Source organism: Parasteatoda tepidariorum, chromosome 2, assembly GCF_982258835.1.
Source record: "Parasteatoda tepidariorum strain Cologne lab strain chromosome 2, Ptep-v5.0, whole genome shotgun sequence".
NCBI lineage: Eukaryota > Metazoa > Arthropoda > Arachnida > Araneae > Theridiidae > Parasteatoda > Parasteatoda tepidariorum.
Window position 1 is genome coordinate 101,828,552 of NC_141756.1, and position 255,512 is coordinate 102,084,063.

At 29.9% G+C, this 255,512-nt stretch overlaps 7 protein-coding genes across 13 annotated transcripts; 3 read left to right on the plus strand and 4 right to left on the minus strand.

Annotated features, from left to right (window-relative positions):
- The first annotated feature begins 43,190 nt into the window (after positions 1–43,190).
- On the plus strand, positions 43,191–44,930 carry LOC147815954 (E3 SUMO-protein ligase ZBED1-like). The gene has a single exon (XM_087156667.1). The coding sequence runs from the start codon at positions 43,191–43,193 to the stop codon at positions 44,928–44,930; it is 1,740 nt and encodes a 579-aa protein (XP_087012793.1).
- Positions 44,931–49,329: 4,399 nt separating this feature from the next.
- Positions 49,330–55,863, minus strand: LOC147815955 (uncharacterized). The gene is made up of 5 exons (XM_087156668.1): positions 55,785–55,863; positions 54,542–54,611; positions 53,187–53,282; positions 50,823–50,936; positions 49,330–49,710 (listed from the first exon to the last, which is right to left on the minus strand). Exons 1-5 carry the CDS (start codon positions 55,861–55,863, stop codon positions 49,551–49,553), a joined length of 519 nt encoding a protein of 172 aa, XP_087012794.1. The 3' UTR covers positions 49,330–49,550.
- An 8,047-nt stretch (positions 55,864–63,910) lies between these two features.
- On the plus strand, positions 63,911–80,615 carry LOC147815956 (uncharacterized). The gene is made up of 4 exons (XM_087156669.1): positions 63,911–64,112; positions 76,344–76,509; positions 78,853–79,243; positions 80,403–80,615. The coding sequence occupies exons 1-4, from the start codon at positions 63,911–63,913 to the stop codon at positions 80,556–80,558; spliced, it is 915 nt and encodes a 304-aa protein (XP_087012795.1). The 3' UTR covers positions 80,559–80,615.
- A 43,062-nt stretch (positions 80,616–123,677) lies between these two features.
- LOC107442239 (lipoma-preferred partner homolog) lies at positions 123,678–171,415 on the minus strand. Of its 7 annotated transcripts, none has more exons than XM_087157905.1 (11): positions 171,015–171,151; positions 146,077–146,315; positions 143,454–143,653; positions 140,316–140,559; positions 138,774–138,806; positions 137,172–137,273; positions 135,930–135,997; positions 133,669–133,716; positions 131,808–131,938; positions 129,363–129,483; positions 123,678–126,081 (listed from the first exon to the last, which is right to left on the minus strand). In XM_087157905.1, exons 2-11 carry the CDS (start codon positions 146,300–146,302, stop codon positions 125,953–125,955), a joined length of 1,302 nt encoding a protein of 433 aa, XP_087014031.1. In that variant the 5' UTR covers positions 146,303–146,315; positions 171,015–171,151; the 3' UTR covers positions 123,678–125,952. The 7 variants fall into 7 exon arrangements, with proteins under 7 accessions (XP_087014031.1, XP_087014034.1, XP_087014032.1 ...); XM_087157908.1 differs by lacking the exon at positions 171,015–171,151 and adding an exon at positions 150,054–150,072; XM_087157906.1 differs by lacking the exon at positions 171,015–171,151 and adding an exon at positions 149,382–149,441.
- Positions 154,933–179,765, plus strand: LOC107442240 (tetratricopeptide repeat protein 36 homolog). Its single transcript, XM_016055756.5, has 3 exons — positions 154,933–155,106; positions 177,223–177,411; positions 178,004–179,765. The coding sequence occupies exons 1-3, from the start codon at positions 155,004–155,006 to the stop codon at positions 178,261–178,263; spliced, it is 552 nt and encodes a 183-aa protein (XP_015911242.3). The 5' UTR covers positions 154,933–155,003; the 3' UTR covers positions 178,264–179,765.
- A 14,517-nt stretch (positions 179,766–194,282) lies between these two features.
- Drep2 (DNA fragmentation factor-related protein 2) lies at positions 194,283–207,749 on the minus strand. Its single transcript, XM_016055757.4, has 4 exons — positions 207,373–207,749; positions 204,038–204,131; positions 195,981–196,151; positions 194,283–195,571 (listed from the first exon to the last, which is right to left on the minus strand). Exons 1-4 carry the CDS (start codon positions 207,382–207,384, stop codon positions 194,688–194,690), a joined length of 1,161 nt encoding a protein of 386 aa, XP_015911243.1. The 5' UTR covers positions 207,385–207,749; the 3' UTR covers positions 194,283–194,687.
- Positions 207,750–210,385: 2,636 nt separating this feature from the next.
- Positions 210,386–243,370, minus strand: LOC107442242 (beta-hexosaminidase subunit beta). Its single transcript, XM_043051493.3, has 12 exons — positions 243,141–243,370; positions 230,562–230,832; positions 229,383–229,498; positions 228,178–228,288; positions 227,419–227,520; positions 226,247–226,385; positions 218,143–218,341; positions 217,520–217,676; positions 216,456–216,651; positions 213,125–213,320; positions 211,561–211,663; positions 210,386–210,503 (listed from the first exon to the last, which is right to left on the minus strand). The coding sequence occupies exons 1-11, from the start codon at positions 243,234–243,236 to the stop codon at positions 211,594–211,596; spliced, it is 1,653 nt and encodes a 550-aa protein (XP_042907427.2). The 5' UTR covers positions 243,237–243,370; the 3' UTR covers positions 210,386–210,503; positions 211,561–211,593.
- Between the last annotated feature and the right edge of the window lie 12,142 nt (positions 243,371–255,512).

Genomic DNA, 255,512 nt, shown 5'->3' on the forward strand with positions numbered 1-255,512 from the left:
CAACGTGTGAGTCTTGGTGTGGTTGTTAGCGCCATGATAAAGAAGTTTGCAGGCTCGGTTATTAGGGGTTCGATCCTGGTCACGGAATAATTTTCAATTTTTTTTAATCTACTTTAATTTATTTTTTAAAATTTATTTTTCGATATTTCAATGTCAATAAAGTGTTATGTATATAAAAATAATTATTTTTCATCGGGAAAAAGGGAATAATAGCTGAAAAACGAATAAATTTCGACTAAGGAGCGACGCGCACGACTCACTCTATAACTGCCTTTCTTATTAACTTATAATTTTCAAACTCTGCCAGAAATTACAGTTTTATATACCAAACAACCGTACTAAAGGAAATTTTTATACACTAATTAGGGGGCACATAATGGGCCAAAATAGATTTTGTTAATTAACCGGAAGGAAGTTCTTTAAGCTATATATTCGTGGAAGCAACGTGTGAATCTTGGTATGGTAGTTAGCGCCATGATCAAGAAGTTTGTAGACTCGGTGGTTAGGGGTTCGGTCCTGGTCACGGAATAATTTTAAATTTTTTTTATCTACTTTAATTTATTTTTTAAAATTTAATTTTCGATATTTCAATGTCAATAAAGTGTTATATATATATAAATAGTTATTTTTCTTCGGGAAAAAGAGAATAATAGCTGGAAAACGAATAAATTTCGACTAAGGAGCTACGCGCACGACTCACTCTATAACTGCCTTTCTTATTAACTTATAATTTTCAAACTCTGCCAGAAATTAGAGTTTTATATACCAAACAACCGTACTAAAGGAAATTTTTATACACTAATTAGGGGGCACATAATGGGCCAAAATAGATTTTGTTAATTAACCGAAAGGAAGTTCTTTAAGCTATATATTCGTGGAAGCAACGTGTGAATCTTGGTATGGTAGTTAGCGCCATGATCAAGAAGTTTGTAGACTCGGTGGTTAGGGGTTCGGTCCTGGTCACGGAATAATTTTCAATTTTTTTTATCTACTTTAATTTATTTTTTAAAATTTATTTTTCGATATTTCAATGTCAATAAAGTGTTATATATATATAAATAATTATTTTTCTTCGGGAAAAAGAGAATAATAGCTGAGAAACGAATAAATTTCGACTAAGGAGCTACGCGCACGACTCACTCTATAACTGCCTTTCTTATTAACTTATAATTTTCAAACTCTGCCAGAAATTAGAGTTTTATATACCAAACAACCGTACTAAAGGAAATTTTTATACACTAATAAGGGGGCACATAATGGGCCAAAATAGATTTTGTTAATTAACCGGAAGGAAGTTCTTTAAGCTATATATTCGTGAAAGCAACGTGTGAGTCTTGGTGTTGTTGTTAGCGCCATGATAAAGAAGTTTGTAGACTCGGTGGTTAGGGGTTCGGTCCTGGTCACGGAATAACTTTCAATTTTTTCTTCTTCTTTAATTTATTTTTTAAAATTTATTTTTCGATATTTCAACGTCAATCAAGTGTTATATATATAAAAATAATTATTTTTCTTCTGGAAAAAGGGAATAATAGCTGAAAAACGAATAAATTTCGACTAAGCTACGCGCACGACTCACTCTATTACTGCCTTTCTTATTAACTTATAATTTTCAAACTCTGCCCGAAATTAGAGTTTTATATACCAAACAACCGTACTAAAGGAAATTTTTATACACTAATTAGGGGGCACATAATGGGCCAAAATTGATTTTGTTAATTAACCGGAAGGAAGCTCTTTAAGCTATATATTCGTGGAAGCAACGTGTGAGTCTTGGTGTGGTTGTTAGCGCCATGATAAAGAAGTTTGCAGGCTCGGTTATTAGGGGTTCGATCCTGGTCACGGAATAATTTTCAATTTTTTTTAATCTACTTTAATTTATTTTTTAAAATTTATTTTTCGATATTTCAATGTCAATAAAGTGTTATGTATATAAAAATAATTATTTTTCATCGGGAAAAAGGGAATAATAGCTGAAAAACGAATAAATTTCGACTAAGGAGCGACGCGCACGACTCACTCTATAACTGCCTTTCTTATTAACTTATAATTTTCAAACTCTGCCAGAAATTACAGTTTTATATACCAAACAACCGTACTAAAGGAAATTTTTATACACTAATTAGGGGGCACATAATGGGCCAAAATAGATTTTGTTAATTAACCGGAAGGAAGTTCTTTAAGCTATATATTCGTGGAAGCAACGTGTGAATCTTGGTATGGTAGTTAGCGCCATGATCAAGAAGTTTGTAGACTCGGTGGTTAGGGGTTCGGTCCTGGTCACGGAATAATTTTAAATTTTTTTTATCTACTTTAATTTATTTTTTAAAATTTAATTTTCGATATTTCAATGTCAATAAAGTGTTATATATATATAAATAGTTATTTTTCTTCGGGAAAAAGAGAATAATAGCTGGAAAACGAATAAATTTCGACTAAGGAGCTACGCGCACGACTCACTCTATAACTGCCTTTCTTATTAACTTATAATTTTCAAACTCTGCCAGAAATTAGAGTTTTATATACCAAACAACCGTACTAAAGGAAATTTTTATACACTAATAAGGGGGCACATAATGGGCCAAAATAGATTTTGTTAATTAACCGGAAGGAAGTTCTTTAAGCTATATATTCGTGGAAGCAACGTGTGTGTCTTGGTGTGGTTGTTAGCGCCATGATAAAGAAGTTTGTAGACTCGGTGGTTAGGGGTTCGGTCCTGGTCACGGAATAACTTTCAATTTTTTTTTCTTCTTTAATTTATTTTTTAAAATTTATTTTTCGATATTTCAACGTCAATAAAGTGTTATATATATATAAATAATTATTTTTCTTCGGGAAAAAGAGAATAATAGCTGAAAAACGAATAAATTTCGACTAAGGAGCTACGCGCACGACTCACTCTATAACTGCCTTTCTTATTAACTTATAATTTTCAAACTCTGCCAGAAATTAGAGTTTTATATACCAAACAACCGTACTAAAGGAAATTTTTATACACTAATAAGGGGGCACATAATGGGCCAAAATAGATTTTGCTAATTAACCGGAAGGAAGTTCTTTAAGCTATATATTCGTGGAAGCAACGTGTGAGTCTTGGTGTGGTTGTTAGCGCCATGATAAAGAAGTTTGTAGACTCGGTGGTTAGGGGTTCGGTCCTGGTCACGGAATAACTTTCAATTTTTTTTTCTTCTTTAATTTATTTTTTAAAATTTATTTTTCGATATTTCAACGTCAATAAAGTGTTATATATATAAAAATAATTATTTTTCTTCTGGAAAAAGGGAATAATAGCTGAAAAACGAATAAATTTCGACTAAGCTACGCGCACGTCTCACTCTATAACTGCCTTTCTTATTAACTTATAATTTTCAAACTCTGCCCGAAATTAGAGTTTTATATACCAAACAACCGTACTAAAGGAAATTTTTATACACTAATTAGGGGGCACATAATGGGCCAAAATTTCTTTTGTTAATTAACCGGAAGGAAGCTCTTTAAGCTATATATTCGTGGAAGCAACGTGTTAGTCTTGGTGTGGTTGTTAGCGCCATTATAAGGAAGTTTGCAGACTCGGTTATTAGGGGTTCGATTCTGGTCACGGAATAATTTTCAATTTTTTTTAATCTACTTTAATTTATTTTTTAAAATTTATTTTTCGATATTTCAATGTCAATAAAGTGTTATGTATATAAAAATAATTATTTTTCATCGGGAAAAAGGGAATAATAGCTGAAAAACGAATAAATTTCGACTAAGGAGCGACGCGCACGACTCACTCTATAACTGCCTTTCTTATTAACTTATAATTTTCAAACTCTGCCAGAAATTACAGTTTTATAAACCAAACAACCGTACTAAAGGAAATTTTTATACACTAATTAGGGGGCACATAATGGGCCAAAATAGATTCTGTTAATTATCCGGAAGGAAGCTCTTTAAGCTATATATTCGTGCAAGCAACGTGTGAGTCTTGGTATGATAGTTAGCGCCATGAGAAAGAAGTTTGTAAACTCGGTGGTTAGGGGTTCGGTGCTGGTCACGGAATAATTTTCAATTTTTTTTAATTTACTTTAATTTATTTTTTAAAATTTATTTTTCGATATTTCAACGTCAATAAAGTGTTATATATATAAAAATAATTATTTTTCTTCGGGAAAAAGAGAATAATAGCTGAAAAACGAATAAATTTCGACTAAGGAGCTACGCGCACGACTCACTCTATAACTGCCTTTCTTATTAACTTATAATTTTCAAACTCTGCCAGAAATTAGAGTTTTATATACCAAACAACCGTACTAAAGGAAATTTTTATACACTAATTAGGGGGCACATAATGGGCCAAAATAGATTTTGTTAATTAACCGGAAGGAAGTTCTTTAAGCTATATATTCGTGGAAGCAACGTGTGAATCTTGGTATGGTAGTTAGCGCCATGATCAAGAAGTTTGTAAACTCGGTGGTTAGGGGTTCGGTCCTGGTCACGGAATAATTTTCAATTTTTTTTATCTACTTTAATTTATTTTTTAAAATTTATTTTTCGATATTTCAATGTCAATAAAGTGTTGTATATATATAAATAATTATTTTTCTTCGGGAAAAAGAAAATAATAGCTGAAAAACGAATAAATGTCGACTAAGGAGCTACGCGCACGACTCACTCTATAACTGCCTTTCTTATTAACTTATAATTTTCAAACTCTGCCCGAAATTAGAGTTTTATATACCAAACAACCGTACTAAAGGAAATTTTTATACACTAATTAGGTGGCACATAATGGGCCAAAATTGCTTTTGTTAATTAACCGGAAGGAAGCTCTTTAAGCTATATATTCGTGGAAGCAACGTGTGAGTCTTGGTATGGTAGTTAGCGCCATGAGAAAGAAGTTTGTAAACTCGGTGGTTAGGGGTTCGGTCCTGGTCACGGAATAATTTTCAATTTTTTTTATCTACTTTAATTTATTTTTTAAAATTTATTTTTCGATATTTCAATGTCAATAAAGTGTTGTATATATATAAATAATTATTTTTCTTCGGGAAAAAGAAAATAATAGCTGAAAAACGAATAAATGTCGACTAAGGAGCTACGCGCACGACTCACTCTATAACTGCCTTTCTTATTAACTTATAATTTTCAAACTCTGCCAGAAATTAGAGTTTTATATACCAAACAACCGTACTAAAGGAAATTTTTATACACTAATAAGGGGGCACATAATGGGCCAAAATAGATTTTGTTAATTAACCGGAAGGAAGTTCTTTAAGCTATATATTCGTGGAAACAACGTGTGAGTCTTGGTGTGGTTGTTAGCGCCATGATAAAGAAGTTTGTAGACTCGGTGGTTAGGGGTTCGGTCCTGGTAACGGAATAACTTTCAATTTTTTTTTCTTCTTTAATTTATTTTTTAAAATTTATTTTTCGATATTTCAACGTCAATAAAGTGTTATATATATAAAAATAACTAATTTTCTTCTGGAAAAAGGGAATAATAGCTGAAAAACGAATAAATTTCGACTAAGGAGCGACGCGCAAGACTCACTCTATAACTGCTTTTCTTATTAACTTATAATTTTTAAACTCTGCCAGAAATTAGAGTTTTATATACCAAACAACGGCACTAAAGGAAATTTTTATACACTAATTAGGGGGCACATAATGGGCCAAAATAAATTTTGTAAATTAACCGGAAGGAAGTTCCTTAAGCTATATATTCGTGGAAGCAACGTGTGAGTCTTGGTATGGTTGTCAGCGCCATGATAAAGAAGTTTGTAGACTCGGTGGTTAGGGGTTCGGTCCTGGTCACGGAATAATTTTCAATTTTTTTTATCTACTTTAATTTATTTTTTAAAATTTATTTTTCGATATTTCAATGTCAATAAAGTGTTATATATATATAAATAATTATTTTTCTTCGAGAAAAAGAGAATAATAGCTGAAAAACGAATAAATGTCGACTAAGGAGCGAAGCGCACGACTCACTCTATAACTGCCTTTCTTATTAACTTATAATTTTCAAACTCTGCCAGAAATTAGAGTTTTATATACCAAACAACCGTACTAAAGGAAATTTTTATACACTAATTAGGGGGCACATAATGGGCCAAAAAAGATTTTGTTAATTAACCGGAAGGAAGTTCTTTAAGCTATATATTCGTGGAAGCAACGTGTGGGACTTAGTATGGTTGTTATCGCCATGATAAAGAAGTTTGTAGACTCGGTGGTTAGGGGTTCGGTCCTGGTCACGGAATAATTTTCAATTTTTTTTTATCTACTTTAATTTATTTTTTAAAATTTTTTTTCGATATTTCAACGTCAATAAAGTGTTATATATATAAAAATAATTATTTTTCTTCGGGAAAAGGGAATAATAGCTGAAAAACGAATAAATTTCGACTAAGGAGCGAAGCGCACGACTCACTCTATAACTGCCTTTCTTATTAACTTATAATTTTCAAACTCTGCCAGAAATTAGAGTTTTATATACCAAACAACCGTACTAAAGGAAATTTTTATACACTAATTAGGGGGCACATAATGGGCCAAAAAAGATTTTGTTAATTAACCGGAAGGAAGTTCTTTAAGCTATATATTCGTGGAAGCAACGTGTGAGTCTTGGTATGGTTGTCAGCGCCATGATAAAGAAGTTTGTAGACTCGGTGGTTAGGGGTTCGGTCCTGGTCACGGAATAATTTTCAATTTTTTTTATCTACTTTAATTTATTTTTTAAAATTTATTTTTCGATATTTCAATGTCAATAAAGTGTTATATATATATAAATAATTATTTATCTTCGGGAAAAGGGAATAATAGCTGAAAAACGAATAAATTTCGACTAAGGAGCGAAGCGCACGACTCACTCTATAACTGCCTTTCTTATTAACTTATAATTTTCAAACTCTGCCAGAAATTAGAGTTTTATATACCAAACAACAGTACTGAAGGAAATTTTTATACACTAATTAGGGGGCACATAATGGGCCAAAAAAGATTTTGTTAATTAACCGGAAGGAAGTTCTTTAAGCTATATATTCGTGGAAGCAACGTGTGGGACTTAGTATGGTTGTTATCGCCATGATAAAGAAGTTTGTAGACTCGGTGGTTAGGGGTTCGGTCCTGGTCACGGAATAATTTTCAATTTTTTTTTATCTGCTTTAATTTATTTTTTAAAATTTTTTTTCGATATTTCAACGTCAATAAAGTGTTATATATATAAAAATAATTATTTTTCTTCGGGAAAAAGGGAATAATAGCTGAAAAACGAATAAATTTCGACTAAGGAGCGGCGCGCACGACTCAGTCTATAACTGCTTTTCTTATTAACTTATAATTTTCAAACTCTGAAAGAAATTAGAGTTTTATATACCAAACAACCGTACTAAAGGAAATTTTTATACACTAATTAGGGGGCACATAATGGGCCAAATTAGATTTTGTTAATTAACCGGAAGGAAGCTCTTTAAGCTATATATTCGTGGAAGCAACGTGTGAGTCTTGATATGGTTGTTAGCGCCATGATAAAGAAGTTTGTAAACTCGGTTGTTAGGGGTTCGATCGTGGTCACGGAATAATTTTCGATTTTTTTTAATCTACTTTAATTTATTTTTTAAAATTTATTTTTCGATATTTCAGTATCAATAAAGTGTTATGTATATAAAAATAATTATTTTTCTTCGGGAAAAAGGGAATAATAGCTGAAAAACGAATAAATTTTGACTAAAGAGCGACGCGCACGACTCACTCTATAACTGCCTTTCTTATTAACTTATAATTTTCAAACTCTGCCAGAAATTAGAGTTTTATATACCAAACAACCGTACTAAAGGAAATTTTTATACACTAATTCGGGGGCACATAAAGGGCCAAAATAGATTTTGTTAATTAACCGGAAGGAAGTTCTTTAAGCTATATATTCTTGGAAGCAACGTGTGAGTCGTGGTATGGTTGTTAGCGAAATGATAAAGAAGTTTGTAGACTCGGTGGTTAGGGGTTCGGTCCTGGTCACGGAATAACTTTCAATTTTTTTTTCTACTTTAATTTATTTTTCAAAATTTATTTTTCGATATTTCAACGTCAATAAAGTGTTATATATATAAAAATAATTATTTTTCTTCTTGAAAAAGGGAATAATAGCTGAAAAACGAATAAATTTCGACGAAAGAGCGACGCGCACGACTCACTCTATAACTGCTTTTCTTATTAACTTATAATTTTCAAACTCTGCCAGAAATTAGAGTTTTATATACCAAACAACCGTACTAAAGGAAATTTTTATACACTAATTAGGGGGCACATAATGGGCCAAATTAGATTTTGTTAATTAACCGGAAGGAAGCTCTTTAAGCTATATATTCGTGGAAGCAACGTGTGAGTCTTGGTATGGTTGTTAGCGCCATGATAAAGAAGTTTGTAGAGTCGGTGGTTAGGGGTTCGATCCTGGTCACGGAATAATTTTAAATTTTTTTTCTACTTTAATTTATTTTTCAAAATTTATTTTTCGATATTTCAATGTCAATAAAGTGTTATGTATATAAAAATAATTATTTTTTTTCGGGAAAAAGGGAATAATAGCTGAAAAACGAATAAATTTCGACTAAGGAGCGACGCGCACGACTCACTCTATAACTTTCTTATTAACTTATAATTTTCAAACTCTGCCAGAAATTAGAGTTTTATATACCAAACAACCGTACTAAAGGAAATTTTTATACACTAATTAGGGGGCACATAATGGGCCAAAATAGATTTTTTTAATTAACCGGAAGGAAGCTCTTTAAGCTATATATTCGTGGAAGCAACGTGTGAGTCTTGGTATGGTTGTTAGCGCCATGATAAAGAAGTTTGTAGAGTCGGTGGTTAGGGGTTCGATCCTGGTCACGGAATAATTTTAAATTTTTTTTCTACTTTAATTTATTTTTTAAAATTTATTTTTCGATATTTCAATGTCAATAACGTGTTATGTATATAAAAATAATTATTTTTTTTCGGGAAAAAGGGAATAATAGCTGAAAAACGAATAAATTTCGACTAAGGAGCGACGCGCACGACTCACTCTATAACTTTCTTATTAACTTATAATTTTCAAACTCTGCCAGAAATTAGAGTTTTATATACCAAACAACCGTACTAAAGGAAATTTTTATACACTAATTAGGGGGCACATAATGGGCCAAAATAGATTTTGTTAATTAACCGGAAGGAAGCTCTTTAAGCTATATATTCGTGGAAGCAACGTGTGAGTCTTAGTATGGTTGTTAGCGCCATGATAAAGAAGTTTGTTGACTAGGTGGCTAGGTGTTCGGTCCTGGTCACGGAATAATTTTCAATTTTTTTTTATCTACTTTAATTTATTTTTTAAAATTTATTTTTCGATATTTCAACGTCAATAAAGTGTTATATATATAAAAATAATTATTTTTCTTCGGGAAAAAGGGAATAATAGCTGAAAGACGAATAAATTTCGACTAAGGAGCGACGCGCACGACTCACTCCATAACTGCTTTTCTTATTAACTTATAATTTTCAAACTCTGCCAGAAATTAGAGTTTTATATACCAAACAACCGTACTAAAGGAAATTTTTATACACTAATTAGGGGGCACATAATGGGCCAAAATAGATTTTGTTAATTAACCGGAAGGAAGCTCTTTAAGCTATATATTCGTGGAAGCAACGTGTGAGTCTTGGTATGGTAGTTAGCGCCATGATAAAGAAGTTTGTAGACTAGGTGGCTAGGTGTTCGGTCCTGGTCACGGAATAATTTTCAATTTTTTTTTATCTACTTTAATTTATTTTTTAAAATTTATTTTTCGATATTTCAACGTCAATAAAGTGTTATATATATAAAAATAATTATTTTTCTTTGGGAAAAAGGGAATAATAGCTGAAAGACGAATAAATTTCCACTAAGGAGCGACGAGCACGACTCACTCTATAACTGCTTTTCTTATTAACTTATAATTTTCAAACTCTGCCAGAAATTAGAGTTTTATATACCAAACAACCGTACTAAAGGAAATTTTTATACACTAATTAGGGGGCACATAATGGGCCAAAATAGATTTTGTTAATTAACCGGAAGGAAGCTCTTTAAGCTATATATTCGTGGAAGCAACGTGTGAGTCTTGGTGTGGTTGTTAGCGCCATGATAAAGAAGTTTGTAGACTCGGTGGTTAGGGGTTCGGTCCTGGTCACGGAATAAGTTTCAATTTTTTTTTCTACTTTAATTTATTTTTTAAAATTTATTTTTCGATATTTCAATGTCAATAAAGTGTTACATATATGAAAATAATTATTTTTCTTCGGGAAAAAGGGAATAATAGCTGAAAAACGAATAAATTTCGACTAAGTAGCGACGCGCACGACTCACTCTATAACTGCCTTTCTTATTAACTTATAATTTTCAAACTCTGTCAGAAATTAGAGTTTTATATACCAAACAACTGTACTAAAGGAAATATTTATACACTAATTAGGGGGCACATAATGGGCCAAAATAGATTTTGTTAATTAACCGGAAGGATGTTCTTTAAGCTATATATTCGTGGAAGCAACGTGTAAGTCTTGGTATGGTTGTTAGCGCCATGACAAAGAAGTTTGTAGACTAGGTGGCTAGGGGTTCGGTCCTGGTCACGGAATAATTTTCAATTTTTTTTTATCTACTTTAATTTATTTTTTAAAATTTATTTTTCGATATTTCAACGTCAATAAAGTGTTATATATATAAAAATAATTATTTTTCTTCGGGAAAAAGGGAATAATAGCTGAAAAACGAGTAAATTTCTACTAAGGAGCGACGCGCACGACTCACTCTATAACTGCTTTTCTTATTAACTTATAATTTTCAAACTCTGCCAGAAATTAGAGTTTTATATACCAAACAACCGTACTAAAGGAAATTTTTATACACTAATTAGGGGGCACATAATGGGCCAAAATAGATTTTGTTAATTAGCCGGTAGGAAGTTCTTTAAGCTATATATTCGTAGAAGCAACGTGTGAGTCTTGGTGTGGTTGTTAGCGCCATGATAAAGAAGTTTGTAGAGTCGGTGGTTAGGGGTTCGGTCCTGGTCACGGAATAACTTTCAATTTCTTTTCAACTTTAATTTATTTTTTAAAATTTATTTTTCGATATTTCAATGTCAATAAAGTGTTACATATATGAAAATAATTATTTTTCTTCGTTAAAAAGGGAATAATAGCTGAAAAACGAATAAATTTCGACTAAGGAGCGACGCGCACGACTCACTCTATAACTTTCTTATTAACTTATAATTTTCAAACTCTGCCAGAAATTAGAGTTTTATATACCAAACAACCGTACTAAAAGAAATTTTTATACACTAATTAGGGGGCACATAATGGGCCAAAATAGATTTTGTTAATTAACCGGAAGGAAGCTCTTTAAGCTATATATTCGTGGAAGCAACGTGTGAGTCTTGGTATGGTTGTTAGCGCCATGATAAAGAAGTTTGTAGACTCGGTGGTTAGGGATTCGGTCCTGGTCACGGAATAAGTTTCAATTTTCTTTTCTACTTTAATTTATTTTTTAAAATTTATTTTTCGATATTTCAATGTCAATAAAGTGTTACATATAGGAAAATAATTATTTTTCTTCGGGAAAAAGGGAATAACAGCTGAAAAACGAATAAATTTCGACTAAGGAGCGACGCGCACGACTCACTCTATAACTTTCTTATTAACTTATAATTTTCAAACTCTGCCAGAAATTAGAGTTTTATATACCAAACAACCGTACTAAAGGAAATTTTTATACACTAATTAGGGGGCACATAATGGGCCAAAATAGATTTTGTTAATTAACCGGAAGGAAGCTCTTTAAGCTATATATTCGTGGAAGCGACGAGTGAGTCTTGGTATGGTTGTTAGCGCCATGATAAAGAAGTTTGTAGAGTCGGTTGTTAGTGGTTCGGTCCTAGTCACGGAATAATTTTCAATTTTTTTTAATCTACTTTAATTTATTTTTTGAAATTTATTTTGCGATATTTAAAGTCGATAAAGTGTTATATATATAAAAATAATTATTTTTCTTCGGGAAAAAGGGAATAATAGCTGAAAAACGAATAAATTTCGACTAAGGAGCGACGCGCACGACTCACTCTATAACTGCTTTTCTTATTAACTTATAATTTTCAAACTCTGCCAGAAATTAGAGTTTTATATACCAAACAACCGTACTAAAGGAAATTTTTATACACTAATTAGGGGGCACATAATGGGCCAAAATAGATTTTGTTAATTAACCGGAAGGAAGCTCTTTAAGCTATATATTCGTGGAAGCAACGTGTGAGTCGTGGTATGGTTGTTAGCGAAATGATAAAGAAGTTTGTAGACTCGGTGGTTAGGGGTTCGATCCTGGTCACGGAATAATTTTAAATTTTTTTTCTACTTTAATTTATTTTTCAAAATTTATTTTTCGATATTTCAATGTCAATAAAGTGTTATGTATATAAAAATAATTATTTTTTTTCGGGAAAAAGGGAATAATAGCTGAAAAACGAATAAATTTCGACTAAGGAGCGACGCGCACGACTCACTCTATAACTTTCTTATTAACTTATAATTTTCAAACTCTGCCAGAAATTAGAGTTTTATATACCAAACAACCGTACTAAAGGAAATTTTTATACACTAATTAGGGGGCACATAATGGGCCAAAATAGATTTTTTTAATTAACCGGAAGGAAGCTCTTTAAGCTATATATTCGTGGAAGCAACGTGTGAGTCTTGGTATGGTTGTTAGCGCCATGATAAAGAAGTTTGTAGAGTCGGTGGTTAGGGGTTCGATCCTGGTCACGGAATAATTTTAAATTTTTTTTCAACTTTAATTTATTTTTTAAAATTTATTTTTCGATATTTCAATGTCAATAAAGTGTTATGTATATAAAAATAATTATTTTTTTTCGGGAAAAAGGGAATAATAGCTGAAAGACGAATAAATTTCGACTAAGGAGCGACGCGCACGACTCACTCCATAACTGCTTTTCTTATTAACTTATAATTTTCAAACTCTGCCAGAAATTAGAGTTTTATATACCAAACAACCGTACTAAAGGAAATTTTTATACACTAATTAGGGGGCACATAATGGGCCAAAATAGATTTTGTTAATTAACCGGAAGGAAGCTCTTTAAGCTATATATTCGTGGAAGCAACGTGTGAGTCTTGGTATGGTAGTTAGCGCCATGATAAAGAAGTTTGTAGACTAGGTGGCTAGGTGTTCGGTCCTGGTCACGGAATAATTTTCAATTTTTTTTTATCTACTTTAATTTATTTTTTAAAATTTATTTTTCGATATTTCAACGTCAATAAAGTGTTATATATATAAAAATAATTATTTTTCTTTGGGAAAAAGGGAATAATAGCTGAAAGACGAATAAATTTCCACTAAGGAGCGACGCGCACGACTCACTCTATAACTGCTTTTCTTATTAACTTATAATTTTCAAACTCTGCCAGAAATTAGAGTTTTATATACCAAACAACCGTACTAAAGGAAATTTTTATACACTAATTAGGGGGCACATAATGGGCCAAAATAGATTTTGTTAATTAACCGGAAGGAAGCTCTTTAAGCTATATATTCGTGGAAGCAACGTGTGAGTCTTGGTGTGGTTGTTAGCGCCATGATAAAGAAGTTTGTAGACTCGGTTGTTAGGGGTTCGGTCCTGGTCACGGAATAAGTTTCAATTTTTTTTTCTACTTTAATTTATTTTTTAAAATTTATTTTTCGATATTTCAATGTCAATAAAGTGTTACATATATGAAAATAATTATTTTTCTTCGGGAAAAAGGGAATAATAGCTGAAAAACGAATAAATTTCGACTAAGTAGCGACGCGCACGACTCACTCTATAACTGCCTTTCTTATTAACTTATAATTTTCAAACTCTGTCAGAAATTAGAGTTTTATATACCAAACAACTGTACTAAAGGAAATATTTATACACTAATTAGGGGGCACATAATGGGCCAAAATAGATTTTGTTAATTAACCGGAAGGATGTTCTTTAAGCTATATATTCGTGGAAGCAACGTGTAAGTCTTGGTATGGTTGTTAGCGCCATGACAAAGAAGTTTGTAGACTAGGTGGCTAGGGGTTCGGTCCTGGTCACGGAATAATTTTCAATTTTTTTTTTATCTACTTTAATTTATTTTTTAAAATTTATTTTTCGATATTTCAACGTCAATAAAGTGTTATATATATAAAAATAATTATTTTTCTTCGGGAAAAAGGGAATAATAGCTGAAAAACGAGTAAATTTCTACTAAGGAGCGACGCGCACGACTCACTCTATAACTGCTTTTCTTATTAACTTATAATTTTCAAACTCTGCCAGAAATTAGAGTTTTATATACCAAACAACCGTACTAAAGGAAATTTTTATACACTAATTAGGGGGCACATAATGGGCCAAAATAGATTTTGTTAATTAACCGGAAGGAAGCTCTTTAAGCTATATATTCGTGGAAGCAACGTGTGAGTCTTGGTGTGGTTGTTAGCGCCATGATAAAGAAGTTTGTAGACTCGGTGGTTAGGGGTTCGGTCCTGGTCACGGAATAAGTTTCAATTTTCTTTTCTACTTTAATTTATTTTTCAAAATTTATTTTTCGATATTTCAACGTCAATAAAGTGTTATATATATAAAAATAATTATTTTTCTTCTTGAAAAAGGGAATAATAGCTGAAAAACGAATAAATTTCGACGAAAGAGCGACGCGCACGACTCACTCTATAACTGCTTTTCTTATTAACTTATAATTTTCAAACTCTGCCAGAAATTAGAGTTTTATATACCAAACAACCGTACTAAAGGAAATTTTTATACACTAATTAGGGGGCACATAATGGGCCAAATTAGATTTTGTTAATTAACCGGAAGGAAGCTCTTTAAGCTATATATTCGTGGAAGCAACGTGTGAGTCTTGGTATGGTTGTTAGCGCCATGATAAAGAAGTTTGTAGAGTCGGTGGTTAGGGGTTCGATTCTGGTCACGGAATAATTTTAAATTTTTTTTCTACTTTAATTTATTTTTCAAAATTTATTTTTCGATATTTCAATGTCAATAAAGTGTTATGTATATAAAAATAATTATTTTTTTTCGGGAAAAAGGGAATAATAGCTGAAAAACGAATAAATTTCGACTAAGGAGCGACGCGCACGACTCACTCTATAACTTTCTTATTAACTTATAATTTTCAAACTCTGCCAGAAATTAGAGTTTTATATACCAAACAACCGTACTAAAGGAAATTTTTATACACTAATTAGGGGGCACATAATGGGCCAAAATAGATTTTTTTAATTAACCGGAAGGAAGCTCTTTAAGCTATATATTCGTGGAAGCAACGTGTGAGTCTTGGTATGGTTGTTAGCGCCATGATAAAGAAGTTTGTAGAGTCGGTGGTTAGGGGTTCGATCCTGGTCACGGAATAATTTTAAATTTTTTTTCTACTTTAATTTATTTTTTAAAATTTATTTTTCGATATTTCAATGTCAATAAAGTGTTATGTATATAAAAATAATTATTTTTTTTCGGGAAAAAGGGAATAATAGCTGAAAAACGAATAAATTTCGACTAAGGAGCGACGCGCACGACTCACTCTATAACTTTCTTATTAACTTATAATTTTCAAACTCTGCCAGAAATTAGAGTTTTATATACCAAACAACCGTACTAAAGGAAATTTTTATACACTAATTAGGGGGCACATAATGGGCCAAAATAGATTTTGTTAATTAACCGGAAGGAAGCTCTTTAAGCTATATATTCGTGGAAGCAACGTGTGAGTCTTAGTATGGTTGTTAGCGCCATGATAAAGAAGTTTGTTGACTAGGTGGCTAGGTGTTCGGTCCTGGTCACGGAATAATTTTCAATTTTTTTTTATCTACTTTAATTTATTTTTTAAAATTTATTTTTCGATATTTCAACGTCAATAAAGTGTTATATATATAAAAATAATTATTTTTCTTCGGGAAAAAGGGAATAATAGCTGAAAGACGAATAAATTTCGACTAAGGAGCGACGCGCACGACTCACTCCATAACTGCTTTTCTTATTAACTTATAATTTTCAAACTCTGCCAGAAATTAGAGTTTTATATACCAAACAACCGTACTAAAGGAAATTTTTATACACTAATTAGGGGGCACATAATGGGCCAAAATAGATTTTGTTAATTAACCGGAAGGAAGCTCTTTAAGCTATATATTCGTGGAAGCAACGTGTGAGTCTTGGTATGGTAGTTAGCGCCATGAGAAAGAAGTTTGTAGACTAGGTGGCTAGGTGTTCGGTCCTGGTCACGGAATAATTTTCAATTTTTTTTTATCTACTTTAATTTATTTTTTAAAATTTATTTTTCGATATTTCAACGTCAATAAAGTGTTATATATATAAAAATAATTATTTTTCTTTGGGAAAAAGGGAATAATAGCTGAAAGACGAATAAATTTCCACTAAGGAGCGACGCGCACGACTCACTCTATAACTGCTTTTCTTATTAACTTATAATTTTCAAACTCTGCCAGAAATTAGAGTTTTATATACCAAACAACCGTACTAAAGGAAATTTTTATACACTAATTAGGGGGCACATAATGGGCCAAAATAGATTTTGTTAATTAACCGGAAGGAAGCTCTTTAAGCTATATATTCGTGGAAGCAACGTGTGAGTCTTGGTGTGGTTGTTAGCGCCATGATAAAGAAGTTTGTAGACTCGGTTGTTAGGGGTTCGGTCCTGGTCACGGAATAAGTTTCAATTTTTTTTTCTACTTTAATTTATTTTTTAAAATTTATTTTTCGATATTTCAATGTCAATAAAGTGTTACATATATGAAAATAATTATTTTTCTTCGGGAAAAAGGGAATAATAGCTGAAAAACGAATAAATTTCGACTAAGTAGCGACGCGCACGACTCACTCTATAACTGCCTTTCTTATTAACTTATAATTTTCAAACTCTGTCAGAAATTAGAGTTTTATATACCAAACAACTGTACTAAAGGAAATATTTATACACTAATTAGGGGGCACATAATGGGCCAAAATAGATTTTGTTAATTAACCGGAAGGATGTTCTTTAAGCTATATATTCGTGGAAGCAACGTGTAAGTCTTGGTATGGTTGTTAGCGCCATGACAAAGAAGTTTGTAGACTAGGTGGCTAGGGGTTCGGTCCTGGTCACGGAATAATTTTCAATTTTTTTTTTATCTACTTTAATTTATTTTTTAAAATTTATTTTTCGATATTTCAACGTCAATAAAGTGTTATATATATAAAAATAATTATTTTTCTTCGGGAAAAAGGGAATAATAGCTGAAAAACGAGTAAATTTCTACTAAGGAGCGACGCGCACGACTCACTCTATAACTGCTTTTCTTATTAACTTATAATTTTCAAACTCTGCCAGAAATTAGAGTTTTATATACCAAACAACCGTACTAAAGGAAATTTTTATACACTAATTAGGGGGCACATAATGGGCCAAAATAGATTTTGTTAATTAACCGGAAGGAAGCTCTTTAAGCTATATATTCGTGGAAGCAACGTGTGAGTCTTGGTGTGGTTGTTAGCGCCATGATAAAGAAGTTTGTAGACTCGGTGGTTAGGGGTTCGGTCCTGGTCACGGAATAAGTTTCAATTTTCTTTTCTACTTTAATTTATTTTTTAAAATTTATTTTTCGATATTTCAATGTCAATAAAGTGTTACATATAGGAAAATAATTATTTTTCTTCTTGAAAAAGGGAATAATAGCTGAAAAACGAATAAATTTCGACTAAGTAGCGACGCGCACGACTCACTCTATAACTGCCTTTCTTATTAACTTATAATTTTCAAACTCTGCCAGAAATTAGAGTTTTATATACCAAACAACCGTACTAAAGGAAATTTTTATACACTAATTAGGGGGCACATAATGGGCCAAAATAGATTTTGTTAATTAGCCGGAAGGAAGTTCTTTAAGCTATATATTCGTAGAAGCAACGTGTGAGTCTTGGTGTGGTTGTTAGCGCCATGATAAAGAAGTTTGTAGAGTCGGTGGTTAGGGGTTCGGTCCTGGTCACGGAATAACTTTCAATTTCTTTTCAATTTTAATTTATTTTTTAAAATTTATTTTTCGATATTTCAATGTCAATAAAGTGTTACATATATGAAAATAATTATTTTTCTTCGTTAAAAGGGAATAATAGCTGAAAAACGAATAAATTTCGACTAAGGAGCGACGCGCACGACTCACTCTATAACTTTCTTATTAACTTATAATTTTCAAACTCTGCCAGAAATTAGAGTTTTATATACCAAACAACCGTACTAAAGGACATTTTTATACACTAATTAGGGGGCACATAATGGGCCACAATAGATTTTGTTAATTAACCGGAAGGAAGCTCTTTAAGCTATATAATCGTGGAAGCAACGTGTGAGTCTTGGTATGGTTGTTAGCGCCATGATAAAGAAGTTTGTAGACTCGGTGGTTAGGGGTTCGGTCCTGGTCACGGAATAAGTTTAAATTTTCTTTTCTACTTTAATTTATTTTTTAAAATTTATTTTTCGATATTTCAATGTCAATAAAGTGTTACATATAGGAAAATAATTATTTTTCTTCGGGAAAAAGGGAATAATAGCTGAAAAACGAATAAATTTCGACTAAGGAGCGACGCGCACGACTCACTCTATAACTACTTTTCTTATTAACTTATAATTTTCAAACTCTGCCAGAAATTAGAGTTTTATATACCAAACAACCGTACTAAAGGAAATTTTTATACACTAATTAGGGGGCACATAATGGGCCAAAATAGATTTTGTTAATTAACCGGAAGGAAGCTCTTTAAGCTATATATTCGTGGAAGCAACGTGTGAGTCTTGTTATGGTTGTTAGCGCCATGATAAAGAAGTTTGTAGATTCGGTGGTTAGGGGTTCGGTCCTGGTCACGGAATAAGTTTCAATTTTTTTTAATCTACTTTAATTTATTTTTTAAAATTTATTTTTCGATATTTCAATGTCAATAAAGTGTTACATATATGAAAATAATGATTTTTCGTCGGGAAAAAGGGAATAATAGCTGAAAAACGAATAAATTTCGACTAAGGAGCGACGCGCACGACTCACTCTATAACTACTTTTCTTATTAACTTATAATTTTCAAACTCTGCCAGAAATTAGAGTTTTATATACCAAACAACCGTACTAAAGGAAATTTTTATACACTAATTAGGGGGCACATAATAGGCCAAAATAGATTTTGTTAATTAACCGGAAGGAAGCTCTTTAAGCTATATATTCGTGGAAGCAACGTGTGAGTCTTGGTATGGTTGTTAGCGCCATGATAAAGAAGTTTGTAGATTCGGTGGTTAGGGGTTCGGTCCTAGTCACGGAATAATTTTCAATTTTTTTTAATCTACTTTAATTTATTTTTTAAAATTTATTTTTCGATATTTCAATGTCAATAAAGTGTTACATATAGGAAAATAATTATTTTTCTTCGGGAAAAAGGGAATAATAGCTGAAAAACGAATAAATTTCGACTAAGGAGCGACGCGCACGACTCACTCTATAAGTACTTTTCTTATTAACTTATAATTTTCAAACTCTGCCAGAAATTAGAGTTTTATATACCAAACAACCGTACTAAAGGAAATTTTTATACACTAATTAGGGGGCACATAATGGGCCAAAATAGATTTTGTTAATTAACCGGAAGGAAGCTCCTTAAGCTATATATTCGTGGAAGCAACGTGTGAGTCTTGGTATGGTTGTTAGCGCCATGATAAAGAAGTTTGTAGAGTCGGTTGTTAAGGGTTCGGTCCTAGTCACGGAATAATTTTCAATTTTCTTTTCTACTTTAATTTATTTTTTAAAATTTATTTTTCGATATTTCAATGTCAATAAAGTGTTACATATATGAAAATAATTATTTTTCTTCGGGAAAAAGGGAATAATAGTTGAAAAACGAATAAATTTCGACTAAGGAGGGACGCGCACCACTCAGTCTATAACTGCTTTTCTTATTAACTTATAATTTTCAAACTCTGAAAGAAATTAGAGTTTTATATACCAAACAACCGTACTAAAGGAAATTTTTATACACTAATTAGGGGGCACATAATGGGCCAAAATAGATTTTGTTAATTAACCGGAAGGAAGCTCTTTAAGCTATATATTCGTGGAAGCAACGTGTGAGTCTTGGTATGGTTGTTAGCGCCATGATAAAGAAGTTTGTAAACTCGGTTATTAGGGGTTCGATCCTGGTCACGGATTAACTTTCAATTTTTTTTAATCTACTTTAATTTATTTTTTGAAATTTATTTTTCGATATTTCAACGTAAATAAAGTGTTATATATATAAAAATAATTATTTTTCTTCCGGAAAAAGGGAATAATAGCTGAAAAACGAATAAATTTCGACTAAGGAGCGACGCGCACGACTCACTCTATAACTGCTTTTCTTATTAACTTATAATTTTCAAACTCTGCCAGAAATTAGAGTTTTTTATACCAAACAACCGTACTAAAGAAAATTTTTATACACTAATTAGGGGGCACATAATGGGGCAAAATAGATTTTGTTAATTAACCGGAAGGAAGCTCTTTAAGCTATATATTCGTGGAAGCAACGTGTGAGTCTTGGTGTGGTTGTTAGCGCCATGATAAAGAAGTTTGTAGACTCGGTGGTTAGAGGTTCGGTCCTGGTCACGGATTAACTTTCAAATTTTTTTTCTACTTTAATTTATTTTTTAAAATTTATTTTTCGATATTTCAACGTAAATGAAGTGTTATATATATAAAAATAATTATTTTTCTTCGGGAAAAAGGGAATGATAGCTGAAAAACGAATAAACTTCGACTAAGGAGCTACGCGCACGACTCACTCTATAACTGCCTTTCTTATTAACTTATAATTTTCAAACTCTGCCAGAAATTAGAGTTTTATATACCAAACAACAGTACTAAAGGAAATTTTTATACACTAATTAGGGGGCACATAATGGGCCAAAAAAGATTTTGTTAATTAACCGGAAGGAAGTTCTTTAAGCTATATATTCGTGGAAGCAACGTGTGAGTCTTGGTATGGCTGTTAGCGATATGATAAAGAAGTTTGTAGACTCGGTGGTTAGGGGTTCGGTCCTGGTCACGGAATAATTTTCAATTTTTTTTTATCTACTTTAATTTATTTTTTAAAATTTATTTTTCGATATTTCAACGTCAATAAAGTGTTATATATATAAAAATAATTATTTTTCTACGGGAAAAAGGGAATAATAGCTGAAAAACGAATAAATTTCGACTAAGGAGCGACGCGCACGACTCAGTCTATAACTGCTTTTCTTATTAACTTATAATTTTAAAACTCTGAAAGAAATTAGAGTTTTATATACCAAACAACCGTACTAAAGGAAATTTTTATACACTAATTAGGGGGCACATAATGGGCCAAATTAGATTTTGTTAATTAACCGGAAGGAAGTTCTTTAAGCTATATATTCGTGGAAGCAACGTGTGAGTCGTGGTATGGTTGTTAGCGCCATGATAAAGAAGTTTGTAGACTCGGTGGTTAGGGGTTCGGTCCTGGTCACGGAATAATTTTTGATTTTTTTTCTACTTTAATTTATTTTTTAAAATTTATTTTTCGATATTTCAACGTCAATAAAGTGTTATATATATAAAAATAATTATTTTTCTTCGGGAAAAAGGGAATAATAGCTGAAAAACGAATAAATTTCGACTAAGGAGCGACGCGCACGACTCACTCTATAACTGTCTTTCTTATTAACTTATAATTTTCAAACTCTGCCAGAAATTAGAGTTTTATATACCAAACAACCGTACAAAAGGAAATTTTTATACACTAATTAGGGGGCACATAAAGGGCGAAAATAGATTTTGTTAATTAACCGGAAGGAAGTTCTTTAAGCTATATATTCGTGGAAGCAACGTGTGAGTCGTGGTATGGTTGTTAGCGCCATGATAAAGAAGTTTGTAGAGTCGGTGGTTAGGGGTTCGGTCCTGGTCACGGAATAATTTTCAATTTTTTTTAATCTTTTTTAATTTATTTTTTAAAATTTATTTTTCGATATTTCAACGTCAATAAAGTGTTATATATATAAAAATAATTATTTTTCTTCGGGAAAAAGGGAATAATAGTTGAAAAACGAATAAATTTCGACTAAGGAGGGACGCGCACCACTCAGTCTATAACTGCTTTTCTTATTAACTTATAATTTTCAAACTCTGAAAGAAATTAGAGTTTTATATACCAAACAACCGTACTAAAGGAAATTTTTATACACTAATTAGGGGGCACATAATGGGCCAAAATAGATTTTGTTAATTAACCGGAAGGAAGCTCTTTAAGCTATATATTCGTGGAAGCAACGTGTGAGTCTTGGTATGGTTGTTAGCGCCATGATAAAGAAGTTTGTAAACTCGGTTATTAGGGGTTCGATCCTGGTCACGGATTAACTTTCAATTTTTTTTAATCTACTTTAATTTATTTTTTGAAATTTATTTTTCGATATTTCAACGTAAATAAAGTGTTATATATATAAAAATAATTATTTTTCTTCCGGAAAAAGGGAATAATAGCTGAAAAACGAATAAATTTCGACTAAGGAGCGACGCGCACGACTCACTCTATAACTGCTTTTCTTATTAACTTATAATTTTCAAACTCTGCCAGAAATTAGAGTTTTTTATACCAAACAACCGTACTAAAGAAAATTTTTATACACTAATTAGGGGGCACATAATGGGGCAAAATAGATTTTGTTAATTAACCGGAAGGAAGCTCTTTAAGCTATATATTCGTGGAAGCAACGTGTGAGTCTTGGTGTGGTTGTTAGCGCCATGATAAAGAAGTTTGTAGACTCGGTGGTTAGAGGTTCGGTCCTGGTCACGGATTAACTTTCAAATTTTTTTTCTACTTTAATTTATTTTTTAAAATTTATTTTTCGATATTTCAACGTAAATGAAGTGTTATATATATAAAAATAATTATTTTTCTTCGGGAAAAAGGGAATGATAGCTGAAAAACGAATAAACTTCGACTAAGGAGCTACGCGCACGACTCACTCTATAACTGCCTTTCTTATTAACTTATAATTTTCAAACTCTGCCAGAAATTAGAGTTTTATATACCAAACAACAGTACTAAAGGAAATTTTTATACACTAATTAGGGGGCACATAATGGGCCAAAAAAGATTTTGTTAATTAACCGGAAGGAAGTTCTTTAAGCTATATATTCGTGGAAGCAACGTGTGAGTCTTGGTATGGCTGTTAGCGATATGATAAAGAAGTTTGTAGACTCGGTGGTTAGGGGTTCGGTCCTGGTCACGGAATAATTTTCAATTTTTTTTTATCTACTTTAATTTATTTTTTAAAATTTATTTTTCGATATTTCAACGTCAATAAAGTGTTATATATATAAAAATAATTATTTTTCTACGGGAAAAAGGGAATAATAGCTGAAAAACGAATAAATTTCGACTAAGGAGCGACGCGCACGACTCAGTCTATAACTGCTTTTCTTATTAACTTATAATTTTAAAACTCTGAAAGAAATTAGAGTTTTATATACCAAACAACCGTACTAAAGGAAATTTTTATACACTAATTAGGGGGCACATAATGGGCCAAATTAGATTTTGTTAATTAACCGAAAGGAAGTTCTTAAAGCTATATATTCGTGGAAGCAACGTGTGAGTCGTGGTATGGTTGTTAGCGCCATGATAAAGAAGTTTGTAGACTCGGTGGTTAGGGGTTCGGTCCTGGTCACGGAATAATTTTTGATTTTTTTTCTACTTTAATTTATTTTTTAAAATTTATTTTTCGATATTTCAACGTCAATAAAGTGTTATATATATAAAAATAATTATTTTTCTTCGGGAAAAAGGGAATAATAGCTGAAAAACGAATAAATTTCGACTAAGGAGCGACGCGCACGACTCACTCTATAACTGTCTTTCTTATTAACTTATAATTTTCAAACTCTGCCAGAAATTAGAGTTTTATATACCAAACAACCGTACAAAAGGAAATTTTTATACACTAATTAGGGGGCACATAAAGGGCGAAAATAGATTTTGTTAATTAACCGGAAGGAAGTTCTTTAAGCTATATATTCGTGGAAGCAACGTGTGAGTCGTGGTATGGTTGTTAGCGCCATGATAAAGAAGTTTGTAGAGTCGGTGGTTAGGGGTTCGGTCCTGGTCACGGAATAATTTTCAATTTTTTTTAATCTTTTTTAATTTATTTTTTAAAATTTATTTTTCGATATTTCAACGTCAATAAAGTGTTATATATATAAAAATAATTATTTTTCTTCGGGAAAAAAGGAATAATAGCTGAAAAACGAATAAATTTCGACTAAGGAGCGACGCGCACGACTCACTCTATAACTGCCTTTCTTATTAACTTATAATTTTCAAACTCTGCCAGAAATTAGAGTTTTATATACCAAACAACCGTACTAAAGGAAATTTTTATACACTAATTAGGTGGCAAATAATGGGCCAAAATAGATTTTGTTAACTAATCGGAAGGAATTTGTTTAAGTTATATATTCGTGGAAGCAACTTGAGAGTCTTGGTATGGTTGTTAGCGCCATGATGAAGAAGTTCGTAGACTCGGTGGTTAGGGGTTCGGTCCTGGTCACGGAATAACTTTCAATTTTTTTTTATCTTTTTTAATTTATTTTTTAAAATTTATTTTTCGATATTTCAACGTCAATAAAGTGTTATATATATAAAAATAATTATTTTTCTTCGGGAAAAAGGGAATAATAGCTGAAAAACGAATAAATTTCGACTAAGGAGCGACGCGCACGACTCACTCTATAACTGCCTTTCTTATTAACTTATAATTTTCAAACTCTGCCAGAAATTAGAGTTTTATATACCAAACAACCGTACTAAAGGAAATTTTTATACACTAATTAGGTGGCAAATAATGGGCCAAAATAGATTTTGTTAACTAATCGGAAGGAATTTGTTTAAGTTATATATTCGTGGAAGCAACTTGAGAGTCTTGGTATGGTTGTTAGCGCCATGATGAAGAAGTTCGTAGACTCGGTGGTTAGGGGTTCGGTCCTGGTCACGGAATAACTTTCAATTTTTTTTTATCTTTTTTAATTTATTTTTTAAAATTTATTTTTCGATATTTCAACGTCAATAAAGTGTTATATATATAAAAATAATTATTTTTCTTCGGGAAAAAGGGAATAATAGCTGAAAAACGAATAAATTTCGACTAAGGAGCGACGCGCACGACTCACTCTATAACTGCCTTTCTTATTAACTTATAATTTTCAAACTCTGCCAGAAATTAGAGTTTTATATACCAAACAACCGTACTAAAGGAAATTTTTATACACTAATTAGGTGGCAAATAATGGGCCAAAATAGATTTTGTTAACTAATCGGAAGGAATTTGTTTAAGTTATATATTCGTGGAAGCAACTTGAGAGTCTTGGTATGGTTGTTAGCGCCATGATGAAGAAGTTCGTAGACTCGGTGGTTAGGGGTTCGGCCCTGGTCACGGACTAATTTCCATTTTTTTTTTTTTATCTTTTTTAATTTATTTTTTAAAATTTATTTTTCGATATTTCAGCGTCAATAAAGTGTTATATATATAAAAATAATTATTTTTCTTCGGGAAAAAGGGAATAATAGCTGAAAAACGAATAAATTTCGACTAAGGAGCGACGCGCACGACTCACTCTATAACTGCCTTTCTTATTATCTTATAATGTTCAAACTCTGCCAGAAATTAGAGTTTTATATACCAAACAACCGTACTAAAGGAAATTTTTATACACTATTTAGGTGGCAAATAATGGGCCAAAATAGATTTTGTTAACTAATCGGAAGGAATTTGTTTAAGTTATATATTCGTGGAAGCAACTTGAGAGTCTTGGTATGGTTGTTAGCGCCATGATGAAGAAGTTCGTAGACTCGGTGGTTAGGGGTTCGGTCCTGGTCACGGAATAATTTTCAATTTTTTTTATCTTTTTTAATTTATTTTTTAAAATTTATTTTTCGATATTTCAACGTCAATAAAGTGTTATATATATAAAAATAATTATTTTTCTTCGGGAAAAAGGGAATAATAGCTGAAAAACGAATAAATTTCGACTAAGGAGCGACGCGCACGACTCACTCTATAACTACTTTTCTTATTAACTTATAATTTTCAAACTCTGCCAGAAATTAGAGTTTTATATACCAAACAACCGTACAAAAGGAAATTTTTATACACTAATTAGGGGGCACATAATGGGCCAAAATAGATTTTGTTAATTAACCGGAAGGAAGCTCTTTAAGCTATATATTCGTGGAAGCAACGTGTGAGTCTTGGTGTGGTTGTTAGCGCCATGATAAAGAAGTTTGTAGACTCGGTGGTTAGGGGTTCGGTCCTGGTCACGGAATAATTTTCAATTTTTTTTCTACTTTAATTTATTTTTTAAAATTTATTTCTCGATATTTCAATGTCAATAAAGTGTTACATATATGAAAATAATTATTTTTCTTCGGGAAAAAGGGAATAATAGCTGAAAAACGAATAAATTTCGACTAAGGAGCGACGCGCACGACTCACTCTATAACTGCTTTTCTTATTAACTTATAATTTTCAAACTCTGCCAGAAATTAGAGTTTTTTATACCAAACAACCGTACTAAAGAAAATTTTTATACACTAATTAGGGGGCACATAATGGGGCAAAATAGATTTTGTTAATTAACCGGAAGGAAGCTCTTTAAGCTATATATTCGTGGAAGCAACGTGTGAGTCTTGGTGTGGTTGTTAGCGCCATGATAAAGAAGTTTGTAGACTCGGTGGTTAGAGGTTCGGTCCTGGTCACGGATTAACTTTCAATTTTTTTTTCTACTTTAATTTATTTTTTAAAATTTATTTTTCGATATTTCAACGTAAATGAAGTGTTATATATATAAAAATAATTATTTTTCTTCGGGAAAAAGGGAATGATAGCTGAAAAACGAATAAACTTCGACTAAGGAGCTACGCGCACGACTCACTCTATAACTGCCTTTCTTATTAACTTATAATTTTCAAACTCTGCCAGAAATTAGAGTTTTATATACCAAACAACAGTACTAAAGGAAATTTTTATACACTAATTAGGGGGCACATAATGGGCCAAAAAAGATTTTGTTAATTAACCGGAAGGAAGTTCTTTAAGCTATATATTCGTGGAAGCAACGTGTGAGTCTTGGTATGGCTGTTAGCGATATGATAAAGAAGTTTGTAGACTCGGTGGTTAGGGGTTCGGTCCTGGTCACGGAATAATTTTCAATTTTTTTTTATCTACTTTAATTTATTTTTTAAAATTTATTTTTCGATATTTCAACGTCAATAAAGTGTTATATATATAAAAATAATTATTTTTCTACGGGAAAAAGGGAATAATAGCTGAAAAACGAATAAATTTCGACTAAGGAGCGACGCGCACGACTCACTCTATAACTGCCTTTCTTATTAACTTATAATTTTCAAACTCTGCCAGAAATTAGAGTTTTATATACCAAACAACCGTACTAAAGGAAATTTTTATACACTAATTAGGTGGCAAATAATGGGCCAAAATAGATTTTGTTAACTAATCGGAAGGAATTTGTTTAAGTTATATATTCGTGGAAGCAACTTGAGAGTCTTGGTATGGTTGTTAGCGCCATGATGAAGAAGTTCGTAGACTCGGTGGTTAGGGGTTCGGTCCTGGTCACGGAATAACTTTCAATTTTTTTTTATCTTTTTTAATTTATTTTTTAAAATTTATTTTTCGATATTTCAACGTCAATAAAGTGTTATATATATAAAAATAATTATTTTTCTTCGGGAAAAAGGGAATAATAGCTGAAAAACGAATAAATTTCGACTAAGGAGCGACGCGCACGACTCACTCTATAACTGCCTTTCTTATTAACTTATAATTTTCAAACTCTGCCAGAAATTAGAGTTTTATATACCAAACAACCGTACTAAAGGAAATTTTTATACACTAATTAGGTGGCAAATAATGGGCCAAAATAGATTTTGTTAACTAATCGGAAGGAATTTGTTTAAGTTATATATTCGTGGAAGCAACTTGAGAGTCTTGGTATGGTTGTTAGCGCCATGATGAAGAAGTTCGTAGACTCGGTGGTTAGGGGTTCGGTCCTGGTCACGGAATAACTTTCAATTTTTTTTTATCTTTTTTAATTTATTTTTTAAAGTTTATTTTTCGATATTTCAACGTCAATAAAGTGTTATATATATAAAAATAATTATTTTTCTTCGGGAAAAAGGGAATAATAGCTGAAAAACGAATAAATTTCGACTAAGGAGCGACGCGCACGACTCACTCTATAACTGCCTTTCTTATTAACTTATAATTTTCAAACTCTGCCAGAAATTAGAGTTTTTTATACCAAACAACCGTACTAAAGGAAATTTTTATACACTAATTAGGTGGCAAATAATGGGCCAAAATAGATTTTGTTAACTAATCGGAAGGAATTTGTTTAAGTTATATATTCGTGGAAGCAACTTGAGAGTCTTGGTATGGTTGTTAGCGCCATGATGAAGAAGTTCGTAGACTCGGTGGTTAGGGGTTCGGTCCTGGTCACGGAATAATTTTCAATTTTTTTTAATCTTTTTTAATTTATTTTTTAAAATTTATTTTTCGATATTTCAGCGTCAATAAAGTGTTATATATATAAAAATAATTATTTTTTTTCGGGAAAAAGGGAATAATAGCTGAAAAACGAATAAATTTCGACTAAGGAGCGACGCGCACGACTCACTCTATAACTGCCTTTCTTATTAACTTATAATTTTCAAACTCTGCCAGAAATTAGAGTTTTATATACCAAACAACCGTACTAAAGGAAATTTTTATACACTAATTAGGTGGCAAATAATGGGCCAAAATAGATTTTGTTAACTAATCGGAAGGAATTTGTTTAAGTTATATATTCGTGGAAGCAACTTGAGAGTCTTGGTATGGTTGTTAGCGCCATGATGAAGAAGTTCGTAGACTCGGTGGTTAGGGGTTCGGTCCTGGTCACGGAATAATTTTCAATTTTTTTTATCTTTTTTAATTTATTTTTTAAAATTTATTTTTCGATATTTCAACGTCAATAAAGTGTTATATATATAAAAATAATTATTTTTCTTCGGGAAAAAGGGAATAATAGCTGAAAAACGAATAAATTTCGACTAAGGAGCGACGCGCACGACTCACTCTATAACTGCCTTTCTTATTAACTTATATTTTTCAAACTCTGCCAGAAATTAGAGTTTTATATACCAAACAACCGTACTAAAGGAAATTTTTATACACTAATTAGGTGGCAAATAATGGGCCAAAATAGATTTTGTTAACTAATCGGAAGGAATTTTTTTAAGTTATATATTCGTGGAAGCATCTTGAGAGTCTTGGTATGGTTGTTAGCGCCATGATGAAGAAGTTCGTAGACTCGGTGGTTAGGGGTTCGGTCCTGGTCACGGAATAATTTTCAATTTTTTTTAATCTTTTTTAATTTATTTTTTAAAATTTATTTTTCGATATTTCAACGTCAATAAAGTGTTATATATTTAAAAATAATTATTTTTCTTCGGGAAAAAGGGAATAATAGCTGTAAAACGAATAAATTTCGACTAAGGAGCGACGCGCACGACTCACTCTATAACTGCCTTTCTTATTAACTTATAATTTTCAAACTCTGCCAGAAATTAGAGTTTTTTATACCAAACAACCGTACTAAAGGAAATTTTTATACACTAATTAGGTGGCAAATAATGGGCCAAAATAGATTTCGTTAACTAATCGGAAGGAATTTGTTTAAGTTATATATTCGTGGAAGCAACTTGAGAGTCTTGGTATGGTTGTTAGCGCCATGATGAAGAAGTTCGTAGACTCGGTGGTTAGGGGTTCGGTCCTGGTCACGGAATAATTTTCAATTTTTTTTTATCTTTTTTAATTTATTTTTTAAAATTTATTTTTCGATATTTCAACGTCAATAAAGTGTTATATATATAAAAATAATTATTTTTCTTCGGGAAAAAGGGAATAATAGCTGAAAAACGAATAAATTTCGACTAAGGAGCGACGCGCACGACTCACTTTATAACTGCCTTTCTTATTAACTTATAATTTTCAAACTCTGCCAGAAATTAGACTTTTATATACCAAACAACCGTACTAAAGGAAATTTTTATACACTAATTATGTGGCAAATGATGGGCCAAAATAGATTTTGTTAACTAATCGGAAGGAATTTGTTTAAGTTATATATTCGTGGAAGCAACTTGAGAGTCTTGGTATGGTTGTTAGCGCCATGATGAAGAAGTTCGTAGACTCGGTGGTTAGGGGTTCGGTCCTGGTCACGGAATAATTTTCAATTTTTTTTTATCTTTTTTAATTTATTTTTTAAAATTTATTTTTCGATATTTCAACGTCAATAAAGTGTTATATATATAAAAATAATTATTTTTCTTCGGGAAAAAGGGAATAATAGCTGAAAAACGAATAAATTTCGACTAAGGAGCGACGCGCACGACTCACTCTATAACTGCCTTTCTTATTAACTTATAATTTTCAAACTCTGCCAGAAATTAGAGTTTTATATACCAAACAACCGTACTAAAGGAAATTTTTATACACTAATTAGGTGGCAAATGATGGGCCAAAATAGATTTTGTTAACTAATCGGAAGGAATTTGTTTAAGTTATATATTCGTGGAAGCAACTTGAGAGTCTTGGTATGGTTGTTAGCGACATGATGAAGAAGTTCGTAGACTCGGTGGTTAGGGGTTCGGTCCTGGTCACGGAATAATTTTCAATTTTTTTTTATCTTTTTTAATTTATTTTTTAAAATTTATTTTTCGATATTTCAACGTCAATAAAGTGTTATATATATAAAAATAATTATTTTTCTTCGGGAAAAAGGGAATAATAGCTGAAAAACGAATAAATTTCGACTAAGGAGCGACGCGCACGACTCACTCTATAACTGCTTTTCTTATTAACTTATAATTTTCAAACTCTGCCAGAAATTAGAGTTTTTTATACCAAACAACCGTACTAAAGGAAATTTTTATACACTAATTAGGTGGCAAATAATGGGCCAAAATAGATTTCGTTAACTAATCGGAAGGAATTTGTTTAAGTTATATATTCGTGGAAGCAACTTGAGAGTCTTGGTATGGTTGTTAGCGCCATGATGAAGAAGTTCGTAGACTCGGTGGTTAGGGGTTCGGTCCTGGTCACGGAATAATTTTCAATTTTTTTTTATCTTTTTTAATTTATTTTTTAAAATTTATTTTTCGATATTTCAACGTCAATAAAGTGTTATATATATAAAAATAATTATTTTTCTTCGGGAAAAATGGAATAATAGCTGAAAAACGAATAAATTTCGACTAAGGAGCGACGCGCACGACTCACTCTATAACTGCCTTTCTTATTAACTTATAATTTTCAAACTCTGCCAGAAATTAGAGTTTTATATACCAAACAACCGTACTAAAGGAAATTTTTATACACTAATTAGGTGGCAAATGATGGGCCAAAATAGATTTTGTTAACTAATCGGAAGGAATTTGTTTAAGTTATATATTCGTGGAAGCAACTTGAGAGTCTTGGTATGGTTGTTAGCGCCATGATGAAGAAGTTCGTAGACTCGGTGGTTAGGGGTTCGGTTCTGGTCACGGAATAATTTTCAATTTTTTTTAATCTTTTTTAATTTATTTTTTAAAATTTATTTTTCGATATTTCAACGTCAATAAAGTGTTATATATATAAAAATAATTATTTTTCTTCGGGAAAAAGGGAATAATAGCTGAAAAACGAATAAATTTCGACTAAGGAGCGACGCGCATGACTCACTCTATAACTGCCTTTCTTATTAACTTATAATTTTCAAACTCTGCCAGAAATTAGAGTTTTATATACCAAACAACCGTACTAAAGGAAATTTTTATACACTAATTAGGTGGCAAATGATGGGCCAAAATAGATTTTGTTAACTAATCGGAAGGAATTTGTTTAAGTTATATATTCGTGGAAGCAACTTGAGAGTCTTGGTATGGTTGTTAGCGCCATGATGAAGAAGTTCGTAGACTCGGTGGTTAGGGGTTCGGTCCTGGTCACGGAATAAATTTCAATTTTTTTTAATCTTTTTTAATTTATTTTTTAAAATTTATTTTTCGATATTTCAACGTCAATAAAGTGTTATATATATAAAAATAATTATTTTTCTTCGGGAAAAAGGGAATAATAGCTGAAAAACGAATAAATTTCGACTAAGGAGCGACGCGCACGACTCACTCTATAACTGCCTTTCTTATTAACTTATAATTTTCAAACTCTGCCAGAAATTAGAGTTTTATATACCAAACAACCGTACTAAAGGAAATTTTTATACACTAATTAGGTGGCAAATGATGGGCCAAAATAGATTTTGTTAACTAATCGGAAGGAATTTGTTTAAGTTATATATTCGTGGAAGCAACTTGAGAGTCTTGGTTAGCGCCATGATGAAGAAGTTCGTAGACTCGGTGGTTAGGGGTTCGGTCCTGGGCTTGGATTACTTTTTAATTTTCTTTTTTGTATATTTCATTTTATTTTTTTATTTTTTTTTCTCGATATTTCAACGTGAATAAAGCGTTATATATATAAAAATAATTATTTTTTTTTGGGAAAGAGGGAATATTAGCTAAAAAAAGAACAAATATCAACTCCGGAGCTACGCAGACGACCCACTCCGTAACTCCCTTTAATATTGACTTATAATTTTAAAACTCTGCCAGAAATTAGATATGTATATACCAAACAACCGTACTAAAGGAAATTTTTATACACTAATTAGGGGGCACATAATGGGCCAAAATAGATTTTGTTAATTAACCGGAAGGAAGTTCTTTAAAAGGATACTGAAAGGTAAGATGAAAAACATCCAAACCAGTCAGATTGTTAAAAAAATTGTATTGTTTCTTTTTATAATGGCCTTTCAATTCCTCTCTTATATATATATATATATATATATATATATATATATATATATATTCTAAATGAAGAATAAAACAAAGAAAAATTATAGACATATGAAAAAAAGGGGGTGGGAAATAATAAGTAAAAAAAACAACAAGCAATATTTTATTTAAAAAAAAAAAAAAAAAAAAAAAGTGAAATGTTAATTAAAAAACCGGAAAAAAAGCCGGAAAAAAAAGATATAATCTTTTCTTCAGCCCACACGATTTTATCCGCAAAACAGAGTGCTTTCTGATATTGTATCAATAAAGCCAAAGCAAAATATATTAATACAATAGTGTGAGGAGCACTCAAAAAAATTTTTTTTTTATAAAATAACTACATAAAAATAGATCATAAAAAGTAAATATAACAAGTAAAAACAGATAATAAAACTTACTTATTAATGTACTTATTGTTTTACTAAATGTTACTTATTGTTTTTCTAAACTTTCTTAGTGTTTTCTTGTATATATATATATATATATATATATATATATATATATATATATATATATATATATATATATATATATATATATATATATATATATATATATATATATATATTGATAGATATATTTAGTAGATATATACTATATGTGTGTGTTTATATATATACAACGTTTTTTTTTCTTCTTGTGCTACAAAACCTGCACTTGCTGGCTGGAATTTCTCTGAAAGGACAGGCATGGTTCCCCACAATCACCGAGAGGATTTAAAACACAGCAGATTGAACTTTCACATTGCTGCGTTAGTAGCCGAGCAGAGTGAGCGCAACTAGTAAAGAAAAACAATGAGGCAAGTGCTTTCAATAACATCTTTTATTGCACCTTTCTGTACAAGAACAATGAACTGAAATCGTACTTTATTACATTAAAGGGAAATAGAATTTGTTATCAACTACGGTACATATATTAGGACACAACATCAACAGAGATGATTGGAACTTTTCATACATTTTATATCTTCCTTAAACTAGGAACACTATAGAAATGATGGGGGGGGGGGAAACTTGTACTAAAATTGAACCTTTTGTTCGTATCAATGATTTCATTTAACAATGTGATTGCTATGTCAGATGCATGAAATCTTGATAATGCGTAAATCCTTTGAGGATTTTGTTAGTATGCATTTTCAATAAGAATTTATGATTAACTCAGCTTTTATATTTTACACTGTTAATAAACTGCTCGTGTAAAATAATTAAAAAACCAATATGCAAAACTTATTTTTTAAAAAAAATTTCTTTTAAGAGATCAGTAATGGCGTAAACTTTAGAGCAAATGATCTTTTTAAACCTTTGTCTTTTCAAACTTATTGTATCATCTAGTTCATGAAATTTCAAAAATAAAATTTGACTTTTCTATGCTATATTTTATCTATATATTGTAATATTTCGTCAGAAAAAAATGATTGCTTCCAATAGGGTGGACCGAGTTCAAATCCCAGCGATGACTGGTCGATACGAATTCGACAACCGGCAACCACCGACCACAGTGCTGACGTGAAATATCATCAGTGGTAAACGGATCATGGGTTAGAGTTTCTTTGCAGTCGTGTGAACCATGGGAGGACTTCGTTGTTTTCCCCTCCATGTAACGCAAATGCAGGTTAATTTCTTCAGGATCTTTATGATGGCAAATTTCTCTCGATACTTGATCCATAAGTTCCCTTATCTACTTATCTGTTCTGAAAATTACAAGGCTACGGCTGGAGTAGTTTTAAACCCAAAAATTGGGTCAGCTGTTCAACGACAGTTATAAAATAAAATTAACTAATAAGTAGCCTTCTTATTTGAATACGTCACGGACACTGAAATCGCACTTTGATATATATACAATTCTATAATTTCGTGGCTTGATGTGGTAGTTAAAGGTAAGCCATTATGTATTTTGAGAAATTAAGTTTACTTCTATTTTAGAGCAAATATTGACATTACAATTAGACGCTAATCATAGAAGAAAAAAACTTTTTTGCAGTTATAGGTTGATTTAATAAAATATTTTAAACTATAGCTCTCAATATTTCCGGCCGCAAGGAAGATTTCCTTCGCTCTTTGCACATGCATAAAGCATATATATATATATATATATATATATATATATATATATATATATATATATATATATATATATATATATATATATATATATATATATATATATATATATATAATATATATATATATACATATAATATATATATATATATACATATATGTATATACATATATATATATATATATATATATATATATATATATATATATAATATATATATATATACATATAATATATATATATATATAAATATATGTATATACATATATATATATATATATATATATATATATATATATATATATATATATATATATATATATATATATATATATATATATATATATATATATATATATATATACATATATATATATATATATACATATATATATATATACATATACATATATATATATATATATATATATATATATATATATATATATATATATATATATATATATATATATATATATATATATATACATATATATATATATACATATATATATACATATATATATATATACATATATATATACATATATATATATATATACATATATATATATATATACATATACATATATATATATATATATATATATATACATATATATATATATATATATATATATATATATATATATATATATATATATATATATATTATATATATATACATATATATATGAAATGGGGTATAATAGTATGTGCACCATGCAAATCCACGGAAATGACTTCATCCAGTAAAAAGTCAGATTAACACGGTCCTATGTTATAGTATGAAGCAACAAATTGCTAATCCGAAGATTGCTAGTTCGATTCCCGAGGTGACCAGTAGTACCGTAGGTAAGTACAAAGGCTAATTATTATTGAATAGGCCTATATTTTGTATTTGATTTGAGCATCCCGAATAGTGTCGGTCAAACTTCTAAGTCAGTTTCGCGTATTTGCAGTGGGGCTCAACCTCATATTCCCCATTGATGTCCCTAATTCTTCTACAATTTTGTAGTTTGGAATGATAATTTTTAATAAAGATACATCCTCCCGAATTTCAAAATTATAGGTTAATAATAAGAGAAGGTATTGTCAGTTATATATATTTAGAGCATGGATTATATTCTTCTATTATAACGGAAATATTAGGGCCGGGATAGCCTGGTCGGTAGGGTGCTTGGCCCATGTTCGAGAGTTCGCGGTTTCGAACCCCGTCTGCCGAAGATTCCCCGTGTAATAAATGGTGACTGATGCACATTAAATATGTCGATTCGCAAAGTCCTCCATGTTCCCATAGCAAATTAATACCTCTGGGGTTACTGAATTAGAGATTGATCGTTCTCTGATTCAGGTCAAAATTACGATTTGTGGATGTATGAATGGGTCCGCCCTATAAACAGGTCTGATGTATGGGTGTGGCAGAAGTGGAATTCTGGGTCATAGATGACGCCACTGGAAAACAAGAACAATCGCACCCCTCTGCCTTAACAGGCATACGTCAACAACAACAACAAAATTACCATAATGTTAAAAATGGTTAATTCTTTTATTAAAAGAGAAAAAAAAATTAATTAATAGTTTGGGTTTTATTTGCATACGATATTGCAGACCACCGGGTTTTGAGCTTGTGCTTCGGGATTAGCAGTTTGGTTTATATATGGATACCATAGGGCAGTTGTCATTTTTTTTAAGGGGATTCAAGCTTCTTATTCGTTACCACGGATTTGCATGAGGTGCACCCTATTAAGCCATAGCCACCGAGAGTCAAGGCCTCTCAGTAGATTTGTGACGTCATCCACTGAGGGGCTAGTGAAGCATAAGATAACGCGGTATTCAGATTTGTATTAAGAGAAAACTAAAGTAAATACTTCAAACTTTTGAGCCACGTAATATATTTTTGCTTTAGCTAATTTAATAGCACTTAAAAAATGTAAGTGGTGAATTTTTAGCTTTTTAAGATATGTTTAAAGTTATAATTCTATAAAATGAACATGTAGGACTTCTTGATGCTTTTCAATAGAAATGAATGAATAGAAATGAAGACATGAAATTTAATAAGAAATTTTATACTTTTAATTTTAAAATCTTGATTCCTCATAACTATTTTTAATATCAAAAGAATAAACCTTATTTAAGTGTATAATTTATTATTTTCTAATGTGTATACTGATGGAATGGCATCCAATTTAAGCCTTTTAATTTGCAATGGGACCACAATTTTCCGGCCCAATTTTTCATCGAATCCATGGGCTTCTCTTATAAAATCTTCATCACGAAAATGCCTTTCACAAACCTTGTCAAAATAGGACAAAATTTCGTCAATGTATTTCACAAAATGAGGGAGAAAATGATACAGAACGAAACAGTTTCAGGTACGAGTTTTAAAACGAAATTCAACATATTAAATAAAATATATTAGTCACTGTCCTGAATTGGTACGAAATGTTAATTTGCAGCAATATTTAATATATATATTAAAAACTTTTGTTGATAATAAAAAAAAATGTATTCATTAGAGATGTTAGTCAATTATTAAGGAGGAATAAGAAAACGTTGTCGAAATCTGCCTAATTACTTTTATATAAAAAAGCCAGTGTATAGATTTCGATAGTTTTCATTTTTATTTGCCGGCAATATTTGTGGAATACACTGTATATAAAAATGTGAGAAAAAAATTTTTTACAAATAAAATTTCAATTTTCAAAACTTCAGAACACAACCAGTACGTAATGCAAACGAAACTACTTTTTCATTTACATTACACACATAGTCAAATGAAAAATCAATTAATTTTCAAAAATTAACAATATTGCTCAAATGTTTTAAAAAATTAAAAAATTTTATACAATTTTCCCAATTTTTAAAATTGCAAGTTTCAGCAACATTTTAAAAAATTATTATCAGCACAATATTTACTACCGTAAATCTGTGCGCTTATTTATCTATTAGAACGATTTCTACGGTTATGTGCAAAACCGAAAAAAAAATATACATATATATATATATCGAATGCACGCATGTAACATGCTTTGAAAGGTTTAATAATTTTCAAAACGCCCTATTTTATAAAGTAAATTAGGCTGATTCTGAAAAAAAAACTATTACCTTAACAGAACTAGGATTCAAATAACATGCAAACACCAAAAAAGCATGTACGTGAAAAAGTTTTCGTTTTTGCTTTAAAAATTACAGTCTTTTTGTCAAAAAATGCACATTAATTTATAAAAATTGTAGTCAAAGATAAATATTTTTCAGAGTGTTATTTGAAAACTTTATTCAAGCAATAAATTATTTTTCAACACTTTTGGCAATCTTTGGGTAATGTGACGCATTAAAATTAAATTACAATATTTAATAACAAATTATAAAATAGTAAAAAAAAATATGTAAGGCAACAGCATAAGATAACACGAAAACAATTCATCTGTATTCGAAAGATTCATAACATATTTAGCATGAACGTACAAAACTTAAAATGGCTAACAATGAATTAAATTCCTTTTTTATTAATATAATCTAATGTATTGGAGTTTTTTTGACTTCAAGTATAAATATTTATGAAATTTTACTCATATGATCGTAAGCTATCGTTAAGAATAAATAAGCTTCAAATGCCAATCCACATTGTTATGAATTTTTCTTTATTTTAAAAGTATAACTAAAGCTTTTTTACTATTTTTTTTTAAATAATACAAATGTTAACTCTTAATGACATCTTATATTTGTTTATATATACATTTAAATACGACAAATGATGTTTAAATTTGTTTTATTTCACGTCTAAGAGATTTGCAAAAGTACGAATATATTGTTAGTTTCATATTCTAAATTTTGCTAACAATAAACAATACCTTAAGCAATATAATTCTTAAATACAACTTATTTCATTATTTAGTTAAAAAGCTTATTATTAAGTCTGCAAAAAGGAATATTAAAACATGAATGCTAAATAACACTTACTCGACTATTAACGGTTATTTGATAACTGTCTCGTTTGATGGAATTAATCCATTTTCTTTTAATTTCCTCACATTTTGGAAACCTAAATACGGATACTTTAGGCCCATTTTTGTAGTTCCCTTTACATCTTGGGGCATTATTAAAAGCTGTAAAATAATGCAACATATATTTTTTTGGAATCGTTTAAAACGACACAACCGGCGAGCAAACGATACTGCTAATCAATGAAGAATAGTGATGTGCGAAAAACGAACGAATCGATATTTCAATCAACTCTTTTTTGTGAATCGATTCATCAAGTTCACTTTTGAAAAAGAATCGATTCTTTTTTTTTTTTTTTTTTTTTGACAATATTTTGCACTCTACGCTTTATAAGCTTATTCAAAGTTAGTACTTATACTTACTAAACATCCGCATAAGCATTTGATGCACCATTTCATTTATACATTGGAACTTGCCAAAATCCCAATTCAATCGAATAGACACAGGTTCATTCTCATTCGAGCATCATGTGAATGGCAATCTGATTGGTTGAAAATATTTACATGCGAACAACTTGCCAATAAGGTACTCGTATGTGTGAGAGTTTTCGCAAGCGAAAAAATCGCATCCAATGAGAATGGCCCTGATGTCAACGTTAGCGCACAGCTGGTTTCCAGAGGTGATTAATAAAGTGGACTCACTTGAAGGATGAAGGGAATTAAAAATGCTATTAATGCAATACGGACTGCATTCTGATGCTGTGAAAAGTGTGCATCACTCTCTCTCTTTTTTTTTCATCTGCGAAATTAATAAATTCTTTTGATAAACAACAATTTGAAAATGGCAACAATAACTGAAAAGCTGTCTTCTACAGTTTCGGTTCTTCCTTACAAATAAAAAAGATATTAAAGCTGCAAAGCTCAGATATTACTTTTCAGTCCTTCAATATTAAAGAGCAAATTTTTTCAAAAGATGAATAGTTTTCAATTTATAAATTTCAATAAATATGAAGTAAAGCAGAGTTTTGTGTTATCGTTTATTCTATGCCAAGGAGCGAGAGCTACGGAAAATGAAACCGTTGCGCTGATTGGGTAATGAACTTACGTATGAATGCAAATCTCTGATTGGTTGAAAATGAGTTGAATGAGACAAAAAGAGTCGAGAATCGAATGAACGATCCTCTGATTGGTTAAAAATGAGCCGAATGCGAGAAAAAGAATCAAGAGTCGAATAAACGAGTCAATGAACTGTTTGCCTATCTCTTAGCATTAAAAGAATCATAAAGCCAAATGAATCGATTCTTTTGAACTGTTTCCTATCCCTTAACATTGAAATCGGCTCAAAGAGTTGAATTGAACTTCTAAACGATTCATTTGAGTCATTTCGTATCTCTTAACATTGATATCGGCTCAAAGAGTTGATTTGGACTTCCAATCAGTTCTTTTGAGTCGTTTTCCTATACTTTAACATTGCATTCGATTCACTGAACTGTTTAAATGATTCATTTGAGCGGTTTTATATCTTTTAACATTAAAAGAACTGTTTTGTGAAACGAATCGATTCTTTTCGCTATTATCTTATTTTCTAAAATTAAAAGATACCTTCAGAGGGATGGGGGTTATGCTGAGGGGCATAAAACTAAAATTTTTGAAAAAGGACAGTTTTTTTTTTTTTTTTTTTTAAGAAAAGGATAAAAAAAAATATTAATTTATTTTTTAAGGGGTTGGAAAACTGTTTATTGCGAAAAATTTGAGTATTTAGAGTAAATATTTTTTTAATGCTGGTGGGGGAGGGATATATTTTATTTTATTTATTTATTTATTTTTTGTTAGGAATACTTTTAGACAAACTTATTGAATATCAATTCACATCCTCTCATTTTTTCAAGTTTTAATTTTTTAAGTATTAAAACGTAATTTAACTATTTATTATTTTGTTTCACGTCATACATTTAGAATTTTTTTCATTATTATAAGTGAATTTACCGTTTTAATTTTTTGCGAATATCTTTATTATTAATTATTGTCTTTATATTAAATAATTTTTAAACAAATATTAATATATATATATATATATATATATATATATATATATATATATATATATATATATATATATATATATATATATATATATATATATATATATATATATATATATATAAATTATTAGTATTGCCTAGATTAGTAGTTCCCAAAAGGTGTTTCGCGGAACTCTGATTTAACATTAAGGGATACCTGCAGAGGAATGGAGGAGTTATGAAGAGGGGTAGTAACCAAAGTCATTTTTAGGAAAAATAAATTTTTTTTAAAAAAAGTTCAAAAATTTTTTTTTCTTTTGTTTATTTATTTTTTTTAAACTTTTTTTTTAATTTATTTTTTCTTTTCTTAATGGTTGAAAAATAGTTGATTGTAAAAAATTTTAATATTTAGCGTAAATATTTTTTAATGCTGGGAGGATGGATATTTTTTTTTTTTTTTTTTTTGGATAATTTTTAGACACATTTCACACCCTTCACCTTTTCAATTATAAATACGGGTGTATAACTGGTAATTTTTTTTAAAAAGAATTTTTTTTTTATTTATTTATTTTATTATAACTTTTGGGCATAAAACCAAATTTAAGATAAAATTAGATTAAGACAAAACGATGAAAATTTTCCTTCCTCTAATCAAATATTTTAAAAATAGTATTGATTGTTGTGTCTATACTCATTTGCAGGACCTCCTCTTATAACGACTCTTCCATAATAACGACCGATACGCAAGTCCTGTTTTCTATGCCACCGTCGTAATGTTATTTAAGCTCCCATTAGAACTTTCGGTCTTAATTATTCATTGCAAATTAAGGACTGAAATTTTGTGCTGCATTTTTTATTTCCGTGAATGTCAGTTTGAAAATAGGCGTCATCATTTCTAATGCTTTCGAAACAAAATACTTCCACTAAAGAAATTATTTAAATTAATATTTCCGAGCATTAAATGTGTTATTCCTTTTGAATAAAGGAAGAGTGTCACAATCGTTGTATCCGAGATTCTCATTCTAGGAGGTCAAATCTAATAACTTTTTTTGTAATGACTTGTGAGTATTTGTTTTATTAACATTTACCATATAGAGTATTGGCTGTATTTAATTAGATAAATTTTCAAGAAATAAATTATGTATTTTTAATGATTATTTTTGTATAAACAAATTTATATCATCATTAAAATCATTTAAATGTCAGATTGATGGAACATGTAGGGATTCTTATTCAAAGTAATTTGCCTCGATAGAAAGGAGGCTAAACATGTTACTTTGAATTTTTGATTAAAAAAATATCGTCTCAGAACTTAATTTGAAGATTAACATATAGTTTAAGTAATAGAAAAATAACCATTGATTTCTCTTCAATTTTTTTTCCTAAATTCTTATGGATTAGCTGTGTCCGGCGGAATTTAGTAGTTAATGGGAAAGACAAACCGAAATTCACAGGGCGTTGACTGAAGTGGACAGCTGTGAGGGTACTTAATTTCCCCAAGTGGACAGGGCGGAGGCGTAACCGGCGGATGCGAGGAGAAAGGGATTACGGCGGATCTTTTCGGGGGTTACGGCGGAGGTCTTGTACAAAGGGTGATGGGTGAGGAGGACTCCAATTGCAACCGCAAAGGGGTTTTTTTCGGCTCTTTCTAGCCGACAAAATCAACTTCCCCCGCATCCTGCTGAAAAGATGAAAAGAAAAGCGAAAGTGTTATGCGTTATAATTTAATATTTGGCTGACCTCAGTAATGAGGCCCAGTTGAAATGGCAGTTTCTTCATTTACTGACTTCGGATTTGTCGCGCTTTTGAAATGGGAAGTGGGGGAGGGTATTTTTGCGACAAATCCGGAGTTAAGGGGTAGGAATTTCTTACTTTCCCCTCAATATTCGTTTTCTTTCTGTTTTTAAGCAACTGTTGGAATCAGTTCAGTATCAGTTCTTTGCTCATCTCGATGCTGCGTGTTAAAGAAGCTTATATGTATTCTCGTAAATATTGAAATAATGGAATCGCGTAAGCGCAGCGAAATTTGGACCCATTTCTGCGATCTGGGAGATAATAAAGCCAAATGTTCAATATGTAAAAAAATAATTACATTTTCAAAATCTTCAACGAGTAATTTAATGCGGCATATGAGCTCAAAACATCCATTTACTAAGTTTAAAAGACCAAAACAGACCAATCCAGAGACTGCTATCACTGAAGATTCTCCGACGAACGTAGATTATGAGAACCCAGAAGAGATTCACATGAATGTGGATACTGCAAGTACTTCACATGACACAGAAATCATGCAACAAAGAAAGGTTCAAGGAAATATAGCAAGCTATTTTCCACGTCCAATAAATGTCCCACAAAGGAAACTATTGGACAATCAATTAGTGAAAATGGTATGTAAAGAATACCACCCCCTTTCTATTGTAGAGGATAAAGAATTTAAAAAATTTATTGGGATGCTTAACAATTCCTACAATTTGCCTAGCAGAAAAGTTCTAACAACTAGTTTAATCCCATCTGTTTATGAGAAAACAATGGCTATGATAAAAAGTGAAATATCGGACCCTGGCATAATAGGAGTCGCTTTAACAACAGATGCGTGGACTTCATCGGCAAATCAAAGCTATATAGCAATAACCTCCCATTTTATCGATAGTGAATGTAATTTAAAAACTTTTTTATTGGAATGCTTTGAAATGCCAGAGAGTCACTCTGCAGACAATCTGTGTAGAGAATTTTCACGTGTAGTAAAAAAATGGAACTTATCGAAAATTATTTGTGTAACAACAGACAATGCTGCCAATATGAAAGCAGCTGTTCGTTTATGTCAATGGACTCATGTTTCCTGCTTTGCGCACTCTTTGAACATTGCTGTTCAAGCAGGGCTGAAAGAAGTGGAAAAAATTTTGGATAAAGTTAGAGGAATTGTTGAACATTTCAGGAGGAGCCCAACAGCTTCGGCAAAATTGCTCTCAACATGTACTCAAATGGGACTTCCTCCACTAAAATTGAAGATTGATATAACAACAAGATGGAATTCAACTTATTTTATGTTAATAAGGCTGCAAACAATTAGGGATGCAGTAATTTCAACAATAGCCCTTATTTCACATCCAAAATTAATACAATTTTCAGATGAAGAATGGAACATTTTAAATAAATTAATTGAAATTCTTAAAGTGTTTGAAGAAATTACAACAGAGTTCAGCAGTGAAAAACAAGTAACAATTTCGAAAGTAATAGTAATAAGCAATAGCATTTTTAAATTCCTCAACAAATTATTAATCGATATCACACTCAATAAAGAGATAAAAACCGTTATAGAGAAAATGAAATTAAAATTAATAATATATTCTAATGCAGAGAGATCCGAAACACTAGCTTTATCTACATTGTTAGACCCAAGATTCAAGAAACAAGGTTTCAGTGATGAAATTGCACTTAAAAGAGGTATTGATTCCCTGGCAGAAAAAGCTAGTCGGATTGTGACAGAAGTTATTGAAAATTTTGAGAGTGAGACCGAGCCAAACGAACCAACTCCATCTTCATCTATATGGAATGACTTTGATAGTAAAGTTAAGAAATTGCTGCCAACTAATCCTTTAGCAGCTAGCAGAGTTGAGGTCGACAAATATTTGGAGGAGCCCTTAATTAGAAGAAAGGAGAATCCCCTTTCTTGGTGGAAAGACAGAAAATCTGTTTATCCTCGTCTCTTTCAAATGATGAAAAAATATCTCCCAATTCCAGCCACATCTGTACCCTGTGAAAGACTTTTTTCCAAAAGTGGGCAAATTATCACAGATCGCAGAAATCGATTAAAGCCCTCAAAGGTAACAGAAATTTTGTTTTTAAATTCAAATTTGTAACATAAGTACTGATTCTTCGTTTGATAAAAGTTTAAATAAATTTGGTTTAAAATAAAAAATGATTAAAATAAATTTGCAAGAAACATCAAACATCAAGTTTCGAGAATGTTATAAAAATTCATTCTTGAAGAATTATTTTATATTTATTTCATTTTCGTATTTAACTGCTGTTATAAGTTGAACATGAAATATCAAGCATTTATATATATGTACATATTTAAGTTTTAGAGGTATATATCATATTCATTGAATAAAAATCATATTCATTGTATTTATTTTTGAAGATTATGCACTATTTTATATTTTCGTTTTCGTATTTAACTGTTCTTATAAGTTGAGCAAAAATTTTATGTATATTGATAAATTTAAGAGGCATTTACCATATTCATTGTATAAAAATTTATGTTAAATTATTGAAAAATATTACTGCTCTTTATAGTAAAAATTTAGTGTTATTTATAAAATTCATTTTTCAAGAATTTTATATATTTTTAATGAGAGAATATTCATCATACTACTTGATATTTATTATCAGTAATTTATTCCAATTTAATGATTTAAAATAAATTTGCAAGAAACATCAAGTTTCGAGAATGTTATAAAAATTTATTCTTGAAGAATAAGAATTATTTTATATTTATCTTATTTTCGTATTTAACTGCTGTTATAAGTTGAACACGAAATATCAAGCATTTATATATATGTACATATTTAAGTTTTAGAGGTATATATCATATTCATTGTATAAAAATCATATTCATTGTATTTATTTTTGAAGAATATGCACTTTTTTACATTTTCGTATTTAACTGTTCTTATAAGTTGAGCAAAAATTTCATGTATATTGATAAATTTAAGAGGCATTTACCATATTTATTGTATGAAAATTTATGTTAAATTATTGAAAAATATTACTGCTCTTTATAGTAAAAATTTAGTGTTATTTATAAAATTCATTTTTCAAGAATTTTATATCTTTTTAATGAGAGAATATTCATCATACTTGATATTTATTATTAGCAATTTATTCCAATTTAATGATTTAAAATAAATTTGCAAGAAAAATCAAACATCAATATTCGAGAATGTTATAAAAATTTATTCTTGAAGAATAAGAATTATTTTATATTTATCTTATTTTCGTATTTAACTGCTGTTATAAGTTGAACACGAAATATCAAGCATTTATATATATGTACATATTTAAGTTTTAGAGGTATATATCATATTCATTGTATTTATTTTTGAAGATTATGCACTTTTTTATACTTTTTGCTTTTAACTGTTCTTATAAGTTGAGCAAAAATTTCATGTATATTGAAAAATTTAAGAGGCATTTACCATATTCATTGTATGAAAATTTATGCTATATAATTGAAAAATATTACTGCTCTTTATAGTAAAAATTTAGTGTTATTTATAAAATTCATTTTTCAAGAATTTTATATCTTTTTAATGAGAGAATATTCATCATATTACTTGATAATTATTATCAGTAATTTATTCCAATTTAATGATTTAAAATAAATTTGCAAGAAACATCAAGTTTTGAGAATGTTATAAAAATTTATCCTCGAAGAATAAAAACTACTTCATATTTATTTTAGTATTTAACTGCTGTTATAAATTGAATATGAAATTTCAAGCATTTATATATGTATATATATTTACAGGTATATATCATAATTGTATAAAAATTTATGTAAATTAAATGAAGATAACTAGTATATATCAAAAAGTATTAAAATTATATATCACATTGATTCTTTGAGAATTTATGTTAAGTTAATAAAGAAGTTAAGATGTAAAAAAAATTTAGAGTTATTTATCACATTTTATGAATATAAATTTATATTTGTTATGTGAAGAAATTAATTGTATGCATACATATTGTATGTACTACTTGTATATATACTGAAAAATTTTAAAAGTTATTTTCATAATCATGGTATAGGAATTTAAGTTTACTTAATGAAAAAGTGCAACAAGATAATTTGAAGGTATGTCATAGTATTTTTGTATCAATGTGAAAATCTTTAATCAGTTTTATAATCTTTCCATAATAATTTCTTAGCTATATATTTTTTTTTTACATACAGTTAAATTTCAAGAATTCTATGTTGTTTGAATGGCTATATCTTTCTGTTACAAATAAAATGAATCATTTTAAAGAAATGTGCATTTCTGAATCAAAAACAAGTTTAACATAAACAACCACAAGAATAAAAAATAGTTAGCAATAGAAATAAATACATCAAGTAATGAAAGTCTAATGAATAAAATTTGCTTTTATTAATCAAAGAAAAATCTTTTATCATTCATAATTTCCACTAATAGGGAGATCTAGAATATACTTTGTGTATAGTCAAATGCAAGACATTTTTTATGGATGACTCAAAATATTTCACTGAAACAGGTACGCAATCAACTTTTAAAAGACTATTATAGGCAATCTTTTTTCAAATCCATGCACTTCTTCTGGAGAAAAAAAAGGAATGATGAAGAACTGGGTATTGAAAGGAATCCGCCTCCTTGGTTTCAAAGTGAGCAGCAGAAATTTGTGCATTTTTTTCTAATGATAAAAATTTCTCCAAATATAGTAAAAAAATTTCAGTCACTTTTTCTTCCAGAAAAGTATAACACTTTTTTAAAATTCCAAAACTTGTTTTTCTTCTTTAAGGAAAAAATACCACTTCTCTTCAGGTTGTTTGTTTTTCAGGTATAGTGATTTCATTGCATTGCCAATACAATTATTTGGGGATGTACATCATAGCAATTGAAACACTAAGAATTTATTTAAAATTTAATTTACACAGAAGTAAAAAAATTTTTTTAAAGAAACTAATAAAACATACATTTTTATGATCAAGCGCGAAAATCAAAATAAGAATGCATTATTCTCAGAGAGATACAGTATTGATACATTTGCTTATAGCTCGCTTTGTAGGCAGCGAGCCAACCACCTTTATTAGACTTTAAAGGGTTATTTCCACTGGAAACAGTAAAAAAATGCACGTATTTTTACCTGAATAATGGTTTTGAGTTCCTGATTGGTGAATTTCACGCATGCTAATATGTTTGACCAATCAGGATCTTATTCGCAAACGCAAATATTTTGCATTCAGCGGGAACGGCCCCTAAAAAAAACAGTCCATTCGGATGCGTCAATCGCATATCTGATCACCTTTCAAAATTAAAGGGAACCTGAGTAGTGAATTTTTTTCAAAAATATGTATATTCAATCAAGTTTTCATATTTCCTCGCCCTTTAACAGAGGAGCGATAACAGCATTCGGAGAAAATGCTCTTTAAAGGATTAATCTCTGTATATTAAAAAAATTCGTGGATTTAAGCGAAAATGATAGGGAAATCATTTTGTGGGTACCAAGAACGATCTCAGTTGCATCTTCGAACTTTCTTACATGCAACGATTTCATAGATTTACTAAAAAAAAAGAAAAAAAAAAAAGAATCGAAGAGTCGATTCACAAATCGACTCAATTAAGTGAATCGATTAAAAAGAATCGATTCATTTTAATGAATCGATTGGCACATCACTAATGAAGAACAAATATTTGAAATTGGCGGCTAATCGCATATCCCCACAGTATGTGACGTCACTAAAAGACCTTGATGATCTCAGCGGCCTTATTTCTCGGTGGCTATGATTAAGCCCCATTGAGCGACCCTTAATTCGTCATTAATTTTGCGGCTTGGTGCTGTAGTTTAATACGGTTTTAACGATATATCTAATAGATTAAAAATTATAGGTTAAAAGGACTTTTTTTTTCTTCCCTAAGAAAAGAAAAACTGGTTTACAAGATATTTGTGCATATTATATATTAATATTATAATGTCATAAATATTTATAATTGGATCCAATGTTAAAGCGTAGTGCCTTCTTATAATTATAATGGTGCTTGCTAATTGTAGTTCATTTACGTCGCACTAGAGCTGCACAATGGGCTATTGGCGACAGTCTGTTAAATATCCCCGTGGATGATCCGAAGACATGCCATCGCAAATTTGGTCCTCTGCAGAGGGGATAGCACCCCCTCTTCAGTAGCCCGACGACCAGCGCGTGAAGTCGAGCACTTTACGGTAGAGCAGTTAAACGAGGACCAATACCACACAACCTCGGTCCCTATGCAGACTAATCCAAGTGGTCACCCACCAGCACACTGACCGAGTGATGCTTGACTTAGGTGATCTGCTAGGAACCGTGTCTTAACGATCAGTCCACTGCGGGACGGTGCATTATAGAAAGAACTTTAGTCATGATATGATACGCTTACAATCATACTACTATATGATATGCTTACTATGTGTATACTATCATTTTTTCTAGTAAATACTATTAAATTAGTTGTATGTCTTACTCTATTTATAAATAAAATATACTTTGAACTTGACAAATATTATATTTTCTTTAGAAAACAAATATACAGATATTAAGGAATCACAGCAATATTATTATTCAAATATCAAGTTCATACAAAATCAATTCACAGTTGTTAAAGAGTTCACAGTTGTGCACTGTTTGAATGTCATGTTCTGCAGGATATAAGATTTACAACTCCTTAAGTGTTAGAATCTTGATAAACTTTTAGATCAGTCGTGATTTACTTTCTTTTGAACAATCTCCTGAACATTCGAGAGAAGCAACAAAAGCATCCTTGCTCTTTGGTATTTTGTTCAGATTGTTCGTTGATGGTTAGCTCAATGTCACTTCGTTGCCAAAAATCTCTTTCATCTCTTAAGGGACAATCACGACTTATCAATCTAAAATTTAAAAATAACATTCACTTTATTAGAAACTCAATGCAGTTTTTTGTTTTGTTAAAGCAGCTTCTTTTTTTCAATGAAAGCTTTTCGTTTAGAGTAATATGCGTTTAAAATCAGAGAAACTTTCTTATGCACAGATTTCAAAAAAGTCAATTTAAGCTTTTCAATGGTCAAAACCGTTATCTGACTTACACTGTGAAACAAATTCGTGATGGATTTATTAGAAAGACTTAATTTTGCAGATTTATTTACTATGTGTTTTGTGCAAGTTTTTCTGATTTAAAACTTTTACATCAATCAATTTATCCTAATTGCTTAAAAGTAGTTCAAAATATTCAAAAAAAAATTTCTGTTAATTTTTTTTAGAATCTATTTAGCCAAAGTAAAATACATCAATAGAGTAAGGAGCACCGAAAAAAAAAACTTTTTAAAAATAACACATTGTCAAACAAAAATCCCCCCAAAATTAAGAAAAATACAAAATAAAACAGAAATGGTAACATAAAGCGATAAGTGAGAACGGTCGCTTACTTATGAACAACTTGCAAAAATGATTTAAATATATTTTCGTAATTAAGTTCGAAGATTACAAAATATGAAATTAAAGCGTAAATAGATATTAATGGGATATATTTTTCAGGCACATTCTTACTGAAGTATAGAATCACATTTTATTTCTCGGTTACCTTGCAAGGTATTAATATGGGATAATTAAAAATGGATAATTCAAAATTTTGTATAAATAAAAGGATGAAGTTTAAGTACAAAATTCTTATTCGATGGTTCTTTAGAGAAATTATGAAAATTTATTTAAAAATATTTACTGAATATTGGAGAAGGTTAATTTTCAGTTATAGAACCTTTTAACCATGGATTTACCAGAATCGGATTTGCACATGTTAAAAATATAATTATAGATAACAAAAAGAATTTTTTGTGTGCGTTTATATATATATATATATATATATATATATATATATATATATATATATATATATATATATATATATATATATATATATATATTAATGAGTACAAATGAAAATCATTACTTTACATATGTTCTAAAACAATGTCTATATTAAAATGTTTCGAAAAAGCTTAAATACCTCTCGTCCTCAATACCATATGCGATGGAGTCCTTATCATGTACTACATCCAACTTATATAATCTTGCAATCTTTTCCTCACTGAATAAGTAAGTTGGATAAGTAAAGATATCTCTGAAAGTGAAAAAAAGGGGAAAAAATCATTAAACTCACAAGTTCAATATAGTGTTTTTGCTTAATAAGTTTGTTGTTAAAGATTAAATATATTTATCAACTAAACAACAATTAGATGTTTTAAAAATTTAACTATATGGAAGTATTTATTTTAAATACTTGTTTTAATTTTTTATTTCATAAAAAACATGATCGTCATAAGAGTGATAGTTAAAGTAGCAATCCAAAATTGTGTACATGGATTATTTAAAAATATTTTACAGTTAAAAAAAGTATGTTTGCCATTTAGTTATTAACCACATTCGTTTTTTTATCTGAAATTTATGAAACAGAGATTTTGTTTTTTATTTAATTTATATTGTTTTTTCGGTAATTCTTTTATGGAGAATGGTCTATAAAAAATGACTGATGTTTATAAAGAAAATACATTAAAACAGAGTAAAACGATGAGATCAAACCTACAATAAAAATGTTCTGATGTAATTCATTTTAATATTTTTTTGTATCAAAATAAGTGTATTTTCTTGTGTAGAATTGTTTAGATCTCTTATACCTTAAGCTGTTTTTCTTACGAACTTTTTAACTCTTTTCAGAAAATTGGTTTATACGAGTAACTTTGTTCTTCCTTTAGCAGTTGTATTTTTATTTATTTTATTTTATTTAGCAAATTTTTGCGAAGTTATGTACTTAAAGTTGTTTAAAAAGACTTAAATATTTTTGTAGGGTAGGTATCGAACATAACATGTCTAAAACAATATAGCTGAATTCGAGCATAGAAATGATCATAAATGTTTAAACGAAAGGACAAAATTGAATACAAAAAGGAGGAAAGAACACTGCGCAATAAGGGGGGTCGGCGAATTCAAAATTTTTTCCAATGTCAAAGTTTCAGAGAAGAAAAGTGTTGCGATGGCTCAGTGGTTAAAGCACTGAGCTGTCATAGCAAAGAACTGGGGTTCGGTTCCGGTGGTGGCAGAAATCCCATATTGATTCTGATCAATAGGTGTCAGATCATCTTTAAAGTGTTAACAATCGTTGCACATTTCACTGACAAGTCGCTTTTCCATCTCAAAGATTATATAACACATGATTTCTTAATTTTATTAATGACAGTTTTATGTGATATATGGTGGACGATTTTCAATCTTTTTAAAAAAAATTGCATCGCGTAACTCTCTCTTTAATGGCTACAAATTTTCTATCGATCAAACTTTTTATAATTTTTTTTCTTTCAATCGTGCTATGTATATCCAAATTCAATACTGCTAACAGCACGCAATTATGAAGCAAATGAAAGCCCGCTTTAATGTTTACGATGCATTTATTATTTCTATAAATATAATGTTTTGTTACATGGTCGTAACATGTGATCGCCGGTGGGAGGGAAGCAGTCTGAGAACCGGTCCGTTAAAAGAAACCACATGACTATGAAGCTATGTACTCTTTCATAGTTTCTGAAACAACACGGTCTCTACCTAATCTTTAAAAACTCTCTCTCTCTCTCTCTCTCTCTCTCTCTCTCTCTCTCTCTCTCACATTCGTTTTTTTATCTGAAATTTATGAAACAGAGATTTTGTTTTTTATTTAATTTATATTGTTTTTTCGGTAATTCTTTTATGGAGAATGGTCTATAAAAAATGACTGATGTTTATAAAGAAAATACATTAAAACAGAGTAAAACGATGAGATCAAACCTACAATAAAAATGTTCTGATGTAATTCATTTTAATATTTTTTTGTATCAAAATAAGTGTATTTTCTTGTGTAGAATTGTTTAGATCTCTTATACCTTAAGCTGTTTTTCTTACGAACTTTTTAACTCTTTTCAGAAAATTGGTTTATACGAGTAACTTTGTTCTTCCTTTAGCAGTTGTATTTTTATTTATTTTATTTTATTTAGCAAATTTTTGCGAAGTTATGTACTTAAAGTTGTTTAAAAAGACTTAAATATTTTTGTTTTTCTTGGCAGAGTGAAGAATTTAATATTTTAAGTAATCAGACGTATTCATTTGATTCATGCGCCATAAATTCATTTTAAATCAGCTGTACCATTGATTTATAAGGATTCAAAAAACTTAAACTAATCGACAGATTTGTTGTCATTAAAATTTTTATTTCACCATTTTATTCTAAAATACTAAAATAGTTTCGAAAGCACTATTTGAAATACGTTAAAAAGAAACTCAAACACTGACACTCGTTTTAACTAAAATATTAAACTACCATTAAGAAAAATACTAATTATCATACCTTATAAACTCCTCATCTCCCTCATTCTCAACCTCATCATTATCCTCATCAGAGGTTTGCACCTCTGCTTTCATCTCCATCAGATATTCCTCATCACTGAAATTGTAAAAAGAATGTATTTTCTTAAATATTTCAGAAGCTAATAGATTTTTATTAAAAAAAAAAATTTAGTGTGACATCCAGTGATTCAAGTGATCATTGAATGTGACTTTCAGAGTTTCTTTAGGTTTAGAGTGTGCAAAATATAAATGAGCTTCTCAAAATTTATTGATCTAAATATCGTATTTTCTGCTACTGATATTTAAGCTGAGGGTTGGCCGTAAAAAAAGTCTTTTAATTTGTGCAAACTTCTAATTAATGTTTTTAAAAAAATCAGACACAAAAACATACATTCTCTGAATATGTCTTTTTTCAATTGTTTCGAGTTTTTTACCCTGAAAGTTTGAAAAGTAATATGCATAATGTGGTCCAAATAGTTTAATTAAGAGGGCTGCTTAAAGTTTCGATCCTCAGTTTTAAATTCATTTTTGCATATTTCGCTATGTCACAAGGATTATTGTTGCGAATTATTAAAAACAAATCCCAGACATGTGCATAAATCCAAAGGTAAGTTCTAGTACTTTAGTTATACAGTCAAACCCTGCGTATAGCGAACCTTCAAGGGAGCGAAGTTTCGGTTCACTATAACCGGGATTTCACTATAGCCGCACTGCAAACTATTTCAACTAATTTTTCCAAACTGCTCCCTTTTATTACACATTATTTAAATAAATGACCCATTAAAAGAAACATGAAAATGATTAAAAAAACAATATGTAATAACAAAAAAATGTGTTATAACTTTTATTTTTTACTACTCTTCATCTTGCGTAGAAAAAATTTAGGGATGGCCTTGTTTAGGGATAGGAAACTGAGATAGAAGAAGCAAACCAGAAGAAATACATATGCCGACATTCCATTCAATAGATAGTTTTAAAAATCCGTACATGTATTTTATGAAAAAATTTCGAAATTGCCAAAAAATGAAGAAAAAAAAACCTGTCGAAGACAGAAAGAAGTTCATAATATCCAATTTTCTCTATTCTTTTGGTTCACTATATACACAAAAAATAATATTATATGTGTACAGTAAGGCACGGGAGCGAACATTTCGTTCACTATATCCGGGAGTTCACTATAAACCGTGTTCACTATAGCGAGGTTCGACTGTATTTCATTCATTCGCTTCATGGATTTTAATTGTGTGTTTGCTTTTTGTGTAAATCTTTCAGATTCGATAAAGGAGTACCCTTTTTTGAAAAAAAAAGAAAGTAAATAGTGACGAAAGCTTGAAAATTTTAAGGATAACTACTTACTCCTCTATCTCATCCAATTCAAAATCATCCCAATCGAATTCGTCATCGAATTCGCTACCATCCTCATATGCTGAAACATTAATTTAAATAAAATCTGAATAAAACTAAGTTTTGAAAATAAATCTTTCTTAAATAAGTTTTAAAATAAATGTTTCTTCAATTTAATAATAAAAGAAAATTGAACATAACCGAAAGGTACAATCTTTCGCAATTTATATTTAAATTTAATTAAAAAGGATGAAATGGGAAGAACTCAAATGGGTAAATAACATTATAGCGTAATATTTTATTTGTTTTTTACTTTATTTTATTTCTTACTGATTATTTTTAATGCTTGAATAAGATATAGAAAAACATAAAATCGGGTGGATACTAGAATAGCCCACCCCTTGGCGATTTTTTTAAATCTCGCCAAACTAGATTTCCGGAGGATATTTTGGGAAATATTAATAAATAAATTGCTTAAAAAATCGTTAATTAATTATATTGTTAATTAATAGTTGTTAATTGATCAAATAAATTGTTAATGTTGCTTAAATATTTTTTTTTAACAATCAAAGAGCAATGTTGATCCCAGTACTAATCACCCACTTGGCGAGATTTCAAAAAGTCGCCAAGAGGTGGACTATTCTAGGATTTTACCCATAAAATCTATATCCTCATTAAATTTCTAGGTAAAAGATTGCAATTGAGTGACCTACTTATTTTGGCATTTTTTTCAAGTTCTTGCGGAAAACGGTAAAAATATTCATAAGGGAGATTTTCTCTGTTTTCGAGAAATAGAGAATAATAGGAAATAAGAAATCGGGATATAACAGGAAAACAAAAGATTTTATATTCAGTATATTAAGCTTCAGGTTACAGTGCCAATCCAAGCAGCATCCTATTCTATACTCAAACTTATTTTTCCTCTAAAATTCTATTTGAACTTGTTTTTCATTCGTTATTTAATATTGCAATGCCGCAAAGAAGTTGAATTAGATAACCCATTTGAAAAAAAGAAGGTTTATTAAATTATCCATAATTTTTTTCTGAGTTTAAGACTAAAGTATTACTTATAATTAAATGTCTAAAATATTTTCCAATTTTTTTATTGTTTATGAAATTTCTTCAATATTCTTTAAATTTAGGTTTAATGTTGATCATTGTACAGAAGTTTTATATCGCTTTAACACTATTCTAGTTCCATATCAATAAATAGATAAAATTTCAAAAATATTGAAAATTATGTTTTTATACTTACGATTAGGTCGGGGATACTTTTCCCTCTCCTTTCTCCAATGATTCAAAAGAGCAAAACGATATAAATCGCTTTTATCCATAATTCTCACTTTTTAATTTCACAAAAAGACAACCAGCATTTGAGAAATCTCAAACAAGAATGAGTAACAATTTTTTTAATGGAACGAACAAATGCTTCTTTTGCAACAATGTTTTGATATAAACCATTGTTTTAAATTATATCTTGAATAAAATTTTTATATAACTCTATAACTTTATTGTTGTAAAAGTTTAAACGTTTAAGTATTGTTGAAAATGTTTTTAAAAATTGGTCATTCTAATTCAAATGTAAGAGAAAATAATAGTGATAGGTTTCAGAATTAAGTTTTAAAAAAAAAAAACAGATTTCTTCCAAATATTTTTATTTATTCAAATTATACAATTGACATAGAAAAAATCATTTTAACTTCGCTTTAAGTAAAACGCATAAAAAAGGCGGATATTATTATTTTCGCTTTAAAAAATTCAATTTTTGGGAAATTGACTCTTTAAATTTAGGCCTTCTCAAGGAGTTAATGTACTTAGGGCAAATTTGTGTTCCACTTCCCCACTACACTATACACTATTTATTCAAATTATACAATTGACATAGAAAAAATCATTTTAACTTCGCTTTAAGTAAAACGCATAAAAAAGGCGGATATTATTATTTTCGCTTTAAAAAATTCAATTTTTGGGAAATTGACTCTTTAAATTTAGGCCTTCTCAAGGAGTTAATGTACTTAGGGCAAATTTGTGTTCCACTTCCCCACTACACTATACTGATCTTTATTTTAATAATTTTATTTATTAATAATTTTATGTATTAATAATTTTAAATTCGAAACATTAATTTATTTCATTTATTTATTTATTAATTTATTTCATTAATTATTTATTTAATGAATTAATTAATTATTTTATCTTGTTTATTAATCTATTTTATTTATCAGTTTATTTCAGCTATAATAATTTTTATTCAGTGTTGCCAAACAAACTGACCCACTTATTCGTTTACTTATGCAGTGGTTTTAAGAAAAAATTTAAATATTAATTTCAGTAAAATATTTGAAAATCGATAGTAGAGTGGTTAAAGCACTAAGCTGTCATTATGAAAGTCTGGGCTCGATCTCCGGCAGTGTTTGAAATCCACCCAGTTTTAAAACGATGGGTACAATGTTTGGCTGTGAAGTGAAGGCTGTCATTCCTGGACCATCTTGGCGTTTGTCTCAAAATTGTAAAAACTTCAACCTTTTTGACTCCCTGTAATCCACAACCGGATGTTGCTGGAATGTTTAATTTATTTAGTGAAACTTTAAAACCAATGGTCTCCTTAGCAAAGAAAAACTTCAAATGACGCTAAATGTTTTTAAAATAGCATAAATTTTAATTATATCTTTTATTTTATTATTTTACACTTAGTTAAGATAAAAGCTATATAATGCATAGATTCTCTCATTGCGTGTGTTGAATGTTTTTACTTTATGCAAATCAGAGTATTATAATTCCCATTCGGAGCTGTTCATTAACATTCCTGTATCAAACTGTAGTACCACACTATATATGTGCTAAAAATAAACCTGTTTTTAAAACACCATCCCAGTCTACTGGGCGTGGTACACTAGTACCAGTATATGCTGATTCAAGTATGATACCAGCTATTGAAACAACAGTTTAGGTATTATACCAAAGCCCGTATCCTGCTAGCTTGTGAAACACCAGTTCCGGTATGATATCGGTTTTTTGTTTAGTCCGGTATCATACTGGAATTAATTTGATACCGGCTGATGAAACACCGGTACCAGTATGATACCGGACCCAGTATTATACCAGAATCAGTTTGATACCGGCTTATGAAACACCGGTTCCGGTATGATACAGGATCTGGTACGATACCGGAATCAATTTTATATCGGCTTATGAAACACCGGTACCGGTATGATACCGGACCCAGTATCATACCGGAATCAGTTTGATACCGGCTTTTGAAGCACCGGTTCCGGTATGTTACTGGGTCCGGTATAATACCGGAATCAATTTTATACTGGACCCGGTGTTTCATAAGCCGGTATAATTTTTTTATACCAGAAATTATTTCCAATAGGGTAGATATTGAGCATAATATGTCGAAAACAATATAACTGATTTTGAGAATAGAAATGATTTAAACGAAAGGGCAAAATTGAATACGAAAACGAGAAAAAAAAACCACCTGAAAACATACTGCGCAGTAAGAGGGGTCGGCGAAACCAAAATTTTTACCAATGTCAAAGTTTCAGAGAAGAAAAGTGTTGTGATGGTTCAGTGGTTAAGGCACTGAGCTGTCATAGCAAAGAACTGGGGTTCGGTTCCGGTGGTGGCTGAAATCCCATATTGTTTCAGATCAATAGGCATCTGGAAAGTGTTAGCAATCGTTGCAAATTTTACCGACAAGTCGCTTTCTATCTCAATGTTTATGTAACACAAGATTTCTTATTTTGAATTTCCTTGGCAAGTTTTCTTAATTTTATTATTGACAGTTTTATGTGATATACGGTGGACTATCTTTAATCTTTTTTTTGTAACTTGTATCACATAACTCTCTCTTTAATGGCTACAAATTTTCTGTCAGTTAAATTTTTCTAAATTTTTTTTTCAATCGTGCTATATATATCCAAATTCAATACTGCTAACAGCACGCAATTATGAAGCAAATCAAAACCTGCTTTAATGTTTACAATGTATTAAATATTTCTATAAATATAATGCTTTATTACACGGTCGTAACATGGGATCGCCGGTGGGAGGGAACCAGTCTGAACCGGTCCGTTAAAATAAACCACATGACTAGGAAGCTATGCCCTCTTTCATAGTTTCTGAAAGAACACGGTTTCTTCCTAATCTCTAAAAAACACTGCACAGTATATATTTTTTCTTTCTCGCTTTTTTCTGTAAAATAAATAATGTCTATGAAACTGAATTAGTTTATTCGGAAAACAGGGGAGGAACGTGAAGATCCGATCACTAGATCAAAAGTTATTCAGTGTAGCAATTATTTTTTCTTTTTTTTTGCGCACTGCGCATCAAACCCATAAAATAAGAAAAATTCCAAGAAAACAAAGAAAATATATAAAAAAAAGGGGGGGAATAAAAAAATTATACATTTAAAAAGAAATTCAATATGCGTGACAGTACGCGTAAGGTCTAGAGGGCATCTAACAACCTGAATAACTTAGAAAAATTTTAATTTCTAAGATGCAAATTCTTTAATGGCTGGAAAAATACATTTCACTCTCCAATTTTACCTTGTACTAAAAAAAAAATTAATTTTTCAGAACTATAATCAAAATTGTTCCCTTAAATTTTACATCTTTAGTAAAAAAGGATTACTGTTTTAAATGTTACTCAATGTACATGATAAAAGTAATCGAAGAAAAAAAACAATATTTAAATCCGTTTAAAATTGTTGTGTTGTTGTTGTTGCAGTTCATTTACGATCCGCTAGAGCAGCACAATGGGCTATTGGCGACGGTCTGCGAAACATCCCTGAAGATGATCCGAAGACATGCCATCACAATTTTGATCCTCTACAGAGGGGATGGCACTCCCGCTTCAGTAGCCCGACGATCTGCACGCGAAGTCGAGCACTCTACGGTGGAACAGTTTAACGAGGACCCATACCGCACACCCTCGGTCCCTAATCCAAGTGATCACCCACCCGCACACTGACCGCAGCCAGCTTGCTTGACTTCGGTGATCTGCTGGGAACCGTGTCTTAACGATCAGTCCGCTGAGGGACACGTTTAAAATTGAAAGTCGTTTCAACTGCAAGAAAGAAATTACAATATGAAATCCTGTGTTTTCTTAAAAATAAAATAACTTCTTCCACAATCTTTGATTGCGTAAACTATTGCGTATATTGTTTGAGCTTGCGCGTTGTGGCTCTCGTCCGACCTGTTTGTTTGTTGATTTTAGATAGTTAGTCAGTTGACTTTCCGAAAAGGTACGTATAATTCATGTTAAATCATTTCTATTTTTCTTGTTGGTTTTCATGGCTCGACCGGAAGGAAATATATTGTGCACGTACATAAAAATATGATTTAATTTTTGGATTTTTTCAAAATTAAATCTGAGATTATTGTTCGAATGAAGAATGTGAGTAACGTAAGACATTGTTATGAAGTAGAGACTTATAATTATTTAATTTTCATTTGACTTACTAACATTCTCAATAGCATTTATTAATGTTACTTTTTCGGATAAACGCGAGATATTTTAATAAAATGGCGATATATTGAATGAAAAACGCTTTTTATTATTATTATTTCTTTTAATGACGGGCACTTGGAACTATTGTCCATTGGCCTCAGAAAGTGCCAGAACTGCTACCATCTTCTCGTTACCCAGTGGGCACCTGTGGCGAAGTCACGGCGGTGAAGCAGCGTCGCCCACGTCACACAACCACAAACCCGTTTATAGGGCGGATCATATTCACACACAAAGGAAAAAGGACATAGAACACAAAGAGAGAGAAAGAAATATCCATGCTCTGAGCGGGATTCGAACCCACAGCCACTGGCTCCGCAGTCAGGCACGCTAACCACTCGGCCTCATGACCGGCTGAATGAAAAATGTTTAAACTATCATTTTTTTATTTTCAATCATCTTTTAACTTTAAACGTATTTTACGTGCCATGAGATCTACCTTCGATTACGCTTTTCGTAGCTCGGTGAGAAATTTTTATGTCATAAACAATATTGAACTGAAGATTTGTGTAGCGGTTTTGCTATTACGATTTTATCTCCGTATCACAAGTACTTTGAAAGAACAAAAGATAAAGTAACTCTTAGAACAAAGGGCAAATTTGCTAGTTTCACAATTTTTTTGTGAAACTAACGCGTTTTTGCGTTGTTGCGGTGGAAAAAAAACACGAAAACCTCCCATGGTCAGCCCCCGAGGATGAGAAAGCTTGAACCAGAATGGTTCGAAATTGAATTTAGTGTACTAACGAATGAGAAACATGTTTTCCAGTAAAAAATTAAAGTTACTGATAGCCACTTTTCTTCATACAGTGAGTTTTCAATATTAAATAAAATTATTCTAAAAAGAGTAATCGATAATAAAAATAAGTTTTTGGTCGGGTAATTTTAAGAAAAAAGTTTTTGTTTTGTTTTTTAAAATAAAAATTACCGTTGAAAAATGTATCAACTCTTGTTAAAATGACTCTCAATCCGAAGAATAGAATAATTATTCTGTAATTTGTAAGAAAATACCTTACTTTCAGTTCACAACTGTTGTCTATTATGTATACTTTGATAAAATGCTAAACTAAAAAGTAAAAATAATAAAAACTTATTGCATTTGCTGAAATAATTTTATTAAATAAATATCAATGTAATTCTCTATTTCGAATTTTGTATTTGTATAAGTATCATGGCTATTTAGTTAAATTTTCACCATTACGTTTCTAAAATGTTTTTCTCCCAAGTGTTCATCGTCCCTCTGTGGACGAATCCCAGCAGATCACCGAAGTCAAGCATCACTGGTTTCGGTCAGTGTGCGGGTGGGTGACCACTTGGATTAGTCTGCGTAGGGACCGAGGGTGTGCGGTATGGGTCCACGTTAAACTGTTCTACCGTAAAATGCTCGACTTCACGTGTAGGTCGTAGCTACCGTGCCATCCCCAGTGCAGAGGATTAAAATTGTGGTTGCATGTCTTCGGATCATCCTCAGGGATGTTTCCCAGACCGTCGCCAATAGCCCTTTGTGCAGCTCTAGAGCGACGTAAATGAACTACTACAACAACCCAAGTGTTCATCTCTCTATAGCTAACATATTTCCCTGTCTCAATGGTGACCACTTTAATAAGGATTATGTCGTGTTTAAACCAGTTATTTTAGCTTGATTATTAAAAAACTGATGACAAATGTGAATTTCCAAAACTGTAATTGCATTTTTTAAATACAGTGAAACTCGTTAATTACGAGATCTAGTTCAAAGAAGGAATCGGAAATATTAGGTCGGTAGTCTATTGGAGTTTAGACATAACCATCTAGAAAGGAGGCTATGATTTAGCCCTTTTATGGTTATGGTTATCATTTCCATTGTTATGGTTTATGGTTTAGCCTCTAGATGGTTATGGTTTAATCCTCTTATAACGAACAACTACTGTTTAAACAAGCAAAATCTTTATGATTTATAAAGTTTCTTCTTAATTCCATCTCTGCAGCTCAGCTTTCTTTAAAAAATTTAAATGTTTTTTTTTAGGTCAACAAATTCCTTTTTAATGTCGACGATGTTTTTCGCAGAACAATAATGCAACGAGGAAACAGTTCAAAACAAATTAACTAACTTTTCTTTGTATTGTAGAGAAATAAAAGAAATAGCTTTTATATTTCGAACTTTACTAAGAACATATGAAATTACATAATTTTTTTCATGTACCCGTTTTATACGAGCACTCTGTTTGTAACGAGAAAATATTACGATCTCTTCTTGTTCGTTATAAGTGCTTCAATTGTAGCTATATTAATTCTGAATACGGTTGAGTCGAAGAAGACTCTTTGGCCGAGTGATATCACCCGCCAAACGCTGTGCAATGTAAGGGAGTAGAGGGTTCCAATGCCGCTGTTACCCTGAATGTATCTTCGCACTCTCTTTGTCGGCCTCTTACTATCTGTTCTATTTGACTAAGGTTAATAAACCTAAATTGAGCATTCAAGCCTGCAAATGTAGTTCCAATAATAATTAAGTCTAACATGAATTAGTTATTGTTGCTGTAGTTCATTTACGTCGCACTAGAGCTGCACAATGGGTTATTGGCGACGGTCTGGAAAGCATCCTTGAGGATGATCCGAAGACATGCCACCACAATTTTGATCCTCTGCAGAGGGGATGGCACCCCAGCTTCGGTAGCCCGACGACCTGCACGCGAAGTCGAGCACTTTACGGTAGAACTGTTTAACGAGGACCAATACCGCACACCCTCAGTCCCTACGCAGACTGATCCAAGTGGTCACCCACCCGCACACAGACCGCAGCCAGTCATGCGTAACTTCGGTGATCTGCTGGGAACAGTGTCCTAACAATCAGTCCACTGCGGAACAACATGAATTAGTGCTACCTGGTACTGGGTACCCGGTAAACTTATTCACAATCCAGCGGCCTTTGACGACTCTCGTTTTTGGAGATTTTCCTCTTGGCTGTAATCGGTTCCATTTATAATTCAATGCTTTTATTTTTTTTAAATTTGTTACCTAAACTAATAGGGAAAAAAATCGAAATTTTTTTTATTTATTTACTTATTTTTTAAAGAAAATGCCAAATAGAAAAGCCCGTTAAAATCTGATGTTATGAAAAATCACACCCCATAGCATCAGGTAATGAATTTCTTTTACCGTGTCCGTCAGGAAATCTGGTCAAATACCGGGTCCTGTGATTATTTCAACTCATAAGTCTCCGTCCCGTCTCAAGTTTTGCCAAGTATGTGTATCAAATATTTCGTTTTTGCTTGATTAAACTTGAAAGTGTACTTTATTTATCTACTCTTATGCTTCCTAAAATCCGTTGAACAGACTTTAAGTCCTTTAACCCCGCCCTCCACCCGTGAGCTTTTCAATTTTCATATTGTAATCTCCACCCGTGAGTATTTCAAATCATTGTAAATTCTGTTGTCACCAGTGATTATTTTTAATTACATAAAACTCTTTCGTCCCCGTGGTCATTTTAAGTCAGTACTGACTTGGTCGTGACATGCAATCCTATCAAGCCAATTCAGAATGTTTGAATGTTTCGTCTCCTATAAGCTTTTTAAATCATCGTAGTTAATCTTTTGACACTGTATTTTATGGCCATTGCACGCTGTTACTTTAAGGCTGAAATACGGATATTATTCTTTTTTTCGGATATAAAAACGGACACCTTCAAGAATTCTCTTTTGTTGAAAGTTATGGTCTTTTATAAACCTTCTTTTCCTCAAATGTTCCTCTCTCGTCTCATTCCCATCCCTCCGATTTTAAAAGGCATGTAGTAGGAGAAACGGATTGATAGACGAAACATTTATATAACTCTAAACCTCACACAATTGGTAAACTCTTATTTTACCTGCTACTAAAAAAATTGTTGAAATCATGTTGAGTAAGGGATCGAGCAATAAGATAAAACCTCTGAGCAATAATACTGTTTCCAGGCTTATTAATGAGATGGACGCAGACGTTGAATCAAAGCTCATCAAATTTATGAGAGATGGTAAATTTTCGCTGCAGATTGATGACTCAACTGTGATAGATAACAAAGCTATTGTATTAGCTTACGTGAGATTCAAAGATGAGAGTAAGGAGATTGGATGAACGAGGAAATGTTGTTTACAAGAACTTTGATCACTGATACAAAATGATCGTGGATTTTTAAATTGGTCAAAGACTATTTTGTGGAAAAAGAAATTCCCCTTACAAATGTAAGTGCTTGTGCCACAGATGGTGCTCCTGCCATGTCTGATCGTTATACTGGGCTTCTAGCGCACCTTAAAAAAGAAGTACCACCATTCATTGTGTCATTCATCGTCAACATTTGGTTGAAAAAAAGTTGAGTGGTGCCCTGCATGACACTTTACAATTCGTTATTTCTGGCATCAATAAAATCAAAGCTGATTCTCTCAATGACCGTTTGTTCCGAGAACTTTGCCGTGAAAATGATGAAGATTTCGAACGCTTGCTCCTACATACAGATGTGAGATGGCTTTCAAAAGGAAACTGTTTGCGTCGTTTTTTCGAATTTTTTGACTCGGTTACTGAGTTTCTCGACACCACTGATCCTATTTTAAGTGAGAGTTTGAAGCAACGCAAGTTTGAAACTGCGTACCTCACGGATATTTTTGAAAAAATGTACAAAATCAACGTAAAACTTCAAGGAAATAAAGTAAACATTGTCCAGGCTAAGGGAATCATATCTTCATTCATCGCCAAGTTTGATATCTACAAGTCAAACATTGGTCGCAAAGAGCAAATGCAATTTCCAACTCTTAGAAAGTGTTCAATGGCAGATATCGAGATTCTCGAGAAAAAAAAATCTTAATTTTTACTGATCACCTTGATCAGTTAAAAACTGATTTGGAATCAAGATTTAAAGATTTGATGAAATTAGAAATTCCGGATTGGATTTTCGATCCTTTCTCTTTTGAAGTTGTGGATAAGCTCACTTCCTCTTTGCAGACTGAGTATTTAGATTTGAAGTATGCTAAAGTCGTCTTTAAAAAATACGGTTATGAGTTAGCTTGGGTAAAGCTTATGGACACTTATCCATAATTGTGGAAACAAACTGAGCCGCTCCTCATCTCGTTACCATCAACATATTTAGTGGAGAGAGGATTTACTTCTGTCGTCCAGCTCCTCACAAAGCAAAGAAATAGGTTGGACATTTGCTTCAAAGAAGACCTGCGTTTAAATCTGACGAACATAAAACCTGACATTCAAGCTTTAACTGAAATACACCAAGTACAGGGCTGTCATTGAAGTGGTAAAAATGTACTTTCTCACTCTTCATTTTTTTCTCAAATTTTAGTTGATTTAGTTTTGACTTTAGACAAATTTAGTTTTGACTTTTTCTTGATTACATTAAAATATGAATTTTAAAAAATGTACCTATGTTTTGATTATTGCGTTTCAAATATCATTTCTTTTTGAAAAAAAAAGATGCAAAATTTTTTTTTAAATTAATAAAAATGGCAGGATAAAATTGCCTCCTTATTTGCATTACAATTTAAATTAAAATCAAATATAACTTAGCGTTTGGTTGCTCACAAGCAGCAATGAATGGTGTTTGAGCAAAAAGAGAAAGGGGCGATGTGCGTCAGCCAACCCCAAGAGGGGGGCGATGGTCCACAAAAGGTTGAGAACCACTGGTCTACAATAAGACACTGAAATATTTTATCGATTGTTCGGATAAATTGGATTGAGCAACACTGATGTGGAGTATGATAAATTGACGTTGATTCATATGTACGGCCTAGACATGTGGGCAGCAGTCTTAGCAATAAAATAGCCTCGCACGAAAAATAAAAAAATAACATAAATATTTCTTTACAAATTACTCTTAAACTTAAACATTAGTTTAAAAAAAAACTCTTTATTTAATTGGTACGCAATAGCATAAATTTCCACACTTGACAATCAGCAATTAACATCTAAACTCTCATATTCTAAAATCGTCATTTTGAACTGATTGTTCGACGTTTAAACTTTAAGGCTGATCTTAAGTTTTGATGAAGTGAAATTAACTATTATTCAATTTAGAATCACGATGAAGGTACTTAAGTGGATTAGGAAGACTGTGTAAGTGTTATTTTTATTACAATCCAATATATTTTAACTTCTTATAGTTCGGAGATGAAAATATTCTTCGATTACAATTTGTTTGTTTTTATTTTAAAATATTTTGTATCAGATTGCAGTATTCTATTTTTTAATCCTGAAATATTTCTGCTGTATTTTGTTTGCAAAATATTGTATTGATTTGGTACTACTGAAGATATAGTTTTGCATTACATAATGTAATTTTGTGTCTCAATTCCAATAAAAAAAAGGATGAAATTTCTTCTCTTGTTCCTAGTGTAAGACATCTAATTTGATATTTTTTAAAAATAAATCTTATTTGATGTCATTCTTTATGAGAAGTTAGCCTTAACGCTAAGTAAATAATGTTAGTTTTGCTAAAAGCAAAAGATTATTTTACAAATTGAATAAAACAATAATACAGATATTTTACATTTAAGCTGTATTCTAAATGAACATTTAACATATTTTTATTCTTTATCTTAATTCACAAATCTTTTTCTTAATTATGAAAACACAGATTTCTCCTTATACGATGTTAGAAGATTTTCATACAGTTAAATTTAAGAATTTAATAAATGCTTACCCCATTTCCGGTAATGATTTGTACGTTTATTTTTAATAATACGTTTATTATTATGCTGTAAAATTAAACGGAAAATTTCTAAAAAAAAATCTTTATTTTGATAATAGATAATGATGGTAAAGTCGTATGAGGTAATGGTAATAGGTACCTAATATACTGATATGAGTACTGGGGTAATAGAATTGTTTTTGCAGAACGAAATAGTACCTATACAAGCATATTAATTAATACATAACAAACCAAATTAAATGATTTTAATCTTATACTTCATTGCGTAAAATTTTATTTGCGCTGTCAGTCAGGCAACACTAATTCAGTAAATGTTACAAACCAATAGAAATGTAAAAATAATTGCTCTTGAACGCTTAGAAACCACTATTCTTCACACATCAAAGAGTGTAAGTATGTGGCTTCACTTAGAATGTATTGTCCAAGGTCGCAGTTGCTAATGTCCTGCCTGACTCAAATTTTCAATTGAAATTCGCTGTTCCGGAAATGGTAAAAACAAAACAAAAAAAATACTTCATTTTAAACTAAATGTTTGATATGTATTCTAATAAATTAAGAAAATACTAACAGGATCTATATAAGGTACTTATTTTTGTAAATTAGGAATAGATTACCATCATATCGTTAGTTTCTGAAGTCGATAATTATTTGGCGACTTCGTTAGACTATATTTTGAAGTGTCCTTTGGATTTTCTCCAAGGTTGTCGCTACGATGTAAATAAAATATAATTCTGTCTCTAATAGATTCATCAGTTTTAATGTTCATAGTTCTTGCTTAATTTTTAACTTTGAAACGTTTTAATGTATTCATTTTTTATTCTGAAAGTATACATTAAAGGCAATGGCTACTGCACCGTTCTTTCGTAAAATATTTCCATCGCTATACTCTAGATTTTTGACAACAGCGCCACTTAACTGAAACTAATTTAAGCATTTAGTAGCTCTTTAGCCCTGATTCAGTAGTGGTAATGCTTTTGAATTTATTTCTGGTGTCTGCACAATACCGGTAAAGTTATTCAACCTATCCAGACTGTGCGGCGACAGTTTTAGGCATAAGTTTTAAGTTAACATTTGAGCGTAGTGTTGTGTTTCTCTTACTATTAATTTGTACTGCCAGCGGAGTCATTACTAAAAGAAAAAGAGAGTTTGAAATTTTATTTTTTGATTGAAAAATCAGCAACAGAATCTTGCCATATGCTTTAACAAGTTTTTAAGGATGATGGCATGACCGCCCACAAGCTTTCGAATGTTTCGGGTGCTCTACTGTGTGAGATCAAGACCATGCTCACATTCTGGGCAACATCTCAAAACAATTAAAGCATTGTAAAAAAAAAATGCCAAAAATGTACGGGTGTTTTGATGATGTGAGGTGGCAAGGACAACTTTTGCAAATAGCACTGAACTATACCAAAGCTGAAGAGTTCTAGAGATACACCAAACAGTGAGAAAAAAGAAAGCATCACATCTAATGAGATAACTACAAGTGACGCAGTGAGTGTATCTCGGTACTGATTGGTTGTTGAAACGTTGCATTTGTTTACGTTAGCAACAGGTCTTTTCATTCTATTTCGAGTAAACCAAGCCCGTCAAGTATCAATTGTCTTAAGTGGCACATTCTATATTCTTACGCAAAGATTTTCTCACTACGATTTCAATTATTTCACTATATATTTCTTGCTTAATACGAAGACGGGCATGAAGGCATGTGGAACATTAACTAATTATGCATCAAAGCTGCCAGGTACACAGAACTGAAATATATCACGGTTACAACGAAATACATAAGCAAATAATAAATTTAAGTTAAGCAAAAAGGCGGAGACGACAAAAAAATTATATTTCAACCAATTTGAAGAGCGATATGTTGTTGTATTTAAATAATTTCATGTTACTTAACATTCTAACTAATGTGGATAAACTTAGCACAACTTAAACACGCCATTTTGCTTATAAGCGATCAGCAGGAGCTGATGTCATAGGTGGCATGTGTGGGTATCCGTAATCTTCTTCACGAAGTGCAAGTACCCATCTAGAGGATTAAGGGTTTTATTTTTTGTCCTTTGTATTAGCTTAAGCAGATATGAATTATGCTGGTATTTTTTAAACTGTTCCAAGCGTTTTTTTTTTGTGTATGTGTGTGTGTACTATGAAAAAAGGTATGATAAAGTTTATAAAATTAAGTGTTTTTTTCCCTTTGCAATGCTGCAGACATTATCCTAACGCCATGCCAATGCTGATATTGATTGTAATAGTTAAATTACTGATTTAGTTCAGCCCTTGCGATTCAAAGATCAAATATACAATGAGACTCTTAAAAAGTTTTCTATAAAGTTGTAAAAACTTAAAACTTTTAAAATTGCTTTAAAACTTTTCTCCAAAAGTTAAAAAAAAAAAATTTTGTTAAGTGCTTCTTATAAATTTGTATAATAGTTTAGTAAAAATTAACTAATTATTTATTCGGTGCACAGCAGCATAAAATTCTATCTTTATTAGCATTTTATTTAATCAGCAACGAACTTCTCAACTCTTACGTTCTAAAATCCGCATTTTGAACTGATTGATTGACGAATCAATTTTAAGGTGGATCTTAAGCTTTGAATTTGATTGAAATCAACTTATATTCAATTTGGAATAACGATGAAGGTGTTTAAATGGATTAGAAAGACTGTGTAAGGGAAATGTTTTATGTAATTTCATATAGTTTTCCTTTTTTTATATTGAGTAAATAATAATGTTCTACTATTATATAATTTATCTGTTTTGATATTTAAATATTTCTGTATCAGAATACCTGAGTTTTGTGTTTTGTTTTGCATATTTATATTTAACTGATATCATATAACTAAATTTAGATTTATATTGAAGTTATGACTTATTGAAATTTTGTAACTCAAATTAAATAAAAAAAGTTTAAAGTGTCTTTTCTTGTTTATTATGTAAGACATTAACTTAGCTGAGTTTAATTTGACGATAACAAAATTTGCGAATTTGCATAAATATAAGAATTACTTTAAATCGTCGGAGATAATTTTTATCAATGCAAAATTCATACCTGATATAAATTAGTTTATTTTTTTATAGCAAACTATTATTTTAATAACTTATTGAAAAGAATAGAGATGATTAATTATTAAAATGATGTTCACCAAATTATATAGTTTTTTCAAGTTAATATATTTTTCATTTAATAGTTTATTTCATTTTAGGAAAATTTCAAATAAATTGTTCGATACGAAATATGTAAAAACGTTATTTTGAGCAATCAGTATTAGATAGTTCTATGAACATTATACCTTTGATCCAAAAATGGAGTAGTATCAATTTAAGCATATTAACCACTAAACCGATTATAAACTTTTAACTACGCAGAGGTATGTCATTAAAGAGCACAAATATTTATAAAATAGACATTATGAAAATTCCATTAAAGACAGAAATTTAAAGATTGCTTTGGTTTGATGTTTAATGTACCAGAATTACTAAAACTACATTGTTTAAGCCCAGTATCAATTAAAAAAACTAGCATGTTTTCATTAAATTCATCCTTATTATTATAATAATTATTATATTTATTTTATAAAATATTAAAACTTCGGTTCTTTTCCTACCATAGTTTTGAACCTCAGATAATAACAATTGCGCTTTTATTTCCGTTCTTGGCGAAAATAAATGTAATTAAGATACACAATCTAATATTAAACAACATATGTTAAATTAAATGTAATTCTATCTGAAATGCGTTTACAACTTTTAAGATTTCTATTCCGGTAATTTGCATGTTTATCCGTAAAATTGTTACTATCGTAGAAAAATTCTCTATTAGACGTGCGCTTTCCTAAAACCTTTTGTAAAGCTGAATGTTTGTATTTAAATTTGACTGCATGTCAAAAAAATCAGAAAAATGGTAACAAATATATGTTTGAAGTCGATTATTAATATTTCAACCAAGAAAAACTGAAAAGTGATATCGAAATTTAACGAATAACTACTGAAAAAAGTGGGACATCATCATAACCTGCTTGCTTGATGGAGGAAACAAAGCAGATTTGAATGGCGATTATTAGAAACATCAATAAATTCCTTAATTTAATTTTTTTTAAAGTGAGTAAGGAATTTTTTGCTAACAAAAGACGCAAATATTTTCCTAATGCTGAGCCAAGGTTTTAAATTCGCGATCGCAACGCTCGAGTACGCCGTCTAGCGGGAGCCTGTAAATATCGGACATTAATTTATCACGTTTTCATTTAGTTCCATCAAAGTCATTGACTGAATCAGACGCCATTTTTTAGCAGCAAATAAGAAACAAAATTTCCCTAAGGAAAAGGCCGAAGAACTTGAAAAAAATCTCCAGAATATTAGTAAATCTTTCAGGAACAGAACACGCCAAACATTTGAAGAAAAATTCCTCAATAATATTTAATTTCTATTATCAACAAACTTGCAACTGATGACTTCCGATTTCGGATACTGTTACAGATGTGTGTATTAAGGTAAAATGCATTTCTTCTGTCTTCAATTCATTACGAATTAAAGTGAAGTCAACATTGCTTTCGTCATTCCAGTGAATAAATATGAATTCAGAACATACAGAATTGTAATAGTTATAGCATATTCTTCTTCGTTATAGAATAGTATATATTTCTGTATCCATATAATTCGGAAAACAACAATAAAAAATTATCCAAGTTACTTGAAATAGTGCCATTTGTGCTGATTCTTAATTAATTTAAATCGTTTTCTTGGTAAGTTTTTTTTAATTTTGTAAGAATAAGTTCAACTAGAATTCAGCTATTCTGTTTTTAGCTACATATTCAAATTCATATCAATTATAAAATTTTGTTGTGTAGTATGTTATCTAAAAGTAATGAAGGTATAAACTATGTATCTATTATTTGAGAATAAAGTTTTCAAACAAGGAACTTATCATTTTGGAATTCTACGGGAATCATAAATCAGGTAAGTGCAATGATTTTTACAATAAAAAATTTGCTTGTAAATATTTTTTTTCCATTTGATGATGGTTCTCTACAGAATGGTTTTTTACGTCTGATTAAGAACTATAAGAATAATAAAAAAAGAAACAATATGAAAGTTTTTATTTCAATGTTAATAATTCTTAAAATCGTTTTTTTTATCCTAAGAATTCTTTATTTTCCGTTTTTTAGTTTATAATTTTTTGATAAAAATTGTTCTCAAAATACTTTTGAAAAATTAAATGGTATAACATTATGTGTTTATGTATACTTGTACATTCCAATGTTTGAAATAATATGATTCAGAAAAGTATGGAATAAAAATTCGGTACTTACGACGTATTAACGCCACCGCCGCTACAGATTTGGCGGTTTTTAAGTGCCGCCAATCTACACTTAAAATTTTTGCGACAGTTCATAAAATAAAACACTTTATTTAAAATCAAAATAGTTGGTTGGATTTCGGTGGAAAATGAGCCGATATAGAGTTAAGCATAGATTCAAAACAATCATATCGCCATATGAACTCTGATGAATAAGATTCCAAATGAAATAACATTTCCAAAACGTACGTTTGCCAAGATAAAGTTTTATGTTGTGGGAATTGGTACATTTTCGTTTTTTCGGTAAAATATTTCCCTCCTGAAAAAATAAAATTGCATCTTGTTTTGTTTTTGGCAAATCCCAAAGACGAATATTCGTAGCACTAAAAATGGCGACAAAAAAGAATTGTTTTTTTGTTTTTGTTTCGTCAGCATTCTTTATTTTACGTTTCTTAGTTTCTAAATAATGATTTTTATTGAAACTTGAAATTTTTTGATAAAAATTGTTGTCAAAAAACGTTGTTTACAAAATTAAATTTCATAAAATTATGAGGCTTATGTATACTTTTTGTTCATTTTAATTTTTGAACTAATATGATTCTTAAAACTATAGAATGTAAAGTTTAAATGGGCCTTTCATGTTATATCATTAAATTTAGTAATACTATTTCTCGGGCATTAAGTTTTAACTCTTATAAGAATATACATATTTTTTTTCTGTTAATGTACAAATATTTTTCCGATGTGTTTTGGATATTCCTTCTCTAATAAAAAGAGATACCATTTTGTTTTCGGTTGTACAAGAAAGAAGATCAAGCATTTTTCTTTTTTAAATTTAATAAGCCACATTAAAGAAGGAACGTTGCAATGCTACACGCTACATTAACGACGTCTCCAGAGTAACTGAATGACGGTTCATATGGAAATCGCAGGTAAGCGTCTCATACAACAACGCCCCCTATAGTTCGTTGCGATCGCGAATTACTAATCCAATTCAGCTTAGGCCTTTCCAAAGACCAAACATCTAAAAAGAGAAAAGAACAAGGACAAAGACACGCAAGTATAGAAAATCAAATTAATTTTTTTGAGCAAACCTGGAAATTATCTAAATATTTTATTGCTGTTTACATAGAAATTTTATAAAATATAGGATAAGAAGTTAAAATAAGTATTTGATAGGTACGCAACAGCATAAATTGATTTATTTGTTCACCTAAATATTTTAAAAGCAGCTTGTAACATCTAAACTCTTCCCTAAAATAAATTGTTCCAAATACGCCATTTTGAAAAAAAGTGATTGACGCTTATACTTGGAGCTTATTTCTAATATAATTTCATTGAAATCCATAAGGATTAATATGAAGATTTTGAAGTTTCTTAGACGGCTTGCGTAAGTGCATATTTTAATGAATTTAGTTCAATTTATATTTATGCTCCTGTTGTAATTTTCTGTAGCATTAATTTTTCCAATTATGAGGTAAATTTTCAGTACTACTATATGCATGATTGGATTTTTAATATTTTTACATTATAAGATGCATTGTGTTTTGCATCTTTTTTACCGAAGTGTTTTGTAAATATTTTGCTTCAGCACAGTTGTTTTACTTATGTTGTTATATTTCCAAATTTTAATAAAAGAAAAGTGATTAAATACTGTGTTTTATTATTCCTAGTGTAAAACATTGGCTATACAATAGATATTTTGCATACAGCGATAGTACACAAACAATATAATGTAAAATAATTAACTCATACATAAATTCGATATAACTAAATTTGGGAAAAATGTACTTGAGGGTGCCCATTGGCGAAATTGGCGACTTATGTTTGGCGCCATACCTGTTTGCCCGGAACGCCATGGTAACCCACAAACAGGACATTTATATATATTACTAATTAAACCTTCATTCATACACCAGTCAATCACTGCATTTTTCCATTGTTATTCAAATCGTACAGAAACTTAAGATTTATCTTATTGACAGTATTCATTTTTAGTACCAGAAGCAAAAATAACCTTACCAGCCGGTATCCAAAGTAGAACTAAGGAATCTCTGAAATTACATTTAAAAATTCATTTAAAAACAAAGCTAAATTCTAAACTAATCAGAATCATGATTAAAATCTAAACCAATCAGAATCACGATTGGTTCTTAGCATCGCCCAGCTTGGCGATCAATCGCGATCACACTTGGCGGGAGCACTCTCAAATATAGTCTACCCCTAAATTTTACATGTGCATTTTAATTTCAGTTCTGTGTGAAAATTTTAAATCAGAAAACTCTTATTTGCATAAAGCGATTATTTTGTATTTCGCATAAAAAAAGTATTAAATTACTTACTTACCAAATTAACATTTTATCATCGAATCATGGTAAAACATGAATAAAGGAGAATGTATTTATGGTAGAAATTTACAACTGGGTGTTCCTCTTATTTTAGTTATTTTCTTTTTTCTTGTAGACTGAAAATGACTTACAATTAAGATTTTCTATTAATAATTTTACAGTAAAAGTTCCAAGGTACAGTACCAAATCAATGGGGTGCCCGATTTTACCCATTAACATTAAGTATAAATAAAACTAACAAAATATCATGTTTTGAATTATTTTTTCGAACAAAAACTTAGCAAAAATCTTTTCTTGCTAAACATGTAAAAGTCTTGCAAAACATGTCTTTCAAGTTTATTAATTAGCAATTCTTTCGATTTATTCAACGCTTTCATTTCATCATTTTGATTTCAGTATTCAATTTTTGAAGAATATTTGTCATGATAAAATAAATGGATTTTTTATTAGATATTGAATATTTTGAATAAATTATTAGACTTTAAACGAACTGTTACAGAAGAAAGATAAATTTGTAAATTAATATAGATTATTTTATAATTTAAAAGTTTTATTCCAGAACATGTTAGAATACAAATCTATACTTATCAATTATACGGACCATGTAAAGTTTACTATCATTGTAAAACATTACCAGATTACAAATAATAAACATAAGTGCACCTAATTTGACAATATCGTGTTCAATGGCGATAATAATACATATCAAATACTATAATATTTCAATCATTATTGAAAACTATGAACATCATATAACATAATATCGAGATCATTTTCAATATCACGATCATATGTCAAAAGGATAATAACGTAAATATTATACGCAACAGTAATCATGGTACTTTTCCGTTAGCAGGGTGCAAGCGATAAATTACAATGGCAACTTGGCTCGCGTTTGGTACACAATTGGCGACTGTTAAATGTTCGTATTGGCGACAACTCGAAAAGCAGTTGTCAGCACATGGTGCCTATAGCCAATATAATTGCTGTGAATCTTAGCGAATAGTTTTGAAAAAATTAAATTTGAAATATATAGACACCTCAGGAAACTGCTTACATGTTATTTTTGGTACTTTTCTATTATACCGGAGCAAATCTCGCCAAGCAGACTTTTTTGGCGTATTAAGAAACAGACGTGACCGTTAAAGAAATAGCCGCGACGTGCTTTGAAAATGTAGTGGCAAAAGTTTACCTGCTTCGATATTCCGTTTGGTATTGGCTGCATCATTATTGGCGACTTTATCGCCTAATACGACAATTTTTCAAAGAATATGTTTTGAACTTAAAGCTGACAATAATACACTGCTCAAACAAATTAGGGAAGCACATAGATTTAGCGAAATTACGCAAATATTTCTTCTGATAATTAGTCAAAACAAAATATTCATAGTACTGCAGCAGAAAATTTTATTTACGAATAAAAGTTCATGACAAAGAAAAACCAGAAAAAGAATTTAAATACAAAGATTTTTAATTCGAAAAACCTGCGGTCATTCGTGATCTCAGTAGAAAAATTCAACATTACGGCTTTTGTTTTGAGGAAAATTTACTTTAAAGTGTCACGACTACGTGATCTAACAGAATTCATGTCTGTGAGAGACTGGAATACGGTCAAACACGAAGAAGCGTAGCTAACGCTGTTGAAGTAGCAAAAAATGTCACTCTAAGACTGGAATCGATTCCGAGAAACAAGACATTTTTGGCGTTGTCCATGTCGTACCACAGCAAATAATGACTGATATCTCCAGTTAAGAGTTCGCCGAGACAGAACAACCAACACCACGCTAATTCAAAGACAGCTTCTTTTGGCATCAAGACGAAGGGTCTTAAACCCAACAATTCGAAATAGGCTTCGTGAGGGTGATCTGTATGCACGCAGGCCAATGGTGTGTATTCCCTTCCCTAGACCCCATGTCATATATTACGTTGCAGCCATCGGTGATTTCGTTCTTGTAATACAGAATAATGTCAAACCACATACATCTCGTTTTATAGAGAACTTTCTTGAAGTTGAAATGATACGGAATATGGAGTGGCCAGCATGCTCTTTTGATCATAATTTGATCGAGCCTGCTTGGAACGTATTCGGACGTTGTTGCAAGACCAAGGCCTCTTGTTACTATCCAAGACTTGGAGATCTCACTTCGCCAAGAGTGGAACAGTATTCTCAAAATAACCTCATCGTATCCATGCAAAATAGATGTGCTCCAATCTTAGCAGTTTGGGGAGCCACACACAATATAATAAACATCCTGTATTATTTTCGTACAACCAGTTTTTTTCTTTTTTTTTTTTGGCATTTGCATGCAATCAAACTCTTGCCTAGAAACATCATTTCATGTTCTTTATACCTTTCCAAATAATAGCTTTTTCTTGATTGGGTTAGTACTCGCAAACTCAATTGGGTTGGCTGTTCAACGACGGCTATAAAATAAAATAAGATATTTCTGGGATAGATTGTTCAAAAGTAAGGCCCCAAAAAATGAAAACAATTTGCTTCTTATGTCCGGAATCATATTTATTTCTCAAACTGTGCACTAGATGACATTTTCAGACGCTTAGTAATATGCTTAGAGCTAGTTTATTTTAAACTAGATGTCAGCCTTTATCAAACTTGTTAAGTAAAAATTGGCCGCAAAATTTAAAATGAATACATGTGTATACACTTGTTGTGCGAATACACTTATTTTTATATAATTTTCCTGAATTAAAAAATAGGCTCTTTCATGACAGTTTTCTTCAAACTTAAGCGACCATTAAAAGATCAAAACAATCTCGAATACCAGTACTTATGAAGGCCGTAAAAATGTATTACAACAAAACTTATATTAGATAATTTTTATTTCAGTACCAGCAGTTTTTATTACCATAATTAATTAAGCATCACTAGAATCAATGATTGTTGCGTTTTATTTACGTCCCACTAAATGAACTGTAGGTAAAGAATCGCTAATGTATAAGAATAATATTTATTTTGAAGATACTCAATATTTATTAGTATTTATTTGGTTCCTATTTTAGAAATTATTTTTTAACAATGATTTTTTTTTCACTGAGTGCACCAGAAGGATTAATAAAAGCAGCACTACTCCTATTCCATTCGTATAAAACTTTCTGAACTATTATTGGCACAAATGGTATTAATGTGTGTCTATGTGACGATAAATGTTTAAAATTAATGACATATTTTCTTAAATGTGTTACGCTGCTAAAAATATTTTTGATTATAAAATAAACTAATAATTCATAAAGAAATCAGACATCAGATTTTCCTTAAGGCTCGCTAAAGTGGTATTGTGCTTTGAAAGAAAACTCTAATTATAAGCTATTTATTTCTAATTCTTTATTAACATTTTATAAAAAATAAAAAAACATTTAAACAATATTTACAAAATTACGTTGAATTTTTTTTTTCAAATATATTTCTTTAGATCGCCAAGTCTTGTATCATTCACTCGAACTACCAAATGAATAAAAGTCATATACCATTGTATCTTGAACAAGGGTTCGTTTCAATGGAGATGAAAAAAGCAGTCCTTAAGACTCCAAACATTTATTAGCAGAATCTTCCAGAAAATACAGCTATTTCTAGCACTCAATTACAGCTCCAATTAGTCTAGTACACAACAAATCACTGGCTTGAAACCACAGACGGTTCTAGGAACTCACTAGAAACTCGAACATCAGAATAATATTGTTGACACAAGCAGACAAATACCCTCTATTAATCTACTCTGTATGGCACACTCCTATTTACATAAGCTTGGCGAATGAACCCCGGAACTTTCGACATGATTCTTGACACTACTCGTATAACTTTGCAAATATTAGGCCTAACGCTTTGAAACTCGAATTTCTCCGAACTGCAATTTGTTTGCCAAAATGGTCGCCAAGTATCGTAAACTCAGTAAAACTGTCGCAAAACCGACTCTTCCGTAAGAATTGTACTAAGCGTTATTTCCCCTCTACATTACGTTTGAATTACGCCATTTTACTATTAATTTTTCTAGTAAAACTGTTCATTTAGGATCCGTCTGAGATATTTAGCCTCGTAACAAAAGAATATTTACAAAATTGCACACATATTTACAAATTCGTAACTCTATGAAAGATTAATGTATTTCCTTTCACATAGTATTTGACGAAAGTATTTTTATTTTCAAATAAGCTGATTCGAATAAGTTTCATACAAATAGAAACTAGATCATTAACTTAATTCAAACTGTTTCCAAAAGAATGAATAAAAAGGAAAGAGATAAATTGATTCCACGTTCCGATTAAGCGTATTCAGTCATAACACTGAATCAATAGATTCGTACTAACGGATCCGTTTAATCTAATTCCGATCGTGATCAACTTAATCGAATTAGGGTTAAAATAATTATTCGAAAGGACAAATATCTCAGAATTTTCAAAGCATTATAATTAAGTGCTAAATGCCATTCAATAAAAAACTGCAACACTTTATTTAATATTTTTAAAAAAATTTATCTTCTCTTTTCAGGAGGAGAGTCTTGGGGAAGCCCAAGAAGTATGGTAAGTTAGAGACTGGTGGTGGTACTCTTTTGGAACCAGAGGAAGATATGTCAAGCATCCCTGATGAAAACCCCATTTGGGAGGAAAATTATTCTGAACTACAGAAAGAGAAATCTGATCCAGGTTGGGTGGCAGATTTTGGTGAAAAGGAGGAGGAAAAACAATTCTGTCTGACTCCGTTTGAATTTTCTAGCACTGAGAATGAGGAACGCGATCCCGGATGGGTCGCCGATTTCGATATTGATAGTTTAAGCGAGGAAGATCCCTCAATTTATGAGAGTTTAGATTGCCCAACTCTGGATTATCACCCCCCTAAATTGGTTGACTGGTGGAACGACAATTTTAACCTTGGCAATAAGGTAAGCTAACTTAATTTAATCTACACGCAGAGCGTTAACGACAGGACTTTTTCTAATGTATAATGTTTCTATGCTTGGTTATAATGTATACAATATTTTTTTAATGAAACTTTTGCTACTAAGAGATTTTGTCGGTTTTCTTTTTATTAAATGAGATATTGTTCTTGTACCTTTGAATTTCTCATTTCATCCATCTTTTTCAACTTGATCATTTTTTTAAATTAAAGAGCACTGAAATTAAAAAAAATTTCAATATTGTTATTAAATTAATTTATACATGCCTTCGGTCCCATTTGAATTGTAATTTTCTGCACTTGTCAAACGACAACTACAATTAATTTATAAGCACGGCGGAATATTTTTTTAAATCTGCGACTCATGTGAAAAAAGAATTATATGTTGTTTTCAAAGAATGTATTGTTTTAAACGTATGTTAATTGAAAAACAAATTGATATTATTTTTTTAATAATCAATTTAGAGAAAGGTGGGTTGAAATTTAATTCTTGACTTTTGCTCACAATGTTCGGAATACATTAAAAAAATTACTTTAAAAAATATTTATATAATCTATGAGATGCCTTGTGTTTTTAGACATGAATTATTATTGATATTTATACTTCTCTATAGTTTAATGTTAATTGTATGAACACCTATTTTAAAAAAGAATTATGAATGAATTTCAATTCCAAGTTTAGTTAATATTTTAATATGTAATATTTTTTGTATTACTTTACTCCCTGGAATGTGTTTCTCGGAAATAAGTCAGAAATTTGATTCATTTTTGTTTAATAATTTTTGTTTATAAAATGCGTAATAATGTCTCGAAAAAAAATGTGAAAATATTAAAAAAAAATAATACTTGAGAACTTGAAATATCAAATTTGATTGGTAATTTCCATTAAATATATTTCTGCGAATGAAATGAAACAAAAATATTCCAAAATTTTAACTAGTTGGTTAAGTAGGATATGGGGTGTTCATATCATTCTCCACAGATTAACATGGGTGATGGATAAAGCAGAATCTAACACCAAGCACGCGTATAAGTAATTCACAAGAACAGTAATAAATACGTAAAGTTAATTTTGCTGGAATATTAAAGAATAAATGTCTGCTGTGTTAATTTTAATTGCATTTTTGCTTCCCTCTATTTTACAGGTGGAATTATATTTTAAAGCGAGAGCCGACTCCTGTGGTTGTTTACATCTTGGGGATCCAGTGGCTTTCCCAATCTTAACCATGGAGTATTATGAGCCAGTCAATCCAGAGCTGAGACGACACTCCTGTCCGGATGAGGGAGGTAAGTGGGATTAGTTATCTCAAAATTATTCAAGATAATGATAATCAATAATAAAATATAGTTGGTTGAAAAAAGGCAGTATTTCAAGAATTTCTGAAGTTTTATTATCTAAATTATTTCTTTTCAAGGATATTAATCTAAATAGATTTCATTAATCATAATTTAAAATCATTAATAAAAACATTTTTTTTAAATATCCTTCATTTTCCAGAATTGAAATACAAAATCACTTTATATTCGCTTCTAAAATATGCACTTAACTATAGTTAGGAAGTAATCTTATTTTAATTTTTCCGGTTAGAAAAGTATGATCTCTAATCTTTCCTATTCAAGAATTTAAGTCACTAGTCACAGCAGTGGCGTGCAGAGGTGCGTAGATGTATTTGGTTAACTCTTTGGTAAAATGCCTAAAACAAAATTATAATCATTACATGGTTTAAATCAGAGATGGTCTAAATTTTTCAACCAAAGAGTAATCCCTTAATTGAATATTCAACTCGTGGCATTTAGTTTTATTTTGCAGTTCTTTATTGCATTTCTTAAAGTGAACGATAAAATAGACATGATGATGCAAAATCGGTTCATTCTAAAACTTGTCAGACATCAGAGTTCACAGTTTGAAACTTTTTGCAGCTGATTTTCCCCAATAGATAGCAGAAACATAAATATAAATAATTATAAATTCAAATCAAATATTCCAATGGTGTTGCTTTCTGTGGTGAATTAATTTCGTCGATTAATTAACTATAGCTCGTTTACCAGAAGTTGGCGCTTGGCTCCATCTCCTCGGGAGCAGAGTTCATTTCAGCGCGGGAGTAAGAAGAGAAAATCTGCTTTTGAAATTGAAACAACACAAACAATGAATTATTTTTCAGTCACTTACTTCGCTTTATCATCTGCTATTATACCTTTCAATTCTCTAGCTAGTTAAATATATTTTAAATTTAAAAACTGCTCCCAGAAAAAGGTCTCAAAAGGGACAAACTGTTTACTCAAAAGAGAGAAATGTCATAAAAAATGGCGAGGAATATCATTAAATTGATGAAATATTTAATGCTGAAAATCGCATATAAAGTTCGCGAAATAAATATTTTTGCCGCCAAATAACAACCTTGTTCAGGATTGCTCGCCACTTTCTCCCAAAAATAGGGAAATAGTATCGTGGCATACCACTTGAATAAAGTGGAGCCAAGTGCCAACTCCTGGTGAATGAGTGAATATTTCAATATCTTCCTTTTTTATTTTTTACGAAAAACGATGTTTTAAATTTTACAACTTGAAATTTGTTTCTTTAACTGCTTTTTTTCTTTAATTTTGAAAAAAAAATTTATTATACGAAGCACTAAAGCATTTTTTTTTTTTTTTTTTGTGAAGTATATTTTAAAATTGTGGTATAAGTAAAAATGTATAAAAATGTAAAAAAAGCAAATTGTAATATAACAAGATAATTAAAATCTAAATCTACTTTTAATATTTTTCTGCAAATTCAATCAGTTAATATTCATTATCAAAACAGTTATCTATTAATAAAGAGTAATTTTTATAAGAAAAATTATAACAATAAAACTTTAATAAATAAATTATGTCTTTTGAGTTTTGAGTATCCTGCTTAAGACAATGTATAATATCATTATTATTTTCTTTTCAGTTTTAGTAGATTAACGTGATAAATATTGGAACCGACTAATATCACTCCGAAATGAATAATCCTCTTATAATTAACAAAGAATCGCAAAATGTCCAATTTATATTATTAATTCAGTTAACGTATCTTTAAAATCATTCCTTTATTAATTTTTTCTATTTATAGAAAGTAAATTGATATTAAATTTTTTTATAAGGCTGAAATTTTAATAATTCTTAAATAAAGTTTTTACCTTAATTGATAATTGAATGACCCATTAGCTAGATACCTAGGGCTTTTGTAGTCTTGCCACCCACTTCTGCACACACCCTCAGCATCGAGTCGCGGCACACTTTGCAAGCCACAAATCGCACCACACCTTGCACCCCACGAATCGCAGCACACCCTTCACGCCACGAATCGCTACAACCTATTAAAATTAAATGGTGTTAGTCAATTTTTATTTAATTAAATTGTTTTATTTACAAATCTTTCCAGTAACTTTAAAAAACATAGCATAACAGTTTAGGGAGTAAATTATAAGTAACAATAAATAATATGTCTTTGTAGTCAAAATTTCCTTTTTCACTAAAAAAATAACAATAATTTCATAATTGTATAATCCCTAACTTTTTTGATATTCCAAATCCGATGTCATAGCTGTGCATCTCTAGTACGACGAAAATAAAAACAACAACATCACCAACAAGGTTACAGCTTTTATTACATATGCAAGGCTCACAATGTCCAGTCAAAGTTCCAGTAGAATAATCATTAAAACATTTATAACTCTCTCGGATCAGCAAACATTTCAATTTAAGTATTATATTAATAAATTGTTCACTGTTTATCAAATTATTTATACCAAATTAATAAATTAAAACATATTGGAGTAAAATAATGCGTAAATAGTAATTAAAAGTGTAACATTATGTTTTAATCCTTAATATATTAAAAGGAACTTCTCCTGGATTTAAATATGCTAAAGCAATCAAATGGAACTTGTAAATTTCACCAAATTAAATATCTGTGTCATCCCTTATCAAGCGAAATAGACACGTTAAAGTTACAAAATAATTTTCTTACAAAATCCAATAATTTATTAATAAGGTATGGTCATCTTGAAAATGTCCAGTCTAAATTTAAGTAAAAAAATTTGCTACACATTTTTAAGGACAGTTGATCCTTGGGATACAACTAAATTCCTTAAAAATACCTTATTGTGAAATTATATACATATTAAACTGTATTTTTAAATAACAGAGTGTTAATTAAAATAAAAACATGAAATTAAATAAAGCATTTTTGGTTAATGGAATTTTCTTTTTCGCTAAAATATAAATATTATACTTCTTTTTATGGATAAAGTACGCATAGACAAATAATGTATCAAAATTTCAAAATACTTATTAATGAAAAAGAACATATTAATTGATTAAACACAAACATAAGAATCACAAATATTAATTAAATAAATGATTATTAAAAGTAAACTATAAATAAGTTTTTCGAAAAATATGTTTATTAGCCCTTCATAATGCTAATAAAAGTTCCACTTTACCAAAGGAATGTAGAGGAGTAGAGATGACAATCGGAGATTTCGTTCGTCCTACATTATCATGTCACGAAAGAGTTTGTGGTGCGTTCTTCCATTTAAAAGATATCATAGCGGCCTAGCATGTTCTAAATTATTTTGAAAATCTTTTGATATTTTGACTTTGTAGTATTAAGTATTGTTCCTCTATTTAGAGATTTAGCATTTAAGCAAAATTTATTCATTCTCATTTGGCTTTATATCTTAAGTTATAATACATAATATACCTAAGTTTTTCTTTGGCACTTTTGATTTCAAAATCACGTGTTTAGTAATCTTTTAGTTATATTTATTCTTTCTTATTATATCTTTTCATTGTTTCTTGTGAAATATCTTTTTAATTGGAAGAGCGTGCTGCATTCTCTGTAAGGATATGTTATTGTGGGATACACGGGGTCCTTGATTCTCTCTACTCCTCGGGGGGCTGTAGCGATTGTAACAACTGGAATGTGATTAAGAACAAAACGGACAGCTCCTTTGGGGAACTATTTTGACTGCTTAATATAAAGCACTTATCACCAACTTAGAATAATTGTTATCAGAAATTCTCAAAAGCGTATGACATGTTTAATGTACAAAAATGTTTTAAAATATCTCAGAAACGTTCTAATCTACTCTTCGAAAAATTATTCGTAGAATTGTGTATTCTGCAACCAAAATCGAAGTCTTTCATTTACGTTTTTGATTTTTCTATCACAAAAATATTTTGGACAATTTAAATAATTTAGTGTAGAAAATATTGTGTTGCCTTCTATGACTTAAAAGAATTATGAAAAATTAAGAATAAAACTAGTTCAGCTTAACCAAAATATTTTTCTATCGCATTTCTCTTCTCTTTATCGAAGAGAAAATTAAAATACATTTATTTGGAACTGAAAATGTTTCTGAAAGTATAAATGGGATTTTCAATATAAAAAATTGTCTTCAAAGATTAAATTTCTGGTTTTCACAGTTTGTAGAATATATTTTTAAAATGATAATAATATTTCAAATCCTATTACTTTTATTATTTTCATGAATTGTGCTTAATAATTTAGCAGTCACAATAAAATAACCTCGCCTCCACGCTTGGCGTTCCCTGGGCAACATTGTGATAATAAACAAAGAATATATAAATTTTAATCTTTTTTATCATAGTGGCTAAGAAGGTTATGAAAAAAGTGGAACTTTGAAAGGAGAACCGTATTCTCATACTATGTATGGGAGTTATCAATATTTTATTGCAAATAATAACGAAAAAATATCAATTACTACTAATCATGATTACAAACAGTCACAGTTTTTCTAATACTAGCAAGAACCATAATTACTATTCTAATTGAAGGGCTAAAAACGCATCGAAATATCTTTTCATTCACGTTATCTTGCTCAATATCACAATGTTTTGTTCCACATGAGATGCAAATCAATTTCTTAGAGAAAATTATTGAAGCAGGGAGCAACATTCAGATAAAAAGAAAAGAAAATTTGATTTTTAGAGGAGAATAAGTATAAAACAATATAAAATGGTTTGTTCTGATAGTAGTGAAAATAATTATCGTTCAGACCCAAAAATAAACTTCATTATGTAAAATTCTTGCAAAATGGCAGTTGTGCGCTTAGGGTCGTTATGTTTAAAGCTTTTCGATATCGTTATTAACGGCAGGAGAGAATCAATATCGAAAACATTGCACATAGGCCACCTTCGTTTTTCAGACCAGCTGGAATCTAACGAACTGTAGCTGGTGGGATAAAAGCTGTTACCACTGCATTACACATCCTCTCAATAATAGCTATAAGAATACGTAAAAAACTTTTTGAGGAAAGATTAAAGAACCACATAAATTGGCTTGGAAATCCACATGGCTGGGAAATTTGAAAAATTTAATATCTACGTAAAGAATTATTTACGTAAAGGGCTTGGGAACCAAATAAAGTTATTTTGGTGCCCTTATGCCATGGTAAATAGTTTGGGGACCTGCACAGCTTGGAAAAGATAACAATGTGTTAGGCACCTACGAGACTTAGGAATCCATATGACAGGAAACATGTTATAGGTTTAAGGGCATATTTAGTTAGGTAAGTAGTTAACTATGTAAAATGGGTTGAGAGCCTATATGTTTAGGAACCACATAAAATAACCAACTGACTTACATTGTTAGAGAAGCATACGAAATAACTTAGCCTATATCCCTTGGTAGCCATATAAAATAGCTTGGAGGAATATGTGGTTTGAGAATCTGAGCACCTACAAAATGACTTAGAAATTTACGTGGCTAGGAAATCATATAAAAGGTCTTATGGACTTACTTTCAAAATGTGGGGTCAGTATAAAATAATTTGGGGGCTCATATTTCATGAGAAAACATAAAAATGGTTTGGTTATACCATATGGCCTTTTATCTGTGTAAAAAACTGAGGAAAATATATGCCCTGTTAGTCACGAAAAAACCCATACAAGCATATATGGCTTTGGAACGACAGAAAATGGCTTTGGAACATATATGGCAGGATATGTTTTTATAATGTGTAAGTTAATTATATAATTTGAGAGCCATATTACATAGTTAGGGGTTTACTTGGCTTGGGAAATACAAAATAGGTTTTAAAGTCATGAAAAAATATCTTGAAATCATATAAAATAGCTTGGGAATATATGTGGCTTAAAAGCCATGTAAAATGGCTTGGGAAACTATATGACTTGATAAACACAAAAATTTGCTTCAGACTTATGTTGCTTTTAAAAATATAACATAGTTAGGAATCTTGTATGGTTTGATACCCATGTGAAAAACTGGGAATATATATGGTTTGAGAGCAACGAAAACTGTTGTGGCAACCTCTACGGCTTAGAAATAGTAACAGGCTTGATAGGAACTTTTATGGTAGCAAATATATAAAATTAGTAAAGAAATTGCATAGAAAATGGAGCTGTAGAAATAGCTCATTGAGCCTAATTTTTGGCAGCTATAGAAAATGGTTAAAAAACTTACTTGTTCATCGAACCGTAAGGAATAAATTGAAGCATCTAATTGCTTTAAAAGCTTCTTTGGGAATAATAAAAGATAACTGGAGGTCATACATAACTTGGAAATCATATAAAGAGGTTTGAGAATCTGCATGGCTTGAGAACTATTCAATTAACAATTTTGTGGACATCAATTCTAGAGTAGACATCTTGAACAGCTTCATTATTTATAGATCAAAACTTCTTCGTGAAATATCGTAGATTGGCATCACTGATGTATACTCCCATGTGCAGTTACATAAATACACTGTGAATGCTTTTATGAAATTAATTAAAACTAGTGGGCTGCACCCCCTGGTCGCTAACCCCAGAAAATTGCTACGCAATCTTATATAGCTTGCTTCGTAAACCAAGCTCGCTTCGCTCGCTACTAACTTAGGTGCATTGCAAATGCACAAAATTCTAAGAATTCAAAACAATCATTCAAATTCATATAACAACTTTTTTTAAAAAAAATTACATCTTTTTAGTAAATACTAAGTCATTAAAATAAATTTGAATTCAAATAAAGACTTATTGACTGAGACTCATTTTTCACTGAATAACTAATAACAATAATAAAACAAATAAATTCGTGATATAAATCAAAAATCGTCAAATAAATTCGTAATATATAAATTCGTGAAAAAAAGCGCTTTCGACAAAATACTAAAATAGAGATCTATCAACAAAGACTACTCACTTCTGCCTAGCTTATGCTCTCTCTGGTTATTCCAGTTTCCGTTTTTAAAAGCGCTATATATTGGGCCATCTCAGCTAGATTTGGCATGTGACATTTTTAGCGGCAATCATTGGTCGATTTTCTAACGTTGCCATTAGGGGAGTTGTAATGAGACTTTTTTTGTCACCGTGAAAGAGAAATATATATATAGATTTACCTTAGTTGAAATTTGTAAAAAAAAAATTTATTAAGACTCAAAAGTAACTTTTAAATTTTCTGTTTACTTTTTAGTACCATATTTTATTTTTAGGATTTCAACAATATGTAATAAATTAAAATATGTTATGAAATGCAATCTGTTTTACCTACCTTGACATTAAATTTCGCTCTGTACATTTTCAATTAACAAACATTAAGCACGAACAAACACATGTCTTCGTGGTGGTAGTGTATACACATGGGCTCAGTGTGGACATGTCCGCACTGGCTCCATTCAACTTCCAATGTTTTCTAATTCAGAGAGATTGTGTAGAATGATTTACTTTCATAAAGAGTGGTTTCAATCTCAAGTAAAAAATTTAGGTTTTAAGTGAATATAAAAGGGACATTTCATCATGTTTGTTATGAGAATATAGCTCAGTATAGATGAATTGAAAATGAGCAAAATGTTTTTAGTATATATTTATGTTTTGTCATACATCAAATTAAAACACCAAAAATTTTTCTACTTTGAGAGTTGTTTGCAATGATCCAGTTAGAGAAATATTGCTGAGCCTGCCTTGCACTCCGTATATAGTTCATTTGAATCATTTCAACTTCTATTTAAAACTAGTTATTAAAATTGATCCAGTTTAAGATTGGTTTAGTGTTCGTCAATGCAGCAGAAATAAGCTATTTAAAACGTCACTCAACCAAACAACACGTTTTAAAAGCAACACAAGAGAATGTGAACTGGAAAAGAAACTTGAAATTTCCCGACAATTTTTTTTTTAGAGAAAAAGTGCTGTGCTTAATGTGGTAGAGAGGAAGTTATTTACAGATATGGAGATTATGATGTTCATTGTAGCAGTAAAGAGGGATATAAAAGACATTTCTATACAGACATGTATATGTTACGGCCAAAGCCTGAAGTCCGACCAGATCGCGAATTGGCCGGCCCTCTTGGCCAAAGTCTGAATTTTTTTTTATTTCGAGAATTGGCCGGCCAGATCGCGAAGTGGCCGAGGATAGCTGGCCAAATTCCGAAATAATTGAAACGATCAGTGAATATTTTACTTTGGGGCCTTCTATAATTATATAAATAATTCTTATAAATCTTCTAATTTAAAAATATAAGAAATAGAAGCTTTTAAATTGTCTATTAAATAATTATTAATTTAATAATCATTATTGAATTATCTATTTAATTGTCATGCATACCAAAGGTCTTGTCATACTAGGTCTAGTTAAGTACCACTGCCCGGTATACATTTGCCCGGTATACCCAACACTGATGTTTTTTTAAGGTCAAGTGCCACTGTCCGGCATACATTTGCCCGGTATATCCTACACTGATGTTTTTTTAAGGTCAAGTGCCCCTGCCCGGTATACATTTGCCCGGTATATCCTACACTAATGTTTTTTTAAGGTCAAGTGCCACTGCCCGATATACATTTGACCGGTTTGCCTGGTATAAGGATTTTTTCTTCCAACTTTGGCTGATCTTCCCATGCCAATTCGCGATTTGTGCGGCCAATTCCCGAAATCAAGAACAATTTCGGACTTTGGCCAGCGATCCTCGGCCAATTCGCGATCTGGCCGGCCAAGTCCCGAAATCAAGAACAATTTCGGACTTTGGCCAGCTAATTTACAGCGTTCTTGGCCGACTTCGGGCTTCGGTCGTAACATATATATACTCCTATTAAGATTTTTCGTTGCACAATTCTTAAAGTCTGAGGGATGTTTAATGAATTTAGTTTTTATTAATCAGAATTAAAATGATAACAAATTTAAGAGAGGAAAGTAAGAGGAAAGCTTTTTAAGAGAATAAAGGGAAGTTCAAGTATTTTTTAAATATTTTATTGTGTCTGAAATATTAAAACTTTTTAAAGTTTTTCGCTTAAAGGGGCCGAAATGTTACAAATTAAAAAAAAATTTGAAGCATTTGTTGAGAAAGTTCAAGTATTTGTTAATATTTCGAGATACCCGGACTGGACGAGAATAAGATGATGAGAAAATATAAAATAATGAGGGGGAAAAAAAATTTTCAAATTAAATATAATTAAAAGTATATTTACGCACAATTTATACACATAAATATATTTTTAAGATATTTAATTTCAAAATTTAAATAAAATATCAGTTTTGAAGCATGAAGGATTTTTTTTAACCTAAATTTATAAAAAAAAAAAAAAAAAATTCGGAAGAAGACCAAAATTCACGATACTTTAAACCCCCCCCCCAGTTAAATTTTCACTATTTAACCCCCCCCCCCCCCCGGTAGTCTTTCAAAAATATTTCACTTTTCGTATTTGTTTGTTGCTGTTCTAGTGAATACAAAATTTCTTTTTTATTCACTTGAAAAGCTAGGCTTTTAAAATTTTTTTACAATTTCAGTCAATAAAATAAACCTAGAGGATCCTAATTTTTTTTTTACCCTTTCCTTCATTTTCATTGTTGCTAGTAGCTCATTTCCGTCTTGATAAAAGGATACCTGAAAGTGACGTAGTGTAAGTATCTCGACCCTGATTAGTTGTTGAAACGTGGCATTTGTTTACGTAAGCAACTGTTCTTTCCTTTCTATTTCAAGTAAGCCAAGCCAGTCAAGTCTCAAGTCTCTCAAGTGACACATTCTAAATTCTTTCACAAAGATTCCTTCTCAAAGATTTAAATTCTTTCTTTATATATTTACACAGAAACTTTACACAAAGATAACGAAGCCATGTGAAACATAAAAAAACCTAATTATGCATCGAAGTTGCCAGGTACACAAAGCAAAAATATATCACGGTCACAATAAAATACACAAACAAATAATAAATCTAAATTAAGTAAAAGAAGTAGACGAGAAAGAATTGTATTTCAACTAATTCGATATGCTGCACGGCTATGTATTTAATTAACTTATCGTTAAATAACATTGTAACTTATGTAGAGAAACTTAGCTCAACTTCAGTACGCCATTTCGCTGATAAAGATCAGCTGACGTCATAAGTCACATGTGTGGGTATGGGAGGTCTTCTTCTTCTTCTTAAAGTGCAAGTACCCAATTTTGAAACGTGTACATAATATATTGATTATTATTTTTGATCTTAGTTCGTTTAGAAAAACAAAGAAAATTATAATATACCTATGCCTTCATAGTTTTTTTTAATATCAATAAACTAATTACTTGAGCAAATTGAAGTTAATGCTTCAATTTTATAAGGAAAATATTAATATAACTGATGTTGAACTCGCTGTTTTACAGGCTTTCACTTATCTAAATTGAATAGGATGAAACATTTCAACTCATATTCTGAAGGGCACTATTATCCCAACAAAAAACAAACTTACCGTTAACGTTACGTAACATATTAAATATCAACATTATGAAAAGTTGTGTAGTTGCTGTTGCTTATCCTAATTGATCTAGCTGACCAGCTACATGATCTAACACTGATGCTTAAATATTGCCAAGAAATTTATGCATCAATGTTTAAAACACGTAAAAAAATTCAAAAATTGCTATAAAAAGTCTTTGGAAAAAAAATTTAGTTAAATATTACGTTTAGGCCGCGATGGCTCAGGGGATAGAGCATTCGCCTTCCAATGAGGTGAACCGGGCTCGAATCCCGGCGATGACTGGTCGATACGAATTCCGCATCCAGCTTGCACCGACCTCGGTGCTGACATGAAATATCCTCAGTGGTAGACGGATCATGGGTTAGAGTCTTCTTACCGTCAGGCTAACCGTGGAAGGTTCTCGTGGTCTTCCTCTCCATGTAACGCAAGTGCGGGTTAGTTCCATCAAAAAGTCCTCCACGAAGGCCAATTTCTCACAATACTTGATCCAGGAGTTCCCTTGTCTTCTGGATTTTGTTCAAAATTACAAGGCTACGTAATTGAACATTAGTAGTCGTAAACCCAAAAATTGGGTCAGCTGTTCAACGACGGTTGTAAAATAAAATAAAATAATACGTTTGAATTTGAATAATAGTTAAAGAAACTGACTATTTAATTATTATTCAGCAGCACAAATTTTCTCTCTTACTGTCTAGACAATATATAATCATCAACAAGCATCTAAACTTCAAACGTAAATTTAATAAATTTCACGTTAATTAACATTTTATGGAGAAACTTAGTTCAATTTTAACACGCCATTTTGCTCATAAACGATCATTTGGAGCAGACATCATAGGTCACATGTGTGGGTATCCGTGATCTTCTAATTCTTGAAGTGCAAGTACCCAATTATGTATAGGTAAAAATTATGCTAATAGTCCAGCTTTAACGGTCTGCAATAAGACACTGAAATATTTTATCGATTCTTCGGGTAAATTGGAATGAGCAACACTGATGTGGAGTATGATAAATTAACGTTGATTCATATGCATGGGCAAAACATGTGAGCAGCAGCCTTAGCAATAAAATGGTCTCTCAAAAAAATAAAAAAAATAACATAAATATTTCTGTACAAATTACTCTTAAACTTAAATATTAGTTTAAAAAAAAACTCTTTATTTAATTGGTACGCAATGGCATAAATTTTCACCTTTATTAACTTGATAATATGTAATCAGCAATAAACATCTAAACTCTCATATTCTAAAATCGCCATTTTGAACTGATTGATCGACGTTTAAACTTTAACGTGGATCTCAAGTTCTGATAAAGTGAGATTAACTATTATTCAACTTAGAGTCACGATGAAGGTACTTAAGTGGATTAGAAAGACTGTGTAAGTGTTATTTTTAATACAACCCTATATAGTTTAATTTCTTATAGTTTTGAGATGAAAATATTCTTCGATTACAGTTAGTTTGATTTTATATTTAAATAATTTTGTATCTGCATACCGCATTCTATTTTTTTTAACTCTGAAACGTTTCTGCTGTATTTTACTTACAATAACTGTATTGATTTTGTTCTACTGTGTATACAGTTTCGCATAATGTAAATTTGTGTCTTAATTTCAATAAAAGAAAGTTTGAAGTTTCATTTCTTGTTTCTAGTGTAAGACATTTAATTTGATTTTTTATTAACATAAATCATATTTGATGTGATTATTTAAGATAAGACTAAATGCCAAGTACTTTGAAGTATACTGTATGTTAGTTCACAATATTTGACGAATTGAAAAAAATCGAAAACATATTTGTTAATTTCACTTTCTGATTTCAGGGGCATTTTTAATAACGTTAAAATTTGAAATTGAAGTAAATAATATCTGTTATATTTAGGTAAAATCCTAGAATAACCCACCTCTTGGCACTTCTTGAAATCTCGTCAAGTTGGTGATTATTACTGGTTTTAACGTAACTTTTTGAGTATTGAAAAATAAAATTTAAATTATTAAAAATTTATTAAAGTATTTTTTAATGGAATAAAAGCTAACTTATTTTTAAAAAATGAAATAATATGGTTAAAAAATGAAATAATGTCCATGATTCGGGTAGACTATACTTGAGGGTGCCCCCGCCAAGTTGTGATTGCGATTGATCGCCAAGCTGGGCGATGTTGAAAACCAATCGTGATTCTGATTGGTTTAGAGTTTAGCGTTGTTTTTAAATGAATTTTTAAATGTAATTTCAGAGATCCGTTAGTTCTACTTTGGATACCGGCTGGTAAGGTTATTTTTGCTTCAGATACTAAAAATGAATACTGTCAATAAGATAAATCTTAAGTTTCTATACAATTTTAATAACAATGGAAAAAAACAGTGATTGACTGGTGTATGAATGAAGGTTTAATTAGTAATAGATATAAATGTCCTGTTTGTGGGTTACCACGGCGTTCCGGGCAAACAAGTATGGAGCCAAACATAAGTCGCCAAGGGGCACCCTCAAGTATATTTTTCCCAAATTTTCTTTTTAATTTTACAGCAAAATAATGAACGTATTATTAAAAATAAACGCACAAATCATTACCACGAATGGATTACCTGGAAAATATTTCGGAGAGAATTCTTCTAACTTTTAATTTCCTCCAAAATTCTTGTACCTGATTGGTTATTTGATATGTATACCTACGTGAAAGTTGGAGTGGATACCTTTCACGTAGGTATACATATCAAATAACCAATCAGGTACAAGAATTTTGGAGGAAATTAAAAGTTAGAAGAATTCTCTCCGAAATATTTTCCAGGAAATCCAGGTAATCCATTCGTGGTAATGATTTGTGCGTTTATTTTTAATAATACGTTCATTATTTTGCTGTAAAATTAAAAAGAAAATTTTTAAAAAAAACTTTATTTTGATATATTTTTATTTTATATGACAAAGTATATAAATCAAAAAAAATTAAAACTATGATGCAAATAAATTGCCATGAATGAAAAAAAATCTCAAGTTATGCGGTATTACAAAAGACAACATACAAAAATGTTTTCATACTTTCACATTTTGAGTGTTACCTGAATTCAAAGGTACTATACTTTATCTAGGGAGCCGTAAAACAACTCACTTAAATATTATTGACATCATTGCTGTGGGTAATTAATTGATTTTCATAATAGATAGTGCTCGTAAAGTCATAAAAGGTTATGGTAATCGATACCTGATGTACTAATATAAGTAACGTGGTAATATTTTTTTTTCTGCAGCAACACGGAATAGTACATAGTTGAACATATTAATTATCGCATAACAAACCAAATTAAAGGCTTTTTATCCAATATTTCATAGCGTAATTACGTATAATTTCAATAGCGTTGAACTTAACCATTTCCAGTGCAGTTTAGCCAGCCTGGCAACACTAATTTAACAAATGTTCAAACTAATAGAATTGTAAAACTAAATACTTTTAAACGCTTAGAAACCATTATTCTATAAACTACAAAGAGTATGACTCTTTGCTTAGAATATAATGTCTACGGTCGCACTTGCTAAAGTCCTGCAGTTTAAATGTTCAATCGAAAATTGCAGTTTCGGAAAGGGTTAAAACAAACAAACAAAAATTATATGAAGTACTTATTGTAGTAAATTAGGTAACGATTATCCCCAAACAATTAGTTTCTGAAGTCAATAATTGTTTGGCGACTTCGTTGGACTATATTTTGAAAAGTGTCTTTTGGATTATCGCCAATTTGGTCACTAGGGTAAGTGATGTTGTAAATTAAATATAATTCTGCGTAAAATAAATTCATAAGTTTTAAGATACCTATAATAGAAATTTTCTTCTTTACTCTCAGGGAAAATTATTATTCTTGAAAAATCAAATTTAAAAAACATGCATTTTTCTTTAACCTCTTGCATCATGACTTTTCTCAACTATGCTAACCTAATATGTGAGTTAAATTGAAAAATGATAACAAATGTGTGTTTGAACTGGATAATTTATATTTGAACCTTTAAAGAATAAAAATGCCACAGAAATTTAACGAATTACTACTGAGGAAGGTGGGGTTGAAAACATCAAAACCTCTTTGATTGTCGAGGAAAAAAGAATAGATTTAGGCAATAATTAGAAACTGAGAATGATTTTTCAAACTGATTTGCTGAACGGGATTATGACAGTTAAATTACTAATCTAGTTCAGGCATGGGGGTGCAAAGATCAAATACACAAAGCAGAATTGAGAGTGCAAAGTTTTAAAAGTCTGAAAAGTTTCGAAATTGCATTAAAAAGTTTATCCAAAAAATACTGAAATAAGTATTTTGTTAAATACTGCTAATGAAGTTTATGTAATAGTTTAATGGAAAATGAGCTATTTATTTACTTGGCACACATCAGCATAAAATGCCACCATTATAGACTTGACTTTTTAATCAGTAACGAACATCTCAACTCTCATATTCCAAAATCACCATTTTGAACAGATTGACGTATAAATTTAAAGAAGGATATTAAGCTTTGAATTTGATTGAAATAAACTTACTTTCGATTTAGAATAACGATGAAGGTATTCAAATGGATTAGAAAGACTGTGTAAGTTAATTTTGTTTTATAATTTAATCTAGTTTTACTTTTTACAAGACGGGAGAAAATATTAATTTTCTAATATTATAATTTGCTTATTTTGATATTCAAATACTTTTTTACAAGAATATTGCATTTTTACGTTTTGTTTCGTGCATTGATTTAACCTTATTGAATTTGGAGTTATGTATTACGTATTTCAATTTTGTGACTCAAATTTAATAAAAAAAGATTGGAATACTCGTTTTTTTTTCCTTGTTCGTAGTGTAAGACATTCATTTTATTATTAGTATATAAGGTATTCATTACCACATTAGCAATAATATATGTCGTCAATAATTTTTTGGCAACCCGAAACGAAATATTCCCTGAAGTATTATTTCTGAGTACTTATTTCACAAAAATTTTATGGTACTATAGGTATTGTGGTTATAGGTATCTAATATGCTAACAAGTATTCTATATTTTATAATCACTATTGATAAGCAGACAGAATTTTATTTGGGCTTACGACAACCAGTGTTCAACTCCGTAACCTTGAAATTTTGAACCCAATCCAGAAGACAAGAGAACTCCTTGATCAAGCATTGGGAGAAATTTGCCTTCGCGCAGGACTTTTTGATGTAACTAACATCATTTGCTTTAGATGGAGAGGAAAACCGCGAAAATTTCCGACATTTGGCATGACGGTGAGGGACTCAAACCCATAATCTGTCTACCACTGAGGTATTATACGTCAGCAATGTGATCGGTGTTAGCCGGATGTGGAGTTCGTATCAACCAGCCATAGCAGGAATTTGAACTCGGTTTACTTCACTCGAAGGCAAACGCTCTATGCATTGAGCCATCACGGCTCTAGTATAAATATTGAAGTAATAGGTTATTTACAGCTTCTTATAGTTTTGTGCCAAAAAAATCCTTTGCTTTGGTACTTTAGGATTATCCCGTCGACCTATACTAACACTCGCCAAATCGTTTGATGCTAGTTTTTGCAAAATAAACATTGTAAACACAATAAATTCATCAAATTATAATAATAAACGAATAATAAATTAATTTTAAGTAATAAATAAACTACCTTTTGGCAATAATATCGGGATAATCCCAAAGTACCTGTATTTCTAACCCCCTTGCTAAACCAATGGGTTAATCGTATACTTATATTTAAGTCAAGAACTAGTTTTTGTGAAGATTTGTTATTTTTAACTTAATAATTTGATAATTTTAATTTGACGCATAAAGAGTGACGACGAAACGAGGAAGAGCGAAAATCTATAAATCATTACTTCTTTTCCTTATTGTCCTTTTTGAAGTTTTAAAAACTTGGATATTGGAGTAAACATATTTGTCTGGAATGTAGCTAACTAGTACCTATATAAAAACGCCAAGAAATAGTTTACAAATTATCCTTTTTCGATTGACATTTGCCTTTAATAATATTATGCAAAGTAAGCATATATACCAGATTCAAGGCTGCCAAAACATATTCAAATTGCTTAATTACTTCACATATTCTATCATTGCTCTAATCATCTCACCTTTAAATCTTTTTCCTGTTTTCTACAAAACATAAAAAATCGCCAAAATAAGAGGAGCACACGACTGTAAAGTTTACCATTTTATTGTAACTCTGCACATGTTTAATACCTTAAACAAGGATTATAAGTTAACAAAGATTATATGGATTTCAAGATTGCTTTGTTAACTCTCTGGTTTCTCTCTTTTTGCTGTTCTCTGTACCAGAATTCCTAAAACTACATAATTTAAAACTGTCAATTAAAAAAGAAAAAAGAAACTCGCATGTTCTTCATCCAATTGGCTTACATTATTATAATAAATATTAAATTTATTTTCTGGTAATAACAGATGCGCTTTTATTTCCGATCTTGGCGAAAATAAATGCTTTATTATTATAATGCTCTAACTGTCAAATTACTAAAAAAAATTATTTCTTGAAAATGTTTCACAGTAGTAGTTCTCTTTACAAACATGCAATGTTATTAGTTTTTATCAAAATGCTTTTTTGTCTTTTTGTAGTCGGTAACAAAATGCAATTTTTCAAACAAAAAATTTCTTGAAATTTACATAATGCTTGATATTTTACAATAAATCTAATTAAATTACTCATTTCAAAACTTAGGCAACTGAGTTAAATGGAATATAATTCCCTCTCAAATAAAGTTATATCTTTTAAGAAGTGTTTGCCAGAAGTTCGAATGTTTTTCCTCAAAGTTGTTATTTTAGTAGAAAATTCCACCACAAGACATGCGTTTTTTTTAATACGTTTCGCATCAAATATGAATGTCTATGCTCGGATTTGAATACTTATTGAACAAAAGAGAAAAATAGTAACAAATGTATGTTTGAAATCTATCATTAATATTTAAGTTAGGGAAAAAAAGAAAAGCCCTATCGAAATCTAATTAATAACTACTGAAAAAGTCAGAACAAAAAACACCATAGCCTGCTTGATTGCAAATAACATATTTGAATGACGATTATGAGAACATCTCTAAATTCCTTGGTTTGTTTCTTAAACTGTGTCAAGACTTTTTGACAAACAGTGGGGAAATATCATGCAATATTCATAAAATTGAGTATGACATGAATTTTATTATTTTATTTATTTATTGAAATGTGGCTGGAGATACCCTAATGCCAAGGCTGAAGTTAGTTGTTTAAAGTACTAGTTTAATTCAGCCAAAGATTTTTATAAGTTCTTTGATTCAGCTTAGCCCGTAATAAAAACCAAATCTAAAAAAAAAGGAGAATGACGCGTAACTGTAGAAAAATAAATAAATAATGAAATAACAAAATAAAATTAGTTTTTGCGTTCATACCTAGAAATTAGCGCAAATACTTCGCTACTATTTAAATAGAGATTTTACTAAATATAGAATAAGAAGTTGAAATAAGTATTTAACAGGTACACAGCAGCATAAAATGATTTATTTGTTCACCTAAATATTTTAAAAGCAGCTAGAAACATCTAAACTCTTCCCTAAGATATCTTGTTCCAAAAGCGCCATTTTGAAAAAAGTGATTGACGCTTATACTTGGAGCTTATTTTCGAGATAATTTCATTGAAATCTATAAAAGATTAATATGAAGGCTCTTAAGTTTCTTAGGCGGGTTGCGTAAGTGCATATTTTAAGGAATTTAAAACAATTTTATATTTATGCTTCAGTCGTAATTCCAATTATGAAAAAAATTTTTAGTACTATTGCATGCGTGATTTGATTATTAATATTTTTGTATTGTAAGATGCACTGCGTTTTGTATCTTTTTTACCTAAATGTTTCGCAAATATTTTGTTTTAACATTGACTTTTGTTTTACTTATGCTGTTATATTTCTGAAGTTTAATAAAAGTGATTAAATGCTGTGTTTTCTTACTCGTAATGTAAAATATTGGCTGAGATAAGAGTAGAGCACACACAATAATTTGATATTTAATAATTTTCTCAAAAATAATTTTACGTAACTTAATTTTATATATAATTTCAATTTTATGTTTTAATTTCAATTTTCTGAGAAAGTTTTTTAACAGAAAGCAATTTCTTATCTAAAGCCAGTGATTATTTTACATTTCGTATAAAAACAATTTAGCATTTTTACGTTACTTGCCAAATTAACATTTTATCATCGAATTGTGATAAAATGTGTCAAACATGAATATGGGAAATGATATTTATGGTAAAAATTTACAATTGGTTGCCCTTTATTTTGGCGATCTTTCTATTTTCTTGCACGGTGAAAATGGCTTACAAGTAAGATTTTTTAAAATAATTTTTCAGTAAAAGCCCCAAGGTGCAGTCCTAAATCCCGGAGACAATATTAAGTATAAGAAAGAACAAATTTTCAGGTTTTTAATTATTTCTTCGTACAGCAGTTTTACAAAATTCTCCTTTTGCAAAGCTTATAAGAGTTCGGCTTTCAATTTTATAAGAATTATTTATGCTTGGATATTTTATTAGATATTGAATATTTTTAGTAATTTATTAGATTTTGAGTTAGTTGACACTGAAGCAATGATAAATTAGTAAACTAATATAATCTTATGATTTAAAATTTTTACACAAATCTGTACTTGTCGGTTATGGGGACCAAGTAGCTAAGTTTACCATCATGGTAGAACAACGTCGCCAAATTCTGATTTAGACAGCTCACCGGTTTGCCAATAATACATATAGTTGTATAAAATATGACAATATTCATATTTTATACTTATGACAATTCATTAACGATAACAATGCATATCGAATACGATTATATCGCGATCACTATTGATAACTATGAACATCAATTACGATAATATGGTGATCACTATCATGATCATTTTCATTGTGCCGACCATACATCAAGAAGATAAAGTGCATCGTAGACTATATTTGAGAATGCCCCTTAATTCTCACCAAGTTGAGATCACGGTTGATCGCCAAGTTAGGCGATGTTGAAACCCAATCGTGATTCCGATTGGTTTAGATTTTAGTGTTATTTTTAAATGTTCAACTGTATATGTAATGTTAGAGGTCCATTAGTTCTACGTTGGATACCGGCTGGTAAGGTAACTTTTGCTTCTGGTCAATAAGATCGAGGGTATGTGGGCAGCTATAAAAAGGGACTGTAGAAAAAATTGTCACTGCCAGTCCGGAACCACAGACGCCCTTTTCGATTCGTATTTCGCCGAATTTATGGGGTGATGGAGGTACACAGATTCTATTCATGACAAATTTAGACAATATCTAACTATTAGAGAATTCTGTGCGTCTAAATCTGAAGATATTCAAGCTTAATGAAGAAGTGAGTTGTTGTTTTCCCTTTTCTTTCTGTGCTTACTCCATTAAATTTTGTTTCAATTCAAAATGTATTTTATTGGGTTTATTAATTTTGCTTATATTGGGTTCATTGCAATTTTATAAAGTTTTGCCCGATATTTTGTTGAAATTTTCCAATGTTTTATTGAAATATCATTATGTTTTGGCAGACATTCCTGTTACCACGGTGTTCCGCGCAAACAGGAATGGCGCCAAACATAAGTCGCAAATTTCGCCAAGGGGCACCCTCAAGTATATTTTTACCAGTGCATATTATACAAAACAATAATTATTGAATACCATTGCGAGTGTTAATAAATTTTAACTAGGCAATGAAAGAATTGACCCAAGTAAAAACAATATTTATGAGTTAAATTGGTACTTACGCATTTTCTCGGCAGCGATTTTCGCCAAATATGAAAATAAATATGGGAATAGTTCAGATATTATATTACATCAGAATAATACATCTGAAAAGTTATATTAGTATTTTTCAAATTTCTTTGTAATCAATTTCTATGTTGAAATAAATTTGAAAGATACCAAAATTACTTTGGTGCGATGTTGGCAAAAATGGTCAGCTGGATTATACGCAAGTACTATTAAATTGTAAACATATCCCGATATATTATTTAAAAAAAAATATTTTCTTTACAATACATCGTGATATTAAAATTAGTGCGCTTTGATTATAGGGACCAATGTTCGTATTGGTTATTACAGGAAAGGCAGTTGGCAAAACATGGTCCTTATCTTCGATAATTACCGTAAATCTTAGTGAATATTTTTTTTTAAATTTAATTTACAACGTATGGGAGATTTAATTTACAACCCCAGGAAATTGTATACATATTACATTTAAGCTGAGAACTGCCAAATAAGACAATTTGGCAAAGAATTAGTTCTGAACATAAAGCTGGTAATAAAAAGTTCTTAAACTTTTATATTCTTATTGTATTTATCTAAAATATCTTCTATTTCTTGCCACACTTTTTCTCATTAGATGAAAAAAATATTCTGTGATACACTATCTACCGCTAAGTATTTGGACACGTGTGACTGAATAGAAAAATAAACTTTATTCATAATCAATAGTTGGTTGAATCTCCAAGAGAGGCAATTACAGCGTGAACCCTTCGGGGCATACTTTCCACAAGTCCTTGTGTGATATTTTTTCCCACCCGGCTTGGTGAAAACATGTAAGTTCCTTCACCGATTTTGGATGGGTAGTACACCCGTTAATATGGAGATCCAACTCGTCCCAGAGGTTCTCGATAGGGTCTGGGCCGGCCAGTCCATTCGATTAACCCCATTGGCACCATACCAAGCCTTGGTGACCCTCGTAGCATTACAGCTGGAATTGTAGTCCTGGAAGTAACAGGGGTCCACCCCGTAAAACTGCCACAACGTAGGAAGCACATTGTCAAAATAATTGCCAAAATAGTGCAGTAGGCATCTTGCATGGGACTAATGCCGATGTTGTTCCCTACACGATAAGCCGGCGGAGGGCGTGACGTATCTCAGGACCGCAGATATAGTCATTTGCATAGGTGTCCAATTACTTATTGGTAGATAGTGTATTAGAGTGCACAATAATAACCAAAATTCGTTTATAAAAATATCACTTTGTTTAAACTGGAAAGCTAATTTAAGAGACTTTCACCTCTCTTAAATCTAGTATTCGATGAAATGTTGGCGGGACAATCATTCTTACCTTTACTTTAAGGGTAAGGGAGGTCGTTCCTTTGGGTTCACCCTTTGACGCTGGGGAGACACCGGTTTCCTTTTTATCGATATATTTAGGCTCTAATTACAAGCAAAAAATATATTTTGGTATTTTTTAATTCTAAATACAGTCTAATAGTTACTAAAAAGTTTTAAATTACCGGAATTATATCTGCACTAAAATCCAAAAAAGATGTCATTGAATTTTTTTTTTTATTCATGTTCAAATATTTATCAATAATTGATTTTGTAAATTAAAGAAATTTCAATGAGGAATAACTGATTTCTCTTAAATACAAGGGGTGATCAAATGAAAAGGTACGAAACGACACGGTGGGTACAAATGTAGACTTTATTCAAATTATACACCATAGGCCTGTGCACAGCGATCCCACTGATGAACAAGCCGCAGGATTCCTTGTTCCCAGAATTCCTGTGGTCTTGACGAGACCCAGTCCTTCACAGCGTCCTTGAGTATGTCGTCCGAGTTGAAGAGCTTCCCTTTCAGGTGGACCAAACACATGGAAATCGCAGGGCGACTATTCCGGATTGTAGGGCGGATGGTCCAACGTCTCCCACTTGAACTTGGCCAGTTCCATGTGTGTGAATTTGGAGACGTGTGAACGCGCTTTATCATGGAGCAGAACCACACCCTCCATGAGCAGCCCCGGTCTTTTGTTCTTGATGGACCTGCGTAGGCGTCAGAGTGTCTCACAGTACACATCGGAGTTAATGGTTTTTCTGTGCTCGAGAAAATCGGATAACACCTCGCTGTTCCTCAATCGTCGAATTTTGCAACGTGAACGCCATCCAGTCCTCATACGGACTGTCGCATCATTTGGACGCCGCTTTTGATAAGAGCCTCTGCTCTCTCCTGCTCATGCGGGCACCAGGGCATGTTCTGATCCCAGTCAGAGACTCCAATCGCATCCCGAGATGTCTCGCTACGTTCTCCCATAGCGGAATATGCAAATATTTAACTGTTACGTTTTTACGTTGTTTCATACCTTTTCATTTGATCACCCCTTGTATAAATAACTGTAAATAAGTGCAAGTTTGAAAAATTAAGGCTTAGAAGTGAGCCGTGTTTGGAAAATTTTACCCTTAAATCAGAGACGACACCAGTATTTTTTGCTGTATTTCATAACCATAAGCTACAAAAATGCTAAATGTAATATTTTTCATATAATATCAATTTTTCTTACCCATGATATTTCCGACGCAGATTGTTCTAAAGTAACACGCTTAAAAAAAAAATTAAAACAATTAATTTCTTTTGCCCGGAATCATGTTTATTTCTTAAAATATACACAAGATGACAGTAGCAGACAGTTAGTAGCGTGTTTAGAGATAGTAATTTATTTTCAACTAGATGTCGGCGCTCATTAACACGCAAGGTAAAAACTAACCCAAAAATTAAAAAATTTATACATGTGTTGTACATACACTTATTTCTAGATAATTTTCCTGAACAAAAAAATTGGCTCTTATATGACAGTTTTTTTTTCAAACTTATGCTACCATTAAAATATATAAAAACAATCTCAAATTCTGGTATTTATGGAGGCCGTAATAAACGTATTACAACACTACTTATATAAAGATAATAGGTACTTTCTATCGCAATACCAGTAGGTATTACTACTACTACTAGATATTGGTAGTTGATATTACCACTTGCAATTAAAGCACCACTAGAGTCAATGATAGTTGTGTTTCGTTTACGTCCCACAAAACGTAAAGAATCGGTAATGTATAAAAGTTATATTCATTTTGAAGACACTCTATGTTCGTTAGTATTTCGCTCATGGGCTGCAATAGTGGCGCAACTCAAAAAACACGCGTTTTGGACTAAAAACAGGTGTAAATATGAAAATACGCATTCTTTCAGCAACAATACTAGCACAACTCATAATTCAATTTGAAGGTAATCTTCGTTTAAGCAAACTAAAGCATTTCTTATACATTTTGCTTAGCAATGAAAAGTTTAAACCCACTTATCTCAAAACTTAATTTTTTTGAGTTGTGCCGCTATTGCAGCCCATGAGCGATTTATTCATTTTTTATTTTAGAAATTACTTTATAACAATGATTTTTTTTCACGCGAAACACCACTTGTATTAATAGAAGCAGCCCAATTAATTTCGCGGGACCGTACAAAAATGTCTAAACTATTATTGGCGCAAATGGTATTAATGTGAGTCTGTATGATGATATATGTTTAAATATACCGTAATATATTTCTTTGATGTTTCATGTGGTAAGCTACTAAATATATTCATGCTTTTCAATAAACTAATAGTTCGCGAATAGAATTAGACATCCGATTATCTTTACTGCTCCCTAAAGCTGTATTGTACTTATAAACTATATAAACTCAATTTATAAGCTTTTTATTTCCAATTCTTTATAGATATTTTATTATAAATAATTGCAAAATATTTTCAAAATTACGTGGAATTTTTTTTTTTTTTTTTTTTTTTTTGAAATACTTTTTCTTGGTCGGATCGCCAAATTTTGTATCATTTATTAGAACATCAGAGTAAACAAAAGTCATATACTATTGTAACGAGCGCATGGGTTCTTTTCGATTGGAAATAAATAAAACAGTCTTTAAGACACCAAAAATTTATTGGCCGAATCTTCCAGAAAATGCAGCTAATTCTACCACTTAATTGCAGCTCAAATTAAACTCTAGATAGGCTTGACGAGGAATCTTCAGAGCTTTTGATACGATTCTTGACATTTCTTACATAACTTCGGAAATATTAGTCTTTGATCCTCAAAATTTCCTGAACTACCACTTTGTCGCCAAAATGGATGCCAAGTATCGCGAAGTCAGTAAAAATGTTCCAAAACTGAAGCTTCTGTAAGAGATTCGGCATTATTTTCCCTCTACGTTACGTTTGAATAACATGTTTTCCTAGTAATTTTTCTAATTAAATTGTTTTTTTAGGGTCCGTCTGATATATTTAGTCTCATAACAAAAGAATATTTAACGAAATGACACAGATATTTGCAAATTCGTAACTCTTTAAAAGATAGATATATTTTTTTCTTTTCACATAGCATTTGACGAAAGTAATTTTATTTTATCTTCAGAGTCACTAACTAAAACAGAGAATTTCGATTTTATAAGCAACAGATTGTTAAAAATATTAATTAAATTAAAATTAATTAAATAAAAATTTAATTATGTCATATCAAAAAAGCTTTACTTTCTGTGTGTCAATTATTGTGCAAAAAAAATTCTATAATGCTTAAAAACTGCTTTAAACTCTTCGGTTCAAACTTAATTAGATTTTAAAAACCAAAATTTATATCAAACTTCTTAAAAAGAACAGAAACAAACTTTTAAAAGCGCACAGAATATTTATAGATTTTCCACTCAGTTAAAGTATGTAAAAAAGCGATACTTTTACGAAAAGCAGGCAGAATCATCACACATTCTCACCTAAAACAAAACAAAAAGTATTGCGCTGCAATAATGAGTTATACTCCTTGTTGACGATTTTTTTATGTCGTAGAGTGGAAGATTGCAGAAATAATTTGATTTCTTTATATTATTGCTTTTATGTAATCCCATCTTGATTCGACATTTTTTTACCAAAATTATGCATCAGGCATGAAAGCATTTAACTTTAAAATTATTAATATAATTGTATCAAATACTTACCACAGTGGGCCTTAACTAAAATTAAATAAAATGCTCTTACACCTTGAAAATTAGAAGAGATTCTGAATTTACAATGTTCTTAGATAATAAAAATCGAAAAACTAAAATAATCTGTGGAGAGATTTTTAAAAAAATCCACTTTGAACATTTTTGCTCACGAAGTACGATATTTCAAAAATGTTAGCATCATTTTATACTTATAAATAGAAAAAAATAACATATTTGTATTAAATATTCATAATAACCGTTTATAATAAATTTTATAATTATTAGAAGTTTTTTAATTGTTAATTATAGTCGATGAACCACTATTTAAAAAACAAAAATAATAAGAACTTAAATCAACTTTAGCGACTCAAGCACTGTGAAATTAACACAAGCACTGTGACTTTAAAAATGGCAGCTTCCATTCGTGTGTGTACACGAAGTAGAAAAGCAATTAAACCAGGATAAAATACAAAACTTAATATCACAGCTCATTCTGTCGACGATTATTTTGATTTTAAGGAATTTCCTTTCGTTTGTATAAAAGGCGTTGAAGTCTCGGATGCTCCTGCGCTTGGAGTTAACTGCAAAGATGCTCCTGCTTTTGTTCAGTATGTGAAAAATAAACCAGATGTACTGGAAGTTCACTTAAAAATGTGTTTTGATGGAGGAGGTGGATTTTTAAAAATATGTCTTTCTGTACAATCGAATGAGTTAGACTTCGAGTGCAACGGTAAGCGTGCTAAGTATGATGAGGGGATAGCTACAAGGAAATTTAAGGATTCTTGAGTTAAACGACTATTCATTCCAGCAGCCGCTCCAAGAGCACAAGAAAATTATAAGAATGTAGATCAACTCATTTCAACGTTGAATATAAGTCCTTTCCACGGCACAATTGCAACCGATTTGAAGTTAGCGAATATCTTAGCAGGTATAATATCGCACAGCAGCGCATACCCATGCACTTATTGTTATGCCAAGAAAGATGAGCTAAGCAGCTGTGGCGAATTGAGATCCCCCGAAAATGTTTCATCGTATTATACAAGTTGGCTGACTGAAGAAAATGGTTGAAAAAACAAAACGAAAGAATTTTTCAATTGCATTCATTCCCCGCTAATTGCAACTGTTAGAGGCAAAACATTCCTAGACATTATTCCACCGCCAGAATTACACCTTATGCTTGGTGTTTTTTTCACACATATGTTGAAAGAGTGCGAAAATGAATCGCTGACATGGACAAAAGCTTGTCACGTTCAGCGTGAAATCAGACGAGGATGTTCTGGGTTTAAAGGAAATGCATGCAAAACACTTTTGGATAAAGAAGAACTTCTGCACGAGTTTATAAATCTAGCAATACTGAAGTACGTTGAAGTATTTGACGACTTCAAAAAAGTGGTTTCTGCATGCTTCGGGAATAATCTTGATCAAAATTATCAAGAAGAGCTACATAGACTTAGGTGTCAGCGTTACACCAAAGATTCATCCAGTTTTTTTTTCACATTGAACAGTTCTGTGACAAAAAGGGTGAAGGGTTAGCATTTTCTGGGGAGCAGGCGATGGAGTCCGTACATATTGATTTCTTAAAGTCTTCCTGGGAAATTAATAAGGTATCTGCAAATCACCCGGATTATTCTAAACACCTTTCGAGCTCTGTTTGTAGATATAATGCTTCACATGTTTAAATTGATGCAATTATAATTAAATTATGTTACATTTTAATATTTTATCAGCAGTAAAATGCTTAAATAATAAAAGTTTAATAGAACTACAACTGAAAAATCATTATTATACCACTTTTTTTCCTTTCTATTGATATAAAACAACGTCAGATTTTCCAAAATATCATACTTCGTGCGCAAAAATGTTCAATGTGGATTTTTTTAAAAATCTCTCCACAGATTATTTTCATTTTTCGATTTTTATTATCTGTTAACATCGTAAATTCAGAATCTCTTCTAATTTTCTAGGTGTAAGAGCATTTTATTTAACTTTGGTTAAGGCGCACCGTGTTACGTTTATAATTTTATTCAATGAAATCTAGTTAACAGGGTGAATAGAATCTTAAGAGATTCAATAAGAATTTTAAATTTGTCAAGAAATTAAGGTTTGTAATTTTTAATTTTTGTACAAAGCAGAAAAATTAGTAGTACCATATAAAAACCAGTTAGAATAAAAAGTTGAGATAATAAAATATAGAAAGATGATAAAATATAAAATATCACAATGTCGAGTAGGAAAGCACAACTTACAAAATAGTATTATTTCTCAAGTTGAAGGTAAGCTGAAGTAGTTGCTGGTAAAAGAAAGACGAATTCGTTAATTTTCTTGTTTATCATTAAGTTTACTAAAATTTAGAGATGCGTATCAAATCCAAATGTTTCTTACGATTTGCATTTAAACAAAATCATCATTTAATTTAAGATAACTGAAACTGGATACAATGTTAAAGTCCGGTACTTTTACGTTCAAGTAGTTTTTACGATTCTCTATTATAAGTTTTTTTCATTATGAAGATTTTGATGACATTTTTTGTCATTAATATTAATTAATTAGATTTCGTGAATCTCCTTAAACAAAGGTTATACAACTGATAAACGTTCAAAGGTCAGCTGATTCGAATAAGTTTTATACAAATTATAAGAACTGAGTCATCAATAATTCCAACCGTTTTAAAAATAATAAAAAGGAATGAAGCAAATTGATTCCAAATTTCGATTAAGTGTATTCAGTCATAACACTGAATCAATAGATTCGCACTATCGGATCCGAATTACCTAATCCCGTTCGTGATCAACTCATTCGAATTAGGGTCAAACTAATTATTCGAATGAACAAATTACTTTGAGGCTTCAAAGCATTATAATTTAGTGCTAAATACCATTGAATAAAAAATTTAACACTTTATTTAAGATGTAAAATTTCGTATATCTTCTCTTTTCAGGAGGAGAGTGTTGGGAAAGTCCAAGGGATATGGTAAGTTGGAGACTGGTGGTGATATTCCTTTGGAACAAGAGGAAGAGACTTCTGGAATCTTGGATGTAAACGCCACTGGATTTGAGATGATGGTGACTGAGGAGAACATACCTCAAGGTTGGATAGCTGATTTCGACATGCAGGAACAAGGAAGTGAGTATGGTTTTACACCTGTTTCGGTTGTTGCAGATCATTCCGGACTGCAGGAAGAGGAATATCGTCCTGGATGGGTCGCGGATTTTGATGAGAAGGAAGAAGAAAAAGTTCAGCTTTCAGGAACTGAAAACGAGGAATACGACCCAGGATGGGTAGCTGACTTCGACATCGAAGGTTCATGCGAGGAAGATCTGTCGATTTTCGAGAGTTTAGATGGTCCAACCCAGAATTACCATCCTCATGTACTGATCGATTGGTGGAACGATAACTTCAACACTGGAATTAAGGTAAGCAAACTTAATTTAATCAGCACGCTACACGTTTGCTTGTTAAACGAAAATTCATTTAAATTTTAAAGAGTTGAGATTTTAATTTATATGTTGCAATGAATTTAAATGAAAAGAATTTCAGAATTTTTACATGAATGTAGATTAAATTAATAAAAAAAAGCGTAACGCAAAGTGTGAAGATTATATTGCTCGAGCAACACCAAAGTACATGTTTTGAGTGGAAAAAATGATATTTAAACAGAAATTTGTTAATCATTTTTACATTAATAAAAAAAAGGTTATTTCAATTTAAATTAAGTTATTTAGTCGATTTTCTTTTTGTTGAATGAAATATTGTTCTTTTATTTGTTTATTTTATTCTTCCTAAACTTTAAAAAAAAATTAAATTTAAAAGCACTGAAAATAAAAATGTTTCAAAAGTAACATTGAATTTATTTATCAGCATGGCTGCTTTTTATATTTTAAGCGACTACTCATGTGAAAAAAATGAGTATATATTGGGTTCAAGAAACTTCTTGATAGAAATGCATTTTAATTGAAAAACCCAAGTGATATTATTTTTTACTAATCCATTTTAGGAAAAAGTGTGTATCAATTTAGGTTTAAACTTATGCTTAATTTTCGAAATACATTAAAAAAAATTATTTAAATAATAAAAATAATTATTTTAAAGATCTCTCATAATTTTAGACTTGTCCTAGAATGGATATTTATATTTCTCCCGTTCTTCTAATGTTAATGGTATGAACACCAATATTAAAAAAGGATTATGAATGAACTAAATTTCCATGTTTAATTAATATTCTAATATGTAATATTTTTTTTTTACTCCTTGAAATGTGTTTCTCAGAATTCAGTTTCAAAACTTTATTTATTTTTCGTTCAATAATTTGTGTTTACAAAATGTACAATAGTATCTCGAAAAAAAGTATGCAAATGTTTTAAAAAATAATACTTGAAACCTTTAATTATTATCTTTGATTGATAATTTCGATTAAATACATCCAAAAGTCAACTAGTGGGTTTAAGATATTGGTGTTCATACAATACTCCACACAATAGCATGGGAGATGGATGAAGCAAGATGAAACACCAAGCATTACTTATAAGTAATTCACAAGAACAATAATAGATAAATTTAATTTCGCTAGAATGTTAAGTAATAAATATCTGTTACCTTAATTTTAATTATCTTTCTGTTTCCCTCAATTTCACAGGTTGAACTCTACTTTAAAGTGAAAGCTGACTCGTGTGGGTGCTTGCGTCTCGGAGATCCAGTGGCTTTCCCAATCTTAACCATAGAGTATTATGAGCCTGTTAATCCGGAGCTGCGAAGACACTCCTGCCCGGTTGAGAGAGGTATGTGGGATTAGAATTCTCAAAATTATTCACGATAATGATAATCAATAATAAAATATCGTGAGTCACAAAAGACAGTATTTTAAGAATTTCTAACAGATAGTTAGCACTTTCGTAACTCTACAGTCTTATGATCTATATTATTTCTTTTTAAGAAGATTAAATCATAATAGATATTAATACTCACAATTAATTTGAAATCATGACTTTAAAATTTGACATAATATCCCTCCATTTCCCATCATTCAATTACAAAATCTTTATAAAATTTTATTCGTTTCCAAAATATGCACTTAACTATATTTCAGAAGTAATCTTTGTTAAAATTTTTCGGGGTATGCTATCTTATCACTCCCTTTTTTTAATTGAAATCACTAGTCACAGCAGTGGCGTGCAGAGGTGCGTGGTTGCCTGGAGTTAATTATTTGGTTAAATACCTATGAAAGCAAGATTACAGTCACTACATGGTTTAAATCAGAGATTATCTAACTTTTTCAACCGAAGAATACAGTCACTACATGGTTCAAATCAGAGATTATCTAACTTTTTCAACCGAAGATTACAGTCACTACATGGTATAAATCAGAGATTATCTAACTTTTTCAACCGAAGATTACAGTCACTACATGGTTTAAATCAGAGATTATCTAACTTTTTCAACCGAAGATTACAGTCACTACATGGTTTAAATCAGATATTATCTAACTTTTTCAACCGAAGATTACAGTCACTACATGGTTTAAATCAGAGATTATCTAACTTTTTCAACCGAAGATTACAGTCACTACATGGTTTAAATCAGATATTATCTAACTTTTTCAACCGAAGATTACAGTCACTACATGGTTTAAATCAGAGATCATCTAACTTTTTCAGCCGAGGAGTACTTTTTAAATTGGATATTCAACTCGTAACGTTTAGATTTACATTGCATTTGTTAAAGTGAACGATAAAATCGACATAATGATGCAAAGTCAGTTCACCCTTTAGCTTGTGTTCCTTCTGCCTTGCCTTCAGTTGCCTTCTGCCGTTAATTTTGTCAATTAATTTACTAAATCTCTTTTTATACTATAAATGATTCCTGGTAACGTTGATAAGCAATCTATATTAGATTTCTTTATTACACAGGGAGAGCGTTATTAATTATATTATTTCAAAATTTTCCCAGTTTTTTTTCGAAAGAACAAATTAATTTTAAACTTCGAAATTTAAAAAAAAAATTTAACCATTTTTAATTTAGAGCAGTTTCTTCTCTATGCGGAGCACTGAGACATTTTTGTATGAAGTATAGTTTAGAATTTCGGCTTAAGTTAAAATGTGAGGGGAAAAAATAAGGAAAACAGATTCCTATATAATAAAGTAATTAAAATCAAAAAATGAAATTTAATTTCTTTTTGTAAATTTAATCAGTTAATATAAACAAAATAAGTAAATATTAAATAGCGTAATTTTTATATGAAAAATTATAGCAATAAAGTTTCAGTGAATAAATTACATTTTTAGAGTTGTGAGTATTCTGTTCAGGACTATTTTTAATATCATTATTATTTTCTTTTTGTTATACTAGATTCAGATGATAAATATTGGAAATGGGTGAGGAAAAATAATTAGCTAACCGACAGGCATAATTTATAAAAAAATAATCTTTTGTTAATTTATAATAAATCGCAAATATCCAATTTATATTATTAATTCAGTTAACATATCTCTGAAATCATTTTTGTTCCAATTTTCTCTATTTGTAGAAATTAAATTGATATTACAATTTTTTTACAAAGGTAAAATTTTTATATTTCCTAAATAAAGTTTTACCTTAATCGACAATTGAATGTCCCAGTTAGCTGGATGCCTGGGCTTTTGTAACCTTGCCACCCCCCTTATGCACACGTCCCAAACATCGAGTCGGAGCCCGCCCTGCACGCCTTCTAGCCACAGCATCTTATTAAAATTAAATTACAATCGTTAGTTTATATTTAATTAAACTGATTTATCTAAATATCCTTCACATAAATTTAATAAAAACTGACACATTTGACAGTTTTAGAGTAAAATATAAATCACTGTAAATGTTAACATATCTTTGTAATCGAAATCTCACTCAGAAATAGACAAATAATTTCGTAATAGTTGAATGACTGTCTTTTATTTAGCAAGCACTTAAATTTAAGTATTATATTAAGAAATTATTCACATGGTTTAACATAAAATTTAAACTAATTAAGAAATGAAAACATACTGGAATAAAATAATGTGTGATTGTAAAAGAATCCCAACTATATATGCATATATATTTTTTTTAAAATATTTTCACGTTTGAAATAATATTAAAAATTACAATGTTTTAAAAAACATATAAAACCTTAAGAACTATGATTAAAAAAATTTAACTGAAAAAAATAACTAAAAAAAAAAGCTCCTAAAGTAAATTTTAATATGAAATTTATGACATTTTATTTAATCACATTACATGTAATTGTGCTAGAGCTATGCTGAATTTCAAATATTTCTTGTAGAAAATTTAAAAGTAGATTTTGACTTTTTTACAAAATTAAGAAACTGCATAAATGCTTCTAAATGCTAATGCTTCTAAAATACTTAACTTGTTCGATTATTAGCTTCAACTTTTCACTAGAAATCTTTTATTTTAACATTTTTACAGTCTAAAACTAAAGGTAAATGTTTTATCCAATTTGTCACGAAAAAATAATTTTTCTAATAATGAAAAGAACAGCATTCTATTTAAATCTTTAATATATTAAATTGGAACTTTTTCTGGATTTAAATGTGCTAAAACAATTCAAATGGAATATGTAAATTTTACTGAATTAAGTATCTATCTCACGTCTTACAACGAGAAATAGACGCGTCAAACTCACACAATTTTGTTTAGAAAATCCACTAATTTATTAATTAGGTATGGTACATATGAAACTGTTCAGTCTAAATTTTTACTAAAAGCATTGCTACACATTTTTAAGAACAGTTAATTATTGAGATACAAAAAAATCCCTTACAAATGAATTATTTTAAAATTATATTCACATTAAAAATATTTTTAAATAAACATTTTTTATGGATTAGTTTGATAACGTAGCTTAAAATCAGAAAATGAAATCAAATTAAAGCATTTTTTGCTAAGAGAATTTTGTTTTTCAATGAAATATAAATACTATACTTCTTTTTATGGATAGAGAATGCCGTGACAAATGATGTATCTGAATTTCGAAATATCTTTATTAAAAAAAATTAATAAAAAACAACATATTAACTGAATGTACACAAACATAAAAACACATATATTAATTACATAAATCATTGCTAAAAGTAAACTATAAGCAATTTTTTAATGTTACGCTGCATAATGCTAATAAAAGTTCCACTTTTCCAAAGGAATGTAGAGGAGTAGAGAAGTCAATCGAAGATTTCGTTCGTCCTACATTAACATGTCACGAAAGAGTTTGTGGTGCGTTCTTCCATTTAAAAGATATCATTGCGGCCTAGCATATTCTAAATTATTTTGAAAATCTTTTGATATTTTTACTTTGTAGTATTAAGCATTGTTCCTCTGTATAGAGAATTAGTATTTAAGCAAAATTTATCATCATTCTCTTCTGGCTTTATATCTTAAGTTATAGATCATAAAGTATCTAAGTTTTCCATTGGCACTTTTTATTTCAAAATCACGTGCTTAGTAATCTTTTAGTTACATTTCTTATTTCTTATTCATTCATTGTTTCTTGTGAAATATCTTTTTAATTGGAAGAACGTGCAGCATTCTCTGTAAGGATATCTTATTGTGGGATACACGGGGTCCTTGATTCTCTCTACTCCTCGGGGGGCTGTAGCGATTGTAACAACTGGAATGAGATTAAGAACAAAACGGACAGCTCCTTTGGGGAACTCTTTTGACTGCTTAATATAAAGCACTTATCACCAACTTAGAATAATTGATATCAGAAATTCTCAAAAATATATGACGTGTATGATGTACAAAAAAAAATTTAAAATATCTCAGAAACGTTTTTATCGAAAAAGTATTCTCAGAATTGTGTATTCTGCATCCAAAATCGAAGTGTTCCATTTACGTTTTTGATTTTTCTATCCCAAAAATATTTTGGAAAATGTAACTAATTTAGTGAAGAAAATATTGTGTTGCCTTCTATGAATTAAAAAAATTAATGTAGTGATGAACTAAGTCTAAGCAAATTAGTATGAAAAATTAAAGATATAACTTGTTCAGCTTAACAAAAATATTTTTTTTTCGCATTACTCTTTTCTTTATCGAAGAGAAAAAATTATAATACATTTGTTTGGAATTAAAAATGTTTCTGAATAAATAAATGAGATTTTCAATACAAAAAATTGTCTTCAAAGATTAAATTTTTGGTTTTCACAGTTTGTAGAACAGATTTTTAAAACGATAATAATATTTCAAATCCTATTACTTTTATTATTTTCATGAATTGTGCTTAATAATTTGGCAGTCAAAATAAAATAACCTCGCCTCCACGCTTGGCGTTCCCTGGGCAACAATGTGATAATAAACAAAGAATATATAAATTTTATTCTTTCTTATCATAGTGGCTAAGAAGGTTATGAAAAAAGTGGAACTTTGAAGGGAGAACCGTATTCTCATGGAAGTTATCAATAATTTATTACAAATAATGACGAAAAAATATCAATTGCTTGTAATCATGATTACAAACAGTCACAGTTTTTCCAATACTAATAAGAACCATAATTACTGTTGTAATTGAAGGGCTAAAGACGGATCAAAATATCTTTTCATTCACAATATCTTGCTAATTATTGTTCCACATAAGAAGATGCAAATCAATTTCTTAAAGAAAATTATCGAAACAAAGAATAACATTCAAATAAAAAGAAATGTTTCATTTTTAGAAGAGAATAAATATAAAGCAATATAAAGTAGTTTGTACTAATATTAGTCATAATAATTATCGTTTGGACCCGAAAATAAGCTTCATTAGGTAAAATTCCTGCACAATGCCCGTTGTGAACTTAGAACCTTTATGTTTAAAGCTTTTCAAAAACGTGATTTACGGCAGGATAGAGTCAATGCGGGAAACATTGCACATAGGCCACCTAATTTTACAGACCAACTGGTGTCCAATGAAGCTGGTGGGATTAAAGCTATTACCACTGCATTACACAAACTCTTGATAATTGCTATGAATACGTAAAAATACGTTGGGCATCCATTGTTTTTTATCAAATTTTGAAAGAGTTTATCGATTTGTTTTTTGGATAAATAAATATTACTACATATTCTTTTAATTCTGTTCATTTCATTAAAAGTGGTATTTAAATAGATGCTCCTAGAAACATTAGAATTCCAAGTAATTAGTTTATTAATATTAAAATCATTTCTTTTATCGTATAAATCAACAAAGCAGATATTTTCAACTTTTATAATACCCAAATCCAAAAAATTGAAATTAATATTATCATCATGATTGCGAAGCAATATTAATTCCTCAGGGTAAATATCATTTAATAAAATAGTACAATCTTGAAAATTAAAGATAATTAAGTCATCAATATATCTAAAAACAAATTTAATACTAAGAGTATAACTTTTTTCATAATAATGCAAAAATAAGTTATCTAAGAGAGATGAATAATTACATCCTTGTGGTATTCCATCAATTTGAAGAAAAATATCCGTTCCATTGTAAAGATAATTATTAAAAAGACAAAAATTAATCAGAATTTCCCAATATTCAAAATCGCAACAAAGGATAATTTTAAAATCATACTAATAATTTAAAAGGACATCTTTTAGTTTAGAAAGTTATGTTTAATGAAATCTAAAATCGGTTGATAATCCAAGAGAAACCTTCTTTAGAAATATTGTTAATAATTTTATTTAAGTAGTTAGAGAAAATGGTGCTAGGTTTAGTTGGATAAGTATTAGCGACACATTTGATAGTTTTAAATTTTACAGGAATTTTATGAAATTTAGGACTGATAATTAAGTAAGGAATTTGTATATTGCTAATTTTAATTTTTAATCTCTTATAAAAAGCTAAAAAAATTTTAATGACAATATTATTATTGAAATTACTAAGTTAAAAATGTTTAAAATTTTTTAATTACGTATTTAAAAGTTTAGCATAGAATTTTTTATAGAATATAGCATAATTATTGTTAGCTTTGTCTATGGGAGTAATTACAAAAATTTTTTGAAGTTGCTTAATTGATTGAACAATATTAGAAAAATTTGTTGGATTGTTACTCTTATTTAAATTATCCTTATTATTGAAAACAAAGTTTTTAAAGTAATAATAAACACCCCATTTCCATTCTGTTAGCATACCTAAAGGTAAAGAGAATCTATTTGATATCTTTAAACAAAAACTATTGAGATCATTAAGAAAGTATTTTAGAATTTTATTGATTGATGTATGGTAAATGGGTCTAAATTTTGTGCCTTTTATCATTAAATTCCTAAGTTCCAAGTTCTCTATAATATTTAAATTACCAATAATAATATGTTTATGATGTTTATCAACAAAATCAAAATATTTCTCTTCCTCACAGTGACATTCACAATAGGATATATTAATACTCCCTAAATTTTTGCTTATATCATTATAATTAAATATAGTTCTACCAAGAGATTTATTACATTTAAAACTCTTAATTATGTTAAAATCTTTTAATGGAAAAAAAGCTTTAAAATTTTCAAACATGTTGTGAAATTTGATCTTATCGAAAATAGGATTTTGAAAGTTGATAACGAAATATAAATTACCTAAATTTTTCTTTTTATTGGCGAAATTTTGCTCATTTTGGCTTTTATAAGATCGAAACAAAGAATTTTGAAATATTTTGAAATAAAATATTTTTAAATCATTCTTGAAAAATTTCCCGTTCATGTAAGTACATCTGATTTCGTTACTCGCTTTAGAAATTTAGTTTTATACTGTTTTTTCTTTTTATTTTATTTCATTTTCTGTTTTTACGTGTTATTTTTTTACTTATTGTGTTCTATTTTATTTGTTGTAATTTTTGTAAAAAACATTTTTGGAGTGCTCCTCACACTATTGTATTAATATATTTTGCTTTGGCTATATTGATACAATATCAGAAAGCACTCTTTTTTGCGGATATAATCGTGTGAGCTGATAAAAAGATTATATCTTTTATTTTCCGATTTTTTTTAAAAATTTAATCCTTTTTTTTTAATTAGTTGTTTGTTATTTTTTCATTATTATTTCTTCTCTCCCCCCCCTTTTTTTTTGCATATGTCTATAATTTTCCTTTGTTTGATCTTCATTTTGAACTTAACTAATGAGTTCTGTTTACTTGCAGCTTATGTGCAATAAATGAAACTTATTGTTTTTCTTAACTTTCTTCGTGTTTTCTTGTATTTATTTATTTTGTTGTATATTATATATATATATATATATATATATATATATATATATATATATATATATATATATATATATATATATATATATATATATATATATATATATATATATATATATATATATATATATATATATCCTGTCGTTAGCGCTCTGCGTGTTTATTAAATTAAGTTAGCTTACCTTATTAACAAGGTTGAAATTGTCATTCCACCAGACAACCAGTCCATAGTAATCCAGAGTTGTGTATATATATATATATATATATATATATATATATATATATATATATATATATATATATATATATATATATACAGTCGAACCTCTATTTAACAAAGTTGCTAAATCCCGATAATAAGTTCGTTATGTGGAAAATTCGTTAAATAGAAAATCACCTTTTGAAATACTTAAACAACACAAAACAGGTTTTTAATTCATAAACCGGGATATACCTAACCTATTGTTAACTTTAGTTGATTACATAACAGTCAGATGCGACTATACTGCACCAAACAGAAATTGCAATATGTATTTACAGTAACTAACGCACACTAACTTTATAAGTTAGTTCTATTTTAAATGTAAAATAAAACTTCAAATAAATGAACCGTCAGAAGGACATAATTAGAATACTATCGATACACCTATATCTTGTAAACTAGTATCTGCTATTTATTTATTTTACCGTACTGTTTGGAGCAGCATGTTCTCATTTGAACCTTGTGCCACTAAGCCCTACATTCAATCAATCAATCTACTACTTATTTTATAAATCTTACCCATAAAAGAAATCTGCATGGAAAGCAAGAATAAAGCAAAACATTATGCAGTGTTACACTACCATGCTATACATTTTTAACTAAAAAAAGCTGAATTTATGTATAAAATTATAGCTGCATTTATTTGCTGTATAAAATTATAATTGTAAGGTAATTTAAAACCTACATTACAACATGCGTTCTTAAGTTTAATTACTACTGATAAAATCCGTTAATTTTGTCTGACTTTTTAGTTTGAAATGCAAACAAAAAGGGTCCCGCAGTGGACTGATCGTTAAAACACGATTCCCAGCAGATCACCGAAGTCAAGCATCATGGCTACGGTCAGTGTGCGGGTGGGTGACCACTTGGATCAGTCTGCGTAGGGACCGAGGGTGTGCGGTATTGGTCCTCGTTAAACTGTGCTACCGTAAAGTGCTCGACTTCGCGCGCAGGTCGTCGGGCTACCGAAGCGTGGGTGCCATCCCCTCCGCAGAGGATCAAAATTGTGACGGCATGTCTTCGGATCATGCTCCGGGATGTTACCTAGACCGCCGCCAATAGCCCATTGTGCAGCTCTAGAGCGACGTAAATTAACAACAACAACAGCAAACAAAAAGGGAAAAGGATTTTACTGCTTTCTCTAAAACGTAAGTGGCTTCAAAAATCAGTTCGAGATCATTTTCCCCATCAAATGCGTTATAAAGTTTGAAATGTTCTGAAACATTTTGGGAAATAGAGAAAGTGGATCTCAAAGAAAACTTCGTTAAATAGCAAATTCACTTCGCTATTTGGAAGTTATTTTACGAAGAAATTTACAAAATATTCTTAGTTCCAAGAAAAAAATTCGCAAAATGGAAGTTCGTTAAATAGAAGTCCGACTGTACATATTTATACAAGATTATTTATAATTCCCTCCGCCTGTAAACGTCATTTTTCTTCACTACAACTGACTTCAGCGGTACATGTTACTGCCATCTACCGGCAACTGCTTAAATTAAAACTTGAATACATTCGGAATAATTTCATACGTTCTTTTTTACCATATTCGCCTTCGTTTTTTTACTATAACGCTTCGAAACCCCGGAGGGTATTATGAATTATGGAATTAAATGTTGTTGCATTTTTTATTATTTTCCTAAACCAATAGTTTTCAATTTTAAAAAAAAATGTAAACAAAGCTTACACGCTTTTCTTTCTTTCTTTTCTTTTCAATAATTTTAAAATTTAGTCTAAAGCAATCCATTTTTATTGTATTAATAAAAAAAAATAAAGAATGTTATTGATGTTTTGAAAGCATTTTTTTATAATTAAAATTTTTGGAAAGACGGTAGACCGAAATGGATTGTGGTTGAATGAATTGTGAAAACGTTGAATAGAAAATGTTTTTGCTTTTTTTTTTTTTTTTGGTTAATGGCGGGCACTTGGTTGGGTGTATTTTCCATTGGCCTCTGAAATGCCAGAATTGCTTACTCTCTTCTCGTTACCCAGTGGGCACCTATGGCTAAGCCACGGCGGTGGAGTAGCGTCGCCCACGTCATACAACCACAAACCAGTTTATAGGACAGGTTACATTCACACAGAAGAAAGGACATAGAACACAGAGAGAGAAAGAAACATCCATGCCCTGAGCGGGATTCGAACCCGCAACCAGAATAGAACAATGTGAAAAGCACATTTTGCATAATATGTGGCAAAAATCGACAAGGTAAAAAAAATCTCATTTTCGAAAAGGGAAAAAGCACTTCTTAAAAACACTCAATGAAAAAAGCACCTTTAAAAGCTTTTAAAAAACGAAAATAAGCACCTTTAAGCACTTTTTAAAAATGATATGCACCCTGCTTTTAGTAGGATTCGAAGAAAAATAATGGATTTTTTTTTTTTTTTTTTTTTTTTTGAATTCAAGTTTGAAGCAAAATGTGAAAATTAAAACTAAAAAGTAATTACACAAACTTGCTTGAAAAAAAAATAATTTTAATAACTATAATATATGTTTCATAATTTGTAAATGAATACAAAGTAAAATGTACACAATTGATAACTCTAAACAAAGGACAATTTAAAAAGAATTTTGATAAATATTAAAAAAAGAAAGTTTAACAACCCATGTGAAAAAAAATACATAAATTGTCAAATGAATAAAAAATAAACAAATAAATGTCAAATATTCCTTAATTACAAACTATTTCCAACAACTGTACAGACATCAGTTTTCGTCCAACATTTCACAATAACTATAAATTTAAAATAAATTATAATTGCTTTCCACAATAACAACAAATAAAATTTAATTGTTTTTCCTTTGATATAAAATTATGCAAATTTTCAAAATAAATTCATAAGTACAAATAAGATACCTAGTAGCACACTCGTAACCAGCATGAGATATTTCTTCGTTTTAAATAGAATACAGCATTTCTTAACTTACTGCTGGCTTTGACATTTACATTTTTCTGCTTTCACACGTACAAAACATCTTATTCCAAGCAGAAAAAGAAAACAGTTATATTTTTTTACGTTCAAAAAGGTAGAAAGAAATGTAGTAGGTAGAAAATTGAGTGAAGTCAGGGGTCTGTTTAGAAGAAATTTGGGTCCGTTAATGAACCTTTCACAAAATATCTTTTCATAAAAATAAACCCTTCATAAAATAATTTATCTTTTGATCGGACCCTTCACGGATTTGTTTATCTTCATTATTGTTTAACCTTAAGTTAATGGTTAAGGTTAAGTTATAACCTTAAGTTAAATGTAGTAGGTAGAAAATTGAGTGAAGTCAGGGGTCTGTTTAGAAGAAATTTGGGTCCGTTAATGAACCTTTCACAAAATATCTTTTCATAAAAATAAACCCTTCATAAAATAATTTATCTTTTGATCGGACCCTTCACGGATTTGTTTATCTTCATTATTGTTTTGTTAATCGAATAAAATTTGTTATTCGAATTGTTTTCCTAATCGAATAAAATCGGGAAAAGAAAGACAGCTCAAGACAAACTAAGTTTCCTTAAGTTTAAATTTCAAATGTAGTATTCTAAGAAAATGTTTCTTTTACAAACATCGTGTGCGCAATCCTTATTAATATTAAATCATAATTTTTTTATGAATAAATAATTGATCAATTTATATTTATTCATAAAATTAATTAATAGAATATTATGTAAATAAAAATTAATTTCTGGCTTTTTTTTAAATAAAATATTACAAATTTAAGAATTGTTTAAGTTTACTTAATGCTTAACACATTACAAGTGATGCATTACTAAGTTATTTAAAATATGTCAATTGAAATTATTAAAAATGTGAGTGATTTTGTTTCCATTATTCGTCCGAAAGGAATATTCTGTGTTGAGCAGTAAATGCTAAATACCAAATATTTGTATGTTGCATCTATAATTTAGTAGCAGCAATTGTTGAGCAGAATTTTGTATCTATTTACAATTTAAAAACTTCTTGAAAAGGATTTTAGCAATTTTTGCAATAACAGGACCCTATTTGCACAAATTCACAAAAGCAGGACCCTAGTTGAAAGAATGTGACTTAAAGCTTATTTTATATTCACAAACTATGAATAGTTTTTTCACAATTTTTCAAAAACAGGACCTTTCACAAAATGTCTGCACAGACCCCTGAAAGTTTTTTACCACATGACTATTTGGGAGGGGGGAATTACAACCCACAAACAGAACTGCCTGTGGGTTAAAAATAAGAAATATCAATGAGAAACGAAAAGCGCATTTTAAAAATGCAAAAAGCAAGTCACTCACTCAAAGAAAAGTTCTTTATAGCTTTTTGGCACCTTCTACAGAAATTTAACTATATAGTTCAATTTATTACAGTGATCTCCCTAAAATTATCTTCCAACTCCATTCAAGAGGGGAAAAAAACTTACAACAAAAAAATTGAGAATTCATAATGTATGTAATGTAAGGAGCAAAAATTTTTTAAGATGCAAAATTGCATGATGCATTTATAAATAGATAAAAATTAAATTGCTTTGTAACGAAACAAAATGAAGCTATATCCAAATTAACTAGCCAGTTACTAATTACGTCTATCACATTTTTTAAGTTCAACTGTTCTGGTTTTTCACTAAATATGAACAACTGAGTTAATTTCAAAATTCATGAATCATTTTTTTAAAAGAATGGCATTTAATCTTGGAGTGATACCTGAATTATAAAAACATATTTGACTTGAAAATAATGAACTGTACACATCTTATAACATTACACTGGAACAGATTTGTAAAGATTTTGTTATAGGAAAAAAAAAATCAGGATGTTAAATTGAATTTTAAACTTTAGCCCAACAAATTCAACACATGAAAAGTTTTTCAATTTTCATCACGAAACATGTCTATAGTTTGCCAAAAAAAATTTTAATAATAATAAAAAATTTGCATTGATTTATATTTTTCATAAAATAAATCATTACAAAATAATATTTTATACTTTTCAGATAAAATTAAGAGACTTAAATACAATTAATAAGCATTATGAATACTTTAATTTAAAAACCATTATTTTTGAAAACATAAATTTTAAGATTTTCTCCAAAATACTTTTAATTAATTTCACTACAGTACTTTTTCTCTAAATTTTTTAGAAAGCATAATGTACAGAAATGAGTTAAATGCATAAGTACAAGTTTTATTATCAATAGAATTATTAAAAAAAAAAAATGTTAAAATTAACTTACGAAATAGCAATTTAACAAAAGATCTAATATCAATTGATTTAACTGCCAAGATTATACTTTCTATAAATTTTTAATTTGATTCACATTAAAGCTTTGAAAAGAGTTAAAACTTTTAAAATAAATAAACGTTTAAGTAACATATGTGCAAAAACATGTAATAAGCAATAAACTATCTGAAAATTATGCCTTTTCAAGTTTCTAGGGATTGCTTTTCGGATTTTTCTTTCTATTGACACAACATTCAGCTTTATATGAAAATGTTAATTGACATTTATTTCATTTGTAGAGCACACTTTTATTCTAAAATATCACATGCAACATTTTACAAAAGTTATTAAAGACTCAGTTTAAAAGTACAAACAGACAAAGAGAGCAGAAATTACTGACAGCAATCTACAAAGAGTATGAAAAACACTTCATATTTAAAAAGTGAAACACACATATCAACATTCTAACTTTATTAATTTTAATTCTATCTTTGATTGAATCAGAATAATGGTTTTTATCAGAACAGTGGTGTAAGCGTTGCAATTGGGAAGGGGAGTACTTGAACATTCCTAAAGAATATATAATATTTTTAAACATTAGTAATATAAATTCATCTCATAACATCTGTAACAAATTGTAAATCACTAGTTTGATTATTTGAACAAAGCAAAAATAGCAGAAAAAGAATCTTCTAATATTGATAAAGCAGTTACAGGAGTAAATTCATCTCTTTCAGGGTTTTAAAAAACATTAACTTACAATTTTTTTAAACTATTATTATCGTTACTTCAGCAGATTAAACATGCCTAATTATCAATCAAATTATATGTACAAACAAATGCCATATGAAACTAATATTGTTTACAAGGGAATCTTAAAAAAAAAATTCAGGTAAGGCAAATGTTCCTGTTGGTTTTTGCAAAAAATAGAATAAGCTTTCTCTTTTGAGGAAATCTGTCTTTGAGTCTGGCAGAATTTACATTAAAATTGTTTAATACTTTTATGCAGCATTCAAAAAAGTTTTTAAATTTGGTTGTGAATTTGAAATTATGAAAAAATGTTTAAGCTATTTAATTTTTATATATTAATTTTGTTGGAATAATTAATTTGGGAATAAGCCCAAAATTGATTTTCACCAATTCAGTAAGACCGTAGACCGTATTTTGAAACAAATCTTTAGACAGAATCTATTTTGCAAGTCTGTGTGTTTATATGGTTTCTACAATGCTTATAATTCATTCATAAAAACTATGTTTTTGACAAATATTATCATTTACAAATGTAACTCATATTAACAACATAACAGGTACTATGAATAAAAAAATAAGGGAAAACAATCTTAATTTTTTAAAGCAACAGCATACACAAACCGGCTACAATTAATTTTAGTCCTACTCTTTATAATCAAAGTCCTAATTATCTGATAATCACTCATTTGAGTTTCACTGTTTATGATGCATGCACAATTCCGATGAAATAGAACAGTTTATACCAGATTAGTAATTGAAATGAATAATGCTAGAGGTAAACATTTACCTTTGCAATAACCAAAACTTTTTAATTACATATAAGTACACAATTCAATAAATAATTATACAGCCATCAAAAACTTAATTGCTCAAAAGTGTAAAATGTAAGGGATCATAAAATCCATCATGTGTATGATTTTTTGACAAAAATATTTCTCAAGTGCATGTTTAATTCAATCTTATTAAAAAAGGAATTTCATCTAAATATGTGTTTTTCTAACGTTAAACAATCTCAATCTTAAATGTTCGTTATTTTATAAGGGGGGTTGCTACATTTTTTAACACCAAAATATGCTGAATACAAATACTTAGTCAAAGCTGGTATCAGCTAAGATTATCAGTACACCTCAGTATCTAGTCACTATTTACTCCTCAAAAAAGATCTTGTAGTAAATTTTCTCTTACTAGTTTAAAAATTTATTTGAGGTTTATTTATTTATTTTTTTTTAATGTACTAAAAGCAATATAGTGTGTATTTGTAAGCTTTTTTAGTTTAAAAAAATATATAAGGTTTTAGAGTTAAAATAAACACTGATAAGCTGTAATTCGTAATTGGAAATTTTTATATTTAAATTAAAAAAAAATTTAAAAAATTCGAGTAATTTTAATTTAATATGTAAAGATAAATTCATACTTTACATTGAAATACAAAAATTAAATAATTTCAAAATCAATAATACAATTTATTCCAAACATCAAATAATCATTTTTCACATGGTTAAACATTAAAAAACTCATTCCATCAAAATTAAATATCTTAAACTCTAAAAATATTGATCCAATCTTTTAAAAATTATAAAACCAATGGAAAACAAAAGCATCATCATTATTTATGCCAAGTAAAATATAATAGACTAGATAATATTTCTTATAAAATAACAACACAAAAACATTAAAAATATATATATATATCAAAATGCGTGAAGGGAAAAAAGTTTTTTCTTCACAAGTAATTGACATTGGAAGCATATTCAGATTCAATTTGAGAACAAACTTGTGCCTTCCACATAGAAAAAACATTTTCTAACCGAGGAATGAAAAATAAGGGAGGACAGGTAGAAAGTCTATAATTATAATTCCGTCGTCATACAGGAAGTGAGTGCTTGCACCCTCTTTGCATTGCAGCTACGGCATAGAATGTGGTCATCTAATGGATAGCAGCTTCCCTCTGCTTCTGAGGACAATCTTAAACCACAGTCCTAGAGTAAAGAAAGAGTAGAAATTAATTACTAATTAAATTTATTATTGTAATAATTTATCAGAGGAGTACAGGGTGCATAGCCAAATCTTTCAACAAAAATAAAGCATTCTTTAAAAACGTTTTAAGCACTCAAAAAATAATTTTAAGCACTATGAACATTAACAAAATGCAAAATAATTTTCCAAGACTTTACATGATCATGATAAAATAACTAGTTTCTGACTAAGAACCCTTTTTCTTGATTAAATTAGCCACCATAAAAAGACAGAGATTTTTCGATTGGATTTCAGAGGAAGAAAAATGAAACCTGAAATTGAAAACATGCAGCAGAATTTTACTTGAGAGTGCTAGAATCTCATCGAACTCAGCTCAGTAGACGCACGTGCGGCATGGCACATCAAACATGTAAAATCATATGTTCACTATCATATCATATGTTAATCACTATATATAATCACTATGCTATGAAATCGAAAAGGGAAAATTAAGCACTTTTTAAGAACACCTAATGAAAAAAAGCACCTTTAAGGGCTTTTAAAAAACGCTACACACCATGAAGTAAAAACAATTTTTGGGGGGACTCTCAGTTTGCCAATAAAAGTAGGAAACCCATTATAAGGAGACATACCGACAAAGAAAACCAGATTTAAGTTTGTGACATTAGGTCAGAGACAGGAGGGATAGGCTTATGTGCCAGTCAGGCTTAAGTTAGAACCAGGGTGCATGATATATTTATGGTTTTAATGAATAGATTTTTTAAAAAAAACTCAGTTTGAAGAATCAAGTATCTAAAGACTACAATCCAGAGCCATGGTGGCTCAGAGGATAGAGCGTTCGCCTTCCAATGAGGTAAACCAGGTTCGAAACACAGCGCTGGCTGGTCAATACAATTTCCTCCACACCTGTCTCACAACTACAACAGTGCAGATGAAAAATATCCTCAGTGGTAGACGGATTATGGGTTCGAATCCCCTTTCCATCAGGCTAACCGAGAGTGATTTTTGTGGTTTTACTCTCCGTGTAATGCAAATTTGAGTTAGTTCTATTAAAAAATCTTCCACAAAGGCAAATTTCTAATTATACTTGGTCCCGGAGTTCCCTTGTCTTTAGTATTTGGTCCAAAATTACAAGGCTACAGAGTTGAAATAAGTAGTAATAAACCCAGAATTGGGTTGACTGTTCAACGACGGTTATAAAATAAAACAAAATCCACATTTTGAAAGTTTGCCTGTGAGCATTACTAATTCAGCTAATTTGACTAAACTTACACTGTACAACAAACTCTTGTATCAAAAGTATTTCACTAGATCTGAAATGAAAATTCAAGTTCATTCAGAAGCAACAGAGCTCAAAATTAGAAGTGGCAGTTCCCTAGATCTACAGTTGAAGTAAGGAATGGTGTTTTCGTTTTTTGATTTTCAATCTAGTGTTTTGGGCTGTATTATTGTCATAAGTACCATATTTTATCATATTTGTGACACATTCACTGTATTACAATTTTTGATTAAAATTCACTTACTTTCAGTTTGTTAGTATGATGAGCTATTGTGTGGAAAAACAGGATCAACATACTTAAAAATGCCATACGAAACAATTAAAAATAGTACAAAAATTTTTTAAAATTATTTTTAAATTTCTAAGGTTGAAAGAAAGAGTTTTTACCCCTTTTCTTAACATTTTTGCTGGTTAAGTTCGGACTTAGTGAAGCAATCAGAGCAGTCCTTGTTTAAATTTTAAAAAAATTAAGATAATCATGTTTTCGATAAAGATTTTAAGTAGTGAGAGTAAAAGCAAAATTTTACTAAAGAAGATAATTTTTTAAAAAAAACATTACTACTACACGTACTAAATGCTATTATATTAAAAAGCAATGCCAAGATCAGAGATAAAAATGTGTAGATAAATCTTAAATTTTTATTTAAGTTTTCTTTAGTTGGCAGCAGAAAATTTTATATTTTGAAAATTAAAAGTTAGTGTAATAAGAAAACAATAGATCCATGAAAATAGGATTCAAATTTTCTTGTTAGGCTAAATTATGCCTTACCTATTGAAACGCATTGCTATAAGCGAAAGCAGAGAGCACGCCGCACTTTACTATACTCATACTCATAATTTTAATTAAGAAAGCATTTTGTTTTATTTATGTTGCCAATACATATTCTACTATCCTTTGTGTGCAAACTATATAATCTTTATATTGAATTAATATTAAGAAATATAAAAGAAAAATCAGTAAATCTATTTTTTCAAAGTCATTTTGTGTTTTATAAGAATAAACAAAGATTGTGTTTGATATTATATTTACAGGTGATGTGAAAGTGGGAACATCCATAACTACCTCCTATCTAAAAAAAAAATCATTAGTATTAACTACTCTATCAATAGACTGGCAAGATCTGACAACAAAGAGAACTGTATGGAAAAATACTCTTGAGAAAGCCAAGGCCTAGGCTGTCATGTCAATAATGATTATTACTGGAATGGGGGTCGGGATAGCCTGGTTGGTAGAGCATTGAACTTGTGCTTATGAGAACAGGAGTTCAGATCCAGACTGAAGTATCCTCGTGTATTAAATGGTGACTAGTGCATGTATAATCTGTCAGGGTCACAAAGTCCTCCAAGTTCTCTTAACAAATCAATAACTCTGGGGGTAGTAATCCAGGAGTTCTCTTGTCTTCAAGATTATATTCAAAATTAAAGGGCTATGAAGTTGAAAATTGGTAGTCGTAAACTCAAATTTGGGTTGGGTGTTCAACAACGGTTATAAAATATTATTGCAATGCACTTTACAATAACAGAGCTCTTTAAGTAAAATCCTGATGTAAAATCTAAGAGAAACTCACTTTCATGGCAAATTTGAGCGAATCTATTAAGAAAAAAACTAGCCTAACAGCTAAACAGTTAACCTAAATATGTTGTTAACATTGAGTTGATCCTTGCACAAGAGCAAGAATAAGATACCACAGATATTGTAAGTGGTATTACAAAAAATAGCCAGAATTGAAAGATACATATTCTTTAAAGAACTTTCTCAGAATTTTATAAAGATGTACAAATCCTCCAGAAAAAAGTAAGTACTTGATTAAATGATGAATGAACAAAAGTAGTTCAAATATCCCCGATTATGAACTTTATTTTAATTAAATTCACTGGAAATAAAATCATTTTTAGAGATTTTAATATAATCTTTACAGATGTAATTATTTTTCACAAAATTAAGTTTTAGGCAAGTCATCAGCTAATATTCAAAAGGGATAGAATTTAAATAAAAATTTTTACCTCACATCTGTAGCAATGAACATGAAAACTGCGATCAAGAGCAACCACTCTGACAGTTTCATCCTTTCCAGGTTCGGGCATAATCGGCAAGTTGCAAACACAACACCGAGGTGCGAATTTTCTGAAATAAAAATAGATTTTTAACAACTTTGTTTCCATGGTTGTCATTAGAAATTCAAAATATTACATATAAATAAACTTTTCTAAAATCACTGGATGTATTGTAATACACTGAAAATAAAATCCAACATTCATTTGTTATGAAATATCAATTTTATAAGAAATGAGATAAATGTAAATAACTCTATACCAATAAAATTTGCTAGCTTAGAACCCTATTCGAGCAAGAAAAAGTGCTCATTGTGTGTACTTTAATATTTAGTTTTTTCTTGCTGTGTGAGATAAATTCAGTGAACAATGCTAACATGGTCATATGGGCAGACTGTGTTACCAAATTAGTATTCCTAAGGTTATCTAAAGTCAAATGTTTATTTTGGTTATAGCTATGGTTTTAAAAATGCTACTATATTATAAAACTAATTGGGTCGGCTGTTTAACAATGGATATAAAATAAAATATTATAAAACTAGATCATTTTAAATTAACGGCAGTTGATATAAAAAAAAAAGTTTCGTTAACTGAAAAGCAAAATTAATCTATGGCAGGGATGGCGAACCAATGGCACGTGATTCAATATTTTGGGCACGCCACCGATCACAAAGTTCACTATGAAGCACATTAACAATTAAATTAAAATTCACAAAAAATTAACAAGCTAACAATAAATAACTAGCAAAAAAAATTTACAGTTCTGCTTAAACTAACATCTTATATCCCTAATATAAGTTACTTGTCATCTAATCTGCAACAATGGAAGTCACACTGATGTCACTTTAAGTTGAATTACGCTTATAACTTAGACATTGCAAAATGTACTTTTTTTTTCAGTAAAAAAAGAGTTTAGAGTTGATAGTATTTAATATTATTATTTACCCAATAATCACGAAGTCAAAACTATTTGTCAGCATGTCTATGACCTCATTAAGCAATTTTTTTTTTAAAAAATGGCACGCTGGTGCATAAAGGTTCGCCATCCCTGATCTATGGTAATTCATTGATTAGATTGCCAGTATTATTATTGATGTCACTGATAGATAATTTTTGTTTTGCTTACCAATTAAAGTAAAATAATATAACTATACTAAAAAAAAAGAACTACACCACCAAATTAATATTTCTAAGGTTACCTGAAACCCTGAGTTTATTTTGTTAATATAATTCCTTTAAAACATGTTTTTATAAAGGGTAATTGAAATGGAAAAAAGTAACTAGATATTGAAATGAAAAACTAGTGGGAAAGTGGTATCAATTTATTGATGAGAAACATAATCAAACATCATTGGCGTCAATAATAGTATGACGATTTTAATTTAATTAATAGATGTACAGTAAAATAATAAAAAATATATAAGATGTACTACAAAGCAAAATTTATGAAATAAAGGTATATTTACTCATCTAGGAAAAACATTAAAAAAAGCTAAACTACTATTGGCCCCAATGCTGATTAATTAATGTTGGTAATATAGATTAATTGAAATAAAAAAAAATAGCCTATGTACTCAAAAGCAAAGCTAATGGTGAAAAGCTACTTATTCATTTACAGGAACCATAGAAAATCACCATACATAGATAACACATAATAAATTTTGATAATGCCTACTACTGGTATTATGCAACTGGTGCAGATTTAATAAGAATTCTACGAAGGATTTCTGTAGTTTCAGAAAATATATTTCCAGTAGTATAAAAAGTAGTGTATTAATACTTTAATGAAATAGAATTAAAAGACCTTTTTTCTACCTCTACAATATTTTAATTGCAACAGTATATCAAAAATCAGATAGAGAAAGGACCATGCTCTAAATTCCTTACAAAGGTCTTATAAGAATTTTATTTGATATTAAAAATTTTTATTTCTAACAAATTTAATTTCTAAAATATTTGATTTCTAACATAGTTAAAAAAAAATTTCATGCATTTATTGCATGCAAGATGACTTGCACTTAGCAGAAAGCAGAGCTTTGTTTGGCATAAAGAGTTTACTACTTCATACTTAGAAATTTGCTATTCAACAGAGGGGAATAAAATCAAACAAATGAAGAAAAAAAAATTGCAACTAACTTTAAAGCAAGCTCAAGATAAATATGAATTCAATTTATAAAATAAATATGTTTTAAATTGTCATCATTTAAGAAGTCAATCCAAAAACAAAAAATACTTCTTTAAAGAGAGGGAGGAAAAAAATTAGCTTAAATTATTTAATAAATAGAGCTGAATCATTTTTTAGGTTATTAATGATCAGAAGGAAATAGATTATAATAATTTTTATGCATGATTTAATAGTTACAAAGCAACACTGAGATTTGAATGGAAAATACTTACTTGTGAAAATCATCTATACAGTAAATTTGATTGGTAGCATCCACTGTAAATGGAATACCATCTAAACATTTTCCACAAACCACACAGGTGAAACAACTAGGATGGAATGGTTTTCCTGTAGCTCGTAATATCTAAAAATCAATTTTTATTTTAACAATCATTATTGTAAATATGTAATATACAATCCTAAGATTAGTAAGCTTTAATGCGGTACAAACATAATTTAGTGACGTAAAAAATGTAGACATGCAGAATGTTTATTTTATTGAATAAACTTATTTGTATTGTATTATCGACAAAATAATTATCACCTATCAAAATATATTGTAACAATTTCAGTAACAAAAAAAGTTAAGTAAAATTATTCACACTAATTGTTTAATATTAACATAAAAACATGATTAACACTTTTACATAAAATGCATATATTTTGACTAAATTTTAATAGTACATGATAAGAAAATACTAAATACCCAAGTTAAAATTGTAAATTTAATTAATAAATTTCGAACAAAACTATTTACGAAACTAAACATCCAACTGTTTTTCAATCAACATATATAAATTTATATTCAGGGATGAGAGTAGTCAGAAAGTAAAAAAGAGGAAATCCAAAAAACAAAAAAAAAGAAAGAAAGAAAAAAGAAGAAAAAAAATATATATATAAACAAAAATTTGACAAAAAGTGCGATTTTTAAACTTGTAAACCATGTGAATATAAATCCCGATATGAGACTTTTAAATCACGTTAATATGAAACTCTATATCGAATTTAAAAAATGCGAAAATACAAATCATGATTTTTTAATTTTTTGATCACGATGCATAATTTTTAAATCGCGCGATATTACAACCACAAAAACGAATCACGATATTGGATTTTAAGCTCACGTGAATACGAATTGCTACATAGGGCTTTAAAAGCTCGTAAATACAAATCGCGATATTGATTTTTTAAATCTCGTAAGTAAGAATCGCACTGTACAATATTTAAATCGCCTGAATAAGAACCGCAACGTTCAACTTTTAAATCAGGTAAATACGAAAATCGAGATTTGATAATAAAATCGAGATTTTAAAAATGCATAAATACAAAACACGATATTGGATTTTTAAATGTCGTAAATAAGAATCATAATATACGATATTTAAATAGCGTAAATAAGAATCGCAATGTGCAACTTTTAAATCAGGTAAATACGAAAATCGATGATTGATATTAAAATCGCGTGAATAAAAATCGAGATCTGAATTACGAAAATACGAGCTATCCAGCCGACGGATAAAAAATACGGAAAATCTTATTTTCTGTGCGTGAAATCGGAGAAAATAGCTAAAATAAGTAAAAATGCGGAAGGGTTAGCAGCTAGGGCGTAAATTGAATTTTCTGTTTATCTTTGAAAATCGTAAATAAATATAATTATTTTACTTCAATGACTGGATTTTAAAAAAAGGGATACTTATTTAAAAAAACGAAACTTTTAGAGAATCGGAGTTTTTGATAAAAAGGCTGAAATTCGAGACACAAAAAAAATCTCATCCCTGTATAAAGGTCAACCAGTTTTATCCCAAGGAAATGATTTTTAGAGAAACTTCAGAGGGAGGAAAAGGGACTTCAACAATTTCCCTGCGCGGAAAATTAAATTCCTCATAAAACATTTTAACTTGGGCAAAAAAAAAATTTCAGCGGAAATTAGCGGAAAAAATGGAAAAATCTGAAAAAAAGCGGAAATCCGCGAATCCGCGGAAGAATCTCATCCCTGTATATTAAACTTGATTGTTTTGAACCTAAAGTTTCTTGAAATATTACTAATTTCACTTCACATCAAATAATCAACATTATATACAAATATTTACTTACACGATCAAGAATTCTGCCTCCACAAACACAGCATTTTTCTAATGTGTTCTGGAAAATAAAAAATAAATTTCAATAAAAAAAAAATTTCAAAGAGAAGTAATGATATAGTGTGCCACAAACACTATGAATTCTAAATCATTATAATTAACCATACTTATCATTATCATAAATTTTCTTATTCATAACAATAAATAAAATTTCCCAATCATTTTACTGCAATTATAATAAATATACATGAGAAGATTTGAAGTTAAAAAAATGCTACAGTTAAAATATTCCAATTTTACTTGCCTCAAAAATTTAGACTCAAAAGTACATAAATTCAGATTTTTAACAAATAGTGCCAAGTTAGAAAGTTGTCACATATTCAGCTGTCATTATGATTCCTTTTAAATTTCCACAATACAAAAGCCAGAACAGTTAACGCATTAAGAAATTTTTAGAATTAAGAAGATAAAATTTGAGTATAAGTCTATTACAGAAATTTTAGCCCAACAAAGCCTATCCAAGTGAGATAGATAAAAAATTTCAGCCCATGGTAAGAATTACAAACCATAATTATGTTATGAAAAACTGCGAAAGACTCAAAAATCAAATGGGCCATATTGTTTTAAAAGAACTCATTTGTATTTGTAAACAAACTTATGAAACCGGATAAAGCAAAAAGTGCAAGATGGCCTAAATTCCTTACTCTAAATTACATAGATAGCTATTATAATTAATATAGTAAGCAAGACAAGTTTAGGCCCACAAGTAAATTTATACAGCTCTTAACAGTGTAATTTAAATGTAATAAATAGCACAGCAATAGGTACAAGCCGAGAAGAAGAATTTAGCAGACAACACAGTAGAGCATTGGGGTTCTTTTGGATTTATTGGCATAATCAGTTAAGACTTTTTTGAGTAGTTGTGAGAATTCAGTTGACAATCAAAACACACTTGATAACCATTTACTACCTTCCAGAGATATATGAAGTTGGACAAAATATATCAAGCAAGAGCCAGGATACATAAATTTACATCTATAAAATAATCTCTCACATCTAAAAATATAGCAGTTTTAAGCTACCTTTACGACCTGATCTAAATCAGTAAAAAAAAATTTGGTAATCGTATTAGGAGCTGTATGCGAGAACAGGAAGCAGTACTCATTAGTACTAAACACTGAAAAAAGTCATTAAAACAGCATGGTCGAATATCCATTTAGGAAACATGTATTATCTTTTCCTTTCAATGGAAAAAATTTGATTTTAATAATGGTTAATTAAATCAATTATTAAAATTTTGTGTTTATTTTCTCTGAATAAATATTGTCATTTGTGCCTGAACTTTTGGGGTAGTTGAAACCTGTAAAAATGAGTTCTTTTTTTTCTGCTTTAATTTTTTAGATATTGTTTTTGTAGATTGCTTTTTCTTGCTTAATCTTTTATCAATTATACATTCAGTAAAATTATTTGGGAAAAAATGTGTATTACTTTAGAATTTATAGAAATACAAATTTTACACGTGCACACAATAGATATTTTTTTTAAAAATTTCTTTTAAAATTATTAACAAACACTTTGTATACCCATTTAAATAATTCCAGCAAATATGAGAATAGGTAAAAAATGAAATTTAAATACATTTCATACATAAAATTTACTTATTCTTTTATAAAAATAATAATCATTTTAAAAACTTCAGGGATAAAATGGAAATGGCTAATATTATGTCACAGTTGCAAATCTTGATTTGCGCATTTTTTTTTTTTTTTTTTCTTCAAATGAACATTTTCTTTAACTTAAATATCTCATTCTTAGTTTAGTATTGTAAGTAATAAATATAAACTATTTTCACAAGCACCATTTCCATTTTGTTTTTGGTTACACTAGCTTAATAAAAAATTACATACAAGTTAGAAAAATTTGCATTAAATGTAAATAAAAATGGCTAGAAAGTATTTTCATTTATGTCTTTTGATAATAATGTGAATTCCCTTAAATATTTGTTCACTGATGTTATGCCACCAATAATGTGGATAATCAAAAGTTCACTGAATAGAATTTATTTACTATGAATGTCATTCTTATTGTCAGTCTGAATTATTTAAAAATGTCATTCTTCACATAATATCAGTCCACACTTATTTTTAAGGCAATATAAATAAATGCAAGTTAAATTCTATATAAGTAATAGACATTTCCTTTCCTCTTAATAACATTAATTGCTTGAGAAAAATATTAAGAAATAGATTGTATGTAAAAGAAGAAATTAAATACCAAATAATCATCTTCACAAAAAGGTTTTCCATCTTTAGCATAAAAGGGTTTTCCTCTTAGTTCTTTGTCTAAAATACGAAGAATTTTTTTTTTAAAAAAAACAATAAAACACAAACAAAAATATGGATGTTAATTCAAAAGAAATTTAATTATAATTTTAAGATAACTTTTTCCTGCAAGCAGACAGGGATATGGTATGCTTTTGGAAACTTCATTATATGTTTGTTAAGTTCCTTAAAGTTGTCAAGCTTTCATGTAAAAAATAAAATAGATTCAATGTAAATTAATTCTTGCATTGAATAGTAATAAGACATATCATAAGACATAGACATAAATTCTTGCATTGAATCATGCATAATTTATTTTATTAATGCAAAAAGTAATTTCAATGCAGCTGTAATCAAGATATAATTATTTTCCTACTTGTGTAGCTATAATACTTGTTTTTACTTCAAAAAAATTTTATTTGTTCATAGGGCTGCATTCATATATTTACAAGCTATGAAATAAACTTTCAATTCTACATTAACTACACTTATAGCATAGAAAAATAATAGAATACCAACTTAGAATAATTAAGTTATCCAAAAATAATTAAAATAAATACGAAAAGTTTATAAATAAGAACATTTAACAGTGACATAAAATCTACTGTAACTAAATAAATTTATATATTTATATAGTTTTGCTTTATTATTTTTTAAATGTTTCACATAATGTAACTCTATGGTATTTAAAAAGGATTTTTTTTTTATCATTGCATAATTTAGTTTATACTAATTTTGTATAGTTAAAAAGAGTTGACAATATTAAGAGCATGCAATGACTTTCTAAACTATTGTAATTTCATAACAATTACATATTCACTGTAGTTCAATAGAAGTAGAGATTTCAGGCATAATTTTTTTTTTCATTGCTTTTGATTAAATTCAATAAATAGAATATTAAGATATTCATTTTGCTTCAGAAAACTAACTTTTGCTAAGATATTCATTTTGCTTCAGAAAACTAACTTTTGCTAAGATATTCATTTTGCCCATTGCACGTGCTAAGTGACTTACACATAGCATTTTCATAATCGCCACTCGCGAGTCTTAAATGTTTTTTTTTTTTTAAAAGCAGTAACAATTAGTTAATTTACATAACAAGTTTAAAACTTGCAACAAAATAGTTTGATTTTATGAATTGAAGCATATTTATACATAACAGTATATATAAATTAAAGGGTAATTAAACACTTACAGCATACATGACATGTAAAGCAAGCTATGTGGTAGACATGTTCCATTGCAGTACAACCACTACCTTCACCCAATACTTTTTCACCACATTTATAACACATACCTGTAAAGAGAAGTGAGAATCAGAAAAAATAATTGCGATACAGTAGGGAACCGATTATCCGGAACGATCGGGACCATCGCTATTCCGGTTAACTGATTTTTCTGGTTTTCTGAATTGCCACAAAAAGCAGTTTCCTTTTATTGTTAAACCCAACTAAAAAAAAATTATTTGGAAATAATCTTGAAAAAACGAAGTAATACACTAATGATTATTTCCAAAATGATGGTAAGGTAAACATCTTTCAAAAAAGAAAGGAAAATCCTAAAATCTTACGAGGAAAAAAAAATTCTTTTTTTTAAATGGAGGAAAAATTTATCAAATTTCGTTCCGGTTTTTTGGTTTTCCGGTTTACTGATTTCCGGATAACGGGTTCTGTACTGTACTAATATTCTTACCAAAAAATAAACTGAGTTCAGTAAGTCAGCAGCAGCAGAATATCAATAAGTCAGCATTATTTTTATGATAAAATGTTAAAGGAATTAATATTAAAGAGATAGCAAAATTAATGTGTCATAAGAAGTTTTAAAAATATGCAAGATGTGATAAAATCCTTGCCTTTTATACATGTTTTTAAAATCTTTGTCAAAGATGAAGTAAAAAAAAATACACATTAGATTTTGATAACTAATATTAAAAATTTATAGCTCAAAATAGATTCCCGTATTAATTTTAAGATACTGAAATCGTTCTTTAACAAAGAGCTGAATATTCCAATTAAAATATTATATTCTGAAGTTAATGGATAATAATTCTTGGAAATATATTCATTAAGAAAATCCCAAAAAATTCCTTGTAATCTGTAAGGCATCATCTGTAAAAATGAATTGAGATGGTTAAATTTTCCTTTTTTAATGACGTTCAATTAGGTTAAAGATTTTCTTGTAACCAATTCCTTTTCAGAGAACCTAAATAAGAAGCAGAACACAAGGCCTTTTCACAATATGTTTGCTAATGTAACTGCATCTGTAATGGCCAAACTTTAACACCTTCAATGGGGAATCCTTTTTAGTAAAGAATTTGCAGTAATATGCTGAATAAATATTAAAAGAAATCAACATTGGTGTAGTATGTTTACCAAAGAAAAAAGGTAGATATATTTACCAAAAAAATAAATAAATATGTACAGGTGGTCATGGAGATATGCAATTATTGAAATTAGTTATGTTTTGCCACTCTTTTAGAACTTTGTAAGATCCGTGTAAAATTATATTGAGGTATACTTTAAATTTAAAGTTAAGTGGCAAAAGACATGATTATTAAATTATATTAAGTTATTCCAGGTAAGTTGATTATTTAGTGTAATAAACTAAGTCTGATGCAAAAGAGAGATTACAAGGAAACTTGGAACTCATATAGATTGTGGAACTAACAATATGAACAAAAACAGAGTTAAAATACATAAGTTGAATTTGAATGTTAACAAACAGAAATGATGAAAACAAAGCAGCAAAAAATAAATAAATAAAAATTCCTTTAGTATCACTTAGCATTATCATTTACCTATAACAGGTATTTCTTCTTCCTCCTCCTCTTCTATTGAAAGCATGAGAATAAAAACAAAGCATGTTTTTCAAAACATTGTATATAAGAAAATTATTTAGTTCAGTTTGGTGCTCTTAAGATAAAAATTTTAAGAAATTTAATATGAATGATGATAAATACCTTATACAATGAAGTATTATTTACCTGAAATATGCACACAAGCTGAATATTAAAGAATATGAAAAAGAAATATTAGATGAGAAAAAAATACAGTAAGTTAAATCGTATAAACTACCCATTTTTCAGGAATCAAATTGTTTGCTTTACTGAAGGCTATAGATAACATAGGTATATTTATCTCAGTTGTTGCATTTGTCACTATAAGCTATTGCTAACTGTTTTGAATTTTATAAAATAATGAAAATATGCTGTGACAATATTGTAAATAAGTTCTTTCAAAATTTATATTATTTTGTAATTATGTGACATGAAAAAGATAAATTTCCTCTTTTACTCATAGTTATAGCAAAAATAAAAGTAGATTTTAGACAAAGAAATTTACAAGAACTGCTTTTGAAATGTAATTCAAGTATGTTTATAGTTGAGAATATTCAAAGGAATACATATTGCATTTTCCTGATTTTTTCCAACAAAATTCAAAGACATTTAAGGTTTTTCAAGTAACATGGGAACTCTGAATGGAAAAAAAATTCTAATCATTACTTTCTTATCCGTATCATATATATTTCATTTAAGAATATAAAACATAAAAATATTTTTTTCTGAATATGTGTATATTAACACAATTTTCAATTAAATGTATTATTATTACACCTGAAATAAGATTGAATTATGAAAATTTTCACTTTGAATACATTTTAAATAGTGAATAATTAGCATAAAAAAGTATCTGAACAAGTGTTATTTAATTTAACATCAAAAACTTGAACTTTGGTAAAAATGTAGAGGCAAACCATTTTGTCCACAAAAAAAGTATATTTTTCAGGGTGAGTAGCAAAATTATTCAACAAAAAATAAGCACCTTTTAAGCACTTTTCAAAAATATTTTTAAGCACTTTAAAGATTTTGACAATTTACAGTTTTATTTTGTTTTAACCATAATCTAAAAAAAAACAACCTTTTGGCATTGTTTTCGACAATTGTCAAAAATCATGAAATTTTGAATCATGGTAAAACTAATGTTGTTTTCATACGCTGGACTGACAATACGCCGAAATAGATTAGGGTTGAATTAATTGTGAAAATCTTGAATATGAGCTGGGTATTTTTGCATAATTCGAAGAGAAAATCAACGTAGTAAAGAAAAAATCTCAAATTGAAAAAGGGAAAATTAAGCACATTTTACAAAACCCAATGAAAAAAGCACCTTTAAGGGCTTTTAAAAAACGAAAATCGAAAACAAGCACCTTTAAGCATTTTTTAAAAGCGCTACGCACCCTGTTTTTAATTTAAAAACAAATTACCCAAGAAGACAGAGCTTAAAAAAAAAAACATTGAATTCTAACTTATTACAAGAAATATGTAAGACAGTATATCTACCATAAAATTCTGGATCACTTGAGTTTTCCATGCTCTGAACCATCAAATCAGTAAGTCTGTCCACCTCAGCTACCTCCTTACCTCCTGGTCTATTGGGTGCACCTTTACCACGACCCGAAGCTGGATAATACGAGGAATATAAAGAAGTACTACCGCTACCCATACTGTAATTGGAACGATTGCTCATTTGACTGGGAGGTCGTGGAGTGATAGGCTCATAAATTGAACTAGTATCATAGGAACTCTGAAAAAATATATTTAAAAAATTCATTATTCTCACTGCTGAATATAGTTATATTAGAATTAACATAAAGTGGGCTTTGGGCAGAATGTTCAAATTTATTACAAAAAGGATGTTTCTGAAATCAGTTATAAGTAATGTTAAAGCTTGTTAAAACAATTATACTTTTTAGATGTAACATGGGCTTTAAAACTTCTACATACGCATTTTGCTTAGTAAAGAACATTAGAGAAAAAAATTCAACACTTCCAATCAAATAATCTAAATTGTTTTTTATACTTACAAGGAGATTATATAGATTGAATAGATGAAAATACATCTCTTTTCTATATAGAGCTTACAGCGCACTAATTTAATTTTGGAAACTAAAAGAACTTAAGTGAATATGTGCATTTGACATGTTTCTTTACAAACTTTAAATAATGGAAATGAAGTTTCTAAGAATGAGGCCACTTATATTAGATTTGTTATCTCATAAAAATGCAGTTGACACAAGTATTTTTATTACATAAATAGTCACTAAAATAATACAGTTAATAAAGTGCCCACTTTTTCACGAATTTTTAAAATGATGTATAACAATTGACCTTAAAACTTTGGGTACCAAGGTGCTACTATGTTACATATTTAACAAGTTAAAATAAAATCATAGCTGCTAGGATGGTATAGTCCAATGGGGGACACATATATAAAATTTTCATCATTTCACAAAGGCATAAAACAAAATTTACAAAGACTGTGATTTGATGAATTTTATCCATATCCAAACAGTGAAATGTGCTGGTCACATTATCAGAATGCCAGGCTAGCGTGACGAAAAAAGTTTTATTAGCCAAACAAGCAGGCACACGAAAAAGAGGTTGTCCAAGATTCGGATAGACTGCCTGGAAAGAGACTTCATCATCTAACTGGAGTAGCCAGCAAGTAACCGAATGGAAAGCCAAGGCTAGGGATAGAGCAGCTTCGAATAAAGTTCTAAGGAAAGCCAACACACAGACACTATCATGCCATTGAGGGAGAAAGGAAGGAATAACATTCTACATAATCAGGGCACGTAGCCAAATCATTCAACAAAAAATAAGCACCTTTTAAGTACTTTTTAAGCACTCAAACACTGATTTTAAGCTCTATATACATTAACAAAATGCAAAATAATTTTCAAAGACTTCACATGATCATGATAAAATAACTAGTTCTTGACAAAAACTTAATCATTGAATTTTACTACAGATATTTATGGTTGTAAGAAACTTAAAACTATAGGTCTAAGAGAAAAGACATTTAAAAAATCTGAATTTATGAGCATTTTTTTGTAATTAGCAGGGTTAGTAACATAATTTTTCTATCAGCAATAACTTAAGATGCTTCTTCGAGAGACTTGCTAATGATACTTCATAAGAAATCTATTCAAAGAAAGTGAACATTATGAAACAAAGAGAAATCTAATTAGTATGAGTTTTTAAAAAATGCCGAGAAGTATACAATAATCTACTTTCTTCGAAGCAGCCACAATGTTTTCTATTTTAAGAAAAAAAATTATTACAAATTCATTTTTATGGATTTCATCTGGAAGGTTTAAAAAAATTACATCTGTCATAATGTGTATTTGCAGCTTAATATTTGATAGTATCATTTCAAAGTTTGAAACTATAAAAAATAAGATAATTTTTTTATGTTCATTGATATTTCATGACAACTTTATAATCATCTTAAGCACTTGGTGGAGCAAATACATTTTTGTTTTTAACCCTCTTACAAAGCCACTTTAAAAATTTAATTGAATTTGAAAATAAAAAATAAATATTATAACAGATTGAAAACAGCCCCTGATGAAACCTTATATGTATCATCTTTTAAAATGTAAAAGAATTGGAATTAACTGCCTAGATCATGTTTTTACTAGCAATTAAACCAATAAAGTTTTCTAAGATGATGTTTGTGCTCCCATTGTTAAATGTGTGATAAGTGGATTCAATATATCCCTACACATTGGTCAATTCCTACACAAAATGGTCAATCTCTACACATTGACCATTTATCTAAATTCACTGAAGCAATGCATACCTGCCAAATTTGGAGAAATAAAATAACAGAAAATTTACTATTAGAGTTAAGTTTTGATACATCATGCATAATCATGTTAATCAAAAAGAGAAATTACAAATTGATAATAATATAAGCACTTACATTCAGCGAAGTAAAAAATAATAGGTATATAAATCTTGATCTAAAAAAGATTTTTTTCAAACCATTATTTATAATTAAACTATTTTATTTTAATTTTATAACCGTCGTTGAACAGTCGACCTAATTTTTAGGTTTACAACTACTAATATTCAACTCTGTATCCTTGTAACTTTGAACCCAATCCAGAAGACAAAGGAACTCCTGGACCAAGTATTGGGAGAAATCGGCCTTCATGGAGGACTTTTTTCATGGAACTATCCCACATTTGAGTTACATGGAAAGGAAAACCACGAGAACTTCCAACGGTTAGCACGACGGCAAAGGGACTCTAACCCATGATCCGTCTACCACTGAGGATATTTCATGTCAGCACTGTGGTCAGTGCAGCCCGGATGCAGATTCGTATCAACACGCCATCGCGGGGATCGAACCCAGTTCACCTCATTGGAAGGTGAACGCTCTATCCCCTGAGCCATCAGAGCTATAATTAAACTATTAATACTCAATATACTGCAGTACTAACAAGAGCACCATCTGTTGAGGATCATAGTTTATCTCCACTTCAACAAATATATAAAAATTTGAGAATATATGGTTAAACAGGAGATAATCATAAGATACGGGAGTCTTCGTTAAAAAACAGGAGACTTGGCAATACACAAGTGGTCAATTTACACTTGTTTCATTGTAAAAAACATAATTATACATACAACTGAAGAATTAGGCCTGTAAGATGAATAGGCTTGTGTTCCGTAAGTAGAGCTCCCTGGGGATGAAGGAGCTGGAAGGTTATCTGGAGGTGGAGGAGGATACTGCTGTGAAGGAGGTGGAGAATAAGAAACTTGAGGTGGAGGTGGTGGAGGAGGTGGTAAATCATCATCTGGTAGGTAATTGCTATAAATTGGATCACCTGAAACAAATATAATCAATTAGGCTCACATTAGGAATGCTAGTTGTACATTTTATTTTAACCTTTGAACAAGAAGATATTATGAAATTCAGTTCAATAAATTGATATATTTTAGGAGATTTGATATTAATTCCTTAACTATCGGTTAATTTTCAAGAAAACGGTCATAAAAATGCCTATTTTGCCAAATACATGTATTAGATTAGTGCTGACATCTAGTTTAAAATAAACTAACTATCTACAATTACCTTAAAAATATTCTGGTACTGCCATTTGGCATGTAAAATGAGAAATAAAATGTTTTCTGGGCAAAAGAAATGAATTAGTTTTATTCTTATCGCGCATTACTACTGAACACTCCAGCCCGAAGATTTCACGAGAGAGAGGACGAAACCTCACCCCATCATTTTCACGGGAGGGAGAAGGAAGGGGTTAACAAAAATGACATTTTTTTTTTTCTTTACAAATAAAGGCATGTCTAGATACTGGTAATGTGTTAAGCTACCTTTTTAGCAGTCAAATTTGACACTATGACATTCACAAAATATGACATGAAGAAAATATTAAATGCTATTTATACATACCATTTACACATACAAATTTTTTCAAACCTAGCTGAACATAGTCAAGTAAAATTTCATTTAAAAGCATTCATTAGAATCATTTAAAAACAATGCTGTAAAAATTTAATTGCTGTAATAAAAATTGAATATTTAAATGCAATGCTATAAATAAAAATATTCATTCATGTATAATAAGCTAAAAAATATTTTTCAGATTATTATACATATTATAAATGTTATTAAAAATATCGAGATTTAAAAAAACATGTGGTTATCAGTTACAAAAAGTGTGAAATAATTGATCGAAAAAAAAGTGGGATCATTGAGAGAGAAGTCACTACTAAATGCACTAATTGAATTTTGCATGTCATACTAATAATGTATAAAAAATACAGATATTTAAAAAAAAGATAATGAGAAAAATTGTAGCAATAATAGCCGATAAAAAAAATGGAACAGCCCCATGAATTTACGATGATAAAGACAAATCAAAAAGTCACTACTAAAATTTGCGATTAAAATTTTGCATGTTGTAATAATATTGGAATTTAAAAAAGCATGAGAAAATCAATTCCATTAACCGCAAAAGAAAAAAAGATTAGCACAAATTTAAGATAGTATTGAGCTCATTGAAATGGAAGATATGAAATTTCTACATCGTAATATCATATTAAAAATTAACTTGATCTAATAGAAGTAAAATAAAAAAAGGGACAAATATACCACATTGATTAAACCATTTTTCTGCTACAAATTGGAATTACAACAAAATTTTTATAATTAATACCTAACTTTAAAAAAAGAAAAACAGTTTTAAAAAAACAAAACTAGAACTAAAAAAAAAACAGTTTTTTCGAGCCATTTAGGAATTACTTTTTAGATTATCAGTGTGTTTCTGTTTGCCTCAGTATTTCATTAATTCTAGCTGAAGTTGTTATGATTTTTTTTTTTTCTCTTTTGTTTTCTCAAAGGCTATCCAAAGTTGTATTTTTCTCTAACACATTTGTGTAAAAAAAAAAAATTTTAAATAATTATCGGGCAAGAATGGAATTTTAAGAAGAACAAAAGAGGGAGCCGATATGAACGGTCTAAATCTTTTGGTAATGAAATTTAAATTTTAAATTATCAGAACTCCGAGAAAATTTTGTCAAAAGTTCAACGGTCTTGAGATAAAAGGAGTTCTGCAAATTAAAAGAAGATGTCTGGTTGATACAAGTTATCTTTTAAATGGCTTGTTACTCACATATAATGATTACCAAGGTAGCAAAAGGATACATGCACTAGATATGCAAAGGATATACAAAAAGATATAGCACTGCATATTATATATCTTCCCCAGAATGTTTTTCATATAACTTTTCTTTTCATTTTTAAAAGCAAATAAACAAATAGAAAATTTTAAAAATTTTAAAATACCTTTCCAACTTGCTTTGAATAAAAATTTAAAAAATTAATTCAGAGAATGCAAGTAAATTATTCTTTTCTATTACTTGATTATACAAAGTTCTATACATAGGGTTTTATTCTATTTTTTTTACAATCATTGTATAACTTAATTTAAATTTCAATAATAATATTCAACTTAAAACTTGCACAACATAAAGATTTTATGTATCATTTTTAAATATTTTATGTTTGCAAAGTTTGCTGAGATTGGGCTAAATTTTCACAATAATAATCTATAAAGGGACTGCATTGAGGTTGCAGACAAATTTTGATTCATGAAGATAATGCTGCAGATTCACCCTGAAAATTCTGCTACGCCTATCGGTCACACGAGCATAGACTACATATTTTCCAATATATAATTGCTAAACTAATAAATTAAAAATCATCTATGATTCAAAAATTATTTCTTACTCATATTTGATGTATTTACACTAGAAGCTGCCTGAGGAGGTGGATGCATAGATGTGTGATACATCCCATTTGTCTTGGGTGTTATAGATCCATACATTTCTGATTTTGGTTTGGGTGGAACGACGGGAGCTACTTTTTTACTTCCAGGAGAATACTGCTGAGGAGCATAGTTTGAGATTTGCAGGTGACCCATGTCTCTAACTAACATGTCTTGATTAGATGTCATGATTTCTTTTAACCTACAAACAAAGGGTAAATTTTAGATACTAATCAGCATAGTTTCCAACACACATACGAAAAAATCCAGTAGACCTTACGAAATAATATAAATTTCATGATAATTGTTGCAAAATATACCAAATATTTCACACATAGGGAATTTTATTAGTCATCAGAATTGAAAATCTTGAAATATTATGTATACTCATAATTTTGAACAGTAATAGGCATTTCATTCGTCAAAGATGATTTACTGAATTTTATATGAATGAGGCTCGCTTCCACGTGTATTAGTGACACTTATTTAACTATACAAGCAAGCAATAATCTGCACAAAAATTCTATTTCAATATTTTCAATAGGGATTTTTTAAGGAAACTTACTCAATTTCAGGGAATTTTCTAAAATGTACAAAAACCAGGAGTATTTTTCTTAAACCAACAGACTAGGAGAAATTGGCAAAATCCAATAGTCTACTGGAAAATAGAATGGCAGCTAAGAATCAATGTAACTTAATTTGTTTTTTTTTTTACGAGTACTTTCTGTTCTGATGTAAAAGGCGTATTGCAAACAAGTAAGGGTGGATACAAATTGTATTATACATTTGACCTTTTATTTGAAATTTTCTATGAAATTGAATTTTGGATGAATTCAACAATAAACTAGAAAAATTGAATTTTTATATACTTTGTATTTATTTATTTTTTTAATCCACAAGTTTTATAAAGCTACCCCAAATTTGTACAAGCCTGTGTTTTCAAAACTCTGGGCAAATCTGATTCTGATATGTATTTTATTGAACAAATTCTGTAAATCAAATTTGGCATTTAATAATATACTATTATTATACATAATAATGGTTCCCATACATAATACCTTCAACAAATACTACGATGTAAGCTAATTAGTTTAATGGAAATGAAATAAAGAGAAATATAAATAAAGAGACAATGTAGTAATTGGATTTTATATATATTATTGTCATACATTCACCTTCAAAAGCAAAACAATAAATGCAAACAATATTATTTATAAAACAAATTTAGAAATAGAAATACAAGTCAATTACTTCATTTTTCTAGAAAGCTAATTACTTGTAAAAATAAGCATCAATAATAATTTAAAATGATAGTTACAACACAAACAAGTGTAATCTCATATAATTTAATAAGGTAAATTAATTTTTATCATGTGTTACAAAAAATTCATATTCTTTAACACATTGACTTACTAATATTTTCCCCCCTTAGTCAATTTTCAGCTTTCTAACATGCCATCCATTGACAGAAAGAAACCGTAAGAAAAAGCTACCTTTTTCATAGGGCTACCTTCTTTTTTATCCTTAAAACTGCCAGTCTCACTGTGGCAGTGTAAAAACAAGCTTAAAAGCTGCCAATGGCGGATAAGCCAAATGATAAAGTTACAAGGCGATAGGTAAAGTTAGGTATAAGCCAATAGGTAAAGTTAGGTATAAGCAGATAGTTACAGAGTTTTGTTAAATACTCTTGATAATATAAAAACAAGTATTATATGCAAAAATTAAATGTAATTGAGCTGTTATTCAATACCATCATACAAATTAATAAATACAAAATATACTGTATAATTGTTTTAAAATTCCAACACAATTTTAAATGCAACTAATATAATATTTCTAAACTATCAGCTTGTATAGAAACAAAATAAAGAAAATATCATCTTAGATGGCATTAACCACCTAACTTAAATGGGTACTTTTCCAGCAGCTAGGTATGGATAAATTCAACAATTTTTTATTTAATAATTTTTATTTAAATAATAAATAGTTCCATTTAATTGCACCTAGCTAACAGAAAAGTACCATTAAATGTTACATTGAAAATAATGGAATGATTTCTGGACCATAATTTATGCCAAAATAATAAAATAATCCTCAAGTTTTGGCAACTGTGGCCCAGGAGAAATTATATATAATTTTAAAAAAAATCACAGAAAGGAACCAACCTAAATGATATAATAAGCAGCCATCTAGGATAAATTTGTGCTTTTTTATATACATTTTTGGAAGTAGTTTAGTATCTACTATGCGAGTACTGATACCAGTACACAATATCCACAAAATAATAATATTTTGCGTTTTTACACATAAAATAAATGTTTGACAAGCATCAATAATAATTTTTAAAAGTACTATTTTGTTTAATTTTAGTAAGTAAATACGAATTTATTAAAGATTACTCTTTCTTTAAATTCAAACATTATATAAGTAAATAAGAATCATATTTTATCAAATTACAACACATTTTAAAATGCCATGAAAATAAAATGCTAAAATTATTGGCTTTTAGGATAGAAAAGACAGATAGAAAACTATATTTATGATTAAATTAATCATACTTTAATAATATTTATCGTGCTTGGTTGAAAATATTAATAAACAATGTTCTTATAGATAAAGCAACTGACATTCTATAGTGTAAACTTAGTACTTAACATTTAGCTAGATGGCAAATTTCTTCTAAATTAGCATCATTAATAATACTTTAAAATAATTTTGGGAAAGAGTGATTTTGAAAAATATATTGGATTGAATGTTTTGAGAGTGTGATAAATATATATTTTTTTATAAATCATACATTACAGAAAAATAATCAATTAAAAAGCTCTAATTGATACGTAACCAGCAACATAATTAAAGAACAATTCCATATTAGAATAAAAAAAGAAAATTTCAAATATTTATAGTTTGATAACTTAGTATTATTGTTTGCAACACAATTGCAATATTGTCACAACACGAATTTAAAGTGCCACGAAGAAATTTAAACTATCGGCTTATAGAATAAAAAAGTTCGATAGAAACTATTTTCCCAACACGAAATAAATCTCTCTTATAGTTAAATGCTTCCTGTTTGATTGAAAACAATAATAATGTGATTGTTCATGTAAAGGAAATGTTTGAAAAAGCGGAAGAAACTATTCTTAAAATTTTCATGCAATCTCAGTTGTTTACACAAATTTTAGTCTTATTAAATTCAGCCTGAACAAGTATTCAATTTTGTTTTAGAAACCAACAAACTAATTAAAAGCGAGTAAAGAATTTTTACTTATAAAATATGAGCTGTCTGCTACAATTGATTTAAAACTTCATACATACTTTTTGAAAATCAGTTGATATTCCGGATATAAAAAAAACGATCAAGACTAGTATTTCACACGATGATGTAACTTGGTTAATAATAATATTAGTAAGATGCGCGATAAAAATCAAACACTTCTACAGATCCTTGCTGTCAAATTGAAATCGGCATGAGTCATTCACAAAAATTTATCAGAATGTGAGGAATGACATACGATTAATTTTATATAAACAAAATCGATAGTTTTGTTTTTATATTGTAGCGAACGGAGAGAGGCATATTTTAAACAAAGTAATAAAATCTAGTTTCATACCAAACTGGGTGGCTTAGTTTTTTTATTTCCTTATTTACTTTTTTTTTTTGAAAATGAAACGGCAAGCGGCGCTGTTATCGGTCCGAGTTATTGAAATACTGAGCCCCAATTTGATTAAAATATCTTATTTCTTTAATATAATCATTTAATTTCCGTTTGTATTCAAAATTCTTTGTTGTGTACTTTCTATTCTAAATATATATTTTGAAATGTCTAATTGAAATAATTTTTTTGTAAAGGGTGCTTCTGAAAAAAAAGAAAAAAATACAGCTTGAAATTTATTTAGATGTAAAATGGTTATGTTGATGATGAAAATGTTCACTTACCGTCCTATACATATAATGTTTTATTAACCACTTGAGCATTAGTCCCAGCTCTTAATGAACTTTGAGCTTAGTACATCGATTTAAATTAAATGCCAGGGCTTTTCTGCTATATCAAAACAGTCTTTGCAACATTAAAACTGGTATTCTAATCCCTTTTTTTGTGCTACAGCGGACTGATCGTAAGACACGATTCACAGTATCACTTTTTGCGGTCAGTCTGTGAGTGGGTGACCACTTTGATCAAGCCACGAAGGAACCGATGGTATGTGATATCGGTTCTCGTTAAACTGTTCAACCATAAAGTGCTTGACTTTGCACACAAGCCATTGGTCAACCAAAGTATGGGAGCCATCCCTTCCGCAGAGGATCAAAATTGTGATGGTATGTCTTCGAATACTCAGATATGTTTCCCAGACCGTCGCTAATAGCCCATTGGACACCTCTATTGTGATGTAAACAAACAACTATCTAATCCTGTATTATTCTAATCCTGTATTATTCTAATTTTGTTCATACAACATACATGACTTTTAACAAGCAGAAAATTTTATAATGAAATAAGTTTCTTTGAAAATTTCACTATCAAATTATTCGCGATTGCAGCACTCAAATTCTGTAGTCATATAATTGCTGATATAACTTGCTGTTAAATGCAAAATAATTAATAACAGCACAGGTATAAACATGCTGTAAAAAGTTTAATAATTTATATTCAATGTACAGTATTATGAAATATATCATACTGAACATAAATAAGTTAACTTGAGTTAATTTAATTTTAAAAGTTAACTCTTTCTATCGATAGCAAAGTTCAAAGGGATTTAAATGTGTAAACACAAAGAACACCACTATCTTTTTTGTGTAAAATCACTTCCAAGTTTTTAAGTAACGCAGATGCAACGATGAAATACTTTTAGCGTAGTTGAATTTTTAATCTAAACAATGAAAATTGTTTAGATTTTAGTTTAAATTTAAGATTAAAATATTGCTTAAAAAATACTTGAATATGGATCCTAAGGAAAATCAGACAATGTTAACACTTGAGTTTTAATCACTTTATAGTTTTGTCTGTGTCTTTATTGCTAACTGAGCAAAACAGTTACTATAGCAACAGAGCAAAACAGTTACTATAGTAATAGTTACTGTATACATGTAGATGCTGTCAGAATTGGAGGGGGTGAGTTACACATATTTCTCATTTCAGCGGCATTATTAGCGTCCAGGTGGCAAAAGCAGCATATTTTAAATGTTGGTATTTATATTTAACTCTTTCTAAAGTGCCCAATATGGACACACTTATTCCAAAAATATTAAAAACCACTAGAAAAGTAAAATTATATCTCATATTCGAAACGTCCACTTTTTCAGAAAGCACTACTTTTTTAAACAACTAGGAGACTTCGGTTCCTGCTCGCTCCGCTCACCATCCCATGTGATTCCTCCTCATTCATCTTTTTTTTTCTTTATTTGAAGTCGATATTTTTTAACAAAAGAAAAACATTACTTTGTTAATAAAATATATAATTATTATAATGCACATTTCATTATTTCAAGAATACCTGGATTTGAAAACTAACGAACTGTACTTGAAAAAAAAATTACACTTAGGAAAAGTGAATGTGTGACTTGACACAATATAAAGAAGAAAAAAGAAGTTTACTCGTAATGATATATAATGAAAACCTTACATCATTATTTTTATATAGGAAACGATTTTTTTCTCTCTTTCTCCCTTAAATTCTTGAATTAAATTTTTTTTAAATTTAAATATCAATATTAAGATGAAAGCCGACCAGCCTGTGTAAGGGTTAGGGAACTGCCCTTGCATCAGGAAGGCTCTGGGTTCGAATCTCGGGTAAGGCATGGATGTTCTTTCCTTCTCTGTTCTGTACTATTTGTCCTTACTGTTGGAGCAACGTTGGCCCACCTAATATGGTGCCCCTGAAAGAGTGGCCAACAAATCTGCCATTCAGGTGCCTGTATGACCTAGGTCATTATCCAGGTCGGCCTTGAAGAAAAAAAATCTATTAAGTATAATCTCTCTTTCTGCATTCTTCTTCTCTCTCTCCTTTTTTTTTTTTTTTTTTTCATTATCTTAAGCACAAGCTCGAGATAATGGGGGGGGGGGAGAATTTTTTTTAAAGAAAAAAAAACATGAAAGGGGAAAAAAAGATTTGAAAATGCCATAGCTTTCAAATAAATTGGAAATTCAAGTAAATAAATAAATAATAATAAATAAATAATAATAAATAAATAATAATAAATAAATAATAATAAATAAATAATAATAAATAAGCAATAACAAATAAATAAATTTAAAAAAAACACGTGATAAGACCAAAAATAAAAATAACTCTCTAAGTACGTCAAACTTCAACTCTTCAGTTGTATTCTCACGGGCTGCAGAGCGACACACAGTGTATTTTTTACTACAAGTCTAACATTTCTCGAACTAATTATCAACTTAATCTTTTCATTCCATCTAACTCTCTGTACATTTCTACATCTACTAATTTTCTCTGTACATTACAAATCTTCTAAGTGCTTATAGTTTTTGCGCAAAACAAAATGTAACGTAAAATTGAACACTTACAACAGAGGTGATCGTGGCACTGCGCTGAGTTAAAAGCTAAATTGAGAGACAAAAAGCTGAAGTTGCTTAGAACGCACTACTTTTCGTCGCAGTTGCTAATATGCTACTGAACTGCTGGAAAGGGTTAAAGAAACGAATGTACCTGCTGTTTGATATATGAAAATGACTAATTGGAGATCGTTTTACTAATAGTCCTTATGCCAAGTCAAACATCTGACCAGTGGTCGGAAGTAGCGCACTATAAGTAGTGAAACTACTGTAGTCGCAACTTTTTTTGGTAGTTTGTAGTGTAGTGTAGGGTGCTACTTTTTTTTAAAAAAAAAAGTAGTGTAGGGAGTAGTGCGATACAAAAAAAAAGTAGCTTGTAGTGTTTCCTAGCAACTACTTTTAATGTTACTTTAGAAAAGAAAAACGGTTCCAACGCAACTAATTTTTCGAATTCGATGCGAACAAATTTTTTGCGGGTCTTTCAATGGATGCAATGAAAATGACCCTGTGGCTGCTGCTGAGCATTAACAGAAATTACGTATTTAGAATTACGTATACCTAATATTTAAACTAACCATTACAAAAAAAATAGATAATTAATCACTTTGGTCACTCTTTCACAGTCACTCGTGAACCATTAATGTTATTTAAAAGGAAAGGAACGTATTTCCGATGTACGTCGTTTCTTAGTGGAAACACAAGAACATTAAGCAATTAAAAAATTGTAAGTATTTGATAATTTCGCATTTCTTAAATTAAATCGTGTCTAAATTAAATCCTGTCTAAAAAAAACATAAAAAGTTGAAGGTTAAATGAACAAAATCGAAAAAAAAAAGTTTTTGGAATTACAAACTGGCTCATGAGAACGTAAATAAATATTTCTTAATTATTCCTTTATAAGTACAGTCAAACCCCGCTATAGTGAACGAAATGTTCGGTCCCGTACCTTGCTATACCCGTATAATGTTATTTTTTGTGGATATAGTGAACCAAAAAAGTGAGGAAGTTGGATATAATGAACTTTTTTCTGTCTTCGACTGATTTTTTTCTTCATTTTTTTTGTAATAATTTTGAAATTTCTATTTCAAAATAAATACATATACCGATTTTCAAAACCATCTATAGTGGAGAAGGTAGCGATAAGCATTTTTTTCTTGTTTGCTTCTTTTTTCTTACTTTCCCATCCCTAAACAAATCAAGTAGATGCTTCCAACCCAGGCAGATGATGCACCTGTAAGGTGTCAAGCTGATATTTTCAGGGAATATAAACTATCCAAATCTACAGTTTGTAATATATGGAAAAATAGGCAATTAACAATTTCTGCTCATGAAAAAAATTTAAATGGCAGAAAAAAGTTGAGAAAAGCAGATCACAAGGATATTAACGAAGCATTACTTAAGTAGTTCAGCATTCAAAGAAGCCGCAATCTTCCAATATCTGGACAAATGTCGATGAATTTGCTAAGCGATTTTATGAGATTACTTTTATGTGCTCGAATGACAGGTTAGACAAGTTTAAAAAGTGGACTAACTGAAATTCAGGAAAAATTATCTGAGAGTCGGGAAATGTTTCTATATCTGATGTTGAGGACTGCTCAACAGCTAAAGATTACTATTTTTTTTTCTTTTTTTGTACGCAGGACGAAGAGTAAAAAAAATAAATTTCCTTTTGCTACTACATAATATTTTTCAGTCATTTATTTGAATAACGTGTAATAAAAGAGAAGAATTTGGGAACCATTAGTTAAATTGCCCGCATAACGGATATAGTGAACTCCCGGTTATAGTGAACCAAAATTTCGGTCCCTTGAAGGTTCACTATAGCGGGGTTTGACTGTATTATAATTTATAGATGATAATTTTTTATTATATAATACGATTTTTTACATAGGTATAAATTAAGTTCTCTAGCTCCACAAAGTTCATCTCCTTAAAGTAGTTACTGCAATTTAAAAGTAATTTGTAATCACTACATTAAAAAAAAAGTAATTAATAACTACTAAATTAAATTAGTAATTAAATAAGTTAATTAAATTTTAAAAAAAAGGTTCTGGTAGTTGTAGTACAAAAAATATTGCAGTTTTTCTGACTATTGCATCTGACATTAAACATTATTTATTTCATTTCGCTTATAATATTTTACCTTTCTTGGAAAATTTCACTTTTTCATTTTAAGAAGCAAAAAAATTTAAAAAAAAAGTGCTTTAAAGCTAAAAAAATAAATAAATGAAGAAGTGTTTATCGGTCGAAACATCTTGTTAAATTTCTTCATCCCTAATCTGATTAATTCTAAGAGATTAGGAATGCTGATAGAAAGTCGGACAGCGCAAGTTGTGTGAGGACTCAGTTTCAGAATAACATTCGCAAACATGACATCGAAAGAGGATATGGCTATTTTGAACAGCGTGTTTAACCCTTTAACGCCACTGGGAGAGTGTGCTTTTGAGGACATTGTAGACGAAGAGTTAAGAGGTAAGTATTTCTAATTATGATCGTCGGGTTTTATACTTCGTATCCATGCTGTTATTAAAATATGGAATAAAAAAAAAGATTACGAATAATTCAAGTAAGCCGTTAAGGCCATATCTGCTTGAATAGATGAAATAATTTAAACTCTAGATATCTGAAAAACACATGATTCAATTGTACAACGCTGGAATAAAGTGATTTTTTTGCTATGATTATTTACCTAAAATTGTCGTCAGGCTAACCATAGAAGGTTTTCATCTCAATGTAACACGAATGTGAATTATTTTATTTTATAACCGTCGTTGAACACCCGACCCAATTTCGGGTTTACGACTACTAATGTTCATTTATAATAATTGAACTAACCGGGTTCGAATTCAACGAGGGCTGTGGTGGCTCAGGGGATAGAGCGCTCGCCTTCCAATGAGGTTAACCGGCTTCGAATCCCAGCGATGACTGATCAATACGGATTCCGCACCCGGCTCACACCGACCACAGTGCTAGCTTAAAATATCCTCATAAGTAGACGGATCATGGGTTAGAGTTCACTTGCCATCAGGCTAACCGTGGGATGTTTTCGTGTTTTTCCTCCCCATGTAACGCAAATGCGGGTTAGTTCTATCAAAAAGTCCAACATAAAGGCAAATTTCTCTCAATACTTGATCCAGGAGTTCTCTTGTCTTCTGGATTAGGTTCAAAATTACAAGGCTACTGAGTTGAACATTAGTAGGCGAAAAACCATGGTAGGGTCAGCTGTTCAACGACTGTTAAAAGATATAAAAATAAAATTGCTTGATACAATTGTACTCTTACTAGGCAACCGAGTTTAACATTGCCAGCAGTAAATTCGATATGAATCACTGTTTAACGTTGGTTATAACATAAAGTAAAATTGATGGGTGAGTTTTTTTTTTTTTTTTTTTTGAAAACATTGGCGGGGGGAAAATATTTTTTTTCTTCTTCTTTTTATCCCGGATGAACACAGGAAAAAAATGTTGATCACAATTAATTTTAGCATAAAATTATATTTCTATTACTGTAACTCTATAATCTTTTATCCCTCTTATGTGTGAATTTCCTTTATTGTTTAAATAGTTTAACGTGTTCATTAGTTTAATTTGTTCCATTAATAAATAATTCCTAAACCTGTATGTTTTTATGAGAGAGAACCGAAAATACTGTATAAATAAAAACCTATTTATATATATTTTTTTTATCGGTGGGAAAACATATTACACTACTATAATATTTGAAAACTTAAGTTGTCGGATAATTTTAAAGTTACAGGATAAAACAAGACAGCTACATGCTAAACCATCCCCCGCAGAAACTTGTTTTCCATAAAAATAATATTTTAGCTCTTCTCAAACAAAAATAAAAATCTACTAGTCAATTTTTCATAGTTAATAAAAACTAAAAGATAAAATTGTTCGATGTCCAAAACTTGAAACAGCTTTTAGATTAGGAATAACTGAACTATTTTTTAAGACCCTTGATTTCGTAGAAAAAATTTAACGACGGCAATATGATAGGAACGCGTAAAAAATTTAAGGATATTCTCATGCTCTGGCCTTGAAATTCATTAGTTCAAATGCAGGATTACATCACATCGTGGTTCAAATAGGGGGAAAACAAAGACAGTCTTAGAAATTACGTCACTCAACGAAACAAGAACTCATAATAAACAATTCAGTGCTTTGTCGTAAAGGGGGTAATATAATCCACTAAAAGAACAATAATAATTCACTTATGTCTGGATGTTTACCAATGTTAATCACAATTGTGAATTCTAGTAGGTAGTATGTCTGTAAAACTTGCCAAGTCTTCTCCATTTTACCATGCCTTAAAAAAACTAGACATTTTTAACACCAGAAAGACTGAAATACCTATATTGCCCAAAAGCAGTCAAAATGACTGCATTGTGAAAGAATAACTAATGTGTAAAGAAATTTGTTTAATTAGTTTTTAATATTTTTTGTATTTATTTACAGTTATATGACAAGTTATTATTAAAGATTAACAATAAAATAATTATGTGTTGCACGAAAAGTCACAAAATCCTAAGAAATTGGGTCGTTATATACATCATTGTTTTTCTTATTGGAATTGCCCAAAAGCAGTCAAAATGACTGCATTGTGAAAGAATAACTAATGTGTAAAGAAATTTGTTTAATTAGTTTTTAATATTTTTTGTATTTATTTATAGTTATATGACAAGTTATTATTAAAGATTAACAATAAAATAATTATGTGTTGCACGAAAAGTCACAAAATCCTAAGAAATTGGGTCGTTATATACATCATTGTTTTTCTTATTGGGATTGCCCAAAAGCAGTCAAAATGACTGCATTGTGAAAGAATAACTAATGTGTAAAGAAATTTGTTTAATTAGTTTTTAATATTTTTTGTATTTATTTACAGTTATATGACAAGTTATTATTAAAGATTAACAATAAAATAATTATGTGTTGCACGAAAAGTCACAAAATCCTAAGAAATTGGGTCGTTATATACATCATTGTTTTTCTTATTGGAATTGCCCAAAAGCAGTCAAAATGACTGCATTGTGAAAGAATAACTAATGTGTAAAGAAATTTGTTTAATTAGTTTTTAATATTTTTTGTATTTATTTATAGTTATATGACAAGTTATTATTAAAGATTAACAATAAAATAATTATGTGTTGCACGAAAAGTCACAAAATCCTAAGAAATTGGGTCGTTATATACATCATTGTTTTTCTTATTGGGATTGCCCAAAAGCAGTCAAAATGACTGCATTGTGAAAGAATAACTAATGTGTAAAGAAATTTGTTTAATTAGTTTTTAATATTTTTTGTATTTATTTACAGTTATATGACAAGTTATTATTAAAGATTAACAATAAAATAATTATGTGTTGCACGAAAAGTCACAAAATCCTAAGAAATTGGGTCGTTATATACATCATTGTTTTTCTTATTGGAATTGCCCAAAAGCAGTCAAAATGACTGCATTGTGAAAGAATAACTAATGTGTAAAGAAATTTGTTTAATTAGTTTTTAATATTTTTTGTATTTATTTACAGTTATATGACAAGTTATTATTAAAGATTAACAATAAAATAATTATGTGTTGCACGAAAAGTCACAAAATCCTAAGAAATTGGGTCGTTATATACATCATTGTTTTTCTTATTGGAATTGCCCAAAAGCAGTCAAAATGACTGCATTGTGAAAGAATAACTAATGTGTAAAGAAATTTGTTTAATTACTTTTTAATATTTTTTGTATTTATTTACAGTTATATGACAAGTTATTATTAAAGATTAACAATAAAATAATTATGTGTTGCACGAAAAGTCACAAAATCCTAAGAAATTGGGTCGTTATATACATCATTGTTTTTCTTATTGGAATTGCCCAAAAGCAGTCAAAATGACTGCATTGTGAAAGAATAACTAATGTGTAAAGAAATTTGTTTAATTAGTTTTTAATATTTTTTGTATTTATTTACAGTTATATGACAAGTTATTATTAAAGATTAACAATAAAATAATTATGTGTTGCACGAAAAGTCACAAAATCCTAAGAAATTGGGTCGTTATATACATCATTGTTTTTCTTATTGGAATTGCCCAAAAGCAGTCAAAATGACTGCATTGTGAAAGAATAACTAATGTGTAAAGAAATTTGTTTAATTAGTTTTTAATATTTTTTGTATTTATTTATAGTTATATGACAAGTTATTATTAAAGATTAACAATAAAATAATTATGTGTTGCACGAAAAGTCACAAAATCCTAAGAAATTGGGTCGTTATATACATCATTGTTTTTCTTATTGGGATTGCCCAAAAGCAGTCAAAATGACTGCATTGTGAAAGAATAACTAATGTGTAAAGAAATTTGTTTAATTAGTTTTTAATATTTTTTGTATTTATTTACAGTTATATGACAAGTTATTATTAAAGATTAACAATAAAATAATTATGTGTTGCACGAAAAGTCACAAAATCCTAAGAAATTGGGTCGTTATATACATCATTGTTTTTCTTATTGGAATTGCCCAAAAGCAGTCAAAATGACTGCATTGTGAAAGAATAACTAATGTGTAAAGAAATTTGTTTAATTAGTTTTTAATATTTTTTGTATTTATTTACAGTTATATGACAAGTTATTATTAAAGATTAACAATAAAATAATTATGTGTTGCACGAAAAGTCACAAAATCCTAAGAAATTGGGTCGTTATATACATCATTGTTTTTCTTATTGGAATTGCCCAAAAGCAGTCAAAATGACTGCATTGTGAAAGAATAACTAATGTGTAAAGAAATTTGTTTAATTAGTTTTTAATATTTTTTGTATTTATTTACAGTTATATGACAAGTTATTATTAAAGATTAACAATAAAATAATTATGTGTTGCACGAAAAGTCACAAAATCCTAAGAAATTGGGTCGTTATATACATCATTGTTTTTCTTATTGGAATTGCCCAAAAGCAGTCAAAATGACTGCATTGTGAAAGAATAACTAATGTGTAAAGAAATTTGTTTAATTAGTTTTTAATATTTTTTGTATTTATTTACAGTTATATGACAAGTTATTATTAAAGATTAACAATAAAATAATTATGTGTTGCACGAAAAGTCACAAAATCCTAAGAAATTGGGTCGTTATATACATCATTGTTTTTCTTATTGGAATTGCCCAAAAGCAGTCAAAATGACTGCATTGTGAAAGAATAACTAATGTGTAAAGAAATTTGTTTAATTAGTTTTTAATATTTTTTGTATTTATTTACAGTTATATGACAAGTTATTATTAAAGATTAACAATAAAATAATTATGTGTTGCACGAAAAGTCACAAAATCCTAAGAAATTGGGTCGTTATATACATCATTGTTTTTCTTATTGGGATTGCCCAAAAGCAGTCAAAATGACTGCATTGTGAAAGAATAACTAATGTGTAAAGAAATTTGTTTAATTAGTTTTTAATATTTTTTGTATTTATTTACAGTTATATGACAAGTTATTATTAAAGATTAACAATAAAATAATTATGTGTTGCACGAAAAGTCACAAAATCCTAAGAAATTGGGTCGTTATATACATCATTGTTTTTCTTATTGGAATTGCCCAAAAGCAGTCAAAATGACTGCATTGTGAAAGAATAACTAATGTGTAAAGAAATTTGTTTAATTAGTTTTTAATATTTTTTGTATTTATTTACAGTTATATGACAAGTTATTATTAAAGATTAACAATAAAATAATTATGTGTTGCACGAAAAGTCACAAAATCCTAAGAAATTGGGTCGTTATATACATCATTGTTTTTCTTATTGGAATTGCCCAAAAGCAGTCAAAATGACTGCATTGTGAAAGAATAACTAATGTGTAAAGAAATTTGTTTAATTAGTTTTTAATATTTTTTGTATTTATTTACAGTTATATGACAAGTTATTATTAAAGATTAACAATAAAATAATTATGTGTTGCACGAAAAGTCACAAAATCCTAAGAAATTGGGTCGTTATATACATCATTGTTTTTCTTATTGGAATTGCCCAAAAGCAGTCAAAATGACTGCATTGTGAAAGAATAACTAATGTGTAAAGAAATTTGTTTAATTAGTTTTTAATATTTTTTGTATTTATTTACAGTTATATGACAAGTTATTATTAAAGATTAACAATAAAATAATTATGTGTTGCACGAAAAGTCACAAAATCCTAAGAAATTGGGTCGTTATATACATCATTGTTTTTCTTATTGGAATTGCCCAAAAGCAGTCAAAATGACTGCATTGTGAAAGAATAACTAATGTGTAAAGAAATTTGTTTAATTAGTTTTTAATATTTTTTGTATTTATTTACAGTTATATGACAAGTTATTATTAAAGATTAACAATAAAATAATTATGTGTTGCACGAAAAGTCACAAAATCCTAAGAAATTGGGTCGTTATATACATCATTGTTTTTCTTATTGGAATTGCCCAAAAGTAGTCAAAATGACTGCATTGTGAAAGAATAACTAATGTGTAAAGAAATTTGTTTAATTAGTTTTTAATATTTTTTGTATTTATTTATAGTTATATGACAAGTTATTATTAAAGATTAACAATAAAATAATTATGTGTTGCACGAAAAGTCACAAAATCCTAAGAAATTGGGTCGTTATATACATCATTGTTTTTCTTATTGGAATTGCCCAAAAGCAGTCAAAATGACTGCATTGTGAAAGAATAACTAATGTGTAAAGAAATTTGTTTAATTAGTTTTTAATATTTTTTGTATTTATTTACAGTTATATGACAAGTTATTATTAAAGATTAACAATAAAATAATTATGTGTTGCACGAAAAGTCACAAAATCCTAAGAAATTGGGTCGTTATATACATCATTGTTTTTCTTATTGGAATTGCCCAAAAGCAGTCAAAATGACTGCATTGTGAAAGAATAACTAATGTGTAAAGAAATTTGTTTAATTAGTTTTTAATATTTTTTGTATTTATTTACAGTTATATGACAAGTTATTATTAAAGATTAACAATAAAATAATTATGTGTTGCACGAAAAGTCACAAAATCCTAAGAAATTGGGTCGTTATATACATCATTGTTTTTCTTATTGGAATTGCCCAAAAGCAGTCAAAATGACTGCATTGTGAAAGAATAACTAATGTGTAAAGAAATTTGTTTAATTAGTTTTTAATATTTTTTGTATTTATTTACAGTTATATGACAAGTTATTATTAAAGATTAACAATAAAATAATTATGTGTTGCACGAAAAGTCACAAAATCCTAAGAAATTGGGTCGTTATATACATCATTGTTTTTCTTATTGGAATTGCCCAAAAGCAGTCAAAATGACTGCATTGTGAAAGAATAACTAATGTGTAAAGAAATTTGTTTAATTAGTTTTTAATATTTTTTGTATTTATTTACAGTTATATGACAAGTTATTATTAAAGATTAACAATAAAATAATTATGTGTTGCACGAAAAGTCACAAAATCCTAAGAAATTGGGTCGTTATATACATCATTGTTTTTCTTATTGGAATTGCCCAAAAGCAGTCAAAATGACTGCATTGTGAAAGAATAACTAATGTGTAAAGAAATTTGTTTAATTAGTTTTTAATATTTTTTGTATTTATTTATAGTTATATGACAAGTTATTATTAAAGATTAACAATAAAATAATTATGTGTTGCACGAAAAGTCACAAAATCCTAAGAAATTGGGTCGTTATATACATCATTGTTTTTCTTATTGGATTGCCCAAAAGCAGTCAAAATGACTGCATTGTGAAAGAATAACTAATGTGTAAAGAAATTTGTTTAATTAGTTTTTAATATTTTTTGTATTTATTTACAGTTATATGACAAGTTATTATTAAAGATTAACAATAAAATAATTATGTGTTGCACGAAAAGTCACAAAATCCTAAGAAATTGGGTCGTTATATACATCATTGTTTTTCTTATTGGAATTGCCCAAAAGCAGTCAAAATGACTGCATTGTGAAAGAATAACTAATGTGTAAAGAAATTTGTTTAATTAGTTTTTAATATTTTTTGTATTTATTTACAGTTATATGACAAGTTATTAATTAAAGATTAACAATAAAATAATTATGTGTTGCACGAAAAGTCACAAAATCCTAAGAAATTGGGTCGTTATATACATCATTGTTTTTCTTATTGGAATTGCCAAAAGCAGTCAAAATGACTGCATTGTGAAAGAATAACTAATGTGTAAAGAAATTTGTTTAATTAGTTTTTAATATTTTTTGTATTTATTTACAGTTATATGACAAGTTATTATTAAAGATTAACAATAAAATAATTATGTGTTGCACGAAAAGTCACAAAATCCTAAGAAATTGGGTCGTTATATACATCATTGTTTTTTCTTATTGGAATTGCCCAAAAGCAGTCAAAATGACTGCATTGTGAAAGAATAACTAATGTGTAAAGAAATTTGTTTAATTAGTTTTTAATATTTTTTGTATTTATTTACAGTTATATGACAAGTTATTATTAAAGATTAACAATAAAATAATTATGTGTTGCACGAAAAGTCACAAAATCCTAAGAAATTGGGTCGTTATATACATCATTGTTTTTTCTTATTGGAATTGCCCAAAAGCAGTCAAAATGACTGCATTGTGAAAGAATAACTAATGTGTAAAGAAATTTGTTTAATTAGTTTTTAATATTTTTTGTATTTATTTATAGTTATATGACAAGTTATTATTAAAGATTAACAATAAAATAATTATGTGTTGCACGAAAAGTCACAAAATCCTAAGAAATTGGGTCGTTATATACATCATTGTTTTTCCTTATTGGGATTGCCCAAAAGCAGTCAAAATGACTGCATTGTGAAAGAATAACTAATGTGTAAAGAAATTTGTTTAATTAGTTTTTAATATTTTTTGTATTTATTTACAGTTATATGACAAGTTATTATTAAAGATTAACAATAAAATAATTATGTGTTGCACGAAAAGTCACAAATCCTAAGAAATTGGGTCGTTATATACATCATTGTTTTTCTTATTGGAATTGCCCAAAAGCAGTCAAAATGACCTGCATTGTGAAAGAATAACTAATGTGTAAAGAAATTTGTTTAATTAGTTTTTAATATTTTTTGTATTTATTTACAGTTATATGACAAGTTATTATTAAAGATTAACAATAAAATAATTATGTGTTGCACGAAAAGTCACAAAATCCTAAGAAATTGGGGTCGTTATATACATCATTGTTTTTCTTATTGGAATTGCCCAAAAGCAGTCAAAATGACTGCATTGTGAAAGAATAACTAATGTGTAAAGAAATTTGTTTAATTAGTTTTTAATATTTTTTGTATTTATTTACAGTTATATGACAAGTTATTATTAAAGATTAACAATAAAATAATTATGTGTTGCACGAAAAGTCACAAAATCCTAAGAAATTGGGTCGTTATATACATCATTGTTTTTCTTATTGGAATTGCCCAAAAGCAGTCAAAATGACTGCATTGTGAAAGAATAACTAATGTGTAAAGAAATTTGTTTAATTAGTTTTTAATATTTTTTGTATTTATTTACAGTTATATGACAAGTTATTATTAAAGATTAACAATAAAATAATTATGTGTTGCACGAAAAGTCACAAAATCCTAAGAAATTGGGTCGTTATATACATCATTGTTTTTCTTATTGGAATTGCCCAAAAGCAGTCAAAATGACTGCATTGTGAAAGAATAACTAATGTGTAAAGAAATTTGTTTAATTAGTTTTTAATATTTTTTTGTATTTATTTATAGTTATATGACAAGTTATTATTAAAGATTAACAATAAAATAATTATGTGTTGCACGAAAAGTCACAAAATCCTAAGAAATTGGGTCGTTATATACATCATTGTTTTTTCTTATTGGGATTGCCCAAAAGCAGTCAAAATGACTGCATTGTGAAAGAATAACTAATGTGTAAAGAAATTTGTTTAATTAGTTTTTAATATTTTTTGTATTTATTTACAGTTATATGACAAGTTATTATTAAAGATTAACAATAAAATAATTATGTGTTGCACGAAAAGTCACAAAATCCTAAGAAATTGGGTCGTTATATACATCATTGTTTTTCTTATTGGAATTGCCCAAAAGCAGTCAAAATGACTGCATTGTGAAAGAATAACTAATGTGTAAAGAAATTTGTTTAATTAGTTTTTAATATTTTTTGTATTTATTTATAGTTATATGACAAGTTATTATTAAAGATTAACAATAAAATAATTATGTGTTGCACGAAAAGTCACAAAATCCTAAGAAATTGGGTCGTTATATACATCATTGTTTTTCTTATTGGGATTGCCCAAAAGCAGTCAAAATGACTGCATTGTGAAAGAATAACTAATGTGTAAAGAAATTTGTTTAATTAGTTTTTAATATTTTTTGTATTTATTTACAGTTATATGACAAGTTATTATTAAAGATTAACAATAAAATAATTATGTGTTGCACGAAAAGTCACAAAATCCTAAGAAATTGGGTCGTTATATACATCATTGTTTTTCTTATTGGAATTGCCCAAAAGCAGTCAAAATGACTGCATTGTGAAAGAATAACTAATGTGTAAAGAAATTTGTTTAATTAGTTTTTAATATTTTTTGTATTTATTTATAGTTATATGACAAGTTATTATTAAAGATTAACAATAAAATAATTATGTGTTGCACGAAAAGTCACAAAATCCTAAGAAATTGGGTCGTTATATACATCATTGTTTTTCTTATTGGGATTGCCCAAAAGCAGTCAAAATGACTGCATTGTGAAAGAATAACTAATGTGTAAAGAAATTTGTTTAATTAGTTTTTAATATTTTTTGTATTTATTAACAGTTATATGACAAGTTATTATTAAAGATTAACAATAAAATAATTATGTGTTGCACGAAAAGTCACAAAATCCTAAGAAATTGGGTCGTTATATACATCATTGTTTTTCTTATTGGAATTGCCCAAAAGCAGTCAAAATGACTGCATTGTGAAAGAATAACTAATGTGTAAAGAAATTTGTTTAATTAGTTTTTAATATTTTTTGTATTTATTTATAGTTATATGACAAGTTATTATTAAAGATTAACAATAAAATAATTATGTGTTGCACGAAAAGTCACAAAATCCTAAGAAATTGGGTCGTTATATACATCATTGTTTTTCTTATTGGGATTGCCCAAAAGCAGTCAAAATGACTGCATTGTGAAAGAATAACTAATGTGTAAAGAAATTTGTTTAATTAGTTTTTAATATTTTTTGTATTTATTTACAGTTATATGACAAGTTATTATTAAAGATTAACAATAAAATAATTATGTGTTGCACGAAAAGTCACAAAATCCTAAGAAATTGGGTCGTTATATACATCATTGTTTTTCTTATTGGAATTGAAAAGAAGTCAAAATGACTTCCTTGGGCAATATAGTGTTAAGACAGCTAAATCTGAATTATGCTTTGTACTTCTTTTTGCGTTTATATTTTATTTCTTATATTTTTGTTATAACAGTCGTTGAACAGCTGACATAATTTTGAGTTTACGACAATCAATGTTCGAATCCGTATCTTTGTAATTCAGAACCCAATCCATAAGACAAGGGAACTCCTGTATTAAGTGTTGAGAGAAAATTGCCTTCGTGGAGGACGATTTGCTGGAACTGACCCTCATTTGCGTTACATAGAGAAGAAAACCACGAAAGCCGCCCACGAATAGCCTGACGGCAAGGGGACGTTAGCCCATGATCTGTCCACCACTGAGGATATTTTGTGTCAGCATTTGGGTTGGTGCGAGTCAGGTGCAGAATTGGTATCGACCAGCTATCGCTGCGATTCGAACCCGGGTCACCTGATTTAGGAGGAGATGGCTCTATCTCCTGAGTCGCTACTGCTCTTTTTGCTTTTAAAAAACATATATTATTCTGGAGGAAGAGGACAAGAACTTTAGCAATAGCCAAAAATCCATCTATATGTATATAGTATAAATAGCGTTGCTGTGAATGGCTCTTGATATAGCGAGAGAATAAGGAAGAAAAAACGAGGAAAGAAAGAAATCGTTTACTCAAACCAATGAGTCATTTATCAGAAAAGTTGCTTTAGTAAATTGGCGAATAAGTTTATGAATAAATAAAAAAAAGTTTATAAGCTTTGATATGACAGTCGACAAGAATATTTAGTTATTTTGCTTTCATTTGTAACAATTTCGAGCAATTTTGATGAATTTCTTAAAACTTATTTATCCTTTTATAAAGTTATGAAAGGGATAAAATATATACTTAAAATACATAACAATATATTTTATATATAGATTTGAAATTATTCACTTATAATTTTTTAATATTTAAGTGCAAGAATTGTAAGTGTAATTTTTTATTATAAAAAAATTTTCAACTTAGCTTCCTTAGAACCAGAATTATCAGTATAACATTAGAACTATGTATAGTAATAAGGTAGAGCTACGTACAGCATTAAGCTACTAAGTTCATGTGCATGTTCTTCATGTACAAAGAGAAGAAAAAAAATTTTCTTACACTGAATGAAACTTGTTGTTATAAACGGATTTTCATGAATTAAATACCATTATGAATGGTTTAATCGGTTTAGCTCATATGCTAATAATTTAAAGCTAACTATTACTTACGTTACGAAATCAGACAAAAAAGCGTACTTCCACCGAATTTTGCTTTTTTCTTTACCCGACAAATTTGGATTTTTGAAAGGAACTATAACGAGTAGCTACAATCTGCAAAGTATCATCCCACAACTTTAATCAGGAGTATGGTTAAAATTTCGGATCCTACTTTTTGCGTATTTTGTAACATTTCTGGATCACCCTATTTCACCACCTCACCATATCTTCCCTTCTCCATATCGAAAACTCTTTACACACAATTATGAAATTCGTTTATTCAAAAATAATTCCGTGCAAAAAATGAATCAACAAAAAATAAATTAGTTAATTAATTATTTAAAATAAATAAGTGAATAAATAAAAAATTAAAACAGTATTTATTATTTTTCATAATTTTTTTCTTAATGGTTGAAAAATTTTAAATTGTAAGGTACACTAATTTTTAAATCATTTAAAAGTATGGAATCATAAATTACAAAATACAAAATTTGAACGAGATGGGTTGCATAGTTTTCTAAAAAAATCAAAATTTAAAAAAAAATACGACTTTTTCAAAATTAAATTTCATAACAAAAATATAAACACTGTACTGACAGACGCGTTACTTAGACAAATGAAGATCAAGAGAAGAAAACGGTTTTTTTGTCCATTTTTCACAAAAATGACGATTGGATCGCCTTCTGTTACATTTTGTAGCTTGATGACAAATTAATAAAGTTGAAAATCCGTTTCCTTGAGAGTTATTACACAGTGAAGAAAGGTCGTGCTGAGAAAAAACGGAACATCTTCGATTTGAAATTCAATCTCCCCCCTCCTCAGAATCAGCTTTCATGTACATAAACCATCACCCCCCCTTGTACAAGTACAAAGTAATAGTTACTTTGAATGATATTATTCGTATATGTAATTTTTTTTTTTTTTTTTTCATTTTAAATAAATTTGAGAAAAATATATCCTAAGTTGTCATTAAGGAATTACATCATTTAAAAAATAGGTAAAAGAACAAACAGAGCGGCAAACTATAGAATTTGAATAGCGCAGTACTTCTATGGATGGGTGATCGTGTAAAACTAAGGGTGGTGGCGCTAGTGGTTAAATTGTTCTCGCAAGACTTCCGGGTTACTGCTTCCGATATATTTTCACGCCGCAGATTGAAAAAACGCGCCATCATATTATTGCATCATATCTTTTGCAGTATTTCACATGTACCGAGTTCTTTCTTTCAGCATTTAAACTTCAGTATTATCATATTAATATTATAATCATTAGAATATTTTCTAATTAGGCTAACTTAAAAAGATATTTTTAAAGATATTTTTGGCGACATTTTATTCAAATGTAGCCAAATAAGGGATAAAATACAAAACATGGCAAACCTTAAGAATTATTCACATATTAACCTTCCAAAATTTTTTTTGGCCTTACGACCTCTGAGAATCAATACATTTCTGAAAGCTCTTATGAATGGTACAATTATGTTTAGATTTGAACCCAAATTACAATAACAAAGCTGCATAGAATATTAGGCTTGTTCACACATCGCCTCGTATTCATAACATAAGCGGAGGGATACACCGGAAATTTTCTAAATTTCTTCCGGTTTAAGGACGCTTGTTATTGTTTACATTAGGCCACCCATCCATTGTTTAAGAAATAACTAGGAGTGTCCATTCCACCCACAAGGTAGATGGGGACATGTTCCCCCCAAATTTAAAAAGTCTTCTTCCACCATTTTCGTAAACAAGAAAAATAAACACAATTTTTTTTTGTTTAAGCAACAATTATTTAACTGTCTCTCACCTATCTTCATTAGATTCAACGTATAGAATGTTTTGTAAAACTTTGTTTTCGAAGACAAAATGAACATGGTAAATAAAGAATAATGAAAAAAAATTTTTTTAATAATAAATCTTTTAAAATTACAATGCAAAACTAACACACAAAGTGGTTGTTCTATTTTAAAGTTACATATTAGATTAGCAAACACTTAGATTCACGATTTAATGGAATTAAACATTTATTTAAATTTAACTAGATATATTTTTTCATTTATTTATATGCAAAGATTAATTTGAAGTTGGAAAAGTATGAAATGTGAAAAGTTCGTATAGGCAAACTTATAACTCATTTTAGTATATTAACTAATTTTAAAATCTTTCATATCTATGTTTAATTAATTAAAATATTATTTAATTAATTTAGGCACAGTTTTTTTCCATTGGTTTTCTCTCATGCTTTATTTTTTCTTTACGTTTTTTCCCCCATAGCTGCTTTACCAGTGCTTTTTTCTCTTACCTGTAAGAAAACATAACAGTATTTTTTTTTTAAAGTTTTTTTTTAAAAAATTTCATTTCATTTTATTTTATCAGTTTACCTTTGTTGCTTAGTGCCCTCTCCGCAGTACAATTTTTAACAGCTAATATTAATAATTTATAAAATCCGGAAAAGTTCGAGGGAACAAGAGAGTTGGTTGATTAAGTGGTGAAGTGATTATATATAAATTTTCAAAATTCACAGATCTCTCTGTTTCGCTTCTAACTCTTCCCTTCTATAACATTTTATTTTATTTTATTTTATAACAGCCGACCCAATTTCATGGGTTTATGACTACTTACGTTCAACTCCGTAGCCTTGTAATTTTGAACCAATCCAGAAGACAAGGAAACTCCTGGATCAGTACCCCCAGATGTATTGATTTGTTGTGGGAACATGGAGGACTTTGAGACTCGACAGATTTAACGTGCATCAGTCACCATTTACTACACGGGGAGTCTTCGGCCGGCGAGGATCGAACCCACGACCTCTTGGATATGGGCCCAGCGCCCTACCGACCAGGCTATCCCAGCCCTTCTATAACATTTGAGAAAATCTTTTTCTTATCCTTTACGTCATCAAGTTTGGCATTACTTCCCAATGCTTCGTAAACTGGTACCAAGGAATTTAATCGTTTTACCAAAATTGATGAGTTTAACGGGTAATGTACGCAAAATGCATGAAATCCGTCTTCTTTGAAAGGAGACTCGTTAACACTGCAGTCAAAGAAATAAAGATAAAGTAAAAGAAATAAGGCTTTGAGAAATCCAAAGTTTTTCGGGTACAATAATTTGTAATAAAACTGATAAGAACAATATTCCCTCAAATAAATTAAATTAAGATTAATATGTTTTAGTTCAATGAACTATTTAGTGATTATATACGTGCTGCTCGTGCATTATGTAAATTTTGAGTTGACGGTATATTAAACTTGGCTGACACAAATGCTCCCCACAAAAAAAAAACTGCATCCTACTAAAAAAGATTTTGAAATTTAACTCATCGCCAAAAAATATTCACATTCCTCTCAAGCTAAACCATTCAATTCACTGTAAAAGCATTTACCTTATTTGTAATTTCATATGATTGTATTGTTGTGTATTATTGACCATCTCCTAAATTTTACAAATTATCATCTCTTAAATAATAAAAAAAATTTCTTCAATCTAATTTACTGTTTTAAAACTACAAAATCATAAAATATTTTTTAAAAAGCATGCTCCCCAACAAAGACAGCTGTAATGATTCAGTACCCTCCTTGTGGGAAACCCTGAAAATAACTATAATTACGCTTTTTTTTTTCCTTCTGTGGTTTAAAAAAAACTGTTGATTTACAGATGCATTTTGAAATTACAATTTAAAAATACTATGTTTTCCAGAATTTTGTAATGAGGTCTTTTCACTAATATTCACATTAATAAGCAATTTACTTACCTCTGCTTTTATAGAGCGTAATTATCCTTATACAAAAACGCAAATAATCCACCTAAACTGTGTCTATGGGTGAAATGTAACCATGGCAACTAATGTGAAAAGAACTCATATCAAAGAAATTGGAACCACGTGTAACATATACCACTAAGTAAACAATGTATCTTGTAGAAGAATAATTCAGTTCACTTCTATGCTTTTTGCTCACAAAAACATTACTGATAATTGCGCAGTAAAATTTAAGACCTAGACAGAGCCATCTTAAGATGAACAACTAAAAAATAATTCATTAAACAAAAAAAACAACAAAAAAAACTGGACGAAACTCTACACTTTGAAGAGAGATACGATTCTTAATGGGATTCGGCGAGGTCACGAATTCGGTCCTTGACAATCGGACGTTTCACGCGGAAATTAAGACAGCTCAACTCTTCTCATAAAAGAATGAAAAATTACCGCCTCTCAAAAGCAGACGATAGTTTATTCTTAATCTTAATTAGTTGTTTTAAGCAGCTGTAGAAGGCCTACGTATTATAAGCAGTAGATGTACTAGTGTTGATATGGAAGAAACATAAAACTTGTCATTTTTTCACGAAACACCAATTTAAACTGACACATCTATTCAGGTGACGTAGGAAAAACATTAAAGTGTTCAGTTACTTCTCTCAAAAGCTTATTTTGGATTTTTAGGGTGAAATTTTGTCCTTAATTTAATGCTGTTTATGTTCTAATTTTTTTTTTTTTTTTAATTTTATTTACAAGGCTGTAATGTGGTACATTTAACAGTTGTGTGTGGCAGGGACTCTTTTTCTCAGGTAGTGTAAAATGGGGAAATGGATACCTAATAAAGGGTCTACTTAAAATAAAGACACCCCACACAGAATCAGTAGAATAAAAAAGTTATGTTAATAATTGTAATTATTTCTCGTTTTATTAATTTTTTCTCGTTATTAATTAATTCATTTATTAATTAATTCATTCATCTATTAATAATTTTTCATCGTCTCATTTTATTATAATTATTCATTATTTTTATTTATTTACTTTTTAAAAAGTCAAGCCAAGAAAATTTCAAACCCATGTTATACATACGATGCTCCTTAATCACTGCTCTTGATATATAATTTTAGAAACTTTGTTAAAAATAAAGTAAAACAAATGTGCTCATTAGTGGTAGCAAATTAGTATTTAAAGAACAAAAACGAGTCACTATTGAGAAAAGGGATACTGAAACAGTAAAATTTGTTAGATTATAGTAAGAAACGTAGACAAGTTGAAAGGCGAGTATTAAAAATACCTCTAAAATTAAATCCGGCAACTGATTCGCCTTCCTCGATATCAGTAAGATTTTGGCAGCGTTCTAGTTTCTTCCTCGATCATGTTTTTTTTTTTGAAAAAGTTTTTAAAAAAATGTAAATATTAATATTTATTATATACGTCCAATATTTATTTTCATGTTTTGCGTTTTTGGGCGTTGTAGGAGTCTAATTTTTTCGGGGGAGGGGGGGGGGGAAATTAAGCACAAGACAGTCACGCTAGTTTTCTAAATTTTACTTATAACAAAATAATTTTTTTTTAAAATCGCTAAACATGTGTAAAAAGATTAATCTCTTGTATTTAACTTCAATAAATTTAAATCGGTAGTGATTGATAAAAATATGAAAATTTTCTCTGCTTTTTAGAATTATTGATAAGGACTGTTGGAGATTTATAATGGGGGGGGGGCACATATACCCCCCCCGCCTCGACCAGCGGCGCCCTTGTTTGTGTTAATTTCGATTACTTAAATTTCTAGTAAAAATGTGTATTCGACAGAACTTCCCCCAAGTTAAGTGTAACACATTCTCTCTATTAATAACGATTTCTTACATTACTTTCCCAATAAAATATACACTCTCCATTATTTATTAACACTTTATTTATTAACCTTTTATTTATTAATTATTTATTGACCATTATTTATTAACCTTCAAACACAGGATTTTGAACAAATACCCTTACAAGGTGACTCTTCAATAACTTAAAACTTAACAGATGACATACAGCGCAAATATTGGGTTTTATGCTTCTTTTTTTCCCTTCACTTTCTTAACAAATGCGTCAAATGTCAGTCATGTAGTGTTCAAAAAAAAAAGTTGAAGCATAGAGAACAATAATGTTAAAATGGAAAAGAAACAATGATAATAGTAATAGAAAATTTGAAAGTTATTACCAAGTTTAACTTATAGATCAAACATGATTTATAATTATAATAAAAATGTAATGTTAAAAGTTTTGCTTCGTAGATAGTATAAAAGGATTTTTTTCTTAACGTTTACACTTCGTTTGCTGTTTATTGTTATTCTCACTTCTGCTTGTTTTTTGTTCGAAATGTGTGTTTAAGTTCTTTTTTGTGGCTTAGGAACTTACGTGGCTTAAGTTTTAAAACCTATAATACTAAATCACGATATTTTTCTTTCGACAAATCGGCTTCTCACTGTCCGAAAGAGACTACAAATCTATCAAACAGACGATAAATTTTCCACGAATTGCGCAACAGCAAGCGTTTTCTTTCTTCTTATTTCCTCAGAGATAAATAGAACATTCATGATTTTTTACTTCATTGCATTAAAATTATTCAACTTTTTATTTATTTTATTCTTCATGGCGTGTTAGCTCTGCAGTCTTCAGCAAAATAGAATATTTCATTTGCATGCCGATAATAACTTTACAAAACAATTAAATGCAGAAAAGGGGAGAGGTAACACCCTCAGGTCTCTAACCGACGAGTTGAATAAAATAACATTTTCATAAATATAAAAAAACTTACCTTTTCCAAAAATTTGCGATCTCGACTTTAGACAGTAAAGATGTAAACTAATATAATTTTAACAAAAGGAAAACCCAAATTATTTTCTGATACATTTTTATTTTATAACCGTCGTTGAACAGCCACCCTAATTTTGAGCTTATGGCTACTAATGTTCAACGCTATAGCCTTGTAATTTTGAACCCAATCCAGAAGGGTGCTCTAGGATCAATTATTGGGAGATATTTTGCTATCGTGGAGGACTTTTTGATGGAACTAACAAGCATTTGCGTTACATGGAGAGGAAGACCACGAAAACCTCGCACGGTTAACCTGACATGGGGACTAACCCATGATCAGTTTACTACTGAGGATGTTTTACGTCAGCACTATTTATTGGCCTGCAGGAAAATTGCGATTCAAATTATAAAACAAACCCTCGAGGACATTTTAGCCCCAGATCAACTGACCCCTGTCATGAATCAACAATAGAACATGTCATCGTTATTTTATACTGATCAACTTTTAGACTTACATTTTGAAATTTTATTTACTTGTGATTTTAGACTTCACATCGACTTCTATTCAGACTTTTACTTTTAGACATTTACACTTAGGACTTTTAGCTCTCATTGATTTTAGTTAGTTTTGAGATTTTATTTTCATCTCTTGTTTCCTTATTATTATAATCATTTAATTCTCGACATTTACACCGGCGCTTTTAGCTTTCTTTGCTTTTGAAACATGTTTTTAACTGTCAAAATTTTTAGTTAATTCAATTTTAACTCATCACTACCACTGTCATTTGGCAAAATTTACTGTAATTTTATTTTTTAGTGTAATTTTTTAATGTAATAATTTAACTTTTCATCTCCGTATACCATCCTGGGCTGGGTCGGAGTTCAACCTAGCTTTAACTACCACATCAAGCCACAAAATTTTAGAATTATATATATCAAGGTGCGGTTTTAAAGTCAAGGATATCGTATTCAAATAAGAAGGCTACTTTTTAGTTAATTTTATTTTATAACCGTCGTTGAACAGCTGACCTAATTTTTGGGTTTCAAGACTACTCCAGCCGCAACCTTGTAATTTTGAGCCCAAACAAGGGAACTTACGGATCAAGTATCGAGAGAAATTTGCCTTCGTAAAGAACCTGATGAAATCAACCCGCATTTGCGTTATATCGAGTGGAAAACAACGAAATCCTCCCATGGTTCACCCGACTGCAAGGAGACTCTAACCCATGATCCGTTTACCACTGAGGATATTTTACGTTAGCACTGTGGTCGGTGCGAGCCGAGTGCGAAATTCGATTCGACCAGCCATCGCTGGGATTCGAACATAGTTCACCTCATTGGGAGACGACCGTTCTATCCCCTGAGCCACCACGGCTCATGCATTTTTATTTGTAAAATAAGTAGTCAACAATAGACTTAAAGAGGAAATCAGTCACTTCTTGAGCTATTTTATTTCCGCTCGTTATGGAGAGGAGCAGAGCCCGATTAAGCGTACGCAGGGCTCTAGGCCATTCAAAATTTTGGGGCCCTTAGATTCTCGTATATTTTTATTTATTCAAATATAAATGTATTTATATATCTTTTCATTTAAGAAAGCATATTTAAAATTAAAATAAATAAAATTTTAATGAGTAATAAATAAATATGATTAACCTTATATAAAAAAAAAATTATCGTAATTTATTAATATATATTTGAAAAAAAATTTTTTTAAATAATTATTTTTCTTAATTTTTTAAAATTTATTTTCAAAAAATCCATTTTAAGGGCACCCCAGTTTGGTTCAATATGAGTCCTATAAGAACATAAACCAAGGAAATAATATTGGGACGTCTAGATTTTTTAATATTGGTCCTAGAATGGCCTACATTGGCCAATATAGAACCTGTAATGGCTAAATAATGCATTTAAAATATAGGGTGAATAATTGTAATATAATTGCTGTAAACACATCGCTCTTGTTATTTTAAATTAGTAACATACATGTTTGTTATTGGCGATCGCAACGCTCGAATACGCCATCTGGGGAGAGACAGGTTTCATGCCTTTGGCCCTTCTCCCTTTCCTCTCCTCCTCTTTTCAGTTGTATAGGAATGTGCTACGATATTTTCCCTTTTTATTTAATAAAAATATTTTTTAAAATTTCCGTGGTGCTTTTCTTTAGAACTATGTTTAATGTAGTTTTCAGTTCCATATAGTTTTCCAACTTAAAAGATTTTAGTCTACATGAAAATCAAGAGAGAAACTAACGTACTTCCTTCCTCTATGACTCTCCACACGCTATTTTGGAAAGCATGCGAAGTGTTGCCATAGGTAGAGAGTTCTGCTCTATGCCACCTGCAGCCCATTTCGATAGCCAATTATTAACAGTATCTGGCAGAAAGATATTAGTGCCAGAGTTTTGTCACAGATAGCTCGGAAAAATTCTGCCACAGGGCCCGCCGTTTACTGACAGCAGATGCTTGACTTCGATGTCTTTACGATCAGTCCACTGCGGTACTACACGTATTTAAATTACCTAGGAGAAAAGTCTTATTGTTTCTATCTTATTATAATCACTCATAAGCAAATCTAGAGAGTAGGACCAATAAGAACCCAAAGATATTCCACGCCAGTTGAAGGTTGATAACTCGTAATACAGCTCAGCAGCTAATTCTGAAAAAGTTTTAACATCTGTTAAGCTTTCGTCGAACTTTTACGAGTCAAAGTCATTGTAAACAGTTCACGAATTAAATCAATGTGGAGCCATAAAGCGAAGCGATGAGCCGACTGCTGCTAATTCCTAGAACAATTCAGCAACCAATTTTAAACATTCTAACATCTGTAGAGTTTTTGCTAAACTCTTATAAGTCAATGTCACTTTGCTGAGTTCGCGAATAATGTTAATATGAATTTATGACCAGCACTCCGGTGGCGCAGTCGGTTAAGACGTCGCTCTCAAGGCTGCTTGGAGAGCTGGGGGTTGTGAGCTCGATCCCGATAGCCTACAAAACAACCGGAACTGAAGTGCATCGGCAATAAGGTGCACTTTAAAACTGTCGCGTCTGCACTCACGTTGGTTGAGGTTTGGGGAAAGGGGTACCAGCTCAAGCATAGTCCATGTCATCTGATCATGAGCCCTAAATATAGGTTCTTGGCCAGGATTGTGTGATTCGGAGTCATGAAGCAATGAAGTTGCGGCTGCCAATTATTAGCAGCTGATTCTCAGTATTCTAACATTTGTTAAGTTCTTATCTGACATTTACGAATCAGTGCCATTGTTAATAGTTTCGAATTGACACACAATCGGCTGTTTGCATTGGAGCCACTGTCTAAGAAACATAATTTACTTATTGATGACATGGAAGCGAATGGGACTAGCACTGACGATTAAATACTAAAGAATTAAAATATTTATTTGCAGATGAAGAAGAGTTAACGCCTATTGTAGAGGCGGCTAAAGAACTTGAGGTAAATGGAGTAAGAGCTGCAGAATGTGGAAAGTTAGACGAGGCGATAGAAGTTTTCAGCAGAGCTATACAAACGGCGCCCGCCAGGCCATCTGGGTACAACAATAGAGCTCAAGCTTATCGGCTCAAATTCGATAATGCAGGTATTTTGTTTTACTGTAAGTTTAATTCATTATTTATTTATTTTGGACATTTGATGTAGTTCGAGAAATATCACTGAAAACAGCAGGGGCTTCACAAATAAAGAGCAAACAGGCTGGTTTTTAAAGGCAACTCGTTTGTGCTAAACTGCAGGCTGATAAGCAACTTTAGCACACACAAGTAAAAAGAAGTTGCCGTTGCTTGCACAGGTGCAAACGACAAATTAAAATTTATTTTTGACATACATATTTATATATATTTTTTTAAATATTATTCGAATCCTATTGTATAAAGTTATACCGGAGTGTTTCAACTTACTTGAGGGGCTGTTAGCAAAATTAACGGAGATTTTTGTCTGTATTAAACAGTGACAGAAAAAAAAAAAGAGTATTTCACTTTTCTCTATCATCAAAGTAATTTTGAAATTCATTCTTACCAAGTTTCAAAATTAGTTACCAAGTTCATCAACAGAGAACGCAATTGAGAAAAGCTGTAAAACTATGTACAACCTGAATAAAACGGATTTAAAAATCTTACAAACATCAAACAAATACAAGAAACGTTAAATAATACTGTTTTTCATTTTCGTTCCAGCTGCTCTCAAGGATTTGAACAGAGCCATCGAGTTGAGCGGAGGCAAAGGTCGAACAGCGTGTCTTGCCTATTGTCAGCGAGCTTTTATCCACCGTTTTCAGAACAGGGAAAAGGAGGCCATTGCTGATTTCACGAAAGCCAAAGACCTAGGGAGTGATTTAGCACGATCAATGCTGGTTCAGATGAATCCTTATGCAGCACTCTGTAACCAAATGCTCCGAAAGGTCATGCAAGAATACCAAACAGGAACTAATCAGTGAGCTGAAGAACCACTGGTACATTGTCGCTCGCAAAGTGTTGTAAGAAAGTCTCCAACAATATAAATAACTGTTTCAAAAAAATTAATCTTTTTATCATATATATTTTTTGATTGCTGATATAAAATCATCCACACAAATGATTTGAGGGAAGAATGTATATTGTTGACTTACTTAAAGCTATTTTATTTCTGATATTCAACCAACGACTAAAAATATTCTGTTTTTTAACAAAATCTGCTTTATCCGATTTCTCTCTTAATAGCTTTTCACAAATATCCCAAGTTTAATAAATTGTAATCTGATATGTGATTTTTGCTGTTCTGAGATTTTGCCGTTACAAAATATCCTCAGTGGTAAACGAATCAACAGTTCGAATATCATTATCCTCAAACTAACTGCAGAACCCTTATTTGTAATGCAAATAGGGGTTAGTTCACTTAAAAAAATCGTTATAAGAGGATAAGCTATAGTCTTATTTACTTAAGAAATGCAAAGCTACGTACATAAAAATATATATTGCTAATCATAACGCATATTGTTGAATCATCCATAATAATCATAGAGTTTCAAAAATTCTATAAAAGGGACGGAGTATTTACAATATTTAACAATGAAAAGTTTTTTTAGACGTACTGAGCTTGATTCAATTTAGTTATTTAATGCTCATACATTTTGAAGAAGAATTCGTTTTCAGATACAATTTATTTCCTTCGTAGCTAACAAGAGTCAAAGATAAAATTTTCATCATTATTCTTGATCTAGTTAATTTAGGTCTGTATAGTGATCTCATAATACTGCATATTGTAATCTTAAAATATTAATTTGCAATATCTAACATTGAAATCTTACAAGTTGATAAAAATACAGCACGGCCTAAAAAATGGATTTTGAACGAAGAATTCGTTTTAGACGAAATTCTAAAATTCCTTAGTGGTTTAGACATTATTCTTCAGTGACTACTTCATTTAATCAATGGATTAATCAAGAACACGCTCGTGAAAAATGTCAAAGCAGAAACAGTTCAATTAACTCAAATTTTATTTAACTATGGATTTATTTATATGAATTACAAATCGCACCATTATTCTATTAAAAATCTATAATTTTTTTAAAATGATAAAAACCATACATAAATATGAAGTTGTTTATACAGAGAATATGTAGTATATATATTTTTGGAATCAAAATAAGCTACTGCAAATGAGGAATACTGATAAGCCAAGTTCCATAAAGAGAAAAGCAGGCCAGTTCTCCTACCAGTCGCCGATAAGTTTTGCCGGTGAAAAATGCTTGAAAATGACGCCTGACAAGACAATTTAAGGATTTTTACGTCACTTTGTTACACATTTTACTGGCAATTGGTACCGGTTTTGTCTGGTACGAGAATTGGGCTGATTAGCTTTAAATTGAGGGGTAAAGCAAAACACAAAACTAATCGGAAATAAAGTGGCCCACAAGTCTCAACAGCTTTGAACAATAAAACCATATTTTTTAATTCTTTATTTTAGTTCACGTTTTATGCTGTTACTTTAGTGAAATTAGTTTGGCTAGTGTACGAAATATCATCTTTAAAATGAAGTCTTTAAAACAGGTTAATTAAATCAAATTTTTATGAGATATGCTTTTATTTTACACGAATTAAAAAAAAAAAAATCAGGTAATAGCAAATTAACACAGACCGCCATGGGAGCAATGTTCAAGAATCGTGGTTGAATAAGTACTAGAGGCGCCGTTATCAGCTAATATTATGCCTAGATAGGCCCTATATAGAATTGTTCGATATATTGTATCGATAGCCCGAACCCATATTGATTTGTCCGATTTACCCTACATTTTCAAATCACTATTTTGCCTGGGAAGTATAAAATAGTTCGAACCTATTTAGGTCCATTTGGGCAAAATCAGGCTATCCAAATTTTGACCCTTACTTGGGCCAAGAAAAATTGTTGCTACGGTAGTTAAGTCTAGTTTCTTCCTTTTTTTCTTTAAACTTGCAACGAGATCTTTAATTATTTTTTTTTTCCTTTCAAAAGAAAGAGACTTGAAGGTGAACTATAGCATGTTCAAATACTACAGTACTTTGGATAGAAAGTGTACTAGAAGACCAAAAATATATTTCTTACAGAAACCCAATCCAACAAATCTATTTCCATTAAAATGTGTAAGCTACGCTGAGAATGGAAAACGAGCAAATAAATTTTCGTGTATAAACAGTCGTGTAAAATCATTTTGCAATCAGAGCTTGGACGAGGTTTATAAGTAAAGAATATCCTTGACCTGTCACTTGAAGATAGTAAGTAAATGTAAAGAATATGGTACAATATGTCATATGAACTCGTACACGCGAAATATTTCTGTATCGGGAAAACCATTTTTGTCATTGACGAAAAGCCTCAATCAGCCCCTGCCTGAAACCTAAAAATTTTTGCAGCTCATATATTATATTTGCAGTCAATTATCCTCAGAGAAAAATCATCTTCAGCAGAATCGCAAAATACTTTTTTTTTTGTTGAAAAAAAGGTGGATTCAATTTTAAATTTTTGCTAAAAGAACGATCTTAGAAACAAGTTTTCGTTAAACGGCCGTTTATTTACTAAAGATGAATTATTATTTTCCGATGTTTTCAAGACTTCATTAAAAAGGATGTCTTTTTTATTGCTTGAATCGAACAAGATGTCAAGTTCCATTTGTAACGCATTGGACGAATGAAACAAGTACCTAAATTTGCAGAATGTCAAACAAAATTTCCCAAATTACTGAGCAGTGTAAAATTTTTGGGTGGTCACATTGCGAAAATTAATTTTGTATATTAAATAACAAAATTTAAAAAATCTAAATTAAAAAACTATGTTTGAAATGCAAATGAAATTTGCGCTTATTTTTGTGACTTTTGGGCCAGCAAGAAGAAAGACTTTATATAAGAGCTTCTTTGCAAAATTTGATTAATATAATTAAAGGCTGTAGTTCGAAAATGATTTTTTTCTTTAAAAAAACAAAGAAATTAACGTAACGTACAGTAATTAATGTTGAAAAATAAGTCTACAGCACACATCATTTTAAATTATTTTCACCTTTAATTAATCTAAATCTAAACTTCAGTGAAATTTAAATGCATTACATTTGAGCCCTGAGCAATCCTCTTCAGTTTGCTCTTTAGTTAAGAAGACGTATAACCCAATTCTCGAAACCAGGTAACTGTTTCCAAGTTCAATCACGTTTATATAAGAAAAGTACAGTTGGTTTTACAAAGCAGTCATAACTTTCATATAAAATAAATTGAGAAAAAGACTGATTAAAACTTGAGTTAAATGACAAGAAAGGAGCCAGGTGGCTATGCAACTAACTCTTAACGAAATTGCAAACGAGATGGTAAAATTAAATGGTGGTAAGATGAAAAACAAAATGAAATGAAGAAAGGGCGTACTAAACAGGATGGCATTGTAATTTATACACATTGGATTGGAAAAAAAAAAGTATTTATTTCCTACAGGGTACTAATGATGCTCAAAGCGCTTTATATATGCTAGTTTCTGCATCAGCTTACAAGTTTCCACGGCATTGACTTGAATCACTTCCAAAATTACTTAATAGTTAATTTACTTAAATTACCAGGTAGTTAATTTACTTTTATCATTAAAATTTTCGAGCTTATTCATCAATAAATATTTTTCGATTAGTTTATTCTTGCCATTTCGTTGGTGCTGCTTTTTTAACATCTTAAAACTTTAATTTGCGACGTGAAAATTTTAGTGATTCCTATGCATTAAAATCACGAAAGTTGAATTGTTGGATTAGGAACATAAATAGAAAATAAATATTTTTCTATTATTTTATTTTGCCATTTCGTTGGTGCCGCTTTTTTAACATCTTAGACCTTAATTTGCGACGTGAAAATTTTAGTGATTCCTATGTATTAAAATTACGAAAGAGAACTTGTAAGCTGTACCAGGGTCAGTTGTCCTGGTCAGTGCTGTGTAACATTCGAAGCCAAAACTTAAGGTTTCCGTTTTAATGAGTGAAAATTAAAGGGTCATTTCGTGAATTACTCCACACTAAAGAATTAGAAAGAAAATTTAATTCTTTAAAAAACTATTTTTTTTTCTTGACTGAGCTTGGAAACCGAACCAACGTGGTAAGTTCGTTCATTTAATATGCATAAAAATGACACTGAGATACATTAACGCTCTGAAAGTTTCTTACGTGTGTCATTTTTACACAAGTTTAGCTGGACGAAAACATACCACTTAATAACAAGAATTGGGCCAAAAATGTGTGGATTTATTATTTAGTGCTGAATAAAAAAATAATTTTGTGCTAATGTTTCAAAAAATTGCAGAAGTTTAACAACAATGGTATTTAAAAAAAAAATCATGGCAACATATAAAATGTATCATTTATCTCAATAGAAGGATCAATAAAATGCAAAACTTAATAATACACATTGAAACTGTTCAATGCTTTTATTTATGCATATTTAATGTTTTTTTATTTATGAAAATAAACAAAGTTATTGGATTTTTAAAATAAAACTGAAATTTTTAAATGATAATTCTCATAACTTATTTTTTTTAATCATAGTATATTTCACAGGTTTAAAATAGGCGCATTTAATGAATATAATAAGAGAAATACATTAACCCTTTCAGTCCAGTTCAATGTTGCACTATGTTAATGTGTCATTATGTAATATGTTGTAGAATTGAGCTGCCTAATCATACAAAGAAATTTCTTTATTATACCTAAGGCTACATTGTTATGAACCCGCTTTATATTTCTTTAAATGACCAGCACGATATTTCCTGTATCGACCTGCACCATATTTCTTTAATCGATGTATACTATATTTCCTTAAAAATTTCTAAAAAGTAGTAAAATATAAGGAGAAAATTATTAAAAAATACCAGCTATACCAATGAGTTTTTAAGTTTCTTTGAAAGCATAAATAAATGAAGGATGTTCTGAATTTTATGTATTTCTTTAAACAGGCACATAAAGTTTTTTTTTTTTTAAACTAGCTTCAATAACTATAAATTGAGATCAGAATAAAAAGTGTTGTAAGACCAGAATATAAAATAAACTACTAAAATGATTAAATAAAAAATTGGATAATGAAAGAAAATTTTTGAATTAATGTATATAATAATTATAATTACAACTCAAAAATATTTCTACGGGTATCTGCTACATTTTAGATTTTCAAATTCATGACTTTTCATGACCAATTCCAAGAACTTTTCATGACTTAACGAAGTTACTATTTTCTCCGCCAAAAATAGAATAATAAATGTAAAAAGCATTATAATAACATTAATTGAAATGATAGGTATAACCAAAACTGTTATACTCTGCATCTTCATATTTATTGATTTTAAATTTAAAAAACAGAGTAAAGAAAGAGTTGAAGCAATAAAATAGCTGAAAAAAATACAAGAGCAATTTTTTTTTGCAGAATTATATTCTAAAGATAATTTTCTTGCTCAACGGAAAGGAAAGAAATACTCCTGATTTTTCTGTTCTCATTTCGGAGTAAAAAAATATTCACCAATGCTGGCTTGCTTAAGCTAGAATTTTAAATTGATAAAAAAAAAATAATAAAAACCCTGAAATCACAATATTTTAAAAGATAATTCGAGCTAGAAATGTTTTTTCTTTCATTTTTTGAAAGAACACCATAATTTTTAAAGAACATGATAAAGACATAAAATAAAGTATTTTATGTCTTTATCTTGTATTTTATTTTAATAAAGTATGACTGTGAGTGGGGATTTTGCTACAAATTCAGATATTCGGAACACCATGAAATTGGGAGAAGGGTTAATTCCATTTTAAAAATCAGATTTTTCTGCGACCTAAATCCATAACTTTCCATGATTTTTTTTTTAGAAAATAGTTAAAATCATGACAAATTTTGTTTAATACCGAAATTCATCACTTTCCAGGTGGGCAGATACCCTGTATATAATAATTATAACTCAAAAATATTTCTACTATATCAGGCAGTGGTTTCTCTTTGTCTCTCACTTTGGTTATTGTTAATTAGTCACTGTACTTGTATCAAAGGCTATGTGCATAAAAAGGACTGAAAGAGTTAAAATCAAACATTTCAGCAAATGCGTAGCGTTTTCACTGAAATACTTTTCCAGTTCAAAATGAAACATAGAATACATTAGGATAAACGTTTCGCAAATAAACATTTTGTTTAAATCTTTTATATCATTAATAAAGATAAGAAAACCATACGAATTAAATGAAAAACAGTTCTTAAAAGCTAATATAACGTAGATTTAAAATAACACTTGAAACATTATACTTGTTTTAAAATAACTTACGTTAAAGAATATTTTTAAATATAGTTAAATTAACTATGTATGGATTACATCAGCTATTCAGATCAATACAACAGCAACATTGTATAACACATGTAAGGAAAAAAAAAACTATTAGAAAATAAATTTTATAACCATCGAAAGTTAATAGATAAAATCATTGTTTACAGTGATGTTTAATATAGTGTTCAGTATTTCAATGCCTATCATAAGATACCTATAAAAAAAGTTTTTATCTCTAAGAGTTCAGATTTTCATATGCATATACACATAAGAATTTACATAAAATCAAGAAAATAACAGTCTTAGAAGCAATTATTCATAAATGGATTAAATTTTTCAAAATTAAACTTGTTAAAAAATTATATTAAAAGAATTTTTTTTATCATAAATAAATGCGAAAAAATTCCAAATTATATAAAACTGTTAGTGTTTTAAAATTTTAGAAAGAAAAAAAATGATCTTTGATTCTGGTAGGGTAATCATACTTTAAAAGTTCAAAATTAATGTAAAATATCATATACATTAATTAATTTGACTTAATTAATTTGACTTTGTTATACTAATTCATTTTAAAATAAAAATTCAAATTATAATAAATAATTGCTTCATTATAATTAATTTGAAACAAAATTTCATTTCACATAATAATAAACCACAGCATTAATACAATTCCTTTTGTCTTAAAATTAAAAAATAAGTACTATATAATTTGAATTCACAAAAACACTGGAGACAAACTGCATTAACAACTGTCTGAGAAAAGGGGAGGACAGAATTTTCCCAAATAAAAAAACATAAAATATCACTAAGTGTACCAATAATTCTATAACATTTTGAGCTAATTTTTAAGATTATCTTTAAAGATACATAGTTTAAAAAAGTTTATATCATAAAGTCACTGCAAAATAATCTATTAAAAATTCATCTCACCTTTAAGAAAAGTTTTTTTTATTAGATGCCACATCTTTTCTAAATGCATAAGGTCATTCTTTCTAAGCTTTATTCTCATAATATTATGCACAATTTAGATATGAAAAAGCTCCATAAAATAGGTTAAAGTATTAATATATTACATTTTGAAACTGGGCAGCTCTCATCATCTATTTCTGGTATGGCAACCACAAAACAAAAAGAATGACATTTTTTGAAATCTACAATTTTTTTTTGAAATGATGACTACGTTACAGATAGAGCAAAAATGAAAGGTTGATCTAGGTTTAACCGATTAAAATTGGGTATTGTCAATCTTAGTCGATTTAAGCACAAAGAATCCATAATGTTTCTATATTTTTCAACTTGGGTCTAACCAATTTCAGAAGACAAAATCCCAGAGCCAATATCAACAATATACATTATATCAGGCAAGTATATGCCATGCAAAGGTCCTAAACCTTAGGAAGAAAAAAAAATATCAGTGAAAGGAATACCAGGCAATAGCTCTTAACCTTAAAAAACATCAGTGTAGGGAATCTTAATATTGCATGAGACTTATAGGCGCTGAGCAAGGGTTATTTACGTATTATATAATAATGTATTATCTAATAAGTATTATATGTGGCTTCAGCCAATTAGATTTGATTACACCAAATTTTAATGTTAAAGGTGCCAGTATTGAAGATTTTTTCGGCTTTAATCAACTAGGACTGGCATCATCACTTTAACTGGTAAAACCTAGGTTTAGTTGCAATTGTTGCTTTATCTGCATGAACTATAATGTCATGTATGTCAGAATTTACAAAATACTATTTTTTATAGGTTTAGTTAAATAAAAAGATAGCACCACACCCTAAGTAATTAAATAACTAATACTTTATCGTTAAACGGGATTCACACCAGCAGTTAGCACAAAAATCAAACGACTTTTTTGTACTTTCTCACTCAGTTCATTGTTATGTATATATTCTATAGTATCATTCTTTATTATACATTTCATTACCATTTCACAGGCATAATTATAAAATTTCGTTTCTTTTTTACAAACATTACATTTTTTTTAATAGTTTACTTTTATGCACATATACTAGATTTGATTATCACACTTAATTTATAGTGTGGTATGTAACAAAAACTGTAATACAGACACTTAATGGGCAGTTTGGATTAGAAGGGGAAAATTGCACTTAGAAATAGCAACATTTACAAATGTAACAGTGCAAGAAAATACATTAAAATAGAATTTAAAAAAAAATAATAAAATGACTAGACCAAAATATAAGTAAATCTACAACCGTTACTGAAAAAAATTTAAGAGATTGAAAAATTATAAAAAAAGAAATACGTGAGCATTATATATTTCAATTCATTAATTGTCTTAGCTTAATTAAATATGAAACTGAAATTCTTAATCCAAACAAACTTTATGCTCTTCGAAATATTTTTAAATAATTAGTAAGATAAAAAAATTGGTTTAAAAGCTTTTTCAATGTACTGTAACAGGAGAATTAGAATTTTATGAATGACATTTAAAACTCCTATTTTTTAGAAAATAATTCAACCCAGTAATTAATTCGCAGGCTTATTTATTTTTAGGTGCCAACAATAGCTAACATATTGATAGTTGAGATAGATTTGGGTTAGCTGATGCAATATTTTGAAATTTGATAAATGGGGGAAAAAAGTAGAGAAAAAAAAACTATTATATTTTTAAAATATTATTTTATTATATATTTGATTGAATAAGTATTTTAAACAAAGCATGAATTTTAAAATAATGACATCAGTTTCATGTTCAATCTCTTAATTCTTCAGGAAAGGTCATAATGAAAATAATTTTTTAGAAAGTGAAAAAAAAGAAAAAAAGAGAATTATAATCTTATCGAGATTCGCACTTTTCTTATAAGTAAACAATGTAAAATATCACAGACTACACAAGCATGGAATACATTTGATGGTTTCAAATTATATAAATGCAAGTTTAATGCATGTTTTTTTTACACATAAGCAGTCAATTTGCTTTTTTTTTTTTTTTTTTTTGAAGAAAAAGAAAGGCAGTGATACGCTTGAGAAATGATTTCAACATTCTCCAAAGAATATAAAAAGGTGCACAAGAGAAATAAGCAAAGCAACTATGTAAAGAAGAAATAAAATATGAGGCACAATTACATTATAATAAACAATAGCAAACTTAACTCTCCTTGCATCGAACCATAGGTGAATCTAGAACATTTTACATGTATTATCTAAAGTTTCTTTGTGCCTTCTTACATTACAACCCCTAATAACTTTATAAGGAAACAATTATGCAATTGATACGATAGATTCGACTCATAGAAGAAAATAACTATAATTCTGAAGGCTGAAATTTTTTTAAATAAAAAGGAGATAAGGCTTAAGTTTTTCAATAAATGAAAAAGATAAAATTTTTATCTTTAAATAAAGAAAATTGTTTGCTCTTTATATATAATAATAACATTAACTATATTTAAGATTATATTAATTATATTTATATATATGATTGGCAAATTAAAAGAAAAACCTAATTTATTTGAACTTTTCTTTAATTAGAAGTTTTCCCATTCTCATTCAATTTATAAATAGAAAAAAAAAATATTTTATTTAATTGAATAATAGATTACTTAGCTGTATAGAGGGTATCTGCTACATTTTAGATTTTCAAATTCATGACTTTCCCCGACTAATTCCAAGAATTTTTCAAGACTTAACGAAGTTACTATTTTCTCCGACAAAAACACAACAATAAATTTTAAAAAGCATTATAATTACATTCTTTGAAATGATAGGTATAACCAAAACTGTTATACTCTGCATATATTTATAGATTTTAAATTTTAAAAAAAAAAAACAGAGTAAAGAATGAGTTGAAGCAATAAAATAGCTGAAAAAAATACAAAAGCAAATAAATTTTTTTCTTTTTTTTATTTCTGCAGAATTACATTCTAAAGATGCTTTTCTTAGAAAGGAAAGAAAAACTCCTAATTTTTTCCATTCTCATTTCGGAATTAAAAAAAATTGCCAATGACTGACTTGCTCCAGCTAGAATTCTAAATTGATAAAATTAAAATAAATAAATAATAACAAAAATTCTAAAATCACAGAAGTTCCAAAAATAATTTGTGCTAGAAATGATGTTCTTTCTTTCATTTTTTGAAAGAACACCATAATTTTTAAAGAAAACATTTTGTACTTTAATAAAATATGACTGAGTGGGGATTTTGTTACAAATTCAGATATTCGGAACACCATGAAATTGGGGGAGGTGAAATGGAATTTCAAAAATTAGATTTTTCGTTGACCTAAATCCATGACTTTCCATGATTTTTTTTAAAAAAATAGCAAAAATCATGACAAATTTTGTTCAATACTGAAATTCAAGACTTTCCAGGTGTGCAAATACCCCATATATACAATTTAATAGGGGAGAAAATAAGAAAAGGGGGACTTTTTCTCTCATTAGCTGTTTTAATAATGGCCAATGCAGAAAAAGAAAAAACTTTTGTTCAGCTATATATTTTTTTATTCTTATAGTCTAAAATTATTTGTTCTACCTGAATTGGTCTAAAAAGATTTTTTAAGAGAGAAATCCATCAAAATACTGAAAACTTTGATCCCCGATTTGTCTGGAAAACAATTCACCACATTGAGTTATAAAACAAGAGAATATTTAATAATATAAAACAATGACATAATAAAATTTAAAATCCTGGGAAAGATGTAAAATCTTGTTAAAATAAAAAAACAAGTGATGGAAGATTAACCGTAACCTTTCCAACCAACCTTTGTAACATAACAAGCAAGTTTCATTTTTACCACACTATATAACTATTTCTTTGACACAAGTTTTTGACCCAAAAAATTTCAACCCGAACTTAAAATGGTGATAAATATTTAAAATGAAGGGAAACTAAACTTTATGAAGAAAAAAAAAATCCCATCATAAGTCTTATTAAATTCTAGAAATCAACTAAATTTGCTCAATTTTTCTTCAAACCATGACATACGCCAATGACCACATTTGTTGTAGAATCAATGAATATGTCTTAAAATCAAAATTATTCATTAAATAATTGCATAAAATGGTACAAAGTTTTTTTTTTAAAACAAGAAAAGCCAGTATATAGTAGGATGTAATAATTTGATCTGTAAGCTAAATTTACGTTTCATTGTTTTACTAAGTGCTAAACACAAAAAATATTCAAGATTTAAAATTTAAAAAAAAAAAAAAATTTTATTTTTGGAGCTACTTGAATTGCTGAAGCAGAACTTTTCTACCCACTCAGAATAATCCTATAACCATTAAATCTGTTCAAAATTCCTTCACCAAAGGAATTCATGTTCGTACGGAATTCATGTTAATGGTTTGCATGAAAATAACCCCAAATTAATTTAAACCACTAAAAATTATTAGGTTATTTAACATTATATATAAGATTATACGTGAAATACAAATTAGTTTTAAAAATGAAAGTTTTTCATTGTCTAACAAAATTTTTCCACGAAATGAATATATTTTATAAAAAAATTATTTCACATTTTTGCTAATAAAGAATATTAAAAGTAAATGGAAAAAAAATCCCAGCTTTACAAATATGATTATTAAATAGTCTACTCCAATTATGTTGAATTGAACAGTTTTCTATAACTTATATTTGTAAACTGCAAGTAACAGGCACTAGAAATCAATTATAGCGTCATTCTCTTGTGCACTATTTTAGAAATAATTTCACATAAAAAATCAACAATTAAAAAATTGGCACTTCTAAGATTTATCTTAGCACAGGAACTAATTAAAAAATGATATAATCAAAGCACTTCTCAGTGCCACACTTATGAGAACTTAAGAAATTTGAATTTAAAAGACACTTCTAAAAACAAATAACAATGAAAAAAAAAACATTAAAAATAATAATCTTTCGCATTTATAAAACATTGGATAAGTAAAATAATTTATTCTAAACGGAAAAAAATTACTTAATTACACAAATATATATTTGGCACTAATTCTGTAAAATTGTACTGATTTTGATTACAAAAATTTAAATTTTAACTTTCATGTTTTAAATGAAACAAAAGTTTAGACAAGTACACCGAATACTCACACATATCTTCAAACTGGTTGGGTGACGATCATTTATAAAAAGATTTAAAACATCCAATGATGGTTTAAAATTAGGAATAATTTGCAAATAGTTATTTAATGTGCAACGAAATTGACATCATATAAATCTGTGCATAGGCCACATATAACATTGTCTTTGTGATTTGAGAATCTTTATGGAGTCTATAGCTGCCAGAAAATACACCCAAACAGCAGATGAATATTTGAAATAAAGCATGCATTTAAAAAGACATCTATAGCAAACACAACTGTCAAAAAACACCTTTCTCACCATATAAGCATATACAGGGCTGTGTTATTTGAGTTCCCAATTTATTTTACTTATAACACAATCTCAAAATATACTATAAAAAAATAAACAGTTAATTAAAATACATTTACAAGAAAACACCACAATTATCAATCACAATCAAATTGAATGATTTTACAATGTGTTGCCAATTTTTTGGAAGATATTTCCCAGATTTTTATGCCGAAATTCTTGGAATCCATTTTTTTTTCCTAAAATTTAATCAGTAAAATACTAAACAGTATAATATCAACCACAAAAATTTAAACTAAGCTCTAAGCGCACACACTTAAATTATATTATGACTTTTTCAACAATTAACATTTTTAAATCGTCTTACAATACCTCTAAAAGAGAAATTTAAAACACGAACAATCGAAACACATTTAAAAAAAATGTAATTAGGTATAAAATATTTGTAATTAAGTAAATAAAATAAATTATATAATGAATACTAAAGTGAAGTTATTGACTATTTAAATTTCACATGCATTTTAGTTTTTTTCTATTAATTATTTTTTTATTTTTATCATGCGCATTTACTAATATAAAAATACTATTTTCTACTTAATAAGTGCAAATTAAATTTATTATTTTCAAACACATAAAACAATTTAGAAAGATGTCTTCATTTACAAAATTAGATTTAACAACGATTATACAAGAGAGTGAAATACCTTTTTTTCTTAACAATAAAAAATTTAAGATTTCAAATTTTGTTATAAAAATTATATTTCCTCAAGAATTAAAATTTCTGTGACCTAGAAATTGATATTTTCTTAACTTTTCTCCTGGCCCTAAGTTTAATCACACTCAAGACATTACATTAGTAATATGTAATGGATTAGAAGCAGAAACAATATTTACATTAAATTTTAAATGTAAGTGTAAAAAAAAAATTCTAAATATATTATTTTTCACCAATTTATAACTTTATTAAAAATCAGTTTTTTCACCAAAATCTAAATTTGTGGCCAAACATTTTCCATACCTTAAATATTACTAACTTATATAAAATGTACCTTTACATGCTTAAGTATTACTTAAAGGTTACTAACCCACATTTGGATTAAAGGAAAAAAATATACATTCATCGCCAAACTTAAAAATGTTATAAAGCAATAGCTGGTGAGGTTCCATTATTCGAATATTTCAGTAAAAAACAATGTTAAATGACACATTGAAAACACTCAGGTTTTGAAATTTATGTTTGTATTAAATTTTCTAGATGGAACATTAATTGATACTGTTGAATTTTAAAATAAATTTCTTTTAATTAAATGTTATTTTAATATCTTTTAGATCTTTATTATTTTAATATCTTAGAATAAAAATGCTTTAATTAACAGTTTTTCTTATACTCAATACAAATTTAACAAGGTTTGCATTGTTAGATAAAGATATAGTACAATAATTTACAATTCCAAGTTCTCAAATATATTAAATAAACAAACTTTTTGAAAGTAACTTTTACAGATTCAAACACAAGTTATTTTCTACTACCTCGGCAGACAGTGGTTCACAGCTTGTTTATTGCATTGTATTGTTGCCAATAGATAAAGTGAAGTAAGTGAATATTAGTGAAATGCAAAGTATTGCAATTGTTTTGATGCAACGTAAATTTCTTATTTGATATACATAAAATGGTCATTAATATGAAACTAAGTAGCAAGCATATTAAAATTTTTGTTATGTCTCAGATATGTTATTTAATGTTTTTATAAAGTAAAATTAATTAAAATAATAGTTAATGAAGAGTTATGTATTCATATATCAATATTCTGAAAAGCTGGGATTTTTTATTTTAAATTAAGAAAGAAAAAAAATTTAAGAAAAGAGGAATAATCTTTATTGCATTACTTTAGCAATACTATTATAATCACGATTCTTTTTTCCATCGCAATTTGAATATTAATAAATCATTGACAAACTTCTCAATGGAATCATAAACAAATGCTGAACAGAATAAATTTTTTAAATAAAATGTCTCAATTTATACAAAAAAAAAATTTATCTTATGAAGCATCTAAAGTAAATAACCCAAAAGATTAAATTTGCATAGTAAAAGAAAAATCAAAAAGAGAGGAGGGGGAAATTTTGCTTAAACGTAAGCAACACAAGTGAAAATACTGTAAGGAATTAACAAAACTCAGGTTTTATATTCAATAATTTTTTTCTAAGCTATATAAAAAGAAAAATATAAAAAAAATTCTCCCTTCCAAGCAATTTTTACTTCAGTTATTTAAATATAATTATTTATAAAAATTATTCGTTTGGCTTTAATGGGAAACTGTTTGAATAATAAATTAAGAACTTGAAAAAAAATTGAATTAAAAATAATGTATTTTAAGACATTGTATAGCTAAATAACTTACACTTCAATTCAAATATAATAGCCTGATGCAATTAGATATGTTCCATTATTATCAACATATACAAGCTAAACATTCAAAGGCAAACAAAAACAAAAATAATCATAAAAATATACTGAAAAATGATGTATTCCTTATAACAACGATAATGTATCTTTGTACAAGTTTGATATGATTTATAAACACAGCCCTGCATAAAATATTTTTTTAAAAAATCAACATTTCATACAAGCTTTTAAGTAAAAATTATATTTAGAATAAAAACATATCTTCTTGAACTGGGGACAATCTCAATATACATAACAGATTAGATGGAATCTTCCCACAAAAGATTTTCCAACAATATATAAATAGTTATATATTCATATAAGAATGGGAAGACTCCAACGAGAGGAAAACATGGCTGCTGCAGATACTGCTATAGGCAATGCCATCAGTTGAGAACAGGCACTGCCCTGCATGCAAAAATATAAACAGAGTCAACAATTCAACTAAAATCTATCTACAATGCATGATAATAAGATATATATTTATATATATATATATATGTATATATACATTTATTTACAAAATGGACTTGGAAAAAATCATATCCCAAATACCTTCCCAGCCACACATCTGCAACAGCTAGCCAGCAAGGATAAGACTTAAAACAATTCTTTAACCTTAAGGACAGCACTCCATACAGATATTAACATTATGGCAGTGATTAAATCTTCAAAATCAAAATAACAAGGCTGTCCCTGACCCTTTTATTTCCTCGTGACTAAATTTATTTCTGCTGCTATTTCCAAATCCAAAGTGTTGTTAAAGCATTATTCATAGGAACACTTTGGTCAACAACAAACAAATTAGTATACTTTGAAACATGCTAAAACTCACAATATAAAAATTCTTATCTAACAAAGTAAATCATCACACAGATAGAGGAGCATACATACATTCAAAGGTAATTTCTTTTTTTTTTCTTTAAAAAAAAACAAGTCCTAAGTAGCATAACATTTAAGTGGAGCTGCTTTAAAAAAAGCAACATTTTTAAGTAACTAAGAGGCAGTATTTTTAATTATATATTCATAGATCAACAATATAGTTAATGAGATCAGGGACAGCATATATAAAGTTTTATTCCAATACAAACCCAATTGGCAGTGACTGCTATTTCATACCGCATTACAAATCACCATCATCTGCGACAGATTGGACTACCTTGAGATACTATATACTGGCGCGATAAACTATATATCCTCTTCGCTCAATTCAATAATATGCAAGACCATGCGATGGCTCAAGCACCGCTTCTATAGGTCAAATACATAACAAATTATGAAATTTCCCGCTTTACCAGCAATAGCGATGCATCAAAAGTACCCTGGATGTTCCATTATGCCATAATACTGTCCATTGTAAATGACTCCTATTTCTCTAAGGACCTCACCTCTTATAGTGGCCTTGATTGTCCAGTTATGAACATCCGTACTCTCCCTTTCTCTTTCTAGCCTATCCACATCAACTATCTTTGAGCTCAATCTCTCCAAAATGATGCCAATATCCTTGACACCAAGATGGCGATTTTGTTCCAACGAAAGTTGATCGACGAGTAACAAGTAACGTTCCGACAGCTGCTCCTCCTCGTTTGCCGTGTTCTCCGTGTCGGATTCTGATTCGTCTTGAGCTGGGATTTTTGATTCTTCTGCAACGTCCAAGAAGCGCACGTGTCCCTTACCGGTTTTGATCTTGGTAACGCCTCCAGAAGACGTGGCAGTGGATATAGCAATAGCAGTCCCCTCGGGCACTTCTTGAATGGGCGAGGTAGCGACGGACTTATTGACTTGAATTTGAGCACCTTTCTCGTGGAGAGCCGAACAGTGAAAGTCACAAAGAGAGTGATCGTGTTCTGGACTGTTGTCTTTGTCATCAGTCTGTGGAAGCATTCTTGATGAAGGCCTTGGACCTAGACCTTCGAGTGTGAGCTTAGAACGAGGAACACTGTTCCCCTCAGTCGTTGAAGTGGCACTGTCAGCAGTCTGAACATCACTCGAACACACTTCCACCCTCCAAAATGCCTCCTTATCTCCGTGTCGACTTCTACCGTCGGCTCCGGGCCTTCGCATGTCACGCTGATCCCAGTGCAAAACTACCGTAATCCTTCCTTTATTATCCATTATTTTCCAAGAAGGCTGCTTGTCAATCAATTCCATGCTATTTATCGTCTCACAGACAATGCGAGGTATGGCAGTTATGGCTGCATAAAACAAATTCAAAAATTTTAATAGCATATTTATTTGTACTGCAACAGTTCAAATAATACTTTTTTTTGGGGGGGGGGGGTTTAAAGCAGGGATGCACAATCTTTATTATACATAGTAAAATTGCCCAATGCTACATTTATGTACAAACCCTAAAAACCAGAAAATTAAAAAAAATTATTTAAAAGTTACTTTTTGCTATTATTCAGGAAACGAATTCTGTTACTAAAGTCACAAATACAGTATCAGCTTGATTTTTAGTTTTCACTTTTTATAACACGATAACAGAAGATTTTTAGGATTTGCCATTTTCCCAACAGCATATTATAAGTTATCTTTTAATTTTCTTAGTAACAGGAATTCAAATGAAATTATATTTAAAAAAAAAATAAATAAATTTCATACCAGCTCTAAGTGCTTCAAGTCCAGGGGGTAGCCACCTTTCCCCTGGGCAAAGGAGAATAAATATAGTATCCCTGTCTATTGTTTGAAAATAAATATCATCTTCAACTTCTGTTCCATCACTCTCCAGTACTAGTTTAACATCTACACCAGGCAATCCTAGTCTGGATGATCCTACATTAGAAAAAGGATTCAGAAATGTCACATAAAAATAAGACTAACAATGTCATTCTAATAATTGTTTCTATAACACCAATCATATAGGGCATACTTCTTAAGTCTCATTTGCTCTTTTTGTTATCGGAAAAGTATGAAACGCCGCCATTGTATATAATGCCGGATGTTCTTAGGCAAGGTATGAAATATGAGAAGTATTACATACTTTCTCAGGTATTGTATATAATATCTAGGCATTCTATAGAATTACAAATGCTATTTAGGTAAAGTATGAAAAAAAAAAACGTCCTGATGAGGTCATTATGTAAATGATGTGCATTTCTCAAAAATAAAAATGTTATTCTGAAAAAATAATGAGAGTGCCATTAAAATTTTTTTTTCAAAATGCGTAAAGAAAAATTAAAGCTGTACAAAACATAATTTATGCTTTTCTTATTAAGGGAAACAAAATTTTCTAATAAAAAATTCACATTTAAGTCAATTATTTTCAGTTTAAAAACAAATATTGCACAAAATATCCATCTCATCATCTTTAATCATCATCTCATGGCCACAGAAGATTTTCTACTTTGCCGGTTTTTCATTTGGCATTCTATAGAATGCCTAGAAAATGTGTGAAATATAAATCATTTCATACATTGCCCACTCAATTTCAGAGAAAAAAAGTCCCTGACTATTCCAAGTATACCCAATAAATTTCAATGAAAATCGAGACCATATTTTCATTAGAAAACTTAAAATTCTTTTATCTTGTAATGCAAAATATAAGATTTTCTGTGTAAAAATATAACATTAAATGAGGATGGAAACCTTTCAGTTTGACTAAAATGAGAAATTTTTATAAAAAACAATTGTAATAGATGTTAGAATTACTTAACTTGAATCTCAGTAAGTGGTTTCTGTTACTGACAATTTAAGACTGGTTACTTTCCAGGTATGATATAGAAATATTGCAGGTTTTTGTAATTTTGTAATATTGCAGGTAGGGGAAGAAAAAAAAACACCTTTTCATGACTATTCCGTGATTTTTTTGAGTTAAAATAAAATTACCTGAGAATTCCAGGTGTTCCCTGACGCGTGGGATCCCTGATCTATATGCCTTTTATATTCAACATATGATAAAACACAAAGCTGTGGTATTTATGAATAAGTGATATGAAAGAATTTATTTCATCATTTATTTTAGAGAATTCATTTCATCATTTATTTATTCAAGAATTCATCATTAGCATAGATTTTAAATTAAGATTCAAGTTAAAATTAAACACTTTAAACACATATGCTTTGATACAATATTTTGAAAAAAAATTCCTTCACACTTTTGCAAACATTGACATGATTAAGTTTTTTTTTTTTTTAATTACATAAATCACATATGTAAATACATAATTAAAATAAAATGACAAAAATAAAATATTTTTAAAAAATCATAAATTGTTGATTATTTGTTTGTTGAGTTGTTTTAATAACTTTTTCGTCCATGTTTTTTGAGCTCATAAAGAAGCCATACGTATTAGATGAGATTTTACATCAAAGTAAAAGTTGCATTTGTATAAAAATGCAATGGTGATTAATTTACTATTTCCTTTATTTTGTACAGGATATTACACTTTTATTTTTAACGCTTACAATATGTATCAGTTTTCACTGTTCTGTTAGGGCCTGATTTTGAAATTGATTGCAGGCAAAGAATTGCCTGGTGGTCACGGGTCAAAACTTCAAACTAAATTTGCCAGTAGTTTATTCGCAAAAGGCTTTTAAATAATTTATAACATAAATTTAAGATACATTAGTAAATTTGAGGTTATATAGATTCAAATTGCTGTCATAATTCTAATACATAACTCTTAAGGAAAAATACCCACACAAAAAAGATATATATATTTGTCCTAGGCTTCTCTGACCTTGTGATAAATCAGACTCGTTGTGTAGGGGAGAGAAACTGTGGGAGTATAGTGTATCCTTTTGGTTTTTAATAAAATAATTTTCTATAAATTTCAAAATTTTTAATATATTACAATTTTTTTTAAAATTTTTGAAAATGTATTTTGAAGTTTTGTAAGTAAATTTTTAAAGTTTAAATGAAATAAAAAACGAATAAATATATATGGTTTGTGCATTTTCTAAAAACTCAATTTCATTTTATTTAGCATTAAATCATAATAAAATTACAAAATTAAATAATGAAATTAAAATAAATGGGAAAAGTCTTACTTTAACAGGGTGTGTAGCCAAATCTTTCAACAAAAATCATCAATACTTTTTAAGCACTATATACATTAACAAAATGCAAAATAATTTTCAAGGACTTTACATGATCATGATAAAATAACTAGTTTTTGACAAAGAGCTCTTTTTTTATTATATTAACCATTAAAAAATGACCAAGATATTTTTCGGTTCGATTTCAGAGGGTGTAAAATGAAGCTTGAAATTGTGAATATCTTGCAAAATGCAGTAGAGTTGCACATGAGAGTGCAACAATCTTAACGAACCCAGCTCACTATACACACATGCGAATTCGCAAGTATTTCATCCCACTTGTAAAATGATTTGTGCTTTCATGTGCTATGGACTGACGGTATGCTGAAATGGATTGTGGTTGAATGAACTGAGAAAACGTTGAATAGAGCAATGTCAGAAACACACTTTTGCATAATAACTGATGAAAATTAACATGGTTAAGAAAAAAATCTCATTTTCGAAAAGGGAAAATTGAGCCATTTTTAAAAACACCCCATGAAAAAAGCACCTTCAAAGGCATTTAAAAAACAAAATTAAGCATCTTTAAGCATTTTTTAAAAATTTAGATGGAAACAAAACAAAAATGTAAATGGAAACAAAAGTTTCTTCCACATTTTTTCATGATAGTTTTAATAAAAATGCACATAAAATGTAAGTTTTTTTCTTCTTCTTTTAGTGTTCCTCTATTTGAAAACGAGTCACTACAACACTGCTTAGATACTTTCATCCAAGTAGAAAATATCCTAAATAACTAAATATTCTCATCGACAAGGCTTTTATATTTCCCTGGAGCAATTTTGATTGGTTTTGATTTTCACATTGGTATTTTTCTACGCTACTGTTCCTCTGTTGAAAATATGAGTCACTTGAAAAGAAAATACTTTCCAGAATCTACTGCATACTAGATACTGACCATTACAAAACCATTCCATGGTATTAAGTTCGTAGTGTGATGAAGATGCCGTAAGCAATAACCGTAATAATTTCTATCTTCATTGAAGCATAAATTTATAAAAATATAGCAAGTTGGCCAGATGTATATCAAATCTATCATAATAGAGAAAATTATCTTTGGAGCTTCAAAAAAATATTTATAGGTCGCTTGAAAATGAACCTTGAAAATTAACAGGTTCAAGTGATGCCAAATAGCCACACGTTAACTAGAAGTGTTTCAGTTTTGCTGATAAATTTTTGCAGGGTATCAACTACATTTTAGATTTTCAAATACATGACTTACCATGACTAATTTCAAGAATTTTTCATGACTAAACGAAGTTACTATTTTTTCCGAAAAAAAAACAACAACAATAAATTTAAAAAATCATTGTAATAACATTAATTGAAATGAGAGGAAACTGTTATACTCTGCATCTTCATATTTACAGATTTTAAATTTAAAAAACAGAGTAAAGAAAGAGTTGAAGCAATAAAATAGCTGAAAAAAATACAAAAGCAAATTTTTTTTTGTTTATCGGAAAGGAAAGAAAAACCCCTGATTTTTCTGTTCTCATTTCGGAATTAAAAAAATTCGTCAATGACTGGCTTATTTCGGCTAGAATTTTAAACTGATAAAATAAAAAAAATAACAAAAATTCTGAAATCACAGTAGTTTAAAAGATAATTCGCACTAGAAATGTTTTTTCTTTCCTTTTTTGAAAGAACATAATAAAAACATTTTATATTTTAATCAAATATGACAGTGAGTGGGGACTTTGTTACAAATTCAGATATTCGGAGGCACCACAAAATTGGGGGGGGGGGATTACATTTTAAAAATTAGATTTTACGGTGACCTAAATCCATGACTTTCCCTGATTTTTTTTTTTTTAAATAGTTCAAATCATGACAAATTTTGTTCAATATCAAAATTCATGACTTTCCAGGAGTGCAGATACCCTGTTTTAATTTTAAACAGAGTTATTAGGCAGAAATGATTAGTAGAAGTCATCAGTTATATAAGTTAAAAATAAAACGAGAAAGGAAAACGGCAAGGTCTCATTCAAATGAAACGTAGAGGCGCGTTACTGACCTATTAAAAAATAGAATATCTTTCAGGTAAGAGTGAATTAAAGGAATAAATATGTCGGAATATAAATTCAATATGACATACTCAGTGTTGCTCCTTCAATAATATGAATGTTCGATTATGAAAAGTGTTAATATAATATAATTTGAGAAAAAGTGGGTAAGCGGGGTTCCCACTCAATTTAAAAAAAAAAAAAATTCAAGGACTTTTCAAGGACCAAAAATATAAATTTTTCAAGGACCTATTCAGTATTGCAATTATATGCTAAATTACATGTCAACTAGATTTTACAATTACGTAGAAGCAGAAATTGTATATTTTTAAAGCACAATTCTTATTTGAATACAAGAAAAACTATTTATTAAATTTATCATCTAAAAATACAAATGGTTGAGAGTTGCCTTGCTGTTTCAAATAACTTTAAAAAACTTCAATTGACTAAAAAAAAAAAAAAACTTCAATTGACATAGGATACGAGCCAACATTTAAAAACTAGCATCAGTGAAACTTTTCTCGAAAAATTTAATGAACTGAATTAGAATTAATGAAATTGAGGGAATGAATAATGCATATTACATTAAACAAGCTTAGTAAATAATTGAAAAAGTTTGTGTAATTGCATGGTTATTAAAATATAATTTTTTTAATATGTTAGATCAAATTTTAGGTTACAGGAAATGTATATAATTAGATAAAATATATCCATTTAACATATCTGTTTCAATTTTAATAACAAATTATCTATTTTGTTACTTCAGAAAATGAGTAATGTATTTTAATCATAATGAAAGAGTAGAACAATATTTTACAGAAAACTAACTAAGACTTGCCAAGCTTTATTTTCTTTAAAATATATTCATAAAATGTGAAGCGTAATTTTTACAATATTGTAAAAATGTGCAATTTTTAAATGGCATTTATACGAATCTAGATACACTATATGTAAATCAAAATTATAAGAAAGGTGAAGTAAGTCTCAAAGATTACGTAAATCACTTATCACAATGTGTGATTTGTAAATTGAATTGAGGTTTGTTTCTTAAATCGGAACAATATGAATAGCAAATGATACAAAACACACTAACATACAAGACGTAAATCACAATGTGTGATACATAAATCACTTCAATATGAATTTTGTTGTGTGATTAGCTAATAGTTTTCAGGTGAATTGTGAGCATTATGATGCAAACTGCAATTCGTGATTCGAAGGTGCTTAATATAGAACAACTATGTGTGATTCTTAAATTATTTTGATGAGAATTGCAAGTGGTAATTCTTAAATCTCTCTTTTGTGAATCGCAATGCCTGATTTGTAAACTACTAGAATGAAAATTGTGAGGTATGATTCTGAAATTACTTAAATACGTATCACGTTATATGATTCAGAAATAACTTTAATTGAAATCATGATGTGTGAATCCTGATGAGTAATTTGCAAATCACTTTAAAGTAATATTCGATATGTGATTCAGTAATCACTTACACTTAAATCGCAATTCGTAAAACATTTTATATAAATTTTGACTCGTGAATCAAGAATCAGTATAATGTGAATCACAATGTTTATTCATAATCAATGAAATCTGTAGAACTAAAATTTATTTATTAGCAGTAAAAACTAAACATAAAAATTTGATTATAAATGATAAAAAATTAATTATTCTTTGTACGTAAATTAAAAGAACAAATAGGATAACAATATTAACCTGTTGCAATAACGAAGTTAACACATTAAACATGTTTCTAAATCGATTTAACACTATATATCATTCGAAAACTAGGACTACAAAACCTAAAATTTGCTAGAAATTTCAGCTTTCAAAATATCAGAGAGATGAACAATAATCCGGTATGAAAAATCCAGGAGAGAAAAGTTTTGCATCCATCTGAATTTCTATAATTTTCCTTTGAATTTATTTATTATTTTTTTACTGCTTTTTGTAAGAAAGATTAGTATTATTTTAATTCCTAAAAGATTAAGTACTTTTTAAGTACCCTATGGCAGAATTCAAGGACTTTTCAGGGACCTGATTTTTTTCAACAAAATTTAAGGACTTTCAAGGTTTTTCAAGTACCGTGGGAGCCCTGTTAAGGAAAAAAAAATCTATTCTACTGAAATCTTATTAATCTTATCACAATAAAATTCCAATGCAAAATTACATGAGAATATAATACAGAATAAAAAAATATGCAGTGGATAGATATTTCAATTCACATATCAATCTGTAAATCAAGAATTTTTTTAAAAATCAACTTAATAAAAGGAAATTGTGTTTAAACATGGTGCATAGCCAGATTTTTAAGCAAAAAATAAGTACCTTTCAAGTACTTTTTAAGTGCTCAAATAATATTTTATATCACTTTCCAAAAAAAATCAAAATTGGGATCTGTGCAGCAATAATTTTTTTTTTTTTTTATCATTTAAAGTTCTTAATTTATGAACATAAAATCAATAAAATTTTCAAAAACTTTACATAATCATAAAATAACTAGTTTCTGATAAATATTGCAGTGAAAATTCTGAAAATCACGAATTTTCTTTTGTAATTTAGAACAACAATCAACATGGCAGAGAAAAAATCTTTTTTAAAGGAATAGAAAATAAAGCTCTTTTTACAAACCACGAATAAAATAAGCACCCTTAAGGGCTTTTAAAAAATGTAAATCAAAAATAAGCACCTTTAAAAAATACTTACTGTTTTTAAAAAATTAAATTTTTTAAAAAAATGCTACACAATCTGTTTAATCAATAAAAAGAGCATGAATATGTGAAGAAGTATCCAGTGATTCAAGATTTATCTTATAAACTTTGTACAGGGTGCATAGCCAAATCTTTCAATAAAAAATAAGAACCTTTTAAGCACTCAAAAAATATTTTTAAGCACTACATACATTAATAAAATGAAAAATAATTTTCAAAGACTTTAGATGATCATGATAAAATAACTAGTTTTTGACAAAGAGCTCTTTTTTTATTATATTAGTCGTTATAAAATGATCCGAGAGATTTTTTGGCTCGATTTCAGAAAGTGGAAAAGGAAGTCTGAAATTGAGAATATCTTGCAAAATGCAGCAGAGTTGCACATGAGAGGGCAATAATCTCACTGAACCCAGCTCAGGTGATGCACATACGGACTCGCAAGTATTTAATCAAACATGTAAAATGATTGGCGCTTTCCTGTGCTATGGACCGACGGTCCGCCGAAATGAATTGTGAAAACGTTGAATAGAACAATGTGAAAGGCACACTTCTGCATAACACATGGCAAAAATCGACATGGTATCGAAAAAAAGTAATTTTTGAAAATGGAAAATTAAGCACTTTTTAAAAACACCCAATGAAAAAAGCACCTTTAAGGGCTTTTAAATAACGAAAATCGAAAATAAACACCTTTAAGCACTTTTTAAAAACGCTACGCACCACGTTTGCATTATTTGAAAAAATAAATGCTAACAACAGAAATCATGTATATTTACTTTATAACAATTACTAGATAAATAAACTTTTTCAAGCAGAACTGTAAAATTTGTACAGTTAAAAAAATATATAAATTTTAAGTGAAATAATAAGTATATTGGAATCAATAGAATTATAAATCGAATGACAAACCTCTTTCTCGCAGTTCTCTTAAATTCGATGCCATGACAGCTTTTCTAGTTTGTCTGTCACAGCTCCATACTTTATATGGACGCTGCCGGGATTCCTACAAAGAAATAAAAAAAAAGATTGGTTTGAAATATATAATTTTAATTATAAATAAATATTAATAGTGAATAATAGTTTTAAGAATGAAAACAAATTCAATTTGAAATAAAAATAAATTTTAATATAGTTTGGCAAAAAATATAAAAATCCCAAAACTTTTACTTAATTTCATTATTTTCATAACAAAACTTATAAGAAAATATGAAAGTAAAACTATTCAGCTATTACTAGCATATACTTCATGCCATAAATGTATTACACAGACCTAAATGTAACAGTGTCAAAAGAAAATGTTAACACTATTGAATTATTAACTAATAAGTAAATAATTTAAAAAAAATTAACAGTCAATCCTACAACTAGATAGTTCTATAAATAGAATTATCCACCCATCATATAACTCAAGTTGCTAAAGTGACAAATTTTATTTCAACATTAAGTTAGTCAATGGAATATACGATAAAAGTAGTAGTTAAAGTCACTGTGGCGTAACTACCACAATGATTATTAAATATTTATTCAATAGTATATAAGACATGTTAACTCTACTCAATCTTCAGTTACCTTTTGATAGAAGGTTGATAACCCACTCCCCACATTGGTGACCTTCGGACGTGATATGTTTATACATACTTCGATGAATGGTTCACATCGAACAGTTGACTTGCTATCTGACTGCTTGATCGTCCTCCTCACGCTGTTGCTTCACAGAACCATTTACACACAACGGAATCCTGCTCAGACTCGACTGCTAATAGCAACACAAGAGAGACGACACACACAGTTCTCATGACAAACTCAAAACTCGTTGAACTTAATACAACTCTCACCACAAGCGCTCAAAATCCAGTGAACTTAGCACAGCTCTTCTGGTCTTTCGTAAATACTGCAACTAATGGTATGCGTTTATCGAATTCTAGTCCTGATAAAATTCTGGTGGGGGAGTTCTGTGGAACAACCACTACGATCATTAAACATCAAGTCACTAGCATGTAAGATAACTCTACTCAATGTTGTGGTATCTTTGATAGAAGGTTGATATCATCGATAACACATTCCCTAGTCACTAAAGCAAAATACCACTTGACTCTTAAACTACTATATATCAGATGTCAAACTAATCTAAACCAGTGGCAGAGGTTAGTGCATCTGTCTGAAGACTTGTAATCTAATCAAATCTAGTTATAAAATTCGTTATAGGTACATTCACATTCTTAGTAAAGATAAGCCACTTTTTTTTTTAGTAAAGATTATTCTCTTTTTCAACAAAAATAAGGTACATTCACATTTTCAATGCAATTCTCTACAATTCTTTCCTCTCAAGAGTTTTGCATCCTTGAGAAATTACGGCAGATTTGTAAAAATGACTACAAAAATACTTAAATAACAAAAACACAATATTTTAATTTAAGTAAATTTGTCTCAAATAAAACACTTATACTAAAAAAAATTATAATACCAAAAATTGATTAAAATAATTTTATATATAAATACAATATAAATTTTAGAAAATACTAAATATTCACTTTATATGGTATTGATAAATAACCATTAAACTAGTGGCATTGATTAGAACCCTGCAATTCCATTCGGAAATCTTAGTCTTTTACAATTCCAAATATCTGCTTATGTCACCAACTGGAAACAAATAATTTCAAATATCAAAATAGTAGTAACCTACTGGTCATTGGCGAAAATATTTCTTAGTAGTAGCAACATTGATGTACTAAATAATAAATAACGCTTTTTTTTCTTTTTTTTTTTTTTGAAGTTTAAAATTATTATCTATATATTCTAAATAGTATTAGAAAATACTACAGTATTCCATATGACAAAAAATAATTTTTTACTTAGCGGCTAACATTTCAAACATTTTTCAACTACATTTTAATGTTATGTGTGAAATAATGTAATAGGTTTGTTTATAAACAAAACAAATTTATCATATCAGTTATTATAAATATCAGAAAGTACTACAGTATTATATAGGTCAATAATTAATTTTTATTCTTGAACTTCAATATTATATTAAGTTTTCTATAATATTTTGCAGAAATTTGTAATATATACTGATGTACATTTGTTTAAATAATTACCAAAAATATTATCTTATCTTAGATTATAAGTATTATCATATATTCTAAATATTCTTGAGGAATTTGTTAATATATTTCAATAATTAATTTTCACACTGAAGCTTTTTAATTACTATTGTTTCTTTACAATAAGATTTAATGTTTTGAAACATAAAGTGGTAGGTTTTTTTTAAAAAGTAACCTAAATATTACTTTACCAGTTATTCTAAATATACTACTCAAATTTTTCCAGCAATATATTACTTCGATTTTTTATAAAATGTACTGGTAAGGTTGCTTAAAGTAAACTATAAATATATATGTGCATATTTTAAATATTAGAAATATATAACAAAGTATTAATTGAAAATTAACTTTTAGTTCAAAGCTTTTAATGACTCCATCATACAGTGAAGAATTGAATTATTTTATAGGATTAAACTAACTGAAAAGAGTTACAAATTGAAATCAATTTAAACAAAACGATTGATCAGAATAGTTTTAAAATTGCTTAAATAACTAGGACAATTCAACGCAGATAATAACATATAGATGTAGAAAAATAACTAAAAATTTTTATACTAGTAATTCATATTTTACAACAAATTTTTTGTTATCCATTAATTTACATGAAAAAATACAGTTTCAAATATTCTAACACATAGATTATAAACAAAATAGGAATGAAAATCAAGGAGAAATTTTATAAATATAACTATAGAGCAAGGTCTGGATACTTTACATCCTTATAATCCAAATAATTTAAAATTACTGATAACTTTTAACAATGCAAGAAGAAAATAACCCCTCGTTATGGCACATTACCAAATGTAATAAGTAATATCTAAATTATAGAATATTTCCTACTTAATTGAATTTTCGATAGACAAACATTGCATATATTTGACATATTGATTGTTTTCAATTTTTGAGAAATAAAATTATTGACCAGAAATTGTTCACAAGATAAGCACGATATATATTTATTATTATTTTCGATTTCTATATTGATATTAAAGATAATACAATATTGAATTCGTTTTAATACTTTTCTAATTGGAAAAAAAAAAAGTTCGATTCATTAGAACTAGGCCTACTCTTTTATTTACTGTAAAAAAGGGCACAACGTTTGTGCAATTTGTGCTGTTATATATTATTACTTACTGCAGATGTCATTATTTCATAGCTTTCTTTGAGAGTTTTAAAACTCAAAATGCCTAATCCTGCATGATAAAACCTTGCAGGATTTCCATCATCTTCCTGCTCCTTCAAATCACCTGCCCATCACCCCCGCAGTGAAGTAACCAAAACGACCGGCCGATAACGGCCTGTAGGGGAAACCAACTTTAAGTAAGCTCTCTAAAATTTCTTCAGGAACTGAGAGAAGGTTCAGATTCTCTTTCATATGAATACTAACAGATGGCAGCACATACTCAAGAATTTCAATTTCTCTTCACCGGAATGCCGGTTTGATAGCAGATGCGCAAGTGGGTAGACAGTAGTGCCTCAGTTGCATTCAGGACGCTGCATACGATTACTTTACACTCACATTCTAATGCAGCATATCCACTATATGCGACTTGAGGCTGCTAGCTCATGCAATTCTTTTACATGTAGTTACTAAGCACTAGCGCGCGTTTAGAGTAATCGTATACACAAGAGCGCCGGCAGAATAATATAAAAGGGGGTGCAACCCTCTAACAAACTACCCTCCCCCCGAAAAAAAATTAAAATATTCTGCTATTACATTTTGTTTTGTTATTACATATACTTTCATCTGTTCATTTTTTCAAGATACATTTCTTCATTGTTAGCAAGATATTTGAAAAAAAGTACGAATTTCTTGTACTTGCAAATTTTGCTCAAAGGCGATCGCGCTGGCGCTGGCATAGCTACTAACTTTGAAACACAAATAAGTACAAACAGTAGTTTCGTATACTAACGTGTTTGTGCACGCTTAACATTGGTATTTATTGTGTTGATGAAGTTTTACAGTTGCGAGAAGTCAGTTTGTGTTATACACCTTTGTTAAACTGAATAACTAATAGAAAATATAATATTATTTACATTTTATCAAACGAAATTTAAAAATATAGCTTAGATATCTGCCAAGTTTGTGAATGCTCAGTGTACATAAGAAAAGAATCAAAGATGACTCAGAATTAATTGAAAAAGTTATAAACAGATTTGGACAGCAAACAAGACGATTACAATTCTTGTTTGATTAAACAATTTTTTAATTGTTATGCATCAATAATTACTTAATTATTTGTTTTTCCATAAAAATATGTTTAATAAAAAAATTTTATAACAAAATTTTTCTGTATCTCTTTAATTGTTTAAAAAAAACAGCCAGGGGGGTGCAAGTGCACCCCCTTGCACCCCGCTGCCGCCGCCCTTGCGTATACAGTGTAAATGCTTTTAATTGAATGCAATGTGAATGACTCATTAGAAACTGTTCTTATGCAATTTACGCACCACCGTTCGAAATCCAGAGAAAGAGAGATGCTTTGATACGTTTTTCTCAAGATAGAGTATTTCCCGATCAGATTCTCTCTTGACGGAATTTGAATAGCGTTAATCGCATGCAGCGACGGAATCATAGGTTCATTCTCACTGAAGCAAATTGCGCATACGATCTCACTGCATCCTGCAGATCAGTACATGAAAATTTCGCAAATCAGGGAGAAACAGAGCGAATAGAAAATATGATTGGCGCAATGTATACAAAAGCACCATTCTCTTTGTATGTGTAAACAGTGTGCAAGTGAATTTAAAGATGTGGATGAGAACCTGATTGGTGGAATATGTATTCGTGAAATACTCCCTAAAAAGTTTCTAATTCGCATCTCCGCATTCTCTATCTATAATTTTTTGCATGCAGTGAGATAGGTGCCTTATTGCAGAACATTTTGTCTGATCTTTATTTTCCATAAATTTTAACAAATGGGTCAGCTGAAATTTATCAATGAGATTCATAATTTCGTTCCTTTTTCTTTCGGAAGCAAATTGTATAAATATTGGCGATCGAAATGGGCTGTAGGTGGCGTGCAGAATTCTCTACTTATAGCAACACTTTACATGCTTTCCCCCCATTAGCGTGTGGAGAGTCATAGAGGAAGGAATTATGTTAATTTCTCTCTTGATTTTCATAGAGATTAAAATCTTTTAAGTTGGAAAACTACATGGAACTGAAAACTACATTAAACATGGTTCTAAAGAAAAGTATCACGGAAACTTTAAAAAATATTTTTATTAAATAAAAAGTGAAAATATTAAGAAAATATCGTAGTACATTCCTATACAACTGAAAAGAGGAAGAGAGGGAAGGGAGAAGGGCCAAAGGCAAGAAACCGGTCTCTCCCCAGATGGCGTATTTGAGCGTTGCGATCGCCAATAGCTATTCACGATGGCTAAACTCGACAAAAAAAAATCTTTGTAAAACACCAGCTACATGTCTAAGCTAAGTTCAGTATACTGCTGACACAATGGACATGAATTTTCTATAATTTTTCTAAAATGCGAAATTCATTTGAAACGGGATTTCATAATTAAAAGCAAGTGTCAATTTGTTTGAAAACACTCATATCTCTTCAGAAATATTTATAGAAATTTAAAAAATTTATTTGTTTAATGCAAAATAAGTTTGTTGCATGCATATCGCTAACAAAGTTGAAGTTTTTGTGATTTTTTTTAATTAAAAAGTAATCTTATGATTGTTTGGAAAACCTATACATACTAAGAAATGTTTATTGAAAATTAAATAAAAAATTTATTTGCTTTGTCAAAAACCTGATAAATTAAGAATATGTATATAGCTAACATAAGTGTGGACACTTTTTGAATTGTAATAATCCTTTGCAATGCGAAATGACATTCTTTGTCATAAAAATTCGAGCATCAAGAAAGAGTTGTCTCTGTCTGAATGGAATGAAATTTTACATACATAAGTATAACATTGATGTAAGTAATGATTAAGAAATCTCAGCGAAATGATCATTTATTGCAGGGGGGGGGGGAATAAATGGAGGTCATATACCCTGTTGCACCATTTCAAGCAACTTGTAGTTCTGCAATTTTGCAACTGCTGATTTCTCTCGGTCATTGGAAAAACATTTCACAAAAAGAATAAAAGTTTTATTTCAAAACTTTTAGAAGAAAATAAAATGACTCATGCTTTAAATAAAATACTGTTTATTTTCAGTTTTTTTAAAATTTATTTATCATTTGTTGTACAAATAAATTTTCAATCACAGGCGTCTTTATTTCTTGGAAAATTATACTTCAATGATGATCTGTAAAAATAAATTCATACAAATTTTAATTAATTTTATACACGTTATAACTCTTAATAATATACAAATTTATCGTTAAGGCACAGATGTCGTTAATATGCACAATACCTAGCTAATCTGCAGATAAACTAGAGTGATTTCATTCAAAGTGCAGAATCAATAGTTTTATGCAATTTACTCCGGAAATGTGCATATTAACGGTCTTTATACAATTAAAGTTCAAAAAGAATGTTTCTCTTATTCTATCAAATAATTTCCAGATTGTTTGATTGTATTAATTTGATTGTTTAGGTATCGAATAAAAGATAAGTAGCCTATGTTAACGCCCTTCATTGCAGCGATATTTCAAACCATTTGATTCTTTGTAATTTTGTTCAGCTTAGGGTTTGATTGATGACTGATTCTAGCAACTAGTTTGTTTGATTAAATTAACTCTATGATTTAGAAACCGGAAATAAAAAGAATAACAAAAATCTAAATTTCACTTAACGTATGCCTAGTTGGTAATGTGCAGATTATCTATGCAATATGCAAATTGGAAAAAAATTTGCAAAATAATTTGTAGATTAGCTGATTTCTACGCTTTAGTTGTAACACACGTGTATATATATATATATTGTCAGAAGGGCAAACAGGACACAGGATTTAAATAGAGCAAACTAATTTTACTTAACCATCATAATTAGAGAACGAATATCCAAATGGCAGAAAATCGAAGTGCTCCTCAATAAAAGTTAGGGAAAATCTAGCAGAATAAATCCGTAAAATGCTTCATTTTAGGGAATAAAGAAAATCTAAAATAATTATAATTGGTCTATTAAACAGGTCGAGGGAAAAAATCTTTTTCACGATTCCGTGAAGGGGGCAAAAATCAAAAACATTATTAATGCATAACTTGAAGCCAAAAATAGATTAAAAGACAGGATGAGAATTTTAAAGAGTGAGAAAGAGAGTTTAGTTTAGCGTTTAGTTACATATATACTCATGTATACACACATAAGTTATGTTATGTATGCACCCAATTTGTATATCTCTAAGAGGACACATAATATCTTACCTTGTGAACTAGGTGACTCATGAATTATGAAAGCTATTCTTCCATATCCCACTCATAATCTCCGCAGAAGCCATTCAGAACAGGTTGAGCAGGAATGCCACGTCTGTAGTAAAAAACAAAATTTTAACTATGATGGAAAACCTAGCATATCTCGAATTGTTTCTAAATCTGTACAAACAGAATATCATTTACTTGTTTATAGTTTGAAAGCCCTTTAAAGGGTGAAATAGTAGTAGCAAAATCATTTTCGTTTGGACAGTTTATTCTCAGGGAACGAATAGTCAATTGTGTGGCAACCGTCCCCCCAGACATGCTCGCCAGGACATGGGAAGAGGTAGAATACCGTTTAGACGTCTGTCGTGCCACTAACGGGGCGGGGCTCATGTAGAACTTTACTAAGTGTAAAAAAAAACTTGAAAATGTAAGCTTTTCAGTCATGTATAAAACATGTATGTATGTTTTTTATTTCATTAAAATATTTTGCCTCAAAACCCCGGAGTTCTTTTATAGACACCCTGAATTTCATTACCGTCGCTGAACACCTAACGGATGTTTGTGTTTACGACTACTGATGTTCAACTCCGTAACCTTGTCATTTTGAACCCAATCCAGAAGACAAAGGAACTCCTGGATGGGGAGAAATTTGGCCTTCGTGGAAGACTTTTTGATGGAATTAATCCGCATTCATGGAGAGAAAATCACGAAAATCTCCCACGGTTAGCCTGACAGCAAGGGGATTCTAACCCATGATTCGTCTACCACTGAGGATATTTCACGTCAGCACTGTGGTCGGTGCAAGCCATATGTGGAATTCGTATCGACCAGTCATTGCCGGGATCGAACCCCTGTTCACCTCATTGGAAAGCGAACGCTCTATCCCCTGAGCCATCGCGGCTCATGCATTGGGGGTTCTGCTTTCCGCACTGACCATCCCATCGGAGCATTTATTTACGCCACTGAGTATTAAAAATTTAAAAGGACAAACTCCGATAAATACCCAAGTAGCACAGGGATATTGTAACAGTTTTAGTCTACATCGACCGACATTGTCAATATTGGCGAAAATCAACATTGTGTGTACGATATTGTACGATTATCGTCGATTTCACATTAAAAGTCTGCTTGTAAAACTTTTCATTTTAAACTTTGTTGTGTACTTAAATCAAAATTAATCATTTAAGAGACAAAAAATGACGTCAAATTGTTATAATTCCAAAAAAATAAAGTTAAAATATAAATTTAGGGAAATCCGAATTGCTGAGAGTTATCTATCGACGTTCCCCAACGTTTTTTCAATATCGAACAATATTGTTTCGCGATATTGAATATACGTTATAAAAGGGGTCCATTTTTATATAGTACAATGTTTCGCTACGATATTGTACAACGTTCGAAGCTAAGTTTTTACAATATCGTTTTTGAGAATTGTGCTACATGTGTAGATCTTGAAAAATTAAATATTGAAAATTCGACTTTTTCTAAAATTTTCTTACTTGAAAACTATTTTGATTTATTACCATCATTGTACCGTTTTCCAATTCCAGTCAATTATTTGTATACATACCGTAACATTCTGCAGCGGTGTTCGTCCAGTCTGAATGCAGCACTATCAGGATCTGTAACGTAAGATTGACTCCACAATCTTTCCGCAACAGCTGATGCTCTTGGCCACAGTCTAGACAGAATGTTTGTTCCATCCACATATTCTCCCCACATGCATGCTTCACCACCAATCACCAAATCTTTTTCAGCTTCTGTACCTGTTGGATGATCAAAAAAATTGTTCGTAAGAACATAAGCGCAAATAAGTAAACAAATAAATAAAGTAAAATTAAAAAAATCTGTGTAAAAATATTTTGTTTCGAATGGGAGTATCACAATTAAATCTGATTAAAATTATCTCAATGAAATAAAATATGCAGCTGGATATTGGTGAGAGCTCGGTATTTGGCGTACAGCGGCATCAACCGATTCATTTATACGTACTAGGTAATCCTGTAATTACAAGTCATGAAGTTTATTGATCTGAAGCTGGGAAAATACTGACCATTTATCGGACCCACCAGTTCGCCCCTTACTAACACGTGTCTCTCACGGCCGAGCTGACACATAAAATATGCATTTTAAGTTTGTCAAATGTGTTGTAGTGCTTTTTAAAAATAAAGTGGTAGCCAAAACGAATTTTTTTTTTTTTACTTGTAATCATGCATTTGCCACCAATTTCTAAAAAAAATATTTCAAGACTTTGCTGTGTGGTTCAATATCGTTTCATAATAAGATCTACAAATATCATGGCAACAAATTTTTAGCTTTTTGAAGAAGTATTTTTCAAGTGGTAGTAAATTAGAGGATTAATCAATAATCGCTACCAGAAAATGTTTCAGTTTTCCTATTACTTGAAAAAAATTATTGAATTATAATCATATCTGCACACATAACCGGTCGTATTTTGAACCCAAAATTTCGCACATTTTATGAATATTAGTCAGAGTTTTCCTTCACAAAACTTTTCAAATGTAAGTTTTTTAAAAAAAAAATTTATTTTATAACCGTCGTTGAACAGCCGACCCTGTTTTTTTTTGGGTTTACGACTACTAATGTTAAACTACGTAGCCTTGTAATTTTGAACCAATCCAAAAGACAAGGAAACTCCTGGATCAATACCCCCAGAGCTATAATTTGTTATGGAAACATGGAGGCTTTGCGACTCGACAGATTTAACGTGCATCAGTCACTATTTACTACACGGGGAGTCTTCAGCCGACCGGGATCGAACTCACGACCTCTTGGACATGGGTCCAGTTCATAAATTAATCTCATGTTCATAATTAGTCTCACGTTCATAAATTAAGCATAATCCGAGCTTCCGGTAAATAAAGGTAAACAAGCGTAACACATAAAGTCCATCTCTTAAACAAAAAATAAAGAACAAAAAAGATGATCTAAGTATGATACCATTTATAAAAGCTACAATTTTCTTCTGCTTGGAGCAGTAATAAAAAATATCTCATATATAAAAATTTTATATTACATGGTTGGTATCATAGTTTAATACGTTATATGTCTCATTTATATGGTGAATGCAAAGTATTAAATTATCGTGCCGATCTTAGAAAAGATTATTTCACTCAGAAAGCAGTGGTCTCCGAAGTTCCGATACGCATGTAGGAGGTGATTGATGGGCTGCAATTAGTAGGTCAAGCATATTTTACACATGTTCCATCATGAAAAATTATATTTTTGATGGTAACCAACATAAGAAACCATCACCTCAATGTAGGAATTCGGACTGATTTATGATGGTCCAACATAAGGATAACAACTTGTTTTGATGGTTTGTTCGTGATGAACCATCAGAAATTTCCATCATAGTAGTTTCTTAGAAATCAAATGAAGGAACGATCATGAACCACCATCAAAACAATGTAGGAATTCGGACGGTATCTATGATGATGTATGAATGAATGTATGGCGATTCAACATAAAGAAACCAAATTGGCACATTCCTGAGAACCGACAAGAATTCTAATTAAACTATCATTGAAATGTATAATTCGAACCATCACGGATCGTCATGGACTGTTGGTCCAGGAGTATCAAACTTCTCTTGATAGTTAACCATCATAGTATTAAAGTAGTATTTTCCATCATGGAATGATGGAAGTTTGTTGGCAAATCAGAAACCATGAACGTAAAATGAAAAATGTTGGATGATGGTGACCATCATGAATCTCACTGAAACTAACATAAACCATCAAAATATTTTGATGGTGCCATCAAAAAACTTGACTTGGGGATGCTTGTTTATTGGTCATTACCGATATAAAAAATATTTTTAGCTCAGCTTGTTATAAGTTTGCTAAGGATTCAAACCCTAACAAACAATAAGGATTTTGTCCAGCGGTATCAGGGTTCTGCTTCGTTTCGATAATCACTGCTCTCGGGTATGAGCGGCGGGCATCGCAAGTTGGGACATGATCGTGCACTACCTTCACCTTATAAAGTCGATGTGGAATATAAGGAGGAAGAAAAGAATAAAAAAAGAGCATGAAAAAAAAGAACACGAAAAAATGTACGATAAAGAAAGTTGTTTTACAGTAAATAAAAAAAAAGCATAAGCCCTGTTAGCAGAATCCTTAGACTTCATAAATTGGTACCACTGCGATGAATCGCATGATCTGGCAAACCAATTTGCCCAAAACTGTCTCATATGAGCGCTCTCAGCATTTTGGGGATTTGCCATTTTTAACGAGATCGCTAAAACGGGAAATTGAGACAGTTCAGTAATAAAAATGCGTTTTATATCAAGTAATACTCCAGTTTTAATTATACGAACTTGCAGCGGTCTTTCTGTCTTTTTCATTTCGTTGGTAGCAGCAGCAGCTGCACAAATGGTACAAAATTCCAATATTACGTAAAATAAGGGTTACGTTTTACGATCATCAAAAATGGTAATCTACATAAATAACTGCATGAATGCCATTAAAATTTAAACACTCTACACAGCATAAAGCAATAAAGTAAACATCGTTGCTACACTAAAAGAATTGTACATTCTCTTAAAAAAATTTCAAGCTATACTTTGTTATAATATCCAAATTACTTCCTTCCTTCTTAAACTTTTGTGAAATTGATTGCATATAAACCATGCTAAGAACATTAAAGAGATTAGATAATTTTTCTTCAAAATTCGGTAAAATAAAATTATTATCTATCAAGTACATAATATTATTATAATATTATTCGTGGAGGACTTTTTTATGGAACTAACCCGTATTTGGGTTACATGGAGGGGAATACCACGGAAAACCTTCCATGGCTATTTATTATCTATCACGCAGATATTATTATTATATTATAAGTACATAATATTATTACAATTGGGATCATCTTACCATTGAAATTTTGAGGATCGCATTCGTAATATCGCTTCCAATCTTGGCCGTAAGAAATGTAATTTAAATACCAGCAAGCAGACAAAATGATCTGGTATCCTTTTTTAGCGACGGGGACTATGTAGTTTTCCCATCTGTCCATGCTGTAATCAAGATAAGTATCTTTCCAAACTTCGACAATGGAATCTGGTTCAGCCTGAAAACGGAAAACACACATGAAATTTAACAAACAACTTTAGAAAATTTTGTTCCATAGAAATCGTTTTCAAACGCTGTTATTTTTATTGCAATTGTAAAGATGCAAACATTTTTATCACACAGACGATTAGCTTGCATCTTAAAATTATTTATTCACAAAGCTACAGATGCACAACGCAGACACATAACAATATTAGCAGAGATTCAACATTTTATTTTATAATTTTATAACCGTCGTTGAACAGCTGACCCAATTTTTGGGTTTACGACTTCTAATGTTCAACTCCGTAGCCTTATAATTTCGAACCTAATCCAGAAGACAAGGGAACTCCTGGATCAAGTATTGGGAGAAATTTGCCTTCGTGGAGGACTTTTCTGATGGAACTAACCCACATTTGCATTACATGGAGAGGAAGAACACGAGAACCTTCCATGGTTAGCTTGACGACAAAGGGAGTCTAAATCATGATCCGTCTACCACTGAGGATATTTCACGTCAGCGCTGTGATCGGTGCAAGACAGATGAGGAATAGTATCGACCAGCCATCGCCGAGATTCGAGCCCGGTGCACGTTATGGAAGGCGAACGCTCTATCCCCAGCTCTATCGTCTGAGCCAAAATACGGCTCAGACGCAACATTTCAAAAGACCACCATCCTCTTTTTTTTACCACTCTCAATTCCTTGTCTCATCAGGGAAAAAAAAACTTTAAAAAGAAAACGTTTTCTGCGCCATCTAGCGGTCAGTTTCTTACACAATACATTTAAAATAGAATAAAAATCAAGGTGAGTGACCAAGACTTTCATATTATTTTATTGCTATTGGGGGAAAAACTACTAAAACACAGCATAAATATTAACTACTCACTTGTACATCATTATCAATAGGATCTTGCCAGATCATGTATTTGTACCCTGTATCTTTGACGTTTTTGAGTGTTTTCTTGACGTAATGTTGTTCAACTTGATTATAATCCGTATAGTTGTGCTTCTTCATGAACTCAGTAATTTCTGGATTAGATTTCCTAAAAGAATAAGAACATGAGATCTAACACCAGTTCTTAGATTTGTGTATACATCTCAATCCCACGTAAATACCTGCTCAAATATGTGTTTGTTACAGATTTTTTTTAAAATTTAGGTTTGTACGTATTAATGCATGGAATGATTTGTATATAATTTCGTTCGTTTTTGATTTCGAAAGCTGAAAAATTTAATTACGGGAACGAAAAGTCAAAATATAAAAGAAATTTCGCTCAGAGAAGAAATGATCAAAACTTAAATAAAATTTTAAGAATTGAAATTTAAGTAAAATGTATAGAATAAATTTAAATAATTAAAAAATTTCAAATCAACATGCTTTATATCCATTTTCTAAAGCTTAGAGCTGAATGAAGGGGTTATTGAAGATAAACAAGAATATTTCTTTCTAAACAGCATACTTTATATCAATTTTCTAAAGATAAGAGCTGAATTGATTAAGAGGCTTACCAACAAGCATAATATACTTCGTCCATTCCAAGGTGGATGTATTCATCACGGAATACGCTTTTCACTTCTTGAACCAATGTCTTGAATACATCGTAGGTCTTATCAAGCATTGGATTTAAGATCTCTGCTGCTGCATGCTCTGGATAATAGGGAGTATAGGGCTCATCTGGACCATCTCCGTAACAGGGAGTAAGAATGTCTGAAAAATAAAAATAAGTTCTAAGTTCGATTTATATATATATATGTAACACAGAAAGCTTCAATTAATCTTTTCCTGCTATTTCTTTTCCGTTATTATTCTTTCTCACACTTTTAAATTCATATCCTGTCCTTAAAACTATTTTTGGCTCAACTATGCATTAATTAAAGCAGGATATTTTTCCCTTTGCTCACTGTGGGAATCGCTCGACCTATTTGATAAACCTGTAGCGGCTTACTATATTTAAAGTAATAATATTCTTTAAAAACTGCAAATAACAAGAGACAACTTTTTGTAATCAAATCTTTATTTTTCCCAGTTAAATCGCTCACTTGAGTGTTTACATATTACGGGGAATCCCCGTCTGAAGTGTAAGTAGAAGTTATTTCGGAAGCGTTTCTTGATTTTATCTATAGGTGTCACTACCACAGTGTGACGAGGTTAAAAACCCGACATCACTACCACAATGTGACGAGGTTACCAACCTGACATCACTAACACAATGTGACGAGGTTACCAACCCGACATCACTCCCCTACCAGTAACGAAGTTACGTTACTTTGAAAACATGGTAGGAGTGGAATACATATTAATACACTTATTTTTATATACAAATTATGTAAATAAAGATGGAAAACATAAAGAACTAAACATAAATTTTAAGTAAATATTTCAATAAGAGTCAGTAAAGTCTTTAAATCGAACAGGAAGTCTAACTCGTCTTCCACAACGTGTTCTTTTCTCAGGTTGTTGTTCTACTTGTTTTTCTTTACTTGGCACTGGAAAGGATGCAAGATCATTTTCTGAAGTTGGAGGCAAAGTTTCATCAGGTTGCAACACATACGCAGGTTTTAGTCTATCTATGGAGACATTAACTTGCTTGTTTTTAATTGAAATTAGAAAATATTTTGCGTTTCTTTGTAATACCAAAAAGGGTCCTTCATATGGGGGTTCAAGTGGTTTTTTTACTTTGTCGATCCGGAGGAACACATGCGAACAAGTATGCAAATCTTTCGGGATGAAAATTTTTTGTTTACATTTTAATTTGGATTGATAGGGCTTCAAGAGTGCCATCTGATTTCGAAGATTATTAACAAAATTATCATTAGATATTGGCAATTGAGATTCTTCAAAAAATTCGCCAGGTAACTTAATAGTTTTACCATAAGCCATTTCAGCTATTGTATACTTACAGTCATCGTGCATTGCAGCTCGCAAACCCATTAGGATTGTTGGCAATGTTTCTGTCCAGCGGAGAGAGTTATGACACCTTATAGCTGTTTTTAATGTGCGGTGTAAGCGCTCAATTTTTCCGTTACTTTGAGGATGGTAAGAAGTTGTATGGTTTATCTTTACACCACATAATGAAGCCAAATTTCGAAATAGTTCTGAAATGAACTGAGTTCCTTTGTCAGTAATAACGCGAGAAGGAACACCAAATCGGGTAATCCAATTTTCATAGAATGCTCTTGCGATACTTTCAGCAGTGATATTTGATAGCGGTACCACTTCCATCCAAGAGGTAAACCTATCAATACACGTCAAACAGTAGGTATATCCGTTAGAAGGTGAATAAGGGCCAATTAAGTCAATGTGCACTACACTAAATCTTTCATCCGGTGCTTGAAATTGTGCATATTCTGATTTTGTATGTTTTGTGATTTTATTTTTCTGACAGTCAATGCATGTTTGAGCCCACTGTCTAACATCTTTTTTTATTTCTGGCCAAATGAATCTTTTAGTCATTTCTTTTACGGTACTGCGGATTCCAGGGTGAGCTAATCCATGAGATGCACTAAACATTCTCATCCGAAAGTTTTTAGGTATGAATGGTCTAATATTTGAAGTAGAAATATCGCAATATAAGAGTTTTCCTGATGGTAGCTGGTGTTGTTTAAATTTTAATGATTTGGAATGTAATTTTAACTGTTGCAGTTCATCATCATTAATTTGTGCATCTGCTAGCTGGTCAAAATCAATAACAGGTGAATCGATGTCTTCTATTCTAGAAAGCCTGTCTGCAACCACATTGTTTTGACCACTTATATGGCATAGGTTAGTAGAGAACTGTGAAATATATTGCAAATGTCTTAGCTGTCTTGGAGAGGCTTTATTATTCTTTTGTTTAAATGCGTATATTAAAGGTTTGTGGTCGGTATATATTTTAAAATCACGACCTTCAAGTAAGTGTTTGAAATGTTTAATAGATAAGTATATACCCAAAAGTTCGCGATCGTAGACGCTGTAATTTTTCTGGGCATCATTGAGCTTTTTTGAAAAAAATGCAATAGGTTTCCAACCATTTGGTTCTTTTTGCTGAATTACTGATCCAATAGCCCAATCAGAAGCATCTGTGAGAAGTGCCAGAGGGTAATCCGAATTGGGATAGGCCATTAACGCTACTTGAGCAATATCTTGTTTACATTTTTCAAAGCTTTCTTTGGTTGCATCAGTCCACGGTACTTTGCGTCGATCCTTTTTCGTAGATCCCTTCAAAAGTTCATGCAGAGGAGCTTGAGTTTTTGCGGCATTCTTTATGTAATTTCGATAGAAATTAACCATTCCTAAGAAGGAACGAAGTTCATGTATAGTTTCAGGCAAGGGATATTCTACAATAGCTTTAACTTTTTCAGGTAGAGGTTTTGACCCCTCAGCAGATATCTGATAACCTAAAAAGTCTATCTCAGGTACTCCCAAAATTGATTTACTAATATTAATTCGAAGACCATATTTATCTAAACGTTGAAAAACTGCTTCAAGATGTGAACGATGTTCTTCCTCGCAAGAAGAAGCGATCAACACATCATCCAAATATGGAAACACGAAGTCTAAGCCATAAAAAACTTCATTGATAAATCTTTGAAAGGTTGCTGGGGCGTTTTTTAGTCCAAAACTCATTACATTAAATTGGTAAAGTCCAAAAGGTGTGATGATGGCAGTTTTTTCTTTATCTTCGTCCGCTACAGGAATATGGAAATAAGCCTTAAAAAGGTCAATTTTAGAGAATATAGTTTTATGACTTAAAATATGTTGAAAATCTTGGATTCGAGGTATGGGATAACGATCAGGTACAGTTAAATCATTTAGCCTTCTATAATCGCCACACGGGCGGAAGGAACCGTCTTTCTTCGTCACTATATGTAATGGACTTGCCCATTCTGAACTAGAGGGACTAATGATGTTATTGTCCAGCATATATTTGAATTCTCTCTTTGCTATTTCCAACCGTTTAGGGTCTAATTGTCTAGCTTTACAATTTACAGGTTGTCCTTTAGTTACTATATGATGTTTCACATTATGTTTTACGGTAGAAATAAGAATATTCGGTTTTGTTATACTGGGATACATCGAAAACACGTCATTATATTTACTCAAGCTGTTTGTTGTATTTACACTTTCATTTATTGAGATGGATGCAATGTCACCATATACTGCAAGGTTCGTTACACCATCAATTAACCTTCTATGCTTTATATCAATCAATAAATTGAACTTGTTTAAGAAATCTGCTCCCAATATAGCTTTACTTATTTTTGCGACAACAAATGGGAATTGAAAATCACGGCGCAAACCAAGATCAAGAATCAAAATTTCTGTACCAAAAGTATCGATTTCGGTATTATTTGCTGCATATAATTTATAGTCACTAATAAGTTTGTGTTTGGAAGTATAGGGAATAAGGCTTACGTCTGCTCCACTGTCAACCAGAAAACGTAAACCCGTTTTTTTGTCCGTGACAAATAAGCGGAATCTACGGCAATTTTCTTTATTTTCAGCAGCAGAGCTTGCCGATAATTCTACTGCTGATTTTGGTTTTCCGATTGATTGTTTTTCCATGCACAAGGGCCTTTGCATTTATCAGGAAAGCATTTTTCACGATACCGAAAATGGTAATAGCAGTATTTGCCACCTGGATTATAACGTTTGCGAGACTTACTGCGATCAGAAGAAGATCGATACATATTTCTTGATGGAGAACGAGAGTTCCGAGTGACACTCAGTTTTTCTAGTTTATTATCCAACGCTGCAATTTGTTGTCTTAATTCAGTAATAGCATCTGCTCCTGGAGATACGATATTACTTGCGCTGTATAGTTCTTGTTTTGGTTGCATTTCAACTATACGATCGGCCATTAGTGCCAGTTTTTCAATGTCTTCATCGCTAACAATTAATATATTGCGTACGGAATCCGGCATTTTTTGCAGAAATAGGGTTTTAAGTACTTTATCCGAAATGCCATCAGTAGCAAGATTTCGCATTTTTTGCAAAAGCTGACTAGGTTTTATGTCTCCTAAATCAATGCCTGTAAGCAGTCTTTGTAGACGCCTATTTTCACTCTCTTTAAAAGTGTTCAGAAGACGTTCTTTGGCAGCAGTATATTTCGATTCGCTTTCGTCACTTATAATGTCCCACAAACTTTCAACAAATTTTGGTTCTAATTGGGAAACTAAATAATTAAATTTCGTTTCCTCGGCAGTTATTCCACAAATCGAAAACTGTGCTTCCACTTGGTAAAACCATATTTCGGGCTTTTCCGCCCAAAACGGGGGTATTTTAACACTTACTCGTGCTATTTCATCTTTGGTTGCCGATAGTTCAGAGTCCGTCATTTTCGTTAATAATTCCGGGTCACCAGAATGTAGCGGCTTACTATATTTAAAGTAATAATATTCTTTAAAAACTGCAAATAACAAGAGACAACTTTTTGTAATCAAATCTTTATTTTTCCCAGTTAAATCGCTCACTTGAGTGTTTACATATTACGGGGAATCCCCGTCTGAAGTGTAAGTAGAAGTTATTTCGGAAGCGTTTCTTGATTTTATCTATAGGTGTCACTACCACAGTGTGACGAGGTTAAAAACCCGACATCACTACCACAATGTGACGAGGTTACCAACCTGACATCACTAACACAATGTGACGAGGTTACCAACCCGACAAACCAATTACAATTACTAAGATTTCCCTCTTTCCCTGAAACATTTTATGGATTTACTTTGCAAGATTTTCCGTCACATATAATTGAAGTAAGCGAAGATAGCTCCTTCGAGATACTAATATTTTATTAAACATATTTACATTTATATACAAGTTGGTTTGATTTACAAGAAGCATCATCACAGCAGGTGATGAGAGAAATACTGACAGGCTGTCATGCGCGTGCTGGTATTTATACAATTCTAAGAATATGACGTCAGAACTCTTATTTCAGTTCACTTCAAAAATAAATAAAAACACAATTGATTAAAGACAAACAGATAACAATATGAAATAAACTTGATTTTACGATGAGCGGCGAACCCATCACCACATAATCAAGAAGCAAAACTTTTCGTGTTCACTTTTTATGACTGCTCTCTGTCTAATAATTAATAAATAAATTTTGTACCCTCCTAAGATCTGTTTCAATCCTTCCACTCGGCAACGAGGTTATATATATATATATATATATATATATATATATATATATATATATATATATATATATATATATATATATATATATGTTATTTTTATAAAAAAAATTTTGAGTGCTCCCCACTCTGTTTTGCGGATATAATCGTGTGAGCTGAAGAAAAGATTATATCTTTTTTTTCCCGGTTTTTTTAATAAAATTTCTTTTTTTTCTTTATACATATATATATATATATATATATATATATATATATACATATATATATATACATATATATATATATATATATATATATATATATATATATATATATATATATATATATATATATATATATATATATATATATATATATATATATATATATATATATATATATATATATATATATATATATATATATATATATATATATATATATATATATATAAACTGCTGTTTGTAGAAAATGCAACACCATGAAAGAATCACCAGAATCAAATGAAATTTAATGCAGAAACGACTTGTACTGATACAAATAAATGATGAAATTTTCAAAACAAAAGAAACAAATTAAGCGTCCGAAATCAGTATTTGGTGCAGCCACCACGCGCTGCAATAAGTGCTGCTATACGACGTGGCATGGAGTCAAACAGATGTTGAATATCTGCTTGAGGAAGAGAATTCCATATCGCTTGTATGCGCAACCAAAGTTCGTCTTTGGAAACTGCAGGACGCGGATCACGAGTGAGACGCCGACCAACCATATCCCACACGTGCTCAATAGGCGACATATCCGGCGAATAAGCAGGCCAAGGAAGAAGTTGCATGCGTTGTGCTGAACAGAAGTCTCTAACAGTCCGCGCAACATGTGGGCGTGCATTATCCTGCTGAAAGATAGCTCCAGGGATGCCTTGAAGGAAAGGAACGACTTCGGGCTGTAGCACTTCACGGACGTATCTGTTGCTATTGAGATTACCCTCAATTCGTATCAAATTGGATCGTCCATGATACGAAATCGCACCCCAGACCATAACTCCGGGTGTTCGACCACTATGTCGTTCAATAATACACTCAGGAAGGCAGCGTTGACCGGCATAACGTCTAACACGAACACGGCCATCATGGGTCCACAAATTGAAGCGTGATTCATCTGAAAAGACAACTTGGTGCCAATCAGCTCGCCAGTCTCTGTGCTCAAGAGCCCACTGCCGACGCAGCCGTCGATGATCCGCCGTGAGGGGAATCCTGTATAATGGCACCCTTGCACGCAATCCACGGCGCAGTAGACGACGACGAATTGACGAAGCCGACAATTGTACACCTGTAGCAGTAGACCAATGTGCTGCCAGCTGCCTGGAGGAAGCTGTGCGATCATTCACCGCCATGCGGAGCAGGTGTCGATCATCGCGCTCTGACGTCACCTTCTGTCGTCCAGTGCCTGTTTTTCGAGTTGTTCGGTGCTCGTCGGTCCACTGCTTCCAAACTCGCATCACTGTGGAACTGTTCCGCTGCATACGAGCTGCTATTGCGCGATAGGAAAATCCTCCTTCTCGAAGGCCGATTATCCTCCCTCGTTCAAACTCCGTAAGTTGCTTGAATTTCTTATTCTTCCGTCGTGGAGGCATACTCAGGTCTCACTAAACGTTTGCCACTAACAAATAATCATAGACTATTTTCAACGTCCCGCTACAGCACTTTATTTATACGCTTTCAGCATCAATTCAGAGGGCGCTGCGCGCGCCACGCACGCGCGATGGCTCTGAAACTTTATTAATTTGCATAATATCCTATAATTGACATTTGCTGCGAATTTCATTTGATTCTGATGATTCCTTCATGGTGTTGCATTTTCTACAAACAGCAGTTTATATATATATATATATATATATATATATATATATATATATATATATATATATATATATATATATATATATATATATATATATATATATATATATATATATATATATATATATATATATATATATATATATATATATATATATATATATATATATATATATATATATATATATATATATATATATATATATATATATATATATATATATATATATATATATATATATATATATATATATATATATATATATATATATATATATATATATACATTTTTTTTTTTTGAAAGTGTGGCTTTCACTTTCTACACATACTGTACATTAACTTTTCCAACATATAACTAGAAATAGCGTGCATGAAATAAAAGTTTGTGTAAAGTTTGATAGAACGAATAAGATACGTTCTAATGCTAAGGACGACTACCTAACTCTCGTAACACAATAATGAAACAGAATTTCGAAATTTTTCGAACGGCAGCATTTACTCTTTTTTTCATCGAATAAATAATGTTTTTTCCTTCTAATTTCTAGACTCACTGCATTGTCAAAACAGTTTAGAAAGATAAATTAAAGAAACCAATATGAGTATTTTAGTAAGGAAAAATTTTTAAAAAAGTTGATTGATATGTTTATAGCTCATACCTGGAAATGCTCTTCCCAATGCCTGAGTGTGTCCTGGAGTGTCGAATTCCGGAATAACTCGAATTCCACGATTTCGGGCATATTGAATCAATTCCCGAATATTTTCATGGGTATAAACGTGTTTAGGACTATAAGCACCCTATGAAAGAAAAACAAAAGAACATCTTAGAACTAGTCTTTTATTCGTTGTACAATATTGAGATATCTTACACCACTTTATAACATGTCTTAACTAATGTTTGCAAGTATTCGAAATAAATTTTCTACCCCAACAAAAATTCCCCTTTCATCTTTTGAATTTGGTAAAACCAGAATTATTGTCTGCTTTTTAGACCACTTCAAAAACGTAGATTTTTAATTTTTTTTAAAAGTTTAATTTGATTATTTTTAATCCAACTACCCAACAGGATAAAAATAAATGTAGATAGGTATTGTTTCTTAATATCTAAAACACAAACAAAAAAGAAACTTACACACATAAAATTACATTAACACGTTGAATGCCATGGGGATTAATCAAAAATTAAACTATTAACAACCGTTTACTGTTAAATGATGAACTTCTCAAAAGCTGAAGAAATTAGTAGCTCCAAAAACTCCGTGTTACGAAACAGATCTATTCATAAATGCATTTCATGCGCTGATCTGGATCTCTGGGAGAGTTTCCACATCATGCAAAACAAAAATTATTGCTGATCTTGCTGCTACTCTGTATTTTTCAAATAACTGTAAATCGTTATTTTCTTATAATTTGTTAACTCTTACTGTCAATTTAATAATCGTATTTTTAATTGTATATTTACCTCTCATGTATGACGTAAACTTTGAGGATTTCAATCATCTCTATTTTACCACCCCTGTAATTTATCATACAGATGAATACCTACCTATGTGTCATCGAAACGCGCATGGGTTTTTAAAAATTATTTTCACTGTTTGCGATTTTTAAACGTTGTTATTATTGAAATGTATATTTAAGGTTTAAATTTTATTAAGGTTTGAAATTTATATTTAAGGTTATTGAAATTTATATTTAAGGTTTTCTTAAACAGTCTCAACAGTCAAGTTCACTGTTTTTTAAATATCAAATGTGGTGTATGATAAATAAAGACTAATTATAGGGAAATTATATTATAGGGGAAAAAAATCACACTATAGATTATTTAACTTACCAACTTTGTGAGATTGGGAAAAATTTTGCTTTCGAAAGGGAATGATTGGTCATCGATAATGTGCCAATGGAATGTGTTGAGCTTATTGTAAGACATAGCATCCTAAAAAGAAGATAAACTACATGTTAATGCCTAATTATCACAAAGACTCCTAAAAAATAAAATGCAAATTTATTGTTTGTTTAGTACATTTTAACTGAGTGAAAATTTCGCTTAGTAAAAAAATGATGATTTTATATTCCTTAAAAAGTAGATGGCAAAGTTTCTCCTATCTCAATAAGGTTTCAGAACAAATGAAAACGTTTAACATAAATTGAATAATACAGAATATTATGTGAATAAAATATAACACTCATTACACAATTCAACATATATCAAAGATGAAACCCTGATGGTTTTCTAAAATAACAGCCATAGCTAAAACGGGGAATTAACGTCCCTTCTTTATAATTACAAGTTTATCAACACATTAAAAGGTAATGCTCTTATTTAACAGGTTTAAGAGAGTCTCACAATTAAATTGATTGATGTTAATGTTTGATTCATTGATGTTAAATTGATGACTGTCAAGATATTTTTCTTTACTGCTAATCTGGCCACGAGCTCTTTTCTCTCTAGTTTTGGCATGATAATTTGCAAAATAATATACAAATCTTAACTTCTTAGTGTTATAATAATTTTATTTACTACTAAGTTTTCATTAATGTTTTTCTTCTCTCTGAAAAGTAAGCTTTTATCGAAATGTAAAACATGGCTTACCAAATTCTTCTTGAGAGTTTTGATTGGTAGATAATGTCTGGCTGTGTCCAATAGCATACCTCGGTATTTAAATCTTGGCTCATCTTCAATGCTTGTTGCATTAATGAGGTTCTGAAAAGTGAAAAAAATGAGCAATTATTCTCTACGTATAAATTATTATTTGTAATCTATGCGTTAGAAGTAAAAAAAGAAAAAACCCAACGCTTCCACTGCTTGGAAAAAAAGTATTGTAATAGGAATTGTAAAACGAAAAGTATTGTAAAATGAAAAAAATAGATTGTAGAACAAAGAAGTGAGGAACCACATGATCGTTTGTAAATACCAATAAATTAACTAAATATAAACATTATAAGAAAACTGCCCAATGTAAGTATTAAAATTAAAGTGAAATTGAAACCTTTGCAATTCTCATGAATGATTCGTTACCACTTTTTACATTTTTTTCCGGTTGTGACCATCCTGTCTGATGATTGTTTTACCACAATTTTACTTTTCCTTGAAAAGGTAATAAGAGGTGGCAAATCATTTTCAAATTACATTTTATCTAGAAAAAATAAGATATTCGTAAATACAAATCTATACCTAAATCTGACATCCTGTTACTATCCTTTTTTTTTTCAAAGTAAAATTTTCGTTAGTAGGAAAAAATATTTACTTAATTTAAACACAAACGTTCAACGCCTTTTTTTCTTCACATAAATTTGGCAACGAGATGACAAGTTTGATAATAAAATATCACTTTTTAATTTATAACGGAATATATTATACAAACAGAAAGTGCATAAAAATTAAAATAATAAAATTCGTTTCCTAATTTAAAACGGAATATACTATACGAACGAGAAAAGTTTGAGAATTGAAAGAATAAAATTTTTTTTAATGTATCACGGAATATAAAAGTTTTAAAAATAAAGAATAAAACGTGATTCTAAATTTATATTGAATTATACTATACAAACGAAAAAAGTTCGAGAATTAAAAGAATGCAATGAGTTTTTATTGTATCATGGAACATATTGTAAGGGGAAAAAAAAAGACTTAAGGATGAAAAATTGAAATGTGTATCTTAAGTTATAACGAATTATACTATAAAAACAAAAAAAAGCTTAAGAATTGAAAAAATAAATATATTTTTTAATTTATGACGAAATGTACTATAGGAACGAAAAAGGCTAAAGAATTAACAGAATGAAATGTGTACGCACATGGCCATTTTCATCTTGATAAATCAACTGACTGAATGTTTCCAAACCTCTCAAAGCACCCCATATAGTTTTAGTCGTGATTTCTGCTGAACCACTGGCAGGAATAGAAATAGAATCTGTAATAAATAGACAAGTAAATAAATAAATAAACCATGCAAACATAAAGTATACAACTTTATTTATGTCTGTGTCTTACTTAACACATTCATAGTGTGTTAGAGACCTCATTTATTTCGTAATTTGAACTGCAGGAAACCACGGCGTTTGGACAAAATCTCTCTTTACAGAATATAAAGTTGAGAGCGCTGGTATTAACAGCAATGGATACGTTTATGATTATAATGTAAGTATTTGGCGTAGTTTATCCACTTCTGACCTTGGCAGCATTACATTCTAAATTCAAGAATCAGCGAAAACTTAAAGCTACAGATCATTTCAACAAATGAACTCCTGAGCCGTGATGGCTCAGGGGACAGAGCGTTCGCCTTCAGATGAAATGAACCGGGTTCAAATCCCAGAGATGGCTGGTCGATACGAATTCCGCATCCGGCTTGTACCGACCACCATGCTGACTTAAAATATCCTCAGTAGTAGACGGATCAGGGGTTAGAGTCTTCCTGCAGTGAGGCTAACTCTGGGAGGTTTTTGTGGTCTTCCCCTCCGTGTAACGCAAATGCTGGTTAGTTTCATACAAAAGTCCTCCATGAAAGCAAAATTTTCCCAGTAATTGATCCAGGAGTTACTTTGTCTTCTGGATTGGGTTTAAAGTTACAAGGCTACGGAGTTGACCCTTAGTAGTCGTAAACCCGAAAAACTGCGTCTGCTGTTCAAGGACGATTATAAAAAATTTTAAAAAAATAACGAACATAATTCTTATTCATCTATCGAACTTCCTAATTATTTCATAAACATAAAAAATTAATAAAAAATTCCTAAAATTAATAAAAAATTCATAAAATTAATAAACAATTCCTAAAATAAATAAAAAAAATTCATAAAATTAATAAAAAAATTCATGAAATTAATAAAAAATTCCTAAAATTAATGAAAAGTTCCTAAAATTAATAAAAAATTCATAAAATTATTAAAAAATTCATAAAATTAACAAAAAATTCCTAAAATTAATAAAAAATTTCATAAAATTAATAATAATAAACTTAAAAAAAATAGAATTCTTACAGGATTCATCATCTTCGTGTTTAGGATATCCACAGTCATAATCGCTTTGTACTTTCACGTGGAGTCCGTCGAGCTCATTGTGACTAGAATGCTTCTTGCCTTTCATGCTCATGATCATCTTCTTATAGCGTTGGAGACTGTCATCGATGACGTCACAGTCGGAGGCTGTAGAACTGATGTAGAACTTTTCAGGATCTATGGTTCGTAACTCTGTAGACCATTCCCATGATTTTGGGAAGGGCCATGGGGATCCAGGTGGAGATCTTTCACCCTGAAATACGTAGATGAAAATGTTACACAGAGATTTTTTTACACCCAAAATACGAGGGTTGTAAATTAAATAGTGGCAACTTAACCTTTAAACTCACAGAAGGACGGGCATGCGCAAATTAGATATGGGAACTGTGAGGTGGGGCTGTTGTCGATGTGTAGAGTGCAAAAAAAAGTCGATTAGCTTAGAAGGGTAGTTGTTGTGTGGCGTTAAAGTGAGGAGTTTCGTTTCCATCGCTCTAAAGCATGTTGTGAAAAGGCTTAATGACGAAAAAAGACGAGATGCTTGAATCCATCGTGCTAATGTCCTATATGGTAAAGCATTTGCTCCAAAGGCTTCCACTAATCCTCGATAGCATTCTGTTGCATTTTTGCCACGGGCAACCTCGATTGTAAGCCACGACCGCTGATCACCTTTTGAAAACATGCTTTACAGCGATGGAAACGAAACTCCTCACTTTAACGCCACACAACAACTACCCTTCTAAGCTAATCGACTTTTTTTGCACTCTACACATCGACAACAGCCCCACCTCACAGCTCCCATATCTAATTTGCGCATGCCCGTCCTTCTGTGAGTTTAAAGGTTAAGTTGCCACTATTTAATTTACAACCCTCGTAGATTTGATGAAATGATGTTTTGTTTATTCAATATATCAATCTATCTAACTATATCTACACATCAATCTATCTATCTAACTATATCTACACATCAATCTATCTATCTAACTATATCTACATATCTATCTACCTATTAATATTTAAATATTAATAGATCTTAGTAACGTGGGACTGACAAATTTCCCAAGGAAACACGTCTCATTTTCTGAGAATATTAGATCAATATTATTACTTTCTTTGTGCGAAAGATTTTAAATGATTGCGTGTTAGATATAAGCTCTATTTATGGATTATATTTAATATATAATTTTTTTTAACATTGCATATATACATAAAAATATTTTTTATAGAAGCAATACATAAATAAAAATATATGTTTCTAACCCCATTGCTTTTAATTGAAAAATTCGACGAGAAATACAGATGCAATTTTTATAAATTTTTCGATTTCTTTTTTTAATGGCATTTTATTTAAATACCATCATAAAAATGACTAAACCATCAAAAAAATTACGGTTTATTGTTTTAATTGAAACTACTTGGAATTATAATTTATTTGAAATTATATTTTGTCTAAATATAATTTCAAGTTTTGAAGAATCGTTACTGATTGGAAACATTCAAACTGAGACAACCCCCGAGACCCTTCCACGGAACTTCAGGATTCAGCGAAACACAATTTGAGAACCGATGGCTTAGCCAGTTAGCTTTCGGTGAATTAGAATTTAGTTTACATTAAGTCACTGAACGAATCACAGTCAACTTGTATGTTTCGATTGTTAAGTTTTTACCATGTGCCAGTAGAGGCAGTATAATAATACTTGAGGTATTAAGAATTTTTTTTTTAAATCGAGCTTTTTTTTAAATTCGAACTTTCTCTACTCATAGAAGCACAATTGTCTCACCTATGTTCCTTCTGAACATAGGTTTGAATTATTGATTTGTCACAGGTAAAACAATTTATGATCTAACTTTTAGGAAGAAAATTTTTACATATAAATTTAAATATTGCCAACACCAATAAAAATATTTCTCAAAGACCGTACTAGTTGACAACTATGTTTTTACATACATGGCAAATTCTCCCACAAAACAGGAGATTTTTCTTGAATATTCTTGAGAATGTTATAAATATTTTATGTTCAACTATTTTTTTTATTTAATAAACTTGATTCACAATGATTTTGTTTACCACGATAATTAATTAATTAAGCAAATAAAATCTGAAAATTCTGCAGAAATCGACCGATAACTGTTGGGGTACTATTTATTATTATATTGTTTTTTCCAAACGAAATATGAAATAAGGCTCGAACAAAAGCTATTGAGCAGTTTCGAAGATGCATTCACTTATTTTAATATGCCCCGTAAAAAATTGTTTACCTGAATCTTGGATTTTCAGAGCCCCAAATGGGGTCCTTTACTGCAAGAAACAAGGATTCCGATTATAATCACTAAGTTAACACCCAGGGTCACCCCGGGGAAAGGAGAATTTTTTTCTTCCAAAAAATGCTTATTTTCACATTTTCATCGCGATGAAAAAGAAGTAAAAATAAGGAATGTAGCTAATATAGAAGACGAGAGTGTTTTCTTTTGCAGACTTGTATTTATCCGAAGGTCAGGTGATTATTTTTTTTTCAATCTAAAAAACTGCTCTACAAACTGACTTGGCCGGCTTGGCGACAAGTCAATGTACTTTTCTTGCCAGACAAGATTCTATTTTTTTTTCTCCTTTTAAGTTTACAGTTTATTTTTCCCTTGGATACGGATAATACAAAAAAATTAAAACTTTATCGTTTGAAACTATTACTTTAAAAGGTTTTAAACGTAGGTCAAACGAATTATGTGAATGATTATTCTAATGTGAATGTGAATGATTATTCTATTTTTAGTTATTGAATATGTTGCATCAAAATTTATAAAAGTAAAACTAAGATGATAAAATTGTCTACTTTTATTTGTTTGAAATCTATCATCGTAGCATGGTGAATATTGCTTTATGCGAGAGTTGAAACTATAATTTCCGAAATTAACTCAGTTGAATAATTAACATAAAACAGTTTACTTAACCTAGATAATTCTCCTCTAAAGACTTATTTTATTAAAAGAAATATTTTTATTTCCTGAAGTAAAATAAAAATTATACTTTTTTTAAAAACAGACAGCTGCTAAGTAGCTTGACAATATAATAATCAGCTTAAATAGCTGATTATTATATTATTATCAGGTTTTCTTTCCAGAATAAGACATGACACATCTAACACTTTTCGAGAAATAAATAATTTTATTACAGTTAGTATGTTAAGTGACATCTAGTTTAAATATATATTTCATAATTATTGTTAATTAAAATTACTATAATTTTTCAGGGACAAACAATTTTCTTTTATTGCTATTATACATTGTTTAATTAAAGTGTACTTTTAAATATTAAGTCAGAAACAAAGCTACTACTTCTCAATTTTCATTAGAGGCATTTGAGGATTTCTAGATTTTTTTATTTCAATTAACACAATGATGAATGAAATTATATTTGAATGTAAAGGTTGAAAAAATTATACTAATCTACTACTTTCAATAAACTAAAGGATTTTTTTCTCAAATTTTTTTATTACAATCGATATAGAGTAGGATAAAACTATATTTTCTGTAATAAAAAAAATGGCTGAAACACACAATGCTACTAAAGACAGGTTTCAATAAATTCGAAGAATTCTAGACTTTTATTTCAATTAACAAATTGTTGTATCAAATAATATTTAAACTAATGTTCGATCCTAAGCTTCCTAGAGGATTTTAAAATTTTCTTTTACATATTATTGGATTAAAAAAGAATTAATCTAAATTAGAAGAATTCTAGATTTTTATTTCAATTAACAAATTGTCGTATCAAATAATATTTAAACTAATGTTCAGTCCAAAGCTTCCAATAAAATAGAGGATTTTAAAATTTTTCGTTTGCACATTGTTGGATCTAAAAAGAATCAATCTAAATTAGAAGAATTTTCGATTTTTTATTTCAATTAACAAATTGTAGTTTCAAATAACATTTAAACTAAAATGTTTAATTAAAAAGGTTTTTTAAATAATACAAAAATTAACACGCTTAAATTAACTCTTTGAATTATCAAACAAAGAAAACACATCAATTGACTCAAAGGTACCTACTATATTTCAAAAACATCTTCTTGAAACGAGGTTAAAGTAGAGGAAAAATGAACAAAAATTTAAAAAATTTCAAAGTTATGAAAGAAAAAAAATTTTCTTAGACTTTATAAGAATTAATTAAGTTAACAAATGTACCAGCCCTTTCGACGAAATTAAAAAAAGCAACATGGGCAAAAAATTGTAAAATTCATGGCTCCGTTGAACATTAAAGTTGTGAAGTGGGTGTTACAAAATATTTATGTCATGGTTAACTAGAGTTGTTTTTTAAGGTCAACAATTTTAATGCATAACTGCTTTTAATAACTTATATTATATGGTGACATAAATAGTTCTTCGATACCGATGAGTTTTAATGTGCGCTCAATTCCTATTTCATCGATAGTTTGTTAACGCCCCTCTAGAAATCCCTATAATCCCTAGAACCTCTCAAATACCCATAATTTTCTTAGCGCCATTCTAAAAAGAGTACAGCACCCGCGTTGGAAATCTAGGACCCACAGATAATAAATACGAAACAAAAATTATTTAAATAACTCAAGTTTCATGATGATTATATTTTCTTTGATAACTATTATTATTTTATTTTTTTCTTTGTTGAGAACAAAGAAGAACTTCATAGTTTGTTTTACAAATACGATTTGAGTTTTGGATATTATTTTTAGTATATTTTCTTCTTTCTTTAATGCATCCTCATTAAAAATAATCCCAACTTTTCCAGCTACTAACGTTAACGCACTTTGCAAATTGAAATACTATCCACCAAATTTTACATGCTCCACGTGTAGGCAACTAACCTGGATCTAATATAATTTTCTAAATCGTGAACAAAATTACATTTGTAATCCTCAACAATTTTTTTCTTAGTTTCTAAACTTCAATACGACCGAAATAGATCTTTTAAATCGTTTCAGTGCGTCGCCTTTATATTGAAAATACAATGTTACATTACATTGTCTCAATTGAAAGATTCTCGCACGAGACGATAAGCAGTTAACAGTTAATGACCTGATATTTGAAACAAGTTTAAATTTAGCTCAGACGACAGGGTCTGGATATTAACTAATACATAAGTAGGTAATTTCGATTCTAAACTGTTTTTTTAAAAATTAATTTTCCATCGACCTATTTAATATTCAACTTCTTTTTGGAACTTTAGTCAATCATAAAATAATTATTATAAGATAAATATCTTTTCATCTACGCCTCTCGATACTTTTTCTTTATTGCTTACTGCATTAGATTAAATTTATTTTTTATTGTTTACTGTATTGGATGGGAATTGAGATGATGACCCCCTTCTTCCTGTATGTCTCTAAATCTATTCCAGAATTAATCATGTTGCTGACCTCTTCATTTTGAAAGGCAGAATCCATTTCCAACAATATATACATGCTTCTTCCTCTATTTTCATTGTGTGCATTCATGGTTTTTCTTTTCTTTTTAGTGCCCTGGCGAAAGGGCGACCCGGTCTTTTCGCCAAATTTTTAACAAGTTATGCATGATTAGCTGTGCATAACTTGTCGGTCAGAAAAGAATGTGTGAAAATAAAGTTCGGTGTGAGAATTTTGGAAATGTCCTGACAGAGGAAATTATAATTGTGAAAAAAAAATGGGGGAAAATCTATGTTATATCATTTGGAAAAAAAAAAGACCAAAACAAATGTGTCCTGACAGAGGAAATTATAATTTACTAAGTTAAAAAAAACCTATGTTATATTATTTGGAGGAAGAAAAAAATTAATTTTCCGGAATTTTTTTGTCAGTAAAAATAATGAGACTCAAATTGGGCTGACTTTTTCCAACTAGCACTAAATTAATTAATTTCCTATCACTCCGTAAAATAATTTATTTCCTGTGAATTCGTATTATAAATGAACTTCCTGTAAATTAAAATTATAATTAATTTCCTATCACTTCATAAAATTAGTAATTTCCTGTAAATTCGTATTATAATGAGCTTCCTGTAAATTGATATTATAATTAATTTTCACTTCTTCTCTCATAAAAAATTACTATCAATTTTAATCGTAATTTATTTTCTATCACCATTTCATCATAATAAGTTTTTATATTCACTTCATATTATGATTAACAAGTCTGTCACTTATTAAAATAATTTTAATTCTTTGCTTTTTAACCCTCAACACACGTATGTTATATCGGTAGGTTAACAGAGTCATCGCTTTGTTTAAGATTATATATTTTTTTACCGGCGAGAACAGCCGACTTAATTCTAAAATTAAGACAATCATTGTTCCACTCCGTAGCCTTGTAATTTTGATCCAGTAGACAAGAGAACTGCTGGATCAAGCATTGGGACAAACTAGCCTTTGTGGAAGACTTTTTGATGTAACTAACCCGCATTTGCTAGGAAAGTCACGAAAACCTCTCCCGGTTAGCCTGGCGGCAAGGGGATTCTAACCCATGATCCGTCTACCACTGAGCATTCATGTCAGCACTTTGGACGGCTCGAGCTGGGAATAGAGTTCGTATTGACCAGCAGCGCTGGGGTTCGAACCTAGGTCACCTCATAGGGAGGCGAGTGCTTCATCACCTGCTGCACCGCAGTTCTATAGATTATATAGGGTCAATTGGGACTAATGGGAAACATTACTAAACTCAGGAACAGTTTCTTTCCTTGTCGCATGAGATTTTTGAACTGATCTTAGATATTTTCTCGCCATTGATTTCAAGTTTCGAATCACGTGTCTCTCTACAAGCCAGAATTTTTCTGCAATAATAAACTTCCTAACCAGGAATGAACACTAAGCATCTCCACTTCTCTGATACATAGGGAGTGGTAGGTAGAAGACGACAATACGTTTTAGTTTATGATGCGATACGTTAAGTTATATATTTTTAAAACTTTAGTGCTATTTTCATAGGAGCAGAGAAGTGTATATGCAGAGGACAGCTCCCCTGCTTTGGTAACCCGATAACCTGCGCTCGAAGTCGAGCACTTTACAGTAGAACAGTTTAACGAGGACCGATACCACGCGCCCTCGGTCCCTACGCAGTCTGATCAAAGTTGTCACCCACCCGCTTACTGACCGCAGCCAGTGATGCTTGACTTCGGTGCTCTACTGGGAACGGTGTCTTTAAGATAAGTCCACTGCGGGACTGCATGAAGTGGCATTTAATATGAACTTTTGAATTATTTTATCGTAGTGATGGTTCAAAGATTTTTAAATAAAATTTACTGAACGAAAAATAATTCATTAAAACACAAATTTTGCTACCACTAGAAAAATATTGCTCACAAAGAGAAGCAAGTAGACATTGTCAAATAATAAAAAAAAGTATGCTTGCATATTCACAGGGAAAATCACAGTAGCATAGCAGCCAATTTGTACATTGGACAATCACCGAGAAAGATTTTAAAAAGTTGTAGTTTCATAAAACTTAAGGTACTAAAATTTTTCTAAAAATTAAACTAGTTCGCCAATATTTTAAAGCATAACTGTCGAAATAATAAATGTTATGTATATACGTTTGAATTATTGATTTGTCAATGTAGGTAAAGCACTTTAATGCTTTACGTTAATATCCAAGATTTAGACATTAATATACAAATGTTACCTACACTAAGAATTTCTTTTTTCCATGACTGTTCTAATTGGCATCTATGCAGCAAGTTGATTTTTCAAATAGCAATGCTAATATTAACAAAAAGTAGGCGATAGGAGATTTATTTTTATAAAAAAACCTTTTGTTTCGGAAATAAAAAATGATTTTCTCCCAGTTCTAATATGTCGTATAAAAATGTCAGCTTAAATTTACTTTAATTATTTAACACTTTGATGATAAATGTTATTAACTCATTGATTAGCTAAAAGAAGTGAATTTTGTATAAAATACACTATGTTTAAATGACAGCATCCCTTTTAAAGGATAACTTTAACAATTTAAATTCTGATCATGTAAAAAGTTTTATTACAAAAATAGTGGTAATATATTAAATTTTGATTTGAAAAAAACTAAATTGCATTATTTATATATATTTAAGTTATATGATTCGACATCCCTTTTAAAGGATAACTTTAACAATTTAAATTCTGATCATGTAAAAAGTTTTATTACAAAAATAGTGGTAATTAGTGATGTGCGAAAAACGAACGAATCGATATTTTAATCAACTCTTTCTTGTGAATCGATTCATCAAGTTCGTTTTTGAAAAAGAATCGATTCTTTTTTTCTTTTTTTTTTGACAATATTTTGTACTCTACACTTTATAAGCTTATTCAGAGTTAGTACTTATACTTACTAAACATCCGCATATGCATTTGATACAGCATTTCGTTTATACAATTGGAGCTTGCTAAAATCCCAACTCAGTCGAATAGACACAGGTACATTCTCACTCGAGTATCATGTGAATGACAATCTGATTGGTTGAAAATATTTACATGCGAACAACTTGCCAATAAGTTACTCGTATGTGTGAGAGTTTTCGCAAGCGGAAAAATCGCATCCAATGAGAATGACCCCGATGTCAATGCTTGCGCACAACCATTTTCCGGAGGTGATTAATAAAATGAACTCACTTGAAGGATGAAGGGAATTGAAAATGCTATTAATGCAATGCATACTGCATTCTGATGCAGTGAAAGGTATGCATCACTCTCTTTTTTTTCTTTTCATCTACGAAATTAATAAATTCTATTGATAAACAACAATTTAAAAATGGCAACAGCAACTGAAAAGCTGTCTTCTCCAGTTTCGGTTCTTACTTTCAAATAAAAAAGATATTGATGCTGTAAAGCTCAGATATTACTTTTCAATCCTTAAATATTAAAGAGCGAATTTTTTCATTCGTACGGTTAATTTTCAATTTATAAATTTCAGTAAATATGAAGCAAAGCAGAGTTTTATGTTATCGTTTATTCTATGCCCAGGAGCGAGAGCCATAGAAAATGAAACCGTTGCGCTGATTGGGTAATGAACTTACGTATGAATGCAAATGTCTGATTGGTTGAAAATGAACTGAATGAGAGAAAAAGAGTCGAGAATCAAATGAACGATCCTCTGATTGGTTGAAAATGAGTTGAGTCGAATAAAAGACTCACTGAACTGTTTGCCTATCTCTTAGCATTAAAAGAATCATAAAGCCAAATGAATCGATTCTTTTGAACTGTTTCCTATCCCTTAACATTGAAATCGGCTCAAAGAGTTGAATTGAACTTCTAAACGATTCATTTGAGTCGTTTCGTATCTCTTAACATTGATATCGGCTCAAAGAGTTGATTTGGATTTCCAATCAGTTCTTTTGAGTCGTTTTCCTATACTTTAACATTGCATTCGATTCACTGAACTGTTTAAATGATTCATTTGAGCGGTTTTATATCTTTTAACATTAAAAGAACTGTTTTGAGAAACGAATCGATTCTTTTCGCTATTATCTTTTTTTCTAAAATTAAAAGATGCCTTCAGAGGGATGGGGGTTATGAAAAGGGGCAAGTAACTAAAAATTTTCAGAAAAAAAATTGAATTTTTTTTTTTTTAACGAAAAGATAAAAAAAAATATTTATTTTTTTAATGATTGAAAAACTGTTTATTGCGAAAAATGTGAGTATTTAGAGTAAATATTCTTTTACTGCTGGGGGAAGGGATATTTTTAATTATTTCATTTATTTATTTTTTTTCCCCCTTTTCTTTTTTTTTTTGTTAGGAATACTTTTAGACAAACTTATTGAATATCAATTCATATCCTCTCACTTTTTCAAGTTTTAATTTTTTAAGTTTTAAAACGCAATTTAACTATTTTTTTATTTTGTTTCACGTTATACAATTTGAATTTTTTTCATTATTATAAGTGAATTTACCGTTTTATTTTTTTACGAATATCTTTATTATTCATTATTGGTCTTTATATTAACAATTTTTTTAAAAAAAAATAGTTATTTTTTAATAAAATTGATGAATCAAACAAATATTAAAAAAAATAAAAATATTAAAATTCTAAAAAAATTATTAGCATTGCCTAGATTAGCAGTTCCTAAATGGTGTTTCGCGGAACCCTTGGGTTCCGTTTAGAATTACAGGGGTTCCACTAGTTAGTACTTTTTATAGCCACATTCAACTGGACCACCCAAGTGGAACATTCTGCTTTTGAACCCTAGAGCCCAAGATCTAGATTAATGGTTCCCAATTGGTGTTCCGGGTAGCCCTATGGTTCCGTGGAAAAGTTACAGCGGTTACACGAGATAGTACTTTTATAGCCACCCAAGCAGAACATTCAACTTCTGCCCCCTAGAGTATAGGATCTAAAAGAGTGGTTCCCAAATGGTGTTCCATGGAACCCTAGAGTTCCGCCAAGAATTGCAAGGGTTTCTCTAATTGGTACTTTTTTTAGCCACATTCGACTGACCGCTTAACTGGAATATTCTGCTTCTGCACCCTAGAGCCCAAGATCTAAATTGATGGTCCCCAATTGGTGTTCCGGAAAGCTCAATGGCTCCGTGGAAAAGTTACAGCGGTTACACGAGATAGTACTTTTATAGCCACCCAAGTAGATTATTCAACTTCTGCCCCCTAGAGTGTAAGATGTAAAAGAGTGGTTCCCAGATGGTGTTCCATGGAACCCTAGAGTTCCGTCAAGAATTGCAAGGGCTCCGCTAGTTGGCACTTTATTTAGCCACATTCGGCTGATCACTTAACTGGAATATTCTGCTTCTGCACCCTAGAGCCTAAGATCTAAATTAATAGTCCCCAATTGGTGTTCCGTAAAGCCCTATGGTTCCGTTTAAAGGTTACAGCGGCTACACGAGATTGTACTTTTATCAGGTGTTCCGCCGAAAGAACGTTAATTATTTAGAGTTCCATGGCAGAAAAATATTGAGAGCCCCTGACCTAGATCAACTAATTCAAATACTAAAACAGTCTAAACTAATTTGTACGACCACCTTTTATAAAGACTTCCATTATAACGACCATTAAAAAAAGAATCAAAGAATCGATTCATATAACCGTTCGTTTTAGTGAATTGATTCTAAAGAATCGATTCATTTAAATGAATCGATTGGCACATCACTAGTGGTAATATATTAAATTTTGATTTGAAAAAAACTAAATTGCATTATTTATATATATTTAAGTTATATGATTCGACATTTTAAATTTTAATAATGTAAAAAGTTTTATTATAAAAATAGTGGTAGTATATTAAATTTTGATTAGATAAATACTAAGTTACATTACCTAGCATTTAAGATTTAAAAATTTAAAATCCATGACGATTCCAGATATGAATTAGGTGGTTTATAATACAGTAAACCTCAGTGCACATGCTTGCTTTTCCCTCCAAGATAAAAGTTAATATTAAAATAATTGCTCTACCAGTTTTTTAGGTAGAAAAAGAACAAACTGAAACTTATCCGGCCGAAGACTTTTACGATAGCGCCGCAAGCGGCCCCAAGTGCCCGATTAGAAGAACAGGATTCTGAACAACTTTGAAAGTATAAATGACATGCATGAAATAAATAATGAATGGGACAATTTGAAATTATTATAATTTACCGGTTACCATTTTTTTTTTATCTTTAGGTTTTAAAAGCAACACAAGTCTCGTTTTAAAATCAAGTGAGTCATAGTGAGCAATTATTATAGATTACTTCGAATTATTTATGGGGAAAAAAATGGCGCGCAATAAGTTTATAAAGCAGAAAAGTAAGGTTTAATAAATCATGAAAATGTTTTGAGAGATATGAACAATTAAAACAATATTTACAGTAATTATAACATCCTCTTAAAAATGAAAACGATTTGGAATGTTTTTTGCCCTCTAATTTATTATACTTACAAACTAGCTTACCATTAATAAATGGGACCAGAGTGATTAAATAAAAGATTCTTCGAGAAACACTTAAAACGATTCTTCTTCTTCGTTCTTTTTATTTATTTTATTCTTTCGAAGAATCAGCATTTATTGACAACTGTTTAGAATAGAAATATTTTTTAAAGAAAATGTAAACTTTTTTAATAATCAAACAAAACAGAGTAAGAAAAAAGTAATATTTTATAAAATTCAAAAAGTTAAGCTAGTCAATAATGTCCTGGTAGAAAAAAAACTCATCTAATTTTAAAGGTAATTTCAAAAAGAAGAAAGCTTTCCGTGACCTTCACCATTTTATTAAGAGATATAAATATATATATTCACTTACGAGAGTTTCGTGCAAAATGTGTTTAGCAGTGGTAGCGAATTAAAATCGAAAATTTTAAAGCAATTACATCTCGCATAACACCTTTCATGATGATAACAATTATATGTTTCAGTATAACCAATTTTTTACATGATATTCAATATGTCTGTTTAGATTATACGATAAATAGAATTCTCTTAATTCTAATGTATTAAAATATCGATACATTACCTTATTTAAAGAAAACATTTTTTAAAACTACGGAGATTCCGTAGTACTCGAAGAGTATGAAAATATATTAATAAACAGTAGCAATTACGGATAGTTCACTCCTCCAAAAATAAGTAAGTAAAAAATAAAGTACCCATAGAATTTTTACTTACCGGTAAGGGAAGCCGAACTTCAATATAGGTAATATATCCGGCAGAGGGTGCCCATAGGGATGCGAGAGAGCAAATTGCAAGCGCGGTGAGGATCATGATTGATCCTAACGTGTTTTTCAGAGAGGAACTAAAACCTCTTCTGATACCTGTTACCGAAAGGAATTGTTTATGTATCTGCCTATAAGCCAATCAACGACTGGATCGAGTCCTTCCTCTAGGTGGTTTGGAGGGAAAAACTTCCGCACCTTTTTTTTTTCTTTTTATATGCATCTTAAATCGATAACAGATTTTGCATATTAGTAAATTTGGATTGAATATAATTTAATACATTTTTATTTTCCATAAGATGTTTGAATTTTATGCAGATACGCCATGGTTAATAGATAAAAGTCGTTACACGCTTTTCATTAATACATTTAGTGGTTCTTTCGAAAGAATACTTAGTACGAAGTAGAAGTATGCACAATTATTTAAAACTCATAAGTATTACATACATTTTTTACAATTATTTGATTTTCCATATTAGTAAATTTCATTAAATAAAATTTTATTTTTTATTTTATTTTTCATTCCTATCAACTATCCACCGATACGGGATAATTGATGGATAAACGTCCTTATATGCTTTTCATTTATACTATTAATAGTTCTTTCCAAACAATACTTTGTTCGAAGTGAAATGTCACACAATTATTTGAAACTGCTAGTAATTATTTTAGTTAATACACGCATCTTTCACACTCAACAAGTTTTTCATATTATTGAATTTAAATTAAACAAAATTTAATCCTCCTTTTTCATTATAATAGTAAAATGAAAAAAAGAAAAGAAATAAAATTACATAGCTCATCTTTAAATGCCGACCTGCCAACTTTTATCCTAAGTTGTTAATTTTCAGAAAATGTAAACTGCCTATAATAACTAAAGCAAAAGTCAACGTGAATAAATCTTAAATGAAAGTATATAAATTGACCTACTATAGTTTTAGTTCTATAAACAACAACCTTTTTCTGTGACAAAACGTCAGATGTAGGTAGAGAAGTAAAGAGACAATCTTTATCTCCTTACTCCTCTACCGTAAGTCTCTAGTAAAGTTTGTCTCTTTACTTCTCTATCGTAAGTCTAGTAAAGTTTGTCTCTTTACTTCTCTATTTACTTCTTTACTTCTCTACAGCAAAAATAGAGAAAAACATTATCCAGTGTTACACAATCATGCTACATACATTTTATACTAAAAAAAAGAGAAGCTAAATTTAGATTTAAAATTATAGCTGCATTTATTATAAAAGTAATTTTAACCATACATTACCACGTGCGTTCTGAAGTTTAATTGCTACTGATAAAATCCGTTAATTTTGTCGGAGTTTTTCGTCTGAAATGCAAACAAAAAAGGAAGGGGATTTTATTGCTTTCTCTTAAAGTTAATTCGAAAATCAATTCAAGGACATTTCCCCCATAAAATTCTGTAAAAAGTTTGAAACAATTTGAAATATTTATAGGAAACAGGGAAATTGGATCTCAAAGAAAAGTTCGTTTAATATTTATTGCTAAACCCCGTCCCGCCCCCAAAAGGAGCATCCGGGTATTCATATTTACAAAAGTTATAACATGATGAGCTAAAATTTTCTTTATACAGATGAAAAGATGATCCGCAATACATTTTCCAGTTTAGACAAGTGGTAACAAGAGATAGGACTATGACGTAATGAGCTGAATTTATACAGATGAATAGATGCTCTCCAGTTTACAAAAGTTATAACATGATGAGCTAAAATTTTCTTTATACAGATGAAAAGATGATCTCCAATACATTTTCCAGTTTAGACAAGTGGTAACAAGAGATAGGACTATGACGTAATGAGCTGAATTTATACAGATGAATAGATGCTCTCCAGTTTACAAAAGTTATAACATGATGAGCTAAAATTTTCTTTATACAGATGAAAAGATGATCCGCAATACATTTTCCAGTTTAGACAAGTGGTAACAAGAGATAGGACTATGACGTAATGAGCTGAATTTATACAGATGAATAGATGCTCTCCAGTTTACAAAAGTTATAACATGATGAGCTAAAATTTTCTTTATACAGATGAAAAGATGATCTCCAATACATTTTCCAGTTTAGACAAGTGGTAACAAGAGATAGGGCTATGACGCAAAGAGCTGAATTTAAACAGATGAATAGATGTTCTCCAGTTTACAATTTACAAAAGTTGCGAATTAATGATCTGAAATTTCCCTTTATACAGTTGAAAACATGTTCGCTAATACACATTACAGTTTAATCGAGTGATTACCCAAGATAAGGCTTTGACGTAATAACTTGAATTTGAACAGATGAATAGATGCCCTTCAGTTTACAACATATAAGATTTATGGTATGGTGAGCTAAAATTCTCTTTATACAAATGAAAAGATGAAAGTTCGTTTAATATAAAATTCACTTCGGTTGTTTTACGAAGAAATTTCCAAAATGCTCTTGGTTCCTCTGGGAAAAAAATCGCAAAATAGATAAATTCGCAAAATTGAAGTCCGTTAAATTGAAGCCAGACTATAATTGGGTATAATATAGCCTACGTCACAGGTTGTGTTGTTCCTACTAAATTTAACCCATGAACGGCATTTTCTGCGAGCCTAACTTCAAGCCACAAATAAACAAACGAAGTGTTCGATCGTTTAAATAGCTGCTCGCCAGATTTTATTGCATTATAAAGAAAAGTTATTGAAACTAAATACAACTAAATAAACAACAACAACTAAAACAAGTAACAACAACTACTAATAACAATAACTAAATAAACAACAACTAAATTCCATTCGTTTAGCATTGCGTCATATGTTGTTCCTACTAAATCGAAGTAGTTGTGTTTTTTTCATATTATACCCAATTGTGTTTTTTCATCATGACTATCGTTTGCATCATATTTCCTTGTTAACGTCTTTCGCAGCATTTCACTTTGCATTTAAACAAGCTTCTTTCATCGGAATTTTATTATCATCCCAGAAAACAAGTCTTACGGCAACCTGGTGTCGGAATTTTCTTTTTATTATCACTAAAAACCTCTTTTCAATAAAGCAAAAATATTGCAGTTTCAAACCTTTCATTCCAAAAGGATAAAAAACGATTTTTTAAAGCTTTCTTAAAAAGTATTGTAACTTAGGTCCATAATGACGTCTTGGCTGACGTCACACTAGCGATAGGATCAAATAGCATTGTCCATTAAAATTTCAAGACAAAGTGGATTTTAGCTGAGTATACAAGAATATGCGAAAAGAAACCTTATAATTACCTAGATTTAAGATTACTTTCACCTTGAGACTAGCTTTATTGAAGGATTTTTTTTTTACGTTTGAAAGCCCTAAGTCAACGTCGATTTAATGTTTTAATATAAAAGGTTGCTTTCCAAGGTTTTGGATTAGGGTAATGTGTGTAGAATAGAGCAGATTGTCGCAGATCTCGTTCTAAAGTTAGAAGGATTACGCGTAAACAACATTACAAGCCTTTTTAGGTTTACATTAAAAGGTTTTTGCCGAGTGAAAAGAAACCTTATTTTGCTATCAGGGATTGCATATTTGTTCTTGTCACCTGCACAGGACTACTCCAATCTGACACTCCTTAATTTTAGGACACCAATGCATGGCTAGAATGGAACTTCCAAGCACACTCAGACCCTCTTTCTTTTACCAATATATTTTGTTTATCAAATATCTCCGTTCCTATTACTTCGATCCTAAAGGCCTGTTTACACGGTCCAATTTCTTGAATCCGAGAAATTGGACGGATTTCTCTGTCCAAGAAATTGGATGATTCGTTGACACTATCCAAGTTCTTGAATGTCGCTGATTCGTTGAAAGAAAAACTTGCGCATGCGCATTGTTCATATTCAACATTATAAAATAATACTTTCATAAGTTTAAAATTGCTAAATAAATTCAAATAAAATCATAATAACACAAATAAACAGCAACAGATCAATTTATTTGGACTAAAATATATGAAAACAGACAAGAAGATGACATAATTTGCTACCTAATTGTTGACGTCACAAAACCTAAGACGCTCATTGGTTAAGGGAGAAAAAACTTGGATGGAAAGTAGAACATGCTCTACTATCGTCCAAGAAGTTGGACCAAGTTCTTGGATGTTTGTTTACACGATCAAAGCTCAAAGCAAAACAAGTTTCCATCAATATCAATCAATCTCTGTCCAAGAAATTGGATCGTCTAAACAGGCCTTAAGGTCCAGCGAATCGATTAGTAAGCTGATATCATGTAAACATCGTAAGCTCACACAAATTTTATTTAATAACCTTATTAAAAAAATTAAAAAAACAAGACACAAGAACATTTTAGCGCAAACAGGAACTACGAAAAAGTGTTCAAATTTTTACATCTTTATTTTTCATCTTTATTTTGAATTGCAAATTTTTCAATCAACGAGTCACCAGGTTGGAAGAAATTCAAATACATTTCAGAGATATTTGTGTGTTAAAAAACATTTCAGTTCTAGATTTTTTGAAATCTAAAGGAAAAGCTTTCGCTGTTTCATGCTACCCGCCACAATTTATATCTTCCTATATAAGAAACGTTGTTGACGTATGCCTGTTTTAGGCAGAAGGGGTGCGATTGTTCTTGTTTTCCAGTGGCGCCATCTATGAAAAGAATTCGAAGAAAAATAATATCTTTTTATTTGTATCTTCATAATTTTGTGCAAAATACACTAAAGCTAAATTATTTTTATTTAAGCTAAATTATTTATTTTTTAAAGATGAATTATTTTTGTCAAAAATTTTTTTTCTCCCAAGTTTTTCGTAGGCCCCTGAATTCCGTAGGCCCTAGGCACGTGCCTAGTGTGCCTATAGGTTAATCCGGCCCTGCCCCCAGAGGTATTGATTTGTTATGGGAACAAGCAGGACTTTTGAGACTCGACAGATGTAACGTGCATCAGTCACTTTACTACAGTCTTCGGCCGGCGGGGTTCGAACCCACGAACTCTCGGGCATGTGCCCAGCTCCCTACCGACCAGGCTATCCAGGCCATAAGAAATAGTCCTCTATGTATGTTATAACTTTTAATAAGTCTTGATAGTCAGGGATATTTTTACTCGTTCCGGAAAACAAGGAATGAAGTGGTTTTACTTACTAGATTTTTCTCTTTTTCCGGTGAATAAACAGTCCTGATTAAAAAAAAAAAAAAATTCGCATTCTTTTTTTACTGCTCTCTTGACAACATTCTACGTATTTCGACTGCTTTCTGTAGTTTGATGGTCATAAACACAAATCTGTCGAATAAAAGTATTTTTTTTATTATTTCTGCGAATGTGAGCTTTTGTGCCTGATTTCACAATTTAATTAACAGTTGACTTTTTTTGGTGTAACTACCACTACGATTATTAAATATTAATTTACTAGTATATAAAGCATGCTACTTTACTGCTTATATATTGTAATACCTTTTAATAGAATAAAGTTGGCATTAAGTATTCAATAGTTTTTGCCAACTGTATATATATTATTTTAAAGAATAATAGTATTGGTCTTTCCTCACGTATGCACTAATAAGCATATAAGAGGTTAACTCTTCAAGACTTAAAGCTTAGGACATAGTACATGAATGTTGATGATTAGAATGATATTTATGAAGATGAATTTTTTTTTTGTTGATTCATTCTACCACTTCATTGAAATATCAAGCTGCAAGATTAAACTTGTTGTAAAAACTGCTACTAGTTCTTCGAATCCAACACTAAAATAAGATAACTATACACCATTAAATGGAACTAATTGTGTATATCAAAATATTGTTTCTTTGATTATGATACAATACGAATATTAGTTTCAAATCTAAACAATTTCTAATATACTGTGCATATATTTACTTCTCGTACAAGAGAGTTTTATTTGAGAAAATTTAAAAAAAATAAATATAATAAATTCGAAAACTAAAATAAATTCGATATTAATTATAATAAAAATTTAAATAAACTCAAAAAGATTCCTTGTAGCCAAAGAAAATAACAGTGATCGAGTTATTAAGCTTTGCGTGTAACCACAGAAAATAAATATTTAAGAATTTATTATTTATATTACCATTATAGGACAGTGTGAAACTAAATATATAAACAAATAAAACAAAAAAATTTTATCGTCAAAAGGCAATCACAGGTTACCCATTTTACATTTTATAACCGTCGTTGAACAGTCGACCCAATTTTATGGGTTTACGACTAATGTTCAACTCCGTAGCCTTGTAATTTTGAACCCAAACCAGATGACAAGGGAACTCCTGGATTGAGTATAGGGAGAAATTTTGCCATCGTGGAGTAATTTTTGATGGAGCTTACCCGCGTTTGCGTTACATGGAAAGGAAGACCACGAGGACCTCCCACGGTTAGCCTGACGGCAAGAGGACTAACCCATAATCCGTCTACCACTGAGGATATTTCACGTCAGCACTGTGGTCGGTGCAAGCCGGATGCGGAATTCGTATCGACTGGAATTCGAACCCGGTTCGCCTCACTAGAAGGCGAACTCTCTATCCCCTGAGCCATCGCGGCTTACAGGTTACCCATTGGAATAAACTCACCAACTTGATGTATAACAAAATTGAAAATGAAAAAAAAAAGTTCCGAAAAAATTATCAAACAGCAGCGGTCGCCATAGCAACGCATGCGCACAGTTTACTATTACTCTTGAACACAGATGAAAAGTGTGGTGACGTCCAAATAAGGTGCGCACGCCATCAAACCCAAAACAACATCCATTTTGTCAAGGGGTGAAAATAAAATAAAATAATGCGAAAGAATAAAATAGCAACCTTTTTAAAATGCGCCATCTTCGACAAACGTTCATTGCTAACTTTTTATTTGTTTGTTCCCTTATATAATACTATTATCTATACCCAACCAGGTTTATCGTGTCGTGTTCATCAAAATAATTTTAAATTAAATTATAAAACTAACAATAAAATGTAAAAGCGAAAATTTTGTTACAACTTGAATTAATCGAGGAAAAAAAGTCGGTTAATTCTCGCTAAGTTTAGCAGCTCTTAAACTTTTACAGAACTTTTTAAAAGTACCAAGATTTTTTTTAAATATTTAGTTTATATATATAAATGCCCATTGTTATCGCTTGTGGAAAGTTTTTTTTAAATAAAATTAAACTTGTATCACGATTATTTAATTATTAGTTTTCATCAATAATAAATTCAACTTGCCTTTTTCTAGAAATATAAAAAAGAGGTATATAGCTTTTAAATTGGATTTATACTTTAACCTTAAATGGTTGAGAACATCAGAAGATATTTCCTTTTAGTATGAAACATTAATGTACTATTCCTCTTTTCAAAATAGCACACCTTTCCTCGATTGCTTAAACAAAATTTTCGAAAATGCGAATTAAGAAAAAAAAATCTAAAAGTGGTAGCTAAGCTTTTTCAAAGTTACTGAAAAATGGTTACATTCAATTACCAATGGAGCCTAACGTTCTCTATGGACGTTTAACTGAGTGTCGATTACAACACAGTAGCTCTTAATCCGTCTATCCTGAATTTAAACAATTATAATTTAGAACCGTTTAAGTTGCAAATGGTGTTATTAACCATAAAGTTTCTACGATTTAGACTCTTAAAAAGTCAGCATGCTTTATATACTAGTAAATTAATGTTTAATAATTGTAGTGGTAGTTACGCCACAAATGCTTTAAAGCTAAGTGTCAATTTCAAATTTTGATTCTTTGTTTGGTAAATTTTCATTTGAAGTGATTTAGCCCTTTTTTATAACGACATAACTAAATAACACTTGTATACAAAACGTAACTTCCAGGTATATCGCATTTTAAATATTAGTTTAAATTCTGTAAAAATGTTGTGTCTAATTCTACCACTTTATAAAATCTGTAGTTTAAAGTGAAGCAATTTACTTCTCTGATAATTTTTTTTCACTACTCCTTAAAAAATTTTCAACCTGAATATGAATTTTTTTCCCCTAAGTATATTCATTATTGTTTCGTTCTTATCTTATAAGTTCGAATTTGAAGGGTTACATATTAATTATTTCTCGTTTATTATTTATTTTTCTAACAGGGGTCCGTGAGAATTTTTTGTGTAAATAAATATTAACATCTCTTCGATAACCGAATAAAGATAGTCTTATGATAGTTTTAAGACGTTTTACAGTCTTTTGATGCCATATACTAATTGATGTTTTTCTTATATATTCATTATTGGTTCATTCTTATCTTGTAAGTCCGAATTTGAAGGATAACATATTTATTACTTCTCGTTTATTATTTATTTTTCTAACAGGGGTCCGTGAGAATTTTTTGTGTAAATAAATATTAACATCTCTTCGATAACCGAATAAAGATAGTCTTATGATAGTTTTAAGACGTTTTACAGTCTTTTGATGCCATATACTAATTGATGTTTTTCTTATATATTCATTATTGGTTCATTCTTATCTTGTAAGTCCGAATTTGAAGGATAACATATTTATTATTTCTCGTTTATTATTTATTTTTCTAACAGGGGTTCGTGAGAATTTTTTGTGTAAATAAATATTAACACCTCTTCGATAACCGATTAAAGATAGTTATATGACAGTTTTAAGACGTTTCACAATCTCTTGATGCCATATGCTAATTCTTTAAGATAAATATAGATGTTTTATGATTCCAAATAATCTTCCGATGCCAGATGCTTTTTTTCACAAAACTTGTTAATCTTTCCTCATTTGTTCTCTTTATCACACATGTTAGAATGCTTGAACCATCTGTAGGTTTTTTTTCTATCACCTATTCTTTCTTGATCCCTTTACGGCTCTTATTTCTATAAGACATTAATCTCCTTATAACCAAAGGATAAGATCATTTACATTTAAGATAAGTGTAGAAAATATGATAAGACTATTAAATAATTTGATTGGATTCTGTTAGAAAACATTAAAAAAAGACACGCGTAACTTACGACGAATTTTTTTTTTATGACAAACTATCTTCATATTTTTTATTAAAAATTTTTATGCGAGAGCGACGTATGAAATATTTCATTAGAGAAATGAACACATACTTAAAACATGAAGAATTCGAAAAGTTTAATTTTTTTAAAATTCTTATTTTTGTCATGCGGATACAAAAGAATAAACCATAAAGCATTGTGTGTAAATATGAATGTAAAATTGTTACAATTAAAAAAGTACTGATTGAAACACTGATGAATTTTTCATTGTTCCAATCAGTTCTTTGAAAAAATGATTGTGTATTTCCTAAAATTTTTGAAGAATATTTAAAGAATTAAGGCTTAAGTTGTTGTAAATTTCTTTTTTTTTTTAACTTTCTAAATCCTGAATATGGACATAGCTCAAGAATCATAAATTAGTATGCATTTTTATAACAATATTAATCAAACATTTCTGTTATAATTAATCTATATTGTGGTATTAGAATCCATATTCAATTATTTACCAATAAGGATGCAACACACTTAAGCGATTCAAAAACTTTATAGCAGCCGTTTTGAATTTTAGAAGTTTTTGCAAAATGTATTAAATAATTTTGATTGTGTTTAAAGAATATTTAACAAGATTTATAGTTAAAATCTACAAATAAAAATTGTTTTTAAATATTTAATACAAAAATAATAAAATATCTGTTATCTAGATTTTTTCAAATTTCATGAATAGCAAAAACGGAAAATTTGCACAGTTTTAGGCGTCTAAAATAATTATCTGATGTTAGAAATCTTATACATTATTCATACCTTATTGATTGATTAATTTTACCCATGTTATGAAACATAATAAGGGTAAAAAGTAAGTAACATTTCGCGACTTGAAACATTTTTTCTAATAAAAATTAGCTTTATAAATTATCATTTAATTTTTGATTTAATAGTGGTAGTCAAAATAAATAATTTATGTTCATTTTAATTACTACTATATTTAAACAAATACGTAAGACTTGATATAACTGTTATTTTTAAACTACCTTGAGAGGCATAATAATTTCAAAAGTTATTAATTATTACCTTTTTTTTTTTAAATAAAAGACAGAGGTAATGGATTCATAAAACTATTGCTCAATTTGCACTCATACAGGGCTGCCAACTACAAAGGTTTTTCAAATAATTTTATAGGGTGGTAGATAGACAATCAAAATCTAAAACTTTCAGGATTTTGGTTAATTTTGTCTACATTATTGTCAAGCCTCACCATCAGAAAACTGGGACAAAATGGATTTTTATATACACTTTTGAATCATTTCACATCCAAACTCTGAGTGCAAAATTCATTTTCACCGTAAAATTCCAGACCATAATTTTTACATTAATATTTTTAATTACAATTATTCAGTGATTAGACAGTAAATATTACGGTATAAAAATTACGATATACCAGATTTTTTATTCCAAAATTTTACGGTATAAAGTACTCTGACACCCTCAGGTCCGGTTAGTTTTACCCTAATTTGATCCGGGATTTTTTTTTCTTTTCTTTTTTACGTGTCGCAGTGAAAATAACTTAAAATGAAATTTGCGAAACAGAGAATCGTTCATTGAAAATTCGTTCATTGAATAGACCATAAACTTTTCTACCACTAAAAGTCACTTTTATTCACCTTGTTTATGCATTTCTGTATGAGATGGCTGCGAAATACATTTTTCAATAATCAAACGAAAACTAACAAAACCTAGTTAAGCATAAAAAATAGTATCTCCTTTAGAACATAGATGCACTCATAAATAATTGAAAATAGACACTTCATTTTACAACTCTGTCTCTTACCGATTGTCACATTTTGCTTTATTGTCGGAGAGTAAGCGGGTGGGTGGCCACTTTGACTAGCCCGCGTAGGGACAGAGGGAGTGTGGTATCGGTCCTCATTAAACCGTTCTACCGTAAAGTGCTCGACTTCGCGTGCAGGTTGTCGGGCTACCAAAGCAGAGGAGCCATCCCCTTAGAAGAGGATCAGAATTGAATCCTCAGGGATGATCCGAAGACCTTCACCAATAGCCCATTGTGCAACTCTAGTGCGACGTAACTTATCTATCTTTATAGTATTACTTTTGAATCATTGAAAACTCAAAATTTCACTGAACAGCAGCTGTCATGCAACAATTGTCTCTCCGTTTACCTATGTTATTCAAGAAATGTAAGATTTTTATAACATAAAAAAAAGAGTTAGTATTGATATGGTTGTTTGAGTTGTAATCAATGCAACTAAATCTTAAAAATCAATGATTTAAGTTGAGATAAATATAACGATTGTTAAATACGCTAAAAAATAGTAGAACTTATGTAAAAGAATCAAGCCATTTATACTCTCTATTAAAAACTTATTTACTGAAATAGTATTATTTCAGCCAATCTTTTACGGTTTATTGCAGTGGTCAGCAATGTTTCTTTCAAGTGGATCTTTTTTCCATTTTTCCCCACAAAATGTTAGACTGCGGACGTTACTCTTATTTTAGGTATCCAATCCAATAAATCCAATCAAAGAAGGAAATTGATTTAAACAAATTTTAAGATATAAACTTTAAAATAATAAGTGAAAATGGAAAAGGGCTAATAGCAGCTAAAACCAAATTCGTCTTTTACAAACCATTTAAATAAAAAGTTAGAAACCAAAAGTAAGCAAAACGAAATTTTAAAGATATGTATATTAGAAAAAAATAGCTCTTTATCAGTGTGTCCCCTGATGAAGCGCTGTTTTTTACTAACATACATATCTTTAAAATTTCGCTTTGTTTATTTTTGGTTACTGACTTTTTATTTAAATTGAATAATTCAATAACACACTTCGAAAATGGAAGAAAAAGAAAAGGATTACAAAAAATAATTTCTGAAAAAAAAAAAAGTTATAGATGATTAATTTCACTCCTAAATACATATAACTATTGATAAAGACATTTTTTACTGCTTTGATAAATAGGATTATGTTAATACTTTCCGATTGCCACGGAATTTCCGTATTTGTTTAAGAATAAATAGAATACAAGGTTGAAAAATACACTTTTATCTGTTTTAGCAGACAGCATTTTGACAGCGCACTCCAAGCCTAGACAAAAACATAAGTGAACTTCTTAATCTGAACTTCATCGATCAAAATGCGCGCTTAAGAAAATAGACATAGCTTGAAATCCTTCTTTGAAAAAAACGGATACAACTCAAAAAGATACAACTTAACAACTTAATAAAATGGATGAAGCTCAAAATGCTTTTTTTTTAACTCCACGAATGATATTTATTTACTAATCATTTATTTTACGTTATAATAGTTGTAACAAGGCCGGGATATACTGGTTGGTAGGGCACTGGGCCTCTGTCCAAGAGGTCGTAGGTTCGATCTCCGCCGGCAGAAGACTCCCTGTGTA

Bases quoted from the DNA above. Each gene is read 5' to 3' on its own strand.
- LOC147815954 (XM_087156667.1), top strand. From the start codon at position 43,191: ATGCGGCATATGAGCTCAAAACATCCATTTACTAAGTTTAAAAGACCA.
- LOC147815955 (XM_087156668.1), bottom strand. From the start codon at position 55,863: ATGGATAAAAGCGATTTATATCGTTTTGCTCTTTTGAATCATTGGAGA. The intron at 53,283-54,541 runs GTAAGTAGTTAT...TTACAATTTCAG, and splicing joins GAATTGGATGAGATAGAGGA to TGATGAGGAATATCTGATGG. The intron at 50,937-53,186 runs GTATGATAATTA...TTTCACTTTCAG, and splicing joins GGAGATGAGGAGTTTATAAG to AGATATCTTTACTTATCCAA.
- LOC147815956 (XM_087156669.1), top strand. From the start codon at position 63,911: ATGTTGAGTAAGGGATCGAGCAATAAGATAAAACCTCTGAGCAATAAT. The intron at 76,510-78,852 runs GTATTCTCAAAA...TTCTCTTTTCAG, and splicing joins ACTTCGCCAAGAGTGGAACA to GAGGAGAGTCTTGGGGAAGC. The intron at 79,244-80,402 runs GTAAGCTAACTT...TCTATTTTACAG, and splicing joins ATTTTAACCTTGGCAATAAG to GTGGAATTATATTTTAAAGC.
- LOC107442239 (XM_087157905.1), bottom strand. From the start codon at position 146,302: ATGACATCTAATCAAGACATGTTAGTTAGAGACATGGGTCACCTGCAA. The intron at 140,560-143,453 runs GTATGTATAATT...ATATTTTTTCAG, and splicing joins ACAGGCCTAATTCTTCAGTT to AGTTCCTATGATACTAGTTC. The intron at 126,082-129,362 runs GTAAAAATTTTT...TCTTTACTCTAG, and splicing joins TTCATTGCTACAGATGTGAG to GACTGTGGTTTAAGATTGTC.
- LOC107442240 (XM_016055756.5), top strand. From the start codon at position 155,004: ATGACATCGAAAGAGGATATGGCTATTTTGAACAGCGTGTTTAACCCT. The intron at 155,107-177,222 runs GTAAGTATTTCT...ATTTATTTGCAG, and splicing joins TGTAGACGAAGAGTTAAGAG to ATGAAGAAGAGTTAACGCCT. The intron at 177,412-178,003 runs GTATTTTGTTTT...TTTTCGTTCCAG, and splicing joins GCTCAAATTCGATAATGCAG to CTGCTCTCAAGGATTTGAAC.
- Drep2 (XM_016055757.4), bottom strand. The intron at 196,152-204,037 runs GTTTGTCATTCG...TTTCTAATGTAG, and splicing joins AAGAGAACTGCGAGAAAGAG to GATCATCCAGACTAGGATTG. The intron at 195,572-195,980 runs GTATGAAATTTA...TGTTTTATGCAG, and splicing joins ACTTGAAGCACTTAGAGCTG to CCATAACTGCCATACCTCGC.
- LOC107442242 (XM_043051493.3), bottom strand. From the start codon at position 243,236: ATGATCCTCACCGCGCTTGCAATTTGCTCTCTCGCATCCCTATGGGCA. The intron at 230,833-243,140 runs GTAAGTAAAAAT...TACGTATTTCAG, and splicing joins AAGTTCGGCTTCCCTTACCG to GGTGAAAGATCTCCACCTGG. The intron at 229,499-230,561 runs GTAAGAATTCTA...TATTTATTACAG, and splicing joins ACACGAAGATGATGAATCCT to ATTCTATTTCTATTCCTGCC.